The sequence below is a fragment of the Triturus cristatus genome, chromosome 10 (assembly GCF_964204655.1).
Source record: "Triturus cristatus chromosome 10, aTriCri1.1, whole genome shotgun sequence".
Lineage (NCBI taxonomy): Eukaryota > Metazoa > Chordata > Amphibia > Caudata > Salamandridae > Triturus > Triturus cristatus.
In genome coordinates this window covers 1,035,423,729-1,035,638,546 of record NC_140593.1, presented here as the reverse complement: position 1 = coordinate 1,035,638,546, position 214,818 = coordinate 1,035,423,729, and the positions used below count along the sequence as shown (strand labels likewise).

The 214,818-nt window shown below is 45.3% G+C and overlaps 2 protein-coding genes across 9 annotated transcripts; one reads left to right on the top strand and one right to left on the bottom strand.

Moving 5' to 3' along the window:
• Positions 1-5,835: 5,835 nt before the first annotated feature.
• On the bottom strand, positions 5,836-94,059 carry LYRM1 (LYR motif containing 1). Of its 5 annotated transcripts, none has more exons than XM_085629108.1 (6): positions 93,955-94,059; positions 78,933-79,062; positions 74,917-75,043; positions 16,039-16,197; positions 15,123-15,215; positions 5,836-6,169 (listed from the first exon to the last, which is right to left on the bottom strand). In XM_085629108.1, the coding sequence occupies exons 4-6, from the start codon at positions 16,195-16,197 to the stop codon at positions 6,053-6,055; spliced, it is 369 nt and encodes a 122-aa protein (XP_085485234.1). In that variant the 5' UTR covers positions 74,917-75,043; positions 78,933-79,062; positions 93,955-94,059; the 3' UTR covers positions 5,836-6,052. The 5 variants fall into 5 exon arrangements, with proteins under 5 accessions (XP_085485234.1, XP_085485233.1, XP_085485231.1 ...); XM_085629107.1 differs by lacking the exon at positions 93,955-94,059 and adding an exon at positions 93,591-93,880; XM_085629105.1 differs by lacking the exon at positions 93,955-94,059 and adding an exon at positions 93,726-93,872.
• DCUN1D3 (defective in cullin neddylation 1 domain containing 3) lies at positions 94,015-211,896 on the top strand. Of its 4 annotated transcripts, none has more exons than XM_085629099.1 (5): positions 94,018-94,185; positions 124,515-124,588; positions 178,638-179,168; positions 207,688-207,768; positions 208,242-210,614. In XM_085629099.1, the coding sequence occupies exons 3-5, from the start codon at positions 178,738-178,740 to the stop codon at positions 208,720-208,722; spliced, it is 993 nt and encodes a 330-aa protein (XP_085485225.1). In that variant the 5' UTR covers positions 94,018-94,185; positions 124,515-124,588; positions 178,638-178,737; the 3' UTR covers positions 208,723-210,614. The 4 variants fall into 4 exon arrangements, with proteins under 4 accessions (XP_085485228.1, XP_085485225.1, XP_085485229.1 ...); XM_085629101.1 differs by lacking the exon at positions 94,018-94,185 and adding an exon at positions 94,398-94,520; XM_085629102.1 differs by lacking the exon at positions 207,688-207,768 and having other exon boundaries at positions 94,015-94,185; positions 208,242-211,896.
• Positions 211,897-214,818: the final 2,922 nt, after the last annotated feature.

Below are 214,818 nucleotides of genomic sequence, written 5' to 3'. Positions count from 1 at the left end.
AAGTAAAGGCGAGTAAGTTATAGTTATGAGAGCAGCAGTAACTGCAGTTCACGCTTTGTGTGGGGAAGGAATGCTTTTGATCCCACATTTGTCAGCTAACTACGAAACACAACCATGCCTGAGATTTGTCAAAGATCTACATTGACGTTGGGGTTTTAAAAAAAAAGGCTCATATACCAAGAAATATCTCCTTTTCCTGATAATGTTCTGACAGCACAACTCCTCCGTGTCACATAATTTATGGATAACTGCAGTACAAGGAGTTCTGCCAACTAGCTCAATGCTAAAGTGTTTATTAAAGTATGACTCACTTAGGACACGAGTTTATCCAATACAAGATTTATTAAGTAGGAGATAAACAGATGCAGTTATAACACAACATTGTTGGCTTGGTAGGACGGGATTGTTGCAGCTAATTTTCTTTTTTTATTGTATAAATATATTATAAGTCACAGCAAGAGCAATAATGTGTCCAGCCAGGACAATGAGCAGCATGCAAATGTATTATTGGTAGTTTGAGCTGAACTCATTTTATTACTTCCCAATTAATCATATTTGTGTTTATAAGTCTGTTTGTCCCTGAAAATATCTTCCTGCAAAGACACGTCGGCCCTCCTTCCAAGTTTGGTAGAGAATTCAGATCCTTGCTCAAACTAGAGAATGCACAAGGCACGAAATGTGAAGCCATGCACTTTTCCCTTCACAGATTTTGTCGAGTCTAATCTGGCAAAATGTATCAGAACGCCTGGGATAAATGTCAAGCATGCTCACTTTGATATTTAAAAATTGCACTTGTATCATAGGGTGTACTTTCTTTATAGCTAGTAATCCATTTGTCCACAGTATGTTTGATCACACAGCATTCTTAAGACCAGGCAGAAACAGTAGCAGAACACCTCCTTTCAGCACAGTGCTGCGGATACCATTAACATGAAGCTACAACGGTGCAGGGGGCTGGATGACGAAGCAGTCTGCAGTGTGTTCTTCGCTCCCTATTTTTTGGTTGACTAATGTTACTCCCTAGTGCTTGTTTTAGGGAATAGTGATCTAATTCTAGAGGCTGAAACAGACGTGCACCACTTATCCGGAGACACACTTATGCTACCCTCTTTGAGGCACAACATAGGAATCCATGTCGACAAGGGACGGCTGTAAGAAATAAAACACACAACAAAATGGCCAGATCCTGACTGCAAAGAGCAAAATGCCTGATGGGTTTGCCATTCTTAGACAAAGGCAAGCATAGACAGGAAGGGTTAGATCTATCTTGAGTGGAAAATTCTGCGAATTTGGTATCAGTCACTAAGGGAGAGAAAATTCATGCAGGGTCTTTGATCAGTGTCTGCAATTTCTCAGTGGAGCACAACCGTTAAGAACTATTCACAGATTACACAAGCATCGGCTAATTAAATAACTCTGGCTTGCATTTTGAGCCCCAACTTAAGTGTAAAAAGGCCTGTTAGAATTAACAAATAAAAAGAAATGCTTTTTGTGCATAATGAATCTGAGATAAAGAATTTACTGTTTTGTGATTAAGTGTACTTTTGAAATGTAAATAGTTCCTCATGTATTCCTATGCAAACAGGCCGTAGGAGATAGAATGATACACCAAACATCCAACAGTATGAAGTGAGAGAGCTGATCCTCTGGCAGAACGAAAGCCCACTCTATTTATAGTTTAACAAACAGGTAACAATAGATATGCAGACAGCTGCGCTGACAAACCAGACCTAAAAATGATCCCTCAAAAGTCAAGACTAAAGGCAATACCACCCAAAGGCCTTAAACAGGACAGATTGCATCACTACTTGTCATAAACGGATTCTGTTTTCATTAAACACAACTGGCCATAGATCACCCAAAGAAGCAAACATAAAATTCAATAAAAAATACAGATTGTGTTTTTCTGGTAACTGGACACTCCTATTTGCCCCACTTCAATCAGCCCCAATCTAAACAAGCATTGGCATAGCCAATAGGTCTCGCTTTTGGGACCTTAAAAGTATTTAGTTATGCAGCACAATATCCTTGGTGCAACAACATCAACTGTTGCATGGCTAAACACATATAAGGTCCCAAGAGCGAGACCTATTGGCTATGCCAATGCTTGTTTTTCAGTGGCAGATAAGACAAAGGCCAGTGATAATTGGGTAAGGTGCCAGCATCGACGTCATCGTTCAGCTGAAAGTTCTCAGAAAGGCCAGAAAACATTAGCATTTCGAAGACACGCGCGCACCAGCACCAGTAAGTATACCAAAATACGGTCAACGTCAAAAGCGCTGGCGTCGGGAGAGAGAGCCTTAGAAAGAATATTTGCCGTATTTAAATTGTCCAGAGGAAGAATTTAAGAGGCCAGTGAATTCCCCAATCCCCACCCCCCGCATTTCATGTTTCAGCGACGCGCACAAGGCAATTACCTTTCAGTGTTTTGTAGTGAACTAATTTAAATAAAGCATAAACATGTCCCGTGTACTTCTGTCCCACGTAAAAGGAGTCAGTCCTAATTACCCAATTTGAGCCAACTCGTGCCATACCTTGAAGATGCCCCTGCACGTGCCCCTCCAAACGACACCCTCATGGCGGAGTACTGAAAGGCGCTGCAGTACCTACAATTAGCAAATTGTGCGCCACGCAAATTACAACTAAAATCAGCAACTTCAGGTAAAGCTTGACTCAGAGTAATAAAGTCTACGGGTAATCGAAACACTTTAATAAATAACAATGCTTGTTTCGCATGGTCAAGCTTGGAACGGTAGCCAGGTCAGGTGCAAATACGCTTTATTCCTATAAAAGTCTATACCACTAGGTAATAAAGTAAAGTTCCGTTGATCACATGGAAATCTATCCAGCTTATATTAAAAGCTCAATTTGTACTGGTAAAAAAAAAAAGACAGTTAAATAGAGGCAGTTGAACAGAAAAAGAATTCCTAAGCGGAAGCAGACAAGTCCTAGGGCTGATCTCCAGAGCCCACAAAGTACATACACAATTACGTATATACTAAAGTATATACAAGAGGTCTCGAGTGCTCGGCCTAAAAATATAGTGTTGTTTCTATGTGTGAGTGAAAGTGTGTCTGTGAGTGATTGAGAGAGAATGAGATTGAGTGAAAGTGTGTGTTTTAATATAGTGTGTTTGACAGAATCAACGAGAGTGAAAGAGAATGAGAATCAATAAGTGAGTGTGTGAGCGTGTATGAATAAGTGAAAGCGAGACAAGGGAGTGAGTAAAGCAGCGAGTAAGTTAGAAAGAGTGAATTAGGGGAAAATTATGAGAATCAGTGAGTGTGAGCCAGTGGTGCTCAATAAAAATAATTACAGAGCAACCCAGTATGCCTGGGAACCTGGGTATTAATACATCGAGCAACAATGGTGCCTTTGGGAGAAGCTTTTTGTACCTAAGTTTCTATGGCAAAAACCACTGATACACTTTAATACATTAGAGTAGGTTATTAATTACCGTCTGTTTATCTTTAAGATGCAAAAGTGGTATAATACGTGCTCCAAAAATCGGTGCAGTGAGAGTGATAAGTGATGCCCTCTTGGGGCAAACAACAATTGGATCTGCATGAATCTTTAACACGTGAGCAGTAAATGTTCAATTGACTTGGTGTGTACGCATGCGTCCTGGGGCAAGAGCCTACAGATGCCAAGAATCAGTGGAGCCGCCCCGTGTTGTAGATTCATGGAGACCCAGTAGTTGTTTACCCCCAGAAGGCTTCCTTCCTGTGTATGGTTACTGTTGAAGAGGTGGTTGCTCCCCCTTTGTCTGATGAAGGCCCCGTATTTGAGTAGCTGGACAGGTCAATACATCGACGATTGATTCTGTTGAATATAAATGTATTGTAGTTTCATAAAACTGGATTCAGATCTTGTGTCCTTTGTGTTGAATCACTACGCTGCTTTGTCAACAATGCTATTGGGATGTTCTTCTTAGGAGACACCAGTACACCTTTGCACTTTTGTCACGTATCACTCGCACTGCACTGGATTTTTGGGGGACCTTTTACATCTTTTTTTACATATTAGAGTTAATCATGCAGTAATTAGAACCCTGTTCTAATGGATTGAAGTGCATCAGTGGTTTTGTTATAGAAGCTTAGATGGAGAACTCACCTCCCAAGGGAACCATTGTTGCTCGCTATTAATGGTGCAGCAGGTGCAGTAGCACCAGGGCTACTGAAGCCTATTTATCACAGCACAGCACCTGTACCCCAGAAGGACAAATCAGATACCCTGTACACCAGTAGTAGTTGTAAGTGAGGGTCAGTAATTGTGAAAGAGTGTGTGTGTGTAAGTGCCTTTGAGTGTGAGAGGGAGAGTGAAAATCAGTGACTTTGAGTGCATGGGTAGATTTGTGTGTAACAGTGAGGGAGAGTGAGTATAAATCAGAATGTGTAAGTGAGAGAGTGTGAGAATGAGTATGAGTGAGTGTTAGGTAACAGTGTTCCTTGTAGGCTGCGCACGTGAGAGCACACACCCTAACTTCCAGAGCGCACAATCTCTATTGTGAAGCGTGCACATCTAGCACATCACGCAAGAGACCGTTTGCAGCTGCTGGTGTTTTTGTAACGTGAACAGCATGGTCACTTGCGTGTTGGAAAAGCACCCCATAGTGAACAGCCATGGCAGCGATCTTGTGTGGGAGAGCAGACTACCGTGGAAGAGGAGAGCGGCAGTTTAGCACTCCTCTTCCATGGTAGTGTGTGGGCCTGCAGAGGGGCCAAAGTTGCGAAGCAAGTGACTCAAACACACATACCACTTGCGGCATTCGTTTTGGATATAGTCAGCAGCGGATACATACCAACAGCATACGGCAGTGCACTAATTGGCATTTTTCGGTGTCTGCAGTGCCTAATTGGAGCCAGTGGGGGCCTGAAATAGTCCTAATTGTCTCACTTGTAGGTGTGCGACAGTTAGTAGTTGTGTTGTTACTATCATTGGCAGAATCACTGGGGCAATGTGTGCTGGAAGCTGCAATGGCTTTCTGACGTGAGCCCTGGCACTTGTGTTTTTTACAAATGAAGAACTGGGTGTCGGAGGGCATGATGCGCGTCCTTGCCTCAGTATGTGCTCAAAATACAAGCACTCATTTGTTTGATCCAGAATACGTGTTTCATCTTGTGGCCTAAAGCTACCAATAATGTATTTAAAGGTCGTGTGCTGAGCATTGTTGTTGTTTACGAGAGCGGGCAGTTGACTCTCCACTGGGGGGTGATAATTAAAGAGATGAAGTCCAGCTTGCTCACTTTCCCCGGCCAGCCCGGCTGTTCTGGTCATTTTAGCTCTTGCAGGAGCCGAGCGCTGAAATGTTTGACAGTAAATTATGCAACAAGCATCGCATCAAATATGATTAAGTCTCTTCAAATTCAAACGAGCATTGAAAGCGTGCGTCATCGCGATCGCTCTGAAAGCGAAAGTGATCGCGATAACGCACAAGTTTTCAAAGTGCCGCTGAAGGCTAGCGGTTCGCGCGTGCACGGTCGCGTGAACCCAAGCGCTAGGCCAGCCAGCAGCACTTTGAAAACTCACATACAAAATGTCTCTCCGAGCCAGCGTATGCGCTGGGCTCAGCGAGACCTAAAAACCAAAACAATCAGCCCCACTCCAATCCAAAACAATCCGCCCCACCCAGCCCACCCCACAATTTAACTGGAGGCTTAATGTGGCCTCTTTGAATCGCAGGAGACACCAATTGGATCTCACTGCAGGCTTTGAGAATCTCAGCCGTGAACTGAAAAGGTGCAGGGTCATTCGCACCACTATCAAATGCAAGAATAGGGGAAAACACCAGGAGAATACTCAGAGTTAGAAAAGGCAGCCAAGAGAGACTTCCACTCGTTTATGTGCTGTTTAATCGAAGATAATCAAAGGGGGTTTCCCTCGTCGAGCAGGGAGGAAGGACCCAGAAGCAACCAATGAAACGTCCGTGCGTAATTCTTTCGGCGTGACCCCACATGCATTAGGGAAGTGGCGCCATGTTAATACAGGCTTTCCCATTTTCTTTTTATGTACCGTCCATAGTCACGTGCGGCGGAATAATACCACAAATTCCCTATACAACGTCGTCGTGGGACTTTAGATAGAGTGGCTTGGCTTGCTTCCTAAGCTTTTCTTGCGTTTTAAGTACTTGGCCGTGTTTCTGGGCCAGGCCCATAGGCGGGAGATGAATCTAAAGTGAAGAAAAACAAATGTTAGTTCTTAGTTCCTTTCCTTTGTACGCCGGTACTGTAATGTACATTATATATAGGTTTATTCTCTTAAATATTTTATTTAAATACAAAACTGTTTACCACAATTACAAACACTTTCATTGAACACAACTTTGCAACTGGATTTAGGAACAGAAGTTATGAAACATCTGATGGAATTTTTGTATTTCTGAAACAGAGAAACTGCAAAGTGTAAACAGAGACATGGATATATAGCGATGCAGCAGTGCATAGTAACAGAAAGATAAGATTAGATTCTGGTGGAATGAGGTAAATCTAGATCATACAGCGGTAAACAAAAGGGCCCACAAATGGAGTTACCAAAATGGCCTCATAAGTGCTGTAAACGGTCGGCTGCATATTTGACATATCCCATGTGTTTCAAGTGATGCGGTAAACATGCGTCACAAAAGCGTCAAAACGTCGTGTGTAATGTGGCATGACCACACTACAGCCAGGCAGAAAAGAAGATGTCGGTGCTGTGTGTGCGCTCCACAGTACAGAAAAACTCAGGAGCAACAACCTCAAGAGTGATACTGATTCCTCATTTAAAATGATGTCCATGTATTATCTGCATTCCAAGTGCGGTAACATAGATAGTGAAATGCGATATTACCCTGGATTTCATAGGCTGGATTCAATGAGGATCAGCATTGGTTGGGTAGTGGGAGCAATGTGTAAGGAATACTACACGTTAGTATTCATTGCAGCCTACCCATGGGGCACATGGCTTGAGAGGAAGCTCTCACAGCAGTCATGAAAAGATGGGGAAGAATCTCAAATGCATTACAGCAGGGTGGAGAATATTAGAGCCCATGATGCCAGAACTGAGGATAAAATAGCCCTCTTTATTATGTACCATCCAGCCTGCCCACCCATTAAAGCAATCACCCAGGGCTGCGCTGCAGAGACCACATAACAAACGCTGCCTCAGACAGTCATCACTGTTCACTGGGGTTAGCAGAGTTGGACTGGCCTATAAGGCAATCATGCAGTGTCCAAAGGGCTGGTCTTAAAGGTCAGTGTGTGATTGACAGTTTTCTGGCAGTTTGTGGGCCTATTGTATGGCCTTGTAGGGCGTTTTTGTCTGTTGATTTTCCTGATATTCCCACAAACATTGCCTACAGCAAGTACAAACCCATGCAGTCTCCCATACCTTGCAAAACACCTATGCAGCGTGTCTTTATAAGTTAAAAACGGTCCCAATTTGCAAATGTGGACCACTTTTTTTAGCTATCCAATTCATGAATGATGCCAGGCCTAATTCCTATCCCTGTCCGACCCTGGGGGTAAGTGCTCAGCTATGAGTCGATCTGTAGACAATGTATGCATTGCACAGCACAGGATGGTTACATTGCTGTTCATATGAATTTCTTGTGAACCCCAGGCCATATAGCCGACGCACACATCTTACAACAAGTTGCACTTACACAAAGCAATGTCTGATCAAATAAAACCAAAAGACTTGTAGGAATTGTTAAACAGTGAACGAAAGAGAAGGGATGGGATTAATGCTTGGAGTTTTGTTTAAGGAGTAGGTCCCTGACCTGTCCATCATCTGCTCCATATCGAGGACTGATTTGTCACTCTATACAAAGCTGAGAGAGTGAGATTAGAAAGGGTACTGGATTAAAAAAGGAAATTATCCTGTAAGCATCTGTTCGTAGTGTGTAGGGCTGTTGATTCATAAACTCTGCATACTCCTGCCATCTTGTGTAGGGCTTGGACGTCTGCAATTTGTTTTTCTTTCAAGACTTTCTAGTCCTGAGCCCTTTCTTTTACTGACATTGTGCTTGGGCTCTGACTCCATGTTAGATTATTTTTCGCCCAGCCGGTGAGAGTGGTTTGAAGTGTGTAGTAAGTAAGTCTATTAGCCGAGATGTAGTTTCAGTTGATTTATTAAGTCTTAGTTATAAGTTCTAAAGTTCATATGAAGCAGCCCCACCAGTAGCAGCCTGCCTGCTGCTCAGCCCATACTCAAACTGTCACAGCTCACCCCACAGGCACCAAACATTCCATTCATCATCACCACTCCAACATTCCACACAGCACATTCACACTGGCTGAGCAGCTAGGGAGAAAGTAATGGGATAATTACATAAACAGGATGTACAGTGAAAACCACATTAAGCATTAGAGAAAAACATAAAGAAGATGCAAAGGAAAGCTATATAAGAGAAGTAGATGCAATGGATAAAAGATGAAGAAAAATGCATATAAAAATATACAAGCAGAAAAATATACAAGCACTGAGAAGATGCCTAGATAAATTCACACATTCGCCCCCTCAATAATTTCAAAAATATAGCATAACATATGGCAGAAGAAACAACATGTAGCGGAACGTCACAATCGCACCTATGACTACCACCAACCACACCCACTGGCCAGACAGGCATGAGAGGAGGCATAACACAGCACGACATGAACTAGCCGTAGGCACGACTCACACACATGTAAAAACAAAGAAGAAATGGGTGCAGAACACCCAAATAAATGTCCCCTAAAACAAGAGCGAGTGAGGTAACCAGAAGCAACTGGAAACACTGACACCCAACCAACAACCTATGAGTAAGGAAGCTTAGGGAAAAAACGTGAAAATTGGTGACTCCTACCCACACAGCCGCTCCTAAACTAAGTGTAGTGAACAACACGTGAAGCACAGGGTGACTTTCACACCGTCAACCAAAACATGTAGCACAGGGTGACTTACACACCGCCAACCAAAACAAAGTAGCACAGGGTGGCTTACACACCGTCAATCAAAACGTGTAGCACAGGGTGACTTACACACCATCAACCACAACGTGTAGGACAGGGTGACTTACACATCATAAAAATGTAAACTGTAGAAATGGGACTTGCTCCCACTCTGACATCCCTCGTGTAAAGGCATGTTACGAAACATTGAAATGAGCGACTATCCCCCACTAAGCCATCCCTCATGTAAGGGCATACAGGTTAAACTAAAGAAATTGTCGATACCCGCCCATAGAGAAATCTCATGTGTAAGGGAGTAGTAAAGTTGAATGTAGTAATTCCAAAACTTAAGACAAAAAGGCTGAAAACAGTGACACTCACATGAATATCAATACCAACCAATCTTTCCACACACATAGTGAATAAACAACACTACACAATATTCTACTTTGAAACCAAAGCTCTTGATCGCACCAAAATAATGCACAAGAACAGAATCCCACACGCACAAGAAATAAGCACTCAAACACTTAGTCTGATAAGTATTTGTATTTTGTATTTGTAAAGCGCAACACTCATCCCAAGGGACATCACGGCGCTGTGAAACACAATTGAGTGTAAACATGGAGAAGTTTAAATTGCAATTTAGTAGCTGGGAAATAAATGTGTTTTTAATTTTTTCCTAAACATTAAATATTCTTCAGTCAGACGTAAATCTAGAGGAAGTTTATTCCAATTGACCGCTGCTAATTTAGAGAATGAACGATCGCCCATCCTGACTTTGGTCATACGCTTGACTGATGCCAATGCCTGATGGCGGGATCTAAGATTACACAGAGGTACGTGAAATTTTAGTCTCCCGTGTAGGATTTGAGGACCAGTTCTATAAAGCGTTCTATGTGCGAAACACATCAGCTTAAAATTAGCTCTTTGACGTACAGGTAGCCAATGTAATTCTTTCATGCAAAAGGTGGCAGAACTATACCTAGTCTTGTTGCAAATGAGTTTAGCAGCTGCATTTTGGACTACTTGTAATCTGGTGAATAGGTAATCAGCCATGCCCATATATAATGCGTTACCATAGTCCAGATTGCTTACCAGAAGTGCTTGTGTCATGGTTTTCCTACACTTTAAAGGAATCCATGGGAAACGTCTTCTAAGAAGTTTTAAAATGGCAAAACTTTTCCCGCATAGTGAACGCTACCACAGTAGTAGTATTAGACTTGCAATACTGGCATGATACAGAATATACATGTGTAACCAATGCAACATCAAAGAACACAAACAAATATGTCTTGAAAATGCTAGCTCCTGCTCCATGTTGAAGCATCAGACCTCCTGTGAGCGAACACTCACACAAATTGGCACCAGTTGAAGACTTGGTAAACATTGTGGTCTTACCAGCAAAGATATCGGAGTTAACATGTGTCCAGCAAGCTGCGATATAACTCACAAAGTGTGAGCTATAGCTTCAACGTTGCTTAACTCCCATAGGGCACGCCGTGCACACACACCAGTTGCATCGTCTCAGACTACCAGAGACCAAAGTATGTTAAAGCTGTGTGCATCAGCATTGGTAAAATAGCACAAACTGAGCGCAGACTACATAACTAACATCGCGGCATAAACCACGCATTAGCCTGACACACCCGATGTTGCCATGGACCACACAGTAAACGCTATAATTGCAGCAGAAACTGCCAAACTTCTCTGTGCCTTCCCTGGCTGATTTTTTCCTTCCAAGGTGGCCGCCATATACGGGTTACGTTTTTTTTTACAGGCGATGGGACTTGTTTCCCCAGCATCGCATCCGTCGTCACTTTCACAAGGAAATCGGGCTTCTGTGGGACATACCCGAACTCCTCTTCCATGAATCGATTGACGTTTACATGTTTACGTCATCATATGGATTTCCACCCCACTGGAGAGAGGAGCTCCAGTAGCAACTGTCACCTTGCTGCACAGTCAACCGTTGCCACGTAGAACCCATGGCCTCCAGCATCCAGATGCAGCACCACATTGCACTGTGATCAAGCTCCAAAGTAAGTCACCTGACTTTTCTTAACCAGGTGTTCAATAGCGCAATGGTACCTAGTTAAAATGCCAGTCCAAGGGAACCACTATCTGAGATAAAATCAGTGGTGCTGTTTCTTCTATGAAAGGCATCCGAAAGTGCCACAGAGATGTCAGTGCACACGCTGCTTGTGACACTGTCTCTAAATACTGTCCTGTCAAACAGTTGACACCTGCCAGTATTATCCACCCGACGTGAAGAAAGTAAAAGCGCAATGTAAAGACAATTTCTGCCAAGCAAACTCCGCTAGTAAATATTTATTGTCAAAACTTCAAACATATAACAACAAGGAAGCACTCACTGGCAGGGCTGTCCGATGTGAACAGGACCCTGGTGGGGCTTTCATGCCTAGTGCTTCAGTCTTACAGCTTGATTCTTGACTCAAAGTTTCAGGTAGTTTCTTTTTAGTAGTATCCTGAACGGTTTCTTTGCACACGTAGTTTCTAAAGCTTCAAATCGTCGCCAAAATTGCGTAGTAAGTAGGTCCATTAGCCAAGATGTTGTTTCAGTTGATTTATTAAGTCTTAGTTATAAGTTGTAAAGTTCATGCGAAGCAGCCCCACCAGGAGCAGCCTGCCTGCTGCTCAGCCCATACTCCAACTGTCACACCTCACCTCACAGGCACGCAAACATTCCATTCATGTCCATCACACCATAATTCCACGCAGCACATTCACACTGACTGAGCAGCTAGGGAGAAAGTAATAGGATAATTACATAAACAAGATACTACAAAGTGGTGGAAGAATGTTGTGCAAATATGCATTGCTAGAGAATTAGGTATAGAAAGAGAAAGAAAAAAGAGATTTGCAACCAGAGCCAAACTTTTCCGGGGAGGAGGGTGGGTGTATGTGAATCTGCAGCACTAAACGCTACAAACAGATGCTTACAGGATAACATTATCCTCGTAGCAGATACAAATGCTCTGCATAGAATGTAAAGCAGTCTCTCTGTATAAGCAGTGGCTAGCGTGTGGATGAAGCAGAAGTCTGAAAAAGGGTCCTTAGAATCGTCTGCCAACTAAAGCTTGCTGTCTAGCAAGAACGTCCAAATGGTAGTTTGGTAAATATGTGGTGTTGACCAAGTAGCTGTCTTACAGATGTCAGCCAGTGGTATGTTTTCAAAGATTGCCATAGTAGCAACCTTCTTTCTTGTAGTGTTTGCCCTGGGAGGTACAGGGGGAACTTGTTTGGCTTTAAAGTGGTAAGTATGGATGCACTTGACTATCCATTTGGCAATTCCAATTTTTGAAATAGGCTGACCCTTTTAGGGGTTATTAAAGGCTACAAATAGCTGGTCTGCCTCACATAAGGATTTGCCCCTATCAATGTAGTACATAAGAAACCTCTTGACACCTTAAGTGTGAAGGGCTCTCTCCGCTGCCTATCCTGGTTGTAGAAAAAAACAGAAGTTCTATGGGCTGGTTGAGATGAAAAGGTGAAATCAGCTTGGGCAGAAATGTTCGGTTGGTCTGTAGTACTACCCTATCATTGTGGACCTGAAAGGAGGGTTTGTGTATTGTGAGTGCTTGCAATTCAGTAATACGCCTCAGTGAAGTTATAGCCACCAGGAATGCAACCTTTCCGATGGAGGTATTGAAGGGGGTACAAATGCATTGGCTCAAAGGAGGGACCTATGAGTCTGGTGAGGACTACATTGAGATTCAGCTCAAGGGCTGGAGTCATGCTTGGGGGAATGTCCTTTTGAGGCCTTCCATAAAGTCTTGATGTCTACAGTAGAGTGTTCTCTATTCTACATGTAAGTGGCAATGGCTGCTAAATGACGTCTAATGGAAGTATATGCTAAACCCAGACCATTGTAGATGAAGGAGGTAACATATAATGTCCTACACCACAGGTTTTAATGGATCTATGTGCTTTAGAATAAAGTAATGGACAAACATTTTACGTTTTGCAGCATAGCAAGCTCGAGTAGCCGGCCTTCTGTGCAAGGCGCAGGTAGCAGAAGTCTAGGATCTCAGGTGACAAATCGCTAGGGTGGGCTGTTTAGGGTCTGGATGTTTGATCTGACCCTGGTTTCTGGTGAGAACGTCCGACCTGTTGTGTAACTTTTTGTGGGGGCTGATGGACATTTCGAGTTGAGTCGAGTACCAGGGCTATCTGACTCAGGTGGGGATATGAAGAGGAGTGTCTGGGATGTTTGTTACATCTTTTGTACCACTACTGGAAGGAACAGGAGAGGTGGAAAAGCTTAGTCATGTATCCCTGACCAGTTCATCCATAGTGTGCTGCACATGGACTGTAGTTGTGGGAACCCGGAGGTCAAGCCTGGGTATTCTGCATTTTCTGAGGTGGCGAACAGGTCTATCTGTCGAGTTCCCACTAGGAAGTAGCTGTTCAGGACCAGAAGATTGAGTCCCCATTTGTGAATGTTTTGGTATGACCGAGTGAGTAGGGCTGCTGGGGCAATATACACCCCTGGGAGGTACATGCTATCTAGTGGATGCGGTGGAGGAGGGTAAAAAGCCAAATTGTGTATGCTAGAAGGGAGAGGTGGTGAGGGTGGGTGCCGCCTTACTTCTGCAGATAGTACTTCAATGTCATGTTGTCTGTTTGGACTAAGCCTACCTTACCCATCAATCAGTGGGTGGAAGGCTTTGAGGGCTGGCTAGAATGCTACGAGTTTGAGGTAGTTAATGTGGTAACTTTTGTGGAATCCACAACGTTTATACTGCTTTGAGGTTAAGATGTGCCCTCCCCCATCCTAGTTGTGATGTGTCCCTGGTAATGGTTACCAGTGGTAAAGGGTCTTTGAAATTCTGGCCCTGACACAGATTGTTGCTCTTTCACCACTGCAACGGGCAATGGCACTGGCTTTTACCAGCACTGGATCCGCCATGTGACCCTCTGCTTTGGACCAGTCTGCCATGGGGCACTATGGTTATGCAGGATGCCATCATGCCGAGAAGGCACATTACTGTTTTGACTGAAAGTGGACAATTTGACTGAAAAAGAGGGACACAGTGTTGAAAAGCCATGACTCTTTGATGGCTGGAGTAGGTTTTACCTGTTACTGAGTTTAGGGTTGGCCGTAATGAGGGTTGTATTTGGTAAGGTAGCAGGTATGATTGGTGACTTGATGGAAAAGTCTAAGTTGTGTTGGAGAGATGCATGGGAGAAGCACTTAAGCTTGCTTGAGCTTTTTATCAGCCATTCATCTAAGTAGGAGAATATGTGAATGCCCCGTCATCTCAGATGTGCTGTGATAACCGCTAGGCATTTGGAGGAGATCCTTGGGGTGGCAGTTACGCCGAAAGGCAAGACTTTGAATTGACAATGAAAAACATACCCCCCTGGAGGAACTGCAAATGGAAATTCTCAACATGCTTCTGAATAGGGCACTAGAAAATTGGTACCTAAAATCAAGTGCAGCCAGGTGTTCTTCTACAGCTTCCTAGCAAAGATGACAATGGGGTTGTGTAAATCCATTTTGGACCTCAAGAAGGTTCTCAAAAACCCAGTACTTAAGAATGGTCACAATGCAGGAGGTTATTATCCTGCTTATGGAGAAGAGTTCATGACCACCAAGGATATCAAGGCTATGTACCTCCACAACCTGATCCATCCAAAGCACCAGCATTGTCCATTATTTTCAGTGGCTGATCAGTATTTTAAATTCAAGGCACTACTGTAAGGGTACACACACAGAGTGTGGGTGACGTCTGGACAGAAGACTTGTGTCTCAATAGAACGCGTCCCAAACAAAAGCCTGACTAAAAATAAGGACTAGGTGTTCCAAGGTGTCAATGGTCTTTCTTGAGACTTGCTAATAGTGACAGCCATCTTTAATGCCTAGAGCAGAAGTTCTTTTTGGTTCATAGTGTCCTTGCTAGGCAATCATAACTCATACTTGCTGCATCTGGCACTTACTATTGAAATACTTGATGGCTGTTTCTCCATGAAGTCAACAAAATAAATATTTGAAACCAAAGAAGTACCTTGCTATACTCCCCCAAAAGGTATAGACTTGCACTGGTTTAATTTAATAATGCGTTGTTATTAAAATTATAAACTCTGTTGCACTTGTGGACAAATTCAAGGTGCATCACATTAGATCTTTAATCATGCTAAAGTGTTACGTCCAATGTCATGAATGAATCTACACGTATTAATACTTACAGGTCTTGGATATGGAATTCCATAATGTAGCCCCATTTCAATCCTTGCTTTACATTCTTCTATGTGCTGTTTCACCATGTCTGTGTCAGTAACCTAACAAAGCAACAAGATGCAATAAATATTTTTAACATCAAAAGACATTACTTTACTTTTTTTTTAGCAAATCATTTATTGAACCAGTCAAAGGGTGCCAACTAAACCTCAAGTGCATAGTGTCCTTTAAATGGTGACTATATCTGCTCAAAGACTTTTTAAGGCAACAATTTGTATTTTTCCTTTTCAAGAGCTCACATAAAACACCTTTAGCCTGTGAATGGGAGCCAGCATGAGAGGTACCTCAAATATCTACAATGGTCCTAATAACCCATCCTTTACAACCTTTGTGATGTCTCTTCTTTCTCTCACCTCCAGATCAACTAGAGGCACCTGTAGCCCCAGATTAGCGTCCTAGGCAACCTTCCATCAGAATGCCATTATTTATGTTTTTTCCTCAAATTTGGCGTCCCACTTAACTTATCACCCTAGATACCCACCTAGTTTGCCAACATAGATGGTCCACCCCCGCTCATCAGCAAGGTATGATGCATTTAGTGTCCTGCATTTACATATATGTACTGCAGAGGGACTCCTGTCTTGTGGTTTTTACTTTAGATTTCATTTAACTGTGGTATACTGTTTGACTTTTCCTTGCACAATGCTCTGAAGCCCTTTGTGTCCTGGTCGGAACTTTCTAAAACAACGTAGAAGAATAAATACTAAGCAAGACATGGAGTCAGCCAAAGACGCGCTGTTCTCATAAGATACAGTTTTATTCGAAAAATTGTATAGTGCTTGTGCCTCTTATCACAACTGTTCTCGTGTAGCTACATATTTAGACAAAACCCAAGTCAGAATACAGTAATGAAGCAGTACTTACGTGTTTATTTTTCTTAAACAATGTTTTGGCTTCATCAACAATATATTGTTTTTCCTTGATGGTGTCTTCCAGCTTTCCTGACAAAGCCTGCCATTGTTTTGCTAGTTTGAATATCTTCCGGTAAAGACCAAGAACCTCTTGTCGTGCTGCTGTTGTCATCTAAAAAAATGATATAACTTAGGACAACAAAGGCAATCCTTTATTATATTCAATGTTACTTTGTCACTGTTTAACAACATATAAAACCAAGTGTCGAAAATATATTTGGAAAATATTTACAAATGTGATCAAAAATTTACCAATGTAATAGGTATGACTTTACTCGACTCTTCATGAAAATAATGCTGGGTTCATACAGAAAGTTGGCTAACCAGCCAGGTTACACAGCGCCCATCACTATACTGGCACCTTCACCCAGTACAGACCTTTCAGTCAAGAAGAAGTTACATTCTGGGACATGTAGGTGTGCTTTTTGCAAGAGGTGTTTATTAAAAGCCAGAAACTGCTGGTGTGTCGCTCATCAGTGGCATGCAGTGCACGCACCGAATGTGGATTCAATCCCCCAGGTCCTACTAGCAGGGCTCAGGACCCTAGCTTAGACTCTTTCCACCGAAGAAATACACCATACAGGCGACTAATCCTATGGTCAACCTTTTCACTCATAAGAGACTGAAACCAATGAACAAGTTGCTTGCCTTCCCTCCGCTCCTTCTGGGAGATACTGTATCTAACCACTGATTTCTCACCTTATAATATCCTCCAAGCGCCAGACTGGATCTGGATATTTTTTTTAAAGCGGTGCTCTCATGTGCCGCTACGTGGCGTGGTGCAGCTCCGAGACTGCTCCACACTGACCCAGAAGTGACAGAGTGGAGCCAAAAATAAGCGCCATCCCTGGGAAGTTTCTTAACTTTACCCTTTCAATGCCCTCACAACTGATGGTAAAGTGAGCTGAATACTGACTTGGAATCTTTTAGATGTTATATGGATGCCACTCCACAGAACGGGGAAGAGGGAGAGCAGCAAGGAATTTGAGGTTAGTTGGGTTACTCACTAGAGAGAGCATTAAACCAAGATAACATACTTTGGATGGATAATTCTAATTGCAGATTCATCACTGTGGAACAGATACCCAAACAATACCTTCCCAAGGTGGAGGTTGTGTAGATTGGGCTCCGATCAAAAACTCCTGCGATGTAGCTGTCAAGGCAGTAGTGGTTTGTGAACGTACGCACCGACACCCATGCTGCAGCATAGCATATGTCAAGGACAGGCACTTTGTGTACCAAAGCAGCAGTAACAGTGGGATTGGCTCTCGGAGCTTCCTGAAGCTGACTGTGGGCCAATACGTAGTAGACCTTAATGCAGAAGTCCATCAACCTCGACACAGTCCTCTTCTGCACCACCTTACCTTTCTTCGGACCAGAGAACTCCAAAAAAGCTCACTATCCACTCGATGGTCCTTGGTACTGTCACTGTAAAAGCTTAAAGGCCTTCGGGGTACAAACAATGGATCTTCTACTCGTCTTTTGAGGGGTTGGGAGCTGGACGATGTACGGTGGTGGAGTAATGTATTGGCCAATGTGGAAGGGAGTCACGACTTGTGATAACAAGGCTGCCCTAGTCTACAGCACCAGTTTGTCCAGGAAAAAGGTGGTGGAAGGCGAATGCAAAGAAAATACCCATAGTTAACTCATGTGACAAGCTGTTGTAACAACAATGCGGAATATGATCCTTAGGGTCAGGAAACACAGCAAGCAGTTCTGTATTGGCTCAAGTTCAGCATTGCAAACACCACACCAGGCTACAAATTTGCCCCAGCGCTCAGCATAAATGTTTTTTCTGGAAAGGCACTGAGTGGGAAGGATGGCATCCACTACGTCGGATAGCAAATCGAGTGCAGACAATTGGTGCCACTCAATTTCCATGCATATAGGTGTAGATTGCACAGCTTTAGGTGGAGGATCCTACCCTACTGCTGAGCAAGGAAGTCCTAGCGAAGTGGCAGTCTGATCAGAGAACAGATGCACATGGCCAGGAGTTCTGGGTACCACACTCTCCTGGACCAATCTAGGGCCACTAGGATAACTTGGGCACGGTCGATCTGATCTTCTTCAGAACTCGGTACACGAGAGCTAGAGGTGGGAAGGCATATATGAGTCCCTTGTTCCATTTCAACTGGTATGCCTTTCCTAAGGACTGTACTTATGTGAACTCCAATGCACAAAACTGTTGACACCACATTCTCGATAGTGGTGAAAATATCTAGTTAGGGTTCTCCTCACATTCTGAAGATGTGCTGCACCATCTCTGGATGCAGAAGCCACTCGTGATCTGCCAGACATCTGCTCAGTTCGTCCGCTCTGGCATTCAGGGGCCCTAATAGGTGATTTACTATCAGGAAGATGCCATGGCGCTCCGACCACCGCCAGAGACGTAACACCTCAGGAACCAATTCCACACTGTTGTTGCAGTACCTTAAGGCAATGGTGTTGCACCACATGGATGGCAGGCAGACACTGTGAGCCAGACAAATGGCTCGCAGCTCCAACACCTTGATGTGAAGCTGGGCCTCCGATGAAGACTACAGTCCTCTGATCTCCACCTCCCCCAGATGGCATCCCCTTGCCAGCAGTGACGTATCAGTCACCACCATCAACACTGGGTGGGGAAGGGAGTGGGGCCTGAAGCTGGACCAACTGTGTTTGAGCAGTCACCACTGCAGAGCTTGAGCTATCTCCTCTGAAACCTGAATATTATCAGAAAGGTTTCCTTGATGCGAGGTCCCGTGAAACTTAAGGTTTTATTGCAGGGCATTCATGCCCCACCTGGCATAGCTGACAAGAAGGATGCACAAGGCCAAGATTCAAGAAAACACATTCACTCTCAACATGATCCTGGACCAAGCCAGAAACATTGACATAATAGAATGAATGTCCTACACTCATTACTGAGGAGGAAAAGCCCAGAACTCAGTGTTCAGGATCTCCTCAATGAATGGAAGCCTCTGTGAAGGAATCAAGATAAGATTTCAGCACATTTTTTAGTGAGCCCCAATGAAGTCAAGAGTTTCTTCGTTGTCCACAGGTGGTCCATATCTGAATGTGGCTAGCCTGCCTTCAGTAGCAGTTATCAAGGTATGGGAATGCAATGACTCTAGGCTTCCAAAGATAGGCAGCAACCACTGCCATCGCTTTCGTGAACATCCGCGGGGTGCTGATGAGGCCAAAGGGGAGCTCGGCAAACTGAAAATGCCTCTGGCCCACCTTGAACCTCAGATTATGCCTTTGGGGCTTCAGGACAGATATATGAAAACATGCCTCCTACAAGCCCAAGGACACGATCCAGTTGCCCGGGTCCACAGTAGACATAATCTAGGCCAGCGCCAGCGTGAGCATCTGGAATCTGTTCTTCCGGAGGAAGACATTCAGGGATGAAAGGTTTAGGCCTGAGACTCCCTGTCCTTTTTTGGGACTATTAAACAGCAATAGAAACAACTACTGCCTTTTTCCAAGTCTGGTACTCTCCCAATCACGTCCAATGGCACCCTGGGAGAGCAACATGCACACCTGCTGTAGCAGGATGTACTGGTACTCTTCTGATATTCATTCTGATGTGGGAGTGATAACAGGCAGGGAGGAGAGAAAAGGCATAGTATAGCCATTCTGAACAATCTGTAAGACCCATCTGTCAGACGTGCTGGTTTACTTTTGTACATTGCCCATCAGGGTAGAAAAATGTGACTGACAATAACCGTGTCTTGATGGTCATCACGCATGACACTGAAACAATTTCCAACATAGGCTCATATCAAAGACAACACAAATCAAAAACAACACACTTCCAACAACACACCCACATTGTGAACTGTGCTACACATGTGGATAAGTGCTTCAGCACCCAATATTGGTAGGCACTACAAAAATGCTATAATAGAACACAATACAGGTTTTTTTTTTAATGTACTTACAGAAGTTTCTCATGTGAGCCTCTATTCCTTGTGTATTTAATAAATGGGTATGCTTTCCATAGCATTCTACACAGCATGTTTTTCCGTATCTTTTATAATGTGCGAGGTTGCAAGGTGTTAAGTAAGAATCACGAAGTCTTTATACCAATGTGTACATATTTGCCCCAGCCTTCGTCCAATGTATGACTGTATATGCATCAGTTTGCTTACATCAGTTAGTTTTGCAGCTAGATTGTTGAGAACCTCCCAAATTGGAGGGGAGGGGTCCACAGTTGGTTAGATCTTTTTATGCCAGTAGGAATAATCTTGTAGCCTCCTCAGATAAAAAACAGGACAGACATGGGTCTTTCACTCTTCTCTGTGCCGAGTCAAGCTCATCCAGATTCAGAGTGTTGTGAGCCAGGCAACCCTGCCAGAACACCTCTTATCTTCAGGAGTTATTTGTGCATGCGTGAACCTTCACCCTGGCCTCTGGAACCAGTAGACACACGCAGTTGTTGATATTTTACCTTTAGAAGTTATTTATTGTACACAAGCTGCACACATATCTAATGTATTAGAATCATGGTAATTATTATATGATCTCAGCAGGCATTATACAGAATAAAATGAATATTAAAAAACAAACACAATTTATATCACACATCCTGTTGGGACGGAAAAGGCCTCTGCATGTTAAGAGACATGCACCCCTGCCCAACTGTAAGGTTGTCTGGAACACTAATACATATTTTTACTCATAAGCAAACATGGATCATGCATGTGTGCAATGACATGGGCCTGTCTCACGGCTTGTGGTCTTGTTTGACCGGAAGGGGCGCTGAAAGCGCTACCTTCATAGAGGTTGAAGTCTTCTGCATTTACCAAGAGTTAAGCAGCACAAGCGCGGTGCCGGCAGCATACTGTGTAGTAATCAGTAGTGGTACACCGGTCCTTTTTACCCTGTGTCACTGGAGGAAGGCCTACAGGCTAACTCACCTTTATTAAAGTTCGGCTGAAGTGTGCTTACCTCAATCTTGGCCTACAGCAGTTAGATGTAGAGTGGTGCATAGTGCACGAGTAATGACAATGTGGGATGTATGTGTTTCTGGGAAGGGTACAGTACAGAGATAGAGCAGCGCTGTGCAGTAAAAGCATGGTTAGTGCATGTACTGAGTAGATGTATGCCTATGAGGATACATTACATGAGAGATGTAGTGCTGTGCAGTGTGTGTGCAATGAAAGCATCTGTTGGGTTGTAAGTGCGCTTACAATAAATAGACTACATGAAGGGTTAAGTGTTGTGCAGCGTGCGCCTGATGAGTGTGTGTGCTGGCAGTGTGTGTGTTTTAAAATAGCACACCATGGCACAATACAGAAAGGCTACAGTACTAAGCAGAGCGCACAGAGTGATTATGTATGCTGGATGTATGTGCACCTGGGGTGGCACAATACAAGGTGGTGATAGCACAGGACAGTAGGTGTACTGTGCTGTGTATGTATAAGGAGTGCAAGTGTGCCTACAATGGTACATTATGTGAAGGACCCTGGGTTCCATTTTGGGAAGTCCAGATATGCCTGGTGAAGATGGAGGAGGAGAGAGGAATCCCCCTAGACAGATTTGTGTATTGCAGCATTCCTGTGAGCTGTGTAGGACAGACTGGAGGAAGGGAGAGAGAGACTCCCCCTTCACCCTTCAAAAGGGCGCTTTCTGATTCAGTGATAGATTAAAAGGAAGGGGCCTGGACACATCTCAGGAAGAAGACTGGGCTGATAAGGGAATCATAAGGAGTAGGGCTGGGAGCCCAAGATTAAACTTTTGATGTACATATCACTGTGGCTGACTTCCAGGAGTGAACTCAAGTCACTCTCATAGCCTGTGATGTGGGACTATCAGCTCTGGAGTCACTACTACTGTGACAGACAGCTTTTCAAGAGGAAAAAGAGAGAGAAAAGTGTACACTTCAAACGAAGCAGAACCCCAACATAAAACTTCAAAGACTCAGACCCTAAAGCACATTTGGAGTCTGGAAATGGACTATAAGAAGGGAAGGTTGAGACCCCAACATTTGTCATCTGCCAAGCAGCCAGACGGGCTGTGTGAGAACAGGAAGCTCTGCAAGACTTCTGCCTGTTATTAGGACTGGGTCAAGGCCTGCCAGTCTCCCTACTGGGCGAGGGGGTATCATCCAGGGAATCCCAAGACCATCTAACCTAGAGCTTGGAATACTAGGGACTGCCTGGTTCCCAAGACCAGTGTGCCCTTTGAGGAAGAAAAGAGCTTTGGAGGAAGCGAGGTCCAGTGGGGAGCCCTACCGAAAGGACTCCCTGTGCGAGGTGCATGGAGACAGCTGTGCACTGATCGGGTCATTTCTGGTGTGCAGGAGTGATTCAGATACTCCCTTATGCCAGAAGAGAGCCGTTGTGGACTGAGTCATACATCGAGCACCGTGCAGGGAGCATCAAACTATACAGCCTTGTTGCGGTGACCCTGTATTTCAGAGTGGACTACTGTTGAAGTGATTGTGCTGACAAGCGCACCAAGACTCGTGTTTGCCTTAGCAGCAACACTGTATGTCAGGTGGTGCCGCCGTGGTGTGGGTGATTGAACCAGTGGAATCAGCGCTTTGCCCACAAGTACCATGGCATATGCTGTCGGTACTGAGCTTTGCCAAAAGTTTGGGCCGTTACCTGAGAAAGGAGAAGCTGCTACCTGAGGGTGGAGCCGGTGCATCAAGATCTACCCCTGACCGACCACGAGAAAATCGGAGGACGCCAAGGAAGATGTTGCATCATCACTGGGATCTGGACAGGAGCCTGAAGACCAATCCTGAGTGTGGAAAACATACATTTGCCCCTAAGGAAGCTGGGAACATCTCCCTTCACCGAAAAAGATGGCAGCACCACTTGGGAGAGAGCCTGTGCCGGCCAGGTGCAGCCGTGTGTACTGTGAGTAGCCTGACTTCTCCAAACATAATCAGAGCTTGCAAGTGCTCATGATCGGAGAACAGTTGAAATGCTGAACGCTTCCATGCTGATCCGAGCCGCTGCCGGACGGACTCGCCTTCTATTTACTAAGCAGCCTGAATAGATAGGCTTTTTCACGAGACCCCAACCGGCTGGTGGAGGTCCAGTGAAGATTTAGATGAGGCTCTACCCGGCTGGTGGAGACCTATTGCCAAGAAATACTGATCGCTACAACCTAATCACTGCATTCTGATTTCATCTACTAAGACTTCTGCATATTGGCTGTCCACTCATCTCTCCATAGTCCTGAAGAAGACCAGCTCTGATGCACCTTACGGTTGCGCTACTCTCAGGGTCGAAACGTCGACATGCCACAAATGTCCGCACAGCCCTCATGAACACGATTTAATTTATTATTGGATCTTGGAGCACATGTGCAAAAAGCAACAGGACAAAACTTTTTAAAATAATTTTCCCCTCCCCCTTTTTTTATCTAGCATGTACTTACTTGTCTTGTATATAGTGTACTGTGCATATCACTAAATCACTATATGTCACTTTTTTCACCACAGTCAGTTATTGTTCCTTGTTGCAATTGAATTTGTAAGGGTGACAGCCATTAGTATTTGATACTCATTTAAGAATATACTATTGAGTCTTATTTTGTGTGTGTTTTTTCCTTTCATGAATCATTGCTCTATGTTCTGTGAATAAGTATTTGCTCTCTGTATTTACAAACAGTACCCTAAGCGATTGTATACATCCGGACAGAAACAATTGTTTTGTTTAACAGAACGCTTCCATGCAGCAGGTAAGACTTAAATCTGGCTTGTTGGGCCCTGAGGGACTCGCTGTCGAAGATGCCATAACACCATAGACACTTTTGACTATTTTCTAAGAGTCAAAGGGGGACTCTTGAGTAAGGCCTACTAGTGAGCATTCCCTGGATGCAGCCATCAGTGAATGGGGAATAATCCCGACCACACTACAAGGAAGAGTGGAACAGGGATTAACCAGACAATACTAGGGCCCCGATATCAAGAGGATTTTGTTAATGCGTACGAATGTCCTTATCTCTATGAATGCGTAGAGTTTGAAATAAAATACTTCTTTTTCATAGAAAAATAGGTATTTGACTGGACATTGATTTATTGAAATCGGTGAGTGCACTTTGAGTTATGAGTCGTGACACTAACTAACCTGTGGCGACACTTCTCCCCGAGGAAGCCTTTGACTACTCGCCACAGCTACCACGGAGTCAAGTGCAAAACGGGTACTTGGCCCAGTTGCTCAGAATCCATGGTAGTATACAACACAGTGCTGGATGGAATTCTTGAATTAATTTCAGCTCCTGGTAATCACTCGAGGCCACATCCCAATCCTTAATTTTTTTGCACACCATGCCACCTCAGTTTGGAACACGCTATATGCAAATCAGTCTTGACCCTGTTCCAATAGGTACAGTCCAGCCCGCATTGAAAAGCCAAGTCCTCCCTGAACCAGAACATAAGCAACCCAGGACCGGTTTTGCTCTATTTATGGGCTCATCAATCGAATACAGTATGGTTTCAGTGACATGGCGTGCAAAATAACAATGGTTTGGGATGCAGCCCAAGCAATTACCTGTGACTGAGTTTAATTCAAGCATTCCATCCATCACTTTTTGTATACTTAAGAATGCACAGTAGGTCAGGTCCCAGTACATTAGGAGTAAAAGGCCTTAACCACCACGGCTGGACCCAGTAGCCCTTTGAAAGCGGTTCTCAAACATCTCTACTACCTGTAATAAATTTGTCTAATCCGTATCTAAAGCCTATATATGTTATCAGCCTCATGGCTATTGTATTGGCTGAATGAATGGTAATTTCCCTAAATATTTTCTGCCAAGCCAAATAACTATGCCTGCATATCTTAGAAAGTAGTTGAGCCTGCATTTGAATAATGTTGCTCCGCCATATACCCTTGAGCAAACAGTCTTTGTCTCTGTTCCTTCGAATTTCCCTGGGGAAACGGCTATTTCAACGCGGGATGAGCCACGCGTGCCATTTATACGCAAGTTGAACAAAGCTTGCCTTTTAACCACGCATATGCGTGGTAAACGCAGTTAGCGGTCTAGCATTGCAGCGAGTGGGTAGGGTGTGTTGGAGACTTCCGGCAGTCTGCGGATGGAATGGCGGCTTGGTGACGGTCCAGGGAAGACATGACTTGGCAGTTCGGGATGGACTGTTCCCATGAGGCACATGGTCAAGACTGATTTGCATATAGCTGTGCCTGAACTGGGGTGGCGAAGTGAGCTAAAGAATGATTATGGATTCAACCCGGGTCTGTGACTGGGGGTGAGTGTCTGAAAAGTTTTAGCGCTCTGTCCATCATCTCCTTGTGTTTGCTTTGTTTGCCCTAAGTTGGCAGGCTATGCCCAGACGTGGGTCCCTTGCTCACTTTGTCACTGGATTCAAGCTAGCCTGGCTGATGAGGGATGTTAGCCCGAAACCGGTCCCAGCATGCTTGTTTCCGGTCCAGGGAAGACATGGCTTGGCAGTTCAGGCTGGACTGTTCCCATGAGACACAGGGTCAAGACTGATTTGCATATAGCTGTGTCTGAACTGGAGTGGAGAAGTGAGCTAAAGAATGATGATGGATTCAACCCAGATCTGTGACTGGGGGATGAGTGTCTGAAATGTTTCAGCGCCCCGTCCATCAACTCCTTGTGTTAACAAAGAGTAGATATCACTTCCTGTGTTGGCGGGTATAAGGTATAATGACAACTTTCAATAGTATCGCTCACAGTCCTCCTTGTTGCATTCCTTGCTAGGTAAACAACACTTTTCTGTGACTTTCATAATATTTACCTTTGTTCTAGAATTTGGCTTTGGTGATACTTTTAAATTACACAATTATTACCCGCTGTTGCATTACATTCATCATAACAAAAGTATCTGTTTACATGTGAGTGAAGTTTCCAATGGATTTGAAAACTCTTTTGCATTTAAAAATACATACTATTCTTTGAACGAACAATGCATTGAATAAGTAATTTCCCAAGTGTAATTTAAGAATGAGATTCCAGTTGTTTGTATCATCCAGTGTCCTTCCTTCGAACTGTAATACATTCATAGGTGGTGTAATAAGTCCATGTAATAACCATGTATGCCTCATTTCCCATACAGAATATAAGGCAATGATTCCTAAAACTTCACTGAGATCAAATTTTATGTAAAATCCAGTTTACTTGACATTTTCTCATGAATGCTCCGATTACATAGATCAAATATTTATTCATTTATCAGGTTCCATGAAGTCTTTTTGATTTCAATTTCTGTAAGGATGTCTACAATATAAATATCGTTTTTAGCTGTCCTGTTAATATCTATAACTCTCTAACAGGTTTTTCACAACATCAAAAGCAACTGAAGTCATTTCTGAAAATGAACCTATTTTCTTCATTATCATCATTAAATCACTGCTTATTGTTTCATATGTTCCCTGAATGTTATCTGCATCTATTTCTGTTAATGTTTGAAGAATTTGTGCAGCAGATGTATTTGCTGTGTTACAGACATAGCAGTTATTGCATTTAAATCCAGTTTGATTATTTTCTGTTGTTTTGGACCTTTACAACAACAATCAAGTTTTCATGCCACATATTTATGTGTTGCTCCAGTTTCTAGTGATAAATCATTTACACAGCCCCAGCAAAGGCTATGCTATAAGTGTCAACATGTACTGTGTTGTACGTGGGATCTGCTTTATTCACTAACAGTCATATGCTCCTATAGCAAATCTTTTACAACATCCATTTGTTTGCGAACTGCAAACACAAGATTCCCAACTTCAAGAGACAGATTTTTTAACATACCATTAGGAATTAATGCTTGCATTTCAACACCCCCAAATGTTCTTTTTCGCTTCCACTTTGAGGTATTGGATGTGTTAGCAATTTGTTAACGTAAGATAAACTTACACATGTTAACTGTTGAACTGTATTATTCAAAAGTACAAAATATTGTGGAAAATACCATGCTGGAAACAAAGGGACAGATTTACAAGCCCCTTGCAAAACTTTTACGCCACCTTTGCATAACTATTGAGACGCAGCGGTGGCGTAAACAATGCACCACGTTGTGACACATTTACAACGTGACACATCTAGGGAGATGCGTCATATTGTAAAACCCTGCGCTACATTACACCTCCATCAGGTATAATGTATGCGGGGTGGGCGTTCCGACATAAGAAAGCCTTGTAAAAGTGACACAGTGAAATCTACAAGAAGCAGGCGTAAGGAGTGACGCAGCATAATAGGAATAGGCATGCTTGCGGCATGAGGCAAGCAATGCGTTGCCTTTACGCTAACAGATGCGTCACACGTCTGTCAATCCTTGCGCCACGGTGCGCCGCATTGTAAATGCAACACATCCATGGTGGCGCAAGGATTTTTTGTGTGACGCAAATTAACTGACGCAGCTCTGCTGACATGCAGAGATGCGTCAGTTCTTGTAAATCTGCCCCAAAGTATCTCACACTTGAATTTGCTAACTTTTTGTTCCCTGCACCGATTTGACTGGCATGTTTGTGCTCCAGACTGAATCTTTTTTTCAGTATAGTCAACTAAAAACTCAAATGAATAAATAAGATTTTACCTAGAAATAAACGCAAGAGTGAGGTTTGTGGTATTTTGAATATAAAAATAAAATTATAAAAAATATGTTTCATCATGATTTTTATATCTCAATGTAGACTTAAAATAAGAGATATTCGTGTCAAACTCGGGCTTACTCCCTATTACTGATGTTATTTATATGAGATAAAGTTCTTCTTGCATTTGATATATGTAGAGCTCAGTCAGCATATATAACAGGACAGCTAGTTGTAATTATCTTCTGTGAGATGAGGATCAACATTGTACACTGAAGCATGTGTCTAGTTCCATGAGTAAATGTATCAGTTGTTCTATTCTGTTCACTGGCAAATAGCCTGGGGCAAGAAGTAGTCTAAATCGAGACAAAACAAATGTGTGGAACTTGGACAGTCTCTGCTGGCCCTAAAAACTGATGATCTAATTCTTTCCAGTAGACACTGTCTTACACCAGGGTGGCTCCTATCCTTTCTTCAGACATATCTTTGGCAACTCTATGTTTTTCATTTTGGATGTTTTGAATTTTAAGTGTTCAGGCTGGATTCCCTAAATCTGGAACATATTCTATTTGCACCATCTTCAGAAAAAACACAATTATGCAACAAATTGCTAAAGAAGATTATGCTAATGTGAGCTGGACATAAGGCGTCACTGATCACGCAGATCCTATAATTTTGGAAGGTCCAGTATGCACATTTTAACTCCAAACAGTATTTTGTAAAGGGAGAAGTAAGAGAGCAGGTCTTGGCATATTATTTATAGCGCTCTGTGCACTAAGCATGTTCTGAACCCGAAGACCCACCCCTGTCAAAGACTGTATCAATCAAGGCTTGTTTTACTGTGGAATTGGTTCTCTCTCAATGACCCTGTCAGAACTGGGTCTGAAGGGATGTGAGAATTGAAGACTTGCTTCCAACTTGGAAAGTGGATCTGCTAAGGGCCTTAGAGGTACAGGCTATCCCTTATCAGAATGAAATGAATGAACTCCACCCGTTGCTACTAGACCTCATAAGTCTTTTATGGCTGTGTGAATCATAACTTGGCATTAGGGCCATATCCATATAAATTGTTCCGATGTGCGCTACTAGTATATAATTATACCGGTTTAATGACTAAAGCAGACTAATATGGTACAGGTACACTATTTGGAAGTGATATACTTCTTTCTCCAATAGAGTTGGGAGGGCCTATTTTTGACAAATCTCACAATGCAAAACATATTGTTTATTTTGTTTTGTCATTAACAACCACCAATAACGCTTCTTTAGGATGTGTTGCAAATACCCCAATAGGCTCAGTGTGTATTTCTTCATGAGAACATTTTAATTATCGATTAGACACATTTTGTATGTATCATTTTCCTATTTTAGGAACACCAACTACAGGATCCCATCTTGTAGCAGAAAGTACCTGTACCTCTCCGGAAAGCCAGGAGGTAGGGGCTTTGTTTTACTGTGTGATGACTGGGGCTACTGAGTGTATATCTGGGTCTATCTTGGTTTAAACCACATCATCGCTGCTACTTTACAAAGCTGCACCTGCATGGCAGACTTTGCAGCTTGATCTGCAATGGAACTGACTCACTCAAGTTAGCCAGAGTGTGCTAGACTTCCATCAATGGAAGCTATCTGCAAAGAGCAGCTATATTCGAGCCCAAAGATGTTTAGCTTTTATCATCTTTCTCCATAAGTCTTTCTAATCATTGATATATCAGTGCTTTAAGTTAACATTGCATCCCAGAACCCAAAATAATGAATCTGATATAGTACGGGAACTGATTTATCAGTTTTCTGCAAGGCCAAGAAAAAAGCATTTAGGGGGCGTGGCCAGCCGGCACCCAAAATGGGCGCAAAAGAGTCGAGCTCCGCTTACCAGCTTCATAGAGTCCCCCGCATCCGTACAAATATCTGTTCTTGCCCTATAATTTAGTTGGCCCTGTGTTCCGTACCGCCTACGGCATCGCTGGCCCTGAAACTGCCAACTTTCATCGACCGCGAACGGAGCTATCGCGGCTGGCACTGTGTCGCACGAAGAGATGAGGAGGGCCCTGGCGCCGCTGGTATTGGGCGCCGTCCCGTGTCACCCCGACTGCTGAAGGGTAGATCTGCTGCCTGTGGAGTGCGTCCTGGGGGTGTGTGGCCTGCTTACCTTCGGCGTGCCAGTTGCCAGTGTTCCTCCCAAGCAGCCGTGTGGATTCTACTGAAGAGGCCCCGGCGGAGCACTCCATCATGCGCTGAGAGAGGGGCCTGCTGGCACTGAAGTGCATCCCGGGGATTTGGCTGGGCCGGCTCCCATCGCGGCTTTGACAGCTGCTTTCCCTAGCAAGGCCGCTGCGATCCTCCTGTGCCGGCCCTGGGGACGACGCTGAAGTGTGCCGGTAAGCCTGCGCCGCCGGGTCCACTTTGCTCATGCTGTGGACCACAGGGGCCTTCTACGAAGCAGCGTTCTCATCGGACTTTGCGGCGAGGGGATAGCGACGTTTCCCTCCTCCCCACTCAGCCTCTCGTGATCGCCGTGCCTAGCTGCTGGGGCCCACAGCCTACATCTACCCGGGGAGCTAGTGACTGAACCGCCAGTGGATTTCCCCTTCTCTTGGCGCCCTACAATTAAAAATGGCTCGATTGTGGTAGGGGACTCCACGGCTATCTCCAACACGGTCAGTGTCATGATTCTTTCGATTACCACTGGGAGCGCCGTTTGGAGGGAACGGTCAGTGCTGCTAGAGACTATTTTGGGGGATAAAGTCTTTGCCGGAGACATCGTGCTAGAGGCATGGGAGCCCCTGTGGCAGAGTGCTACCTAAATCCAAAGTGAAGTGGAGGGCTCCTATACCACAACTCTGCCGTTATCTCTGGGGTGCTCCGGGAGCAGCCACATCCCTTGTGCAGCGAGATGTGGTTTTGGGCATCAATATCTCCTTCTGCCCCTCGGCCACCCCTGGCACCCTCGCTTGCATTCTTTGGGCCCCACTGGTCACGGGGGTACAGATCAAGCAACGCCACTGCCGCCATGGCCACTGCAAAAAGGTCCAAGCAAACCCACCTGCTGAAACTGCCGAAATTCGCTCATTCTAAGGCTGATCCCACAGAGGACAAGAATGTTGTGCCAGAGGCCAAGCGGATGCGGAGGCCCCAACCCTGATGGATGTCATGGGGGTACAGAAGGTCCAATCAGCGCTGGAGCACAAAATTGACACGGTGATGACCGAGTTCACCCTTATGCATGCTGACCTATGTAACTTAGGTGACAGGGTCAAAGCAACCGAAGATTCAGTCTCAACGCTCCAAAATACCAAGAAAGTGCTTGAAAAAACAGTCAATCGGCTTCAGGTGCAGACGCTGGACCTCGAAGCTAAGCTGCAGGACTACGAGGGGCGCGCCCGAAGAAATAATGTCTGCATTTTTGGGGTTCCCGAGAGAGCGGAGGGGCAGGCCACAAACCTTTTTTGTCAAAGACCTCATTCAGACCCATCTCCAGCCCCGGACCTTGTCGCAATACTTTTCAGTCGAACGTGCTCACAGAGTGCCCGCAGGCCCCCGAAGCCAGGCGCTCCTCCACGTCCTATTCTAGCGCGCATTTTCAACTTCCGCGACAGAGACATTATCCTTCAAACGGCACGTGCTGCCCCCCGCTTGAATTTAAGAACTCGACGATCCCATTCTTCTCGGATTTCACTTTAAAAGTTCAAAAGACGCGTAGATCCTTTCTCGAGGTGAAGAGGGCCCTCCTCAAGCAGAACCTAAAATACGCAATGCTTCTTCCAGCAAAGCTCCAAGCGCAGGCGGAGGGGAAGTCCTGGTTCTTTCAGACTCCGGAGGAAACTTGGGACTGGCTGGAGGGCTGAAGAACTGTCGGCGCCCAAAAACATAACTCTCCCAGCCGCTTGCCAAGACACGGCAATCGCCAAGAACGGTCCAATCGTGAAGAAGGCGTTTGAGCATCTGTACTAGTGACACCGGGTGGCAGTTAGATGGACCTTTCACAGCCTACGGGGCTGAACTGAATGTAGGAGGGGCGACAAGAGTAGAGTGGCCCCACTCACGACTAGGTGAATATAACCTAGAAAAGCCTAGACTCACAATTTCCATTTGCGTAGGCATGCCAGGAGTGACTAGATCATGCGGTCTAGATCTACGTACTGTTTTTGGGCCTGAGTCTGTTTATTAATGTCATGCATGTTATATTACGGAAATAGCGCACAGTCTCTAACATGCTTAACAATGGGCTCGTATAGTTGAGAATTTGGGGGAACCGGGCTCTCAAGTTGGGAAGTTCCGGCTAGGTAGCGTTCCCCTTCATTAAGGATACTAGTTTGGAGTACACAGGCAATTGGGAGGGGGTGGGGGGGGGCAGTTCTACGTCCACGTTGCAGGGAGGCAGGGAGGCGGGGGGATCCGGGTTGTTCCGAGGGATTTAGTTGTAATTTTAGTTTGTTTGTTGGATGCTGCTCTAAATGCCGTGTTTTTCTTGAGGCACTTACAATCGTCAGCAATGCAGGTAATAGCTTTTTACGGACCAGATTTGATTTCTCGAGGATATGGTCGCTGGGTGGGGGTGGTATTGTTGATCCTTGACAGTGCTTTTCCTGGGCTCTCTATGGGACATGGCCCCCTAAACGATGCAGATATGGGCGAACATCATAATGCTGCTCCGCTGCAGAGCCGTTTCAAACTACTCTCCTGGAATGTAAATGGCTTGGAGGATAGAGCTAAATGGGGGATTGTGCTGCACTATCTGAAAAAGTAAGCCCCGGATGTGGTACTTTTGCAGGAGACACACATACAGGGCTCCTCATACTGTGCACTCAATAGGTGGGGTTACAAATTGGTGGCCCACTCGGGCTATGCTAGAGGGTCTAGGGGGGTTGGTATACTTATGCACCACACCTTTCCCTTCAAAATCCAGGCGATCACCCGCGACCCCCTGGGAAGGTTTGTTACTGCCTCGGGCCAGTGGGAAGGTAGATCCCTCAATATGACTTCCCTATATGTGCCTCCTCGACTTCACTCCACGACACTGTCTGATTTAGGTTCACACATACTAAACCTACCGGGGTGACTTGCTATCGGGAGGTGACTGTAGTGCAGCCCTTGATGGGGAAATGGACCGACGCCCGCCTAGGCGGGGGGAGACACCCGTGAAATTGCTGACTGATTTTCTGGGGGCTTTGGGCCTGGTCGACGTCTGGAGAGTATGCAACCCTGTGGCTAGGCAGTACACCTTTCTTTCCAAGGCCCCTGGTAGTATGCTGCGCATTTATTACATATTTTCATAAGCCACCCAACTCCCCAAATTCGGAGAGATCTCCTTTCTCCCGAGAGGCATTTCGGACCACTCCCCGCTCTTACTGCACTATGAAGACACATCCCCCCACACGTCACAAAATGGGTCTTAATCCCTGGTACCTCAAGGTGCCGACTATTAGACACAAATTAATAGCGATAACCAACAATTATTTCACTAAAAATGACGGCTTGGTGGATTCACATGTGCTCTTATGGGAAGTGTACAAAACAGTGGTGAGGGGTAGCAGGGTGGTGGCCGTGGAGGACCATAAGAAAGAACAAAGAAGGCGGTTGGAGGAGTTAGATCGGGAGGTTGCCCTTCTCGAGTGTGATCTCATGGCAGCTGACACTCCAGGCACCACGCACAAACTACATATGAAGCAAACCGAGTATAGGAACGTGGCGGAGGACGCAGCCAAGGCTCACTATCGGGCCACTTAACACCGGATTTACGAGATTGGCGATAAGGCTATCAAACTGCTAGCTTGGCTGGACAAACGAGAAATCGCCCATAATTGGGTGGCTGAGATCATCTGCCCTGGTGGTACGAAACGGCAAGACAGGGCCGGGATTGCGGAGGTATTTGCGGACCACTTTGTACAGGTCTACACCTCCATTCTAACTTCCACTCAGACAGACTCGGCAGAATTGCTAGCCACTCTGGGACTGCCGGTCCTAAATCCCCAAGACGTAAAGGACCTGGACTCTGATCTGTCAAGCGACGAGGTGTCCATAGCGATTGGCGCCTTGCAGTCTAAGGCTATGGGTCCTAGCGGCCTCCCAATTTAACTTTACAAATGTAATGCCTGTACGATTGCCCCGTATCTCATATGGATGTATGAGGAGAGTGTGAATAGGGGTGTCCTGCCTAAAATGCAGAGACGAGCCAACATAGTTTTTAGTCATAAAAACAGGCAAGCCTCCTGAGCAGTGCGGCTCGTACAGGCCTATCTCCCTCCTGGACCCTGAAGTGAAAATATTGGCCAAAATCCTGGCCCAACGTCTCTCACCTCTCCTTCATAAGCTGATACACCCGGACCAATCCTGCTTTATGCCAACTGGGAATACTGCCCTTAACCTTAGACGCCTGTATGATGTTCTGGGTAGGGCATCCACAATTCAAGAGGAGGCAGTGATTATGTCATTGGACGCCAAGATGGCATTCGATATGATCAAATGGCCTTTCTTATTTGCTACACTCGAAAGATATGGTATTTGGTCCTAAAACAATTTCCTGGGTACGTCTTCTTTACTCTGAACCACTGGCCCGAGTTGCGGTAAATGGGGGGCGATCGGCAACATTTGCTTTACAGAAGGGAACGCGACAGGGCTGCTCCCTTTCCCCCTTACTCTTTGCCTTAGCCTTGCAGCCTTTGGCGATTTGGATCAGGGGAGATCCCCTAATCAGGGGCCTCAATTGGATGGCAAAATGGAGGGATAACATTTCCCTCTACGCTGACGATATCTTGCTGTATTTAGCCAGGCCCAGTTTTTCCATCCACCGTGTCTTGCACATATTTGCCCTATTTCAGAAATACTCTCACTATATCATTATTTAGGATAAGTGCCTGGTTTATGTTCTGAGTAGGGAAAGCCCGGTTCTCCGCGCAGACTGCATGGCCAAAATAGTTACCGATGGTTTCGTGTACTTGGGTATATACATCACGACTAATCCTACAACATTCCATGACCGTAACCTCACCCCTCCACTGCGCCGGTTTCATGCAGATGTGCGGCACTGGAAAACTCTTCCTCTCACTTTGTTTGGCAGGGATGCTCTGTATAAGATGATGGCGCTTCCCCGATTTCTTTATGCACTACAGAACACACCTTATCCGGTTTCACCATAGTATTTTAATGCCATTGATTCAGAAGTTTGTGCCTTGCTGTGGAACAACGGTGCCCCTCGTATAGCTTTGGCTAAACTCACCAAATGTATGTATGACGGTGGTATTGCCCTGCCTGTGATTAGGAGCTATTATTGGGCCTCACAGTTGGTGGTTCTTAACCACTGGATGCATCGTCCCAGTACAGACCCCGCATACAGGATGGATAGGCACAACATGCTCCCTAGTAATTACTCCAAGGCCCTCTATGGAGGGAAAAAACACGTACCAACGGACACCCCAACTTCTACCACAATTGCTGTATGGCATACGGCAACGGCCGCCCTGGTTTGGAAAGCCAAAATCACGCAAGTCACCCTGCTGCTCGACGCCTACCAGTTGGGAGTACTGTCGAAGCGACCGGGATTTGATAAATGGGACTTGATACGTCTCTCGAAGGTGGGCGACATGTGGGCTGGAGGTAAGGTGGTCCCGTTCAGTGACCTTCAGCTGGATGATCAGCTACATAGCAGAGAAACTTTTTGTTACTTACAAGCCGGAGTGCACTACAGAAAGCGATACCCAGAGGTACCGACAGTCTCTTCCCATTAGAGGACAGATTACTGGACGATTATCTCCACGAAAAAGCCATTTCGCTGACATACTGCAAAATACTAAATATCACATCAGACACATTGGGGAAAATTCGCACCAAATGGGTGGATGATATCGGGGACATCCAAGACGAAGACTGGCCGGACACACTGACCTCACTCCGTGAGGTGGAGATTCACACCTGTTTCAAACTTATCCAACTTAAAATATTACACAGGGCTTACTACACCAGCATTGTGCTGGTCAAAATGGGGGTGTTGGGCTCCCCCGCCTGCCCCTGTGGGTGTGGTCACACCGGCACCTACCTCCACCAATGGTGGGACTGGGACAGTCCACTCCTTCAGGGGTACTGGGGTCAGGTCACATACGTGATGTCCACCACCTGTCATAAACCTATCGAAATGACACCCCGCCTCTGCCTTCTCAACATTTGGGAGGCTACCGATTTGTCCAGACCTGAGAGATCATGGGTTTCCCTGGGCTATATGGTAGCAAAACGCAACATAGCTGGAACTTGAAAGGAGTGACGAAGTTGAGGTTTGGGGAGTGGGAATCAGACATGGACTGGGGTATGCAGGCAGAGAGGGTGATTTATGAAGGCAGGGGATGCCACAAAAATGGACTAGAATTTGGGGACCATGCAATGTACGCAGAGGGATATGTACCCCCTTTAATGATGCTTCCCCATTCTCAGTTGACTAGGATGTTGAGTAATGCCTGCACACGATGTAATGTACATGACAAAAGATCGTCTTAAGGTTCCGTTGATCTCCTTTGAATAATGTTGTTCTACTGCATTGGGACTGTCGAAACTGATGAAGATTGCACTGCACCACACTTTATTATTCTTTGTGTATGCTTATTTTGTTTTGTTTCTATAATAAAAAGATTTATTTTTAAAAAACAGAACAGTGCCTTTAATGTTGTCATTTATGAACCAAGTCACCTAAGTACTTCAAATGCATGTTTTCGCTTTTAAATTCTGAACCTCAAATCTCCATTGCACTGCCACACAAGCCACTGAATACCACTGTTGCATCTCTGTTGGTGGATGTGCTGGTCTAGCAGTATAAAAAACCTTTTGATAGTCTTGCTAAATGGCTTTAGGAATAAGGGCCAGATGTACTAACATAGCTAATAACGATAACCAAATACCATTTTTTTTCAAATCGCTAATTGGTAATCGCTATTACTAATGTACTAAAGTTATATCTGGCCCTTATTTCCTAATCAGAGATTAATAGTGGATGGCAAATAGACCTGCCATAGGAATAATAGAGAGGTAGGTCACAATTTATGACTCACTGGGATTCACTGCAATCAGAGGGAAGGTGGTCTGCTGGGGTAGCAGAACACAATGTCTGTAACTGCTTTTAAATAAAGCAATTATTTGATTTAAAAGCAGCCTGTTTTCCTTTAAGGAAAATGCAATATGTTTACAAATAAAAAATGGAATGCTTCATTTTATTTTTAAGAGTAGGCAGTGGTTCATGGGACCACTGCCTGCTCTTAATAAATATATTTTTTAAACCTTCTCAAAGAGGAAGGCGTCTCAAGGGGACCCCCTTCCCATTTGCAAATGAGTTACCACCAACTTTGAGTAACTGGTAAAGTACGAATGTTTTATGATCGCATTTTGCTTGCAACGCATTAGTACATACAACTATTGTAGGAGAGTAGGATCTGCTTCACATACCCAGTTACGGATACTGAATCAGTCGACTCTGCTGGTAATTTTTATTCTATGACAGACTATGAAGGCAGACATAATCTGCCTTCAAGAGACTCACCTCATGTGGAGTAACAGACATCTATTTAAAGATTTGGGGCTGCAATTACTTGCTTGTACTAAGCAAGGAACTACTACAAAAGGGGTGGCAATTCTTATGAAGCATGGCAGAGGTTGCTTGAAACGCACAAAGGTCGATCAGTATGGGAGATGGGCGATAATAGAAATACAAATTGATGCTAAATTATGGACAATATGTTCAGTCTATGCTCCAAATTCAGATGATCCTGAGATTCTGAATTTCCTGAGTGTAGAATTGGCTGATTGGCCCCCGTCACTTATTTTTTGTGGGGACCTAAACATGCATCTTGATGGGGGGATGGACATATCTGGTAATTCATTATACTTTGGGTCAAAAAAGAGGGTATTTAAAGCATTAAAAGGCCTAATCTCGGAGTATGGGTTAAGGGATGTAGGATATGCAAAAAATCCTTTATCACCTGGATTCACTTTCTTTTCTAATCCTCATCAGAAATTTGTACGAATAGATTATTTCTTTTTAGATTCCAGACTTATTAGCAATACTACAGTTGAAATTTTTCCTCGAATAATATCGGATCATAATCCGATATTAATAGAAATAACTCCGGAGGATAGTCCTAATCTAACAATAAGATCCTGGTCATTTGACCGCAAACTGCTAGTAGACCCTCTCTATATCGACACAATGAAGAAATGGATTAAAGAGTTTTTTTTCTTCAATAGAGGGAGTACATCCCCCCAGATTGTGTGGGATGCTTTTAAAGCTGGTGTGCGTGGTCAAACACTCTCCTACTCAATTAAGAAACAACGGCATATAAAAGAGAAAATAGATGAAAATATTAATTTAGTAAGAGAATGGGAGAAAAAATTAATGACAGCTATTCTTAGTCAGCAAGATACTGAACAAATTAAGACTACCATTGATATATATAAGGCCAAGGTCTACGAAATATTTGCAGATAAACTTGCGGAACAGGTAGCAACATTTAGATCTCGAGTTTATGAAATGGGAGAGAATGCTGGTAAAATTTTAGCTAAGAGAACCAGAGAGAAGGATATTTCTAATAATATTAGTGCTATACAAGCTGAAGACGGTAAGATTCATAGCCATCCGGATAAAATTTTAGAGGTATTCCGGCAATTTTACTCTCATCTTTATAAGGATGATGGCTTGATATATTCTTCAGATTTATTAATAAATTTTCTTGGAGAAAATAATTTCTCAAAGTTGTCTGACCAACAAATCTCGTTTTTGGAAGCAGATATTACATGGGAGGAAATAGAAGCAGCACTGCTTTCTTTGGCTATGGGAAAAGCTATGGGACCTGATGGCCTGCCTCTCGAGTTTTTTAGGATTTTTAGAAATATCCTACAGGAAGATTTGTTGACCACATTTCAGGAAGCTCAGAGGGGGCATCCACCATCTTCCTGGAACCAATCTATTTTGATGGCATTTCTTAAAAAGGATAAACCACCCCTGAACCCAGCGTAATTCAGACCAATATCCCTGATAAATGCCGACAGTAAAGTTTTCTCTAAAATATTGGCCACCCGCATGTCAACAGTGATACCATCTATTGTGTCACGATGGCAACATGGGTTTATCCCTAATAGGGATACGGCGGACCACGTCCGAAGAGTCATCGCTATGATGGATTGGGCACAAGCAACTAACACGCCATTGGGAGTCACCCTGTTGGATGCCGAAAAGGCATTCGACAGGGTGGCCTGGCCGTATCTTTGGGATATTTTGGCTTTGAAAGGCTTTGGGCCAAAAATAATAGATGCATTAAAATCTCTATATCAATCACCAACATCATCCGTAAAACTTAGATCTAACATCTCTAGGCCGTTCGGTATCTTTCGGGGCACCCGTAAAGGTTGTCCATCATCCCCATTACTGTTTTCTATATATATTGATGTTTATCTCAATAAGTTAAATCAAGAGAGGACAATAAAACCAGTGGATGTAGCAGGTATTTCATATAGAGCATTGGCTTATGCTGACGATGTAGTGGTCCTTACTACAGATATTACAAGCGCAATGCCCAAAGTTGAAGAGATAGCAGTTGAGTTCGGAACTTTTTCGGGTTATAGGCTAAATTCTTCAAAGACTCAGATCTTATTTGTTGGCCAGAACCCACCTACACATCTCAACATAGTCCCCATTGCAACCTATCTTGGAGTTAAAATCACTACCCCGATCTCTGATATTCCTAAACTTAACTTTACCCCTATTCTTAAAAAAGCAAATACAACACTGGAACGCATTGATCATTTACATCTTTCTTTGCATGGCAGAAACAATGTATTAAAAATTTTGATTCTTCCTCGGTTTTTGTATCTTTTTCGAACAATACCTTTGGAGTTTCCTATAGAATTTTTCAAACAAATGGATAGCATGGCTGGGAGATTTTTATGGGGATATAGACGTCATCGAAGAGCCTTTAAAAAACTGATTCTCCCAAAGGCCAGAGGAGGCTGGAATACTCCACATTTTTTATTTTATTATTTAGCTTCTATACTTCAATTTATTAATCCTCTAATTATTGGCTCTAAAGCTCCACTCAATGATGCACACTCCCCTTCTATATATGAATTTTTTTGGGGGGTCGAAGCTCGTGGCTGTCTTTTGAAGAATATTGAACCTAGCTACTTTAAGAAAATTAAATTTAAGACTATAACTGCTGCATATCGGGCATGGAGAATTATAAAAAGATATGTGGAGATCCCAAAAATTATGATATATACTCCGCTCACATCTAAGCATATTTTTCCATGTATTTTTAGGGATCATGTCATGAAAAAATGGAGTAACTTAGGAATTAACTATTTAGGTGATCTTTGGGATAATCATGATATGATCTCTTTTCAAGATCTTCAAATTAAATCCGTTATTTTATACATGGAGGGCACGTCTTTTGGCGATGTATAATTTGGAACATGCTATTTATGCGGCAAAAAGTTGTAAAAAAAGATTGCAGGGTGAAAAAATATGGGCCCCGGTATTGCATTGGATTCAGGCAGAATTAGCTGTCTAAGGGGGAGGGAGAGAGAAGAAAAGGGGGGTGGAAGGAAGGAAGGAATGGGGAGAAAAGAGAGAATTATTTTTTTTTTTTTCTTTTTTGGTTTCCTTTTTTCTTTTCTTCCCTAATTTTTAGTTTCTTTTCTTTTGGGTGATTGATATGATTTTTTTTCCATGTACCTCTGGATAATGCATTACATTGATATATGCCCTGATTATGTTTGTATAGTCATACTAACTGTATTCTTGTTTCTGATTTGCTTGCAATAAAACTAATAAAATTAAAAAAAAAAAAAAAAAAAAAGAATAATAGAGAGGTAGGTCACAATTTATGACTCACTGGGATTCACTGCAATCACAGGGAAGGTGGTCTGCTGGGGTAGCAGAACACAATGTCTGTAACTGCTTTTAAATAAAGCAATTATTTGATTTAAAAGCAGCCTGTTTTCCTTTAAGGAAAATGCAATATGTTTACAAATAAAAAATGGAATGCTTCATTTTATTTTTAAGAGTAGGCAGTGGTTCATGGGACCACTGCCTGCTCTTAATAAATATATTTTTTAAACCTTCTCAAAGAGGAAGGCGTCTCAAGGGGACCCCCTTCCCATTTGCAAATGGGTTACCACCAACTTTGAGTAACTGGTAAAGTACGAATGTTTTATGATCGCATTTTGCTTGCAACGCATTAGTACATACCACTATTGTAGGAGAGTAGGATCTGCTTCACATGGGTACCCCCACTTTTTGCTGGTGTTTCACTGTTTTTCGATCTTAGTCTGTCTGTGGCCCTGCTAATCAGGACCCCAGCCTAGCTGCTTCCTCTCTAAAATGGTTTCCATGTACATTAGGTACATATCTAATTGGATTCTGGAGTGTCTTATAAGCCCCTAGTATATGGTATACTATGTACCTAGGGCACAGGTACCTCAGAGGCCTACCAGGGGCTGAAGCATGTATTATGCCACCCCTGGGAAGCACTCCAAAATGACACCACATGTCTGCTACTGCAGCCTGGGTAAGGTGGTGCTTGCACCCCTTATAGTGGTGTAGGCTACCTATATCACTACCATTGCACACACATATAAAACCTATAAGTCACTTCTATGGCAGGCCTTAACAATCCTGAAGCCAGAGTGCTTGGTTTTTATGTGAGAGGGTGCCCCTGCATTAGCAGAGCACCTCTGCAGCGTTCGGAGTACCTCCTCTGATGCTGTTTGTGGTGCAGCCTGACCATATACTCTTAAGTGCATTATAACCTCGCGGTAAATGCTAACTTTGAGATGGTTGCACGGAAACATGTCGTGTTTGGTGTCAAACGCTTTGGAATACTACCTCCCCCTCCCCCCCCCGTCAGTTCTGGCGGCGGGGGTAGCATTCCACCCTTCCAGAGGGAGAGACATGATCACACTGGTCTAACCCGGTAGGACTTTCTACAGCCCTGGCATCACAAAATGGATGCCTCTGCCACAGACACGGGTCTGGCCTCCTGCTGCTGACCAAAACTCCGGCAGGGGAGGCCTGGACAGTAGGTTTCCTATCCCAGGGAGGTGTAACCACCTCCCCAGACAGGCAGATGTGTATTGGGGCTGGGCGGGAGCATTCTCTGGTGCTTTGAAGTCCTGCACTGAGGGCACACTTGGTGTCCCTGTGCATAGTCCAGTTCAAACCGGTTGCAGGGACTACCTGCCCCTGCTCTGGTGCGAAACTGGACAAAGGAAATGGGTGTAACCACCCCTCTTTCCAAACCCTCCCATAGGTGGGTCCCTAGAGTATGTCCAACCCCCAAACTTTGTATAAGTATGGGAACCCAGTCCTTGCGACTTTAGATTACCCTGGACGAAACTCTGCAATATATATCCTGGCCCTTCGATGTTCTACTTTGCTTAGAAGACTGTAGCAATCTCCCTTGGGGTCAAGGAGTGTCTCCCCTGCTTGGCAGGCACCAAAGAAGCAACTGACCGGTCTGCATCGCTGAAGCTCCCGCCGGACGCCGAAGTCTTTGCATCACCAGAGGTGGATTTCCAGACTTCCCCGAGGCTACCCTGAGTCCACAGCAAAGCTGAGGCCCGTGGCTATCGTGGGTGACGTGGAACCGTGACCCCTGGACACACCGTGAACTTTTGCAGCAACATCATCTTCCTGGTCTCCCTCGAAGTTGTGCTTTGGGCTCCGAGTGGCCCCAGCCTTGAGCATCTCCTGCACCGAAGATTTCTGGCCTCCACTCCACGAGTGACCCGTGGGCCAGTTTCCAGTGCGACCGCTCGAGGCTCCTTCGCGATCGCTAGCCTGGTGGCTAGTAGGTCCCCACGAAGGCAACTCCTCTTCTGATTGGGCTTTCCTGGTTGCTCCAGACGTGCCCCGACTTACTCTCGCTGGGTGAGTCCTCCAGACCTTGCTGGTCTGCACCGCAGTCCTTTCTCTGATTTCCAGTGACTTGCCATTGCCAAGGCTTGTTGGGTCCAATCTGGTCGCCGACACCGCAGCACTCGACAGACTTCGTGGGACAGCTCAAATCCAGCTCCTGGTCGTTATCGGCACCTCCTGGACCTCGTGGCTGAAGAGTCAAGACACCCGTCAACTCACCTGAAGCACCCGACATCTGTGGGCATTGGTCCATCCTGCCCATGGTCACTGGTAAGTGACCCAGACTCTGTTCCCTCTGCTTTCAGGTTACTTCCATCCTAGATCCAGGCTTGGATCGCTTCGGACACTTCTCCTCTTCACGGCAGCAGCACTTCTTCGCCAGCTCCCATTGAAATCGACGACGCGACCCGACACCAAAAGACACCTATGCACCCGGCTTCCCTGGGTGAGGTAACACGAGTACTCCGGTGCTCCCGTGGGTGCTAGCCCTAGAACTTCCTGAGTCCAAAAGGGTTTGGTCCTGACTCGATTCTAAGTGTCCCTAATCTTTAAATTTCCAACCGCGACATTGCCCATAGAAGCTAACGGGAACCCGCAGTTGTGTTTACACACTGCACACGGCCCCCTGGGTCCCCTGCGTTACTACCTTGGGTGGTTCTATGGGGTCCCAACGATTCTACAGGCTCTAGGCCTTGTGTCTAGTTCAGTCGTGGTTCTTATACCACTTTATTGGTATGTGGTTTGGTACGCCCCTAGGTCCCAAACATGTATTTGTGCTATTACTGTTGATTGCTAACTTGTAAATTAAGTACTCCAGCCTCATACAGAGACTAGAGGGGTGTGTTTTATCTTAAATACATATATTTTAAATATATACCTGGTGTGGTTGTCCTTTCATTTGATCATTCAAGAGATTATAGACTGGTAAAACAAGCTGCTTTACATTCCTTCAAGACTTAGCCTGAAGGCTACTCTCCATAGCTACCACTAGGATAGCTTTCAATAAAGGTTGTCTTTAACCTATTCACCATAAAGGGTTATTTGGACTGATACAGGGTGCCCACTATAACTAGTGGACAGTATATATCAGGCCAACTTCTCACAACTACAATTTGGTATTTGGAAGGGACTCCCTAAACATGCCCCTTCCAAATACCGAATCGTTATGTTGAAAACCTAAATTATGGCTATATTACCGAATTAATTGAGATAACTATACCTGGTGAATTTCAGTGGTTTTTTTCATTTAAAACATTACGTTGTCACTGAAATTCTCATTTAACTTTATTATTTTCATAGAGCTTCTAGGGTTTTCTTTTAAGTAAAAATGTTTTATTACCATATGTACCCAACTCAACTCACGCCTCTCACCCAAACTCCGCAGTCGGAAGGCCAACCCTATGCCGCTGTTGCTTCCGGACACAGGCCCTTTCGTAACTCAAAGCCAGGATTCTCAAAGTACTATTACTGATTACACAGGAGGCTTACCAATGCCGTTTGAAGGCAACGTACGTTTCATATTGGACTGAGGACACAAGGGTACTCACCACCGGTCTTAGGCCTCATTTGTGGAGTCTACGTCCACCTACAGGGACGTTTTGCGACATTGCTCTTTGCTGGTATCACTACATTGATACACGAATGTGGCTACCTTATATTGCCCTGAAGAAGCCCTTGTGGAGAGTGAAACGCGTTGGCTGCTTTTCCACATGTATACAAAGGAGTTTTGAAAAATAAAGACTAGCAACAAAAACTCACAACGTCTGAAGAGTAAACTTTTCTTTGTGTATACTGTAATCTGTTCTGTGTGTTGCCTCTCATCGCCTTTTCTCTTGAATTTATCTGTGGTCATGTGGCAGCTGACCATTCGAGGTGGGCAATACAAGCTTAATGTACTTTCTATGACTAGCCTAGGTGGTGCAGTTGTCATTTACCCTGCTTGGCCTTTGGCATGCGTGGCATATGGTTGCCTAGGGGCCTTGGGGACCCCATTCCAAGCCACTTAGGTCCCAGTGACCCTACTCAGAAGGGTCAAATAATATTTGTAAAGGGAAGTGGGCATGTGGGCCCCCTCCCTGAGCCAGAAGGGGTCCCAGGGACCTATCAGGTGGCAACTTTAAGGGGACGGGGTGCATGGCCCCCCCAAGCCAATAGAAGCCCCGAGGACCCCATCCCCTAAAGCCAAGACATATATTCAGAAAATGAGGGCACAGCCCTCTCCCCGAGCCTTAATAGATACTGATGCAGGCAGAGGAGGCTTGGGGAACGGGGCCATGCACCCTTCCCAAAAAGAAACATTTTTGCCCTAGCCCACTTTGTTTTATTCTTTTTGCCATACGTCCTCTGCAAATTTGTGGCAATTTCAATTACAAAAAAAGTATTTCCCGTGCACGAACGCCACTATCAGGTCTAGGGCATCAGGGTATCCCTACCATGCCCCCATATGTCTTTTTTTTGCGGTTTTGTTTAGGACTTGGGACTGAGTCTAAAGTCCTAAGAAGGCTTCTGCCACATCATTGTTGATGTGGTGGCAGCCAATTAGATCCCTCCAAGAAATCTGATGTGACCACAGATCTCAGTGGCGTGATATATAGAAAGATGTTGAGCATTTTTTGCTTAAAAATTATTAAACTTATTTAACGCAAATCACAAAAATCCCTCTTTCTGGGCCAAGATCTAGCTTTCTCCCAAATTTGGTGTAAATCCTTTCAGTGGTTTGGGCTGTATCTGTCTCTAAAGTTCCGATGGAAAAATGAATGGGGAAAACATGTTTTTGCAACCCCCTTCCTCTTTTTCTCTTGTTCACCCCAAACCTTTACAGGAAGGAGCTGAAGAGACATTTTTTGGGAAAGTTAAGTGAAGATTCATCAAACTGAGGAAATATGAATTTTGTGATCAGTTATGTCCCCTATCGTAGACCCCAACGGCTCCATGTGCATGCTATAAGTACATGTATGTTCCCTCCTGCTCCAGTTTTGAAGACGCAAATATATGTGCGTCCACCGTCAACATGTCCTCTTTCAGATCCACCATGAATGGGTCAGATATTCCATTCCTAACTATGAAAGGCCACCGACTTTATGTGGTTCACTTTCCACATTTTACAGATTCAGGCGAGTAGGCCCGAATTCTGTCATCAAGCCTTTTTCTGCCTTCTGCCTCTGAAAGCTCCAGTCTGAGCCTGCATCTGTATCCATGAACTTTGTCCTACTCCCTGCGCGGCTAACGGTGCCTGATCCAGCCTGTCGCCTGCCAAAAACTGTATTTCACCTTCAAGATTATCTACTCCGCTCCTCATCCGATGCATTCCTGTCTAGTAGTTTAGGTAAACATTCCTCCAGCTACCGTGCAAAGGGCCAGGCCTCGCTGTCCTCATGCAAGTAATTCATAGCCTCGTTACCATGGAATATTCCTACCCCCTCGCATCTAGTGTAGACACTTAGACGCTTGTACACGCACTAGCAGTCAGTATAGAATAGATTCTATCCTAGAGACCTCTCCTTTTGGATAACACAGTTCTTTAAACATAGGATATTAGATATGATTTGGGATTAGGTTGACATGACCCCAGACTTTTGTCTCCACATGTAGAGCTAAATGTCAAGTCCCCTTCACCCTCTAGTTGCACGTCAATCACACGTCATGCGGCTGCGCGCGCATCTCTGCCAAATATTTCTGCTGACATTGCAGGATTCTTTTATGGATCCACCCACTTGTGACATCATGTATAATGACGTTTATTAAATTACGCCCACACATCCGCCTCTATTAGTTACGTATGCACCTTTTATCTGTACTATCAGCTGTTACGCCTCTTGCATCTGTTTCACTGTAATGTATTTTCTATAAAACTGCCTATCTGTCAATAATGTATGCCCTTCCTTCCTGAACTTTCGTGGTGATGGAATAGAAAGCCTACAATTCGAATTGTATTCCTTTGTATAGGAATAAAGCCTTTTAAAACCTCTAATACCACGGATTCTGCCTCTTATATTTACTGAGTTATTCTTAATAGACTTTACCGCATAAAAAATAGTACCGGTAATGAAATATTTACCACATAAATTGGCGCCCGAATAGGGACACTTTCTCATCTCACGCGCCGGCGGTGCGTTGCAGGCCCGGTCTCCTGCCACAGCTGAACGGACAAAAACGCGTATCTGCAGGATTTCCTGTATCTCCCTCCGGCCAAGAAGGGACGACTGAGGCTGCGATCAACACCCAGACGAGGCGGTGAGAAGTGCGAAGTATCCCGACCAGAGCCTAGCTGAGAGAGCAAGATCCGAGGTATACAGAGGCCCACCAGGTTCCGAAGTTCCGAGTCCAGTCGAGTCGAGTCCAGTCCGGTCCAGTTTCAGTTCCGTTCCGAGGCCTTCCGTTCCGAGCTACCCGGTGAGTACCATTACCGGGGAGGCATTTAACGTGCACATAGTGTGCCGGTCAAGACGGGTTTGGGTACACAAATCCGGTCTGCACTGTTTTAGCAGTGTATCTGTACTGTTTAGCAGTATATATAGTATGTCTTGCCTATAAATAAGTATTATCTAGTATCAGTATTATGTCAGTAACTAGTTTTCTATTAGTTATTATTGTTCGTAAAACTATTAAGTGTTAAATGTTTTAAAAATGTTCTATATATTGTGGTGTGAATGACTGTTCATTATTGTATTTTCTTGTATAAAGTGTGTTCTAGTAATAAGGTCCAAAAATGCCGCTCTTTTCGAAACTAAGACAGATCAAAACTAGAAAAGGTGTACTCGAAGAAGCTGTTCCCATCCCACCTAGGGACACTCCAGGGTACTTTATGTATCATAAGCATGGCCTAGATGCCGTATTATTTCTTGATTTATGGGTGGACTACACCAAAGAATTACCAGAGAGTCAGAGATGGCCCGCAGCGGGGACCTGGGATGCAGAGTGCATCATGAGAGTAGAAGAAGAATTATGGAAAAAGAAAGCCAGACAGTCACAGAAAGATGCCATTGAATTATGGCGTAAAGAATCATATAGACGTACAGAAAAAGCACTCAGACAGGAAGAGAAAGGTAGAGAGAATTCAAATAAAACCAGAGAAAATCTATTACTTGAGGAAGGTACCCGAGTAAAATCAGAACAAGTAGATAGACAAAGAAACACTCTTATGAATGGTATGTATCCTCTTCTGGCCGAAGGGTTACCTAAGGCTACCCCGGAAATACCAAAAGACTTAACTCCTCCATTGCTCCCGATAAAAGCACATCCCAAAACACATCCCAAAACAGCAAAGGATGTTTTCCTTTCCTCCTATTTAGATGACACAGCTCCCGAGTATGCTAATGCCATACCACCCACACCGCTTGCCGATGGTGTTCAACACCAAGAGCATTCGTCTGTATCCCCGCAACTACAAACTCCTACACAAGTTCCAACAGGTCCGTCCGTTTCTACAGTATTTCCCGCATCTACAATCTCTATCCTACGCCCAACGAATCCTTTCGTGCCTAGCACCTCAGATGGTGCTACAGGAGGTACGACAGACATGTTTGCCACACCGCCGCGAAATAAACAGACCCTTAGAGATTTAGCACTCCAACGTACACCCCAACTAGCGACATCCGACATGTTTAAAGAACAGCTTGTGGATTGTAGATACGACCCAGTACCAGGTAGACAGGATAAATTGCTCATATCATCACTACGTATAAGACGAGCTACATTATATTTAATGACGATACCAGGAATGGGTGAACACCTAGACGAAATATATCGCTTTGTCCAAACAGGGCGAGGTCCAGAAAGTATTAACGAAGCTATGGAATACCAGAAAGTGGATGTCCAAAGACAACTACTACGTTTTTTCATAAATTGCGTAATTAGGAATCAAGACAGGCCTGGGGCAGATCACGATACCATGCAAAGACTTGTCAAATGGGGTCAGAACATATCAGAAGAGAAACATGATAGACAGGCGTGTATAATCGCCATGTGTCGAAAGATCCGCAAGGAAGTAGAACGAATACATAAAGAAAGACGAGAAACAGACAGAGTAGAATCAGAAGAAGAGGAGGAGCAAGAATCAGAGCAGTTAGAAACGATAGCTTATGTAGGTAGAGGAAGACCCCATAATAATACAAGAGGCTTTAATGATCCGATACGTGCAATACGTCCAGAATATAATAGACATTTTCCAAACCCTATGTTAAATACAAAATCCCCTGAACACCTATTCCAAGCCGCTGATAAATTACTCCGAGATCGAAGGGGGTACCATATGCTCGATTCCATGGACGAACAAGAATTAGCCAGGTCAGCAGTAAAATGGGCTGACAGTCCCGGCGAATACAATGATGATGTACTTGCACACACGTTTCTGAATCTGGACCCATACGAACAGCGTTTAGCTAGTATATACATGATTCAACACCTCCTTATATTATATAAAAGCCAACACTCCGATCCAGGACCCTTACCTGACATATTGACAGAACTACTCACGAACATATGGAGAGGGTCAGGTACTGATTTGATTAAGGAAATTCTAGAATCCCGAAACCAATATTTAAATTTCGTATGCCCAGAACACGTTCCAGTTCCCATCATGGGAAGAAAAATGTATCACATAGAAAGACAGAACCCGTTACGCGAAGTGCACCCAATCAGAGGTGACGGTGATAATTTTACACGCGTGTTTGTGTACATGCCTATAACTAAACTGGAATTATTAGAAATGAAGAAAGTAGTACCCAGCCATGACAAAGATCCAGCAGGTTTCCACCGTGAAATAAAGGACATGTTACTCATGGGAGAGTATACCTACCCCGACATTATGAAAATATTAAAAGTCCTATTACCCGCCGGTGTTTATGAGAAACTCAAAGAAAAGGAATGGGAGGTGGGAGACCAAAAGATAGATTGGACAGCATTAGAAAACGAAGAAAAGGCCCGAGCTGCAGGAGCAGGGCTAGGGGAAAAGACTACAGCACCAGCAGGATTACTAATACAGGTATTACCACGTTTATTAACTACGAAAAAGGAAGACTAGGGTGCAATCTCAGCCTGTAAACAAAAGCCAGATGAAGACACTAGTGATTTCTATTCCCGATTTGAAAAATGTTTTGGTATAAATAGTGGCATAAAAGCAAGTAGTGAGTCATATCCACATCTGTTTGTGACAAAATTAGTTGAAAATTCTCTGCTGCAAGTCAAGAATAGAGTATTGAAATTCGAAAGTACCTGGCAAGGTAATACCCCATCACAGATGTTACAGATGTTACAATATCACCACAATAGAATTAGAGAAGAACAAGAACACGAACAAAGACGTATGAAAGATACAAAAATGAAAATGCTTGTTGCACAGTCAGTTCCAGCCGAGGGTCATCAAAAGGGTGATTCCGCAGGTCCAACGAAAGGGACATGCAACTATTGTAAACAACAAGGTCATTATATACACGATTGTCCAGTCCTGAAACATAATATTGCCACAGGTAGAACTCAGGAGAGACCACGTTTACCTAGACAGGATCAGAATCAACAACAAATCCCTCAACATGCACATCCTAGATTAGCTCCGCAACAACTAACTCCGCAACAGGCAGCTCCACAACAGATCGTAGCACCACCACAAACGCAGCCTATTGCTGCAACACAAGCAACAACACAACAGATGTATCAGTATGCACAAGCAGATTATCCCGATTATCAGCGATACTCATGAGATAGCCTAGAGAGGGAAGTTGGCTTACCCCTTATTGAGGTTCCTGTAGACCAAGAGGGACCTTATGTACATAGTGAACTATTAGGGGAAGACAGAAAGTTTTTACTTGATACAGGGGCAAGCAGAACAACTATAAGACGCAGTGAAGTTCCAGGGGCACCCCTCTCAGGCTCACAGAATATTTCCCTTGGATTCTCAGGAAAACCTATAATCAATGACGTAACTCAACCGCTTCCACTTACGGTCGGTCCATTGACATGTACTACAGATTTATTGCTTACTAAATCATGTCCAGAAAACTTGTTAGGCATAAAAACATTGAAAGCTCTAGGAGCCATGATATGTTGTTCTCCGGAAGGAGTACGACTATTTTTACGTGACTTTAAAGGTCACTACGTGTCCAGACACATGGATCACCGACTGCAGAATTTACCTACACATCTATGGGCACAAGGCCCCACTGATGTTGGTTGCATGAACATTACACCATATCGAGTCACACTGAAAACAGGAGTAGTACTACCACGAATGCGACAATACAAGTTACCACCAGATGCTGTAGTGGCTTTACTGCAAATCATTGACGAGCTCATTGCACAAGGAGTGGTTGTCGAAACCGACTCCAATGTATGTAATTCTCCGATAATTCCGATTCTTAAAAGAACGGATCCAAAAGCACCACCAGTATATCGATTAGTTATTGATCTACGCGAATTAAATAAATGTATTGTACCACAATACCCTGTGGTCCCAGATATCTCTTCATTACTAACAGCTATTGACTCAGAAGCAACGTTCTTCACTGTAATTGATCTCAAGAATGCTTTCTTTAGTGTCCCAATAGATCCGGTAAGTCAATATCTGTTCGGATTCAGTTTAAATGGACGAAGTTTTAAATTCACACGCGCACCTCAAGGATTTACAGAAAGCCCCAGCATCTATAGCCAAGCACTGAAACGAGAACTTGACAGTATCCACATGCCAGTTAACACTGCCTTGCTTCAATATGTCGATGATCTGCTGATCACCGCCCGAAGCGAACCTGAATGTGAGACAGCGTCACTGACGGTTTTGAAATTTCTGGCCGACAAGGGGCACAAGGTGTCCCCTTCTAAGCTGCAATTCTGTGTCCAGCGAGTTGTTTACCTTGGGCACTCGCTGTCCAAGGAGGGAAGGCAGCTTACACCCGACCGCATCCAGTTAATTGCTAACATGCCGCCACCCAAGACACAAAAGGAGGTGCGGGCTTTTATAGGCCTCACTTCATACTGTAGGCAGTGGATCCCTCAATATGCATTTCTAGCAAAACCACTCATCCAGTTGACAACACAGGAGGCAGCCACATCGAATGTCCTCCCTTGGACTCAAGAACATACACATGCTTTTGAAAGCTTAAAGAAAGCTTTATGCCAAGCACCTGTTTTAGCAACACCATGTTACAATAAACAGTTTACACTCTTTGTTACAGAACGCGAAGGTACTGCCTCATCAGTACTCACTCAGGAACAAGCAGGATCACACAAACCATGTGCTTATTTCTCTAGTACATTAGATCCAGTAGCTCAGGCACTTCCTGCGTGCCTGAAATCGGTGGCAGCAACAGCTTTAGCAATCAGACAAAGCGATGCCATAGTGTTAGGACATCAATTGACAGTACAAGTACCACACGCAGTAGAGGTTCTTTTGAACCGCACACAAACACAACACTTGACTATAGCGAGACTCACCGGTTACGAATTAACATTGTTTCAACCACACATAGAAATCAGACGTTGTAATACGTTAAATCCTGCCACACTGTTACCAGTGGGCGGAACAGATCCATTGGCACATGATTGTGTCGAAGTCATTACTATCACGACGAAACCCAGACAAGACTTGACAGATATCCCTTTGTCAGATCCAGACTTGACATTGTATGTAGATGGGTCATGTATGAGAACAAGTACAGGAGAGTTAGTGGCCGCTTACGCAGTCACAACAGACACTGAAGTCATTGAAACAAATTGCATTAACACTTTGTCAGCTCAAGCAGCAGAGCTCATCGCTCTGACACAAGCCTGTATTCAAGCCAAAAATAAGAAAGTCAATATATACACAGATTCACGTTATGCATTCGGAGTCGTCCATGACTTCGGCGTACTGTGGCGAGAGAGAGGTTATTTAACTTCTCACGGTGCCCACATCCAACACGGACCCCTCATTCAAGCCCTATTAGACGCGATTCATCTACCTACTGCAATATCAATTATGAAATGCAAGGCCCACACAAAAATGACCGATATCATTTCTCAGGGTAATGACCTAGCTGACAGAACAGCTAAACAGACTGCTCAGAATCAGACTCACACAACTGACATGACAAAGACAATAGTTCCGACACCAACACATTGCATGACAGTTAAGGATCCCGCCCTTGATGTAATTGACATACAGACACATGCTACACCAGAAGAAATAAAGAAATGGACTGAATTAGGAGGGATCCAAACGGATCAAGGATGGATGACGAAGGAAAAATCTATATGGTTTCTTCCCGACTCAATGGTTCAAGTTATCATTAACACAATACATAGTCCAGCGCACCTAGGAGAAAAAGCTATGCTAGACAGCATTCAACACATTTGGTTCAACAAACACTTGCGAGCAGCAGCTAAACAAAAAGTTCGTACCTGTATGATATGTTGTCAGTTTAATCCAGGTAAAAGCATCCCCGTAGAGCAGGGTGGATTTCAGCCTCCCGATCATGCTTTTGAAGTCCTCCAGATGGATTATATCCAGATGGAACGATGTCGAGGATTCAAATATGTTCTCGTAGTTGTCTGTGCTCTTTCCCGTTGGACAGAAGCATACCCGGTTTCAGATTACACTGCCCCGACTACTGCCAAACAGTTAGTTCGAGAATTCTTCCCACGGTACGGTTTACCACGTGTTGTCTACTCAGATAACGGCCAGCCGTTCTCATCCGAACTAATGAAACACGTTTCCCTTCTATTAGGCTACCAATGGAAATTCCACTGTGTCCGGCATCCCAAGGCGGCAGGTCTCGTGGAACGCCATAATCAAACTCTGAAAATTAGATTGTCCAAAATATGTAGAGAAAAAGGAGTTGATTGGATAGTAGCCTTACCAGTTGCGCTCTTTTACATGAGAATGGTAGCACATTCTCGAACAGGGCTATCCCCGTACGAGGTGATCTTCGGTAGACCACCAAATATGTGGGGGACGCCTATACCTCGCAAAATTACTGATGTTGACTGTAATATGCTGACAGATTACCTGGCTTCCTTGATGTCTGCACTACAATCTTGTCGTTCACAGGTAACCGCAGCTTTTCCCGATAATACTGAGGTGAAGCCCCATGACGTGGTTCCTGGTGACCTGGTTTTGGTCAGGAATTTTGACCGGAAGACCCAACTGGACCCTAGGTGGAAGTCGCCCAAGTTGGTTCTACTCACTACAAGGACAGCCGTGAAGATCGAGGGACGGAAAGGGTGGTTGCACTCGAGTCATATCAAGAAATTTTATGGACTACCATCCAGTGTGAATACTCAACCCTGTATTCCCTCACAGACAGACTCAAAGCTCCCCTTGGCTGAATTAACAAATCCAGAACTTTACAAACTAAAATTAAGGTCTAGTAAGTCAGACAATTTGATTGTTTAAGTCCTCTCCAAGGTGAATCGGTTGAATTTGTCTCTGACATGTATCCTCTAGACCGGAATAGAGAAAGAAATCATCAAATGCAGCTTAAGAAGCATGTGTATTGTAAATCATTTCGTAGTCACTGCACAGTAACATTATTAATTTTGTTTTTTCTAAGTCTTCTGATCATCATTGTCAGCATACTATTGCACATGTATTACCCTATTCTTAAGCGTGCTTACAATGTAACTGCAGAACATTCTTTTAGCGAATTACCTCCGCATGAGTTGTCCTATAGATTTGCGCTGCGCAACAACACATTCATTAGTATGTTACATCATTCTCATCAGACCAGCAATGCCACAAATTGTTGGATATGTGGCCGACTCCCTCCCTATCAGAACTATAAGGGAGTTTTGCCCCTCTTTCCCTATCCGTTCACACACAATGGCTCCTGTGGAGCATGGTTTAGTTTGATTAATTCCCTAGATTCAAATTCCGCAGTTTATCAAGACAACTGGGTATGGGGAAACCTGAACCTAGTTTTGCTTAAAGTCTGCTACCCTAACAAGGAGGGACTTCCCAAAAGAACAGGAACTGATCTAGAAAATGAAGTATATGGATTAGGTAATTTTACACTTAACCTTATGATCCTGAACGTTGAAGCTGAAGCTACACCAATTTTGCCCGCCATGTCAGTATTTCCAGTAAAAGGGGAATTATGTATAAAAAAGAATGGTTCCATCCACATGGGCCATAGTAAATGCACCACTGTAATAAAATTCAGTGATCAAGGCAAGTCTACATTTAGAGCTTCCCATCACTCCTACTTCATATGTGGCCAGACCGCATATATATGTCTACCTCTAGATTGGGATGGTACCTGTTACATAGCATTCCTTCTGCCACCTGTTTTCCTAGCTCCTCCTGATTATCACCGAAATACCCATTTAGTACACAATAGACAGCAGAGAGATCTCCCAATTGTCGATTACACTGAAACAGCATGGGAAAAATACACAGATTTCAATAAAGGTTTCTTCCCCTATATAGGTACAGTCACTAATAGTAAGCTGATACGTAGATTAACCAGAACCCTTGAAGCAGTAGTGAACGAAACTATTTCCGCCTTAGGCAATTTAACAGAAGAGCAGTCTGCTATGCGGATTGTTGTGCTTCAAAATCGTCTTGTCCTTGACGTCATCCTGGCCGATAGGGGCGGAGCTTGTAGGGTCATCGGATCAAGTTGCTGCATTTTCATACCAGAAAATTCGCCGTCAGTATATAAAGCCATAACTCGCCTTCATAAGATTGTAAGCCAGATACACCAGAGTCCAGGCACCTGGACTTGGTCCGGTTGGTTCTGGGGCGTGTTGTCAGCCTGGGGATGGAGAATCCTATCCTTCCTAGGTATTGGCTTTCTCATACTATTCAGTTGCTGCTTATGTCTACAATGTGGGCCAGCGATTTGTGGTCTGTGTGCCACCTCGTGTATCCCACATCCAAGTTTTCGTTCGAGATCCCGGAAGAAGAAAGAAGAACAAATGATGCTATATGAACAGATCAATGGATTGATGAAGATCGATATCTCCTGAGGGTCCGTATGGGACAAGGAGGGAATGAGGAAATATGAATTTTGTGATCAGTTATGTCCCCTATCGTAGACCCCAACGGCTCCATGTGCATGCTATAAGTACATGTATGTTCCCTCCTGCTCCAGTTTTGAAGACGCAAATATATGTGCGTCCACCGTCAACATGTCCTCTTTCAGATCCACCATGAATGGGTCAGATATTCCATTCCTAACTATGAAAGGCCACCGACTTTATGTGGTTCACTTTCCACATTTTACAGATTCAGGCGAGTAGGCCCGAATTCTGTCATCAAGCCTTTTTCTGCCTTCTGCCTCTGAAAGCTCCAGTCTGAGCCTGCATCTGTATCCATGAACTTTGTCCTACTCCCTGCGCGGCTAACGGTGCCTGATCCAGCCTGTCGCCTGCCAAAAACTGTATTTCACCTTCAAGATTATCTACTCCGCTCCTCATCCGATGCATTCCTGTCTAGTAGTTTAGGTAAACATTCCTCCAGCTACCGTGCAAAGGGCCAGGCCTCGCTGTCCTCATGCAAGTAATTCATAGCCTCGTTACCATGGAATATTCCTACCCCCTCGCATCTAGTGTAGACACTTAGACGCTTGTACACGCACTAGCAGTCAGTATAGAATAGATTCTATCCTAGAGACCTCTCCTTTTGGATAACACAGTTCTTTAAACATAGGATATTAGATATGATTTGGGATTAGGTTGACATAACCCCAGACTTTTGTCTCCACATGTAGAGCTAAATGTCAAGTCCCCTTCACCCTCTAGTTGCACGTCAATCACACGTCATGCGGCTGCGCGCGCATCTCTGCCAAATATTTCTGCTGACATTGCAGGATTCTTTTATGGATCCACCCACTTGTGACATCATGTATAATGACGTTTATTAAATTACGCCCACACATCCGCCTCTATTAGTTACGTATGCACCTTTTATCTGTACTATCAGCTGTTACGCCTCTTGCATCTGTTTCACTGTAATGTATTTTCTATAAAACTGCCTATCTGTCAATAATGTATGCCCTTCCTTCCTGAACTTTCGTGGTGATGGAATAGAAAGCCTACAATTCGAATTGTATTCCTTTGTATAGGAATAAAGCCTTTTAAAACCTCTAATACCACAGATTCTGCCTCTTATATTTACTGAGTTATTCTTAATAGACTTTACCGCATAAAAAATAGTACCGGTAATGAAATATTTACCACAAAACGGCATTGGTAGTTTGAAATAAGAGGTTATTTATTGTGTATAATCTGCACATAAATCTTTTTTATCCAAATGATAGAAATTATTATGGTAATCTCATCAAGTAAGTAAACAAAGTAAAATAAATATTACCTATATTAAATTAGTGTAATCCCTACCTCATGCCTATAGATAAAGGTTATCAGACTCATGGTTATTGCATTGGCTGAGTAATTAGTAACCTCCCTAACTACTGATGCCAAGACATGCAACTATCCTGTGTAGTCCAGAGAGTTCTGGGGCATACAATCAAATAATGGAGCTCCAGCATATCCACTCAAGCAATCAGACTTTGTGCCTGTCCCTCCCAATTTCCCAGGTTTCTTTACATCCTTCTCCCCAATGATTCTCTTTGGAGATGGGTGGTGCAGTGACTGTGAAACCTCTTGTATCTGCACTGTAACGTACAAGGTCCATTGCAAAGACATATTTGAAAGGTGACGAGCTGTAAACTACTTTGCTTCCTTCCAAGTTTGTTCCAAGTGAGGCCAGACTGCCTAGTAGTACTAAATACTCTCTGAACAGCAGAATGCAATTGTGGGAGGGCGGGTCGGATAAACAGACGCGGAGGCTGAATGTAGTGAGCCAGCGGGTATGTCTTTATTGATACAACAGGAGGTATGTCAGCCTGGTCGGGTCTCAGGTGTTCTTGACGGGGGCTCACGATCTCTTCTTCTGTCGGGCCTGGCTGGTCTCCGTCTCCCCTCGTCGGTGCTGGGATGGTCGAGATGGGTTTCCCAGGGTGGCTCATGAGATATGCAAGAAAACAAACGAGAAGCCGTCAGGGACTCTGGCCTGTTTGTACTAAATGATACGAAAAGGTCCGTCACCACACCCGTGTAGATGTTCAGGGGATGGGGGAAAGCTGGTAAAGGGCACAAGAGGGTAGAGGTTACTTTAGCTGGCTTAAAGACCCCAATCACCAGGCACGCTGTTTGTACGTTGGGTATGCCTCCTCCAGGATGTGCAAAGAGGAGAGAGATTGTCTTCCCCAATATAGAACCATACAATGAAAAAAAGAAACACACCGGGTGACCCCGTAACCACCCGCCTCCCCTTCAGCTTCTTCTACCACCCTCTTCCCTCCCTGTCCCGTTTTCCCCGTGGTTTAGCCACTCACCGGCCCCGCCGCAACTCTTCCCAGTTGCGGCCGCTCTCCAGCCTCCCCCTGTGGGGTCCACCAGTCCTCGCACCACGTCTCGTCCTGGGCTTCCTCTTATTCCTCCGAACTCCGCCTTGCCGCGCTCGCTCCTCGCTGCTCCGGCTCCGTTCTCCTCCACTCCGATTCTTCGTCCCGATGTTCCTCTTCCTCCGCTTCTCGTCCTTCTTCCTCTCGCTCCGCCTTCACTGCCTCGTCTCTCTCCCGTCTCTCTCCGGCACAAGTGCGTCCGCCTTCTATTGCGGTCTTCCTTTTCACCTGCGTTAAAGAATCATATCCGGGTTTAGTTCCTCCCCCTTCCGGGTCTCTCCTGGCGTTGTCACGACCTGTCCAGTCCTGAGGGAAAGGGGGCGGGGCCAGCTTCCGTAATGGCGTCGACCGGCTGAGGGATTGCTTGAGGTCGATCTCCCCGGGTAAGGTCCGCTTGTAGGAGCGGGGTTGGGGTGTGGGTACTGTAATGTCCGGGACTGTCTCACATCCCTTTTCCCTTGCTGTCTTTATAGAGGGGGGGGGGTGTTACCGGGATAGCGGGAAAGGAAGTCCACATTAGTTTGTTCTATTCCTTTCCTATGTTGGGTGTGGAATCTATAAGGTTGTAACGATAGAAACCAACGCAAGATTCTTTCATTGTTCCCTTTATTGTGGGCTAACCATTCCAATGGGGCATGGTCGGTGTAGAGCGTGAATTCTCGACCCTCGAGATAGTACTTTAAGGAGTCGATCGCCCATTTAATGGCTAGGGCTTCTTTTTCGATTACGGCGTAGTTTCGCTCCCGAGGGTATAGTTTTCTACTGAGGTACAAAATTGGTTTTTCCTCCCCTTGGTCATTCTTTTGTGATAAAACTGCCCCCAGCCCCTGATCCGAGGCGTCGGTCTGGAGGATAAATGGCAAAGAATAATCAGGACTGGCTAACACTGTGTCTGATGTCAGGGATGCTTTTAATGCATTGAAGGATTGTATTAGGTCGGGGCTGGGATCCCTCAATCTAGCCTCCGTTTTCACGGACCTTCGCAATAGGTCGGTGAGTGGGGCTGCTATATGGGAAAACCGAGGTATAAACCTTCTATAATACCCTAGTAAACCCAGGAATGCTCTAAGGGCTTTAGCTGAGAGGGGAAAGGGTATTTGGGATATGGCGGCCAGTTTTTTGTCTTGGGGTCGTATCATGCCTTCTCCTAGTAGGTAGCCTAGGTATTTTACGGTTTGGGCAGCTAAGTGACTTTTTGCCGGATTGATCTTGAAACCATGGCTACCCAAGGTTTGGACCACGTCAAACATATGGGACATGTGCTGTTCCCACGTCTCACTATAGACTATGATATCATCGATGTATGCCCCGGAATAGCCCTCGTGAGGTCGTAGAATGAGATTTATGGCCCGCTGGAATGTGGCGAGGGCTCCGTGCAAGCCAAATGGTAACATCACAAACTGAAAGAGGCCGTCGGGAGTAGAAAACGCTGTTTTCTCTCGGTCTTGTTCTCTTAAGGGGATTTGCCAGTACCCTTTGCATAAATCGAGGGTACTGACATACTTGGCTCTTCCTATCCTCTCTATCATTTCGTCCACCCGAGGTAAGGGGTAGGTGTCAAACTCGGATACCTTATTGACCTCCCTAAAGTCAATACAAAAACGTACCGAACCATCAGGTTTCGGCACGAGCACAATAGGCGAGTTCCATTCGCTCACCGAGGGTTCTATGACCCCCATTTGCAACATTTGGTGGACTTCGTTTCGTATGACTTGTCTGCGGGCCTCGGGAATACGATATGGCCGTAAACGTACTACTTTACCGGGACATGTTTTGATGGCGTGTTCCACCACGGAGGTCTTGCCCGGAGTGTTGGAAAACACATCCTGCACAGGTAGTAGGGACTTAATCAGGGCGGTTGTATTGTTGACGGGCAAGTCACCATCTATACACTGCCAGTATAAAGGGGTTTGGTTTCCACCCGTGGCGGTTAAGACGGGAAGGGGTCCCTCCCATTTCTTCAATAAATTTACGTGATAAACCTGGGAGGTGCCTCTCTGTTTGTCCAGTTCAAGATTATAGGTGACGGGGGTCACTTTCTCTAAGATCACATAGGGTCCCTGCCATTGGCCCAACAATTTATGATCAGAAGATGTCATCATTAGGAGCGAGGCATTCCCCACAACGAAGGACCTTTCCTTCGTTTTTTTGTCGTACTGGTACTTTTGGGCCTCCTGTGCTCTTTCCATATTATTCCGAACAATGGTTCGGATCTGGCTCAGATGGGTTTTTAGATTCGAGGCATATTCAATCAGGGGTGTATTACTGTTAGGTTCGGTTTCCCAGGCCTCACGAGCCATGTCCAATAGGGAGCGGGGTTGATGTCCGTATAATAATTCAAAGGGGGAGAATCCTGTGCTCTTTTGGGTTTGGCAGCGGATGGCGTATAAAGCCAGGGGTAAGAGGTCCTCCCACCGTTTGGTTTCGAGGTCTAGGAGTTTTTTTAGGGTGGTCGTCAGAGTGGCGTTGTAACGCTCCACCAAACCATCCATTTGGGGGTGATAAGCCGCCGTTCTTATTTGCTTGATCCCTAACTGTGTACACACCTGTTTCATGACTTTCGACATAAACGGGGTCCCTTGATCCGTAAGGACCTCTTTTGGAAATCCCACCCGGGAAAACACCGTAATCATGACTTTTGCTATGGCAGTGGCGTTCGGGTGTCGTAAGGCAATGGCCTCGGGGAATCGCGTAGCATAATCCACTAGGACCAGCACATACCGACACCCGCTTCGGGAGGGTAGGAGGGGACCAATGATGTCCATACCTACCCTACAGAAGGGTTCTTCGAGAATGGGTAGGGGTTGTAAGGGAGCTCTGGGAGGTCTGTACCTGCTATTTTTTTGACACACCGGGCACTCCAGACAATATACTTTTACTGTCTTATAAATGCCTGGCCAGTAGAACTGTTTAGTTATCAACTGTTCTGTTTTTTCTTCTCCAAAACGCCCACCCAAAAGATGACTATGTGCCAGATAGAGGACCTTAGCTCGAAAAAGGGAAGGAATCAATAACTGGGGATTGCTGTTGGGGTCAGCCTTCCGGTAAAGTAGCCCGTTTCTGATAAAGAAATAAGGACATACGTGCAACGGGTCTTCGTGGGTCAGGGCTTTACTCCAGGCTTCCTGCAGTACCGGGTCTTCCTGTTGGGCTGTGTGGAACTGGTGAGTATGTTCCCACGGGTTTTCTATTGGGGCCGCTGGGAAGGTGAATAAGGTTTTCCCTTTTTCCTTTCTTTTTTGATTTCTGGTTCTCCTGGGTTTGGAAGGGGGCCAGTCGGGGTTCTCTTCCTGTGAAAAGGGGGCTGTGTTCAACCATTCATTGTCGAATTTCGGGGCTTTCTGTAGTAAGGCGGGCAAATGGGGATAGTCGTTCCCTAAGATAATCTGCTCCGGGAGACGCTGGATGAGGCCCACTTTCAACGCGGACCCTGGATCAGTAGAAGTTTGTACCCGTACATGGGTGGTGGGATAGGTTTTGGTATCCCCATGGACGCATTGGATATTCACGGTCCCCTCCACAGGTCCGATTTGGGTCCCTAAATCCTGGGGCCGTACCACGCTCTGTCGACATCCGGCATCCGCAAGGGCTGTCATCCGTTGTCCATTGACAGCCACTTCTCACCGATAAGGTGGGGTTGTAGTTGTCTGGGGGAGTCAATAAAAGTTCCTTGTCATACCAATTTCCATCGGTTCCTCCTTCTGTGGGCAAAACCGAGCTATGTGACCAAGCCCTCCGCATCCGTAGCATTGTGGTCCAGGGGGGGGGAGATCTCATCGGAGGGGGTCCAGGGGTTCTAAAGACAGGAGGTCCGGGGATCACTGTAACGGGATCTGGCTTTCGGTTGAGTAGCGGCCGGGGAGGCTGATGGGCCCCACTCGGGCCAGCTTTCCAGTGTGTCTCTTCTCGTCCCTTTTGTACTTCTTGGGCTCTGCTATAGGCACTGGCGATTTCCACAGCAGTATCCAGGGTGAGGTGTGCATGCTGTCTTACCCATCGTTGGATTGGTGGATGGAGGGAAGTAAGACACTGCTCCAAGTAGACTTTTGCCATGATGTCCTCTTTGGTGGCGGTAGCGGGCTTTAACCAACGATCGGCCATGTCTCGTACACGGAAGTATAAGGCCCTAGGGGTTTCTTGGGGCCCTTCCCTCATTTGCCGGAGTCTCATCCTATAGGTCTCATCATCTACTCCTAGCCGTTCCATAATACATGGTTTTATTTCGGCATATGGGGTCGTACCTAGGATGCTGACGGCTTGGTAGGATGCCTGTAGTTCTCCGGACAGTAGGGGTCCCTAGTATTGTCCCCACTTGTCTGCTGGCCACGCTGCGGCCAAGGCCATACGTTCAAAGTTATTAAAGAAGCATTCTGGATCTTCCCTGGCAACGTATTTTTGCAATATCACCGACAGAAGAGTACTCGGACCTCTTTGCTGTCCCAAAACGTCCGCAATTTTCCCCATAGCGGTGTCATGAGTCTGGCCTTGGTCCGTGAGGGCCTGTTGCAGTTTTCCCCTGTCTTCTTCTACAATGGTGAGGAATTTTTCCATGGCTTTCCCCAGGCTTTCTTGGTTCTCCGCCATTCGAGCGATCACAGCCTCCATGTCTCCGACGGATCCCACTTCTGACACCACTTGTGGGAGGGCGGGTCGGATAAACAGACGCGGAGGCTGAATGTAGTGAGCCAGCGGGTATGTCTTTATTGATACAACAGGAGGTATGTCAGCCTAGTCGGGTCTCAGGTGTTCTTGACGGGGGCTCACGATCTCTTCTTCTGTCGGGCCTGGCTGGTCTCCGTCTCCCCTCGTCGGTGCTGGGATGGTCGAGATGGGTTCCCCAGGGAGGCTCATGAGATATGCAAGAAAACAAACGAGAAGCTGTCAGGGACTCTGGCCTGTTTGTACTAAATGATACGAAAAGGTCCGTCACCACACCCGTGTAGATGTTCAGGGGATGGGGGAAAGCTGGTGAAGGGCACAAGAGGGTAGAGGTTACTTTAGCTGGCTTAAAGACCCCAATCACCAGGCACGCTGTTTGTACGTTGGGTATGCCTCCTCTAGGATGTGCAAAGAAGAGAGAGATTGTCTTCCCTAATATAGAACCATACAATGAAAAAAAGAAACACACCGGGTGACCCCGTAACCACCCGCCTCCCCTTCAGCTTCTTCTACCACCCTCTTCTCTCCCCGTCCCGTTTTCCCCGTGGTTTAGCCACTCACCGGCCCCGCCGCAACTCTTCCCGGTTGCGGCCGCTCTCCAGCCTCCTCCTGTGGGGTCCACCAGTCCTCGCACCACGTCTCGTCCTGGGCTTCCTCTTCTTCCTCCGAACTCCGCCTCGCCGCGCTCGCTCCTCGCTGCTCCGGCTCCGTTCTCCTCCACTCCGATTCTTCGTCTCGATGTTCCTCTTCCTCCGCTTCTCGTCCTTCTTCCTCTCGCTCCGCCTTCACTGCCTTGTCTCTCTTCCGTCTCTCTCCGGCACAAGTGCGTCCGCCTTCTATTGCGGTCTTCCTTTTCACCTGCGTTAAAGAATCATATCCGGGTTTAGTTCCTCCCCCTTCCGGGTCTCTCCTGGCGGTGTCACGACCTGTCCAGTCCTGAGGGAAAGGGGGCGGGGCCAGCTTCCGTAATGGCGTCGACCGGCTGAGGGATTGCTTGAGGTCGATCTCCCCGGGTAAGGTCCGCTTGTAGGAGCGGGGTTGGGGTGTGGGTACTGTAATGTCCGGGACTGTCTCACAGCAATATTCCTCTATGCTATGTTTATTAGCATGACTAATGTCAAACTGCTTCTAAAATAATATGGCAATCTCACACACAATCAGTTAGTTAGTATTACCACTCAGCCTTAGTTTTCTAGGCCCTAAGCCTTAAGCATGTATACCCTAAAGAGTTAGTGCCTCTGATCTTTAGCATACAACCAGGCCTGATTCGTATGTAATATGTATTATCAGGAAAGCCCAGCACATATGCTAATATAAAAGGTTCGATTATGCAGAAAATGGCCTGGCAGTACCAAAATCTTAAAGAGTATCATGCTCAGATCAAGTTCTGGATGACCTCTGGTTGGCTTTGGCTGAATGGGCTTAAACGCTAATCATATTTCGTAGTCTCAAAAGTAGGCTACAAAACACTATGATCAGGAGTACCTTTCCCAAACTACTTTGCCAGCTACTAAAGCCCGCACACAATGTGAAAAACTTGGGGTTAAACAAGATAGGAAACAAGTCGACTCTAGCATTTGCAAATGTGACCATAAATCCCAGGGGCAGAGATCCCTACGTTGATTAATAATACAAGAATAAATTAAGTTTAAAATTATATAACTGGTAAATAACTGTTAGAACTGGAATTCCTGGTTGGCTGAGGTATGTACCCAGGCCAGGCAGGAACCACCACTCGAGTCAGGGTAAGCTAGATACACAGTAAAGGAAGACCTGTGCTCACCATCTGGTAGCTTGGCACAGAGCAGTCAGGCTTATCAAAGAAGTAATGTGTAAAGTATCTCTCACACACACACAGTAGCACAATGAATAAACTACAAAAAGACTCCTCACAGGTTTAGAAAAACAGATTATTATATTCTGAACAAAACAAGACCAAAACGACAAAAATCCAATGCATAGAAGATCAAATATTGAATTTGAAACGAATAAAAGCGCTTAGAAGCAAGTAGCACTAAATCGCCATCACTGCACCTTTCCACATTGCTGGGTTATCTGTTATTGGTGGTGGGAGATTTTAATTGTATCGCTGATACCACGCTTGATCGGTCACCGGCCTCGCCCACATAGGCGACGCCCTGGGCTTTTTAGGACTAGAAATGGAAGTAGGGAATGGAGGATGTCTGGTGGATGCACAATCCTCTGTGCAAGTAATATTCCCTTTATTCAGGTATGCACAACCTCTTTGTACGCTTGGATATAATACTATGTAGGGGCTCATTGAGTGGCAGGGAACACACACAGAGTATCTGGCCAAAACTCATTCAGACCATACCCCATTCCTTTTGATGCTTTGATAGGAGAACCCTAGAATGCCGATCCCAACTTGGAACCATACACAGGGGCGCTAGAGGAACCGATATTTCAGGACTCCCTGGTGGCTATGTTTGAGGATTACTTCTTTGAAAATGAAGGCACCTCTTCCTTCATACTAATGTAGTGGGAGGCATTTAATGTAGTCATTAGAGGCCACTGTATAACGGTTGTACTGGGCACCCGTAAGCAACTGTTGAAAGAGGTCACCCAACAGGAGCGGTTGTTCAATCAGCTAGATAAAGATGACCCTCATGACCCTGCTAAACCCCAGAAACTCTCAGCGGCAATAGGAAATTACTTGGGCTATTAGACAGAATGAAAAACTATGATTTCCAGCAATATCTTATTAAAACACATAACGAGTGCCACAAGACCGGTCGATTACTTGCTTGCCTTGCTAACCCCTACTGCGACCAAAAACATACTGACATTGTGGATATGTCAGGGATTTGGATGTGTACGCAGACCGAAATCAATAATGAATTCTGTGATTACTTTGCCCAGCTTTATGTTCCTGTTACGGCCCTGATCCCCAGGCTATGCAGAGGTATGTTCAAAATGTATGGGCTAACAGTGTGCAGGCAAGGGGTGGCTGCACTGCTGGGGAAGGATATGCAGGAGCAGGAGGTGTGTGGAGCCATAAAGTCTCTGGCTAGGGGCAATGTTACAGGAACTGATGGCTTGCCCATCGAGTTGTACTTACAGTATGAAGATTTGCTGGATCCCAAATTGTCTAAGATCTATAATACAGCCCGTGACTAGGGAACGCTTCCTCCTTCCATGCCATAAGCCTTATCGGCACTTCTCAAAAAATCCGGGAAAGACGAAGATCAAGTATCCTCCTACAGACTGCTCACTCTCAATCCTGAATGTAGATTATAAAATACTCAGTAAGATCTTGGTTACTAGATTATTGCCCCACATCTAAGGCCTAATTCCAGTATTTGGAAACTCTTGTCTAGTGCATCACTAGAGCCACAGACCGTCACGTACTGAAAACAGCAAACTATTGTCTATTGGGCCTCTTCCCTAGACCCAAAACAAGGCTTATCACGTCTAGGTTCCTTGACTTGGTCTTGATACTGGCTCGTCACCAAATTACAATGTCCTAGAAGGGCCCCCGAGGCCCTAACCTATTACGCTGCTTATTGAAGTAATAAAATGGGCAAAATACACGGAGACAGCTCTCCAAAGGCAGGCGCAACATGTCCTTAGGGCGGCGGAACACACTGAAAGCTGGCCCACCATACTCTAGGATTTCACCCCAATTGATAACACAAGTAGGATACTCTCCCCCCAGAGAACGTTGGGGACAGTGAGAATGACTTGATATCCCCCATTGGTTCGGACTAATTCCCTTACTACCCTCCTCAGTACTGTTACTCTGATATCTGGTATCACATGCCCGCACATGGACTGATACCTCCACGGCCATTTACCCCTCCATGGTGAGACGACCACTGGCTTTTTAGGCAGCCCTCCAGCAAGACCCAACTGATTATGGTGTGTTCTATTTGTTTTCATCGGTTTGTACCTGACTGAGATATTGTTTGCTTTGAACTATGCTGATGAGATTGGCTGATGTTTCTGTGCCTCGGGGTCTAAAACCACTCCTGTGTTGTCTTATATTGTCAAACAATCAATTAATCAACGATTTGTAGAGCGAGGCTTATCACCCATGAGGGTATCCAGGCGCTCGGGCTACTGCTGGGAGTTGTCAGTCGAACATCCAGGTTTTTAGGCCATCTCTGAACTTCTGTAGAATCAAAGAAGTCCAGAGGTGGAGTGGAAAGCCATTTCAGGTCCTGGCGGCCAGGTAAGAGAAGTTGCGGCTGCCACTTCTGGTTTTGTCGAAGGAGGGTGTATGGGTGAGGGAAAGGGAGGCGGAGCATAGTTGTCTGTTGGGTTGGTAGCATTGTCAACACTATTAATATAACACTCTAGCAATGATTGGTGGGGTTCACGTCCCATCCCCCCTATTGATTGTACTCCTGGAAGTCTTAATGAGAAAGGAATGGTGTAATGACTTGGCAGTGATGTTATTGTAACACTTATCAATGACCAAACACAAAAACAATAAAATTACGGTTCACAAAACTATATGAACCTGAGAACGCAAATAAATAAGATTTCAGGAGGGGGGGGGGGTCACCTTGAAGCCTTCATTTAGAAACAGATGGAATCCGTTTGTAACCTTTCCTACACTGCGCACCTTCCATAGTTAACCTGAAACCCCTCTTCGGACCCCTAACATGGGTCTTTATATTGACTTTTACAAAAAGTGGTGCATTTAGTATTTTTGAACACCATCCATTCTCTACTGCAGGTGTCTCCAACTAGTCGATCGTGAGCTACCAGTAGCTCGCAGACACCTTCCCGGCCTCGAGTTCATTTTTAAATAAGAACAGGATCACATTTTCCATTTAAAGTTAAAGGAAGGCTGAGTTTCATTTACATTATTATCATCAGGCTGCAGATAGCAGGGCCTGATAATGAGCAGTGCTCAATCCGATTTATGACCCAGGCTGGGGCACAGAGATGAAGAACTGAAGCACTGAGGTACTTAATTCTTAAATAAAAGTCCTTGTCAGATCAAAATTGCAGCGCGAGAACAAAATGAAGTTTCTGAAGTCTTTTAAATGGGAGAAAATTTTAATGAAAAGTTAACTTAATGATTACGTTAACTCGTCACTTTAATTTTCTCCTATTTCTAAATGTCACATTTACAAACAGCAGGCTTTGGCTCCCAGTGGCCAGTAGACACTGCCAAATTTCTAAATGAAAACTACGTTGTTTTCTTTAAATGGGAGAAATTTAAAGTGAGGAAATATATTTCTATGAAATGTTAAGTCTTTTTTTTTTTTTTTATAAAAATTTTATTGTGCAGAAAAAAGGGTACAAGCACGGGCCTACAACCGCCTGGGCCGGCCGCTAATAATCAAAAAGGATCACACAGTGCAAAAACAATGACTGGCCCACGGGGGCTCCGCACATTACAGAAGCTCAGACTGCACATAAGGGAAATCAGGATACACACTTTTAACATAAATAACAACTAAAAACAAAAGGCGAGGCGAGGCGACATGAAATGGGCGTCGGACCACAGCAGGGGGGCTCCACATCCGACCACCCGATAGCGGTCAATAAGAAGGAGGACTGAGAGGTAGGGGGGGGCCACGGGAGAGCCAGATCTATACTCAGATGTGCCAGATAAGCAAGGAACCTTCAAGGATCAGGGGGACAAGGCAACCTCAGACGTATCCACCAGGGGGGGAGCACAGATATTCCCACGATACTCATTCCACTGCCCCCAGATTCTACCCCATGCCCCCGGTTTACCACGAGCCACATACACAGTCTTCTCCCTGAACATGCACCAGTCCATGTTCTCCTTCCATACGGACACGGTGGGAGGCCGCTGGGAACCCCAAAGCTGCGCTATATCTCTCTTTGCGATCATGTTCCCCAGGGCCGCCCACCGAGCCTGGGCCGCATTATAGTCATTGGGCTCCCACACATTCAGAACACAGCGACGCACCTCCGGCAACAGAGTGACCCCGGTGACTCGTCTCATAACCTCATGCACCTGGCGCCAATATTCCACCACCTCGCAGCACTCCCATAGGATGTGGAGAAAGGTGGCACTGAGCCCGCAGCCCCGCTTACAGAGCCCGTCCTCAGAAAACCCCATCGAGACCAAACGGGGACCCGTCACGTAAACACGGTGGAGAATCTTAAGCTGGACCAGACGGAGACGGGCCGGGATGGCCACCTCCTTAGGGGATGACAGTGCAGACTGCCAGTCCTCATCGTCCAACTCAACCCCATCTCCCGTCCATGCCTCCCGAAGACGCACCAAGAGGTCAGCCCGATTATTGATCAGTTTTTTATAAATCAGAGAGATAGTACTGTCGGGAACGTGACCATCAAGTATGCGGTCCTCGAGGGGCGAAGAAACCGGGACCTTGGTCCCCTCCCCAAAGACCGAGAGCAGGGCATGCCGAACCTGGGCATAACGGAAGAACTCCCTTTCAGTAAGCTCGTACTCGCTCTGGAGCGCCGCGAAGGTTTTAACCGCGCCCTTAACCCATAGGTCTCCCACTCTGCTAATGCCGATCGTGTCCCAGTGCTCAAAGCCTTTCGTTGTCCAGAGGCTTCCCAAGCGGTCTGAGGCGAATAAGGGAGTAGCACACGTTAAACGCTCACTCCAGCCCATAGCTACATTCGCCGCCTTCCAGATCCGTACCGCAATCCTAGTAGGGCCCGTGAGGGTCCTACCAGCCGACCGGGAGTAAAGCGCTCTGTTATAGTTACCGCCGGGAAGCAGGAATTTATCCATCTCATATGCCGGGTTCAATCCAGGAGCATACGTGGCATGGTTAATGGCCGACAGCTGGGAGGCCCAATAGTACCGTCTAATGTCAGGAAGCGCGATGCCCCCGTCGTACCAGGGGAGAGTAAGCTTTGCCAAAGCGATACGCGCCCGCCCGTCCCAAACCAGTCTCCTCTGCAGACTCTCCACTTCCCGAAAGTAGGCCACCGGAATGACATCGAAGGAGTTCTGAAGTGCATAAAGAAATCTGGGAAGGGACATCATTTTAAACAGCGCCGCGCGACCAAGCGGAGACAAGGGCAGCTTACACCACCGAGCCGTATCCACCCTCAAACGCCGGAGTGGAGACAGGAGGTTCTGCTCATAGCGAACCGCCGGATCCAACGAAACGTACACCCCCAGGTATTTAAAGCCGGATTGAGACGTTTGGATCGGAAGCCGAGGCGGCAAGAGAGGAAGGCCACCAGAGATAGGATACACGCAAGATTTGGACCAGTTAATCGTCAGACCCGAATTTCTCCCAAAGGAAGTAAGGACATCAAAGAGAACATTAAGCGACTGCCGCGGCGAGGTGAGGTACATGAGAATATCATCCGCGTACAACGAGACCCGATCCTCGAAGCCCGGGGCCCACCGGATCCCTCTGATCGAGGGCTCCCAGCGGAGCCAGGCAGCGAGCGGTTCCAAGGCGAGAGCAAAGAGCAGAGGGGACAACGGGCACCCCTGCCTAGTACCCCTCCCGAGAGCAAAAGGCTGAGAAACCCGCCCATTGACAACCACCTGAGCCATTGGTCCAGCATAAAGAAGCTTCACCCAGCCAAGAAATCCCTCCCCAAAGCCAAATTTCGCCAAGACAGCCCAGAGGAATGGCCACTCGATGGTATCAAAGGCCATCGTGGCGTCTAAAGAAACCAATACGGCTGGTTCAGAGAAGTACTCCGCCCTAGCGAGGACGCCGTGCAGACGCCGCAGGTTGAGAGCGGTATTACGATGAGGGATGAAGCCGCATTGATCCGGATGTATCAGATCACAGATAACGCTCAGCAAGCGATTGGCGAGGACTTTAGCAAGGATCTTGGGCTCTGCGTTTAATAGGGAAATAGGCCTATAGGAGGCACAGCGGTCTCGTGGCTTACCATCCTTGGGAATCACGACTATAGTAGCCAGACGCTGGTCGGCGGGAAGGGAACCCTTCTCGAGCGACTCCTGAAACATACGACGGAGGAAAGGCGCGATTTTATCCGGGCGTAATTTATACAGTTCAATAGGCAGGCCGTTGGGGCCCATAGCCTTGCCAGAGCGACGGGAGCGAATCGCAGTAGCAATCTCTTCGACAGACAAGGGGGCATCCATCTGCTCACGGTCCTCGACGGATAAGCTGGGCAGGGCAATATCCCGCAGCAGAAGACGAGAGTCATCCTCATCTCTATCAGTCACCGGGGAGTACACCGCCCGGAGGTGGTCAGCGAAACACTCCACAATCTCACCAGGCTCAGTCACACACGCTCCATCCGAAACCCGAAGCTCCGGGACCACACGATTCACTCTCTCCTTCTTATCCAGCCAAGCAATCAGTTTACCCGCCTTGTCCCCGGCATCATACAACCTACCCTGCTGCTCCCTATACATAGTCTTGGCAGCGTCAGTGACAAGAGACTTGTATTCAAACTGCTTCAGGCTGAGGGCATGGAGCCCATCCGGAGTGACACCCGCCTCCAAGGCCGCCTCCAGCCCCGATATGTCAGTCTCCAGCTTCACCACCGCCTCATTCTTAACCTTCTTAGCCACCACTATCTGGGATAGGGCATGCCCGCGGAGCACTGTCTTAAAAGCTTCCCACAGGGACACTGAGGACGACACCGACCCTTCATTCTCGAGGAAATATTGATCAATCGACTTGACCAGGCCATCGCGAATCGTGGGGTCTCGCAAGTACCAAGGGTTAATAGGAGTGATCCGCCCAGCAGACCGCGTCCCAGTGTCAAAAAGCAACCACAGTGGGGAATGATCAGAGATACCCCGGGCCAGGTGCTTAACCTCTCGAATCCGGGCAGTCTGGGCCGCGGGCATAAGAAAATAGTCCAATCTGGAGAGACTCCCATGTGCCCCAGAGTGAAAGGTGTACTGACATTGTGTCGGATGCATTAACCTCCAACAATCTACCAGACCAAAGGTCTCCAAGAGTCCGCCAAGCCATGCCTGGGCAGCAGGGAGGGCCCTGGGCGGGTGGCGATCCCGGTCACCCGAGACTACCGAATTGAAGTCCCCGCCCATAAGCAAAAGACTGTCAGGAAGCTCAAGCAGCATACGACCCAAGTCTGAGAAGGTGGAGTTCTGGAGGCCCGGGGGAACATAGACAGAGACCAAGGAAAGGGACTGCCCCTCCCACCTCCCAGTCAAAGCCACATAGCGCCCTCTATCATCCGGGACTACCCTGGTGATTTCTAACGGAAGTGAAGATCGCAGGAGAATGCCCACCCCTCTAGAACCAGTGGTGAAACCGGAATGGGCCACGAGGCGGTAGCCCCCCCTGTTCATGGCATGACAAACATTACCAACCAGATGCGTCTCCTGTAAGAAAACCACATCAGGAGTCAAACGACGCAAATACTGCAGCACAACACCCCGTTTGATACGGTCCCCCAATCCGTTGACGTTCCATGACATCAATCTCAACCCGTCCCCCCCCATCCCCTCCAGTAGATCAAGGGTCCCCCAGCAGATAGCGCCACACCCGAAACTGGACCAGAATCAGTACCTCGCCTTGAAAACAAAAAACACAAATCAAAACAACCCCTCCCACCCCCCAACCCCCCCCCAAATCCAGCTCCCCCCACCCTGCACCCCTGCGGTCCAAAAAACCACCCCAACTTGCAGTGTGCCTGTCGCCCTACAAACCCCATTCTACGAAAAGACCCCGGAGGAGGAAAGGGACCCGTCCCCGACCGCCCCCCACACAGATCATAATGAAACAAAATGAACAAAAGAAGTAGAACCCAGCCGAACAGTACAAAATGGCAAAGTCAAGGACCAAAAGTCACTCCGAAGGGGACCCGCCACCCTCGGTACCGGCAAAGGGCCCAGGCCGGTCACCCCGGTCCGGCAGCGAATCCAGCCAGTCACTCACAGTCGCGGGAGAGTCAAAAAAGGTAGTCCGATCTTCGTGTTCCACTCGGAGCTTAGCAGGAAAAAGCATAGAGTACTTAAGACCCAGGTCTCGGAGACGACGCTTCACCCCCTGGAAACCCATCCGCTGTTTCTGGACAAGTTGGGTGAAGTCCGGGAAAAAGTTAATAGACGAATTCTCATGTCGAACCGGGCCATGGACCCGTGAGGCCTGCAGAATCGCATCTCGGGCTCTGTAGTGGAAAAGTTTGGCAACAATAGGCCTCGGGGGGCCCCCGGTCGCGGCCGACCGCCCGGAACTCGATGGGCCCGCTCCACGGCAAAGAACTTACTCAGGCCAGCGGGGGCAAGCTGTTTGAGGATGAGCTCCTCAACCAGGAGATCAACCGGGCGGTTGTCGGAGGACTCCGGAACGCCTACGACACGGATGTTAGTGCGTCGAGCCCGTCCCTCAAAGTCCTCCAGCCGCCGGGCCATCTGATCGTTGGCCAACTTGAGGTCGCCGAGAGTGGTCTGTAGGTCCGACACATCCGCACCAAGGGTGGACGTCCGCACATCCAGCGCTTGAACCCTCTCGTTGGTCTTAGAGAGATCCGCCCGAATTAGTGTAACATCAATGGCCACCGTGTCGATTTTACGGGCCAAGGCCTCGTACTGCGTAGCGATGGTCTCCTTGATGCCGTTAATGGCGCCCATGATGTCCTGCAGGGACAGATCCGGGGATACGGACGGGCCACCACCGGCATCCTCCGGGGGGACACTGGCCGCTCCAGGGGACCCTCTGCCATGAGTGTAGCGGTCCATGTTGTTCGTCTGGACCGGTCCCCCACGGAGGGATGTCTTAGTCTTACGCCCCTCGGGGCCCCCCCTGCCTCCCATGAGGACCACGCTCACCAAAGGGGGACCACCGATCAAGCGTCGAAGGGGCACAGGCAAAGCAGACAGGAGCCGCACCAGAGTCCGCAATGTGGCGGTGCGAGGGGACCAAAGTCAATGGGCACACTGGTAGCAGGCGGAGACAAAGGCATCAAGCAGAGGCCAAGTAAACACCCAGCCGCACCAAGCAATTCCACCGTCCAGCCCCTCAGAGATCCAAAAGTGAAACCGAAAGTGATGGAGCGGCCACTGGCACAGCTCCGCTGCCGTTGTTGTTCAATTACGCCCCGGCTCCACAGTTCACCCTCGCACCGGGCACAGCCATCGGTTGGGCCTCAAAAGTTCAAACCACCATAGATCAGGATTCCCAGGTCCGATTTGATTTCTGAAAGGAGGTCAGTGTTCAGCCAGCATTCATCTTCCAGATTCCGTAAACCAAGTCAGGATAAAGTCAGGATAAGTTCCGAGGAGCAGCGAGGGTCCGGGGAGCCCTGTGCTCACGCGACCATCTTGGATGCGCGCTAGGCTCCTCCGAAATGTTAAGTCTTAATGTCTTTCTCCATTTTCAATTCAGCCAATTAAGTCTTAATGTTTTATGAGGCATGTTTCTTCACTTTAAATTCCTCCCATTTAAAAAATGCATGTATTTTTCTGTTATAAATATGGCACCGTGTCTACAGGCCACTATGAGCAAGATGCCTGGTGTTTGTAAAATTATGATTTTTATGGAATCCGAATAAACAAAGTTCACTCCTGGGTTTATTTTTCTCTCAATTCACAGTGCCGCCTTTACACACAGCAGACATCTTGCTCCCAGTGGCAGGTAGACCCGGACCACAATTATAACCTAATACAGCCATTATTTTAAGTGGGAGAAATTTAAAGTGCAGAAAATTATGAACATTTTTAGGGAACATTTTTCTGCACTTCAAATTGCTCCCATTTAAAAAAATGGTTGCCTGTTTGTGTTACACATGAAAGGTTGCTACAAATGACAAAAAGCGGTCCTGTGCCACAAGGTATGTCCTGTGCCATAGTAACGTTGCAACTTTCGACTCGACACAGGCTCTCAGTCACCCATACACATATATCCAATTCATACGCACGCATGTTCATACATCCCCAAAGACCACACTCTCACTGACATACATGGCAGCCCTGTCATAGTACTTGTAAACAAAGTATTTTGTTCAAGCCATAGTATCTGTCTCGAAGGACGTTAGGCTTAAAGTCAATGAAGCTAGGCGTGTCTGGTAACATTGTGCAGGTTGCTTAGCCTTCAGTAGCGTGCAATAATTTTCACTGATCAGAAGTAGCTCTCACTACAGAAAAGGTTACAGGCCTTTGTTATATTGTGCTGTCTGTGAACTGCACTTCACGCAATACTCAGTCTCTTGAGTCCTCCTATCTGTCAGGAACAGTGGGCACACATGCCTCTCAAGTCCACAAACTACAAGTCATGCATTAAAAGACTGAGGTGAATAAAATGAATATTGGAAGATACGCACAACCCGCCCACCACTTGACTTGTGCATGATGATTAATAATATAGAAAGGCAAGAGTTTCCTTTGACGGATGACTCCAGGAACTGAGCACAAGCTGATCACCTCTTTTTAGGCATCTATCAATTTAAAGCTGCTTAAAAGAAATCTGAAAAAGAGGTAGGCCTCCGCATGAGTTTAGTTCACTTACAGGGAGAGGGAGTAAATCTCATCGTAGAGGGACTGCATGAAAACACACATTCATTTGTAAATCCTGTGCCATGGCCAATCCACGTATTCTTCTACCATGAAAACAAGTGGTGCAATTGTTTGTTCATCTAAAAAAAAAAACAATGTATATTACATTTTACCATAAAGAGCATTCTTTTTTTTAAATGTTTCTAAAAAAGCATGTTGCCCAATTCTCACTGACTGAATATATGCCACCAGCAGTAATAATCCCTATTAAACTCTGGCAGTATGCGCAATATTGCGCTCAAGTGAACTGGGCAGTATAGGCTTCAAGTAGTAACAAAAATGAATGGCTCATCACAAAAAAAAAAGGGCACCATTGATCTCAGACAGTATGAATAATTTTGGCCCAAGTAGTAGGGACTTATTCAGTTTTGCAAGCTTGAGGCCCATCTTTCTGAGTGCTCACCCACACATACATGGCATGACAAACAGGGAACTGAATACATGAACTCACCTGCTATCAGTAACGTTTAGCTCCGACGAACACTAGCTTCCCTAACTGTGAAATGTATAATCGCACCATTAAGGTGGCTACCTAGCTCCTGTGACTCCACCACTACAGTAGACACTGCCATTCTCCTCTTTCCCCCAATATTAGTGTGCACGGGATCGTTCTGTCAGTCTTAATGCAGACAAGGACACTAAATATCTCTGTCTGGGATGCTGGTATTGCACTACTTATGGTGGGAAAGTGTCACAGTGGCTTATGCACAAAGGACGTAAATGTGTTTTTAAGGGAGCTAGGAGAACCTGTTTGCAGACAAGTTCTCATAGTCAATTCCATTTTTTAGCAGCCTTTAGGGATACTCACCCATAGATCCCCCTAAGACAGTGGTCTTCAAACTTTTTGATGCCGAGACCCCCCATCAACATTTTTTAGGCGTAAGGACCCAACAAAAATTTCTAGAACCTGGTACTCCGTATCACTGACAAGCATAAATGTTCACCAGAGAAATGGTCAATCTGTGGTTGCACCTCATTAGTACCAGTTTAACACCCAAATATACCAATAAGCAACAAAATGGTGACCAGTACAGCTTTACAAATGGCCTTCTACTAAGCGTCAACACCTCTTGCTGCTTTTTAGTAACTTTTGAACCTTTTGAATAAATAAATTTTTTTGGTTAAATCAGCAGATTATGTGGCAGATGATGGATTATGTGGCAAATGTGATAAATCTATAATCATGCTAAAATTGCTGCGGCCTCACAATCACATAATTCAAGTGCCCCTTGATATAACAGCTGTAATGCATGGGCTGCAATTTTATTGCACGGCATTAGAGGAAAACCATATTATATTTCATGGGATGCGGACAGCTTGGCATTTACAGCTGCATGTAACTGGAGGTAGCTGAACATCATTCATCATAATTAAAACATACATACATTTTTTAGGTCTTACCCCATCTGGTAGCTACATATAAAATAACGGGCAGCTTCAATGAATAATAAATACATTTTAAAAAGTTGTTACTCAGTGGGAAATGCACTATAATACATTATGAAAACTCTATTAGTTAATGCACTGCAAAGGTCTGTGTGAAACTAGAGAGCCACCAATTAAATTGTGGTTAGTGCAGCGGAAAATAGTCACTTGTGTATTTTTTGTGCTATGAGTTCACAGCCTGTGACAGAAAGCACTGTGAATATGTAAGTCTTTATTTTATACTTGCATTACACACAGTATAAGATAGACTGTTACAAAATGTTTTACGATAAAATGGTGCTTCCAAAATATACAGGCTGCTTTCAAAATATAGGGGCTTATTTATAAGCCCCTTGTGCTGCATCATTTTTTATGACGCTCTGGTTGCGCAGACCCATATCTACGAGGCCACATGAGGTCACTTTGCGTGGCATTTCATGGCCTCCTAGATAACCAGTTAATCTGCAAATCCTTTACGTTTGCAGATTAACTCATGCACATTTGCATTTCTTTCAGGCCATCAGTACACTGGCAGAAAGGTGTGTTTAACTGTCTGCCTAGCTTCTGTTTCCCAGCACAGGAGAATCACTGAATAACGCTCCAGGGAAGGCATTTTAACTACCCTGTCTGGAACGTTATCTTTAGCAAAGGAACAGCACGACCCCCTTCCCATGACTACACGGCCCCCCTGGGGGTCGTGCCCCACAGATGAAGACCTCTGCCCTAAGATGATGGTGCAATGTAGAAGAACAAGCCTCCATACCACAGTGTCAGTGACTACATTGGACGTGGGACAGGGCAAACTATGACAAAATGCTTTCATGTTCGGAAGCATAGTGATCAGAATATTCGCTTTCGAACACGAAAGTGTTTTGCCGTTTGTTTGACTTCCATGTGGATGTGATGACACACACATGGGCTTTTCTCTGCTCATGTCCTTGATTTGTGGGCACTTTGAGAAACTGTGATTTTACAACCTGTAGCAATTGTGAAAGAAATCGGATAAGACTGATTATCCATTGAAGAGAAAGCTTGCTTGTCTTTTCTTGAGTGGCTTGTTAATTTATATGCCCTGATGAAGCCGTCTTTAAGGTGAAACATGTTAGCTGTGCAATTTCTGTGAGGAAATGAAAAATGTATAAAAAAGAGAAACCGACATATCAACCAGGACCTGCGGCTTTCTATTTACTTGCTTCTTGAACTCACTATAATCATGAATTGGTTGTGTTTGTCTCTATTTGTATATATTTAATGTTTACGTTTGGTCAATGAGCAGCTGACTGTTGAGGTGGGCAATGCGCAATTCAAATACACTATTTTTGTGACAATTTCAGGTAGTGTGGCTGCCTATCCCTGGCTGCTTCCCTATCGTGTTTCAGAACGTTTTAATATTATTTAACTGACGCAATTTTAATGCACTTTTTGTGTACCTTTGCCATACCATCCAAGACTCCTCATTTAAGCATTGATTGCCCTGACATGGACAAGGGTAGTCAGTAGTAGTATAAGGCAATGCACCGCCAACAAACTAACAGGCTAGGAGTGAGCAGAAAGGTAATCGCAGCCCATTCTTCCCCGGACTTGCCCACAAGTGAAGAACGCCTACAAGAGAACTCTGGGACTAAGGTTAAAAAAAACCCTCTACTCCACAGATACATCTATGAGGTGTCCTCTTTTTACAATACATACGATTTGCGAAATGCACATCTACTTTGCCACAGCACAGAGGAGGTTATATTGAGCCTAAACTGATTGAGAGTTATTGATGGCTAATACTATAAAACTAATACTGGTCAGACTCCCGTCCATCAGTTGTACACAAACATTATGCCCACAGTCTAATGATTAATTTGTCCTGAATAGATTATCCTGCCTCAAACTCCTCCCATTTGAAAGAAATGGACATTTGGACTGGACATAAGCTGCTCCTTCCACTATATCCAGTGTTCCGTCTCACACCAGTGATTAAGACCTTGAAAACCAGAGGCAGAATCCAAGGCTGTGTCTATTACTGGGGTAAGGACTGTGCACTGTGAAGAAACTCTGCTGCTGATGGGGAACCAACAACTTAGGCTGCCTGGTCAGAGGGAGAGTGTTCAGCGTCAGCCGATTGTGATGAGGTTGGAGGGGCCGAGCCTGCCAAAGCCAGGACCTGCAAGCTGCTGCTAAACCTGCAGCGCTCCTGTGTAATCCTGAAGCTGACGTGTTTCAGCTCCAATAGTGCCTGATGGGTTCCACTAAAAACACACTGGAGGGTTGTCCGGGAAGGAGAGTTTGACTACCACTGACAGCTACCTTCTCCAGGGGAATGTAGACCAGTCCTGAGTCTCACCTCAAAGACCTAACAGCTTCTCTGGGGCCATGGGCCCTTCAAAGTGCCAGAAGAGGTCGGTCTCCAGCCTTGGAAGTCAGAAGACAGCATATAAATTGTGTCTCTAGATCGTGAGTTGTACCCGATTATCCCAGTTACAGCACAGGACGCAGCGCCGTGTGACTACAGCCACCCACACGGCCCAAGCCCAACTGAACTGCTGCCACACCTACCGGAAGCAGAGCTGCAATACGTCACGTTGGAAGCTGGTAAAAGTACCGCAGTTTCGCGCCACTGGATTCTTCGGCAGGGATTCCTGGCACGTGCGCGACCGCCCTACTGCCAGAGCCACATAGGCTACACCTGTTGAAAAACAAAACAGCAAAGTTAAAATTTACACCAAAATATGAGTTCATTGGCCAGGGAATCAATCAGTGTTATATATATCTTTGCAGTGCGTGTTCAATTATTTCAGAACAGTTATTCAGTGGGATGATTTTGATGTGTAACTTTGTGTACCATAAAGGTCACCTGGTGATAACTACAAGCCTAGTTGCCAAATTCTGGAAATGCAAACCTGCAAGCAACTGTATCACAGCTGTCCACCATTCAAAGTAAAAAAAAAAGGCCTGGGGAATGGTTCAAAACATTTTTATAAACTGGGGGTGTTACTTTTTCAGCAGCATTTCAAAAAGTTATAGCTGGCTACTTTATCCTCAATTATCTAAGTAAAAAGGCAAGTCAGTGTTGGGAGAGCCTTACACCCATCCTTCTCAAACTCCACACGAAACCAAAACCTCCTCAATATTACAACTGACATTGCGAGCAGGCCAGGCGTGCCTTTCGCTAATGTCCAGTAGTGTAACAGAAACGTTGCTGACGGTGTTGCAGAATTTCACATATGACCACTAGAGACCTCAAGTAAAGGCCTGAGGAAGGAACCAGAGGCAGTAGAGCACTAGAAGACGTCCAGCCTCCAAACTAACATGTATAACACAGTGAAGACCGCTTCTAGAGTATGACCGAGTATATGTGAAGTGAAAAGTGCTAAAGTGGGCACATTACAAAAAGTGACGGACTGGCATCACACACCACCTGGTGTCATGCTTCATTATCTGCCAGTCCTCGCCCTCCAAAAACCGCGTTTGGTGGAGGGCGGGCATACACCTAAAGATAGGGATGCACTTCTAAACTAAGTGGGGGCCCAGAGGGTAATGTGAGTTTAAAAAGCCATATTAGTGCACCTGACAACTTTTTATTCTAATGTGGTGACTAGATGGAAATAAGAACGTAAGTGCGGTGAATAGGGACCTTAATTATCCCATCGCCGCTGTGTTAGAGGTCGACATGTTTCTGCCAGTTGTCCAAAATGGTACGTCGCATTCATCAGGACCAAATAGAACAAGCATTTACAATGCAACGGTCTCGGCATTGTTAAAGTTAGAGCTATTGGCATTGCTCATGACATTATTTTTGTTTGGCCATATTGTGCTATGACAAAGACTTACATCTGTCGTCCTGAGATTTAGTACTTCAAATAGTACATCAGCCCCAGAGAATCATGTTTCAAAATCCTCAAATTGCAGTCATGTGGCCTCTATGTACTTGTAGTCATTATGTAGTTATGAGATAAGGGAGGCTCAGCGGGTGGCAATAACGAGGAGAGTGACACTGGCTGTAGCGCCAGGACAGGGGGTCACAGATAACATGTGAAACCCATAAACACTATTATAACGCTTTCTGAGCGTTCTATTCTGCGCTGCAAAGAGAACTACAGTGTGTCCAAGGGGGCAGAAACGGCGCAGAACAAAGACATGAGGAAGGTGCAAGCTTTAATGCAGGAACTAATAAAAGGGAACTAAGAAGAGAAGATATGAGTGTGAGGGGGTACGGGATCTAATAAGGGGATATGAGGAAGGTCCAGGAAATACTCTGGTGGTAAGAGGAGGGAGCTGCTGGGAAGAGGTACGAGGAGGGGGCAAGGCCTACTGAAAAGAAAAATGAGTAGGGTTTAGAACTACCAAGAGGACAGATTCACAGTGCTGGCAAGAACTGCTGAAAAGAGACGAAGCACGAAGAGCAGTAACTACTCGGACGAGTGATGAGAGAAAGGGACAGAGAGGGGGACAGTAGATGATGCTGAGAGGAAAGGGGCAGTGAGGAGATGTAGTTACTGTTGAGAGGAAAGGCAGAGAGGGGTAGAGCAGAAACTGCTGAGGACGCGAAAATCGGTAGACAAGTAAAACTACTGCTGAGACGAGGGGATGCACGGGAAACAAGAGAAAGGAGCAGCTGAGGAGAATGGAAGACTAGAAAGAATAACAAGAGCTGCAAAGAAGAAAGGGGAGAGAAGCTGGTAAGGCGAGGGGGTATTGAGGGGCAGAGAACGGAACAAGAAGGCAAAAGCGGCTGGAGAAAAAAGAAGGGGACAGAGGGCGGCCGACTAAAGAAAAGGGACAGAGGAATAGGGCAGGAACTGCTGATTAAAGTGAGGGGACAGAGAATGGGACAGGGTCGGCAGATTAAAGGGAAAGCGCAGAGACTAGGACATGCTCGTCAAATAAAAGAGAAAGCACGGTGAAGGGGACAGAGAAGGGGGCGGGAGCGGGTGATTAATGCGAATGATTTTAATACTGAACATAGGGACAGAAACAGAAGCAAAAGTGCTTGTGCTTATGGTGATCACACACAAAAAAGATGTATATGGAAATAATTAAGAAGCAACATCTAAGCAATCACAGAGAGAACGCGTTTTTGGTTTTAACCCATGCCTAAAAGCACCGCCAAATGAGTTTAAAAACGGAGGCAAGAAGAGCGTCACCGCCGCTTAGTCATTTGCACCCTTTGCACACGCAATTTTTTCTCACTTCCTTCACTTACTCGTGATCACAACGAGCACCAAACACGTTTGTTTCCACACCAATACTGCGCCGTGAATTCATTTACCTAAGTCGTGTCTTGTACTCTGCGATATCCTGTAGCATCAGTTGTATTTCACCAGGCTGTGGCATGAAGAGCAGGGGCGAGTGTAGGCGGAGTGGACATCACATGTTGCAGACAGTGTTTTAAACAGGGGGCAGGCAGCTTGGAACCCCGCCGCCTTTCTCCGAGGCGATGCAGAAATGCCTCGGAGAAAGGCAGCGGCGGTTTCGGATTCGGGGGCGTGTTTTTCTTTTCTCTCCTCTTGCCATTGGCTGGAGGAGATAATGAGAAAAGTAGCAAAAAACACGCCCCCGAATCCGAAAAGGACGGGGCCTGTTCGGAGAGACAAAGCCTCTTCTCCAATGGCTGGCCAGCATTTAAGAGGCCAGCCAATGGAGAAGAGGAGAGAAGAGGGGCGGGTTCAAGCCCCTCTTCTCCAAAACATTAAATCTCCGGACTTCCGGTTCTGCCTTCGGCAGACCGGATGGTCCCGAGACCTAAAAAGGGAGGGCTCCTAGTCTGATCAATGACTATCTACTGCGTGTGGTGACCTATGGTCACTCAACACTAAGAGGGTACATTAACCTGTGAAGAGAGAAAACACACAAACAAACAATAATGAAAATGTGTAGATTTTACAGAAAACATAAACTTGGTCAAAACAATCATGATCCATACGCATACGTAAAACTGTAGTGTGTGGCTATAAGGTGAGCTATACAGTGTCAGATATCTGTGTTCATTCTGACAAAAATAGCATAATAAGACATTATCTATGGTCTTATACCTACTTGCCCCATGGGAGTTGGAATGTGGAGAGCCCCTGTAGTCAAACTCTAGGGAATACAAGAGAGTGACTAATCAGAGGCATGCTAGCAGAAAACACTGTGGGCCATCTCAGGAAGATGTCCTGGAAAGGCCTTCTTTCTTCATACACTCACACACTTACTTCGTCAAGGTGCGCTCTCCACGGAATCACCTGTAGATTATACGTCCATCCTCCCCGGCGATGGTTTAGCACTGGGAAAGAGGAGTTTAAATAGTGTCTAAGTAGTGGGCGTGACCCAGCAATCAACCTACTCATGCTCAGGTGAGGTGGCGCTGCGTGATGACATGCAGTTTCCTGTGTCCCGAGCAGCAGTGCCTAGATGTGCCTGGACTTGCCTGTAGTGGGACGTGTCTAGGGTAATGATGACCGCCTATCTCTCCACATACAGAGTGGAGAGGCGCATTAAGACTGAATATGCCCACATACATCAAGTGGCAAGAGCACATCAGGAGATACACAACGTTCTCAGTGTTACAATTGCTAAAATTGCGCAATACACAAGGTCTGTTTGTGCCTATGTCGACCTCTTTCATTGTGCTGGTGAATTGACAGGCCACATATGTGCCACTTGATGTATGTGGGTATAACTACAAGAAAGGTCAAGACACGCATCAATGAACATCGCAGCACTTTCCGCTGCAAAAAAAGAAAATACAAAACTGACAAGACACTTCCTCGAGAAAACCCATACAGACCGTGATCTTAAATGGACTGTACTTGAAGTGATGAAAAAGAGGAAAGAGGATCTTTCCCATGCCCTTCAAGTGAGGGAACAACGCTGGGTGTTTCGTTTACAATCATGGAAACATGGCCTTAATGATGACATCCCGTGGCTCCAGATGAATAAATAGCCTTTCTGTCCCTGAAGGCCTGAATCACTACAATATCCGTGCATTGCCTTTGACTTGAAAAACTTTTTGTACAGAGTGCATGCTCTTCACCGGAAAACCCCCCTTTTCAAACCCCTTTTTTACCTCTTGCCCCCTTTTTTTTTTTGCACACTAAGCCTTTGTGTTTTAGTGGTTGCCTTGGGAATCAGCATAATACCGGCACGCTCTCCCATTCACGTGATTTTGTGCAATTCATTTCGCAAAATTTTCGCTCACGCTTCCATGCGTAAGCTTTGTTGGCATTACAGTCATGCCCCCTTAAGGCTCACGTTTCCTCTCGCCCACTACCTAGACACTGTTTAAGTGTGGAGAGACAGGCGTTCACCACTTCCCTAGGCACGCCCCACTCCAGGCAAGACTAGGTACATCTTGGCACTGCCGCTCGGGACACAGAAAACTGCATGTCATCACGCAGCGCCACCTCACCTGAGCATGAGTAGGTTGATTGCTGGGTCACGCCCACTACCTAGACACTATTTAAACTCCTCTTTCCCAGTGCTAAACCATCGCCGGGGAGGATGGAAGTATAATCTACAGGTGATTCCGTGGAGAGCGCACCTTGACGAAGTAAGTGTGTGAGTGTATGAAGAAAGAAGGCCTTTCCAGGACATCTTCCTGAGATGGCCCACAGTGTTTTCTGCTAGCATGCCTCTGATTAGTCACTCTCTAGTATTCCCTAGAGTTTGACTACAGGGGCTCTCCACATGCCAACTCCCATGGGGCAAGTAGGTTGAAAGAGCAGGGTAAGACCATAGATAATGTCTTATTATGCTATTTTTGTCAGAATGAACACAGATGTCTGACACTGTATAGCTCACCTTATAGCCACACACTACAGTTTTACGTATGCGTATGGCTCATGATTGCTTTGATCAAGTTTATGTTTTCTGTAAAATCTACACATTTTCATTGTTTGTTTGTGTGTTTTCTCTCTTCACAGGTTAATGTACCCTCTTAGTGTTGAGTGACCATAGGTCACCACACGCAGTAGATAGTCGTTGATCAGACTAGGAGCCCTCCCTTTTTAGGTCTCGCATGACCAGCGCTTTAGCGCTGCTCTGGCGAGACTTATAGTAAGCGCGTTTTGGAAGTGCAAACAGTGGCTTTGCAGGCCTCCAACTACAGTGCATGTGACCCGTCCGGGCGCGCGCACCATTTGGAGTCCTGCAACCACTTGTTTGCTTTCACTTTAGCCGTGATTCATCGCACCATTTGGCAGCCTGCGTGCCCGCCCCCACTCCCCCTCCCACTCCGTCAGCTTCAGTGCGCGCTTGTTTAGGTTGTGCCTACGACGCTTGTAAATCATGCCTTATCTCCTTACATTTGCTGTGCATTTAAAGATCAACGCCAAATGTTACCAGCAGTTTTGGAGGTGCCTTCCCCTCTTTCCTTGTACTGCTGCTGGGTCTTTAAAGTACAATGCTGTCAAAGTAAACTTCGTGTAAGAATTAACACTGCCTCGGCTGTGGGAGCGCGTGAACTTCAATGCTCAATTATTATTTACAGGAGCACTTTACAGAAGTGCCTGCGCTGTTAAATCCTGGCTGAAAGCTTTGGTTGTGTGCGCGCAGACACATCTGCTAGAGGTTCGCAGTGGTATAGGCAATGTACTATATGTATGTGATCGCATTTTCCCCAGGCCGTCCGATCTAGCACCACCTCCAACCCTCCGCTGGTTGTTTACCTGAGTCCAGTCCCTCCCTTCCTCCTCTCACGTCTCTGCTTTTAACTCCCGCCCTGTCTCCTTTGTGTTGCTGCTCATTAACGCCCCCCTCCTCTAATACCCCAACCTTGTTGCTTGTTCCAAGCATGTCATTGCATGTGGAAGTTGTTAACAGATGCCTGTGTCTGCTGTAAATTAAACAGCTTTTCGACATGCCCTTACGTGTTAATCTTTGAACATATGTCTCATCATAGTATGTTCTTCTACTACGTATCCCCACTGTAGCAATTATTTGACCTTTTAGCGCTTTCCCGTAACACTTGGTGATCTTGTAAACCCTAATGTTCAGCATGCACTTTCAGTGCTGGTTATTAATAGAGCGTACATTTTCGGCGTTTTTTTTTCAGGGACTTATAGCATGTGAGTGCATGTTCAATTTATAAGGAGATGTTCAACATGATCATAAACTTAGATCTTGTGAACACACTTTAGGCATGCTATTAAACATGGGGGTTGTGAAAATGTTCAGCTAGTCACGCATGGCACGTTTATCTTAAGAGCATATTTTCGGCTTGTTTTACGTGGATTATCTAGAGAGATCTTACCACGTCGAATGTGGAGTTTGTACTGAGGCTTTTAGCTGAAGAAGATTCTCTGAGAACTGGCCCCCAAAGAATCGCATGCTAAGAAACCCCGAAGTGTACATGCAGGGGCATGCGAGCATAAAAGCCAGGGGTTATTTGGTGTAAGCAGGCAAAAATTTATTTATTTGGAAGTAGGTTGTAACCAAAATGTGCCACTGGCCTACAAATCACAGTTCGAAAGCAGCAGCATTCATAATTGTGGATATGTCACGGCCCGGAGAAGGTTAATGAGAGGGTTCAATAACACGGACATTCCAGGGCTTCTACATTTCAGTTACAGCTCCTGTCTGGCTCCATTCCCCAGTGATGAATTGTGCCACCTAGGCAATGAAGCACAGTACCCCTTAATAATTAATATTGGAAACATTCTATTTGCTTGATTTGTAAAAAAAAAAATAACTGCCAGGGCTCTTCTTAGAAGGCTACTGCACCCCGCACCACGCAAACCCGACAGCACTGCCATTGACAGTACCAACATAACACCTAAGCAGCAATATCCTACAAGTTTAACAATTCAGAGATTTCCAGCTTTCCAAAGCTATAATAACTGCATGAGAGGCTGGTATTATTCATGCCCAGTGTATGTTCACATAATAGACACAGATGATGTGCTCACCTCAGAATTAAAAAAGACAACCTCACCATGTGCTGGGCTGTCACTAGAGCCAGTGCTGACAATTATCTGCCAGTGCCGCGCACCGGAAACCGCTGACCCAAATTAAGCTTCTCTGCTTTTTGAACACTATGCATTAAATACAGTAATTATTGGAGTCACCAGCTATTGCCTGCTTATAGTTATTTGCAGGGGATTGGACTGTTGCTTGGAATGCCCTGACTTTGCTGAACACGTTACATGGAAACAAAAATCTGCACTGTTTTATGTGCTGGTATTCATTTACAAATCCAATACTATGAGATGGTCTGACTATTGAGTGGAACTGACATCATTTAAATGAATTGTTTGAAAATGAATCATACCTAGACATTCTGAAAATAAGACATGTACCTGCCACTCACGTACTTACTACGTAGGACGCCCCTGCATTAAAGGCGCTGTTAACTCGGTGACCGCCGGCCTCTCGTGACATTATTAGCTCTAGACGACTTCATGGATTCCGTTGTGCACATACTAAGCAATGTATGCTAAAAGGGTGAATACCTACCTGCCAGTTGCTGGTCATTTTCTGCCATTTGAACACCAGGCTCATAAACACAAGAAATAATAACATTGTAACTAACTCAGCTATGTGTTCTAGCCCGGCTGATGAGGAGCAACACAACTATGTTTTTAACATTCAAATCTCAACAACCAAAGGCCACTTTCACTCCACTTACAGTGAGAACACGAGTTTGCACTACCCGACGACACTCAATGCACAAGCTTTTGCAATACAATAGGTCTCGCATTTACGCAATTTTAAGCTGTTGGCATTGTAAATGACAATGTGTTTTATTTATGTTCCAAAACCAAAACATAAATAAAAGGCATTGTCATTTACAATGCCAACAGCTCAAACGCACGTAAATGCGAGACCTGTTGCATTGCAAATGCTTGTTCTATTTGGTCCTGATGAATGCCACGTACCTTTTTGGACAACTGGCAGAAACATGTCGACCTCTAACACAGCGGCGATGGGATAATTAAGGTCCCTATTCACCGCACTTACGTTTTTATTTCCATCTAGTCACCATATTAGAATAAAAAGTTGTCAGGTGCACTATTATGGCTTTTTAAACTCATATTACCCTCTGGGCCCCCACTTAGTTTAGAAGTGCATCCCTATCTTTAGGTGTATGCCCGCCCTCCACCAAACGCGGTTTTTGGAGGGCGAGGACTGGCAGATGATGAAGCATTACACCAGGCGGTGTGTGATGCCAGTCCGTCACTTTTTGTAATGTGCCCACTTTAGCACTTTTCACTTCACATATACTCGGTCATACTCTAGAAGCGGTCTTCACTGTGTTATACACAGAATTTCACATCACATACTCATAATTTCGAGCTGAATTAAAAAAAATGTTGACATCTGTTAAAAAGCATAACACACTTCATAGTAAGGTAAGTAAAGAAATGGGACTGAAAATGTGCATGTGTGAGGTATATAGACAATTCTTGCCAAACACAGAGGTTCCCAGCATCAGTTTTTAGTTCTAACTAAAAGACTAAACCCAAATAAAGGTTAATTCAGCAGTAGGGGCTGAGCAGATAGGCCACCTCCTCCTCCCTGTTCCAGGGGGGCAGTGGGTATTGAGGAGGCAGCCGAGCCCATCCCACCTCGCCATGGAGCAGAGGGTTGTCCATACTTGCCATCTATACCATCTAGGAGGCAGGAAAACGTGTTAGCCATTTCTACTGCCTCGTGATTCTAAATCTCTTGCCTCTAGTTTCTGCAAGCCCTGTCGCCTGCTGATGTAAATCACAGCAATCAATCAATGCCTGGCAGTTCATGGATGTGCAGTGGGCTGGGTCGGTTCTCCAAAATGGGCCTTGGCCTGGCAAGCTGTTGCTCTGTCTTCTTAGTGCAAAGCTCGATCTTCTGGTCAAATGGATCCAGTTCAGCTGCCTCTGTTTCCAGTTGGGCATCTACAACCGGTGACCCTGATAACCTGCACTTGATCGGTATTTCGTATAATTTGCAGAAATTACCTCCCCTCCATCTGACAGCCACATGTTCATTTGTTCTGATGTCATTATCAGGTGAAAGTCCATATGATGTCATGGTCCTAGTGAGCATTTCTGACCTGTAAAATTCTCTTCTTGGTCATAAACTGTTTGAAATTACGATGATGAAAGGGACACCCAACCCCCGAGGAACACCGAGTAACCCAGAATACATACCAACACTCCCTATTTAGGCTAGAGTCCTGCTTTTTAGGCTGAGCCTAAAAGACCTATTGTCAGTTTACCAGACCTTACAATGGGCCTAAAGCCCGCCAGTTGCTTACCATTGTTTGGCATTATTGTCATTCTCGTTTGCTCATATTTTCCTCGAAAGCTTGCCTTGCCCATCGTCTGTCCCTCCCGAGTAGCATAGCTTCTTTTCTTGAGGTTTCCACTGCTCACTTTTAGGAAACTACTTTTGTTTCTGTCAGAATGCATGCGATTTCAGCATAGGTGCTAAGTTTTTAGTTTGCCTAAGTGTGCCATTTTTACGTTTTCAGGGTGATTATGTGTGGCATTTCACTGTCTTATGCGTGACACTATGTGTGCCACCTGTAGCGAGTGATCACATCCATAAAATTTGATACATTTCATATATTAACATATCTATTGCAATACTGTAGTCAAGAAATGACATTAAAAGAATGTCAACGCACCGTAAGTACTTATTGAAGGTCATTCATCGGTAAGGGCTTTTGAAGGTCACATCCCCTTTCTAATAAGATCATGTTATGTTATGTTAAAAGCATTTGTTAAGCGCGCGTACACCAAACGGTTTCATAGCACTCAGGTAACGGTTGAGACAGTGGCAGGGAGATCGCTTAGTCGTCATATGCTTGGGTGAACAGCCAGGTCTTCAGCTGTTTTCTATACTGAGCAAGAGAGGTAAAAGACCTTATCTCGACCGGGAGGGAGTTCCAGAATTGAGGGGCCAAAACTGCAAATCTTAGACCGCCATACTTCTTACATTTAGACGAGGGAATTACCAACAGGTTCAAGTGGGAGGATCTAAGGTCTCGAGAAGAAGTGTAGCGATGAATTAGAGCTGAAATAAAAGCTGGACTGTTGCCATGAAGTGCTTTGAAAATGGTACAACCCATCTTAAACGCACAGCGCTTGATCACTGGAAGCCAGTGAAGGCTTTTCATAAGTGGATTAACGTGATGCCACTTTGGTTGATGAAAGATCAACCTAGCAGCTTGGTTCTGAACCAGTTGGAGGCGTCTCAGTTGGTACGCGGGGATGCCAACATACAATGAGTTGGCATAATCCAAGCGGGAGATTACCAAGGCTAAAGTGACCTGAATCATGGCTTCCCTACTCAGCAATCTACTGATCTTCTTTATTTTCCGCAGTTGACAGAAACCGGCAGAGACAACTGAACTGATCTGGGCTTTCATAGACAAATCATTACTGATAATAATAACTAGGCTTTTGGTGGAGGCCGCTGGCACAGGGGGATTGCCCAGTTGGGGGGGCCAAAAGTTGGAGTGCCATGGATTTGCTGACCCACCCATAAGAATCAGCTCATTTTTGTAAGGATTCAGCTTCAATTGGTTGCAGTTCATCCAGTCTCTTATAAAAACCATAGTGGTTTGAACATTAGACGTGGAACATACAGATGAGTTAATATCAAACACCAATTGAAGATCATCGGCATAATTAAAAATTCCAACATTTCTTTCTCTCAAAGAGCAAATTAGAGGAAGAAGGTACAGGTTAAAAAGGAGCGGGGAGAGAGAGGAGGACTGAGGGACCCCACAGGTAATTTCCCTTTTGTTGGATGAGAAGTTGGCGAGGCGCACCGCTTGAGACGGGTTGCTGAGAAAGGAGGAGAGCCACTTTAACGCCAGACCCTGAATTCTGGCATTGCTGACATGGTCGATCAAGATGTCGTGATCGACTGTGTCAAAGGCTGCTGACAGATCCAGGAGAATCAGGGCCTGGGTTGTGCCCTTATCTGCCCCCCTCTCTGAGTACGTCCATAACAGTGAGAGTAACCGACTCCGTAGAGTGTGCGGGTCTGAAACCGGCCTGGTGGGCGTCCAAAGCCTGAGAATGTGAGTTTAAGCCCAGTCTTCATCATATAATGGACTGGGTTAGTACAAACAAGTCTTCAAATGCCTGTAAGTGGACATGCACATTTGTTTACATTGGGCACGGTCAACAAAGGCGGCTAGTGATAAGCTATAATGCATATTGTAACTTCCGAAAGATGTTTATGTTTACTTTAATGCACCCAGCTAAAGTTTAAGAGCCAGTCCATTATCTATATAAGTCACAAAATGCATTTTTTGGCGGGTTAAAACGTCAGGACAGGCTAAATGTCTCAGCCACAATAGAAACAGCCACTTGGCTGCCATTTCATGGGCTTACTACACCACCATACATAGCGCACCATAAACAAGGAATCATATTGAATAATGTATCCAATCTTTAGACTAAAGGAGTTGCACATATGCTCTCTTTCTATTTCCGTAAACTTGTAAACAAACAATTGTTTCTGTAAACAACGATATATCACACTCCTCTTGTCAAATTAGTTTTCTACAGCTCACTTTCATTGTGAGGGGCTGAATTCTGCCTGGTGGCTGTGCAGCCGCATTAACTTGTAATGGCATGGCAGGTGAGCTGCTGTCTGCCAAAGGAAGCCTCATCATCTGTAACATGTTCAGTTAGTCATGAAATGATATTGCATTCTGGAACTTGCTGTTATGTGCTACTAACTGAAAAAGCAGTTTCTGAAAATGTCCCACATTACATCTTAGCCTATGCTAAATGAATGTTACTTTTTTTTAGTTTAACAACACATAAAAGATGCTAAGGAAAGCATTGTGTACTGTACATTTTAATATGGAATGTCTTTACAAATCTGCAGTATAATAGACTAATGATAACAGTGTCATTTTTTTCAAAAATCCAAAGATACAAGCAAGCATAAAATACATGCATTTCTATTGGTAGTTATTGGCCCACAAGTCGGTTGACCTACTTGCACTTCTTAACACCATCTATGCAGGCAAACAAAAATCTGCAAGGCGTGCATACAGTTTTTGGAAAACCACAGTTGCTGATCTGCAATTCCAAAATGGCACACAGAGACAGGCACAAACTGCCCCCAATGCTAAGGTCTCCACAGAATTGCCATGCCCAAATGTTGCAGGCCAAGCCACATTGAAATGAAAAGCCACAGTAACCTTCATCACGGCAGTGAGACAAACTCTACAGTTTCATCACAATGCAGTAAACCAAAAAAGCGTTCTGAGGTCTGCTAGATAAGGGGGAAAAAATACAAAATTGTGACGCATATCGTTTGTATCCTTCCCTTAGGGAAAGTGCAGTTATACGGGGGAAATTACTTAATTGATGTTGTTTTAACCCCTGATGCATGGCACTCAGCAGGGGTGTTTCTGCTGCCTCCCTTGTGCTCCTCTTTTCCCCACATCTGTGCTTTTATGGCTCTCTCTCTCACCAGTGTGCATCACTGCCCCCTGCTCTTCCCACACACGAGGGATCTGACATGATGTCCTGCTCCTCTGTATTCTTTCTACTTTGCCACACATGAACACACATGAACAAAGATGAGCTGATAGTTTTTCCCAGGAGCGCCTGCCGAGCTGAGCCTCTTTGCTTTGATGGGCTGCTCTTTCCATAAATGAGCTCCCTGGTAAGATTTATTGCTGCATCTGCTACCCTACCCTCCTTCAGTGCACCATTAGAGATAAAATGTAATTTTACCAAGACAGTGTCCTTAAATATCATAAACACAGTAGACCAAGACTGTGTAGTTAGATTGCTGTGTCCTTTAAAAGTCTGGGTTCTAATCCTATTTCAAGAAACGTTTTGGGTTTGTATTTTTTAAACATTTGAAACGCTGCTGATGCTTTGTTCATTAAACCTGCATACACCGATTACATTTTGTTTAGGAAGCTATTACTTTTCCAAGTCATGGGCGTGGAATGTGGCTGCCCGCGGTCCACGCAGTGGGGCCACCCTAAAAGGGCGGCCCCCTTGGTGTCAATTAGGCACAACCATCACCCCTCTAGTTGTGGGACTCGGGGACGAGTCCCTCTGCTTGGCGCGCTAGACGCGTCACTTCCGGCGCTTAGAGGGTCGGGGGAAGGTACTTATACCTTGCCCTGCCTTTCTAGTGCCCTTTTTGCGCCGGACACGCCGTCTCGACTCGTCGTCTCGCGTTGTGCGCGTTTTGACCCCTGGGGACTAAGCTGCGGAAGGAGGTTGTCGGTGAGTCGTCCAGGTTATCCCCCCTGGAAAGCGCAGGTTGCAGGTGAGAAATTAGTAGTATTGGTTGGGGGGCTCTTTAGGCGGCGGGGGCCGCCTCCAGAGTTGTGGTGGAGTTACAGGGCAATCTGGAAGCAGAAGGGTACCTCTGCAGGTGCACAATAGGGGTGCCAGTGCCAACTCCCAGGAGCCCTCATGGCAGAAATCCGTCGGCGCCCCGCTAGTCCTGAGGGCGCTTGTAAGCCTGAACAACCAGGGGCTTGCCTTGCAACGTTCCGCCCTGAAAGGTCCGTGAGTAAGATGGTCCAATGGGTCACGTGATCCTGGTAAGGGGACCACTCTATAATTTGTAGCACTGATTGGGTTCGCCACAGTGCAAGTTGGCTCATCAGGCGGGCAGGACAGCATAGGTTAGTTACCACTGACTGCCCTTGGATCGCCCATAAGATAAACCACCATATTGCATACTTTTGTATGGAATAAACCTGTAGCAATATTTTCCCAAACAAAAGTTGTGTTGTGTATTTATTTATTCGTCATGCATGCTTTGGCAGTGGGTGGGGAGTGTTGCCTATAATGGCACTATGGTTTAAGGCACTGCATTCAAGTTGCAATATAATCTGTAACCTTTCATTCAAATGCTCTTTCTGGCAGAAACTCCGGGTTCTGTGTTTATCAATTTTTTGGAAATGTTGCAGAGGTTTCTTTTCAGTAACGTTGCATCCAAGTGACAACTTACCATTGCGAATACGCACCATTTTTGACAGGGCCCCCTGCAGCTGTTTTTAACGTCTATTCTTAAAGTATAAGAAAATACATTCAAGACAGCTTGTACAGATACGCGCACATCCATGAATGCCACCTAAAAGACGAATAAAGCAGTGTCAAATCCAAATCACTTCTTAGGCGAGACCCAATGGCTTTGTCAATGTTTGTTATAGTTATGAAGTGTGTAAAGCTTGCTTTTTGCTCTACGACAATGCACGCAATTGAGGGAAATGCATATTTTTAACACTTAAACTCTTAAATTCCCGCTTACTTGTTCCCAAATGCAGACAGGTTGCAATCTCCAAACCCAACCCCACCTTGGAGAGAAGTGTGCGCTGAGAGGTCAGGCGCACTCCTCCCACAAAGCAATATCTTATACCCCCAAGGAGTGGGTGAAGGGCCTTACAACTGGAGGTGAGGGGCAACACGTCACACTCGTTGTCCTCGTGACGGCACAGCACGTCACGCGCACTGTCCTTGTGGGCGCGCGGCGTACACAAGTGAAACACTGTAAGGCAGACACACGGGGTCACTGTCACTGTCCCATGCACAGGAAGGTGTGCCGGGGGAGGGGCGGGGGGCGGCACAGGCGACGTACTAGCGACACAATGTACAGGCCGGGTGGCTTTCCTCACCGGAAATCTCTTCAGGAAAAGTGCTCGAGAGTGTCACAGGAAACGACTCGGCCGTGACGTATTGTACAGACCGGGTGGCTCTGATCAGCGGAAGTCTATTCACCAACACCGGTCCCGTTCGCATGGGTGACTGGGGTGTCCCAGGTGCTTGGGGCCCGGGCGCCGATCACGAACGGGCAAAAGTGCCCCATTGAAGAGCCAACAACGGACTGACGGCTGGGCGCGCAGCAGGTACATTAATTGCCAGAGGTATCCCTGCTAGAGTGGGAGGAACCAGGCGTCGTCCTCGGGTCTTAAGAAGACTCTGACAACAGAGAGCGCAGGGCTCGCTTTCCGACTGATCCCTATCCGGTCAGCCACTCCAGTGTTGTGCTTTCCTCGGTCTGTGGGGACACCTGTGTCAGAGGACTAGTCGGAGCCGAGCACCGATGTCTCTCAGACCGGGTGCGCCGTCCGGTGTCTCCCTGTCCACACTCTCTGGTCAGACAGTGGCACACCACACCATGGCAGCACACAGGACCTTTGATATGGAACCTTATATTGTCACGTCAAATACATGGTTGTAGGTGAGCCATCGCAGTAAAATGTCCCACATTGTTGAATTAATGGATACACAAATATATAATCAGTAACTCTTTGGAAATCACAGGTAGGAGTCAAGTTTTTATGTTAGGGCTATTGTAAGCAAATGTCGCCCACTGCTGAGAATACCGCTGTCTCGTCACACTCGACTCTACCTAGGGTACCTGAGTCAGCCCTATGTAGCAGAGGATGACGTTCCACAGAAAGCCATGGCATGCACGTTCGTAATCCACCGCGTGCAATCAGACCGCGATAGGTTACCTCAGAGAGGGTTGTACATAAGGTAGTCACTGATTACATCAGACACAAAAGTGTTTTTAATTGATACTGTGAGATTACATGTACTGGGCTATTAGTCAGTCAGTTCATCTTATGTCAGTTCTTTAAACCATAAAAGCATGTTAAAACATTATAGATAAACAATGACATTTGCCAAGTAAAACTTTAGTTTGTTAAAATAATTGTGATCATAAAACCGTTTTACAGACCGAAGGATTCCCTAACACAGCCCATCACTGCTAAACAGGTAATTGACCATAAAAGGGCTTTGTCTAATAAATATAAATATAGCAGCTAGCATATTTCCATTAGAAAGTACAATGCTGCTGTAACCAATACAGGTCGACCCATGGGGACTAAGGGACATGTGTAAGAGAACAAATCAATAATAAAAACAGGCGTATATCCAATTAAAACAACACCCCTTGCTTTTTCCTGTATAGAGGTATCGACTAACACCAAATGCCACTCCCTGGCTAGTGTCCCATCCCAAAATACAGTAAGCCACCCAATATGCCCTCGCTCCCGAAAGAGTACTCAGCGGTTTTATCCATCTCTGCCTGGGTCTGGCATAGGCAGGACAAAAAAGGGCAATAATGTAAGCACCAAATTAAATTACCACTCAACATTTTGGCCCGTATAATTCGGACCTGCACAAGCCACTTTTTGTGCAGGGGTCGGAGTTCTGAGTACGCAGTAATTATCAATCACAACATTTGTAAAGCGCACTACTCGCTCATGAGGGTCTCAAAGCGCTGAGGGGAGGATGGGGGAGGGGTGCTGCTACTGCTCGAATAGACAGGTCTTGAGTAGCCTTCTGAAGGTTAGTAGGTCCTGGGTCTGCCGTAGGAGGATGTGGAGGGTGTTCCAGGTTTTGGCCGCGAGGTGGGAGAATGATCTGCCGCCGGTGGTCGCTCGTCGGATGCGGGGAACTGTGGCGAGGTTGGGGGAGTGGAGCTGGCGGTTCGGGTTGTGGAAGGTGAGTCGTCTGTTGAGGTATGCCGGTCCGGTGTTGTGGAGTGACGTGTGTGTGGGTGAGGAGCTTGAAGGTGATCCTCTTGTTGACGGGAAGCCAGTGCAGGTCTCCCAGGTGGGGTGTGATGTGGCTGTGGCGAGGGATGTCGAGGATCAAGCGTCCTGAGGCTTTCTGTATGCGTTGTAGTCGTTTCAGGAGTTTGGCCGAGGCTCCTGCGTAGAGAGCGTTTCCGTAGTCCAGCCTGCTGCTGACGAGGGCCTGGGTGACCGTTCTTCTTGTTTCGGTGGGGATCCACCTGTAGATCTTGCGATGCATGCGGAGGGTGTTGAAGCAGGAGGGCGAGACGGCATTGACTTGCTTGGTTATGGAGAGTGTTGAGTCGAGGATGAACCCCAGGTTACATGCGTGGTCTGGGGGTATCGGAGCTGCTCCCAGTGTGGTCGGCCTCCAGGAGTCGTCCCAGGCCGAGGGGGTGGAGCCGAGGATGAGGACTTTTGTCTTGTCCGAGTTTAACTTCAGGCGGCTGTTCTTCATCCACTCGGTGACGGCTTTCATTCTTTCATGGAGGTTGGTTTTGGCGGTGAAGGGGTCTTTGGTGAGGGAGAGGATCAGCTGGGTGTCATCGGCATACGAGATGATGTTGAGGTCATGCCTTCAGGCGACGTGAGCGAGCGGTGCCATGTACACGTTGAACAATGTCGGGCTGAGAGATGATCCTTGGGGTACGCCGCAGATGATCTCGGTGGCTTCGGATCGGAAAGGGGGGAGGCGAACGCTCTGGGTTCTGCCGTAGAGGAAGGAGGTGGTCCATTCCAGAGCCTTGTCTTGGATCCCTGCGTCGTGAGCGTAGGGTGCTGTGACAGACAGTGTCGCAGGCGGCTGATAGATCCAGGAGAATGAGGTAGTCTGTATCCTTGTTACATTTTGGCAGGTCAAATTGACGAAAAAGCGCCTGTAATTACCAGAACATGCAGGTTTTATCACAGTAAGCGCTAAAATCTTCCAGTTATTTTGCCTTACTGGGGAAAAACTCAAAATACTAGCTATTTATCGGTTCAGACATATATATTTTTGGGTAGAAGCCTGTAACCACTAAACACACTTTACATTGTATAACCTAGTGACAGTATGATGACCTGCAACTTTATTAACTTCCACTGTTTATAATTGATACTTGCTCTATCTTAATGAAAATTAATTTTAATGTATATTTTAGGTATAGGTATGCGCCACATTAAGCTGGGCAACCCAAATGAGGGCTGCGATTAACAAACACACTTAAAATAATATTTTCTAACAGTGCACTACTTTCTATTACAGATAAGGCTGTACTTATTGGTTAACCAGTTAATGTTTTACATAGTACTTCACGCCTTCATGTCTGGAGAGCACTGGTCATGAGATATGTTGATTGTGCGTTTATGTGCAGGAATACATTTGATTAAACAACGGGGAGAGCGAGAAGGATATAGGGAACTCGTCCACCTTTTCAAGCAATAACTATTATAAAAAACGAGAACAAGTTCACTACCTTCTCAGCTACGGTTAGAGGGATGGGTTGTCATAATCATTGAGGTACTATGCCTAGGATCCCGCAGGCTGTTTTTTTAAGAACCCCCACTCACCAACCTAGTTGGTGACAGCCTTCATCAATGGGTTCCCACCGAGGTCACTGAAAGCTTACAGGGTGCGCTACGATACCTGATGAGAGCGGAATTTTTTTTTTGTGATTGTGACAGTGTGTGGTGGTGAATAGTGATTTTAAAATTGGCTCCGGTACTCTTACCACAAATAGTGGTTTTAATAATGGAGGTCCTGGTCAAATTTTAAAAACACTGGTGGATACTTGTGGGATTTAAGTTGACCCCAATTATCCTCAATATGGTCAACATGTTTCAGCCATCTATCTAAGGGTCAGTGTAGCTTTTATCAGGACCAGAGATCATACATACATACATGCATGCACCCTACGGCATGCGAAATAGATGTTTGAATTTACAAACCCTTCAATCATGGAGAGTCACCTCTTGCGACCAGTCTCATAATATGGTATTCTATCTTTACATGGGATGCTCCATGGAGGTAGACCCCGTCATCACACTTGCATTAAGTTGTGTTTCACCCTCTGACACACCTACCGTCCTCCTCGTAAGCACCGCACCTTCATTTAGCTATTGTGTCATCACACATGCCACCCTCAAGGGTTCTAAGTTTTATGTAGCACCCACTGCTCAAAATGCAGTACTGCATACTATCGATGTACTGTAGTGTCTCTTTCATACTCAGTTATACATACCTAGATAGTTGCACAGGGCATGCACCCGTGACTGTAGGCTAGCACTAAAATCTTAGACAGGCAGCAGAGCTGTTAATAAAGCCATTTGATGAACTGCTTTTAAAAAAAGAAAAAAACTCTTAAAATGGTGGCTTAATTGTCAATCTTATTTTTTTCCTTTTCCTTGATGAGGGCGTGTCAGTGCATGGCAGTTTCTCTTTGTCTACGTGTGTTTCTTTTCTTCCTAGAAACATGCACTAAGTACTGATTGATTTCTTGATAAGTGTTCTTCAGCTCTGCTTACGCTCAGAGTTTTGTACTTTTTGCTTGTGTTTGCAAGACAACTTGACACCATCATAGTGGAATCTTGTGCTTTCTGGCTTTTCCAAGAGGGGGCAACAGACATCTATCAGTAATGAAACTGTATGGCGCGTAACCAATTTCCGTTTTGGCTGGCCGTTTTTATTTATGTTAAAGCTGTAAACATACTCTCTTCATTTAAGACTGTTAACCTGCAGTATGTGGTTTTCTGAAGTAACGTTTTGGCATGTTTACTTATTTTTTGGGTTGCTATATTAGAATTTTGAGGATTTGTTATTTATCATGCATATGTGATTTCAAAAGGTTTGTGTTTCATATTTACATCTACTTCACTCTTAATCCCTAAAGCCACCCTTACCTCTACTCACCTAAAACCCTAAATTTACCCTTATCTCCTTTTAAATTCTACCTGCACCCAAACCTCAAATTCACTCTTACTTCCTTTACCCATCTCCAAACCCTAAAAACCTCCTTGCCTCGTCCTGCTCTGAACCCTCAAGTGACCCTCACCTGTCTTTATCCACCCCTTAACCCTCAAGTCAAACTCACTGGTCACCCTTGCCTCTGTCCACCTCAAAACCTCAAGTCACCCTCGCCTCTCTTTACCCTTACCCACCCCCTGAACTCTCAAGTCACCCTCACCTCTCTTTACCTCCACCCACTCCTGAAACCTCGTCATCCCTCCCTCTTTACCCATACCCACCTACTTTTATCTCCACCCACCCTGCTGAGCCCTCAAGTCGCCCACCTCCTTTATCTCTACCCACCCCATAACCTTCAAGTCACCCTCGCTTTCCTTTCTTCTACCAACCCAGAAACCTCAATTTACCATCACCTCTACTAATCCCTAAAATCACTTAAAAAAATAACTTCAAAAGTATGTTTTTAAAAAATACATACCTGCGTGGTAAAGGTACAAATACCTGCAGGGTACTTGCCTGCCTTGGTAAAGACTGTGTGGTAAAGGTCCTGGGTGGTAAACAGCTGTTTGCCCTCAGGCAGGACATATTCTTGTCTCTTCCGTAAACACTGTCCTGCCTAAATGTTTTGGGGTACAGTCAGTTGTTTTATGTCCTTAAGTATGTTCAGTGGGCCCCTTCGCCAGTTTGACCACTCCCACTTCACCCCCCACACATCCTATATTTCTCATCTAAGCCAGCACATGCAGTGTCGCTTGTGAGACATATTATTTACTTACAAGGGGTTTAGAGTCCAAGAATTGCTTACTATTGGTTGGCTTCATTTTCACTCGCTTTTCCTCGCTTCTCTTTGTGATATTATGTTTTGTCAAGCTTTCAAACATTTTACAGTGTTTGGTGCCGTTTAACTGATTGTTTGATCCGACCCCAAGTGACTCAAAGCACATGTGTTTGTGGACATACTTGACATGCAGAAACATTATTCTTGATTATGGCATAGTGTATTTCCGGTCTGTGAATCACATTATATATTATTTTCTATCTGAAGTGTTGGAAGTAGTGTGTTAACGCAAAAAAAGTGAAGACACTAGCCTATAAGGTGCTCAGCTTCAGTGTGATTGAGGAGAGTACGAGGACATTCAGCATTCAACTATATAGAGTAAGTAGTTGGGCAGGAAGAGACTTATAAAAAGATGAGCTGAAACTCTGAATGCATAGGAGTGAGATACAGAGCCAAATGATAAACTGGTGGAAGCCAGATAAAAAGTATAGAGGATTAGGCGATGACCAAGGATGTTAGTCAAATAAAGGATGATCTGAAGAACACGTTATCTGTTTATCAGAAAAAAGTTAGTCATTCATCACAAATATGAAATTAACTTTATTGACGATTTCCAAGGCATAAAGAGTAGTGTAATGTGGCAATCGACTGTATCCAATATATGTTAAGGCCAGTATAGAAGAAACTTGAGCGCTATGAGTAGTGGTTAAGAAGTTAGCAATTCTTCCAGAATGCACAGAAAACCAATCTGAATCAGCTGTTCTTGCATGACTGGATATATCTTGAGATCTCTGTTCTCGTTTTTTTGGTTAGCCACACTTTCTTGAAATGTAACGAAGTGCATGAGCTATGAAACACTTGGTGGTGGCATATGGCAGTTTGGTCCTTTGTGTGTGTTCGGGATGGGTGCTATAGTGCACTTATTCAGCATCTGTGGCATTTGTCAATATTTTGTCATTCCTCTGTGTCTCAAACTGTCCAATATTTGGTTCTGAAAATCTGGTCACATCTTCACATGGACCTATCACCAGTTCAGTTTAGTTCAGTTCAGAAATGCTTTATTCGGCATGTTTAAACAGCCACATAGCAGACATAAAATAACACACAACATCATACAATAGAACTTTAAAAAATAACAGGATACAGGCCAATTACCCCAAGAGTTATTCAAGTTACCATCCCCGTATAAAGTGCCAGTGCATGATGGGATGAGCAATATAAAACAAATAAAATTGTTCCAATAGACTTTCAATTTATATGGCCAAAGAACAAACATAGCAGCAAGGATACAGCAAAGAAATGCCAAATAAAGTGCAAATCACAATTCTGGACATGTGCAAAAAGTCGCTTATATTGCTCACTCGCTAAAGTGACAATGCAACTAATAAAAGGCCAAGAAAATTACATGATAATAGATTTCCTGGCACACATACATTTCAAAATATAGGTAGCTGTATAAAAACATATATCTGCACTCTCCAGATAAAACAGTAACTGCATTGCATTCTTTGTAGTCCGAACATTATATTTTAAAAAGATAGGTTTTAAAAAAAGACGTCTTAAAAGTACATAAAATTTACAAAAAAGCATAAAATGGCAACAACTCTGTTTGGATAAATCATCACATGGGCATAAAATATTACTAGGCTGCCTGGTGATAGGAAAGGACACAAGATGGTGTACTATTCCAAGCCTTAGCCGAGTGAGAACAAAGCGATGGGATCTTCTTGTGACTTCGGTCAAATATGGCTGGAAACCTTCGTTTAAATTATATTCACCATAAAAGACGTAAGTACGCTGGTTAAGATGGACAGAATCTCTAGATTGTCTCGTATATCGTAAGAAAGACACCTTGAGATCTAATTTAGATATACTGGCAGCTTCCTCGGGAATTAAAAAGGGATCTTGATTAAAAAGGAGCTTGAACCAGTAATAGATATGTCTGAGCCAAGGTATATACAGACAATGGTCCAGCCTTAGACAATCTCTTATTATTCTTTGTGTAAATAAGGTTTCGGTTTTAGACCAGATGGAACGCCATAAAGTCAGAGGGCGAAGGGCTGCAAGATCTTCAATATAGTCTAGCCCCACCTCTCTGTGAATTAATTCTGTGGAAGCTGATGTGGGGGTACACAGTAGACGTCTCAGAAATGAGTTCTCATCAAGTTGGATATGTTTACCACTAAGGGTATGGTGCCCCCAGACTCCAGCACCATATAAAGCAGAGGAGATACATCTGGCTTTATAAATCGAAATCATGTCGTTAATTCTACTATTCCCAAGCTTGGAGGCAAATCTAAACACTCCATTAATGTTCTTTACCATTTTAAGGCGCACAAAAAGATGAGCTGAAACTCTGAATGCATAGGAGTGAGATACAGAGCCAAATGATAAACTGGTGGAAGCCAGATAAAAAGTATAGAGGATTAGGCGATGACCAAGGATGTTAGTCAAATAAAGGATGATCTGAAGAACACGTTATCTGTTTATCAGAAAAAAGTTAGTCATTCATCACAAATATGAAATTAACTTTATTGACGATTTCCAAGGCATAAAGAGTAGTGTAATTGTGGCAATCGACTGTATCCAATATATGTTAAGGCCAGTATAGAAGAAACTTGAGCGCTATGAGTAGTGGTTAAGAAGTTAGCAATTCTTCCAGAATGCACAGAAAACCAATCTGAATCAGCTGTTCTTGCATGACTGGATATATCTTGAGATCTCCGTTCTCGTTTTTTTGGTTAGCCACACTTTCTTGAAATGTAACGAAGTGCATGAGCTATGAAACACTTGGTGGTGGCATATGGCAGTTTGGTCCTTTGTGTGTGTTCGGGGTGGGTGCTATAGTGCACTTATTCAGCATCTGTGGCATTTGTCAATATTTTGTCATTCCTCTATGTCTCAAACTGTCCAATATTTGGTTCTGAATATCTGGTCACATCTTCACATGGACCTATCACCATTTTGGTAGATTTTCTCTACAATCTAATCTATTTGAGAGGCTAAAATCACACTATTCCTTATTTTGTGAAACACAAATGGCATCTTGCTCGGGAAAATGTCACCCTCTATGTAAGGTAATGTAGTTCATCGTTCTAGGAAATGAATGAAGTCATGTCGGTGTGTGGCTGTGAATAGATCGCCCGATCAGCCAGCTACAAGTTTAGATGCATGTGAACTGCTATGAACACATGGTTTGGTGATGCAGCTCGTCTTCATGATTGCAGCAGTGGGACAGTTTCTGCAGGGGTTTTCATGGTGATTGCTGAGTGGTGTAGTTGTTTGGATTGTGAAACATTGATGATAGTTTGTTCTAATTTAAGATATTTAATTCAAGTAATTGTTTTCATGTGATTGGCTTTCAAATATTTTATCCCCGTTTTTGACCTCGAAATTTCATTTCTCAGATCTACAGATTTCTGTTGTGAAAATGGTACGGTGATGCAGCAAATATGTGCAGGCTGACATTTCTGGTGGTCTTAACAAGCGAGGAAGGATATCAAGTGCACCAAGGTGTCTTGTTTTTAGATTAATTTTGGATTGTAACTAGTAATTGTAAATCCTGCGGGCATGAAGCATAGGCGCTCTGTAAAAACTGTCAGTAATTAGTCTGTTGTTGGATTCATTGTTCACCTAATCTGAAGTGTATGGCTACAATCTAGAGATAATCATCAAGCTTTGCGTTCAGCTTTAAGAGGCACTGTTTCTCTATAAGCCTTTCTGATTACAACTCAGGAGTTGCTATGGTAAACATCCTTCCTCGTTGGCCAAGTCTATTGTTTTATCCCACCTGGAATTAGTGTTCACCCTCGAAGAGGTCTAGTGTTGTAAAAAAAAAGCGGGGGTTGTGTGTGCATGTTTGTGTGTTACTATTAAGATTCAGTTGACAGTTTATGTTATGACTAACATTCATTTAGCAATAAATTATGCTACACTACTCGGATTATTCCGATGCTTGTTTAGTACCTTTTGTGTAGTCTAAGATGTCATTAAGTGCTGTAGAACTTTAGACATCACTGCAGCAATAGGTACCATTTTTGGTCTTGAGGAAGTAAGTCAAGTGTAGATAATAAAACGTAAATCAGGGCAAGTACCCAGGCCTTGTGATGCCGAGGTTGGTACATTTTTACAGCAGTGCCCTTCAGTGATAATGAATCTCAGATATTTCATAACTTTTTAAATTTAGCTCCTCTATGCCACATTTCGTAAGTTGTGTTCGTGACATGTGATGTACATTACTTCGTTGTAGAAGAATAATACTTTGAGTTATTTTTACTCAATTTACCTTTTGAATAGAAAAGTAAAATCATGTCATCTTTTTATTCACTTATTCATGAGTAACATAAACCAGCAGGCATGGAAGTAAAATAAAAGGCCTTCTACAGCCCTAATCTAGAAACAGTAAAAGGGGAAATAAATGTCATGCACACAAATCAAGGTTGCATATTTGGATACAATTGACCGTTAATCTTAATTTTTTAAGCTCTTTTTGACAATGCAGCCGTTAAACAGACTTCTTGATTGCTAACCGTGTTCTGTCAGTCTACCTCTTTAAGCCATTAGCTTGAGACTGTCATTCAAATCTTGGCTCAGCCCAGCGGACTATTCCTCTCTTACCTAATACTATTTGTGTTTTGGTTGTGTTTTTCTGCCGCCACCACCCAAGTGCTCGCTTGAACTGCATGAGGAACTACTTTACATACAACTATAGCCTCTCTGTCCACTCGTTCTGGCTCTCTGCCATGTGCCCCGCTCTAATGTACTAATGTTGCACGCTGTAGCCACTAAACCCAGACTTATTGTTTTTGCCAGTGTTTGTTACCACTAAAGGCCTATGGTTAAGCTACACTTGCTAATGCAGTGTTGTTTTACATCTTTGAAGTTTGACACACTTCTTAAGGTGCTTCATTAGGTTACTAGTTCACTCACACCTGAAAGTAAGCACCTGTGATTCTACCCAGTATCTCTCCATAGGCACATGGCCCTAGTGGTACCTTAAAAATCTCCTATGTTCTCCCTCCTCCACTCTTCTTTCCAATTGGACTGACTGTTTAGAGAGAGGCCTTCAATGTTTTTGCTCTGAGACCCTTTAAGCAAACTATTGTTTTTAACTGGGGCTTCTCGCCAAACGTAATAGCAAGGTTTCGGGAGCAGAACTGAGCGAAGGGAGCAGAGCTAATTAGTTCCTTTCAGGGGTACTCCTTTGGTACCTTGGAATTTCGAAAAAGATTAAATGCATCAGAAATTGTGCAAAAACACTGCTCCCCACTTTTGGGGTTGTAGTGAGCCCCTCCCACTCCAAAGCCCCAATGGAATTTTACTTGCTGCACTAATAATAGTTGCAACCCTGAGTAGCAGGCTATCTCTACTCCTTCAACCCTTCCGCACCATTCTTGGCCTCCAATCTTGGAACATGCTCTCTATCCCTTTCATAATAAGAAATGAGTGCCCATGTTTGCAACAAGAGTGCCCTCTGTCCTAATGCCAGAAAGGCAAAAGAGATCTCATGCCCCTTTTGTAAAGTTATACAGTTACAATTGTGATGTAGTAGACCATCATGCACCCGTGCCACACTGCCCCATCGTCACTAATGATAGCTATTGCCTCGCGAAGCGGGTTGAGTCCTTTGTTAAAAACATGTGCCCGTATCTTGGCCCATCTCCTTCTCTGAGGCCCTAATGTAAGCAAGGAAGGATATTAAAACAGTCATAATTGGGACTTAGTTGGCTCTTCACACCCCTAGGCCCTGGTGCCAATGCACCTGCAGGATCAATGGTACATACAGCTCTGTACTGGGAAGCCAAGGGAGAAACAAATAGCTGAAGAAGAAACGGGTCGTCAAACTACATTGCCTGCTACCTGAAAGAAATGTAAATGTGTGCATCTTGTTAATCCCCCCCAAATGTAAAGACTACTTGGGAGAAATTAATGGAATCACTTAAAGCTTCATGGTGACAAAGATTTGTTCTTTTTGAGAGGTAATGTAAGGGTGTTACAAGATGTGTTTTGGAGTGTGCCTGTTTAATGGCAACTCATAAACATGTTTGTACTATGTGCAGTCGGATTATCCGTTGCTAAAATATGCATTTTGAAAGTACCTATTTTATCTTAAACTAATAATTTTGCAGTAGCCTATTGTATATTGTATGTGATATAATTTTAATATAATGACTTGAATATTCAGTGCTTTCAGTCACAGGCTTAGACCATGTAGCATTAAACATACATAAGCCACTATTCCCCACTGCTCCAACCAGAATTCGATTCTGCGATTCTAGTCATACACACAGACAGACATCTGCAGTGATTGCATTTGCCATTTGAGGTTTCCTAAGGTAAAAGAGTGAATTTCCTACAGGTTAGTTTAACTTATTTTTTTTTATTTAAGGTGTGCATGAGGGTAAAAAAACAACAACATAATAGTTGCAGAAAACGTTGTTGTCTTTAGTCACTCCTTCGACCCCCCCCCTTCCACGCTCACTTGCCCCGTCCCATGGCACTCGGTGTTTTTTATGCACTTCAACTGTTTCTTATAAATGATGAGCACCTGGAAGCGCTTCATGTAAACTAGGTTGAGATTCAAGGCCACAGTTTTGAAGTCTTCTCGTTTCGAGCAACTTGGAAAAGAAAGCCCTGTAGTTTCAGCTGTATCACCCCATCTGGTTCAGAGGGCAAAATAAATTCTGAGAGTGACTAAAAATCTATAATTTTAAAAGGTTGCAATGTAAAAGTAAACTTAGATGGTTGTTGCCTTCTATCCGCAGCCTTACCTACTTTAACCCAATAAGTCCGAGTTTAGAGGCCAGGACTTCGAAGCTGTCCCAGAAAATTTGCAATCCTGGTTTTGGGAGCAAAATGCAGCACTATGGCCAATGTGGGTTCTAGATGGATCACACCTAGATTGCGTTTTAGAAGTAGCGCCAATGAGTTGAGCTTAGAACTTCAGTCATTCATCGGAAGTTGTTTAGAATGTAATTTTGACAATTGTTGCTACTTTGAATTTGCCGGTAAGCTAGGTAATGTTTTTCAGCAGTTCATTATTGAAGTTTCCTTCTCTGGATTCTGTGAAAATTAATTTTACGGACCAGTAAGAAAACACGACTAGGAAGAAACTCCAACAATACGTTTTATCTCCTCTGTTCACATTTATTCTTCATCACCATCCCTTTGCTGCGAGTAGCTGACTCTTGAGTGTACTGATTTGATTTTGACCAGTTCGACATTTACACTACAGCATATTCGATTCTTGGAATATTAAGGTTTAGTGTGAGCTACTCGTGTTTTCTTTTTGCTGCTTTGATTCAGTGTCCTTTTGCCTGTCGGTTTACTATTTACTATTCAGTGTTCACATTTTGGCTGCTTTTCAAGAGTGCAGCTACTGCACTGAACTTTTTGTATTTAATTTAAGACATTCTGCCGATAGTTAAAGATGTAAAAGTTTGTTCAACTTGTAACACAGACATCATTTTAGTGGACGTCTAAGGCATCCGTTGCCCTTTAGGAATAGTACATTCAGTCATCAATTTAACTTGTGATGACTTAAACAAATGTTTTCTGAGTAAGACGGTCTCAGTATGCTTTGATTCAAACTCGTCTGGTAGCTTTTGCTATTTTGACTGACATCCTAGGGGTTGGGACTCTTCCAACCTGGGCCGCAGCCAACACTAAAGCCCCTTTGGTGTCCTGTAAAGTTTAATAATTCCTTTGTCTGGCACCACTCCTTAGGTTTATTTTCATTATTTTTCGTGGAAACAAGTATGAATTTATAAATAACAGCTTCAGTTATCTAGAAACTGGGTCACATGCTTCAGTCTTACCTGTTAATGGGTTGCTCAATATAAGCACAAGGTATATCTTGTTTCCACACAAACATTAACTTACACTAAAGCTGAGTACTTGGTGGGAATGGTGTTGGGGTGTAAACGGTTCAGGATCATTCACTTAGTTAGTCAGTCAAAATAACTTTATTTGGCCGATAGAATAATGGCATAAAAGGTATTTTTACAGAATATTAAAAACATTTCAGAATAAAAAGAGACCTCTATAAAATCTTAGTTATAAAATACAATTAAAAAGGAGAATAAAAACATAATCAATGAAAATAATTCATCAATACAAGATCAAGAATTAATCAAGTTGGCGCTTATCTTACTCATAAGATTCAGACTAGGGATTTTGACTTCTTGTCTTTATAGCAGATAAGAGGAACGAGGCCAGACAAAAACATACCAAGGGATCCGGTAATTGCTGAGAGTAAGAAAGTGCTGGGCGGCATTGTCTTTTCTTTAATTTACGTATAAGCAGAATGATGTATCTATCCCTTTCATTCGTGTACAGCTTGCAGAAAAAAAAATTGTGCAAACCGTTCTGAGGAGAATGGTTATCACATGGACATGAAGAGAGGGCATCAATGGAATACGTATTGGAAGGATAACCTAGCATAAGTGGGATGTATTTTAATTGAAATCTCAGTAATATGTATCTGTGCTGAAGATTTGTTACAAATGACTGCTATGGAGTTGAAATACTACTTATGCTAGGAGCTAAATGATAATGTCTTACTGTGGTCAAATTACAATTGAGGTCATACCTCTTTCTATCTAAATGATCTAATAAACAAAGCTTCAATTCTTTTTAGGTCTTGCCTAGCCATGCAGCAGGAATGCGCTGCCATCGCTTTGCGAGCCATGCTGTATACACAGTAGTGTGGAAGCTTCGTGGAAGCTCCACCCACTCTCTGCCCATTGGCTTTTGTCTTAAATGCTGCCTTCCGATTGGTTTGAGGCTTGTTAGTCCCTCCTCAGTCATCATTTTTATCCTTCCACGGCTACTGGCCCCTTTACTCCTACCACTATTTTCTTCCCTGTCTCCCCCCCAGCCTCCTCCCCGTGCTTCCCTCAGTCTGTGACTTCTCGCCCCCCCAACTCCCGTTCGTGTCTTCAATGCAATAGGACTCGTGTAAATCACGACCTACTTTGTTTACGTTTAGCGCGCCGTGCACGCTTTCACTTTCTAAGCAGCCGGACAATCGAGCCGGTGCTGTTTGTGTCTTCAATGCAATAGGAGTCGTGTAAATCACGACGTGCTTTGTTTACGTTTAGCGTGCCGTGCCACTGGTCTGACTCCCTGTCGCTGTCTCAAGCCGTGGGGGGGGCTGGCCAGTTATCGTCGATAAAGAAGGAGCCGGGAGGGCAGCCCACTGTTTAGCACCTTTTCCACCGCGCCACGCTATTGCAGTCAAAGGACGCCCCTGCTGAGACACCGGATGCAAAAGAGTTGACCTCCGAACAATCAGCCAGTGCCTCCGGTCCGCTGAGGCAGCCGTGACCCAAAACGCCTGCTCCGAAAATTCTCACATGTTTAGTAACTCGAGGACTGGCTGCGGGAGAGGTTAGATCGGTGGATCCACTTGGACGCAATCTTGCCCCGCATATTATGCCTCAGAGTAAAGTTGATTGATTGAAACATAGACTAGGAATATGATGGAATTGAGAAATATGAAAAATAAAATACCAGCAACAACATCCATTGGTACGCTGCAAATTGACTTTTCAATAGCACATCGGCAGCATTTTTGCTCACTGTTATCTTTGATATGCTTATGATGCTATGTCTGTGCCCTGGGATTTCTCCACATCACCAATCCTTTTTACTTCTGGAACCCCAATTTTGTGAATCAACATCATCTGAAAGGTTTTTTCATATGCGGTGATGTCTCCCTGCCTACGGAACACGTTGGTTTCCTTGCAAGGGCAAGGTGTTTGAAAACAGCGCGAGGCCAGATGATTGTAGAGGGTCCCCTTACAGTCCATGGTGGAGGCTAAGATTTTGTTACCCCACTGACGCATTTGTGTAACTTGGAACAGCATGCATGCTGTGTTCATCGCACATTATTCCTCTGTGGTGTCACCCAACACAGAATTGACGACAGAAGATATACGCGCATATTTGAGTTAGCACTTTTTCTGTGACTTAATAACACACTCAGCAAAGACCTCCACGTGCGATATTTAGCGGTATAAGCTCGCAGGTACCGCGTCACTGATAACAAGCTGCTTGGATTTCAGAATGCTTGGGGTGCTGTACTGTACAGAGCTACCATTGCAAGTTTTAATTCTGAACTTTGTAGAATGGGTTCCATGACCCCACTGTGCAAAATGTAAGAGCGTTTACAGGTTAGAACATTATTTAAACTGTGCAATTTCTCGTATGGCTTGGAGTGCAAGCCGCTCATGCATATAGATGACTTAAATCCGTATAAACAGAAAACTCTGGAGGTGTTCAAGCCAGACCTAATGTCGTTGCCAGTGCTTGTTCAACCTTGACATTCCAGCGAAGGTTAGCCCGATCTCAAACCATAACAAGTTTCGCAGATCATATTTGTTTCGCAGATCATATTTCAAGTTCAGCTCGTGTCTTTTTCGAGTACAGAACACGCTTCTGTTTCAGTCTAGCTATTGCTCATGATCAGTTTCCTACCACTCTGTTCTTTACCTCCACATTCCTCTGCTGCTCCACGGCCCTGACAAAGTAACACAAGCATTTGCAAAGCTAGCTGGTCCGACTTATGCTGCCAGCCTTTTGACTTTGCCAATGCATTAGCTTTGTCAATGCATTAGCTTTGTCAATGCCTATTGGTTTTTGTAAAACTTTATTGTTTGGGACTAACAGTTACCTTAACCCCTTTCCATGGCGCCCCACTGAGAACAAATGCTCTTTTCATCCGGTTATAGCAGTTGTGTAAGACTAAATTAGAAGAGTTAATATAACACCCAGGAAGTACTTTTAAGATCCTAAAGGCGAGACAGTTGCATTGCAAATGCTTGTTTAGATATTGTCGGACATAACTTCGGGTCCTCATATAAATTACATAACCCAGTTGCCTGTAGATTAACCTCGATATATTTTAGCCATTTGATTTTATGTACACCATCTAAGTTCAAGCAGTTCGCCAAGATCGGTCTGGTTAGACTTGAGGTTTCTTTCCTCCAGACTGAGTGCCACAAAAAGATTGGTGCAATTCAAATTTTATCTGTTATATAAGGGACACTTAGCTCAGAGTGGGCATTATAAGAGAAACAGGATTGTGGAACACATCTCAATCTTTTCAAAAAGCCATCCTCTATACTCTGCAATTCTGAAATATCCGAACCAAGTTTCTTTATAAATCTAATCTAAACAGCCCTCCAGTACTTTTTTCCATTACGATTCCTCTATTGGTCACCATATCCAACTTTTCCTATTAAAAATAATCCCAAGATAATTAAATGAGTGCACAATCTCAAGATTTAGGCCTTCAATAGACAAAGTGGGGCCCGCCACAAGTACAAATAACTTAATATCAATCAATCAAACATTTGTAGAGCGCGCTACTCACCCGTGAGGGTCTCAAGGCGCTGATCGAACAGCCAGGTCTTGAGGAGTGTCCTGAAAGTCAGCAGATCCTGGGTCTGATGCAGGTGGATGGGGAGGGTGTTTCATGTCTTGGCGGCGAGGTGAGAGAATGATCTGCCGCCGGTGTTCGTTCGGCGAATGCGTGGGATGAGGGCGCGGTCAGCGGAGCGAAGCCGGCGGTTCGGGGTGTAGAAGGTGAGCCGTTCGTTAAGGTATGGTGGTCCGGCGTTGTTGAGTGCTTTGTGAGCGTGGGTGAGGAGCTTGAAGGTGATCCTCTTGCGTACCGGGAGCCAGTGCTGGTCTCTCAGGTGGGCGGTGATGTGGCTGTGGCGAGGATGAGGCATGCGGAGGCGTTTAGTATGCGTTGGAGTATTTTCTGGAGTTTGGCCGTGGTTCCTGTGTAGAGGGCGTTGCCATAGTCCAGCCTGCTACTGACGAGGGCTTGGGTGACCGTCCTTCTGGTTTTGATGGGGATCCATCTGTAGATCTTGCGGAGCATGCGGAGGGTGTTGAAGCAGGAGTAGGAGACAGCGTTGACTTGTAGGGTCATGGAGAGCGTTGAGTCCAGGATGAACCCCAGGTTGCGTGCGTGGTTGGTGGGTGTCGGGGCAGTTCCCGTCGTGGCCAGCCACCAGGAGTCGTCCCATGCGGAGGGGGTGGGGCCGAGGACGAGGACCTCCATCTTGTCGGATTTCAGTTTCAGACGGCTGGACTTCATCCAATCTGCGACGGCTTTCATTCCCTCTTGGAGGTAGGATTTGGCGATTGCCGGGTCCTTTGTTTATCTTCATGTCCAAATTATTAATACATTTTACGTACTCCTATGAGTCTCTGCAGTGCATAGCCAGTTCGTTGCAAAAGCACTTCGTCTGCATAGAGGAGTATCGAGACAGGAGAAGATTTAATAAGGGGGACATCTGGGGTAGAGCCTACGAAGGCCGAATCCACCGCATTAGTATGTAAAGCAAATAAAAATGGGGCGAGTACCCACCCCTGTCTCGCGCCGCGGGTAATTCTAAAATATATGTACGTTCTCCCTTTTTTTTCTGTAACATACACAAGCTGTAGCCTTAGCGTACATATCTCGAATAAAGCTAATTATTTGAATCTCTATTCCCATGTCCTCCGTTATTGCCCATAACTTAGAACGAGCCACACAATCAAAAGCGGACGATAAATCCATAAATGCCATATACAAATGGACATTCTTAGCCGCTGTATACTTCGCAGTTATGAGGCTTAAGTTAAGGCACTGGTCCACAGTCCGCTTTCCTTTTCTAAAGCCGTATTGGCTAGGGATCATTATTTTCTTTTCAAAGGCCCACTCCTCCAATCTGTTCAATTTTGCTGTCGTATCTAATAGAGATATAGGCCTATAATGTTTAGTGGCGGCCTTATCCCCTTTTTTTGAAAATCGGTATTATGACCGACTTCTTCCAGGATGCCATGGACCTGTTCGGACTATGGTGTTAAAAACATTTGTAAGGGGGGCGTGGTCTAACTGGCAATGCAGTAGGACGCATGCTGGAGGAGCTCCGGCAGGCCGCCGCGCACTAATGCTATTATAGCAGAGCTGGGGGTCCCCTGACGCTAAAATCAGGGGTGCCCTAGGTGCGGATGGTACGTGGCACCCCTTTGCGGGGGGAGGACTGCGTGGGAGCAGCGGTGACCTGTTGAGGTGCCTCGATCCGGCGGTTGGTGCGCCCGCCATTTTGTGGTGATCGGAGGCCTCCAGACTTGCAGCGCGGGCGGTCCCTATGTACCGCGAAGATGCCTGGCGCTGTCCGCCTCCGGAGGTGAGGAAGCCATTGCGGGAGTGATTGCCCTGTCAGCGGGAGGTGCGGACGGTGAACCTGGGACACGGGCGCGGCCGGACTGGTGGCGGGCCTGTAGCCGGCCCGGGACCACCGTTTTCCGCGCCGTAACGGTGAGGCGCCTCAGACCCCGGGACCCTGGTGGCTGGCTCTCCCGGCCGGGGGGGGCCTCCCCCTGCCCTGACAGTTGGTGATGGCCCAAGAGTACTGGCAAGAGGCCACGGCTTGACTTTCTGCCGCCGTTTCACCTCCCCCTTCTTGTGGGCACTGGGGCGGCATCCCCCAAGAGTGTACAGTCCTGGGCTGAATCCGATAGAGATTATAAGGCTCTTACGTGAAGGAGCACACCAGGACTGCCTCCATCTGCTTTGTGCCTGAGGAATTCTTCGCAGTGGCCTGCGTGGAGAACAGCGGGGATGGCTGCAGCGACGCGGGGGACTCTCAGACCCCCGGAGCCCGCTGCAGCGGCGGCCGTCATATTGCCTGCATGGGACACCTGGTACTGTGAGTAACTAGAGCTGCTGAGGCACGCGTCCCTGACCCCTCTGTGGGGGCATTGGGGGCGGGCGATCACCCTGGCCGACACAGCAATTCCGCCATCAGTGAGGCCCAGCTATCATCGTGCCTCTCACGGGCGCTGGGCGGGAGATGCCCTTGGGAGTGCCTCTGGCCGCCATCTTTGAGGTTGTTGACCGGGACTTTATCGCGGGATAGTGTGGGCCCGCGTAGATCCTCCCTGGGCTGCGCTGACACCCTACCTGCCACACTCGGCCCGCATCGCCCCCCAGAGGTAGCGGGGGTGGCGGGAGGTATGGCGGGTTGTCAGGCAGCGACAACGCCTGTTGCCCGCCAATTTGTGAAGCGGTGGGGCCCGGACGGCGGCGATTGGTGAAGAGGACTGGCCATCGCTAACACTCTCCGAACTACAGGTGGCTGAGAAGCCTGGTGGTGAGTGACGATCTCAAGCACAGGGAGGCAGCAGAAGCGGACGGGGGCGGCTCTTGAATGTGGAGACCCCGGTGAGACCTTGCTTTCAGTGCCCCGCTTTTGTGCTGTGAGGAGGTCCTGTGTTGGGAGTTGCCTGAGGTCCGGGCTGCCTTCGTGCGAGACTTTTGTGGAACAACGACTGGGGATTCCTCAAACCGGGGGCGGTCTTGGAGACTTTCTTGGATGTTGCCTGCCCCCAACTGAGTTTCATTCAAGAGTCCCTTGACGCCCGTTTGACCTGCTTGCCTGGCCTGCTCCTCCTGCTGGCTGGCGCCTGCCCTTACCATTGGGGGGGGGGGGCGCTTTCTTGCCGGTGGAGGGGTGGGGGTGGGGGGGGGGTCGGCTCCTTTGACTGTACATTGTCGTCAGCCGGTGTCGACCACTTTGATGGACTGCTTCTAACCATTGATCCGCGAACTCTCCTGCTTGAAGGCTTATTGCTGTCACTTTGCCTGATGCTGGTGGTGTCGGGCTGCGGCGCCTTGGGACGTCATTTGCCTGGCCTGAGCCTGGTCTGATAATTCTTGCTCTGGTGGGGTAAGAGTTGGGGCTCGGGTCTTACTGCATGTTCTTACAGGGCGCTCTTGTGCTTTAAAGGGCTGTAGGGGGGCTGACGGGGGCTACTGGCATTCTGAGTGACTAAATACTGCGGAGCTGTGGTGGCGACTTGAATACTGAGATCCCCTATTCGGCACTATCTGGGCCTGCCGGGCTCGCGGTGGGACTGAACACCTCTGACGGAGTCTGTGGTGGGGAGGGGGACCTTCCGTGAGGCCGGTGCTTTGCAGTAGCAGTGGGGGGACCTCCGTCTCAGTTATCTGTTAGGTCTTACCATCGGCTGTTCCACCGTGCCGCCAGCATGACGCACACTAATAGAGTCAAAGATGCCCCAGGGCCAGCCCCTAAGGACAACTCGGTGGCGGCCTTGTGGGGTAAGATGGGCTCGTCTGCACCCTCTGAGGGACAGGCGCCGGCTGGGGGGGACTCGACCCCGGTGACATAGGCCTTTATGTCCTCCTTCATGTCTGTCATGAAATCTGAGATTGGCTCTCTGCGTACCGAAGTGCACTTTTGTGTCAGAGAGCTCCGGAAAGAGGTCGCGAATCTTGGAGGACGGGTAGATGGGTTGGAGAAGACGATGGATGCCCGGACGGAAGACCAGGAGCAGCTTTGGCAGCGTCTGGCTGTCCTGGAAGACCAACACATAGAATTGCAGCTGAAGCAGGAGGATTTGGAGAATCGAAGTCGCCGGAACAACCTCCGCATCCGGGGGGTCCCTCTTGGTGCCGAAGGGAAAGACATCATGACGTATGTGGCGCAGCTGCTGCATGAAGTGTGGGGTGATGAAGACGCTTTTCCCCCGACCCTGGATCGGGCTCACTGGGCCTGCAGGCAAATCGGGCCTTATTCCTGATATATTAACCAGGGTCCATTTTTTTTTTTTTACAGAAAAGGAAGCTATTCTGCGGGCGGCACGGGCCAAGCAAGACCTCACATATGAGGGACATAGGATTCAGATTTTCCAGGACCTGGCCCCCACCACCCTCAGGCGCCGCCGTACCTTCAAACCAGTGACTGATAAGTTGCGAAGCTTGAATATCTCCTATCAGTGGGGTCATCCCTTTGCGCTTATATTTACCTGGGAATCTAGGCGAAGGGTGATCCGGTCCTACAGGGATGCGGCGCAGCTGCTTTGACTCCCCACCTCACGGCCCGCCAGCCCCGCTCGTCCTCCATCCTCTGCAAGGGTTCCTGCTGAGCCAGCCTGGTCGAACGTGCGCCGGTGTAGGCGCTCCCCTCCTCTCAATGAACAGGACTCCCTGCAGGCTAAACAGGACATTCTAGAAAACATTAAGTCCTTAGAAGGCGTCAAATCCGAGCCTGGTCCAGAATCTCCAACTCTGTGATCACTGCTCCTTATGGCCTAGCGCTTCCTAGTTGAGCTTGGTCTATGGGGGGGGGGGCGGGGAGAGCTGCAGTTCCCCAGCTCCTAAATCTTTTTCTTTTGTGTGCGGGGTGGCTAAAGCCGGAGCCCTCTCTTTGGTTGACTTCGAGACCGGCGGACGGCGTACCCCCCTTTGTTCCTGCGAGAGTGACGTCTCTAGGCTTGTCCGAACCCTCGGGTGTAGGCTGGCCGGCGATTGGAACAGGGAAATGTGGCCCGGTTGGCCGACGTTGGGTTCATCTCCTCTCACTTTCTGCCTTCCTACTTACCTGTATCTCTCCTTCTCCTTTTCTGCAGGCGCTAGGTATGGCGGGCGGTTGCTTAAGCTATCACGACGCGCACTTGGTGCTAGAGTCGGCGCGCTCCTGTGTTTCCTCCCTTCCCCCGAGAAGTGCTTTATTCGGTGGCATGATGGACTAACTTGGAACTTGATTTCCCCATGGCTGTTCCTGGCCCATTAAAGATACTAACTCTTAATGTTAAGGGCCTTAATTCCCCCAACAAGCGGCAGCAGGTGTGGCGCTACTTGCGACAGCATAGCCCGGACATTCTTTTTCTGCAAGAAACCCACCTGCTGCGTATAGATACTCCCCGCATGGCGCACCCAAGTTATCCCCTCCAGTTCTGGGCCTCGGCGGATACCAAAACAGCCGGGGTGGCTATTCTCTGTAGGCCTGGAATCAGGCAGGGGCGCTCTAAAGTTTATCGCAGTCCGAATGGACGCTTCATAAGGGCGGAGGTGCGGGTGGAGGGACGCCTACTTACACTGTGCAATGTTTATGCACCGAACCAGATGCAAGACTCCTATCTCCGAGCACTGATGCGGGAACATGTGCCACATGGCAAGCCCTCCTTAATTTTGGGGGGAGATTTTAACCTTGTGTGGGAGCCTGCGATGGACCGTAGTGAGGCTTCCTCCAATGGGGTGGGAGCCATGTCCTCCACACTACGGAAACAGATAACAGATCTTGGTTTGCTGGATGTCTGGCGATATCATTCTCCGGAGGTGCGGGTTTACTCGTACTATTCCCACGTTCACCGTTCGTACTCGCGTATTGATTATTTATTCATCTCACATGATGCCATGCGGGACACGGTGGAGGCGTCTATGTCCGACATATCGATATCTGATCATGCCCATGTGGAGCTACTACTGCAGGACCCGGCCGCCTCTCCTGCCCACACTCGGCGGTGGCGACTGCCGTTGCACGTCCTGCGCGACCCGGCAGATGTGGAGAACATACGGTCTGCCATTGACTCCTATTTTGTAAACAATGATCTTCCTGAAACTCCTTTTCCAGTGGTGTGGGATGCGTTTAAGGCAACCATCCGCGGCCACATCACATCCTTAGCGATTGCACGTGCCCGGGAGGCACGCCGCCTGGAGGACATCCTTTCCAAGGACATAAAGGCGCTAGAGCAACAGGATCAGGGTCATTCCTCGGTCGCGAATTGACGGCGGTTTGCTAACCTCCGAGACCAACTCCGCACGCTACGCACTAATAAGGCAGAGCGGTCCCTGCTATCCGTAAAACAACAATATTTTGAGGGGGGATACAAAGTGAGCAGAGTACTGGTGCAGCGCCTGCGGGCACGTGCGGCGAAGGCCCACATAGCGAATATCCAAACCCCAGTAGGGTCTGGGCTACCACAGAACGAGCTAAATGTGAGGCCTTTAGGGCCTATTACGCTGCCCTCTATAGGGCGGACAACCCCTCGCCAGCCGATATAGATGATTTCCTAGCTCAATGCCCCTGGACACCAATTCAGCCACAACATGCCCAACAATTAGAAGACCCTCTCGACGGCGCTGAAGGATCTGCCTCTCGGGAAGACGCCGGGGCCAGATGGCTTGCCATTGGCTTTTTATCGTATGTTTCTGCCTCCGCTCCAGCAAAATCTCTTGCAGCTGTATAACTCCTTCTCGGGTGCGGAGGGGCCGTCGTCCTCTATGGGTATGGCGGAAATTGCCCTTATTCCTAAACCGGGCAAGGACCCCACGCTATGCGCGTCTTACCGCCCCATAGCTTTGCTGAACACGGATCTTAAAATCTACACCAAAATGCTCGCTAGACGCTTGGATCCCCACATGCCCGTGCTTGTGGAACCGGATCAAGTTGGCTTCATCCGCAGCAGACAAGGGGCGGACAATGTGCGTCGAATCGCGCGCCTGGTGGGGAAAGCCCAGCACTGGAAAATACCAGCCTGCCTTCTCTCGCTGGACGCGGAGAAGGCGTTTGGCCGAGTGGATTGGGGCTTTCTCAGAGCGGTACTACAAAAGGTCGGACTGGGTAGGAATATGATCTGTATGATCATGACTCCCTATCTTTCCCCGCAAGCTCGGGTTCGAGTTAATGGGCAGCTTACAGATCCCTTCTCAATCTCTAGAGGTACACGACAGGGCTGTCCCTTGTCACCTCTGCTGTTTGCCCTGGTGGTAGAGCCCTTAGCGGCGATGATTAGGCAACACCCGGACATACATGGGATCTCCCTTGGGGGGCCGGCAAAACAAGGTGGCACTCTTCGCAGATGATCTTATCCTTACCTTGTCGCGCTCACATACATCTCTTCCGACGCTCCATACCCTACCGCAGTCTTTTGAGCAAGTCTCGGGCCTCAAAATTAACCATGGCAAATCCTGGGCTCTGAATCTCACGATCCCTCCAGAAGAGGTGCCGGTCCTGAAAACGCTCGCTCCTTACCAATGGGCCATGGAGCATATCAGATATCTTGGCCTCCAACTGACCCCCACCATGGCCACATGGACCCAGGTAAACTGGCGAGAGTGCCGGAGGACTGTTTTGGAAGATCTGCGGGGTTGGAAAAACCTCACGATCTCTTGGTTGGGTAGGCTTAATGCCGTAAAAATGTCAATACTCCCTAAAATCTTCTATTTATTTTAATGCCTCCCCACCTCTATACCGCAACACCAAATACAGGGCCTCCAGAGCGATCTCATTCGCTTTATCTGGGGCGGACGCAGGCCGCGATTCTCCCACAGGACCTAACCTCTTGGACTATTATTGGGCCTCGCATCTTTGCTTTGTGTCGGAATGGATAGCCGTTGAGAGCGAAAAGGTGTGGTTCCATATGGACAGGATGGTAACTGGACGTTCAATTTGCCTGGCATTATCGCACGGCACGCTCGCGCAGTGCCTATATAGCAGTCCCTACCAAAACGGTTCTGGATATATGGGACACGATTGCAGTACGTAAGGGTTTAACGACCTTTCCCTCCCCCCACACGCCTATTTCGGGCAACCCAGCCTTTCCCCCGGCCCTTCATATGCCAGCTTTTGCTAATTGGTTACAGGGGGAATGTAGGGTGATTGGTGATCTGTACGTGGGGGGAACACTTAAGACGTTTGCCTGGTGTCGGGAGGACTTTGGACTCCCGATGAACGCGGGTTTACAGTTTCTTCTCTTCTTTCCCCACTTTTCTGTCTGGCCTTCCTCTATCTAGTCTCCTCTATCAATTTTTGACGGGCCCCTTGCCCGCGTTCTTATTGTTTTTGTTCTTGCATTGCAAAGGGTCCCGACGCTTCACATAACGCCCCTATATCGCCATCTGTTTTGATACGCGGCCGGCCCCACAGGGGTTGTAGGCGACATGCTGTCTTTTAATTTGTCTATACTGCTTCCATATAAACCTCCTGAAGAGCCTTGAATGAAACTCGGCCAGCCCTAACTGGGTTGTAGGCTTAACGCTGTGTCAATGTGGACCTTGGTTCCCTTTTGTTTGTAAGGGAAAAATAAAAATAAAAAGACAAGTTAAAAAAAAAAAACATTTGTAAGTAATGGGGCCCAAAGGTTCTGGTTATCCAAGAAGCAGCGATGGGCACCCCATCGGGTCCAGGGGCCTTAGATCTTTTTAAGTGATTAAGAGCGATTTTAATTTCATCCGATCTAAAAGATTAGAGGTCTCTTGGATTACAGGTTGGCAAAGCCGCAAGCGGAACGGTTGCTTGCCCCGGTTTACCAAAAAGTGCTTCAAAATGTTCAGCCTATGCGTCCTCATCCACATGGGACTCTAGGGAAATTTTGTTCTCCCCTCTTAAAAAAGGAGCATTCATTATGGACCAAATATCCCTGCCACTATTTAATGCTGCAGCTCTTTGTAGATTCTCCCACGCCTCCTCTCTCAACAGATGTAATCTAGCTGATCTTGCTTTTTTATTTGTCAGGCGTGATGACTTCACTAAATTCTGATCTCTAGGTTTTGACCTTAAGGCATCATGAAGATTTTTAAGGGCCTTTGCACACACGTTCTCAAACCAGCGAACCTTCTTGTGAGTCCCATTTGAGACCGGGTAAAACAAGTTATCCTTGATCTCCAATAGGATCCGCTCAAAGGCTGCTGGGCAATCAATATGGGGTGTGTTTAAATCTAAGCAGGTCAGACTCTCCTGCTCCATTTTGCCCACAAATCGGCCAGTAAACTCTACAGTAACCAGTTTTCTCCACTTCAAAACAACTCCATTCATCCTTGCTATAGAGAGCTTTGGTAATGGTTTTTCTGGTGATTTACGCCTTTGGGCAATTGACGTGCAGTAAGTGATTGCCGCATGATCACTGAAGGCGTTAAAATGTATCTTAATATTAGTGAAATATGATTTAAAAGATTCTGAAACTAAAATATAATCAAGGGTCGAATAATAGGAACCGGTAGAAAAAGTGTAGATCAACTGGCCAGTTATAATATCTTATGGATTAATTAGCTCAAGGCTGGTAGCCGTTAATATCCTATTTAGAATATTTCCATAATCGTTGTGGCAAAAATGAGGAAGGGTGTCCCCATCAACATCTATCAGCCCACATACAGTGGCCCCCCCTGACAACTATGGGCATTAAAATCGCCCATCCAGACACAGTCACAGATTTTATGAGATCTTTCCAAAAAATCGTCATTATCTGTTTCCAGGGGTTCCAGCACCGTTGCCTGGTTACCTTCAAAATTATTGTTGTAAAAGTTAAGAAGGATCCAATTGCGGCCTTTATGTGCCTCAAATAAAACATTTTTATAATAGGGTGTAGTATTTACATTTTTTATTACCTTTAGTACCATTCTATTGGCCACTAATTTTACTATTCCTCCTCTAGGGCGACCATCCCTGGACCGTATTGCGGGTGTCTGAAAAGACCGATAGCCATCTAGGTTAATCTGATCGATTTTCCATGTTTCCTGAAAACTTAATATATCATATTAAGTCACCAAGGCCAGCCAATCAGGATTGGTCTTTTTATGTTTGAATCCCGCTATATTCCACGAAATAACTTACAGACTCTAATTCACTACTCTCTTTGCGTAAACCTTCATACAAGGGATCCAAAACAATTTCGACAGGCGGTTGATCTTGGGATCGGAGAAGGGATAAACGGAGCGTACCCTTTTCTTCATGCGAGTTTGGGGACGGTTTGCCCAGTCAATCGCAAGCGTCCATATCTCCTAGTAGAGCAAATCTGTTAGAGAGGGGAACTGGAGCACTCATTTGGGCAAAGTAGGAATTCAATAAGGGGCGACGATAAGAGGAAGCATTCATCTTAGGGTATACAGTTGTAAATGGCCCAGGGGGTTTGTAGAAGAAGCATAGAGGGAGAGCTCAAATATCTGTGTCAAAGAAAGGAACATCAGGGAGTAATCTCAGTGGTCACCTACTAGTCGCTGGTTATTAAAATTCACGACTATGCAATCCCCTCCTATGACCTTTGGTGCAGAGCCCACCGACTTCGCTCTTCTCGCCATGATAAGATGTTGGTATAGGTTGAACCTTCCTTTTGAAAATTTTGAATGCCAGAATAAGGCTTTGTGCATTAGCTGCTCAGTAGATTCCGGTTGGTCAGATTTTAATATAGGGATATTGGCTAAAACAATAACAAAAGGGCAAGCAGGCGGGGGCGGGCTAACCTTTCTCCTTGCACGAATACCATATCCTCTTCAAGCCTTAGGTGCCCTTGCCCTTGAAAAGAGTCAACAGTACCCCTTTCACCAGCCCATCTGTTAGTTACAAATGGAGCATTACCAGTAACGCCTTCCCCAGTCGGGCCCTTTCAGTAGTTAAAGTGGGGCATGATCTCTCAGTCACCAAATGAACCACATTCCCATGTAGCGCTGTTATGGAAGGGGCCTGAGACAACCGTGTGGTGGCGGTAAGGCAGTTTAAGCGATCCGCAGTGAATGGTAGTAACTGAGTTTGTAAGAGTCCAAAATCAATGCTGTCTCCAAGACCAGTAACAGTAGTGGCAGTCCTATTACAAAGGAGAGTCAAAGAGTCCTCTATTTTGGACAGTCTTGTTAGAAGCGGTTGGAAGAATGTTGTGAGAATTTGTTCCAGATTTTGGGATGGAACCTCAATAGTGGGCAATGCAGAAGCTATCAAAAGAGTTAACAGGTGAGTGCCTATGGGGATACCCAGGTTAGAGTTTTTAGCCGGCTTAGGCTTAGATAGAGCAGGGTTTTTTTTGTCCTCTCTCATTTCCTTTTTTGCGGGGTTCCATTCCAGGGCTGCCTTCAGCTTCATTATCATATTCATGGTCTTTAAGAATGTCAAGAGAGGCCATAGTGCTAAGCACTACATTATGGATTGGTAAAGCTGTGGGAGTAGACACTCCTTTTAATACCAGGACAGGTCTTACCTCCTCCAGCAAAGGCGACGTTCCGTCAGCTCAATTTCCTTAGAACATCAGCCGCCCTCAGTAAGGAGGAGTCCAGCGTGTTTATAGTTTCTCCTCCTGAATGTTGTTTTCATTTTGCCATCTATAAGGAGGGAGGTACCGTTCAGCCAGTATTCCAGGTGTTGGAGGGGGAAGCCAAGGCGTGGACAGGCCAGCCCTTGGCCGCGGGACGCCTTTGAGCTTTGTGCGCATCTAAGTAGGAGGATGGTGGGATTTGAAGTCTCCAGCGGTGCAGGCAAGTCAAGCACGGTTCTTCCCCCTTCATATGCGCTCCAACGGTCTCTGGTCCCCTGTCGCGGCTACAAACGCAGCGGGACGCCTTCACGCCCAAGTAAGGAGGATGGTAGGTTTTGGAGTCCCCAGCGGTGCGGGCAAGTCAAGTACGGCTCTTCCCCCTTCAGATGCACTCCCAACGGTCTCCTGTCGTGGCTACCATACTGAACAAGCTTGAATTGTGTATCAATATTTCTTTACAATTTATCCATGCTGCCACAGAGATTCCAATAACACATAAATAATATTTCCAGATTGGAGCAGGTCGTTGATCGGGTTTGGACAATACAAAGCAAGTTCAGTCACAGCACTCTTCATGTAACCATCCGCCCCCCAAAATCAAACTCCTCCAGGCTTTCCAAATCGCAAAGACCTTTGGTAATATTGCTAAAGTGTGTATGCCTAAAGCCCTTCGTGGATACAAAAACAGATCTTGTAATGCCACAGAAAATTATCCAGCAACCAGGTTGAACAAAAAGTCTGACGTCGATAAGTGACTTGTCAGTAATGCCATATGGACATTGATACCTGGTCGGTAAAGTCGGTCAAAGAAACTCACTAACATATGAAATTTACCCAAGATTAAACCTGGTTATAATAAACCCCTGCAAAAACCCACAAAGAAGCGTAATTTGCACGGATTCTTAACAGGCACAACTGTTTAAGTGGACCCAAATTGTTTCAAATTGTTTCTTTTTTCAAAACTATCTCCTGCATGGCTGTTTTCCTATTTTTATTACACCCACTCTATAAATATTGCTGTTGAACAGAGCGTTGTAACTAAAAGTAACGTGCAAACCTTTTAGGTCTGGCCTACATACTATGTTTGGTGTGTGTAATTTTTTTTTCTTTCTCACAGTGGCCACCATGTCACCATTGTGTAGATATACCTAGCTCAAGGTTTCCATAGGAATAGAGTTTTTTGTTTTGCTAATAACTTTGGTGTTGTTTGGCAAATCTTTCCCAAAAAGTTCATCCATCTCTATTCCCTCCTGAAAAGTTTTGAGGTGATTTGTCTAATGAGGGGCAAGAGGAAGGAAGGAAGGAGGGGGGTCCTCAAACTTGTTTTAAACACATGCATATAGAGTTTACTTTGTGTGTGTCTATACACACTCACTCACTCAATCACTCACTCACTCACACACACACACACACACACACACACTTTTTCTCTCTCTTTCTCTCCAGTCCTCTTCATCCAGAGGACTTTTCAAATATTACTCTCGTTTTATTTCTGCCCACCACAGTTAACAGCATGAGGTAGTGAGTGGGTTAGCCCACTTCAATCGTTGGGCCTCTGCACGGAGTAACGTCATTTTGTTTTTGACATTTGCTTAAAAAGTAGTCCATGTCAATGCTGAGGCGCGTGAGCCAATCTGTTTTCATTTTATCTTTCATTTGATATTTTGTTTTCTTCATTTTGGCAATAGGTCTTTTCTTATTTTTTTTTACGCATAAGTATGCATCCTCTAGAAGACAACATTTGGACTTTCTATTACTTTCACAATTTAAATGGGTATTTATTGCATGTGTTTACAAATTTGTTTTTAAAAAACACAATTGAATTTTACACCTATTGGCTTTGCAAATGCCTGTTGTTATGGTGAACATTCTCAAACTATGTTTTTAGGGATTTCTAAAATGCTTCAAATGTTGGGAAATATGTTGGTAGATGTTTTAGAAAAGCATGCAGCAGTATTTTCACTGAATCGCAGAGCAGTATTCACTTGCAGTTCTCATCAGAAGGAACCTACTAATCTTGTTGCTACAGCAAATAATATAAGCCTAATTGTCAGAAATGGAATATTGTGTTGTGCTTACTTTGTTATTTTTCCTTCACAGTTTTGAATGTGGAAATGCTTGAAAGAACGAGGGCTGGGATTGATCAGAAGTCACACATGTTTGCTCTTCATGGTGTAAGTTGTCTACTTCATGATATTCAGTTTAGGGGGAGATTGTGGCATGATTTCCCTAGTTTTGCCTCCCAAAGTAAAGCTGAAAAAGAATGTTATTGTTTAGTGGAAAGATGTCTAACCGGTTGGTACACAGAGCATACCTCCTGGATGTCTTCCACTCCCACTTCTGTTGGCAATAGATGGTTACTTCTTAGAACGGTTTACATTTATGATTTATTATTCAGCGAACAATGAAGAGAAATTCCTGCATATGCTTCTTGGGTATCAGCTAATGTGTAAAGGGCTCTTCTGTTGATCCACTACTCACATGCAGCACTCTGGAGAATATTGGAGTGGTGAGATTTTCTCCTTTCGTCTTCTATATTTTTTGTTAAAGGATGCGAGTTCCCGACTACTGTGCTCCTGTCAGTGCTTCACTGCTGCGAACTCTCAGCCCTGTCGTTTGACTGTATCTCTAGGTCCTATCATTAGGTTCTTGTCTGGGCCTACATTTAAACCCTCACTCGAGACACCCCAAGATACAATCTGATGGTCCTGCCGTCTTTCCACATAGCCACTGAGCAAATACCTTTAATGCTTCTAGAAACATTAATTCACTGGAGTCTCGCCCACTGTGCCAGTACATTTTTCTGTGCTGTTGAGTGGATTCCTCTACTGCACAGAACACTTGCTTTTCACCATTTTCATCAAATGTTTACTAAGCTTACTGCTCTACTGTCTTGTCTTTATTCTGAGCTATTACGTTCTGATTAGGTTGTAATGCTTTTGATTCGCTTTTTTACATTCTTACAGTATGCGGACAGATGTTATTAACTCGTGGTGCCCATACCTTCTGTCTCTTTAAACCACAATCTAACTAAAGCCACTTTCTTTTCTATGCATCATTGCCACTTTAATTCTTTTTTTCTCTGGTGGACTTCTAAATAACGTTTCTATAATACCATCTGCAAAGCTGGCATGAAGGTGGACAAAACCTCTTTGACACCAAAATGCATGTATAAGAATACATCAAGGTTTTTTTAAGGTGTGCCAATACGGAGGCCTGACTAGCTGGCATGGTTCCAAACCTCAACCCTGTAGTCCTAGCATTAATAGCTTTAGTGGCAAGTGCTAAAACCCTTGTAATGCATTCTTTGGTCCCTTTATGCTACGAAACCTTGATCTGCACCTATTCACACACCCCCTTTTAAGGACCTAGGCTGGGCCTAGCATGAGACTCATGTGTTCAATTGTATGGTAGAATAATGTAATTTTCATAACCAAATTGTCTATGGATATTACCACTAGATACCAAAAGAGGCAATTGTGATGGCTTACTTTATATGTACATTGGTTAATACAGGATCAAACGTGAATGGAGGTCTATAGTTCCATGTTTACAGCTATTAGCAAAGCCTATGTCATAATGAATATCCTTTATGACACAAAGCAACCCCTTTCCTAATTTCTTTTAAAATTCTCTTTAATTGTAGTTGAAAGAAAATAACTGTTATGGTGGCTTCACCAGGCCTGGGCATGTACAGAGGCAATGTCCATAAATATCAAACCTTAAAAAGAAGAGGTTCATGAAGAGAGGGCTTGGGTTTAAACAGAAGAGGGGTCATCTAGTTGTCAATGTAAGGAGTCTGATGGGACTGCCAATATTAGAAGGTCATGGCATGACCACAAGGAATACTGGGAAACTTATGAAGATATGCAACTGGCAGAACAAGATAATTGTGTTATTACTCAACACATAACCAGTAAAGCCTAAAGTGCCCAATGCTGACGTCACGTTTCCCTAAGTATAAAGATGGACTAGAAACCACTCAGAAGCTAGTGAAAGATTGCAAAACAAATATACATTGGAGAAATTGAACGGTGGACTTTAACGTGGCAATTTTAAATTTGTTTGCAGGTTGGGATGCTACCTGCAAGAGGCATGGTAACACTCAGATTTGCACTTCTGTGGATGTTCAACCTTTTCATGTTTTATACCCAGAAAAAATATACAATTATGCCCCAACTCTAAACTTGAGGTTGCTGCCATCCTGCATACCAGAACAATATGAAAATTTGTAGGTGCACCTTCTGAATGTAAAATTCCACCAATTCTATTTTTTCTCTTAGTTTGGGCATATGCTTTCTATTCACTGAATGAAGGCCCTGTGGAAGTACATACTTTTTGGGGCGGGAGGGAAGAAAATTGAATAGTTTGGGAAAACCCATTTCATATGATGTCGTGAATTTAAAGCAAAAACATGAAGTGCACAAAAGGAAACTACATTTTTAAATAATAACTTACCACTGAAGAGAGCAGAGTTAAAAAACTGTAAAAGCTAGTGGGCAGAGAAAGAACGATGCCTGTGCGTAAAAAGAGATATTTTAACGTGTAAATAAGTTACGTTAGTCATGTAGTCATGGCATTGCATGCATTTTCTTTGTCTTTTTTTTTTTTTTATTTTAAGTTTATTTTCCCCCCAACAGATACAACATATATTTCAGCATTACAGCATACATCATTGTGCCTATATTATCCTACATTGTAAGGATGACTAGAGGGAGTATTGATTGACAACAAGGCACGCACATTACTCCATTTATTGCATATAGCTTAATTTCCCTTTTATTGATCTTGTAGGTACATTATTGCAAATGTCTAAAATTATAGAGTGGGTTTTAAGTCCATTACATTTTCTTCTTTGTGTTTTCCTTGGTGTTTGATGAGCAGGGTTTATCTATCTTCGAGGTCGCATTGTCTACCTCCTCCCCATCTACCTGTGACATCAAATATGTGTGAAAGAGTGAGCAGAAATCACGGGGACGTGCTCTGGGATGTTGCTCCTCACTAAATAATTCCACCTGGTCACAACAGTGCACAATATCTAAGTACGTTTAATCAATGGTAAGCATATTCTTTTCCATCCATAACATTGCCACCCTACACTTGGCCAAAAGTAGAATTAAAAACACAAATTTACGGTTGGCGGCTGGTATCTGATATATACTTCCCAGCAATACCGTCTGAGGCTCAGGGTTCAGTTGCAACTATCATTAAATTTGTTGTTTCCAAAAATGCATTTCTAAGAGTTCCACTGCCTAAGGCATTAGCACGATGTGCATGAACGAAGCAAATTCAAGCCCACATCTCTTGCATTCTGCCCAGCTTTGTGACCCAAACTTGGACTTGCGTTATGTTTCGGAGTATAGTAGGTTTTAAGTAAATATGTATGGAACAATTCTGCTTATTGATTTTATAAAAACTAAAGTCACGTATTCAGTACATAGCATCTTCATCTACAGCCCAGGGGCTGACGGCACATGAAATTTGTATGACATGAGAACCAAAACCCAGCAACCTCCCGCCCTTCGCCCCAAACACACTCTTAAGCTATCAGGTAATAATTAGCACTGCGTTATTGTTTCTTACATGGCCCCCAACTGTGGCCTACAACACCGTATCTCGATCCGGGACCAGGAGTATTAGTCCTTGGAAATCCCTTTGTCCGGGGATCAGGTATCTGGTGAGGCAGCTTGAGATATGTGGGGCAAGTCAGCTTCTCAATGCCCAAAATAAACCACAATTTATATAATAATGTTGTGTAGTCCGGGACCCTGTCTGTGCTGCAGAGGGAGAGGATAGCCTGATGTACTTCTCTTGGAGCGAGGGCCACCAGGTAGACCTCAGCATGCACAGAATGCTGCGGCGAGCCTATTGCTTAATCTCCCAAAATGTGCCTCCACTGGGGCCATGCTTATTAAGCTGCACTGCCTCCCGTTAAAGCTGAGCACTTCTTTCAAACCCCTTTGCTATTGTTTCATGGCCTTAGCCAACAATTGCCCACTCGATCTCTGAGCATTCATCAAGCCCCATGTACCATCCAGAAATATGGGATCTGCTGGTGCTAAGCTTGTGAATCGAGCTCAAATTGGTGGCAGCCCTTTCAGCTATCTGGTGCCCAAACTTTGGAACTCATCCCCTGTCAGTCTGTTAAAATCTTTCTAAAGCTCTATTTCGTAAAACAATAAAAAAAAAAAACCTGGCAGTTCAGGTCTGGCTGATCTTCATGGTAATTTGCGCTTTCTCTCACAGGAGTCTGGACCTCAGCGCTGGGAAACTTCATTTAAAGTACCTACGCGCTCTACAAGTCTCACAATTATTATTATTATTCTCTGTCGACCGCACATGGATTTGAATGGATAGGTCACAGGGATGGGTAGACCTGGCGGGGTAATACAGTGGGTAGTGGGGAATTTGCATGCCAAAGACCATAGCGACATTGTCCAGTAATTTTCCCCAGAACCTAAACACCTTAGGCAATCCCATAGTAAGTGTATTAAGGGGCTTCGGTTCCCCCCTATATTCGGGGCTCCACTCCATGTCTGTACCCTGGCAGGTGTGTGGTACCAATAGGCCACTATCTTAATGGCAGTTTCAGTGCTAGATGTATTGTCCGCTGTGTGTGAAGCCCTGTAATACATGTCTTCCCTCTCCTTGGTAGTAAATGTACATCCCAGTTCTCCCTTCCGTCACCTCTGTTCTGAAATCCTCCCATTTGGTGGGGGTAGAACTAAGAGGGTATATAGTTCTGTGATGAGGCTCTTATTCCTGTGTTACAGGTAGAGCCATTTCTAGAAACGAAGTCAATGGCCTAAACACATGGGATCTGATGGAGGAGTCCGTTGTCCGATGCCTAATTTGTAAGAAGTGGAAACGGTCCGCTTCAGTGAGGTTGTGGTCTTTCTTCAGGCTGTCAAAGAGGATGATGCCATTAGCTTCGAACAGACATCCCATGTTCTTGCAAGCCCCTTCTTGCCACTGGCAGATTCACTCTGTCTGCAGCCTGGGGGGTTTAAGTCCGGGTTGGCCAAAATGGGTGTCATGGGAAGGAAAGTGTGGTTAAAGCCCTTTGTAATGCTATCTTGGCCCACACTCTCATAGTAGTACCCGTGATGTGTGAGAAGTTCAAACCCCTTAGCTTAAACTTATGGGACAGCCATTAAATTTTCTATATGTGTTTGTGAACCAACTACTACTAGATCCATAAAGAACCAATTTTTTTACGAAGAAGCTCACTCATTCCACGAGAAACCTGAGCAGAGCAGCCTGGAAATATCCTCTGATGCGAGATACCCCTAGCCCCCCAACCAACCTCCCACTCTCCAGTTGGCCTTTAAGCAAGCTGTTTTTTCATGCATGGCCTCTTCACATCCCATATAAAGTTGTTGATTTCGAGTTGCAGTGATTGCAAAGTGTTAGGGGGGTTGTCAGTGGACGGGCCTGGAATGTGAACAAGATCCAATGAAATATAGTCCTCTTTATTGCAGCTGTTCTTTCCAGGTAAGAAAGGCTGAGGCGATGCCATCCCTTAAGTTCGAAGCGTACTTGGGTGAGGACGTTATGGTAATTGAGCTTAGCTCTACAGAAGACAGACGAGGCAATGTAGACTCCCAAGTAGGGGATGTGTGAGTCTGTCCACTCGATGGATTTGTGGGCGCAGAGCTGTGTTTTGCGTTGTTGAGGTACTGAGAGGTTAAGAATCTGAGATGTTTGAAGATTGACGCTGAACCCCGAGATTGCTCCGCAGTAACGCAACTCTGCTACCAAGGCATGCAAAGAGGACACAGGATTAGTAAGTGCCAGTATCACGTCATCTACATTGAGGTTTATAGTATGCGTTGCATCCCTGAACGGACCCCAGAAATGTTAGGGTCTGTCCTGACCTTTTGCACAAAAGGTTCCATGTTGAGAGCGAACAAGAGCAGGGACGGAGGGCAGCCCTGCCGGTTCCTCTTCGTATTAAAAAAAAATCAGAGGAGACCCCATTCACCCTAGCCCATGTGGAACTGTAGATGCTCTGGATCCAACAACTTGAATTTGTCTCTAAAGCCGAAGTGTTTCAGGATAGCGAATAAATAAGACCAATGAACCCTATCAAACACTGTTTCTGCATCTGTTGTTAGTAGGAGTATCTTCTTGGATCTGTGGGCTTTTTTGATTATATGTAATATGCGTTAAGTACTGTCTCTGCATTGTCTGTGTGAGAGGGAGCACAGTTAGTCAGGCTTGACCAGGCCGGGCATCTATGAGTTAAGACTTGTGTCTAGGATACTCATAAAGAGTTTTAGCGTCCATTTTAAGGAGGGAGCTAGGCCTATATGAACTATACAGTAACTCGTCTTTCCTTGGTTTGGGCAGGGCAGTGATGGAAGCTTCGAGCATAGACTGAGTCAGACTTCCTGTGTCAGTGAAAGTGTTGAATAGTCTTAACGAGTATGGGGGCCAGGGCGTGGCAGAACGTTTTGTAAAATAATGGCGAAAAGCCTCCGGGCCTGTGCATTTCAACCGTTTCAGCCTGGCTATTGCAGAGACCACCTCTTAGAGTACGATTGTCTTCTCCAGTTTTTCTGCTTGTTCCAGGGGTGTAGAATTTCTATAGCCCAACACCCAGGACCTATTGTTTGGTGTCAAGGACAACAAGTTGTCATGTTTATTTTGTCCTTCGGACAAGAAGGCCCAACCCCTGGCTGCACAAACCCTTCAGCTACCAGATTACAGTACCACATTATGGATTATGGAAGGGGAATGTCTGTAGTGGAATATTTGTGTTGATATGTTAATGCTGTTCGAACTTGTATTCATGGTTCTTTAATAGAAAGCTTTTATTATTAGGGTTAGCGCTCTAAGGAAATGCAAATTCAGACTGCTCTGCTAACTGTGGTTTCAGTATAAAAATGATTACTAGCATTTGCAAAGTTTAACAATATGAAAGCAAGATTGATGATTCTTTGCTTTCATAAAAATATTTTCATTAAAAAATGCAACTAGGAAAAAAAGTTTTGTTAAACTACTTTGAAAATGTAGGTACCTTTTCTTTGAAGCATCATTTAGTAAAATGTGTTGATGCATGCTAGTATTTCCCAAAACTATTTGCAATAGAAAATCAGTTAAACCAGTTTCAACAAAAGTATAGGAAACATGAAAGTAAACCAGCATTGACAAAACCAATGGGTATGCCATTGGTGGTCAGCTTTTTGGTTTTGTCAATACCTGTGCTGTTTTGACATGTTTTTTGTAAAACTTTATTGTTGTTGGAGCTGCTGGGCTCTCATAACACATTGGCAAAAGCAAAGACATTTTAGTCTCAAAAACCACACATTGCCACAATAGTTCCAGGCACTAAACAAAACTAAGTTGCGTGCAGATATGCACCTTGTGAAAGAGCAGAATGCTGTCACTCACAGAGAAGCCAGTCAGTAGATAGAGGGATACATAGAAGTACAAGCATTTGCAATGCAATAGGTCTCACATTTGCGAGAGTTTAAGCTACTGGCATTGTAAATGGCAATGCCTTTTATTTATGTTTTAAAAACCAACACATAAATAAAAGGCATTGTCATTTACATTGTCAATAGATCAAACTCTCGCAAATGCACGACCTATTGCATTGCAAAAGCTTTTTTTTTTCATATATCAGCGTGGTGCAGTTTTTTTCAGGAGGAGACTTCAAAATGCAAAGCCTGTTCTTTATTTGCACAGGGGCTGGTAGCTAAGTGGAAGCTCCAAGTGAAACACCAGGTTTGCACATACTCAAAAGGGCATTCCAGCTGTGGGGGAACTATTGCTTACCGCTACCTCTAGCCCCAGTATGTAGCTCTGCAGAAAGGTGGCAATATAAGAGAATTGCTAGTATTCAGACTCAACTGTGGTATGAACTCTGGCATAATCAAAGAGGCTAATATCAGATTCTTGTAATGAGGTTGCTGCTGTAATTTGTCGGTTCACTACATGGCACCAAAGAGACAAGTGGATTTTGTTACAGGACAAGTAGATTTATGAAGCAACCTGTCCTTGGACAAATGGATATTGTATTAAATTCCACACCCCTACTGTTCTATGGTGAGCCTCTTTATTAGGACTTTATCAGGGTAAGTAGGGATCGTGGCCTTATTCAATTCCTGCTCTGAGTTGAGAGTTTGGTAGAAGTCCCAGAAGACTGCAGCTATTTGTCTGTCCCCGTGACCTCCTTCCCCCATTTGTTCTTGATCTTGCCTGTGGTGTTCTTCTGTCTCCTGGAGCATAGACAGTGTGCTAGAATTTGTGATTAAGGCGCAAGAGGTCCAAGTTTTTGAGCTCCGACATGCCTTGTCAAGCTCGTGACATACCCTAGGGGAACCTGTGCATTTCCGGATTGTCCCTAATTCCTTTTCTGCCTGTTCTAATTGTATTTGCTTTTCCTTCCTCAGTCAGTTGTTTTGAGCCAACAAGGCTTTTAGGTCCCCTCTGATTGCTGTTTACAGTGCTTCCCATAGCGTGGTCATTGGCATCTTCCCAGTGTAGTCGTTCTGCAGATAGGTAGAGATTGCTGTATTTATGGTAGTGACATTGTTTGTGTTTTGGATGAGACTATCTTGTAATCTCCAAGCATTGGGAAAAGAGCATTCTTTGTCCACGCACAACACCAGGGTGAAGGGGGTGTAGTCCGACGTAGACATGGGGTCACTGCCACCTCCCGGACCAGGGTCTATATAATATGTGTATGCGTAGGTCTTGTGTGCCGAGGAGTAAAATTTGTAGTTCCTGTCACTGGGGTCAACCTGCCTCCACAGGTAACCAGGCCGCCATCTCAGGCACCTTAGACCAAGCGCCGATCTGACTGGATTGCTGGCCTGATCTGTCTAATTCGTTGTTCATCACTAGGTTTAGGTCTGCGCCTACCAATACTGCTGCATCTGAATACTGCAAAGTGTCCACAGGGCCTCCTCGGTGAATTATTCCTACTGCTCATTGAGAGGGTATATAGTGGCCGGGGTTAACGCCAGACACTCTATCTATTTGCTATACAGGAAGCAAGTTTTGATTTCAGTACATTTCCCCAACACCTCCCCTCCAAAATCCAGAGAAAGCAGAATGACCATTCCCCTCTTTTTTTCAGCCTTGAGGACCAAAATAGTTGGTGGAACCATCTTGACTTCATCCTCACTTCATCTTGTGATACTAGATGCGTCTCTTAAAGCAGGCATATGTTGCTTCCGTTGCGTTACAGAAGAGTCAATATCGCCTCCCGCTTGATTGTGTGATTTAGGCCTCTGGCATTAAAGCCAAGTACCTTGAGATCTATCTGTGATAATCAAGAGGCTAGGTAATGTGGTCAACATTGGGGTATGCTTCACACAGGGGGAAACCCGGGACTTGTGTCAATATGCTGTGCGCCTTAGCAGTATGAAAATGTACATTGTGGGTTGTCCTGGTGTCACGCGTGTCAAACGTAAACATTCCCTAACAAAACCCCCAAAAAATGTTACCACAGTCATGTCCATATTGACAAAAACTTGTCTGTCGAGTGAAGCTTGGTCGGGAAGGTGGAAACTGCCCATCTGTGGGGAAGGAAGTCCATTTTTCATCACCCCCGTTCAGGTGGGAGGGGGACTGTGCGCTACTTGGTAGGGTGTCTGAAGTTGCCTCAGTAGAAGCTTCAAGCCTTGTCTGTGCTGCATTCAAGGCTGCCTTGCATTCCTGTGGGAGCTTGCCTGGGTCTGGGTTGTAGGTTACTAGACCTGCAGGGCTAGTAAAAATGTAATGATTTTTCGAGCCCTGAGGCCCATGAAGAGGATTCCTTCAGTGACCCCTGCTGGCGAATGTTGGTCATCCTCTGGCTGTAGGTCCAGTACTTGGCGGGCCACTTGGAGAGTTTAAAGATGATGCAGCTGACCCTCTCAATGGAAGACTATTCTGAACTGGTGTCTCCAGCAATAAGTGACATCCTTGGTTCAAAGGAATTCTGTGAGAGGCATTAAGTCCTACGTCGTTGCAGGGTATTTGCAGAGAGTTCCTGGAAGAGCAAGAGCTGGTGCCCACAGAATTGGAGGGGTTGTAGATCTCTGGCTTTCTTGAGGATTTCCTCCTTCAGCTGAAAGTCATGCACGCACACCAGGATGTCAGATGGGCGTGCAGTGTTGCCCACTGGGAGACCGACTCAGTGGACCCTATCTAGTTGGAGAGGAGTCCCCCCTTCGCACCCCAGGATATGGCTCTTACGTAACCCGCGTTGTCTGTGTTCTCAGCTCCGGTTGGCATTCTTCGTAAGCGAATGTTATTCTGGCGTGACCTGTTTTCCAGGTCTTTCGTGCCGGCCTGACAGTCGACTTGGCATTTCTGGAGTCATAGCACTTCTTGTTTGTGCATCTTGACTTCTTCGCCCCTCAGTCTTGCTGTCTTTTAGGTAAGACACTGTGTGACCTAGAGAGCCCCTGTCGTACTTCATGTCTTGAAGTTCTTGCGACAGATCTTTTTTTATCATCTGTAGGTCCGCCCTGAGGTAATCGAAGAGTGACTGCAGGAAGACCTGTGTAGTCGGGACTGCATATTGACCTTGGTAGCCAGGGGGCAGTGGGTGCGGGGGCCTCTCTAGAGGTATTAGTGGAGCGCATTAGCATTTCATGCAAATTGTGGCTTTTCTTGCCTTTGGAAGTGAACATCTGGATAGCAGGGGGTACTCTTCCACCTACTGGATACGCCGGCCGCGTGCCAGGAAGCTCCCAGCCAAGTTGAACACTAAGTTGTTCGTGGGAGAATGTCAGGCACAACAACCCCTAGCAGTTTAATGCGACTTCCACTTCCAGGAGACTGTTTTGTTGTAGCTCTCATACACAGCAGGGTCCCCAACTGGCTCTTGTAGGGTGGCCTCGGGCAATTGATGAATGTTCTGGGTCAGAGTGCTGTGGCACAAAGTTGATTATTGGCTCTGGTGACTCCCCTATCCCCTCTTAAATATTAGCCAGAGGCATCGCCGTACTCTGCAGCTGCGGCAGGGGTGGGCTGCATCAGATGAGCCCCTGCAGGCACCTTGTCTCTCTTTGTTGAGGGTGGCGTTTGCCCCCGGGCCACCTATCCTCCCCAGAGGACGCCCAGCTCAGCAGCGCCCCCCCCCTTGCTTTTGGCAGGGAGGGTACCAGTTCTCGTGATGTGGGGGGTGCACCTATTGTCCCATCCCATGGCAGCACTCAAGGGCATAAACCAATAATGGGTGGAAGCCCCCAGGCCCAACGCACCCAGAATCAACTGTCTCGCCAGGCCACCAGCTTTTTGATCCTGCATGTGCTCCTCTAAGGCTTGGTCTCAGATCCCAGAACGATTAGGGTGTGGTGGTGGGAGGGTCCTACCCCTCCACATTGCAGTTTGGGAATCTCTGGTAGTGTTGTACCGTTGTGTCGCCTGTCTGTCAGCAGCAGGCAGAGGAAACCCCCAGAGGGGGCGCCATCCTTCCTAGCTTTAGGCTGGGTTCACAGCACTCCGCTGCAGCAGAGGGGGCGCCGTCCTGCCTAGCTTTAGGCTGGGTTCACAGCAGCAGAAGTGTACATTGTTCGCTGCAGCGGCCCGCCTAGCCCCAGGGCGCGCCCGCGACACTCGGTTGTAGCGGGGTCTGTGTTGATTGCTGTTGTGCCATATAGCTGCCAATGTGTGTTTTGCGGCCCAAGCTGGTCACAAGCCCGCGTACGCCATTTTGGCTGGATATTGCTCCTGGGGCAATATGCGTATTTGACCGTGAAGCAGTATCGACCACCCCTCTCTTGGGGCTTAATAACCCCTCTCGGGCAGGCTTGACCGCGGTCACCGCTAAATTCACGGATTGTAGAATCTGGCAAGCAGAGGCACATATTGGACATTCTACATGGCCGCCATCTTCGCCACGCCCTTCTGATGTCAATATTTAAAATGTATGAGTTTGTATTTGTAAATCAGATGTGTTTGACCTGTGCTGAAAAGAAGGTCCAATTTTGTCCGAAATCGGTTCTCCTAGAGACTTTTTTCACCGGAATCAAGCTTGTAATTCGTCGGGGACGACAACCTGCCAATATATATAAAAACGATAGCAAACCCCTTCCCTCCTCCATTTCTATGTACTTTATCAATATTTGAAACTCAACTAGAGGGTTGGGAAAATAAACACACAAAGTCTGGATTTTGCCACAAAGTCTGATATATGTCTTTATTTCCAGGCCAGAGTGGCTCCTTATTTCCTTTTATTCCTGTAGTGTTAAGAATGAACCACTAGGCAGCAATTGACCCATCTTCTGCAGTTCTACCCTCTTTAATACTTTAGTACACCGTATGTCCTTCGTAGCAGAAGCGATTTATCCACCAGTGGTAACCAGGGGGATAAAGAAGTAGCAAACCCAGTGAAGGTGGACCGCATCCTCCAGCTATAACCAGTACTTCCTACAGTGGCTACATCATCCTTTCGAGGTTGTGAGGTATCCCTGACTCAGCCAAGTAGTTTCGTACGATAGGTAGCATGCTCAACTTTAACATGTCCCAGTGTGGAAGTATGATCGATCCAGCTTTTAATATAGTGTGCCTGTGCAACCAGGTAGTACAGGGAAAAGTCAATTTAAGCTAAATCTGCCTCAAAAGTGTGGCAACACCCTGACAGTACGTTTAACAACATATACAAAAACTGTCACAAAACTATCATTTTAATTATAGAGACCCTTCCCAGCATTGACAAAGGCAATTTCACCCACCTTTACACTCTGGTTTTATGAAATTCTAAAGTGAACCCAAAGTTGCGGCGGATTGTGTTATGTCTCTTGTTATATGTATTCATAAATATTTCAGCCCATCTTCGTACTAAGGGAAACTCCATAGTCTGGGCAACCGCATTGTCCATCGGCAGGAACATCATTGATTGAGGCCAGTTTATTCCAGAGTCCAGAGAATCCATCAATCAAATAACACAATCTCCCTCAGCACAGGGTTTATAATTATACCAGAAATTCCATCTACGGCTGCAGTCCCCGCACTAGTAACTTGGCAAAAATGTTGTTATCCGCCAACAGTATGGATAGTGGTCTATAGGAAGAGCATTCCTGGGGATTGTTTCCCTGCTTCAGTAAGACCAACAGTACTGCCTCCCACATAGATAGGGGTAGGGTTCCCTTTTCCAGTGCATCGCTATATACATCCAGCAGTCTGGGGTCGCTTGCAAATCCGCATATTGTTTATAACAGTCTTTTGGAAGACCGTCCCCTCCAGGAGACATAATACTGGGCAGCGCCATGATAGCTAATTTGATACTCTCCAATGTAAGCGGAGATTTAGGTAGCTCCCTAAACACACCATCCACCCAGCTCAAGGTGAAATGAGTCTATTTCCGCACTAGTTTTAGCCAGTGATGAGTCGTATACCTTTGCATAATAACTCTCAAACGCATGACACATGTTGTTTGATTGTTGTTAGTTCACTGTCTCTATTTTTAATACAGAAAATGGGGCCCACTTCATTTTGATTTCTGGTTAGCAATACCAGCATTCTACGCGGTCTTATCTGCTTCACCAAAAACTCGAGCTCTTGGCCGTTTATTCAGGTACACTACTTCCCTTTCTGCTGCCTCCTGAAATTCCACCAGTTTGTCATACAGTCTTATCCTTAGTGTTGCATTATTCTGTATTCAGAAGTTTAAGTTTTACCTCTAATTTAGCTAGTTGTCCCCAAAGTGATTTCAGAATACCTAAGCTTTTCTCTGATGTTGGCCTTAAACAGGTCCCACAGGATGCTCACCTCTGTAACTTAATTTTCCTTGATATTAAATAACGGCTTCCCGGACCTCAGTTCTGAATACCTGATTTCTTAGTTACGTACCTTTTAAGTTTCCAGTTGTCTAGGGCTCAGAGGACCAATATTAAGTACCATTCTGGCAAGGGCTTGGTGAGATAATGTAGAGGGCAGTATTTCTACAGCATGCAGTAGGGGCACCAAGCTACCAGACAATAACCGCACGTCTATACGCGAGTGTGTGTCATGCATGGAAGAGTAAAAGATGTACTTGGAATCAGCTGGGTGTAGTAGCCTCTTAACATCCACTAGTGGAACCATTTCCATGATATGATACAATGCCAATCTGGGCCTTTGAGAGGTGTGGGTGGCCCTTGTATCCTGATCTACTGTATCAGAAAGTGCATTGTCGCAATCCCCGCCCCAAATCACAGGTCAGTAACTATACTTGTTGCATTTTAGTAATAGTCTACATTTGGGCTGTGTAGATTCACAAGAAGCAGTTTTTACCTCTCCAGAATGTCAGCCACCACCTTAGATCATCCTGTATTGTCATTTAAGCATTCAACCAGTTTGTAACTGCAATAATCGGCTTATTAAAGTTACAATCCCTCTGGAGTATGTTGAGTAGATGGGCGGAGGTGCCCACAACCAAGAATAAAACCACATAAAACAATTGGTTTCTGTATCATTTGTGCACTACACGTACAGGGGAAGCAGAAGAGCATAACCGGGCGGGTCCTTTTTGATGTCTATTCGCTTATATAAGCAGATTACTTTCCTACCAACTGTATATTCCGAATATGGTCTTCATCAGCATGCATTGTCACCTTCCCTTATTTCACAGAAGCAATATTAATATATAAGGTTGTGTACCGGGGGCGTGGACTGGCGCGCGGCAAGATGGCAGCACCGTAGTGCAGCTCTGCCGGCCGCCGTTACTATCCTGCAAATATCCTGCCTTGCTGTGGCCCCTCGAGTACCCGGAGCTGTGGACCTGAAGATTTGACCCTAACTCGGTCACATACCTCGATATCTGCTGGACGGCGCTGCCCCTCCGTCTAGAACTGCGACGTGTGCTGTGGTCGCATGGAAGATGGCGGCGACCTGGTAACGGGCGCGACGATTGCGGTGAGATGAGCCCTCCTGCGATCCTAGGGTGCCGTTAAACACGCCCTTGATTATCCGGTGAGCGCTGCGGGACCCCCGGAGGTTGCGGCCACGACCGGAGAGCCGATCCCCTGCGGTGCGCGAGCGAGCGCCGGGAGTAACGGGAGCTGACTGCTGCTTTCTGATCTGGCCTCCGGAGGCGCCTCGCACGCAAGCGGCCAGCTTGCGGTGCCGCGCTGGGCTGCGCGCTGAGGGGCGAACGCTGCAAGAGAGCACTCCAGTGACTGATTTGGCGGTGCTATGCGGTGGAGGAGCGGCGCGGCCATCCACTGGGGCATTTGACAGTCTCGCTCCCTTCTCTGCTCCTGCAGTACACCTTGGTGCTTACGAGTTGGGGTGAGGAGCACTTGAGGCCTCGTGGTGCAGCCACTATTGCCTGCTGAATACTAGCTGCTGCCTGCTCCTGCTGAATGGTCCCCTCGCGACTCTGCTTGCCCCGGTCTTGTCGCTAAGGATATGGTGCACAGTAACAGCCCTGGATGCCACTGCTCGGTTGTGTTGGGCTCATCAGCGGCCGTGAGGAGGGAGACTGCGAGCTCTCTGGCCGGCGGTGAGTGATCCTCCTGTTTGGGTACAGTCTTCCTGCAGTGGCCAGGTGGTGAGGATTTGCTGGGTCCAGCTGTGTGTGCGCCATTGTCAGAAGTGACAGTGTAAGTGTGCCCTTTCAACACCACCCCACGCCTGCGCTTCCACACGGGCTGGCATTGGGGTTTGGTGCTATAACGCCCTGCTGTAGTGTTGTGTGCTTGGTGGCATTGTACATCAGCTGGATCTGAATTTTTGTCCCTCCCTGGGGGATCCTCTGTCTTGGCGGGCCACTGCATCTATCACAATGGGGAAGCCAGATAAAAATCAGTCTCGACTAAACTTTGATTCGCGTAAATCTGGCAAATCCACGCAAACTGCGGCTTCGGACTCTGAATTGGACATGCGGGAGCAGGCCCCCTCCGACTTAGAGAAGACCTTGGCGGCGATTCAATCCAGCCTGCAGTCCATAGACGGTAAGATTGAGGCGCTTAACGGTCGCATGGACACTATCTCAGCCAAATTGGATAAACAGGGGGTCCGTCTGGGTGAAGCCGAACAAAGAATTTCGGACACCGAAGATGGCTTGCGGCAAGTGGCCGCCAAGACGACTGACATCAAAAGATAGTGGCGATTATTAAAGACAAGAACGAGGATATTGAAGCGCGCTCGCAGCGCAATAATGTACGCATACTGGGGCTGCCGGAGTCCACAAATGTAGGCCGGCTAGAGGAATACGTCGAAGCTCTATTTCGGGATATGTGTGGGCCGGATACTCTGTCCAATATGCTGGTGGTGGAGCGTGCTCATAAATCTCTGGTGGCGTGTCCGCCTCCGGGCACGCCGCCCCGGCCCATTATTGCACGTCTTCTGAACTTTCGAAATAGAGATACAGTATTGCGTGTGGCCCGCCAGAAGGGGAAGGTTCAGTTCCAAGGGAGTGAACTCTCGTTCTATCCGGATTTTACAGCCTCGGTTCAAGCTGCAAGAAAAGAGTTCCAAGGTGTAAAGAAAGTGTTGCTACAGGAACAGGTGCCTTATGCCATGCTGCACCCCGCACGCCTGCGTATTGGTGTGGCTAATGCGGCGAAAATCTTCAATAATCCGAAACTGGCTATGGACTATGCGAAAACCCTGAGGCGTAAGAACAAAGGACCCGGCCACACCTCAGACATTGACTAGTAATACTGTATATTAGTGCTATGCTGTTGCACCTGTTTTTTGTTTGCAGATACGGGAGGTGAAATCGGCTGCCTGTTTGCTAATTTTACATTGGTTGGGCCAGATTGCACACACTGGATAAGTTGCTCGGGGTGGCGTTGGCGTGATGTATGTTCATATGAGGGTTGTCTAAAGCAAATTGCCACTGCTGAGGGATTTCCTTTTGATAGGTGCACGCTGGGAAGTGCTGCTGCTGATCTCACCTCTGAATGGCATGCACAGCGGGGCAGAAGAGTATACTGATAACTAGGATCAATGTTGCTGAGGGGAGAATATCTGACTGCTCTGGATGTTGGCATGGAGGTGAAGGCTATATGTCGGTTCCGGGTGCGGGGGGAGGTCTAGCAATGGCTGTACAGCCGGGGGCGGCCCGCTCCCGCTAACAGGGGGAGTGTGATGCGCGACCTTACGTTCCCCCTCTATGGGTATACCCCGTCATGTAACAGGAGTCCGATGTTTTTTTGTTGGGTGGGGAGGGTATTGTAGGGACTGTCTTTGGCGAATTGGGATTGCCAAAGTGGGCGGGGGGTGGGAGAGGGTTGTTGCATCAGTTGGGGTTGTTGTTATTTTGCACGCAATGGAGACAGACACAGATCATCATTGGCTTTTATGGTGTTTGCTGTTAACATGCTTGTATGCAGACTCACGCAATGTACCTGCAGTAATGGGTGAGAGATACAACTGTATAACATGGAATATTCGAGGGCTCAATACCCCTAAGAAAGTCAGGCAAGTATTGGCGTATTTAGATAGACACAAGATTCATATTGCCCTGTTACAAGAAACGCATTTGTCCAAGCAGAGAGAGAACAGTATTGCACGCAAGTGGGCAGGGCACAGGGCTGCTTCTTCATTTTCAACATACGCCAGGGGGGTTATTATTTTGATAAAGAAAGGCATACCATTTACTCCAACACGGACACAAACTGACAGTGAAGGTCGTTGGGCACTAATGCAGAGCAGGCTGGGTAAAACACTGATTACACTCCTCAATGTATATGGCCCAGTGGTGGATGAGCCATATACTTATGTGCAGTTGCTGGGGGTGCTTCGAACGTGGCCAGATGCTGCGATATTATGGGGAGAAGATTTCAATACACACCTTGATCCGTCCCTGGATAAATCCAACCCCCACGGAGCGCGCGCGGTCAAAATTGCGCAGTGTGTGCTGGATGCTATGGCAAAAATGGGCTTGGTCGATGTCTGGCGGCTACGCAATGCAACAGTTAGAATGGGTACACATGTAACGCCGGCACGTCACAGCTGGTCCAGGTTGGACTATTGGTTATTAAATGAGGACGCTAATGGATGGGTAACTGAGGTGTATAATCTACCTCGTATGCTTTCTGATCACAACCCTATAATGCTTGAAGTCCAAATACCAACCAACACGCACTTCCCTTTCACCTGGAGATTTAGAGCAGAGGCACTACTAGATCCCATTTATGAAGACACAATTAGACGGGCGATCAAGCAATATTTTGAGTTAAACGAGGGGACTGTGGACAGTCAAGCAATTTTGTGGGAGGCATTCAAAGTCACAATTCGCGGGGTTTGTATAAGCACCACTTCGGGAATCTTGAAGGATCTCAGGGGTCAGCTGGCGAAGCTTGAAACACAGCTCAGTGCCCTTGAAGCGCAATATAGCACAGACCCGGCTACTGCTCCTCTTGATAGGCTCCACACTTTACTGAAAGAATATGATGCGCTGGCGGACACAGAGATAAGATACAGATCGAAGCGACATGTGGCTAGGGCTTATGGTGAGGCCGGACGCCCCGGTAAAAAGCTTGCTGAGACGCTGTGATTTCGTGATCACCATCATCATATTCATAAAATAGTAGACGGAAATGGGGAAGAGCACTATCAACCTCGGGACATCGTGTAACAATTTAGAATGTTTTACGGCGAGCTTTATGCCTCTCATGGCACATGCGAGGAAGCTGCTCTGTCTGAATATTTAGAGGAGGTTGCTTGTATGTGGCTTGCGGACGGCCATCGGGAATATCTTGGCCAGCCTATCGGGGAGTCTGATATTAAGGAAGCCATTAAATTACTTCCCAATGGCAAGGCCCCTGGCCCGGATGGGCTCACTTCCGAATTTTATAAACAATATGTGGATATTATCTCCCCGTACTTACTGGAGGTATATGCGGAAGCTCATGACTCCGGGATACTGCCGCCATCACTCAGGCAGGCGCTTATTATCACTCTTTTAAAAAAAGGATAAAGATCCGACACTATGCGAATCATATCGCCCTTTATCATTAATAAACCTTGATGCTAAAATACTGGCAAAAATACTGGCCACTAGACTGCAACCACTGCTCCCGATCATGGTGTTACCGGATCAATCTGGTTTCGCGCCGGGACGCTCCACCTCCAATAACCTCCGCACAATATTTGCCATGTATCATATTTTAAATCCCGATCTCCAAGCCGCGGCGGTCATGCTTGATGCCGCAAAGTCCTTCTACTCCATTGAATGGGGATACATGTTCCATATTCTCAGGAGAATGGGCCTTCCCAATGTATTTTTACGCTGGCGAGAGTGAGAGTGGGTGGCCTCACTTCGGCTCCTCTTAGGGTAGACAAAGGCACTCGACAGGGGTGCTCGCTGTTGCCTCTATTGTTTGCTCTTATGCTCGAACCGCTCGCTTGTATCCTCCGTCGGCGCCATAGGCAGACAGCACTCAATTTTAATCAGAGGCCGGTTGGGATTTCTATGTAAGCGGCCGATATGGTCCTTTTTATATGGGAACCGCAGACCTTCCTCTCCCCAGTGCTACGAGAGTGCATCAGATTTGGTCTTTTTTCTGGACTAACTATTAACTGGGAAAAATCAGTGATACTCCCATTAACGTTATGCACAGGGCCCCGCCCCCCCCCCCTTAGAATATCCACTGATTTGGACGGCCGAACCTATCAAATACTTGGGTGTCTGGGTGCACCGGGATCCAGAGATAGTCATAAAAGAGAATTACGGTAGAGCTCTACATCAGTTGGAGGAACAGGTGGAAAGGTGGTTACATCTCCCTTTATCTTTTGCGGATCGGGTTGCGGTGGTTAAAATGGTGGTTTTGCCTCGCTTCCTGTATTTATTCTGTAACATTCCTATCAGACTAACCAGTCATTTCTTTACCAAAGTTAAAACACAACATTTAAGGCTGCCGTGGGGAGGGAAGCAGGTGAGAATTAGTTGGACCACATTGACTCTTCCGTATGCCAGGGGGGGATTTGGGGCACCCAATCTATTTCTTTATTACCTCTGTGCACAGGCTCAATATGCCTACTATTGGTTCAGGCCACATGATTTCACCCCGCATGTAGCAGTGGAGGACGGGGATGCATACCCTATACCACTGTCGGGGATACTTACTCATGTTCACAGGGGCACACTGTGGTAAATAAAATTCCTTTACCGGGACTGAATTTGATACAGAAACATTATAAAATAGCTCAGTAAAATGAGAGGCAGAATCCGTGATATTAGAGTTTCGGAATGGGCTTTATTCCAGTGCTCGATTATAATCGGTTGCTCCAAGTTCCATCACCACGGGGGTTCAGGAAGTGAAGTACATACTTTATTGACATGGAATGACTTTTATAATACATACATTACAATGAAGCGAATGCAATAGGCGTAACAATTGATAAGGAAAATGACGAGTTGTTCTGCGTAACCAGAAATGGGTGTAATAAGGCGTAAAAAGGAACATAATTGGTTATGATGTCACCTATAGGCGGATCTATAAGATAATACTTGGCCTAGATGCGCGCGCAGCAGTATGACGTGTAATTGACGTGTAACTAGGGGGTGAAGGGGACTTGACATTTAGCTCTACATGTGGAGACAAAAAGTCTGGGGGGTCAAGTCAACCTAATCCCAAATCATATCTAACATCCTATGTTTAAAGAACTATGTTATCCAAGAAAGAAGGACTCTCGGACAGAATCTATTCTATACTGACTGTGCGTGCGTGTACAAGCGTCTAAGTGTCTACACTGAAATGCGAGGGGGTAGAAATATTCCATGGTAACAGGGCTATGAATTACTTGCATGAGGACAGAGAAGTCGGGCTTTTTGCTTGGTAACTGGAAGAATGTTTACTTAAACTACTAGGCAGGAATGCATCGGCTGAGGGGGAAACAGATAATTCGAAGGTGAAATACAGTTCTTGGCAGAGAATAGGCTGATGTCAGGCTTCGTGAGCCGCGCAGAGAATGAGACAAAGTTCATGGTCACAGATGCAGGCTCAGACTGGAGCTTTCAGAGGCAGAAAGCAAGAAGAGTTTTGATGACAGAATCAGGGCCTACTTGCCTGGACTGTAAAATGGAGTAACTGAGCCATACAAAGCCGGTGGCCTTTCATATTTAGGAATGGAATATCCGGCCCGTTCATGGCGGATCTGACAGAGGACATGTTGACGTTGGACGCACATGTATTTGCGTCTTCATAACTGGAACTGGAGGGAACATACATGTACTTGTAATATGCACATAGAACCGTTGGGGTCCAAGATAGGGGACATAACTGACCAGAAAAATCCATATTTCCACATTCCCTCCTTGTCCCCTACTTGCCCTTCAAGAGATATCAATCTTCATTAATCCATTGATCTGTTCATATAGCATCATTTGTTCTTCTTTCTTCTTCCGTGACGAATGAAATCTTGGTGGTGGAATACACGATGTGGCACACAGACCACAGATCGCTGGTCCACATTGCAGGCATAAGCAGCAACTGAATAGTATGAGAAGGCCAATACCTAGGAAGGATAGGACCCTCCATCCAAAGGTAGATAATACACTCCAAAACCAACCGGACCAAGTCCAGGTGCCTGCATTCTGGTGTATCTGGCTTACAATCTTATGAAGGCGAGTGATGGCTTTATATACAGATGGCGAATTTTCTGGTATGAATACGCAGCAGCTTGATCCGATGACCCTACAAGCTCCGCCCCTATCAGCCAGGATGACGTCAAGGACAAGACGATTTTGAAGCACAACAATCCGCATAGCAGACTGCTCTTCTGTTAAATTGCCTAAGGCGGAAATAGTCTCATTCACTACTGCTTCAAGGGTTCTAGTTAATCTACGTATCAGCTTACTATTAGTAACGGTACCTATGTAGGGAAAGATACCTTTATTAAAATCTACATACTTGTCCCATGCTGTCTCAGTGTAATCGACAATGGGGAGATCTCTCCGCTCTCTGTTGTGTACTAAATGAATATTTCTGTAATAATCAGGAGGAGCTAGGAAAACAGGTGGCAAAAGGAATGCAATGTAGCAGGTACCATCCCAATCTAGAGGTAAACGCATATATGCAGTCTGACCACATACAAAGTAGGAATGGCGAGAAGCTCTAAATGAAGATTTGCCTTGATCACTGAATTCTACTATAGTAGTGCATTTACTATGGCCCATATGTATGGAACCAACCTTTCTTACACACAATTCACCCTTCGCTGGAAATACTGACATGGTGGGTAAGACTAGTTCAATTTCGGATACGACATTTAGAATCATGAGATTAGGTGTAAAATTACCTAATCCATATACTTCATTTTCTAGATCAGTTCCTGTTCTTTTGGGGCGACCCTCCTTGTCAGGGTAGCAGACCTTGAGTAATACTAGGTTCAGGTTTCCCCATACCCAATGATCTTGGTAAACTGCTGTGTCTGAGTCTATGGAATTGATTAAACTAAACCATGCTCCACAGGAGCCATTGTGTGTAAATGGGTGTGGAAAGAATGGCAGGACTCCTTCATAATTCTGATAGGGAGGGAGCCGACCACACACCCAACAATTAGTAGCATTACTAGTCTGATGGGAATGATGTAACATACTAATAAAAGTGTTATTGCGCAGCGCAAGTCTATAAGACAATTCATGTGGAGGTAAGTCACTAAAAGAATGTTCAGCAGCAACATTATAAACATGTCTAGGAATAGGGTAATATATGTGCAACAACATACTTGTAATAATTATTAAAAGACTCAATAAAAACAGAATTAATAATGTCACTATGCAGTGGCTACGCAGTGATTTACAATACGCCTGTCGTTTCAACATTTTCCGGGTATTTTCTCTACTCAGGTCCAAGGGATACATGTCAGAGACAATTCAACCGCTTCACCTTGGAGAGGACTTAAACAATCAAATTGCTCGACTTGTTGAGCCTAAGCTTTAGTTTGTAAAGTTCGGTTTCAGTTTTTTCAACCAAAGGAAGTTTTGAATCAGTCTGTAAGGGAGTGCAGGGCACAATGTCTATATCCGAGGATAGTCCATGAAATTTCTTGATATGACTTGAATGAATCCAGCCCTTGCGGCCCTCGATCTTCACGGCTGTCCTTGTGGTCAGCAGGACCAACTTGGGTGCTTTCCACCTGGGCTCCAGCTGAGTCTTTCGGTCGAAATTCCTCACACAGACAAGATCACCCGGAACAACGTCATGGGGTTTCACCTCAGTGTTGTCAGGAAAGGCTGCAGCTACCTGTGAACGACAAGATTGTAGTGCAGACATCAAGGAAGCCAAGTAATCTGTCAGCATATTACAGTCAACATCAGTTATTTTGCGTGGTACGGGCGTCCCCCACATATTTGGTGGTCTACCGAAGATCACCTCATACGGGGATAGCCCTGTTCGAGAGTGTGCTACCATTCTCATGTAAAAGAGTGCAACTGGTAACGCTACTATCCAGTCGACACCTTTCTCTCTGCATATTTTGGACAATCTGATTTTCAGGATCTGGTTATGTCTTTCTACGAGACCTGCTGCCTCGGGGTGTCGGACACAGTGGAATTTCCACTGATAACCTAACAGAAGTGAAACGTGTTTCATTAATTCGGATGAGAACGGCTGGCCGTTATCTGAGTGAACAACACGTGGTAAACCGTATCGTGGGAAGAATTCTCGAACCAACTGTTTGGCAGTAGTCGGGGCAGTGTAATCTGAAACTGGGTACGCCTCTGTCCAACGGGACAGAGCGCAGACAACTACGAGAACATATTTGAATCCTCGACATCGTTCCATCTGGATGTAATCCATCTGTAGGACTTCAAAAGGGTGATTAGGAGGATGAAATCCACCCTGTTCTACGGGAACACTTTTTCCTGGGTTAAACTGACAACAGATCATACAGGTACGGACCTTTTGTTTGGCTGCTGCTCGTAAATGTTTATTAAACCAAATGTGTTGAATGCTGTCTAGCATAGCTTTTTCTCCTAGATGTGCTGGACTATGTATTGTGTTAATTATAACTTGGACCATTGAATCAGGAAGGAACCATACAGACTTTTCCTTCATCATCCATCCTTGGTCCGTTTGAATCCCTCCTAATTCAGTCCATTTCTTTATTTCGTCTGGTGTAGCATGTGTCTGTATGTCAATCACGTCAAGAGTAGGATCTTTAACTGTCATGCAATGTGTCGGTGTCGGGACTATTGTCTTTGTCATGTCGGGGGTTTGACTTTGAGCAGTCTGTTTAGCTGTTCTGTCGGCTAGATCATTGCCTTGGGAAATGATATCAGTAATCTTCGTATGAGCCTTACATTTCATAATTGATATTGCAGTGGGTAGATGTATCGCATCTAATAAGGCATGAATGAGGGGTCCGTGCTGAATGTGGGCACCGTGGGAAGTTAAATAACCTCTTTCTCGCCACAGCACGCCGAAGTCGTGTACAACTCCGAATGCATAACGTGAATCAGTGTATATGTTGACTTTTTTATTTGTGGCTTGAATACAGGCTTGTGTCCGAGCGATAAGCTCTGCGGCTTGAGCTGACAAAGTATTTATACGATTAGTTTCAATGACTTCAGTATCTGTTGTGACTGCGTAAGCGGCCACTAACTTTCCTGTACTTGTTCTCATACATGAACCATCTACATACAACGTCAGGTCTGGATCGGACAATGGAACATCGGTCAAGTCTTGTCTGGGTTTTGTCGTTACAGTAATAACTTCAATACAGTCATGGGCTAGTGGGTCTGTTCCGGTTACTGGCAAAAGTGTGGCAGGATTCAATGTGTTACAGCGTCTGATTTCTATATGTGGCTGAAACAATGTAAGTTCGTACCCTGTAAGTCGCGCTATAGTCAAGTGTTGTGTTTGCGTTCTATTTACAAGAACCTCTACTGCATGTGGTACTTGTACTGTCAATGGATGTCCTAACACTATGGCATCGCTTTGTCTGATTGCTAAGGCTGTCGCTGCCACTGATTTCAGGCATGCAGGCAAAGCCTGAGCTACGGGATCTAATGTACTAGAAAAATAAGCACATGGTTTGTGTGCTCCTGCTTGATCCTGTGTGAGTACTGACAAGGCAGTACCTTCGCGTTCTGTAACAAAGAGTGTAAACTGCTTTCTGTAACATGGTGTTGCTAAAACAGGTGCTTGGCATAAAGCTTTCTTTAGGCTTTCAAAAGCTTGTGTATGTTCTTGAGTCCAAGGGAGAACAGTCGATGTGGCTGCCTCCTGTGTGGTTAACTGAATGAGTGGTTTTGCTAGAAATGCATACTGAGGGATCCACTGCCTACAATATGAAGTGAGGCCTATGAAAGCCCGCACCTCCTTTTGTGTCTTGGGTATTGGCATATTAGCTATTAACTGAATGCGGTCGGGTGTAAGCTGCCTTCCCTCCTTGGACAGCGAGTGTCCAAGATAAACAACTCGCTGGACACAGAATTGCAGCTTAGAAGGGGACACCTTGTGCCCCTTTTCGGCTAGAAATTGTAAAACTGTCAGTGATGCTTTTTCACATTCCGGTTCGCTTCTTGCGGTGATCAGCAGATCATCGACGTATTGAAGCAGTGCAGTGTTAACTGGCATGTGGATACTGTCAAGTTCTCGTTTCAGTGCTTGGCTATAGATGCTGGGGCTTTCTGTAAATCCTTGAGGTGCGCGTGAAAATTTAAAGCTACGTCCATTTAAACTAAATCCGAACAAATATTGGCTTTCCGGATCTATTGGGACACTGAAAAAGGCATTCTTGAGATCAATTACAGTAAAGAATGTTGCTTCGGAATCAATGGCTGTCAGTAATGACGAAATATCAGGGACCACAGGGAATTGTGGCACAATACACTTGTTTAATTCGCGCAGATCAATAACCAATCGATATACTGGCGGGGCCTTTGGATCTGTTCGTTTAAGAATCGGAATTATCGGTGAATTACATATATTGGAGTCTGTTTCCACAACTACTCCTTGGGCAATGAGCTCGTCAATGATTTGTAGTAAAGCCACTACAGCATCTGGTGGTAACTTGTATTGTCGCATTCGTGGTAGCACCACTCCTGCCTTCAATGTGACTCGATATGGTGTAATATTCATGCATCCAACATCAGTAGGGCCTTGTGCCCATAGACGTGTAGGTAAAGTCTGCAGTCGGGGATCCATGTCTCTAGACACATAGTGACCTTTAAAATCACGTAAAAACAACCTTACACCTTCCGGAGAACAACATATTATGGCTCCTAGAGCTTTCAAGGTTTTAATTCCTAACAGATTTTCTGGACATGATTTAGTAAGCAATAAATCTGTAGTTCGGGTCAGAGGTCCTATCGTAAGTGGCAGTGGTTGTGACACTTCATTAACAATAGGTTTTCCTGAAAAACCAAGGGAAATATTCTGAGAGCCTGAGAGGGGTGCCCCTGGAACTTCACTACGTTTTATAGTTGTTCGACTTGCCCCTGTATCGAGTAAAAACTTCCTATCTTGGCCTAATAATTCACTATGTACATAAGGTCCTTCTTGATCTACAGGAATCTCGATAAGGGGTAAGTCAACTTCCCTCTCTAGGCTAGTTCATGCGTAACGCTGGTACTCAGGATATTCATACTGTGCGGTCTGATACATTTGTCGTGTTGTTGTCTGTGTGGCAGCAGCAGGCAACGGTGGTGCAGCTGGCACAAACTGTATTGGCTGTTGTGCGGCTGGCATGGCCTGGGCATGCTGCATAGCTCCTTGTTCATTCTGATCTTGTCTGAGTGGCCGTGATCTTTCTTGTGTTTTACCTATGGCGATATTATGTTTTAAAACTGGACAATCGTGTACGTAATGACCTGGCTTTTTACAATAATTGCATGTCCCTTTTACAGGTCCTGCTGAATCGGAATGTGTCATACCCTTTTTATGTCCTTCCGCTGGAACTGTCTGGGAAACTAGCATTTTCATTTTCGTGTCTTTCATGCGTCTGTGTTCATGTTCTTGTTCCTCTCTAATTCTATTGTGATGGTACTGTAGCATTTGTAACATTTGTGATGGGGTGTTACCTTGCCAGGTACTCTCGAATTTTAATACTCTATTCTTTACTGGGGGCAGGGCATTTTCTACTAATTTTGTTACAAACAGATGCGGGTATGATTCGCTACTTGCTTTTATGCCACTATTTATACCAAAACATTTTTCGAATCGGGCATAGTAATCGCTAGTGTCTTCATCTTGCTTCTGCTTACAGGCTGAAATTGTACCCCAATCTTCCTTTTTCGTAGTTAATAAACGTGGCAGTACCTGTACTAGTAAACCTGGTAATGCTTTAGTTTTATCCCCAAGTCCTGCTCCTGCAGTTCGGGCCTTTTCTTCCGCTTCTAACACTGACCATTCTATCTTTTGGTCTCCTACCTCCCACTCTTTTTCCTTGAGTTTCTCATAAATGCCAGCGGGCATCAATACCTTTAATATTGTCATAATGTCGGGATAGGTATACTCTCCCATGAGTAACATGTCTTTAATTTCTCGGTGAAAACCCGCTGGATCTTTGTCATGACTGGGTACCACTTTCTTCATTTGTAACAATTCTATTTTTGATATGGGCGTATATACAAATACGCGCCTAAACTCGTTGTCCTCGCCTTTTATTGGGTGCACTTCTCGTAAGGGATTCTGTCTATCCATGTGATACGTGGTTCTTTCCTTGACGGGCAATGAAACATGCTCTGAGCATACAAAAAGAATATACTGCTTTCTTGATTCTAGAATTTCTTTAATTAATTTAGTACCTGGACCTCTCCATTTATTCATAAGCAATTCAGTCAGTATGTCAGGTAAGGGACCAGGGTCCGAATGCTGACTCCGATATAGTATAATGAGTTGTTGAATCATATAGATCCCAGCTAACCTCTGTTCATCTGGGGTGAGATTCAAAAATGTGCGTACTACTGTATCATCACTATATTTTCCGGGACTGTCCACCCAATGGACAGCTGCCCTTGCTAAATCTTGTTCATCCATAGAATCGAGAAAATGATAACCTCTTCGTTCTCGGAGTAGTTTGTCGGCGGTTTGGAACGAATGCTCGTTAGACCTTATATTAATTATAGGTATTTGGAAATTCCTGTTATTATCTGGACATATCGGACGTATTGAGTCAGTATGACATCTAGTCTGATTCCTATTACAAGATCTTCCTCTACCTACATAGGCTATGGTGTCCGACTGTCCTGCGGGCAGTCCTGACCCTTCTTCCTCGCTTTGTTCGAACTCGTCTGCCTCTAATCTCTCTTCGTGTAGGCGTTCTATTTCTTTACGGATCTTTCGGCACATGGCTATTATACAATTTTGCTTGTCATGTCTCCCTTCTGATATATTCTGGCTCCATCTTGTAAGAATTTTCATTGCTTCCGGGTCTACCCCCGGTCGATCTACATTTCTGATCACACAGTTTATGAGGAAACGTAACAATTCCCCCTGTATCTCTACTTTCTGGTATTCCATAGCTCTGTAAATACATTCTGGATTTCGCCCTGTTTGGACAAAATGATATATTTCGTCTAGATGCGCAGTCATTCCTGGTAACTTCGCTAAATACACTGCGGCTCGTCTGATACGCAATGATGCCAGGATCATTTCGTCCTCTATACCGGGCACCGGGTCATATCTACAATCTACAAGAAGTTCTTTAAGTGCACGGGCACTTACGAATTTGGGTGTACGTGAATGCGCTGACTCTTGAAAAGTAAGTTTATTTATTCTAGGTGGCGTAGAAAAGATATTGGTAGCACCTCCCGTGGCCCCATCTGGGGTGTCGGGTGTGAAAGGATTCGTCGAACGTGACACAGCAACTATAGGTGTGGACACAGCTATAGAAGTACCTGTAGGAACAGATGCGGAAACAGATGTGCTTGCCGGAACTTGTGACTCGATTTGTTGCTGTAGGGATACGGGTGCTGGATCTTGGCGTGAGACCTCCCTGGTATGCGGCCTATGTGGGGCAGAATTAGCATACTCGGGAGCTGCGTCATCTAAATATGAGGAAAGAAAAACATCTTCTGCGGTTCTAGGATGCCCCTTAGGATGTACCTTGATTGGGAATAATGGGGGTGGCAAGTCTTTCGGTATCTCTGGAGTAGCCTTAGGTAATCCTTCGGCCAGAAGGGGATACATACCATTCATAAGGGCATTTCTTTGTCTGTCTACTTGTTCTGATTTCACTCTGATACCTTCCTCAATTAATAGATTTTCTCGAACTTTGTTTGAACTCTCTTTACTCTTCTCTTCCTGTCTACGTGCTTTTTCTGTGCGTCTATGAGATTCTTTACGCCATAACTCAACGGCGTCCTTCTGTGACTGTCTGACTTTCCTTTTCCATAACTCTTCCTCGACTTTCATGATGCACTCTGCATCCCAGGTCCCCGCTGCGGGCCACCTCTGACTTTCTGGTAATCCCTTGGTGTAATCTACCCATAAATCAAGAAATAATATAGCGTCTAAGCCATGTTTGTGATACATGAAGTGCCCTGGAGTGTCCCTAGGAGGAATAGGGACGGCTTCTTCGAGAACCCCTTTTCTAGTCGTGATCTGTCTTAATTTCGAAAAGAGCGGCATATTGACAACTGATCCGATACTTAATCTTGAACACACTTAATACAAAAGCACAATAATGAACAACCATTCATACCACAATATGCAGGACGTTTAACACATTAAACATTAAACATTAAACATTTTTTTAACTTTTAAAATAAACAACAATGATGATCGTCTGCATAACTAATCACCAAGCATAACTCTTGACACTAACTAGATACTTCGGAATACTTGATATACTGCTAAACAGTACAGATACACTGCTAAATCAGTGCAGACCGGATTTGTGTACCCAAACCCGTCTTGACCGGCACAACCTATGTGCACGTCAGAAATGCCTCCCCGGTAATGGTACTCACCGGGTAGCTTCGGAAACGGAAGGCCTCGGTAACTTGAACTTGAACCGGACTGGACTCGACTCGTCTCGTCGGAAACTGGGCTTGACTTCGAACTGGTGGGTCTCTGTATACCTCGGATCTTGCTCTCTCAGCTAGGCTCTGGTCGGAATACTTCGCACTTCTCACCGCCTCGTCTGGGTGTTGATCGCAGTCTCAGTCGCCCCCGCTTGACCGGAGGGAGATACAGGAAATCCTGCTGGTACGCGTTATTGTCCGTCCAGCTGTGGCAGGAGACCGGGCCTGCAACTCACCGCCGGCGCGTGAGATGAGAAAGTGTCCCTGTTCGGGCGCCATCATGTGGTAAATAAAATTCCTTTACCGGGACTGAATTTGATACAGAAACATTATAAAATAGCTCAGTAAAATGAGAGGCAGAATCCGTGATATTAGAGTTTCGGAATGGGCTTTATTCCAGTGCTCGATTATAATCGGTTGCTCCAAGTTCCATCACCACGGGGGTTCAGGAAGTGAAGTACATACTTTATTGACATGGAATGACTTTTATAATACATACATTACAATGAAGCGAATGCAATAGGCGTAACAATTGATAAGGAAAATGACGAGTTGTTCTGCGTAACCAGAAATGGGTGTAATAAGGCGTAAAAAGGAACATAATTGGTTATGATGTCACCTATAGGCGGATCTATAAGATAATACTTGGCCTAGATGCGCGCGCAGCAGTATGACGTGTAATTGACGTGTAACTAGGGGGTGAAGGGGACTTGACATTTAGCTCTACATGTGGAGACAAAAAGTCTGGGGGGTCAAGTCAACCTAATCCCAAATCATATCTAACATCCTATGTTTAAAGAACTATGTTATCCAAGAAAGAAGGACTCTCGGACAGAATCTATTCTATACTGACTGTGCGTGCGTGTACAAGCGTCTAAGTGTCTACACTGAAATGCGAGGGGGTAGAAATATTCCATGGTAACAGGGCTATGAATTACTTGCATGAGGACAGAGAAGTCGGGCTTTTTGCTTGGTAACTGGAAGAATGTTTACTTAAACTACTAGGCAGGAATGCATCGGCTGAGGGGGAAACAGATAATTCGAAGGTGAAATACAGTTCTTGGCAGAGAATAGGCTGATGTCAGGCTTCGTGAGCCGCGCAGAGAATGAGACAAAGTTCATGGTCACAGATGCAGGCTCAGACTGGAGCTTTCAGAGGCAGAAAGCAAGAAGAGTTTTGATGACAGAATCAGGGCCTACTTGCCTGGACTGTAAAATGGAGTAACTGAGCCATACAAAGCCGGTGGCCTTTCATATTTAGGAATGGAATATCCGGCCCGTTCATGGCGGATCTGACAGAGGACATGTTGACGTTGGACGCACATGTATTTGCGTCTTCATAACTGGAACTGGAGGGAACATACATGTACTTGTAATATGCACATAGAACCGTTGGGGTCCAAGATAGGGGACATAACTGACCAGAAAAATCCATATTTCCACAACACCGCAAATTAATACAATTGATGTGACGGTGGGTGTGTGGCAGACAATGGGTCGGATAGCGGGAAAGCTTCCTCTATATGCACCAGCGTTGCCGCTGGCTGGGCATGCAGCGCTGTCAGTTATGCGGGAAACCGGTCCAATCAGGGCGTTAAAAGCTGTGGGAATACCACATATGCGCGATCTGTATTCAGGGGGCTCGTGCACGTTGGACACTGGGTTGGACTTCACCAATCCAACGCCACTATTTACATACACTATATATCGTCTCAGGCGGGCTTTACAATGTCACTACCCGATGTTCACGGCAGAGCCGCAGACTCTCCTTTCTCTACAGCAGCTACTAGTTGCTCCCACAAAGAAGAAATTAATCACTAAGCTTTATAAATCTCTTCAGGAGAAAGTGCAGAGGGGGGAGGATTGTAGCCTAGAGCGTTGGAATGCTGCGTTGGAAATCCCACTAACGGTAAAGGACTGGGAATAAATATGCGCCTTGACTGGGAGACTTCTACCTAACGGTAACTTACAAATTTTTCATATAAAATTTCTTCATCAAGTGTACTATACTCCCCTTAAATTGTATAAGATGGGGCTTTGTGACTCTGCCCGGTGTAAAAGGTGTGGACACGGAAACGCAGATTTCTGTCATCTTGCATGGAACTGTGCTGTGGTGTTTACATACTGGAAAGAGATTCTCAGTCACATACACAAGATGACAGGGGCTAAGTTGCAATGTACACCAGTCACATGTTTGCTTTGCTATGTACCACACGTGAAAGGTGTGATGGGCAAGTTTGTGCGTATTGCCCTGTTGCTGGCCAAACGGCGTGTTGCCACGTCTTGGGAGGGGAGGCCGGGTCCTCCAGCTCAAAAATTGGATTGCAGACTTAATTTACTGTAAAGAAACTCTTGCACTCTATGCAGAGGAGCTGCCGGCTACATCTAGACCTAAAGATATCTGGGAGCCACTCAGACAATATCTGCAGACTTACACCACTACTGAGGGAGATGGCCCTTAAAGTGTATGATGTGTTTTTTTTTGTTGTTTTTTTTTAATGATCACTGTACGTATGAAGCCCAAATTGCAGTTGGTTTTTAGTCTGAAAGGGAATTTACGATTCTACTTTGAGAAGTACGCTTATTGGTCATACTCTGTTCTCTCACGATTGTTCTATTTTGATTGCTTCAGGTGCCTTGTGTGGCAACATCTGTGATGTCTTGTTCCTATGTCTCCGTTTGAAACTCAATAAAGAGATTTAAAAAAAAAAAAAGGTTGTGTACCGATTAGAACAATCAAGTGTTTGCTTTCGTCAAACCACAAGAGGAAAAACACAACCTGAAACACTGTTGTGACCATTATTGTGACACATTATCCTAAATAGCCATACAATAATAGATTGTGTATCAGTGACATTTTGGCTGACAAACCACCAGAACAGTAACTACTCAAGAGTCCAGACTGTTAGCACAGGAATCTTCTTCTTCTCTATGCTTTAGGTGTTGTTCAACAAAATCCATGGCTTACAAGGATGCATAAAGAACAGTGCCTTACTATTGTGTTCAACTCAAAGTCTTGCGGGGTAATGCCTTGAATACTGAACAGCTCTCTCATGGAGAGCTTTCTTAATCTCTGAAAGATCTGCGGCCTCCTGGCCCACCCTTGTGGCATCAGGAAAGAAAGCAAGTGCAGAGCCCTCAAATCGAAAGTATGGGGAGACTCTGTTCATTTTGAGCATTGTGCTATTATAGGTTGAGATTGCTGACTCTGCCTCGGTTTCAGAGCCAGTGAATAGTGCAAACACAAGGAGATGATGGACTAGGGCTAAAACTTTTCAGACACACACCCCCAGTCACAGATCTGGTTTGGATCCATCATCTTTCTTTAGCTCACTTCGCCACCCCAGTAACATGGAATTGTTCGTCAAATCTCTCCTCATATCATTGTTCGACCGCCCTGCATTTTCTGCCGTCTTAATTGTAGAACAGGTGCACTATTCATTGGCAAATACAAGGAGATGATGAACAGAGTGCTGAAACTTTTCCTATGACACAAAGGCACTTTCATTTATAAGCCAAACCTATTGACCTTGCCAGTGCTTGTTTTCTTTGCAGGTGATGTCCATGGGGATGTGGGGGAGTCAGGGGGAGAAATCAGTTGTCTTGTTCTCATAACATAGTGCTTTCTATATAAGCATCACCAATCAGGTCGGTGTCTTGTGATGCAATGTTTTGTGGTTGAGTTGTATGGTGCATGACTCTGCTGTTAATTTAGCTGAGCTTTAACTACTATGTTTATTTGGAACTTTGTGCACGTGATGGTAAGGAGTTTGTTCTGTGTGTGCTTGTCATTGCTATGATTTGTAAATAAATATTAAAATGATAATGTGTGGTGTTATGGTGCTTATAGTGTGTTATTGTTGGATAAAAGTTAAGGCAAAGATTGTGAGTTATCGGAGTACTATTGGTTGTGTCTGGTAAGGGCTGTCTGTAATGTATTAAATGCAGATTGTGTATTGGTTTTGGATGTGGATGACGAGAGTACTTAGTTTAAAACTAATTATTCTCCAATATCATCAGAGTTGGTTTTATGCATTAGTGTAGTCTTAGTTGGTTCTTTCTGAGGAGAGTAGTCAGTCTTTGCGTGAGAAAGGCACAAGCAGAAAAACACAAGGAGAGGCCATGCAATATTCAGTGTCACGGATATACAAACTGCAGTCATATGCTTAGGCTCAAAGCATTAGTAAACACCTAATAAGGGAACGTCAAGGATATTTGACCTTGGTGTATTCATGATAAGAAAGAATGTCTTGCGGAATCACACCACAGATAAATGTAACATAATGCGCAATGTAATCATCTTCACCCTTTTGTTTGCTCCTGGAGTACTTCGCTAATCTGAGCCTCTTTTATGTACAGTTGTTGTTTAGAGCCTACTTTAGTTTTCTTTTGCCACTTTTAAATTAAGGTGTATTTACATCAGGCTGTTATATAAAGGGTGAACTCACAACTGAGCTTGACATCATGCTCGACAAAGCACATGCAGCATGTTGCGAGCTAAGCTGCTTGCTTCCTAATCAATGATTATCACACAAATCACACCCATACTAGAATCCCTTCACGGGTTCCATGTCAATGAGCATACTAAATGCAGTTCAAGGTGCTCCTCCCACCAAGCCTCTAATCAGTGCGGGCTATCTTTTGGTCTAAACTCAGTCTTTATATTTTGGTTTCCAAGCTTCAGTCCTTAACCTTGTTCTTCTTGATGGTAGACCTCAGCACAAAGAGGCTATACTATATAGCTGTCTTTAGTGGGCCTTATAAATACAGTTTAACTTAATAAGGCAGAGAAACCATAAACGAGGAGGTAGTGGTGGGCCCCCAAAATTGGCAGACGTGAGATGTGGTGGTGTGTACTAAAAAAACAGAAACACTTAATTTTAGCATAGTTCAATATTCAGCTGTACACAATTGTACTTGGTGTACAGTATCAGAAAATGTGGATCACCTTTAGAAAAGAAGTTTGAAAAGACAGTTCTGGAAATATATAGTAAATCTTCAGAACCACAGAACAGAGTCTGAAATCGAGGTCTGCATTTTTACCTTATTTGTATGTGAATGGAGCTTGAATGCCTCATTAATAACATTTGAATAGATAGCCAATGCTCCAATTACCAACTGACCGATATAACTATCAAATGTACCGCTGCTGTAAAGAGACATTGTAGCTGCTGGCATGCACCCAGGCACTGCCAATTTCATCTAAAGTAGATCTAAAAGATGCACAGATAAAATGGATAAAGTATTTTAGTGGAATACCAAGGCTTATGATGAAGTTGCAAATTATTGTGTGAAGTAAGAAACATTTTAAAAGATCTCGCATTCTAGTAATCAGGTTATGGAAAAGGAGCGCCTTTGGACATGGGTTATAAAGTTGCTTGGTCCCTACACTTGGGTTCACTTTTATGGATTTAAATGTACTGTAGGACAAAAGAACAGTTATCCTCACTCTGCTCAGCCAGGAACAGACCTTGGATTTGTAATAAAATAAACTGAAATAAAGTGCATGTGTCGATGGCACCACAGAAATTACGGTCTTTGTAAGTGGTAGATACTTGGAAATAGAATCTGCTGAATACGCGGTAAAGCTGATGACCCTGGACATAATGAGGTAGTCTGGGAACCAAGAAAAGAAGCTAGTAAAGTGGAGAAACCAGACACTATAAGAAAAATAGAAACAAGGTGTGCAGGCTTTGTAAAATCATATCAAATCCCAATGAGGGTATAGTGAGCCCTAGAAGCAGATGGGCAGGTTGGAAGTTGTGCCTAGTTCAATAATTCTGGAGGAAGGGGCCTAGAAGTAGGTAGTTTTAAAATAAAAAAAATAAAACAGTTAATTGCCACCTGACCACCAGGAATCCAAGATCACTGCAAAGAGAGAAATCTGCACACCTTGTAAATTATGACCAGCACAGAGTTTGTGACGCAAGCCTGCCATCACAAGTTCCAAGACCATTTTTGGAACCATTAGGACAGAAACTCCCGAAAACAAGCTCATTCCCTGTAACTGCCCTTCTGTATTCATCATCATATGTCATCAAGACGTCTTAGTAATCTGAAGTCTTGCTGATGACAAAGGTAGTGTTCTAGATAAAAAAAACAAGTTTTTATATACATCCAGCACACCACATGTTTACGCTTGGGTAGGCGTTGAAGGTTTTTTTTTTTTTTATTACATATGCAGTTAGATCAAGTCAATTGGATCCATTGACTGGGCTCCCGAGGATAATTTTACTATTTAACTGTTGTCCTTCTGATTCTGGGGACTGTCCTCTTTGCTGGTTAAATTGCCACCCATCTGCATGTAATTTCTTTTTTTGCTCTCTCCACAAACAGGCTTTCCACCTATCTTGCCTGATTTTATTTTGCCCTTCTCATCTACTTTGGACCTGTACCGAATGAAGGTATATTGTTTAACTGCTGCAAAAGAAAAGTGTAAGTGCTTACAGATTGCTTGTTAAAAATTAGCTACAGACATTAAAAAAAAAGTAAGTGGGTAACCTCTTATGTTTGAATGAAACTCTAAATGATAAGCTCCACTGACCCTCTAGGAGAAATTGGGTTAATTATTAGATGGCACTTTGATCCAGTGGTTTTCATTAGATAAGAGAAATGTTAAACAACACTTCCCGATTTGCCAAAATTAAGTCCTTATCTCTAGTAGATCTCAGCTCATCAGGTATAGCCAGTACAACTCACTCAGTTCTATATCAGCCTGAGACCAAAAACCTGCCGATTTCAACAGTCTGGTGAGGCAGCTTGACAGTTGTTGCTCAATTTTAGTAATGGCCGAAGGAGAGCAATAGGGTTATCGTTCCGCAGATCACTGTGTTCAATGTTGGCTTTTCCCAGAAATGACGTTACTGTGCCTTTTTTTTACATGAGAGACACATAACCGTCGAGTGATTCCTTAATTGTCCATGAACCGGCTGGAGCCTGTGCTTGGAGTGTAGAGATCGGGCCTTGGTCATTTGGTGAGCCAGATATAAGTTGAGACAAGGCATTAAAGACTTTGAAATCCTGTTTACCTCCAGCTTGGTGGACTTCTTAGCAGAGAAAATTTGAATGGAATGTCTGTATTGCCCTGTCTAATGGCCTCATAATTGTCAGAAACGTTTGAAAAGCCATCGCTAGATTAGAGCAGGCAAGGTCTTTTGTTAACTTAAACTTAAGAGGTTTAGCATCCTGCTATTTCTAACCATTGGTTGGCTTTGTCACTCATTTCCTCGCTTCTCATTAGTCAGCATGTGCCAGTTTCACTTTCTCTCAGTGGGTTTGTCCCTTCGATGGAGCATGGACCAAGTTCTGATTAATGTATTTATTAGTGTCCTCCTTCTGCTTGAGCTCTGATTTAGGTGATTTTTTACTTGCTTCCTCCATCGTTTTTTCCTTTTGCATTTGCTTTACCGTTGTTGCTGGCAGCCTTCCGTCGTCGTTGTTTGCCACTTGACACCATTGCTTCTTAGTTTTCACCTGCCCTCGTCATTGTTGCTAGCCCTCCCCTCTCTCCCATTGTTGCTTGCCCTTCCGGTGTTGTTTGCAGGCCTAAAAAAATCATACAAATTTTACCATACCTTCAGGTCTAGTGACTTGGGAAATCTACTCGACCTAACTGTAATGTACTTGACCCGTAAACTGGTCTCAAATTGTGTGATCCTAGGCAAGTATTCTATTTTACAGAGCTGCATTTTTCATTATCAGATATGAGAGCGCCTTCAAAAATGCAAGTTCGGCATTTCTGCTTTACAAAAAACTCTTTTGTTAGCTGTAATAAACTAGACCGTTGCTCCATATATAATAAGAACCTAGCCCACAAATAGGGTACACAAGACCCCTGACTTGCCTCTTAGATCAATAGTAGTAGCATTGTCATCAGGACGGGGCAAGAATGTTTCTCAGTCCATGTATAAAAAACTGGCTTGTAATAAATAAATTACTAAAGCATGATGTGATAGCACACTGTAATTTACAAACCTCACATTTTGCATTGGAATGGCTACAAACATTCCCACTAACATGCATTTTTACTGATTATATAGCATACATACACTCCGTGGAAATTGGGTTTCTACAAAAATATTAATGTGCACATCACCAAGTAAAAACTTTTTTTTACGTTCTCACAAAGTTGCAAAAACTTTGCTTTCTTAACTTCTGAAATATATTTTGAAATGTTTGTGCAGTTCATTTGTAAGCTATTTAATGCATGTTAGAAAACAAAATTGGTAGCCTACAGACTTTCATTTTTACACTCTGTACAGCACGGTTGCCAGACAGTTCACTTTACAAAGTCATCTAACTTTGCAGTCAGGGAAAATAACAAGCAAATTGTAAGAAGACATAAGCTGGCATTTGACTTCTTTCTCTAACTGCAGAGCAAACCGGAGGAGATGAAACAAGATGTAAAGGCATCTTTACTGCTCATTCACTTTCTGAGTGAAAAGAAAACCTGTCATTTGTCTTTTCATCAAAACGGGGCAGTAAGCCATAAAAATAACTTGGCCTGTTAAAATCTGACTGGCCATAGCGAGTGAGTAGATTTCTTGAGGCCTTTTGCGTCTCCCACCAAACACACACACACAAACACCATTCAGCCATTGCTCCATGCTCCACCTCCCTCATGCCAAAGGGAAACAAAAGTGCTATGACTTGACCAGTGCTGGCCGTGTCATAGTGCTTGTATATATATATATTTTTTTATTCAGTTTGGGGAGCCAGAAAATAAGTTCTAAAGTGGTGCCTCCAGGGTCATCCGTGTGTTATTTTCATTCCGCACTGTTCTTGTCTGGATAACGCTCTGAATATTAAGGCAGATGTTAATAGCGACTATATTAATTACCACACATGCTCTTCCTTGTAGGGCTTGGTTCATTGCTGAAAACTGACGGAACCTCATCGCTGTTGAAATAGCACTGCTCATAGTATCGTGAAGAACTAGGCCAGACGGAGACTACGTCAGGGCAGACCTCTCTTTGACTGGCCATCCCGTTGGCTTGGCCACTGACTCCTACAGACGTGCTGGCAAATCCTTCCCTGGCCATTCATTTTTGCTTCAGTGCAGGCAACTATATACCACAGATGTTACAGTCTGCAAGTTTTTTAAAATTTCCCATGTCAATTGCCTGTTATGCTATTAATTTCTTGGTACCACCTAGTACCAACTCTAGTGCTCCCTGACCGAGCTCTGTGCAGTTTAGGAGAGAAAGTGTCTCCTGTGCCTATTTCCGTGGGAGTGGTCTCCTTCGACTGGCTGCAAATTGGTTGCCTGAATGGTGAATACAGGGCTGCAACCCTTTTAGCTACGTACTAGGGGTTTTACTGACCTTTAGCAATTAAAACCTATGCAGTCCCTCATAATACAGAAATTGCTCTTACTCCCGTCCCGACTGCAAGTATGCAGTAAAATCTATAATGAATTTCTGTTCCTTTGTTAAAAGGATTATATCCCTGCAATATAGTTATGCTTCACCAGCACCGCAGACATGCCTTCTCCTTTCTCCTTAACCGTGCACTTCCATGCCCATACATGCGCTTTTACAGTAATGTATGGTTCAGGTGGGCAATGCCTAAAATGAGCATATGAGAACTATTCCCCTTGTTGTTTTTAAGCCATGTTGTACAGCAGCACAATTGCATCATAGTTGAAAGTAAAGAAAAAGGAAAACACTATGACGTGGCCGGCATTGCCCGCAGTAGCGTTTTTACTTGTTGACTTTGCCAGTGCTTGTTTTTGGCTGTCAAACGAAGGAAAATAACAGGCAAATCAGCCAGAATTCAAGTTTTGCAGTAATAGTAAAGTAATTGCTTGAGTAGATAAAAATTAGCATTCACAGTAAAATAAATTTAAGTAGAATGACCACAAAAAAAAGCTTAATTTATTTTTTAGCTTCTGTAATTAGCAGCATAGTACAATATGTTGCTAATAAGAGAGAACAAGCCTAATTAATATAAATTGAACTAGTCCTGATATACATCATGTAATAAAGCCTTTAATCATGGATGCTGTTAAGGATTTCTTCCCATAACCACTCCAAGTCTAAGGTGTGTTTTTTTTTTTCTCCTTTTTTTTCTTTCTTTGCTGCCGTTGTGGTGCTGGAATAAGATTTACATGAAGAAATAAAATAATTACCCAAAGTGTCAATGACCATGACAAACTGATTATAAAATCTGATAAATCACAGGTTTTTTTTTGTATAAGCTAAAACCAATTGTATACAGATGGTTTGGCCCCAGTTCTCCCTGCAGTATCATTCCTTATCCATCCGGAAGGGAGAACTAACCCTTGCATTAGTTGCTAATGCATTAGTGTCAGTACTTGTTCCAATCTATAGCTACAAGCCACTTGAACGTTACCGCCCTGCTTATTGTGCAGTTTGAGACCCTGTTATGACAATAATACTTTATTGAACATAGTGGAAAGAAGACAGCCACTCTTTTTACTAACAACTATTTGTATGTAGCAATGAAAAGTACATGTATTCTACATATAAGAATGAAAGGTTCTTAGTGGCATAAGATTATCCTCCTCTTCGTCATTGTGGTGGTCCAAATGATGACAGTGAATCACTTCTATAAAACTCCCACCTAAAAGAAAGCCCTGTTACATCATACACTAAGGGACCCTCGCCGGTGCTTTGATATATTGTTCGATAGAGAGGTCTGTCATTCATGATTGAATGAACCTCCGATTATAGGGTACCAATGTCTGGGCTTCAAGGTCCAGGAGGATCTCAATAATTTTTAGGTCTCTTCCTCTGGACATCCTTTGGACCATGACTGCATTCAATTTTTCTAGCGCTATTTTACACACATGGCAATTTTAACTCTAGTTCTTGTTGGGTTGAAACTTAAAAAGGAAATGGATTTATTTTGTTTTGCTAGCAATTTTGGTGCCATTTGGCAGATCGGAACCAAATTTTCCGCGCGCCTAGCGCCAAAACTGCGGAGTATATTTACAGCAAACATGGCATGACAGTAGAACTTTACTCAAAGTGTGGTTTAGTGTGTATCTCTTCAGTAGCTTTAGCTATATAAGCATTTAAAATATTTGACGAGCAGGTTTTGAAGGGTTACCACTATGTATATCTGTTTTACTTCAGATTTACAAAGCAAGAAAAAAACAAAAAACTGCAGCAATATGATTGGACAAGCAGCCTTTTCTCTCGTAGTCGGTTTCTTCATGCTTTGTAAGTGCATTCTAATCTCTTGACCGGCCTCCTGCAGCTCGTTGTCCTTTTGCCACTTGTCATGACGACGAGGTTGCACCGTGCTCCAGACTGGACGCCACCCCTCCCTAAGTCTCTCCCGTGGTAGGGGTGATACCCTGCCAGAGGCATCAAGAGGAATGTCCAGCAGTTTCTTTGCCTCAGATAGGGAGTGCATAGATCGCCGCTTTCCTTGCCATTGCAATATTAGAGCGAAAGAATGACCCCCTGGTAGCGAATCTCCAGTTCTTTTAATTAGTGCGCGATCGGCTTCAGTTTGTGCCGTTTGCGCAGATTGATAGGAGAGGGGACTTGAAAGAGTTGGATGGTAAGGCCACAGAATATCAGGTCTGCTTTCCACCTGGAGGCTCAAATGATGGATTCCTTTTTGGTGAAAAAGTGAAACCTTGTTAGGATGTCTGTGAATGAGTTGGATCGCCCCGGCACCTGACGAACCTTATCCCGTGTCGGTGGGGGGCCTCTGTCTCCTCAGATCATTCTCAAGAGCTTGACAGTGAAGGTCAAGATGTCGCCCTCTGTGCCCCTGGGACCTCCCGGAAATGGACATTATTCCGGCTACCCTTATTTTCCAGGTCCATTTGCTTAGCATGCAGCTCCACCTGTTCCTTGAGCACCGCCCCTCTTCGCCACATCAGTTCCTGGTCCACTGTTGGGAGTCAACCGTTCGTTCCAGATCATCTACGCACCATCCTATTTATGAGCTATCTTGGCGCATGTTCTGGAGATATGTCTTGAAGTCTGTTTTGAGTGTGCCAATTTCAGAGCTAATATCTTTGAAGAATTGGTCCATGTAGTCCTGACAGATGGGCACCGGGGTCGATTTCCCCCAGTCCTGGCGGATGGAGGGTGTTCTTTTGCATCCATGTCTATTGTTGAGGCTCTGTTCCACAGGGAAGCTACAGAGCTTTCTTTGGCGGGTTTAAGATGTGGCATAGCAGGGGATTGCTGGTACCAGTGCATTGGGACACCAGGGCAGTTCAATCCGTCGGTACAGACTTTGCTTTCTTGTGTTGCTACTCGAGAGCCACAGGCGTAGGGGTGAGGAGCCCGCCCACTCCAGGCAGGTGCGAATGTGTGGACCTGGCATGAGAAGGAGTGGTGGTGCCATCAATGTGGGGTTGACGGTGATGGAGAGGCACATGGGGCGTAATCGTGAGCAGACCATACGTTCACCCTAAGACGGGCCTTTAAGCTCCTCTTTGATCCTCCCCTCTTAGTCAGCAGTTAGTGACGAATCCGTTCTCAATGGGCCCATTGCGTCCCCCGTCCAGGCCTATCCCACCTGCAAGTGCCCCAGGTCTTTCATATCCTGCGAGAAGTCTCTGCACCAGTGATTCACCGCTCGCCAGGAGCTGGAGAAGCGCCAATGTCAAGGACCGAAGTAGGCCTCCGGGACTCCTTGGGGAGGGTGGCACTGGGTCTGTCTAGTCATCTGTTCCAGGAACATCCATTCAAGGTGAGCCCATATTGCCCCCAGTCCAAGTCGCTCCCGTCCACAGGCATCCGGTTTCTTTATATACTGCTGGTTTCTGCCGCGCAAATGGTTCACCCCTCACCGGGAGGCCTCAGAGACAGTGCTGCACCTTCAGGGTGGATGGTGCTAGGTCTGTCCACCTTGGTGGTGAACCTCTAGCTGGTGTGAAGGACCGGCACAGGTTTCAGCCGGGTCTGTGCCTCAGGCTTACCCTGAAGTTGGGCCACAGGGACAATGGAGAGGGAGTCTCCGAGAGTCCCCAAGGCAGGCGTTGATCCTTCTGCAGCCTGGTGCAAGCTCCCAGGCCTAGTCTACACTGCCGCAGGAGCCCTTGTCTGTGCAGCTGCTGAGGAGCGTCTCACAGGGTGTGCAGGAGCTGCACGTTCTTGCCGGCCTCTATGCAATCCCTAACCCCCTGCGCTAACACTGCCTCGTACTATACTGCGCAGGGATTGGGGATCGTTTTCAATGACAGCGTTGTGCGTTTCCCCATGAAAGGGATCGTCCTGCTGCAGATACTGCCTACAGGTCGGGAGGTCCCCAGGGACTAGTCGTGTCTGGGGGCGGTGGGCTCCAGTCTCTCAGCAGTTCTGGGCCCCCAAACCTCCATGCCATGTGACACACCGGATGAGTCCGGATCACAGGAGGCTGCTCTGTCCCAGGCCCAGGACGGACTCCGCTGCTGGACTGTGCTTCCAAAAGGGCAGCCCAGCAGTGTTGCCAGGCCTCTAAGCCTGCATTTCCCCCTGGGGGCACCACAGTTTTCAGGGGTGATCGGGAAGCTGCTGCGGGCCATGGGATCAGGTCCTGGTGCTTTGGTGCAGCATGTAGGGCCCACGGGGTTCCTGAGTGAGATGAATCATGTCCTACTCCATTCCCATCTTGTCCATGCCCCTCCCAAAACCACTTTTGGCAGTATATTGCACTTGTATTGCCTTCCACCATCTCCACCTGCTGTGCATTTTTCTTGTTTGACTCCCTTTTCCTTTAACCCATCTACCAGCCATTATATCCTTCATTATTCCCTCCACTGACACTTGTTAGAATTTGATTTCTCTCCTGCATATGATCACAGCTTGGTCTCCACACTCTCTGCAGCTCATTTTGCCCATCCCGCCTGTCCCTCACCTGTCACAGGGGTCCCTGTACTCCTTTTTTGTTTCTTCTTTTTTTTCCAGCTTGCGACGTGTTGGTAATTGTGTTTGTTTTCGGTTCCTGTACGCTTTCTGACTGGCCCAATCTGCCCCTCTTAATCATCTTCTGGTGCCCGCCTCTCTGTTTTATTTACCACACATGGCCATTTTCTGCACCCAAACCCACTGCTCTCTGCTAATCATCTAATCCATCACTGAGGGTAAAAATACTGTTCTAGGTTAGAGCCATCTGGACACCTATCACACACCCTTCCCACCCTCACTCTGACAGACCAGGGACATCTTACATTCAGTGACTGGTTCTTTTTTCCACAGTGTGCAGCTGTGTTGTGATGGTGCGAGGTCTGCAGCCAGTGAAGGTCTCCTACACATCTGCTGCCAGCAGCTTGAGTGGACTCGCACACAGTTAGTGCTAAGACTGACTGCATCTCCATCTGTACCCTGATTCAGAAACTGCGCTTCGAGCCACGCTAGTAAATCCCATCAGGAGCTGTGGTTCACCATGCATGCTCTGCAAGTCTAGCACAGCACCACTACCCAGTCTGTGTCAAAGGAGGTGGGGTCATTAAGCTTTGCAACCAGTCTTTGTACTATCTGCGACACTATTTTATCCAAAATTGGCAGACAGTGAAGCAGTCTTACCCCGTAAATATGCAAGATTGCATATATCTACAAGACCTCCCTTCCCCCCCGTTTCTCTTCTATAATCCCCTGGACACAGGGGGGGTCCGTGAGACCCGCTTATCTATTTAATCTATTTATAGCTTTATGCCCCCTGTACTTGGCCCACCCAGGGTCTTAATAATAGATAAGAGCTGGAGTCTGTGCTTTAAAAAAAAATTAAGTGGGAGCCATGCTAGATCCACGCCTCCCGCCGATATATATATATATATATATATATATATATACACATTTTTTAAAGATGCCTTTTAGGTCGAGCCTAGCGCAGCGCCCGTGCGTTGCTCTATGGGAGGCTTCTTGTGATCGCTCAAAACTTTTGTGTGTGGGTCTGACTCCTCCCACACATTGGATTGGCCTTTGTGTGTGTCTTTCAATATTGAAAGCACGCAAATGGCCAAAGGCGGGTGCATGTCCCACCTCATTCTTCAAATGTTCACTCCCACAGTGTTTTGCTCTCGGAAGCGAGCAGCAGCGCGTAGGGTGCAGCTGCATTCCTCGTCGCGTCCTGGATTAGGTTACTAATTAAACACAGCGCGGTCGCTTTCACTTTAGCGGCCGTGCTTGTTGTTTTGTGTGGGCTTGTTTCCTAATCCTGACTTTTGAACTCTGGCATTATTGGCATGTTTGCTCAAGAGGATGGATGGCATTATTTAGTTGCCAGTGCATTTTTCGCCAAGCTTAAGTGAATTGGGAGTGATTGCCCGAGGTGACATGCTTACTTGTACCTGGGACAACATGTCCATTTAGACCTGCTGTGTGATATTGCTAGATACTTATGCAAGAACACTGTTACTTATGGTGCAAATATGTGTTGACACCGATGAGTGTACATGGAATCTTATTTGATGGAATTATGGGCTAAATTGCTTTGGGCTGCAGTTGCTGTATACTATAGATGGCTTAGTCCGTGAAATTGGTATATGTTTTTATTGGAACGCGGCGATTTGTTGTCATCATCACTAATGGAATTGTGGGTTAAATCGCTTTGGGCTGCAGTTGTTGCATTACTCACAAACTATTTAGTCGTTGAGATAGGCATATGCTCAAATTGCGGATCACCTTATGTGAGGGTTTATAACTTGTGGTCTAGATGTCGATTTTATTGAGTGCGGCTATTTTCGGTTACGGAGCTTCTTGCAAACGGAAGTGAGTCAGGAGCATGCTCACTTCCGTTATATGATTGCGGTCTAGCTGTTTTAGTGGCTGAATGTGGCTCTTTGAATTACAATACTTTTCGTAAACGGAAGTGTCAGGAGCATGCTCACTTCCATTTTACATGGTTAGCATGTCAGTGTTTGCTCGCATTTTGCTGTGCCTGCTTCAAGTTGGCGTCCGTATTTAAATAGCCGAACCCCTTGAACGGTGTCGGAGACCATTTCCGAACTCGGTTTGACCATTGGACACGTGAGTATTTCGAGCTTTGTCTGTGAATATGGACAGTTGTCAAGTACTTTTGATATACTTGATATGAATAAACTTGTAGGGTATGTATGTGTGTGTTTGATTATCTAGGTGCACTGACTATGTGGTTGGAGACTTCAATCCTAAATTGGGTGCATCTACTTGTTTATATTATACACCTTGCAAACATGTGCCGAATGCAAGCCTTTGAAAAGACTGTGTTCCGCTCTTTTGGAGTCAATTTATTGTTAATTGCATGTTGTGATGCTGAAATGCTTGAGTAACCCGTCTATTGCACATCAAATAGACGGGTGCCGAGTGTTATTTTTCAAATGAATATGCTCTGGTCTCAGTTACGCACACACACACACACATATATATATATATATATATATATATATATATATATATATATATATATATATATATATATATATATATATATATATATATATATATATATATATATATATATATACATATATATATATACATATATATATACATATATATATATACATATATATATATACATATATATATATATATATATATATATATATATATATATATATATATATACATATACACATACATACTCACTCACTCTCTCACTTTCTCACTCACTCACTCTCCTACCTCTCCTCTCCCCCAGGTGAGACCTATTAGCCATGCCAATGCTTGTTTTACCCTGCAGTGTCCCTGTGGGGAAAGCATCTCAAATAGTGGATTTTTTCTTTCCCTTTATAGACACCTCAGATTAGGAGCTATAGCAGAACAGCCATTGTGGACGCTTGCGGCATGACACCGGGCATTCTTCACTGTTTACAAAAATAAAATCATATCTGGTCTTTCGTGAAGCAGATCGTGCAAAGTACTTGCCAAGATAGTTTGACACTAATGTAAATTATTTTTTCACCAAGATCTAACTTGCAGTTTTTGGATGTGTCTTACAGATGGCTTTGGTTTGTTCCGCCCGCCTCATGTAATTAAAAATAATTAAGAATTCAAAAATACATAGAAATTGGCTAGTTGATTTGTCATTTACACTTGCTTCTTCTCCTTGCAGCACTTGGCATGAGGCAGTATGCCAGCCCACTTCAGCCACAGGCTCACTTGCACTAAGAGTGACAACATTTTGGCTGATCACGTACACACTGCCTGCAAAAGCGCACTTCATTATCAGGAATTGTGGGCCAAAAATGTACTTTGCCAGTGATTTTTGTTTCTTTCCATTCCTCATGCTTTTTAAAATATATTTGTTCAGTCTCCTTTATGCGTTTAAACATGTTTTGAGGATTTTAGTCATGCAAAGCCAGTAGCACAATTGCCTTGTGCTAATAAGAATCCAATTCTTCTGTAATGTGCATTAAAACCAAAAACGGTTTCTTCGCTGGTTTTAAGTAGACCTACCTGCTAGGAAGTCCTATTTAGATGGTGATTTTTTTTTCTCGTGTTTATTTTTCTTGTGTAACCATCACACCGGATTTCCAAGACCAGACTTGTAGGCTTTGCCAATGGTTGTTCATCTGTAGGATTATCTTTGTGGAAACTGCATTGTACTAAAAATGCCTTCATTCGATTCTGAACCTTTCGTTAGATTTGAAAATAGCCCTTAGGGTTTTCTGTTTAGAATATCAAGGCCATGCATTCTATTAGAACTGTGTATTAACTAGGAAGTTACCATTCTTATTTGGTCTTTGCAAAGTACTTTGTAGATTTTCAGTGCCTCGACTTGTTATCAATAGATAAGCTCTACAGGTAAACCACAGGCGTCTTCCATTAGAGGTAAGGAAGTCATTGTTGCTGTTTATGGGAAACTCCCCAATACATCAGACGTGCAGATTGGAAATCAGTTAACACTTATGCCATGCACTACAGGTTACACTGTCCGAATTCTCCGAGTAGAACGTATCACCAATATAGCCTGTATCTGATAGAGACTACTAGCCGCAGATTCCTTCACGTAGAATTATCCCCAGGCGTGAGACTGGATCCGTAAAACTTTTTGCCCAGCATCCCTGCGTGCCGGGGGGACGGCATCACGCGACTCCGCCCAAGCGTCGTCCGCGCACGTGACGTCAGCGAGGTCACATAAGTCCCACCCTGGCACGCCTACCTCAGTTTTTTTCCTTTTCCGCGTGCAACACGGATCCGGTTTGTGCTCTGGGCCTGTTTAGGCCTTTCCCTTATGCTATTGATGCGTGTGTGGGAACAGTGTGCGAATGCCTTCGGGCTTTAAAACTTGTTCGTCGTGTGGCCGCCTCATGTCAGCGACGGATCCTCACCCCATCTGTATGTGGTGTTTGGGGGAGCACCACGACTCCACTGATTGTGAGGCGTGCCAGCCGGATGAAACTTTTTTCGGCTCGGGTGTCCAGGTCGGCGTCGTCATCTCGCCCGGCCTCTGAGGAGGGTTCTCGGACCCGAGGCTTCCCTCGCCGACTTCGATCTTCTCCCAGGTCGCAAGTGCGCCGCTCACCTCTTGGTAAGTGTCGCAGTTTGTACCCGAGGGTCGGGTTCCGGTCTGGCGTGGGCTCTCCGCGGGTGGTGCTGGCCCGCGTGTCGTTCCCTTATCTGCCGTTTCCCGGCGTGGCGGCGACCAGAGCCCAGATGGAGACATATGCGGCGGCTTTGCAGGCCTCGCTGGCTTCTCCTCCTACCCCTCCTCCTCCTACCCCTCCTGGGACGTCAGCGGATCCCTTGCAGTGTGCGGGGCCCTCTGCGGCGTCGCCGGCAGCTCTGGTCCCGGTGCCGACTGGTTCGAATCTAGGCTCGGAGGATGTGGTGCCGTTGGGGTGCGGCCCTTCGGGTGTCCCCCCTTCGGACCACGGCGCCTCTGCTTCGCCACAAACTCCCACGGGAGTCCCTGTGGTGTCGCGGGAGGTGGCCGGGGCTCTGGTCGCACCCCCGAGCCCCTCTTGGTCCTTGGGACAGGCGGCAGCCGTGTCTGAGGCTGAGGTGACGCCACTACGGCGCCGGCGGCTGCTGGCCCTGGCGGCGCCACCGGGGTCGGCGGAGGGCCCTTCTCGCCCGAGCCCCTTGGTCCTTGGGACAGGCGGCGGCCTTGTCCGAGGTGACGCCACTACGGCACCGGCAGGTGCTGGCCCTGGCGGCGCCACAGGGGTCGGCGGAGGGCCCGTCTTACCCTGTCACGAGTCGTGGCTGGCGGGGGTCTCCTCGTCCCTCCCCGGGCCCTTCTCGTCCTTCTGCGCAGGCGGCTGCCTCGTCAGAGGTCAGGTCGGCGCCGTCCCTTCGCCACCCCAGCTGCGGTCTCCTGTGCTGTCGGAGGTCGCCCCGGCGTCTCCTCTGGCGCCGGGTGGCGACGGTGTCCTGCCTCAGGTTGCGGACTCTTTGGCGCCAGGCCGATATCGGGTCGTTAACTCCTCTTCTTTGGACGCCTCCTCTTCTCCAGAGGTTCGGCGGTTGCTGGTGTCATCTTCGCAGGAGACGGGCCGCCGTGTCGTGGCTTTTTCCCCTGACATCGTCTAAAGGTGGCTCCTCGCCGTCTCCACGACCGCGGTCTTCGCTGGAGTCCCCCACTCTTCGGTCCCTCTTCCTTCCTTTCGGCCTTGGCCTTTCCTTTCTCCGGTTGGCTTTGGGGATGGCCGCCTTAGCTTGCAGCCGTCACCTAACGAGGAGCTGCTTTCCCCGCCGCGGGGCCCTACGGAGTCGGGTGCGGCTTTCGCTCGCGCTGTTTCCACGGCTGTGGAAATTTTGCGCATGGGTGATCCAGCTACCCATTTTCCCGCAGATCATCTTCTGGAGGTTCTCCATCAGGGCTCTGGTGGTAGGGAACTGTTGCTTCCCTTCGATTGTTCACTCCACTCTTCTCTCTTGGAGACTTGGGGCCCTCCTGCCATGGGGGACCCGGTGCCCCAGCACCTTCTGCACCGCCACCATCCGGCACCGCTTGATCCGTTGTGCCTTTCTCTTCACCCTTCGACCAGAGGCCCCCTTTTGCAGTCTGCCTTTCCTGCTTTGCCGCTGCTGTCGTCTCCCCTTCACAGGAGGCCCGCTGGCTGGCCACTTCTTGCTTGCGGGACTTGCTGTGTGGATTTGAGACAGCGTGTCTTGGATGGTCGGGAGCTGGCGGCGTTTATCCTTCGCTCCGCTCTGGACATCTCGGAGGTGATGGGTCGTGCCATGGCTTCTTCGGTTGCCCTTCTTCACCATGCCTAGCTTCGGGACAGTGTGTTCCCGGAGAATGTTCGAGAACGGCTGGTGGACCTTCCCTTCGATGGTGCTCTTTTGTTCCATGCCCCTGCGGACTCAGCCATCCAGAGGTTCTTGGCTGGGCTTTTTCCTCCTCCTCCTCCCCCTCCTCCTCAGTGACCTGCATGTTGCTCTGGTTCTTGGAGCTGTTCTTCCGTTGGGGCGGGTCGCCCCAGTTGTCTGGCTGAGGTTGTGGTTCTGTTGGGTGCTGGCCAGCCCTTTTTGACTGTGTGTTTTTTCCTTTGGGTTTTTTACACCATGCTGGGCCTGAGATTGGACCTTCTGCGTTCCCCCCTCTGGCTGCTTGATAGGCCTCCTGCGGGTTTTTTTGCCGCAGGTCTATTTTGTTGTCCTCTGCTGCGGAAGTTTCTTCCTAAGAGGTTCCCATGTCTTGGGATATGACATGTGGGGCAGGGTAGGCTGTTATATAGACCTGGTATGTGCTGGGGAGTTGTGGTCACCTGCGGGCGTCTGCTCTTCGTGGCGTTATGGTATGTTGCGAATGCAACCTTCTTCACCTTTTTTGCTTTGAGTGTTCATTCTGTGGTGTCCCTGGCGTCTGGCGGAGCTTGCCAGTGCCGCCCTCTTGTTCTTTCTGCACCGTTGTGCCTTCTTGGGGCTTTAGTGCCTTCTCCGCTGCTTCCAGTGGGCCTTGCACTCGGTTCCACCTCTTCTCCCTGTGGGGGGGATGGTCCCTGACTTCTGGACCCTCTTGCGGGCGCAGTTTGTCCCTGCGGGCCGTTGGACGATTCTTCCTGGGTGACCTAGAGTTCCCCTTTTCGGCTTCCACCTGCTTCTTGCTGCTGGCGCCATTCTGTCTGAGATTGCCTTAGCTTTGCCTCTTCTCCTTGGAGTCTCTAAGTTGCTCTTCTCCTTCGGCGCCATCCTGTCTGGGATTGCCTTTGCTCTGCCTCTTCTCCTTGGAGTCTCTCGGTTGCTCTTCTCCTTTGGTGCTCCTTTCCTTTCCTTGGGCGGAGGTTTTGTTGCCTCGCGTGGGGTGTTTAGCCTCTTTGTGCCTTGCCTTGTTTCCTCTGCTGAGTAAGGACAGGCTGTCTTCTTCTTCTCTTCTTTTCCCGAAACCCCCCCATACCCCCCTTGGGGTTGGTTGCCTCCTGCTGGCGGGGGATTCCCTTTGCCTGGGGGACGGGGCTCCTCGTCCTATTTTCAGACTCTGCCCCCTTGCGGCCCTCTGTTATGCCCTGGTGGGTGGGGTCCTCTCGCAGACCCTCCTTCCCCTTGAGTATGGCTAGGGTATCTATTCTACGTGAAGGAATCTGCGGCTAGTAGTCTCTATCAGATGTACGAGTTACTTACCTTCGGTAACGATGTATCTGGTAGAGACGATTCTAGCCGCAGATTCCCTCACGGCCCGCTCTTCCTCCCCGTTCTGCGAGGGCTTGTGATTTGGTCTTTTGCACTCGCTTCCCTGTGGGTGGCTGTGTCTTCTCTGAGAAATGCAAAAACAACAGTTGATGGACAGAATGCAGAACAATGTCATACATTCACCCCAGTACAGAGATCTGGGCCTAAATCCATTGTTGTTTTACTCACCATGCCATTCCAGTTTGAACCCAGCCATATGCAAATCAGTCTTGACCCTGTGCCTCATGGGAACAGTCGAGCCTGAACGGCCAAGCCAGGTCCTCCCTGGACTGGAACAAGCATCCCAGGACCGGTTTCGGGGTGTCACCCCTCTTCAGCCAGGATAGCTTGATTTCAGTGGCATGGAGAGCACGGGACTCACGTCTGAGCATACCCGTCCCACTCTGGGTGACAAATGCAAAAACAAAAGTTGATGGACAGAATGCAGAACAATGTCATACATTCACCCCAGTACAGAGATCTGGGCCTAAATCCATTGTTTTTTTGCTCACCATGCCATTCCAGTTTGAACCCAGCCATATGCAAATCAGTCTTGACCCTGTGCCTCATGGGAACAGTCCAGCTCGAACTGCCAAGCCAGATCCTCCCTGGACCGGAACAAGCATCCTAGGACCGGTTTCGGGGTTTCACCCCTCTTCAGCCAGGATAGCTTGATTCCAGTGGCATGGAGAGCACGGGACTCACGTCTGAGCATACCCGTCCCACTCGGGGTGACAAATGCAACAAGCATTGGCATAGCCAATAGGTCTCGCCTTTGGGACCTTATAAGTGTTTAGCCATGCAACAGTTGCATAACTAAACACTTATAAGGTCCCAAAAGCGAGACCTATTGGCAATACCAATGCTTGTTTTAACTGCTGCAATCTATTGAAGCCTCACGGAGAACATCAAAGCGGCCGTGCAGCCGCGAAAGTGATCGCGATCAAACATCAAAGCAGCTCTAGGCTGGCCTGGTAGCACTTTTTGGAGCCCTCACAAAATGTCTCGCCAGACCAGCGCATGCGCTGGGTCAGGCGAGACCTAAAAACAACAGTTGATGGACAGAATGCAGAACAATGTCATACATTCACCCCAGTACAGAGATCTGGGCCTAAATCCATCGTTTTTTTGCTCACCATGCCATTCCAGTTTGAACCCAGCCAAATGCAAATCACTCTTGACCCTATGCCTTATGGGAACAGTCCAGCCCGAACTGCCAAGCCAGGTCCTCCCTGGACTGGAACAAGCATCCTAGGACCAGTTTTGGGGTACATTCTTTCCCTCTTTCTGTCAGGCTGTCCCTTTTTCCTCCCTATTGTCACATGGGAGGATAGGCTTGTTGGTACATTTGGCTCTTTGCGATCCTTGAGGTTGGGGTCTTTTGGCTGTGCCTCTGCCCTTGTTCCTGATGGGGGTTGTCACACTCTGTGTTGGGGATGTCTTGGAGTTTTGTCGTTCCCTGTGTGTCCCCGACTGGTTCCCCTTCCTTGTCTTTGGTTGGGGTTGTAGTCCCTTTGCATGTTATTGTGACATTTTTACATATGTCCCTTGTCTTCGGGGGGCGGCTGTCTCTGTACTGACAGGGTTGCTGCCCTGTTCTTTATTCTATCCCTGCCTTTGGGTACTGCAGTGCAGGGCACTGCTCTTTATGGTGTTGTTCCTCACCATTCCTTTTTCTGTTCTTTCGCGCACTGTTCCTATACTCTCACAGTCTTGTCTGCTGGCTCCGCGTTGTGGCGCGGAAAAGTTCTCAGAGGAAAACCGACGTAGGCGCGCCGGGGTGGGACTTATGTGACCTCGCTGACATCACGTGCGTGGACGACGCCTGGGCGGAGTCGTGTGATGCCGCTCCCCCCCCCCCCTCCCCCCCCCCCTCCCAGGGATGCTGGGCAAAAAAATTCTCACGCCTGGGGATAATTCTACGTGAAGGAATCTGCGGCTAGAATCGTCTCTACCAGATACATAGTTACCGAAGGTAAGTATCTCGTACTTTAATCTTCATATGCAGTCTATGTAAATAAGAATTTGACAGCACAGGGGTTCGTAAGTATCAGAATTTGATGTAACTTGTAATGTCCACTATAAGATTTTATCTTAAAAAAAAAAAAAAAAGAAAGAAAGCCTAAAAATGTAGGCTGTTGTTGGCAAAGAAATTGCTCGCAGCAGTGGCACCAGGTCTCATAAGGGTGAGAAGCTAACTGCCCCTAATTATGTCTGTCTTGGCTTTTACTGCCAAACTCGGAGACTGAGGTGGCATTTTCCAAGCTTGTTTTAAGGACCACAGTACGCTTAATGTTCCAGGATTCTGTGGATGTATACCAAGATGGTCTAATGTTTATGATTTTGAATAAGATACCCATGGTGGTAAACTAGGATTCCATGAAAGTACATGTTCTTTCTCCAGCATTGGCCTTTTTCCATAGATGTGCTTACTAATCCCTTACCTTCTGGCACAAACCATTCTGTCCATTGTTGTGAAGAACCTCCAGAAACATTCGGTGATGACAATGGCACTGACTTTTTTAGTGTCTTCAATGTCCTGAAGCCAGTTAGAACTTTATTCTTAGTGCCACAGAAAATATGGATTGTTCTAGCTTTTAAATCTAAAACCATCCTCATCGGACAGGAAGGCTTGTTTCAAAGCATGAAGATCTATAGAATACATTGATGTTAGTCATTATTGTTTGAGGTTGATAACTTTAATTTTCTCCACTTTAGTCATATAATAAACCAGTGTCATTTGATAATTGTTATAATAGTCATTTGTTGTTGTAGAAATTGGCTAGCCAATATGCCCCCTAACTGCCTTTTAGTATAGCTGAGAGACTATTAACACCATTTTGTTGACTTTGTTTATAGGTTCATCTGCCACTATTAATGGCATACAGAGGAATAAGAAAATTCACTGGAGAGGGTGTCTGATCCAAGGAGGCCTGCTTTAAAGTCAGGCGTACTAAAGATGGGCCAGTGTGTCACTAAATGCAAGAATCCTTCTTCTACGTTGGGTAGTAAAAATGGCAACAGAGAAAGCAGCAAGTCACAAGGCAAAAGAAGTGGCAGCCACAAAGAGGAATCATCATTTGCATGTGGTAAAGCTTCTGGAGATATTCTTGTTAATGGAACTAAGAAAATGGATACTGCAGTAGAGTCTAGCCAGCCTCCGGCACCCTCTGGTGATACAAAGAAAAAAGATCCAGGATTGGGAGCGGAGGAGTCCTCTTTGCAACGGATTGAGGAATTATTTAGGCGATACAAAGATGAACGAGAAGATGCCATCCTTGAGGAAGGAATGGAACACTTTTGCAATGACCTCTGCGTTGACCCAACAGAATTTAAAGTGCTAGTCTTGGCTTGGAAATTCCAGGCTGCTACCATGTGCAAGTTTACACGGTAGGTTTTATTGTTACATTAATACGTTTTCAGGGGATAGTTAGTGCATAGTTTATATCTTTAGAAGGAAATTGTAAAATCAATTATAAAATCCTTGTGTCTCTAGGCCAAGCTGTTCTCCGCCAACCTTTTGATTTCTTAGCTAAAATCCTGTTATTGGTCCAAAAAAAAAAGATTTTTTTTACAAATATTATCAAGAAAATGGGCCACTGGACGAAAGGATAAGGGATAGCTTCACATAACCCTTGGTTTTCAAAAGAGTGCTCCCAGTATTGCGTTTATATGTTGCAGTCCAAATCACTAAACATTTAGCAAGTGTAGCCATCACCGTCTTGAAAAAGTAGCCGATCTTTCCCGGAAACAGGATGTGAAGCATTTGGCCCCTTTTAGTCCTTTGTCCAAGACTATGAAGCATACAGTTGGAAATTGTACCTTAACTAGCACAGATGGATGAACCCTGCTGGCAGATGCTGCCCTCTGGGGTTCTGGGAGCATGCTTTACCGAAATTGGCCTGGCAAAGCTCAACAGGGGCCCCTTCAGCTCTCTCTTCTTTTTGAAACTTGAATGAGACTGATTGTAGTTGTGTATTGGTGTAGATGGGCGGCACTATGCTACCTTGATCTGGCTCTTCTTTAAACCTCCCTGACCCATTGGTCACCTGCAGCTCATCTTTCCCTCCAAGGCTCTTGCCCAGCACCCCACTTACCTACAAATCCTCTTCCCTTGACCTTTGTGCCTCCTGCAGCCCATCTTTTAATCTGAAGCGCTCTCTCTCTGAGGGGCTATTTGGTATATGAACCAGCCAGGGCAGCTCAGTCGGGGTGGAGGATCAGGTAAGGTAACCACAGAGCTAAATATGCGGGGTTCTGTGCTGCTGCAGAGAGATCCCTGATCCCTTCTGAAAAATAAGACTACGCCCGCAGAGCCAGGAACTATATGGTGGTAGGCCACCTAGTGGAGATGTGCTGGAGGTGGACCTGCATGTGTCTGATTGCTTAGGTGAAAGATGGTCTAGAGAAAGGGGGGGGGGGGACATGTCGAGGGAGGAAATTGGATGAGAGGGGATTAGATTTACAGTTTGGCGATGGGTGAAGTGATTGGCATTGGTGACATAGCCAGTGAGTCAGTGTCTCCCTTGGTTGGTCCCATTCTGTGTTCCTTGTCTCATGCATGCAAACATGCCTATACTCTGCTCCCTACACCGCTCTCATACTAGAGCACAGGGTTATGTATTTTACTGAGGTGATCTTAAAGCATCTGGATGTTTGCAATCCCTCCAAACTGTATGATGTACATACTTAAGTGTTGTATGTGTATCTTCTACTTCTGATGCAAGATTTACCCATGGCCTGTTAGTGATGCTTGAAAAAAACTATTTGGTATCCAAATATAAAAAAACCAAAGCAATTGGTTTGTTAATACACATCCGACTATACTGTCAAAAGACACATGTTTCTTCAAATTTAATTGATCTTCACTTAGCATGCCCATCCTGTGTGGAAATTAGTAGTGGAAAACATTATACAGTCCTGTCTAACACAGAAACTATTTTAACAACTGTTTGAGAGATTGCGTTTTATCATATTGGATCGTTCCAGTTTCTATGTCGCCACTGACCTGCTTTCTTGGCTGTATAACACCTATTCTGTCTCTTTTTTAAAAACAATTTTGACGATTTTGCCAGGTCAAGAAGAGGTTAACCTCTGTTTTTATGACAAATCTTATTCTCAGAGCCAGTCATATTTCAGATGACTATTTCTGCAGACTGGTACAAGCTAAATTGCTTGTGTGTTAAAGAGACTTCTCATCCAGGGGATACTCATCAATAGTCATAATCTATGAATAATCCCCGCCCATGTGCGGGATCCCGGAGCATATAGAAAATAAATATATATATACACATATATATATACATATGTGAAAACGTATAAATGCAGCCTAATAATGTTCAAAACATGGCAATGCTGTAAATTACATATTTTTGCATAGTAGTGCCCCCGTAACCCGTAAGGAAAAAAGGAAGCATCAGGCAAATTATAACACAGCACTGCTTTATTGCCATAAAGCAACATGTAATTGTAGGCATTCGCCAGTAGGCTGCAGTAGAGTATCAAGAAACCAAGAAAACTGACACCCTGCCTTTAAGGCATTAGAGTAGGGGGACCGTGCCTTTAAGGCCTGCCTGTGACCCCCTGCTCCCATGATGCACTACAGGTGGCAGTTGGGCCAGTTCTTTTTTCCGGCTCCTTCTGTGAGGATCCTGGAGCTTGAGCTCTTCAGTTTTTTGACTGAAATTTAGAATTACAGCTTTTTCAAGCTTTTTTCGACGTTTTCTGGCTTTTAAGGGCTAATTCTGCTGGTTTCCAGTGAATTTTCCAATTCTTTCCAGTCAGAATGTCTCCTTTATTTAGGAAATGTCCTTCTTGTGGTAATAAAATGACACTGGCGGATCCACACTCTGTGTGTATTGTGTGTTTACCATCAAAACACGATCCTGACCAGTGTCCCCACTGCCAGAAGTTCTCAAAGTGCACTCTGAGGGACAGAGAGCGCATTAAACTGCATGCAAGACTGGAGAAGGAACGAAGCCGTCGTGAAGGCGAGCATTCCTCATCAAGACCACCTTCTTCAGCTACGCGAGTACAGAAACGGCGACATACCAGCTCCCCGGGCTCCAAAAAGACCAGGAGTCCAAGAGGTTCGCCGTCGACGTCGAGGATGCCGGCGAAAAGGCAGAGAACTTCGGCGTCGAGGGATTCATCCCACCATCAAGAGTCTCCGCCGGGCAAAAGTAAGTCGGCGTCGAGAGGCGGCCCTTCGGGCTCGAAGGCTGCTAGTCCGGTGACATCTGGACTGTCTCCGTCGACGTCGAGGCTTCCGTCGACGTCGAGACACTCTCCGCCACCCTCGAGGGGGTCGATGTCGAGAGATGCGGCGACGTACATTCCGCCGCGAGTGGGCCGGTCGCCGTCGATGGTTACCCCCACTCGGCGACATAGAAGGTCGACGTCGAGAGGAAGATCGACGTCAAGATCACCACGTCGACGTCGAGAGAGGTCGACGTCGAAGTCGCCCAGTCGACGTCGAGAGAGGTCGACGTCAAAGTCGCCCAGTCGACGTCGAGAGAGGTCGACGTCAAAGTCGCCCAGTCGACGTCGAGAGAGGTCGACGTCAAAGTCGCCCAGTCGACGTCGAGAGAGGTCGACGTCAAAGTCGCCCAGTCGACGTCGAGAGAGGTCGACGTCAAAGTCGCCCAGTCGACGTCGAGAGAGGTCGACGTCGAAGTCGCTTGGTCGACGGCAGGAGAGGTCGACGTCAAAGTCGCCCAGTCGACGTCGAGAGAGGTCGACGTCGAAGACACGGCCGACGTCGAGGTCATCTAGCCGACGTCAGGTGCCAGAGAAGAGGAGATCGACGTCGAGGTCTCCGCGATAGGCGTCGAGACCGCCGTCGAGACCAGAACGGCATACCTCACACTTGCCGATGGCGACGCAGACGTCGTCGACGTCAAGGGAGTCGACGTCAAGGGCGAAAACTGGACCGCCCGCGGAGAGGTCCCCAGGAGAACAGTCATCATCTCCGGGACTGCACATCGTGCAAATATCTCCGGAAAGATCACCCGAGGCTCCAGAGCGGTTCGGACTGTCACCGCGCTGGTTACGAGATGTGGGCGCTGGCGCATGTCGGAGTCCGGGATCGGACTACTCCCGCAGGTATTCCCCACCGCGCAGGAGTAAATCGCCTCCGAGGGATCCAAGGACAATTTCACCACGCCGGTCTCGTTCCAGGGACCGTCGCACCACGCCAAAACGTCCAAGATCTCCGTCCAAGTGCAGATCAGGATCAAGGGCTCACCATAGCGAACGCTCCCACAAGAGGCGACGCACCAGGTCGTCCACTGGGACTTCATCCACAAGAACCTCAGTCCGGGACTACTCTCCTACTTTTTTATCCACGCCTCCATCGCGAGTGTCCCCGGTGGATGACATTATAACTTTCTCGGACGTCCTGGGTAGAGGGGCGCAGAAGTTGAACATCGCACTGCACGTCCCTCAGGCACCCACTTCTGTGATCTTTGACACTTTACACCATCGGTCAGCTCCCAGACCTCTGCTTCCGTTGGTGCCAGGATTGTTAGAACCAGCGATGGCCACGTTCCTTACACCGGCTACAGCGGGCTCGGTTCCCTCGAGAATAGCAAAGAAGTACAAGGCTCCGACCGAGGACCCTTTATTCTTGAGGGCGGACCCGCCAGCGGATTCGGTGATCGTGGCGGCGGCCATGAAGTCTCACTCAGCCTCCGTATCTGCTTCTGTCCCCCCTGAGAAGGACAGCAAGCTGATGGACTCCTACGGCAGGAGAATGTGCAACACCTCTGCCTCGCACATGAAGGTCGCTAGCGCTTCAGCCCTGCTGGGGAGGTATGATCGCTCCCTATGGGATTCCCTGGCCAGATTCGTGGAGAAATTGCCAAGGGAGGACAGGCAGGACTTCACGGAGATCCTCCATGAAGGCGGACTGGTGGCCAACCAAGTAATGAGCGCAGCGGCGGATGCATCAGACCTAGCCGCGCATGGCTACTCCCATGGCATCTGCTCCCGCCGTTCGGCCTGGCTCAGATTAACGGGCCTCAAACCAGATGCGCAGAAAAGAATTCTTAATTTGCTGTTTAATGGATCATCGCTATTTGGAGCTCATGCGGACGACCAAATGAGCAAGATGAAAACGGAATTGGACACCGTAAAGGCTGTGGGACTGGAAAAGCGCAAAGAGTTCCGCAAGCGCTTTCGCCAGGGCGACAAACGTGCCTTTCACCAGCGCGTTCAAACGCCCCAATGGTCCTCTCAAAACCAACAGAGGTCCCAGTTTCAGCAAAGGGGCCGGGGCAGAGGAAGAGGAAATGCTAAACAGCAGCAGTCCTCTAACAAGCAACCTCCCAAACAGTGAAAACTTACTTCCTCCGCGCTTGTTCGCCACTCCGGTAGGAGGAAGTATCACCGTTCACCTGGCAGAGTGGAATGCAATTACAAACGACAGATGGGTGCTGAGTATTGTAGAGCGTGGCTACTTGCTGAGGTTCAAATCTCCCCCTCCGCAGGGACCCCCACGGAAACAGCCACTCCCTCCCAGCCAAAACAAGCTTTTAATGGACGAAGTTGCCACTCTCCTCTCCAAAAACGCCATAGAGGAAGTTCCAAACAGGAAGAGAAATCAGGGAGTGTATTCCCGGTACTTTCTTGTTCAGAAAAGAGGAGCGATCGGAGACTACAGACCCATCCTCGATCTCCGCCTACTCAACAGATTTCTCAGAAGAGAAAAATTCAGGATGCTAGCACTGCACCAGATCTTCCCACATCCACACCAGGGGGACTGGATGTGTGCCATCGACTTACAGGATGCATACTTCCACATTCCTGTCTCAGCGAAACATCGGAAGTTTCTCAGATTTCGCATCTTTCGCCAACATTATCAATACAAGGTCCTGCCATTCGGCCTCAAGTCCGCGCCACGAACATTCTCAAAGTGCATGGCAGTGGTGGCTGCATTTCTCCGCAAACGGAAGATATTCGTCTACCCCTATCTAGACGACTGGCTCTTAAAAAGTTCCACTCCGGCTCGACTCCAGAGTCATCTCTCGTTCTGCCTAAACCTTCTACACTCGTTGGGCCTTCAGGTCAACTACAGGAAGTCGATTCTCAATCCAACTCAGCGGATCCACTACCTGGGCGCCTCTCTAGACTCCTCAAGCGCAAGCGTGTGTCCTTCGGAGGAGAGGTTATCCTCCATGCTGCAAAAAAGCCGCACGCTTTTCAGCACGGAATATCCCAGCCAGACAAGTGTCATCTCTCCTGGGATCCATGGCCTTGTGCATCTACATCATGCCCAACGCACGTCTGCACATGCGTCCTCTGCAACAAGACCTAGAGGATCAGTGGTCGCAGAGGTCCGGCCGCTGGGAAGATCACATTACCCTTCATCAAGCCGCCAAAGATTCCATCCGGTGGTGGATGAAGCGCTCCCATCTGCTTCACGGCGTCCCTTTCCATCAGGCGCCTCCGACACAGACAGTGGTCACAGACGCCTCCATGCAGGGCTGGGGGGCTCATATGGGCCGGCTTCAAGTACAAGGTCTCTGGTCCGCTACCGAACAGAGCTATCACATCAACTTCTTGGAGCTACGAGCAGTCCATCGCGCTCTCAAGTCCCTGTACCCATCCCTGCAGACCGACTATGTTCAGGTTCAGACGGACAACACCACAACTATGTTCTATCTGAACAAGCAAGGAGGGACCAGATCACGGGTCCTATCTTTGGAGGCCCAGTCAATCTGGAAATGGCTTCTGGCGAGAAACCTGACGATAGTCGCTGTTCACCTGCCAGGGACCCTGAACGTGCAGGCGGACGGCCTCAGCAGAGACTTCGTCGAAGCGCACGACTGGGTGCTCAACGAAGACGTCGCTCAAGACATCTTCCGCTTGTGGGGCATACCGGACATCGATCTGTTCGCAGACGCGGACAACAAGAAATGCCCCGTCTTCGCCTCCAGGTTCCCTCAACGGGGGTCGCAGGGGAACGCGCTTTTGATCAGCTGGTCGAGGACATTGCTTTACGCTTTTCCTCCTCTCCCTCTCATCCCGGCTGTGATTCAGAAGTTCTACAGGGCCAAAACTCGGATGATCCTAATAGCACCGGAGTGGCCCCGGCAGTGGTGGTACCCAGATCTACTCCAGCTGTCGGAGGTACCACAGAGGAGGTTGCCATGCCTGCCGAACTTGCTGACCAAGGACAAGGGGAGAGTGTTCCACCCCAATCTCCCCTCCCTCCGCTTGACGGCATGGCTCCTGAATTCATCCAGTACGGACATCTAGATCTTCCACCGGACTGTATGAGCATTCTTCGGGAGGCAAAGAGGTCCTCCACGAGGAAGTCGTATGGCTTTAAATGGAAGAGATTCTGCTTCTGGTGTAGAGATAACACCCTTGATCCGATCCGGGGTCAAGAACAGGTTATTCTCCCCTACTTACTGTACTTGGCGAAGTCTGGGTTAAAGTACTCTTCCATCAGAGTACACTTAGCTGCTATTACAGCCTATAGGAAGTCTCCTACCCAGACCTCATTCTTTCAGATGCCAGTGGTAAAGGATTTCTTAGAAGGGCTTAAGAAAGTTTACCCACCTGTGAGGTCTCCTTCCCCTTCCTGGGAACTTAACATCGTTCTCTCTAAGCTGATGGGAGCTCCTTTTGAGCCGATTCATAAGGCCTCATCTGACCTGGAAGGCTGCCTTCTTAGTAGCCATCACTTTGGCCCGTAGGGTTAGTGAAATTCAGGCCCTCTGCTGCAAGGAACCTTACACTGTGTTTCATGCTAATAGGGTGGTGCTCCGTACTCATCCGAGCTTCCTGCCCAAGGTGGTTTCGGACTTCCATATTAATCAGGTGATCACGTTGCCCACCTTCTTTCCTCAGCCGACCACTCCCCCGGAGAGAGCTCTACACTCTCTTGACCTCCGGAGGGTTTTGAAATTCTATCTAGCTAAGACCCTTACTCTTAGAAAGTCAGACAGGCTCTTTGTTAACTATGGGCCCACTAATACCGGGCTGGCTGCGGCCAAGAGGTCTATCTCTAGATGGATTGTCTCTTGTATAGCTTTGGCTTACCAACTGTCCCACAAAGTTCTACAGGGTAAACCTAGAGCACACTCTACTCGAGGGAAGGCTTCTACTGTAGCACTCCTTCGCAACGTTCCCATGTCTGAGATCTGTAAAGCGGCTACATGGCGCTCAGTCCATACTTTTACGCGCCATTACTGCCTAGATTCAGACGCGCAGGCTGACGCCCAGGTGGGGCAGGCTTCTCTGAGGAACCTCTTTGCATAACTGTAAATGCAAAATGTGTTTTGCTGTTTGTTTTTTAACTGTTTTTTGCTCGTCCGCGAGACTTTGGGTATGGGCTTGCTACTCTATTCATAGATTATGACTATTGATGAGTATCCCCTGGATGAGAAGGATTAGTTACTTACCTGTAATCCTAGTTCTCATCCAGGGGTATACTCATCAAAGTCATAAGCGACCCACCCACCTCCCCGGACGAGCAATGTTTTCTCTTTAAATAAGTGATGTATGGAAGGCAGATCTACTCAGGTGCGGAGGCACCGCCAAAAAGAACTGGCCCAACTGCCACCTGTAGTGCATCATGGGAGCAGGGGGTCACAGGCAGGCCTTAAAGGCACGGTCCCCCTACTCTAATGCCTTAAAGGCAGGGTGTCAGTTTTCTTGGTTTCTTGACACTCTACTGCAGCCTACTGGCGAATGCCTACAATTACATGTTGCTTTATGGCAATAAAGCAGTGCTGTGTTATAATTTGCCTGATGCTTCCTTTTTTCCTTACGGGTTACGGGGGCACTACTATGCAAAAATATGTAATTTACAGCATTGCCATGTTTTGAACATTATTAGGCTGCATTTATATGTTTTCACATATGTATATATATATATATGTATATATATGTATTTTCTATATGCTCCGGGATCCCGCACATGGGCGGGGATTATTCATAGATTATGACTTTGATGAGTATACCCCTGGATGAGAACTAGGATTACAGGTAAGTAACTAATCCTTCTTCTTCACTGCTCCACACGTTGGATACCACTTTGGCGATCATGTACTTTTAGTCTTCCTGCCTGTAGTAAAATGCAAACGAAACAAAAAGTAATTATTTTTTCTGTTGTATATTTATGCCTATCTGGAAGAATTCCAGCCAGTAGTCTTCTTTTATACACAGTGTCTGCTCCTCAGGGATGGCCTTATTTAATTTGTTTAAAATAATTTCCCTCCTCTGATTATGTTATGCCCTGAAAACACGTTGCAAATTGAGAAGATTGATGCTTCAGTTGGCACCAACATGTTGCAAAATCATGGTATGTCTAAATTCGAGATCGGAATAGGTCTAGACCTGCTGCTCATACATTCTACAGTCCGGCATAATCATAATCTATGATTACTTAACCCCTTCGCTGCTAAGCCTTTTCCCCCTCTGTGCTAAGCCTTTTTTTGGCTATTTGGGGTAGTTCGCGCTTAGGCCCCTGTAACTTTTTGACCACATAAGGTGTCCACTCCAAATTTGCGTCCTTTTCTTCCAACATCCTGGGGATTCTAAAGATGCCCAGGGTTTGTGGATTCCCCTGGAGGGGACCCAGAAATTAACCAAAATACAGCAAATGTTTGTTTTTGGGGGGGGAAATTGGGAAAAAGTGCTGCAAGTGAAAGCGTCTGGGTTTTTCCCTGCAAATGGTATCAAAAAAGGGTTTGTGGGGCTGAAATCACCATTTCCCCAGCTTTTGGGGAATTACAGACTTTTGTCAGAAAACTAAACATTTTTACGCAGTTTTAGCATTTTTCTGGGACATAGCCTATTTTTTGCTATTTTTTGTGCTTTCAACCTCCTTCCAGTTAATGGTAGACATGGGTATGAAAGCAGTAATGGATCCTGGAAAGCTATACATTTTTGAAAAGTAGACAAAATGTTGAATTCAGCAAGTGGTCATTTGTGTAGCTCCTTCAAGGTTTCTTTAGAGAAACTAAGCTAAATTTAGGAAAAATTGAAAATTGTTGAAAAAAACAGCCTTTTGTGTCAACGTTTTCACCTGTAACTTCTTCTGATTATGACAGCTCTTTGAAAGCAATATACCATTACATCCGCTTACTGGTTGTGGGTATATATAGAACCCGACGAACCCAGAGCCAAAAACTGAGTAGCGACTTGCAATGGTTTTTTATTATGTACCGGGTATATAGCAATTATTCTGGGAAAATGTATACATGGAAAAATCGGTAAGAAAGACGACTATGTATTTCTGAAATGGAAACAAAATATAGAGTTTAGAAACAGTAGGTATATTTGCACATTTCCGAAATTGGGAATACTCATACTAGCATGAGAATTATCGATAATTTTTCAAAATTACTTCTTTTTTAAACATTCTTTCATTTGGAAGGCAGAAATGCATCGAAAGTCAATAGGTAATAACAGTTGCTTTACAAATATGAATTACCCAAAGTCTCCCGATAAAAATGGTACCTCACTTGTGTGGGTAGGCATAGTGCCCACGACAGGAAACGGCTCAAAACGCAACGTGAACACACCACATTTTCACAAGGAGAAATTACCCTTTTTTTGCGAAGTGTCTAGCTGTAGTTTTTGAACACTAGCTCTGCCGGCACCTAGGGAAACCTAGGAAACCTATACACTTTTGAAAACTAGACACCCAGGGGAATCCAGGATGGGGTGACTTGACTGGTTCTCACCAGGTTCTGTTACCCAGAATCCTTTGCAAACCTAAAAAAAACCAAAAAATTCATCACATTTCTGTGGTGGAAAGTTCTGGAATCTGCGTGGATCCACAAATTTCCACCCACCCCGCGTTCCCCAAAGTCTTCCGATAAAAATGGTACCTCACTTGCGTGGGTAGGCCTAGTGCCCGTGAGAGGAAACGGCGCAAAGCGCAACGTGGACACACCACAATTTCACAGTGAAAAATTACCCTTTTTTGGCAAAGTGCCTAGCTGTAGCTTTTTAACCCTAGCTCTGCTGGCACCTAGGGAAACCTAGCAATCCTATACATGTTTGAAAACTAGACACCCAGGGGAATCCAGGATGGGATGACTTGACTGGCTCTCACCAGGTTCTGTTACCCAGAATCCCTTGCAAACCTACAATTTTTAAAAAATAACACATTTTCCTCACAATTCTGTGGTGGAAAGTTCTGGAATCTGCGTGGATCCACAAATTTCCACCCACCCCGCGTTCCCCAAAGTCTTTTGAGAAAAATGGTACCTCACTTGCGTGGGTTGGCCTAGTGCCTGCGACATGAAACGGCGCAAAAAGCAACGTGGACACACCACAATTTCCCAGTGCAAAATGACCCTTTTTGGGAAAAGTGCCTAGCTGTAGTTTTTGAACCCTAGCTCTGCCGGCACCTAGGGAAACATAGCAAACCTATACATTTTTGAAAACTAGACACCCGGGGGATTCCAGTGAGGTATTGCTCGCGTGGTTCCCCCAACGTTTCCTTACCCAGAATCCCCTGCAAACCTCAAATTTAGCTGAAAATATCCCTTGTTCCACACATTTTTGTGTGGGAAAGTTGTGGCATCACCGGGCTGACACAAATTTCCTACCACCCAGCGTTCTCCCAGGTCTCCCGATAAAAATGGTGCTTCACTCGTGTGGGAGGCCCAAGTACCCGCAACAGACAAGGGCCCAAAACGTATTGAGGCGACATCAAAATTGCCTATTGCAAAACAACCTGGTTTTGCAAGGGGGGTCACCTGGGTTTTTGGCCCCGTGCTCGGCGGCCACCTAGGGAAACCTACCAAACACATACATTTCTGAAAACTAGACACCCGGGGGATTCCAGGGAGGTATGGCTTGCGTGGATCCCCCAACGTTTTCTTACCCAGAATCTGCTGCAAACCTCAAAGGTTTGCTAGGTTTCCATACGTGCTAGCTGCGCTAGGGCCCAAAATCCACAGGTAGGCACATTGCTAAAAACAAAAGCCGCCCTGGGGGGGGGAATCGGGGGAGGGGGGGTCCTTATTGATATGCCCCCAAGGGGGGCAGAAAGACTGGCTACTTTTTGTGGGGGGGGGCATTGGTATGACCATTTTGGGCAGCCCCCACGCATAAAAAAAGCCTGTGTAATTGCTGGCGCCTAGTGGACTTTCCGGGGCAGATCAGGGCCACTGCCCACCGGGGGTGGCAGAAAGACTGGAATTTCTCTGGGGGTGGGGTGAGGGTATTGTCATGTCCATTTTGTGCAGCCCCCACCCTAAAACAAATTGTGCCCAAAAAAATCCCTGGCATTTAGTGGGCTTTCTGTCCCCCTCGGGGGGGCAGATTGGGGGCTACTACCCCATATGCCCCCCAGGGGGGCAGCAAGGCTGTAATGGTGGCAGGGGGGCATTGGCGTGTCCATTTTGGGCAGCCCCGCCCTAAAAAAAATTGCGCTAAAAAAATTCCCAGGGGGCTTTCTGTCCCCCGATGGGGCAGATTAGGGGCCAATGACCCATCTGTCCCCCGGGGGGGCAGAAAGGCTGTAATGGTGGCAGGGGCATTGGCGTGCACGTTTAGGACAGCCCCCACCCTAAAAACAAATTGTGCAAAAGAAAATACCTGGCGTTTAGAGGGCTTTCTGCCCCCCCCCCCGGGTGCTGCTGCCCCCGGGGGGGGGGGGCGGAAAGGCTGCAATGTTTGCGGGAGGTGGGGTCATGGGCATGCCTGTTTTGGGTAGCCCCCACCCTAATTCGTATATGCCCAAATAAATCCCTGGGGTCTAGTGGGCTTTTTGCCCCCCCGGGGGAGGCAGCTTGGGGGCTACTGCCCCCATCTGCCTCCCAGGGGGGGCAGAAAGACTGTCATTTTTGCGGTGGGGGTGGGTCATTGGCATGCCCGCTTTGGGCAGCCCCCACCCTTATTTAAATATGCCAAAAGAAAATCCCTGGTGTCTAGTGGGCTTTTTGGGGGGCAGAAAGGCTGTAATGAATGCGGTGGGGTGGGGTCATGGGCACGCCCATTTTGGGCTGCCCCCACCCTTATTTTTATATGCTAAAAACAAATATCCCTGGTGTCTAGTGGACTTTTTGCCCCCCCCCCCCCCCCCCAGATTGGGGGCTACTACCCCCCAGGGGGGCAAAAAGACAAATTGTGCCAAATTTAATTGGAGGGAGCAAAAGCCCTTGCCCAAGGGGCCGCTCCGCGCATCCCTGGTGGCTAGTGGGTGGATCCCTGCTTGGGGATCGCCCTCCTGGTGCGATCCCCAAGCAGGGATCCACTGGGGAGGGGTACCATTGGAAAGGGGAGATTCTCCCCCCCCTTCTAGAGATACCTCTCCCATCTTTCTACGTGCTCAGGGGGCTGAGATAGCCTTTAAAAGACCATTTTCTTCACAGACATTACTAATACTGTTCACAAGTAACTAATATGATGAAAGCTCTGAGTCACACAGCTTTCTCAAATCACAATATGACTTGTTTGAGGCACATCCATTCAATGCAGTTCCTGAAAGGAGCATTTCCTGACCACGCATAAATATCCTTTCAGTGAACAAACTATATAAACCCAAGATTGTGTGCCTTTTTAGCTTGACCTTTATGACCAAGGACTATTCTGGCAGTGTGTGGTTGAGGAAGGTTTATTGTATGGCCAAGGTGTCTCCAGTATATTATGAAATGAGTTAAAGCAAAGCTTCCCTTCTAGATTTAACATAAGAATTCGGGTATCGACAAGCTGTGATAAGAGTCCTGTGCCCACCAGTCTGAAAAGATATATTTATCAGTGAGTTCCCTCCTCGAGACTCACTTCTGATGTCGGGTGAGTGTCTCTCATTTGGTACTGTTGACGTTAGTAAGGAGGAAGATGGCCTGCTGTGTGTAACATTCCGTTCTGTAGGAGAGAGTAGAAAGAAACAAGGACCCTAAAGGCACCAAGATCCCCTCCTAACTTTTCAGTACTCAGAAGGCAGAAGAGGAATTGCAATGTTTTTAACCCAATCCTGTCTGTCTTCTCCAACACGTAGCTTGTGAACTACTGGTAGCTCTCCAACTACTTGTTTGTAGCTCAGGCTACTAAATTTGAAGCTTTTGTTTGGTTCAATTAATAAATGTATACCTAAACTGCAAATAGTTTAGTCTAGATGAAAATGCATGCATTCTCAGGCTGTTGTTTTTCGGAAAATGGTTGAATTAGTAAAATATATTTAAAGCTGATATTTCAGTGACAAATCATGAAACTTTGGAGAGATTTGTTATTAATAGTATGACCTTGGTGCCAAATGGCATTTTCAGCTATGCCTTTTATGTATAATTGCCTTTTATGTATAATCCATGCACAGGTATAAAGCCCTTTTTACATTACTTAGCAAATCATGCCTGGTGAACTGAGATAACTGCTCTTATCTTGCATAAGGTGGCTACTAATTTAATCATGGATCGTGGTCACTATTACAACACTAATATGATTTGCTCAGGATCATTTTCATTCATCGTAAGTAGCTCTTATCACAGAAAATGTTAAAGAACCCTGATCTAGATTTCCCCAATCATAACAGTCTTTGAGTATGCGCAGCCTTCTTGGCCAAAATGTCATCTTATCTGGGATAATGGATCAGGGGGCGTATTGCATAAAAAGCCCATGGGGCACTATGGGCTTGTGCGCCCGCTTAGCCTCCCCGGGGCACTTTGGTATTACATAAGGGGCCGCAGACGCTTGTGCGACCTCTTCTGTAATACTAATAGCGCTGGCACACATAAAGCGTCAGCGCTATCTTCAAGGGGGCATTCCCTCATTTGCATTGTGGTGTGCCCCATACAAATGAGAGAATCACTTTGCCTCTGCACCCACACCATATTACCAACGTGGGCGAAGAGGCAAAGAAACCCTCAGGAGACGCACTATCAGTGGACCTCATGGGAGGAGCCCTCTGCTGTGGGTAAATGGGGTCTTATGGACCCCCAGACATCCCCTTCAAAAGTATAGGTGGGTTGCCGCCAACACAGTGAAACACGGAGCGGCTTTAAAGCAGCCGTCCCGTATTTCATATGAATGTGCTGCCCTCAGGGCAGCCCGAGTTCGTGGCTGCCCTGGGGGCAGTGCATTCCCCATAATAATATTTTCCTTTATTTCACTGGGCGCGCCTTTTTCAAATTGCGCCCAACGCATTGAAGGAAAATGTGCCACAAGTGTACTGCGGCCCCAGGAGGCCATTTACATAGCAGTACAACACTAAATTACACAAGCGGGTTGCACAAAACAACTCTGCAGCTGGCTCTGGACAAATGATGAATGGGCTAAATATTGAATATTCTTCTGGGATCACACAATGCAGGTTCCTGCATTTGTAGCACGATCTGAGTGGAGGTAGGCAGGGGCAGTGAGGCTGAGTTATGAAAAAGTGACTGGGGCATGTAGCTCATTCGTATATAAATGAGGCAGACACTAACTGCCCACTACATCAACAAGTATTGGCAAAGCCAAAAGGTCACGCCTATGTGAGAGCTGTTGACTTTTTCATAATTGTCCGCTAATGAGAGCGACAATGAAGCCAATAAATGGTAAGCAATGGGTGGGCTCCAAGCCCCTTACCTTACTCCTTACACCGAGAGGGAATGCACTGTCAGCAGGTGAGATATTATCATGAGCTACTGCTATCTGATTTCAAACTGGTCTTGAGGTCGCTGGTGTTAGTAACAAAGCCTGATCACCAAGAAAATGGAATTCAGTATCTCACACGCAGATATGTATATATCCACATATATCCATATATATCCCAAAAAGTGTGTCCACAAAGGAAAGAGCCTTACAGGTAGATTTATTTTCTTTAATGAGGGTGCAACCGGCAGGGCCACACAACGGGAGACCATCAGTTATAGCCGACGCGTTTTGGGATACCACGCCCTTTGTCACAGGCTCAGCTTGCATTCAACCGTCAATGGCAGTCACTAGTTCATTTTATTACGATGCTCCGCCCCCTCAGAGGGATCCTGAGCATCATGGTCTTTGTAGTGCTGTTTAGTCTTACCCTCGTGGGTTTTCGTGATGAGTGCAATAAAAGCCAATTTCAATACACCAGTGGGTTGGTGTCCTTATGTTGGCCTGCTCGTTGCCAGTACAATCCCAACATCCGAAAAAACTACCATGTCCATACTGACACGGAGTCGTCAATTTAAGTAACTCATCGCACACCCGCAGCATAGGATTCCACTCGGCTCTTGATTGCAGGGCTTTACCCGAAATAGGGACTTTTAAAACATTTGGAACGCTACTCGTTTTATACTCACATGGCTGAACTTAAAGATAACGTGACATTTTTACTGACCAACAAACCACAATAACTCCTCTGTCGCATTAAGTTTTCGTCGTAAATGGTGGAATTGTGGTTAATGCCAATTGAGAACCATGGTGTATGTATATGAGGAATTGTGATAAGGAGCGCTGATAAAGTCGTGATTACGATGAAGCACTTGTTGGCTACTGTGAAAGCTACTGTGAAGAGCCGTTGAGATTATAATAAACTGCTTGTAAAGAACAAGATTGAAGAAACTACATTGATTTAAGACCATTATTTCTATAAAATTGTTATGTATACATTTCTGCGTGTGACAGATGGGTGTATATAGATTGTAAGTCAAATCCCTCAAACATCAAAAACCTGAAGTGGAGTTTAAAGGGGCGGACTGGCCAGTTTGGACATCAGTAGCTTTCTGGAACGGGTGAGGTTTGTAAAAGCTCAGCAGGCTTGGAAATGTCGGTCCCAATGTGAGGGCTTCCATTTTATTAGGTCTGTGCCATCCATAATGTCATTAACAGGCACTACCGTGCAAGCTGGCTGGCTTGTGCCCATCCGAATAGCCTTTGATAACCACAGTGCTGTCTATGAGATTGACAATGCCCCGGCCTTAGTGGCAGAGCCACTGGTCTGTACATGTGACTGACTTTGCTCCAGCTCTACCAGCAACACAGAAGCCCTAGACGGTATGCAGCCAGCTGACATTCCCCGTCTTACCGTGTTATCATATCCATCTGTTGAAGGTGTCTTGATTTGGTTTATAAGGCTGGCTAGTTTTTGAATGCTGCATACCTTGATATAAACACTGAAAGAAAAAATAAAGCAGTTAAGTGTATTAATGTAATTGTTGTAAAAATGTACCCGCTTTCAGTAACTAATTTAGGTTTGAACAATGTCCTTCAAAATAACACACGATTATGAGAACGTCATGCATTTTACACAGCGCTTGGTACCCCACATGTACGAGCTTCACAGAACTGCAGATTATGGGTATCTCTGTCATCCAGTGTACTCATTAAATAGACCTTGAAAGGATTTTGCATTTTAGCTGCTGGTTAAACTCCGATGTTTGCAGCAAGATGTTTGCCGGCTCACCGGAAAGGGCGCCTTAAAAGGTGACACTGAGTCACTGCGCTGTGAATTTTTCTGCCAACTGTATTCCAGTTCTACTAAAACAGTGTTGTTTTTGTTTCTAGTGAGTTTGTCGCTGTTCTCCAAATACATATAATGTATTCCGCTCCTCTTTGTAATCTGACGAGACACTTTAAGGAAAATAGGTGGTCCTTAGCCCGAGACGACTTACAGAAGAAATGTCTAATTTTGTCAAGTCTCATCGTATATTCCAATTGCAAAGATCACCACACTTTAACCATCAGCCTGCAAATTAAATAACGAACAGGGCCGGTAGCACAAGCAGTGACCAAAAGCACATATAGTGGATGATGTGTGTCAAGTATGTAAACAACCTGTGCATACAACAGTGTGCACAAATAAGTTAAAAGAATTGTGGTCTCACTTAATGTAGTTATGTTTCAGCTCTACAGCACCCAATAACCTTTTTTCTTTGTATTAGAAGTTGATATCGAAGTTGACAGAAATAGCAGCTTATTACATTTTTTAGATGAAATAGGCGCTACAGACTGGAAGTGAGTGGAGTCAACGCCACTCCATGAAATTCAACGCCGCTCCATGAAATTTTATGGGCAGGAGCAGAAGAAAGAAATAAGCCGCAGAGCGGGAGGGAGAAAAACGCGGGCAACAAGCAACAGAGCGGGAAGGGGGCAGGGATTGAAAACAAACAAGTACTTTAAGCCGAATGTGACCATCGGAAGGACTAATAAGTTTACAAATTCAGTCCTGGTTCCATGCTCTCTAGCAAAGGGACAACACAAAGAAGAAAGGACCTTTTTGAGTTTCTTTTTTTAAGGATACAAGTCATTGACACGCACATGTGCTGCCTGCAGGCTCCACCTAAACAAGCATTTGCAATGCAATCGGTCTCGCCTTTGGTACCTTATATGTATTTACCTATGCAGCACATTAGCCTGGGTGCTGAAACATCTACTGTTCTGTAACAAGGAGAGAAATAAGCACCAAACTGCGTAACACACCAGGTATGGGAACACATGGAGAGAAATATTGCCTTTCAGCAGGAAAAGTTATAGTCCAAAGATCTGTTTTTAATGTAAAATCGGGGCCTTTGGTGGCCATATCAACGAAAATACAAGATTTGACAAATATTGTCTACGGGTGCTTGTGAAAGACAATTTCTATGGACTGGAATCTAGAGAATGCTAGTGATTCTGGTATTTTACTGACCTCTGCTGGTCGTTTTCTATCAAAAAAGTTAAACAGAGGCAGCTATGAGTGACGGATAGCCCGCAAGTAGACATCTGTAATGTCATGTACGCGCACATACACCATCTGACACCTAGGGTGAACATCGCTGCGGTCAGTGGGAGGAGATGGCGGTCTAGACAGTGCAGCGGGACAGGATGATGAGGAATGGGGGGGTGGGGGAGGGGGGTACAAGGTGAGGGACGGTCGCCCAAAAGTCTGTCTATGCTGCTGTTATTGCTTTTGAGGTTTGTTTGTTCTTACCTATAACATCTGTTCAATTGCCCACGCTGAATGATCTGAAAAGACTCTGTACAACACACTAATGGAACCACATCACTAATGTACGGTGACTTTTACCCTTGATGGATTGGACTACCTGTTGAGGTTCAACCTGTAACTGAGTCAACACTGTCATCGACATGCATGTTGGATTTAATATCTGGTCAACTGAAATGTCTATTTGATATTGATGGATGGTTCAACGTTTGGTCGGCTTTACACAATGCATTTTGTTTTTCATGAAGATGTTAAATCAAAATTAATAAAAACAGATTTAAACAAACAAAGTTAAATAGAGGCAGTTGCCAATGAACTAAAAAAAATAAAGTCCGTCATCAAAGCAATTCTGGTATTTTACTGACCTCTGCTGGTCATTTTCTATCAAGACAGTTACATAGAGGCAGTTGAACAGGAAAAAAAAGTCCCTGCGCGGAAGCCGACAAGTCCTAGGGCTGATCTCCAGAGCCCACAAAGTACACATATAAGTATATACTAAAGTATATACAAGCGGTCTCGAATGCTCGACCTGAAAACGAGTAAGGGCAAGCAATGATGAGGAGGAACTGACGAGGTAAACAAGAAAAAACAGGACGCCTCCCACGCCCCACAGAGAGAGAACTGCACTGTTTGCTGCCCCAAGAAACTTCCCCTATTGGGGATCAAGAGAAGTAAAAAAAATAAACTCCATACAAGCAAAACAGCTGTAATGCAAAGGCGTCACAACTGTCTTAATTTCCTTTTGTTCTAATTACATTTTTAACGCTGTTCCTAGGACAAAGTGGTATTCATTTTCACGATAAGAAGTGAGGAAAGAGACAACAGAACCGTGCCCGTAGAAGATGCAAATAACTCACACATGCCTTGTAAGTGTTCAGTGCTTTAAGCGTTCAGTTGTGAGGGGGAAGACGGAGGAAGAAGCAAGTGGTGAAAACATGAAAGAAAAAAGTAGCTTCTAAAACGGGAGCACAGGATGGGCTCAAGTACTTGGCTCATGCTCTAGGGGAGGGCTAAACAGAAGTGGCATGACATGAACATGCCATGGACAAATGGGGATGAGGATCTGAGAGCAACGATAGAGCAAGCAAATGGTAAGCATATAGGCCGCTGAAGCCCACAGATTACACACAACACGTCTCTTTGAGACAGTGCATGCGTTGTCCAGCTGAGACCTAAAAAGAACCATAAAATAATTTGGTATTACTTTGTTACTTAACACATGTATTTAAATACATTTTGTAAAATTAATCTATGTGTTAAGGTTTATTTAACCAATAGACGTAGATGGTGATGAAGATAAAAAAAATGGAGTGCTTCATCAAATAAAAGAACCAGGAAAATAGCATTGTGTGCACTTTTGATTCCTAACTAGTTAATATGGCACTTGATTTGAATTTTGTGCCTGCTATTAAAGGGGGTGTGTATCATTAAATCATAGCCCACATGGTGTTAAAAGCAAAGTACCAAATAAAATGCATGGCTTACAAAGCACATTATCCATTTAAACTCCCCATTTAGCTCTAAACCTGACAAAGTGGAATTAAGATTTAATTACATTGAATGTTGGTCCACAAACTTTCCACTGAAATGCATTAGAATGTTGCAAATCTCTCATATCTTTCCCACAGTGTTATTTGTATTTAAATGAAAAAGCCAGAGCCTTCCAAGAAAGGGTCACTTAAGAGCGGTGCTGTGCTGTCAGTGGCATCACTCTTTAAGTAAATAAAACAATCTAGAAGACTTTTAGGGATTACTCTGATCCTTGATGTGTTTTTGTTGTTTGCAAAGATCTTGAGTGATTTAGGTGATACAGTGCATAGAAGCTAGTAACAAATGACATTTGGTCCAACGTGTATCGCCAATTGTCAGACTGTTGTCAAATATAATAGGTACTTCTCTTCCGTAAATTAATTTGTCCACTTTATGTTTTTAATTTAATTTACTTGACCTGCAGGTCTTGCAACATTTTGACTATTCTTTTTTAGGCCTTAGTAAAGCTTCATGATTGCTTTCCTGATAAAATAAAATACCTATGTGATGAAATAACAGATCGTGGAGGGCTGGATCCATGCCAGATTTTCAGGACCACTACTGTGTATTAGTTACATTTGGATGTATTTTCTGTAAGGAATTCATAACTTACCAGTAACAATTTGTTTACAGCTTCTTGTATTGTAGATACACACTTCCGCAATTAGTGTTGGGTTCAGAGTGATCAAACAAAATAGGTATTCAGTTCTTAACGGGGCAAGGGGAGCAAGGTCAGCTAAGTGAGGGAATGTCCTCACTTAATGGCGGGAGGAAAGGGAGATTCCTCATTTTGGAATTGGGGCCCTCACACACCCAGCAGGCTGGGTTCATGCATCCTGATAGGGCTTGCTTTTCGTCAGGTCGGCGCTGCAATACCTGATGGGCTCCCTATGAGGGGCTCTTTGGCAGAGATCTTTTATTCCATGCTGTTTGGTGCAGTGGGTGTGAGAGGCCTAAAGGTGTAGATGTGTGGAGTGAGGATTCAGAGTAATGCAACTTGTAATGTCATGAAACAACTCTGGATCATGTTCTTCAAAACCCACAACACACCGGTACAAAGGCTAACCTTACATTATGCATAGTCTTACCCATCAGAAATGGGACGGCTCTTTGTATCTTGCAAATGTGTACATCCTGTTTTCCAACTCTGCTGACCTGCCACTGGAGAAGGGAATGGATAAATGCCCATCTACTTGTAGCAAACCAGTTATTTCAAGTAACGTTTGGATTTGTTTTTTTCTGGTGTTGTAGAACACTTGCTGCGCATAGACTCTGAAGCAGTACCCTTTTTAGGTCTCGCCTAGCGATGCAGCACGAATGTGCTGCCTTCGCTTTGCGAGGCATGCAGTATACACTATAGTGTGGAAGCTTCGTTGAAGCTCCGCCCACTATCCAGCCCATCTCCTTCATTGGCTTAGGTTATAAATGCTTCCTTCCCATTGGTTTTGAGCTTGTTAGTCCCTCCCCATGACAGCCATGTCAGTCATTTGTATCCTTCCATGGCTACTGGCCCCTTCACTGCACAGACTACTTTCTTCCCCTTCCCTCCCTCAATCCGTGACTACTTTGGGCCCCGCCCCCCCACCAACACACTCGGGTCGTGCTCATGCCTTCCTTCGCGCACGCCACACTCGATTTCCCGTGTGCTGTTTTAGCTACCTTCCTCAGCTTCACTTTTTCCTGTTGTGTGCACGTGATCTGCTGTCAGCTGCAGATTCAGTTTCTCTACTGTTTGGAGTCCGTGTACAAACACAAAATCCTGTTTAATCATCGATACATCTACGAGCTGTTAACTCTGTAGCAGCTCTTTAGCCTGCGCGACGGGGTGAAAAGGGGCGGAGAGTGAAAGCCGTAGTTTATTACAACACGGACTCCTTGGGCTTCGGAGATCGTGAAGCCGTCCGTTACCAACGTGAGGGGCGAAGCAACATCCTCTGCACCGTGCAGGGCTGCGGGAAAGTGCTGTCTGACCCGCCGGCTCCCGATAAGATTCACGGTGTTCAGGTGTGCTGTCTCTGTCTGATTACTCCCTCATTATGGCTCAGAAGGGCACACTTGCGCCAGACTGGCATTACCAAACTGCCGGACCTCGTTTCTCTAGTGACCCTGTAAGCGACCTTCTTTAACTGTTTTGTAGCCATTAACGATCTATTTACCTTCATTAGTGTGACTCTTCGTCTATGGAAGTTTTAAATAGCTGAAACTTGGACCAAAGGCATAAGATTCCACATTCTTTAAACACGGGGAGGTTTAGTGATTTTTTTTTTTTTGTGTGCATATTTTATATAGCGCGAATTCGACCCGAAGGTATTGTAGCGCTGTTCATGAGCACCGTATTTACATTACATATTCAGGCACGGGGAGATTAAGTGATTTGCCCAGAATCACAGGATGTGCCCGCGACCTCGAGGGTCGAACCCTGGTTTCCTGCACCAAAGTCGGCAGCGCAGCCGACGGACCACATCCTCTCCCCAAGTGATTTGCTCAAGATCACAGGATGCTAAACCGAGGACTGGACTCGAGCGCGATTAGTTCTAAAATCGTCAGCTCTGGCTGTTTGGCCAGATCGTTTCCCTCCTTCACGTCCATGTCCACGTCCTTCTGTTTCGTGAACCCATGTCTAGATTCTCAACACTTCTTCCTATCTACGTTTCCTTTTCTTCTATCTTAACCACACTGACCGAATGATCAATATGCTTTGTTACCAGGGTTTTGCTAATTTTGTGACCTTGACGCCTTCCGTCTCCCTTCAGTAATAGCGTTATCTACACACTCTTAATTTCTATTTTGTATCTATGGTGTGGCCTGTCTGTAATTTGAAGAGAATAGGATGTTTCCACTTTCTGAGGATATTGACTGCATATTTAAGAAAAAAGTTCTACATTTCTAAAACTGCTTGAAAACGTTTGGTTCTCTTTGTCATAGCGGCACTTTGAATAAGAGTTACCGAGTGGAGTGTGGCGGAATCTCCTTTGCTCCCGGATTTATACATAGAGCCCCCTAGGAGGGTCACGCAAATTGCGCTCAGACCCCATGGACCAAATTGCAGTGGCAGAAGAGTGCAGTAAGAGCAAAACTGTGGGTAGTAAAATACAGTTTTTGTTGTATATTCATTAGTGCATACGGCAAATCTTGCAATCCGGCACAAAACCCAAACCAATGCTGAACGCTAGCAGTATTTGCCCAGATGTTTTTGCATATGATTTAAGCAGACACTTGCAACGGGGCCCGGCCATCAGGCCTCTTAACCCACCCTCTTGCTTTGCATTCATCGTTTTAATGTTCACCTGCTCAGAGGCATGTTTGTGCGCAGTAGTAGTTTCATGAGACGAAAATCTACAATTTACGGCTGCAGTGTTTGTACATCAGGTTACCCAGGAGACATGCGGCGAATGAAATGAAGCATAACAGTTCCCCCAACAATTATGTTTTATTGTTTTTTGAGGTTTGTGTCGGGTACCCATAACAATTCTCGAGGTTGTTTAAGGCATAAGGGAAGGATTAGGGGATTACTCAAAATTCCCATTCCAGTGATCCTTTGTGGAACTGAATCACGTCTGTTTTCAAGATAAATCATTTTTGCAGCTGCAGCACTTGTTTAATTCCCTCAGTCGCTGTAAGGGCAAGAGCACCTGCTTCAATGTCAGTCGTGTACAAGTGACAGGAAAAGCATTCCAGTTTTACCAGTGGGGACGATGTGAGGAGTAAACAGAAGAGAATCTCGCGCTGCCTGGTGTCTGAGGCAAATTGACCTGAACTCTTTGAACCCATGTGAAAATCTGCACAAGATTTACATTGTCTTAAAATAAAGCACCACCCCTCCGACTGTACCGACTTAAACCCTTTTAACTGGCGAAGGCGTGATTCCAAACATATAGCGAGTGTCATTCTTGCAGTTACTAAAGCACTGCCTTCTCCTGAAGTCGGAAGAAAGCACTCAAAACAGTATTGAACTTAACAGGCATAAACTGTAAAACACTTTACTTGACATGGTTCTCTAATATTCTTTGAAGTGTATATGTTTGCCCTAAGCCCTTTACAGACTTAACATTTAGGATATGTTAATTCTGTCAGATCCATTTGTACAACAAGTTATGACTTAATCAAAGGCAAATTATTAGTCAATATTATGCCCAATAAATTGAAGGGGGGAGGGGGTCAAAAATTGTGTACATTAAAGTTGCAGGAAAACAAACAATCTCAGAATCTGAGTATTATTGGGTATATTTATACCTTTAGAGGTGTCCCTGTACTTTCATAGTACTGTCCTGCTAATATTAACACAGAATTGCACCAAACATGTAAAAACATATCACTGCACTGTTGAATTAGTAAGTGGTGATGGTGGTAGGGAAGTGACTTCAGCAGGAGAGACAGTTGGACCTAATGTTTTGTGGGAGATGCAGTGGTGAGGTGGACAATAGTAGCAAAAGTGGGCAATAGGTTGGCCTGACGGCCGGAGTTAGTGCTTAACAAGACGGGGTATTTGATAGCAATGGGCTTTAACTAAAAAGTGAGTGCAGGTGGTCCCATGGATAATATGGTGCATAGCTAAATACTTATAAGGTCCCAAAGGCGAGACCGTTGCATTGCAAATGCTTGTTCTCCAGTCCTGTGGCTGGCCAAACGTAGCAGTAATAGATTAAAACAACAACACTAACTTGTTCATGCATTGTTGCCTGTCTGCCCACGCAGTATTCTCTTGGGATTGTGACGACGTAAGGCCATAACATTTCTTTATGAATATCTGCTAAATTATTATTCCCTAAGTACACCTTTATGTCACCTTTTTCCCCAAGTAGAATGAGCATTTGACCTTTCTTAACCTGCTTGTTTTGTATGCACGTGCTAACAAATTGGAAGACCTCTAACAGTCCATCTATGAATGGCAGCTTTTGGAAAGGCTTTGAGTAGATTTACCTTGTTGTGATTTTGAGAAAGTAGCAAAGTTGTTTTGCATTTTCATTTGGTGCTATTGGTATCCTTCTTAAATGCTCTTCTAGGAGCAAGTAGATATAATAGTTTCCCAGCCTCTATTTGATGGTCTGTGAACAATGTTGGTAACATGAAAGTTTGATTCGTATAAAAGTAAAATGAGCCTACCTTTTGATACAAAACATGGATGAGTATGTAGAACCTGCCTGTCTTGGAGTGCTTGAAAATTTAGTTCACACACTGACAAAACCTGTAACCAACCTTCTTAGTGATTTGAGGCAGCAATCAAGTCTTTGTTGACTTTTTGGATTGCTGTTCTAAAAGTATTAGAGTTGTCAGTCTGTAATCTGTCTGATAGTCCTGTCCTTCTTTGAAATAAGGATATACAATTATTAGTCTTCTATAACCCTTTTCACATTTGGCTATTAAAAATGCACACTGTTCAGCCGTAATGGGAAATGATTTCTATTGGTTTTCTTTTTGGTGGATGATGTAATTGGTAGTTTTCAGACTATATGCAGTAGTCTTCCTGTATCGTGAAAAGCATGCATTCTTCTGCTGACCAATGTTGCATGATCGGAGAGAAGGTGAATGAGGGGGACAAAACTGTACACTGAAGTCCCCCTGCTCTTGATCTTGTATTTCCCAGAAACCTTTCTTGTGTTTCTGAGGTTGTGGGAAAGGTTGTTGGCGTTGATTACTTTCCTGCCGTGTGTGATGGTGCTGATATGGTTGTCTTTGAGCTGTTGCTGGACATTTTCCGTGTTCATGCTTTTAATGTGGTCTTTGCTCTCGCAAAATGCCCATGAACTTAACTGTTTCCATAAACTTCCTCTAGTTTCTCATCCACTTCAGGGACAAAGAAATGATGACCATCAAATGCCATATTCTGTTGCTGATCCTCTGGTGTATCTGAGATGCATAGGCAAACATACCTTCTGAGTATCAAGCATGTGCTAATTTGGTGACAAATCATGACCACTGGAACTCTGGCACAATCAGTTTGCACATAGCCTCCTAGATAATTTATTTTGCACTCTTCATATAGGGTTCAGGACTGTATTGTTTCTTATCTTCTATCTCCTTCCGTTCATATAATTAATATCCACTCAGTAGTACACACGAATAGGCAATTCACCAATTTATGGCATCATTTCTGTCAACATTTTTACCAGCAACACAATCTTTCATTCTTTCTTTCTTTCTTAATAATATTCATTTTGTAGCTGTGTAAAGTCCCATGGAAAAGGAATAATATTCCCATTTTACATAAATCGGACCAGTGGGGCAGCCTAGTCTTTTCTCTCTCCTTTATGCGTAATTGGGCTGATCTTTACTGGATTTCTTTAATTTTCACTGTTAGTCTTGAAGAAAGTCTTCAGCATGAAAAGATGTCAATTGTTTTTTCTATCCTTTACAACATTTTTATTTGGAAATACCATACTGCTCCTCGATCTCCATTTTTGAAAATATTTTCTGTCTGTACCAAAATGGATGCATGGCAGTAAAATACGGAAAGCAAAACGAAGTAAAACAAACAGCTAAAAACACATACCAATGCTGTGAGAAATCAGCAACGAGAGGTTAGCAAAAAAAAAAAAGTATTTAAAGCAATTGTAAAGGCTAGGTAGGTTAAAGTTTCCTTAATTGAAGTGTCAAAATGGCCTACTGTCTGGGGCCAAAATAGTTGAAGGTACACCCACCAGATCTAAGAAGTGTGAAGCAGAATCAAGTTTCTAGAATGCACGGAATGGTCAGTGGTATATAGATAAAGCATGTTGTCAGGCTGATTGCTCCCATTCATAAAATGAATGATTTATGAGTAAGACCAAAATTTGGAAATTGTACTCTTCATGCCAACCAGTGCTGCTCCGATCCGGCTTTTGAGAAATGATCAAATTCATCACTTTCCAAACTCATAGCAATGACGTGCACCTTCAGAGAGACCTCCTTCAACCAAACAAGAGACTTAACAGAAGGTTTAATCCCATAAATAGGGGCCATAGTGCACAATCTTAATACTCTGAATTGTTCCCAGTAACAAGCAGCTTGGTTTTGCCACCATTGAGCATCACAAAGTTGCTGCCCCATTGATGAATAGCTGCTAAACATTCCTTAAGTTTCAGCACTAATTGTCCGGCCTGCTGGTAAGCATGGTGCTTTTTCCTAGAAAAGGCTGACACCCCTCCCCCAGCATAATGATGAAATGAGGGTAGGCCATGGCAAGCCAAAGATAAGGGAGAATAGGGGAAATTGGATAGGGCTGAGGCATTCCACATACCAAATTCAAAATGATAGATCTAAAAAGAGAAAGCATTAACGTTAGAAACAGCTCCTCCAAAAGACTGGAATCACCATGCCTCCTATCCTAGTTACCTCGAGACCTTTGAAAATACCATAATTTACTCCCATCAAATACAATGGATAGATCCAGTTGAATTACTCTAGCTGAATCTCAGTGGTCAAGAATAGTTCAGACCTTAAACCATGAGAACAAATGCAGATTCAGTTTTAGGTCCTAGAACAAACGCAGATTCAGTTTTAGGTCCATGGTCAGAATTTATGTAATGTAATTAGCGGCACACACTTCACACAAACACGGTTCGTGCGATGTTCTTTCACATTATATATTTTTTTAATTATTTCTGTTTGTAAGTGTGGCCGTGCTTTAATGTAATTAGCGGCACACGGTTTGTGCGATTATGATTATTTACATTAGGCGCTGTGTTCCTGGCACTCCTTGCTATTAAAATAACATGTGCTTGTGTGTTTTGCTGGAATGGGTCTCTGCTCCTATCAACATGCCTGCAGCTGCTAGTGTCTTCTGTGCCCTGCTCGTCGCTAGCCCATTTCTCCATGCGTTGCCCCCCTCCACCTCGCGTTGCTGCTTCTATCAACATGTCTGCAGCTGCGCGCTGCACTCACTGCTGGGTTAGATGGCCTGTTGGGTAGCACAAGGACACTGTAATGTTCTGTGGAAAACAGGAGCTCTGCAATATTTTCTGCCCTCTACTCCACCCCTGCCCCATCTGATATTTTTAAAACCCACCAGCTTGCCGTTCTTTTGAAACCTACTGCCCTCCTCCTCTTGCTTTCCTCTGTTTCTAAATCAACCCACCCCCACACTTTCCTGTTGAAGGAACCCGAGAGCCACGTGAAGCTTTTTTTAATATCTGGTACTTTCAGAGTGTACTTAACGCCTTTTTTGTCTTAGCGCAGAGGAGTACAATAAGGGAAGGAAACGAGTATGCATAAATTAAAAACATACATTTAGAACATCAATAGCTCTAACTGACAAATGAGAGACCTATTGCATTGCAAATGCTTGTTCATTGATTAGATTGTGCCATTTGAATTGATACATAGTCGATGCACAAAAAAATAATATTCTAATCTGCAACTCAGTTGAGGACTCTGGGTATCGCATGTTTCTGGACTACAAACTGACACTAGATAGCCCTGCAACTGGAATAGTTACACGGAAGTAACAATATTTTACTTTTGTTGCTATTCCAAGGGGTGGGGGGGAATTACAGATGAAAACTTTGTCACCTATTTCTATTATTTCCCACTTACTTTCATTACATTTAGATTTCAGTGTTTCTTCTTGGCCAAAACAATGATGGGTCTACACCAATGTCAACTTGCAGATTTTCCCACCACATTCAGCAAGTACGTAGAAACCGCAAAAAATAAGAATATTGATTACCAAAAATGAATTCTCCCTCCTATTTCTGAAAAATTGAAAAAAGCTACCTTGGCACAGCAAACCTTTTGTTGATGATATGTTTATAAACAAAACACACTTTCTGGCACAACACTTTTTCTGTTTTTAATAAAAACACCAATTTCGGCTATTTTCTTAGTACCTCCGGGGAAATCTACATAAACTTGGATGTCAAAATCCCAAACATATTCGGGGGGTTTGACAAATTTGACCAGGATTTAGTTTTGTGAGGGGGGAAAAAGCAATAAAGCCCCCCCCCACCCCCCACCCCATGTTAATAAAATAGGCTCCACTTTAATGAGAGAGCCTGTTCACTCAAGGCGTTAACCTGTAATTGTGAATGTCCGTTTTAGTAACAGCTCCTAAATTGTAATGCTTTTCTTCACTAATAACCACTTTTTATGTTGTTTTTCCATAGGAAAGAATTTTTTGAGGGCTGCAAAGCAATTCATGCAGACAGTAATGAAGGAATTTGTGCAAGATTCCCTTCTCTCCTTAGTGAAGCCAAACAAGAGGACAAATTCAAGGATCTCTATCGATTTACCTTCCAGTTTGGCCTGGACTCTGAAGAAGGACAGCGGTCACTACATCGGGATATAGCCATTGCGCTTTGGAAACTTGTTTTCACACAAAATAAACCCTTAATTTTGGACCAGTGGTTAAACTTCCTCATTGAGAACCCCTCAGGAATAAAGGGAATCTCCCGGGACACGTGGAACATGTTCCTAAACTTTACTCAGGTGATTGGTCCAGACCTCAGCAACTACAGTGAAGATGAGGCTTGGCCTAGTCTCTTTGATACTTTTGTGGAATGGGAAATGGAACGAAGGAAAAAGGAAGAAACCAAATGTATTACATCTCCAGACACAGACCAACTGTGTATGGATGAGCAGACTTAACAGCATGTTAACAGTGACAGCGAAGATGGAATTCTTCTGCTCCTCATTAAATGTAAACTCTGGGTCTTTTTTGCAATGATAGAGGCTCCAGTTTTTTTCTACTTTACACCTTTCTCTGCCTTGTATTTGAAAGGGCTCTAAAATGCTGTATCATGTTTTAGGCACTTTCTTAGTATTGGTTATTCTTTCTTAACTTCTTTTTTTGGCCCTAAAATAATTGGCTTTGGCTAAAAGAAAAAGAAAATAAGAATGGGGTTCAGCGTTCATAGTGTAATTTAAGTCTGTTGCCATTTCTTGCACAATTTTAAATATTTTTTTTAAAGATTAAATTAACATTGCTAAATTATACAGTGCCAGATTCAAGTTTAACATGCGCTTTCAGGGGAGAATTGTACTTTCGTGGTGTGGTTTACAGTTTATGAATTCAAAAGGTTGGTATTTTTAAGTGCAGTGGAAGTGTTTATTCAGCCAAGTTGAAATAGCAAGTTAAACTGCAAACAGCATGCACAAAATATTCTTAAAGAGGATCTAAAAAAAAATGTCAGAGAAACCCTTAACAGGATATTAGCTCATTTCTACTTTGAATGCTGATGACTTGAAAATAGGAAACCAGACCTTCTTTCTCTTGGGCCGTTGCTATATTTTAGAACTTGAAAAACAGTACTACCTTTGCTTATGCTAGTCCGGTGAATCTCGGACATAAACCACTTTATTTAAAATCCAAAAACTGCACTAATCTCAGTTTTCAATTTCTCTGCCCACTTTGGTGTGCATTTTTGCATTTGTTTACCGAAAAGCATTGCAGATAATTCTGAGAACAGAACTGAAGGAAAGTTCTTGCAGATACTCTGGTTTTGTCCCACGACTTTTTCAGTAGATTTGTCTGGCAAGACCGACAAGCCCAGTTTTAAACTAGAATGGTGTTATTCCAGTGTAACCAGGTAAGACTGGTCCAATATGTAGTTGTTTCGTTATACTTCTGCTCTGCATACTTGCACACAGGAAATTGAAAACAAACAAAAATGGAAACTATACCTGCAATTTTAATTAGTAGAATGAGGCGAATTTTCTCTTGTTTAACTCCTCCAGGTAATGCAAAAGTAAATAATCCGTGTGGCTCCTGTAGCAACTCTCAAGCCCAAGTTAAAGATATGGTTATTTGAATTTGTGTCCATTGTACCATTATGAAAAATGAGACACATTTCTAGATCCATCCTTACTCAGTCTGTATTTTGTCTTGTCAGACCTATGTTGAATTTGTGGCCTGGTAATTCACTAATGCTCTGAGAATTTGCTTGCCCCACTTAAGAAATGTATGCACGCAGTAGGTTAATATTCTTATTAGTCAATCCCACTTCACTAATGTGGCTGCAGCCATTTCAGGTCACTCTCTGAATGACAGATATCCCCTCTCAGGAGAGGGTTCGTAGCTAAGAAAACCTAGAGTTGGAATCTTTTTGCTGTGCAGCTAGAATTGTAATGTTTCAGATTTACCACTGCAGTCCTGTTTTTCAGGGTTCAATTGCCATTCATCAAATGCACAGGAGCAACATTTTTTTTTATTTGGGGAGCGGTAGGGGGCAGAGGGTGGTCCATAAATTAGAACAGATGAAAGATGTCCAAGAAGTGAATCATTTAGCACTATTTTTTAATCTTTTCTCATTTTGTTATTGATTTTACATTTTGAAAAAAGGATAATGGGCTTAATTTTACTGTTTGACATTATTTTATCCTCTTTAATTTGTTTCTTTTTTTCTTTTTTTACATGAGTTTCAAATGTAAAAGAGTCTTTTTATCTACACTCTTTAAATCTTCCAGGCCTTGTGGGCTTTGTTTACATGTAAATAACAATAAAATAACTATCCGTTACTGCACCATATACATTCAGTACACTTCAATCTGGTTTCTTCATGCTCACATTATCCAGCATTTATGGTTTGATGGCAACTGAGAGGCCACAAACAAGCTTCATGTGGCTTTTGATACTTCCTCTGTTAAGCTTAAGAGGGAATGATTCAGCAATTGGCTGAGGAAAGCTCTGAATGACGTTGCCTGTTTCACAATATACAAGTCATCAGTCGAAGCAGTCCCAAGAGATCCACTCCACCCACACTAAATTTTTGGCGTCCCCGGCAATTTGGTTATGATGTTGATAGTTATTTAACGGATCTAAGTAGAATCAATAATACCAAACGTGAGGAAAAAATGTATCCCTTTATAAAGAGCAGGGTCATGCTTTTGATTTGCTGGATTAAAACGCAATCTAACCCAGTGAGGCGCGCATTCCACTCTTTCAGCTAGTACATAGATAATGTAATCAGACCTTCTGCAGGACTTTAATTTAGGCATTACAAAAGCTGTTTCAGCAGTTATTGAAACTTTAATCGTCTGCTATATGCTGTAATTTTTCAACTGCGTAAAGCTGGCAAATATAAACCAAAACTCCCATGTGCAGAAAAACAGCACCACTGTTTCACTACTATATATCTGAAGCAAAGCATTTGAAGAAAAACAAACGTTTAGTTCAGGTGATGATTTTTTAGTTTTTGTGCAGAGGATGATACTGCTTCTAGACAGTAAAATTTGTTGTGTGGTGGAATAGACAAAATTCTCTGCAACTCTAGCTGCAGAAGGAAACAAATATGTATAACTGTAGGGAAACCTCCATTTAAAAAATATATCTTTTTTTTTTTTGCAACGGTTAGTGTTTTGTTCCACTTAAATAGTGTGACCCCAATGGACTTTTTATAGCATCCCAGTAGAGAAATCGACACATTTAAGTTATTGACCTGTGGTTCCATTGTGACATTTGAAATATGAAATGTATTTATATGTTAAATTAATATTTAAAATATTGCATTCCTTGTCAATTTAAGCATTGAAACTCCAACATCTCTCCTATCTCAAGTTGTATACATTGATCCAGAAAACAGTGCTTCAGCTTTAATATGTGATGGACACAGTTTAACACAAAAAAGTATAATGTTGATATTTAGTTTGTCTTTTCACATTTTTATGCAGACGTTCTTACAGGAGTAAACTGTACAGTTGATGACTGCTCTGTCATGCCGTCATTGACATTTGGCAAATCTGCAATCTTCAATTGTTATTTTCTGTGCCTTGGTAAAGTGCAAGATATTCTGGCCATTAAAGCTAGTTTTTGGAAGGTTTAAAGACATCTTGGAATTACTAATTTGCCTGATAGAGCCACCATCCAACAATTTCTTGGTCTGAGGTAGAGTTGGAGGACACCTAATTTCCAGGGCAGATAAGAAAATTGAAGAGTATCTTCTTGGCCTTGTTCTTTGATTGCGTGAATATTAACTCACAGGAAAAATATTTTTGCTTGTTAGCACTTGAACTTGCATTCCTTGAACTTGCATTCCTTGAGTCATTTTGTGGAATAAATGGCTCCTTGTAATAATAGTGATGTTATGGAACATCAGTGTCTTTAAATCGATTTCAAGAATGTATATTATTTCATTGCTCTTCCCTTGGCTTTTATTTGAGCTCTGCTTTTTCCCTTGTGGTCCTGCTTTATCTGCTGATTTTGTCTTTTCGCTTTTGAAGTTAGAGTTGGAGCTACAACACTTCTTGAGGGGGATGTTTCAGTCTAGAATATTTTTTTTTAATTATTTTCGCTGGACTCCTGGATGAATTCGTCCTTTGTCCTGCTCTTCCAGCTTTGTTGAAAAGAGTATTTTTTTTTTTTACTGGATCGTAATCTTGTGTCAATTTCATATATATTGTTTTTTTGTATATTTAGAGTATTTTTAAGGTATCCGTTTTGCATAATTTACACTTGCAGGAAACTTGTTTCAGCAGAAAATGTGTCATGCAAAGTGTGAAATTGGATGTGCGCAGACACTAAGCAAGCCTCGTTCGCCATGTGACTTTAGAAATTGAACAGGCAATACTTTGAGCAGGGATCTTGTGTGACCTTTCTAATCTAGGGTATAAATGGCATACGTTTTGCACACAGATGAGCTGCAGAATGTACTACATATAATATGTGTAATGTTTGCAAAATTTACACACATAACATTAGGAAAAGAATATGCCACTTCGCCCACCTTCAGTTGTGAATTGCATTGGCCTTTGAACATTTGTTCAGAACTTTTCCTAAAAAAAAAACCAGACACTTTTAAAGAATTTTGTTGCCCTTCATATGTGACCATCTTTTCACAGATGTGAGCACCACCACCTGCCCAGGCATCACCATCTGTCAGACCCTTTCACTTTCTTTTCTGCCTATTGGGCACTGTGCCTAGCCTTGCTTCTCCAGTACTTCCACTTTTTCCACCAGTGTAATTTGTTCTTTTGTTTTTAATTCTAATTGTATAAAGAAGAGCGTGTCTCTCTCTGAGACATATATCATTTTACGACCAACTTCAAGCAGTGAGTAGGCTCTTGCCAGCGGTTGTCAGCAGCTAGCCCACCCAAAACCTGCTTTTCATGCCTGCATACTCCTCAATAAAATAACTTGTTAGTTCAAGAGCTTGACGTGATCTGATGTTACTGATGAATAGTTTCCATTTGAATTTCAGGTAAGTTCCGGTAGTAATGAGAACTGTCAACTACATATATGGAGGAACTCAGTCGCACCAAGTAAGAGGGATTCAGGACCTTGCACAGGCATTGCCAACAATGCCCATCTATTTATGTAAGATGGCCTCGTCCATCATTTCAGCACCACCTTCCACCCACCCATTAATAATAGGGGTGGGCTTCTGCCACATTCACTTGCAAAAAAAGCACTAAGTCACTAGGTGACGTATGCACACCGGATATTTTATGAAAGGTACCATAAGTGCCTCATCCCAGGAACCTCACCAAGCAGGTTTCAAGGTGGATCGGGCTTCTACAGACAAATCCCCCAACATGCCTGATAGACCTTTGGTCAAATCCGTCCAGTTGGAATTTGAGCTGGTGATCATTACCTGTGTTTCCTGTGGGACTCATAAAGTGCACTGCAAGCATTGGGAAAGCAGGGCTCTGCAACTGTAGCTGTGGGACCCAAGTCAGTACCAGTGCCTCCTTAGAAGATCAGGCCCTTCCTTTTACGTAAAAACGAAAGAGGGATTATGGCTAAAGAGCAGAAAGGTGCCCACAGGCATACTACTGTCAGATTCGGTCTTTGTGGGTACAGAGCATCCCAAAATTATCTGTGTTTACTTTTATTCTCGAGACTGAAACCTGCCTTCTGTACCATCTCATTCAGAAACTATATATCATTTTATGTAGTTCACTGTATTTGGGTTTTATTTTTCTCTGCTCCCTGTGAAGCTTTTTCATACTGTTCGTTTCTAGATTTTGAGCAGAGTCCTGGATTTCGCAATCGAGCTCGCTATTCTTTTCCAGACTGACTGGGCCCGTTGATATTCTGCAGTAACATCCATGTGCTCCAACCTGTTGTCTTTAATGTGAATCACGTTACAGTGAAGAAATGTTCTTATTGGGTTTCTTTAGTTTGTTACGCCATTTATCACTATAGACATCTTTACTTACTTCTACACTGCCTTGTATATAAGAAGAGATAATCCAGATAGCGTAAACACCTAGGAGCTAGCCGAGGCGCTAGATGGGGAATGTCACACGCATGCGCAGTTTTTCCCATTCAAAAGGGTTTAAAAACTGACCTCAACAGAAGCCTTTCTGTTCATGGCTTTTTGTACGAACTGGCGTTCGAGCCTGTTGAGAAAGAACAGCCAGTTACACCAGGAGAAAATCACCAGGAAGATAATTGATGTGAATTGCTTTTGTTCTATGTATGGAGAGAAGTGTTGATATGTTTACAAAAAGAGTTTTCGCCACATTGGAAAAATGTTTTGCACAATGCCATTTGTGTTGGAGTTGGTAAGTCTGCCCTTTTTTGCATTTTCTGCCAGAGCGAGATAAAAATGTCTATAGATATTGATGCAGAAGCAGTTCTCAACGTGCTATTGCTAATTTGCACCAAAACTAACGTAACTATCAAGCTGCACAGTTAATATTAGGTCAGATAAATAAAGAAGCATTATGTGGCTTAATTACACAAGCTAAAGTGCACTCCCCTTTCTGAGATCGTGAAGGAGTGTCCTCGTTCTGGGTAGTAAA

Excerpts from the sequence above, each read along its gene's own strand:
- LYRM1 (XM_085629108.1), bottom strand. The coding sequence starts at position 16,197 with ATGACAACAGCAGCACGACAAGAGGTTCTTGGTCTTTACCGGAAGATA. Across the intron at positions 15,216-16,038 it reads TGTTTAAGAAAAATAAACAC|GTTACTGACACAGACATGGT; the intron begins GTAAGTACTGCT and ends TTGCTTTGTTAG. Across the intron at positions 6,170-15,122 it reads GAATTCCATATCCAAGACCT|ATTCATCTCCCGCCTATGGG; the intron begins GTAAGTATTAAT and ends TCTTCACTTTAG.
- DCUN1D3 (XM_085629099.1), top strand. The coding sequence starts at position 178,738 with ATGGGCCAGTGTGTCACTAAATGCAAGAATCCTTCTTCTACGTTGGGT. Across the intron at positions 179,169-207,687 it reads ACCATGTGCAAGTTTACACG|ATTTCAGTGTTTCTTCTTGG; the intron begins GTAGGTTTTATT and ends CATTACATTTAG. Across the intron at positions 207,769-208,241 it reads TTTCCCACCACATTCAGCAA|GAAAGAATTTTTTGAGGGCT; the intron begins GTACGTAGAAAC and ends GTTTTTCCATAG.